At 38.7% G+C, this 288,358-nt stretch overlaps 1 protein-coding gene across 3 annotated transcripts; it reads left to right on the forward strand.

The window, feature by feature from the left end:
• Positions 1-25,051: 25,051 nt before the first annotated feature.
• Fam110b (family with sequence similarity 110 member B) lies at positions 25,052-176,485 on the forward strand. Of its 3 annotated transcripts, none has more exons than XM_090338846.1 (3): positions 25,052-25,294; positions 116,026-116,113; positions 174,553-176,485. In XM_090338846.1, exon 3 carries the CDS (start codon positions 174,895-174,897, stop codon positions 176,002-176,004), a length of 1,110 nt encoding a protein of 369 aa, XP_090194972.1. In that variant the 5' UTR covers positions 25,052-25,294; positions 116,026-116,113; positions 174,553-174,894; the 3' UTR covers positions 176,005-176,485. The 3 variants fall into 3 exon arrangements, with proteins under 3 accessions (XP_090194972.1, XP_090194971.1, XP_090194973.1); XM_090338845.1 differs by lacking the exon at positions 25,052-25,294 and adding an exon at positions 110,486-110,629; XM_090338847.1 differs by lacking the exons at positions 25,052-25,294; positions 116,026-116,113 and adding an exon at positions 174,209-174,254.
• Positions 176,486-288,358: the final 111,873 nt, after the last annotated feature.

Raw genomic sequence — 288,358 nt, forward strand, 5'->3', positions numbered from 1 at the left:
TTTATTGTTATATAACATTGATGGTGTAAACTTAATGTATTCAATATATACACTGATCTACACCATATGTGTATTCCCTTGAAATCACTACTATAATCAAGATAATAAACACCTGCATGGACTATAAAAATTTCCTTGTCACTTATTCTTCATTGTGCCCCTTATTCAGTCATGTACCTAATTACTATCACTGCAGATTCCTTTATATGTTCTAGAACTTAGTATGAACAGACTCTTTTCCTCTCAGCTTTTCTTACTCAAGATAAGGAGTTTAGAAAGCATCTCTTACACCTGCATTCATAGTTTGTTTCCCTTTATTGCTGGATTATTCCATTATCAAGATTTACCATAATTTGCTTACCTAATCAACTGTTGTTTTCAGCTTAGCATTATTAAAAATTTGCTGTGAGTAAATTTATGTGCATGACTTTGTGTGAGCATATGTTTTTATTTTTCCTGGGTAACTACCTGAATGTGGAATGGATGAACTTTTTATGGGTCCATGTTTAATTTTTTAAGACACTTCTAAATACTTTCCTTTACATTCTTGCCAAATTCATTTTTCATTCCCACCAACAATGCATGAAATTCTAATTGTTACTCATCATTACCGGTGCTAGGTATGATCAGTCTTTACATTTGAGTCATTCAGTAGGCTAGGTAAATTATATACCCCATCATTGTTTCAACTTGCATTTAACTTAAAATCAATGGTGTGTGTGGGGGGGTGAGTGTGGGTGTGTCTCCTAGGGCTTGAGCTCAGGGCTTGGGTGCTGCCCCTGAGCTTTTTTGCTCAAGGCTGGGTTTTTTTTTTTTTTATCACTTGGGTAATTGCTCCACTTTTGTGGCAGTGGTTAATTTGGGATAAAAGTCTCATAAACTTTTTGGCCCAGGCTAGCTTTGAATTAAGATCCTTAGAAATCAGCTTCCTGAGTACCTAGGATTACAAGAGTGAGCCACTGATGCCCTGCTATAACTTTTAATGTATATTTTGTTGTGTTTTGTCTGTACATTCTAGTCTTTTTCAAAGTTGTTTCTCTTGATATAGATTATATCAAATATTATAGCTTTAGCTATAAATTCCTGTCTAATATATATTTTATGAATACTATCTTTTAGTCTATAAATAATTGGATAATAATGTCTTTCAAATATAAAACTTTTCATCTTTGATAAGTTCCAATTTAATTTTCCTATCATAGTTTTTGTGTTTTTAAGTATTTATGAAATTTCACATATTGATTTTCCCTGTATTGTATTACAGAGGTTTTTATAGTTTTAGATTTTATATTTTACTCTCTGACCTTTCGTGAGTTAACTTTTTGCTTTTGATGTGAAGTGTTAGATTTTATTTCCTGTCTTGATACAAATATTCAGCTGTACTTCTGTCATTTATTAAATGATTATCTTTTTGCTGTTGAACTTCCTTGACATCTTTGCCTCAAGTTCTTGAAAAATGTATGTTCAGTTACAGAAGTACTATGGATTTTTTACATCCCACACACATTTTGTACCGTGTTACTGATCTATATGCTAATATTCTCATTCATACTAAAATGATCCAATCTCAGTAACTATGGAGTAAAACAAAAATCAAACAGCATACATATTCGCCACGTCTTTCAATTTTGCTTAATATGTTAAAGACTCATTAAGTTTTAACATATAGTTTAAACTTGGCTTTATTCCCAGTGTCTATGGCTCACACATACTCTAGAGCCTGATATCTGAGAATCATGGCTCAAAACCAACCCATGCAGGAAAGGCCATTAGATTCTTTTTTTTTTTTTTTTGCCAGTCCTGGGCTTGAGCACAGGGCCTGAGCACTGTCCTTGGACTTTCTCAAGGCTAGAGCTCTACCACTTGAGCCTCAGCACCACTTCCGGCTTTTTTCTATGTATGTGGTACCGAGGAATCGAACCCGGGTCTTCATGCATGCTAGGCAAGCACTTTAACCACTAGGCCAAACTCCCGGCCCGGCCATTAGATTCTTATCTTCAATTAACCACCAGAAAAAAAGAGATGGCTCTGTAGCTCAAAGTAGAATGCTAGCCTTGAATACAAAAGCTCAAGGACAGCACCCAGACCCTGAGTTCAAGCCCTATGACTGACGAAAAACAAAACAAAAAAAATAATAAAAAATACCTTCAGCTTTTAAAATCTCTACTAAATATAGCAAACTACAATTGTAATTCAAATAACTCCACTGAATTTATATTAATCATTTGATTGCTTACAACCCAGATACTAAAATCTTGAGATATAAACTATCATAGATAGAAAGATTCTGGAAAAGCAAACACAAATATTGGTTAATCTATAACACAAATAGTCTTGTAAAACTAAAAAAAAAACCTAGTAATCACTAATATTGTTCTCAGTTCTCTATCTGTTCATATACTCATAGCTATGAGCATAATTACTTTTGCCTATTCTCCATTTAAATTTTTTTCCTTCATGGGCCATCTCAGCTGTTAAGAGTTTCTTACTGCTCTAGTGTCCCAAATTATAGCTCTGGGTATTGGTAGTCTCATCTGAATTAGGTCATTGTAGCTTATACTTTTTCTTCAGGACATAAAATTTCTAAGAAATACCTCAGGGATCTCCTACATTCCAGAATTACTGCTTTCTGCTCCATAGTTGAGTAGTAACTGTGTGTTGATGGTCTTGAATCATCATCAGTCAGCCAATAGAGTTAGCTATCTTCCTTTGCCTGTTGATTGCTTCACTGACTAAAGAATCCTAAAGTAATCTGGTGACAGTGTCGATGTCCGGTTCAATGGAACCATTGTTGTGGCTCCTGGTGGAAGAGATACTCTCTTTGAAATTAAGACTTCTAGAGAAACAGATTCTAAAGTTGCGGAATGGGAGGTATAGAATCATCTTTTCTTTGTTAATTACTAGGACTCATAGGAAGATATTTCCAATCCCTGATTCTTCATGTATGAGTCCTTGGTAGAAAAAGGACATTTGATGGCAAATTCAAGTTTAAAAAGGAAGTCGAATTTGTGGAAAATTAGTGCATTGTGAGTAATGAGAAATAAATGTTAAAAAAGGATAAGCCTACATTAGTTATCTGTTCTTCAACCAGGCTAAGTTCATTCTCACATTGCCGCCCTTGCATACTTTTTTTCTCCAGCTAAGAATGTTCTACTTGGTGGACTGGCTTTATTGTGTGAGGAGATCTCTGTCTCTTGCAGTGGCTTCCTTGACCCTCCCACCTTAAACAGTACCATCTTCTTACCTTTATCGGTCTGTATGATTTTCATTTGATGAAGTTCCATTAGAATATGGCAGGACTTGCTCTTCATATGACACTCATTTCCCTTACCAGCCTCTCTGATAGGGTTCGTCAACACAGGCTGTTCTCATCCTCACACATCCCTCCCTCAAAACTATGCATATTCCATTTTCTTCCTTCTTTTCTGTAGGCAGTTGCAGATTCTAAGCTTTCCTCCAAACTAGAATCACATCTGTGGGTGAAAGTCAAGAGAACAGATAGGAGGGCTTTTTTTCTGATTTCTGAATGGCCCACACTTCCGTTGGCATGGGAATGTGGCAGGAAGTGAGAAGGAAATTGTTAAATTCGCATCATTATTTTTGCCTTTAACTTTGCTCCATTTCATCTGACCAAATAGATTCAAGCTAATGACTATAACTAATTCAAGTCTCTTGATTTTTAAATAGTTTATGGAAAAATTAGCTCATGTTCAAGATTAGTTGACTAACAGTCTAGTTCTGTCCCATTTTCAGCAGATTTATAGCCATTTCAGAAAAATGTTAATGAAGTCACTTGAGGCCTCTGTCTAGATAACTTTTAACCATTTTGGCCTCCCCATTCATTACCCCTGGAATTCTTTGTTGGCTACTGAAAGATTGTATGTAGTTCCTTTAAACACCTGAAAATGATTTCATACTTTTACTTATTGAACTTCATCTTGCAGCTTTCATTTATTGTCCTAACCTGTTGAGATCCATTTTAGAATCTGTCATTTCCTTGTATAATTATATAAAATGTATATTCCCTAAGATATAAATGGTATGTTCATGGTTAGAAATTTTGAAATGATTTAATACCCTTCCTGACATTTTAAATCAAATTTTAACTGAAAGATAACTTACATGCACACATACACACATATGAAATGTAACATGCATGCAGAGTTGTATACTTATATTTAATCAAAGTATATCTTAGCATACATATTTGACATATAAGCCTACTAAATCATCATGACATAATTTTCCTGGTAATCATTACCCATTAAATCATCAAATTAGTAACTCATCATAATCCCCCTTTGGTTATACCACCATATTTCCCCACATGTTTCGTTTCCTAAACTATAGATAAATTTTCTTGCTACTGAACATTAAGTGCAGTAATATGGTACATACTATTTTTGTAATGTTTGTGACTTTACTCTGTGTGTGTGTGTGTGTGTGTGTGTGTGTGTGTGTGTGTGTGTGTGTGTGTGCTACTACTGGGGCTTGAACTAGAGGGGTTCCCCTATCACTTGGCTTTTTCACTCAGGAATAGAGCTCTATCACTTGAGCCATGCCTTCACTTCCAGCTTTTCTGTTAATTGTAGAGCAGTAACCTTGTGTGTAAAAGATAATATAGAGCATAAAACACTGAGTTCAAGTCCCAGAACCAGCACTAAATAAAGAACTGTTTAATGAGTGATGAAAAGTAGACAAAATGAAAAAGAGAAATATTCTTTCACCAACTTTGAAAGTCCATTTGTCCCAGACAGCTCCTTTCATACTACTTTTTGTTAAAATGAAAGTTCTCAAAATGATTTTTCTTCTAAAGTCTATTTCATAGTTGCCTCATAATTAGCTTTATGAAGTTGACCTTTAATAATGAAGCAGATTCTGTGAAGTGTTTGTTGTCTGATCTTCTTCCCGTGATGGTATAGGTATGACGTTCCAATAAACTTTCTTGATGATTTAAAGTTAGAATTATTTGACCTCCGAAAGTGTTCTGGCTAGTACTTCTGCATTCAGATTGAATATTCTATTTATCAGACTATTTATCACTATGATTTATCATTTACTTTAGCCTACATCCACTCACTTCTAAGCACCATTTTCTAGTTTTGTTGACTTTGGTACAAAAGTACACTCTAGAAGCCAGTGGCTCACACCTGTAATCCTAGCTATTCAGGAGGCTGAGATCTGAGGATCCCGCTTCAAAGCCAGCACCTGCGCATGCGCTGGCACAAAAGACTGTGAGACTCTTCTATCCAGTTAATCCCTAGAAAACTGGAATTGAGGCTGTGGCTCAGGGGCAGGGCAGTAGCCTTGAGCTGAAGAGCTCAGAGACACCTCCCAGACCCAGAGTTTAAGTCTCATGACCTACCAAAAAAAAACAAAACAAAAACAAAACCTACACTCTAAACTCATCAAACATCCATCATCTTCACTACTACATCGTCTCCATGCTAGGTGCCTCCATCTGCTTCCCTGAACCACTGCCAAGCTTCCAAAATGGCCTCTCTATTCTTGCGCCAACACCACCCATTGATGATACTGGAACTATAATGATCTTTCAGAAACATAAAGAAACTTAGACAACTTGCAGCATGTAGAATAAAATGTGAATGTCTTATAATGGCCATTTCACTTCTTCAGGGTCACCTGCTATTGCTCTTTGCAAATTTCAGCTATTCAGATCATTCCTTTTCTTCACACGGCTAGCTCACTCCTGCCCCAAGGTTTTTACCAGCACTATTTTTTTCTCTGCCTGGAATGTGCCTATTTCTAATAACAAGGTCATTTCCTTTTGTCTTCCTTGGGTCTCAGCTCAAATGCATTTCCTCCAGTGAAGCCTTCCTGAGCATCTAACTTAATTGCATTCTCTACCCCATAGTCAAAACAAAGTTATTATCATTTGAAATCATCTTGATATGGATTATTAGATTACTTTTTATTGTAATATATAGAGGGGTTACAGTTATATTCTCCAGATGGTAGGTACATTACTTCTCACACATTGATACTGTGTTTTTGTGTTTTTGTCCCCACTTTCCTCCTCCCACCCCCTCCCAATCATCTTTGTTTTCACCCTTCCCTTTCCTATTCCAAATAAGCAAATGTATATACAATATGCCAGGGAACAAAGTCAGATACTCTAACAATATGAGATTAACCGAAGGGCAACAAAAGAGAAGAGAAAGAGTATAGTACATTAAGAACAACAATCACACAAGATAAAGCTCTTGTTTCCATGTCCTGGAGATCCTTTCATTTACCCTCATCCTATATGACCTACGTATCTAGGTTTTCTGCTATTGTAATCCTCTGCTAGGAGAGTCCTAGATATGGACTAAATATTATAAATGAGGGAAACCATTGAGCCTATATTCCTTTGGGTCTGGCTTACTTCACTTAATATGATTTTTTTCCAACTCTTTCCAATTCCTTACAAATGGGGTGATGTAGAGCAAAACTTAGATACATAAGGCCATATAGTATGACACTAAATGCAAGGACGTCCAGGATATAGAAACAAAAGCCATATAATGAGTGATTGTTGTCCTTAATGTATTGTTATCTCTCATCTCATTCGCTGTCCCTTGGTTATCTCATATGGTTACAGTATTTTACCTTGTTATCTGATATATTGTATATATATTTATTTGGTTATTTGAAATAGGATAGGGAAAGGGGGATAACAAGATGAGGGGTGGGGTGGTGGCAGGGAAATGGGGACCAAGACATGAGAAATGGTATCAATGTTTGTGAAGTAATACACCTTCTATTTGGTGAATACAATGCAACCCTTCTAATAATTACAATAAAAATATATGAAAAGAAAGAAAAATATATGAAAAAAATGGGGTGATGGCATTCTTTCTAATGGAAGCATAGAATTCCATTTTGTATCAATACCATATCTTCTTGATCCAGTCATCTACTAGGGGCCATCTGGGTTGGTTTCATATCTTTACTATGGTAAATAATGCTGCAATGAACATAATGGCTAGTGGCTTTAGTCCTTGTTTCTGGACCATTGGGTAAATGCCAAGGAGTGGGATTTCTGGGTCCAAGGGGAGATCTATGTTTAGTCTTTCTAGGAACCACCACACTGCTTTCCATAGTGGTTGAACAAGTTTGCACTCCCACCAACAGTGTAGTAGTGATCCCTCCTGGCCACATCCCCTCCCGTATCTGTTCTTCTTAGATTTCTTGATCATGGCCATTCTAATTGGAGTGAGATTTTACTATCTCACAATGTAAATATGTATTTTGTGAGCTTTAGAACTTGGTTTGCTTATTTGCTATGAGATTCCAGGGGTTTTAAGAAGATCTTACTTGGGTAAGGGAAAGAAAATCACAGAAACAGTGGCACAAACAGTGAACCAATGTAACAGTGATACTCACTGGATACTATGTTGGAAATGAACTTTATAACTTTGGGGGAAAGAGTGTCACTGGGGAGGGGAGAGTAGGAGAAAATGAGGGAAGAAATGACACTTACCTTACTTATGTAACTGTAGCCCCTCTCTACATGACCTTTACAATCACAATTTAAATTAAAAAGGAAGAACTTAGACAGAAAAGCTTTGCTTTATTAAATGTTATCTGGATGAACAAATGAAATAAGGATTATATGCATAAACTATCTTAGCGAGATACCCATTTCTTCTGTAATTTTTCTTTTTTCTAACTCTGTCTTGCTATTGTAAAAATATCACATATAATTTATATTTACAATTTATCACGTATATAACTGCTAAAGATTCATGCAAAAATTGCTTTGGTATATGATTCTTTAATCATTACATTAGTTCATCTTTAACCAGTCATAGTGATATAAGTAACTGGTTGGCTTTTCTTACCATTTGCTGTAACATGAAAGGTATTTCCTATTACTGTTGTTGTCTAAATATGTTTATAAATTTACTTGAATTTCTCTTATTTAAAAATATTCTTTGAAACTCTTTTACAAGTCTTGATATATTTAATCTCATTGCAAATTAAGAAATCCAAGTCAATTGAAAGGAACATAAGCTAGAAACATACAAGCATATTCATGGCTGGAGTTATTTCACTGTTTGTATATTTAGATGAGGTATCCCTAAATGTGTGGAAAAAAAATAAGGACTGTGCAATTGTGCATAATGTATTTATATTATCATATACAATTGGGTATTTATTATTTGCTTCTTTTTCTTCTTCTTCTCCTCCTCCTCCTTCTTCCTTCTATTCTTTTCCGTTTTCTTTTTCATTTTCATTGTTTTTTTCATTTAATTATTTTGGGGATTGGGCCTTAAACTCAGGGCCTGGGCACTCTTCCTTAGCTTTTTTAAGGCCAAGGCTGGTGTTTTCTAATTTGAGCCATAGCTCTCGTCCAGCTTTTTGCTGATTAATTGAAGATAAAAGTATCATGAAATTTTCTATTCAAGTTGGCTTCAAACTGTGGTCCTGAAACCTTAGCTTTCTGATTAGCTAGAATTATTAAGTGCAAGCTGTAACAGCCTGGCTAGATGTTTATTTTTTCTTGCAAATATTTTCTGATAAACACGTAATATGTTGAAACCTTTTCTGAGTTGTTAATTCCCATCTGTCCATAGAAATATGCATGTACATATATATCTTGTGAAATATATATATTTACAAAGAATGTTCTGCCTTCTGTTCATGTCTCCATTTTAAAACTTTATTGTAAAGGTGATGAACAGCAGGGATACAGTTATATAAGTAAGGTAAATGAGTACATTTCTTTTTAATACTGTTACCACTATCCCTCTTTTTCTCCCACTTACCCCTCCCTGCTGCCCTTCTCCCCCAACAAGTTGAATAGTTCATTTCCAACATAGTGTCTATTGAGCATCATTGTTACATTAGTACATACTTTGCCCTGCTGTTTCTGTGATTTCCTTTCCCTTCCATGAATCAGATAAACAAATACAAAACAAAGGGTAGAGAAAATTAAAAAGGAGATGGGGGGGGGATAACTGCATCATACAGGACATAATGAGAACTCCTTGTTTCCAATTCTTGGCATTCATGTTGGTTTATGCACTTAGTAATTGCTCTATTGAGATCCCCTGTTAAGAATACCACAAATATATTCTAATTATTACAAATGAAGGAAACCATGTAACCCATTTTTCTTTGGGTCTGGCTTACTTCACTAAATACAATTTTTTTGTCAGATCTTTCCATTTCCTTACAAATGGGGTCATGTTTTTCTGATAGAAACATAAAACTCCATTGGATATATAGATATATATGTGTGTATATACATATTTATGTATATAATATATATTTATATTAATATATTATATATGTATATACATATATTATGTGTGTAAATATTATATGCATATGCATATATAATACACATACACATATTATATGTGTGTATGCATGTGCATATAATATATACATATATGTATGTATACATTTATATGTATATATGTGTATGCATGTATATATGTATGTATAATATATAGGCATGTAATGTGTGTATTTATAATATGTATGTATGTATGTATGTATGCTGGCATGTATACCATATCTTCCTGATTCATTCATCTACTGAGGGACATCTTGGTTGGTTCCTTATCTTAGCTGTGGTAAATAATACTGCAATGAACATATTTGCACTGGTAGCAACAGTACGCTTTTTTTGTGTGGTCATTTGGGTAAATACCCAGGAGTCAGATTTCTGAATCATAGGGGAATTCTGTGCTTAGTCTTTTGAGAAACATTTTTTTAACTGCTTTCCAGAATGGCAGGACTAGTTTATATTCCCATCAACAGTTTAGTAACATTCCCTTTTGTCCACAACCTCACCAGCATCTGTTGTTATTAGATTTCTTGATAATAGCCATTCAAATTGGGGTAGGTGAGATCTCAAAGTTGTTTCAATTTGCATTTCTTTTATGGACAGGATGTTGAGTATTTCATCATGTATGTATTGACCATTCTTCCTTCATCTTCAGAAAAGTTTCTCTTAAAGTTGTCAGCCCACTTATTAATAGGGTGACTGTTTCTTTGGGGATTTGGGGGTATTTCATTTTTTGAGCTGTAGGTATACTTTATATTTGAGGTTCTTGTTTGTTGTATAGCTAGGGAAAATTTGAGTCTTTGGGCAATATATCTTGCTGTCTATGTCATTTGCCATTCATAAGCTCTGTAGTTAATTGCAATCTCATTGATACAACCTTTCTTTGATTTGTTTTGTTTCTGAGTCTTTATTAAGGAAGTTTCAACCTTTGCCAAGGAGCCCTAATGTTTCTCCTATTCCTTTCTGAAATATTTTTATGGTATCTGATCAAACCTCGAGATTTTTGATCCATTTGGTGTTGATTCTGGTGTAAGGTGATATTTAAGGATCTAACTTTCATTTTCTACATGCACCATTTGTTGAAGAGGCTGATGTCTCTCCATCCTAATTTTTTTGCTCCTTTATCATAGATCCTACACAGATTACAATATGATGATAGGATGTCTTGTTCTGGTTTATTCTGTTGGGGTGCTAAATACTTCTTGTTTCTGGATGGGCCTATCCTTTTGGAAGTTCTCTGCTAGGATTCTGTTAAATATATTGCCTATTCCATTAGCTTCCTTCTCTGTGTCCCCCTCAATTCCTATTTGCCTTAAATTAGACTTTCTGATTGTATTTCAGTCTCTTGTAGGGGTATATCTTGTTTCCTAGTTTATTTTGAATTATTGTCTGTTCTTTCTCTGTAAAGACTAGGCTATCTTTAATTCCAGAGATTGTTTCTACTTTACCTTTCTACCTTGTTTTTTATCTGCCTTCCTTGTAAGTTGATCATTTTGATGACTTCTATCTCTTTACTGAAGCTTTGGTTTTGATCTTGTATGGACTTCTTCACTCCCTCATTTTGGTTTTTGGTGTTGTCTCTCAAATCCATTAATGGAGTAGCCATATTTTCATTGGACTCTCTTTCCTTCTGTTGGAATTCATTGGCCTTTCTATTTGTGGATTCCATTAATTTCTCTATTAATTTTTCATTAGACTCATCACATTCATGCAGACCCCTGTGCAGAATTTTAATCTTATCATTTAGAATATCTTCCAGCAGTGTGTTCAAAGCATTTTGAGAACTCTCCTCTAGGTCTTTCAATGACTGCTCTATTTCCTGTTTATTTTGAGTCAGAGTTTACGCTCCTTGACTAGCCACATCACATTTTTTGTGTTCTAGGGTTTGTTCTGCCCATTAGGATACAAAAGGCACTCCGATATGACAAGAGAACATGCTTTTAGGATAGGAATCAATGTAGCACGCTGTAGTTGTATAGAAGTTAGAGGGTTTGAAATCATAGATATTGCCATGTTTACCTGTCCTTTTCTTGGTTTGGGGAGGGATGTTGTGGTTCAGGAGTAGGGATTATGTATAGTTGTAACCAGTGTACAGATCTGTTGTTAGAGATAAAATAGTCTGAACCTAAATGATAGAACAAGATGAGCCACTAAGGCTCAGTCAAAATGAAACCAAATGCAGACTAACTCAGATAGAAATGATTAAGGATCAACAGAATAAAAAAATGAAGGAGTCGGAAAGGACTAAGAATGAAGAGAAGTGGGTTAGAGTGACATTAGAAGAAAAATTGAGGAGTATAATGAAAAATAAAGGGAAATACAGATAAGAATAGAAGAGTATATGGAAGAAAAGGAACAGAAGGAAGGGAACTAAGATCTAATTTTGGAGGAAAAAGGAAAGAAAAACAAAAACAGGAAAAAAAAGATAAAAAATTTGAGAAAGAAATTATGTATGGATAAAGTAATGCTAAAATTAAAAACACTAAGAATAATAGAGAAATAAGAAAATTTAGTAATAAAAATAAAGCCTGTATTATGTATGCATGTAAATAGAAAAAAACCTAGTAATCACTTTACTGTATGTCTACAACTAAACAAAATAATACTAAAGAAGACAGAGGAAAAAATTAAAAATAACTAAGTAACACATTTAAAATTTTAAAATAGTATAGAAAAAATAATCATAGAAATAGCTTTCCAGTTTGTTTCGGAGTGCTTGAAACTCCTCAAGGTCCTCTACTCTGTCTCTTGATGAGCCTTGATTGCAGTGGTTGTTGGATTCAGATACCCTCTTGACATGGAAGTGCAGCTGCCATCTTGAATCCTACTCTCAGACCTGATTGTGGGAGATATGGGGGAAGTTGGGATTTGTAGTTTGCTAGCAAACTGTGTCTCAGGAGTCTTGCTCCATAGTTGCAGAAGGTTTAGGGAAAGAGTTTAAGTCTTTGCTCTCTTCAGACATGACCCCTTTCTTTCAGGCAGGAATCTTTGGGTGACCACAGAGAGCTGATTCCTCCAGGGAAGAGTCCTTTGGTGTGAAAAAAATAGGATCCAAGGATAAAATACAAATGTATGACCAACCTCTAAATCTTAAGTACTCTTTATTGGCTAAACTATAAATATAAGTGCTAAAAATTATATTGTTCATATGAGATTGTATCTTAAACAATTTGTAGTGATATTTTAGTCTTAAACTAAGATCATCATTTTGAAAATTTTTAATTGTTTTTCACTAAACGAATGGTAAATTATGAACTTTTTTTTTTTTTTTGGCCAGTCCTGGGCTTGAGCTCAGGGCCTGAGCATTGTCCTTGGACTTTCTCAAGGCTAGAGCTCTACCACTTGAGCCTCAGCACTATTTCCAGCTTTTTTCTATGTATGTGGTACCAAGGAATCAAACCTGGGCCATCGTGCATGCTAGGCAAGCACTCTACCTGTAGGCCAGACTCCTGGCCCCTGAACTTTTCTTTTTTTTTTTTGGTCGGTTTTGGAGCTTGAATTATGGACGTAGGTGCTGTCCCTGAGCTCTTCAGCTCAAGGCTATTGTTTTACCACTTGAGTCACAGCACCATTTCCTGTTTTCTGGTGGTTGATTGGAGATAATAGTCTTATGGACTTTCGTGCCCAGACTGGCTTTGAACCGTGATCTTCAGTTCTCAGCCTTATTTTTAGCTAGGATTACAGATATGAGCCACCAGCACCAGGCAGAACTTTTATATTTTGGTAAGTGTATGTCTAGTTTATTTCTCAGCTGTACAGCAGTATCTTTCAAATATCTAAGCACATGAAACATATTAAATATCTACATTTATTGTCCTATTATCAGAAAAATACATGTTCTAAACAAAGTCTTTTCAGATATTGAGATATGGGAAAATGCTTTATTTCATTATACCTTAGTAAGCACAAGGTAAGGATTAGGTACTCTGTGTTTTATAACTTTTCTGATACATAAATCTACATGAAAAATACAACAGGCTAGATTAAAAACTCAGGGAGAGCACCAGGTGGTGGTAGCTCCTACCTATAACCATACCTACTCAAGAGGATTCTACTTTGAAGCTAGCTCTGCATAGACAAATCCAAAAGACTTTTATCTCCAATTACCAAACAAAAAAGATTCTTCAGGTTGACAGTAAAACAGATGCTCTGGACTTGGTTGCATAGGAAATGCTGTAGTGTGGAAAACCTATCCTGTTCCCAAGGAATTAGAGGATATCACATACATATATGGTGATACAATAATTATATAAAGTATGTGTTATCTCAAAAAACATCCTAGGAATCTGTGTAGCTCTGATTTTGCTCAATATTGAGGGAAATTCCTGTAGAGGGTTTAACTGCCTTCCCCTGTTCTCATGTAGCTTATAGTCTGAAGAGGTTAATAAGGAGCCATCATTGACCATATTTATAGTTAAAGCACTTAATGGGTTCACTTGTTACTGCATATGTAGTGTGAGCTATGATGAATAAGCCATGAAATGCAATGAGACCTAGGAAGATCATCTAAGAATAGTGTGATTAATATGCTTACGTATAATTTAGGAATCCAGCCAATGCAAAATTTGTAAGCTAATTATGTTTCATGATTATACAAAATTTTATTGCTATTTAAAATTTCTACTTATAAACATAAAATTCATAACAATATAGGAAATAAAGACCTTCAGAGCTAGATGTGTCAGAAATACATTGGTACTTTGGCAACATCTACTGACTTTGTACATATCCATCTTCCTACCAAAGATGTCAACATACTATAATTAGCATGTTCTCCAGCAGAATTGAGATAAAGCTTTCTGGACGGGGGTAAAACCGATAAGCTGTGGATTGAATGAAGATTCTTCCTTTCCTTCACCCTATTGTCATTTCCTGACTCTCTTCTTTTCCTTTCTTCATCTTACTCCTAATTCATGACAACCAAGCTGAGATTTGCAAAGGTTGATGTTCTAAAATACTATCTACAAATTGGGAAACAATGCTCATGTTTGCCGTCCAAGCTACTCAGGAGCCTGAGATCTGAGAGTCTCATTTCAAAGCTAGCCAAGCCTATGAGACTCTTATAACCCAGCAAAAAGATGGAAGTGAAGTTTTAGCTCAAATAGTAGAGTGACAGACTTAAGTGAAAAAAAAAGGACAGAGAGCCCAAGTATGAACACTCTCTTTCTCTGTCTGTCTGTCTGTCTGTCTCTCTCTCTCTTTCTTTCTCTCTCTCTGTCTCTCTCTCTCTTCCTCTCTCTCTCTCTCTCTCTCTTTCTCTCTCTCTCTCTCTCTCTCACACACACACACACACACACACACAAAATGCATACAAACATACAAGCATACATGCATACAGTCATATCTACTTAGAAGTCTTGGAATTGAAACTAGTAGAGAATTAAGGATGTAGGTTACTTATGAGTCAGAACTGATGGTCAAGAGATTGGTATTAACTGATTTGAGGAACTGAAGAATAATGATAGCGTAGGTAACACAGAATATATTGCTATTGTGTGATTACCTTTAACTGGGAAGCTCCTATAGAGTTCAGGTAAGACATGAGTGATGAGTTTTATGAGTGGAAACTGAGATTGGAAGATTTGTTGAAAGAGTAAGTGAGGGAGGAATGAGTGGGTGAATGAGCTGAAATTCAAATCTGTTCCAAAAACACCATGGCATTTAATTGTTAAAAATTTCCTATAATTACCAGATGATTGTCTCAAATGCTAGAAATTCCATTGCTCATTTTTTAGATTAATACCAGAGGATGGAAATATAGAACACTTACAAGAAATTCTGAATATATCTTTATTAAACATTTCGAAATCCTAACATTCACATTTAAGAGTTCCCAAAGAGTACATGAAGAGCTCCATGATTTATAAGTTTGTGCACTTCCTTTAAATGCATTTGGAACAGAGGAAAATGGCTACCCGCTGTTGGTATTAAGGGTGATTCAGAGATGTAATATACCCTCTCCCCCTGCCTTGTTTTTCACTGATTCTATCTAGCTCATTAGCAGTTCTACTGTGCAGTAGTAGAAAGGTGGAATGAAATTTAAATTCATTCATTTTTTTCTAGTTACTAATTAACAATTTCTTTAGTGTTTGATTAGAAAGTGGTTTGAATGAAATTTCTGTCACAGAGAGCTTGCCTAGTAAGTGCAATGTCCTGAATCCAAACTCTGGTATCTCTGATATTAGGAATGTCATAAATTAATTCCATTCTTGATTTTTAAATCCAAGGCAAATGAGAAGAAGTAAACTCTACATTCTTTTATCTCTTTTCTTTCTTAAAAAATACTCTCTCTAAGTAGTTGTACAAAGAGACTTCAGTTCAATATGTCATTTTATCTTGCAGACTTTTTGGTCCAAACTGTCTGTCATCAAATTATGATCTTCCAGATCTTGATCTTCTGAGAAGTACGGATGTGGACAACCAGTGTCCCCCTTCTCTTATTTCTATCAAATAAGCAATCTAATATTTCAAGTTCATCTCACTGTGAATAGTTTATAAAACACTGCATATGTTTGGTACAGTGTTTTCTATTCTCTGAGGATTTGAAAAACATATATGTTAAGCTCATGTTCAGCAAATGATAGTAGCAAATTCTGACAGAATAATCCTTTCAAAATTGTTTCAAATCTGGAAGTTAGTAGAAGTCTTTAACCAGAGAAGATCTCATATAGTGCATAGACCATTGTGGTTCTCAAGAAGGGATATGTTGATAGCTATGTAATTACATTATTATGCAAAGGTCTTTCCTAGTGACAAATTCCCCAACCAGAATTTAACCAACCATATATCAAAAACATTTGCAATAAAATTATCTATACCGAACATATACAGACTATTTTTCTTCCCCTTATTCCTTAAAAAATACAGTTTAAGGTGGGTGCTAAAAGCTCATGCCTATAATCTTAGCTACTCAGAATGCTGAGATACGAACATCACAGTTTGAAGCCAGCCCGGGCAGAAAGTTTGAAAAAAAGAAAAACAGGACATGGATTTGTGGTTTAAGAGATAGAGTGCTGGCCTTGAGCAAAAAAGCTCGGGGGTGGGACTGGGAGTTTGGCTAAGTGGTAAAGTGCTTGCCTAGCATGCACGAAGACCCAGGTTTAATTCCTCGGTACCACATACATAGAAAAAAGCCGGAAGTGGTGCTGTGGCTCAAGTGGTAGAGGCCTAGCCTTGAGAAAGTCCAAGGACAGTGCTCAGACCCTGAGTTCAAGTCACAGAACTATCCAAAACAAAAAAAAAACCCTTAGGTGCAGTATCCAACCTCTGCTTTCAAGCCCCAAGATCTCTCTCTCTCTCTCTCTCTCTCTCTCTCTCTCTCTCTCTCTCTCTCTCTCTCTCTCTCTCTCTCTCTCTCACACACACACACACACACACACACACACACACACACAGAGTACATAGATATTTATATAACATGCACATTATGTTAAGTAATTGCTAATATTTTGTATTAGTTATTACAGATGCTTTAGTTGGATGCTGGTGGCTCACACTTTATAATTCTAGCCTCAGACAACGATGTTCATTGCAGCACTATTTACCATAGCAAAGATATGGAACCAGCCTAGATAGCCCCTCTGTTGATGAGTGGATCAACAAGATGAGGTATTTATACACAATGGAATTCTATGCTGCTGTCAGAAAGAATGACATTGCCCAATTTGTAAGGAAATGGAAAGACAGAAAAAATCATATTAAGTGAAGTAAGCCAGACTCAAAGGAACATAGGCTCAATGGTTTCCCTCATCTGTCCTAATCAGTAGAAACCCTGGGCTCTCATAGTAGAGATTTACAATAGAACAAAACCTAGATACATAAGGCCATATAGTATGATGCTAAATGAAAGGACCTCCAGGATATAGAAACAAAAGCCATATAATGAGTAATTGTTGTCCTTAATGTACTGTGTTATCTCTCATGTCTTTTGCTGTCCCTTGATTATCTCATATTGCTACAGTATTTCACCTGGTTATCTGATGTATTGTATATATGCATATTTGGTTATTTGAAGGGAAGGGAGGTAAACAAGATGAGGGGCTGGGGTGGGTGGAGGGAAATGGGGACCAAGACATGAGAAAGGGTGTCAATGTACGTGAAGTAATGCACCTTCTATGTCGTGAATATAATGTAATCCTTCTATTAATTACAATAAAATATATGAAAAATAATTCTAGCCTCAGGAGTCTGAAATTCAAGGACTACAGTTCAAAGTCAGCCTAAGCAGAAAAGTGTAAGAGACACTTATCTCAAGTTAAATAAGAAATATCCAGAAGTAGAAACGGGGCTAAATAATAGAGGGTTAGCTTTGGATGGGGAAAAAAAGCCAAGAAAGAACATGAGTTCCTGAGTACAAACCCCAATACTGGGAGACAAAAAATACAAATAAAATATAAAAAATATAAGTTAAAATATATGAGCAGATGTCTGTATGATATCCAAAGATTATTTCACTTTATATAAAAGCACTTAGGGGTCTATGGTCTTTGGTATCTGTAGGGGTTCTAGAGGAATTCAGCTCTCTCAATGTTTTTTGATTGTTTTGTTTTGTTTTGTTTTTGTCGGTTGTGGGACTTGAACTCAGCCTGGGAGTTGTCCCTGAGTTCTTCAGCTCAAGGCTATTGCCATACCCCTTGAGCCACTAAGCCACTTCTGGTTTTCTGGTGGTTAATTGGAAATAAGAGTCTCATAGACTTTAGTGCCCATTCTTTAGTACCCAGGCTGCCTTTGAACCATGATCCTCAGATCTCAGCCTTTTGAGTAGCTAGGATTACAGGTGTGACCCACCACTCCCTACTCTCCCAATGTTAGATAATACTATTTGTTCTGTTTGGTGTCAATAACAGAACAGGAAAAATTAATTAATTCATTTCAATTCAGTTATACAGTCAGTCTCTGGGTGTCCTGCAGGGTCTCAGCTTCTGGGCGACAATCTACTTTCTCATTATTCATCAGCTCCAAATCCTGGGTTTCAATAACATCCACTTCTTTATATTTGTTCTTAGAGTAAGAGCTTCCTATCGCTCCTAAAATCTAAAAAGACTCATCTTTCATTGACTTTCAATTTCTCTGACATTTTACATGTAATTCCCTGCATTGAATTCTTTGTTTTGGACCAGACCTTCCCTGATGCATTAGAAGATGACTTTCGTTATGCACATGTAGTAGTGATAAGTATTTGAGACCTGGGAGATACCATGGTAGATGTGGTACAATATTTGGGGCTTATGGCTTTCTGTTTTTAATTTCTAATTCATAGTGCCCTATCATTTATACACATACAACACTATGTCCTAGAAGTGTCAAATTGCTATGAAAGGTTCTAACACGGGCTTTTGCTTTCTTAGCTCATGTTGTGTAGAGCAAGCACAAATATTTCACAGATCACCGAGTGTTCACAAACAGCTGTTTGTGTAGCAGTAGTCTGGTAGAGAATGAGGGAGATAAAAATTGCTCTAAAGACCACACAAATTCATCTTTACATGGAGGTAAGAATTCTGAACTTATTGGTGAACCAGTGGTTGTCAGATTTCTAGATCTATAGATTATTACCCTGAGTTATTTATCCTGCATTTCAACTAACACTGGATTCAAAATACTGAAGCTGGATATGGCTGGTGCCTGTAGTCAGGAGGCTGATATTTGAGGATTTGGTCTAAATCCAGCCTAGGCAGAAAAGTCTTTATCTCCAACTAACCACCAAAACACCCAAGTGGAGTTGTGGCTCAAGTGGTCGAGTTCTGGCCAAGGACCTGAATGCAAGTTGCACAATCAGAAAACCAAAACTTCAGAAAGTAATTGCATCTGGATGGAAAATGAAGGCATTGCCCCCTTGTCATCATTCCTTAAACAATACAGTATAACAACTATTTACATAGTGTTTGTATCCAAGTATATAGAGGTGGCTTAAAGTTTACAGGAGGATATGTATAGGTTTTCTATAAATACATGTCACTTCATAAAAGGAACTCAAGCATCTATACATATTATTATCTCAGGACGTTCTTGAACCAATACCTGCTCATTAAAACAGATGACTTATTTAGAAAAAATCACGGACAGGTTCAAGCAGGTTGAAAGCAGAATGCTCACAAGCACTACAATTTGTAGAAAGCAGTTCTTTTATGAGAAGCAAAGAAAAGAACATAGAAAGCTGAATGCAGTGTTGCATTCTTTAGTTCTGGCTACTTGGGCTAGAGAAAAGAACACAATTAAGAGTTTAGGGCTAGTTAAGACAAAGGTAGTAGGATATGGGTCTCAAAAAACAAAAACAAAATATAGTCAGCTTTTGATGTCTCACATCTATAATCTTAGTTATTCAAGGGGTTAAGCCCTGAGAATTGAGGTTTAAAGCCAGCCTAGGCAGAAATCTCTGTGAGACTCATCTCTGTGTTAAAGGCAACAAGCCAGAAGTAGGTGTAGATCAAGTGATAAAGTATCAACCTCAAAAAATAAGCCAATTATATTTGGAGACCCTGAGTTCAAGTCCATATATATAAGTACATGTAAGGATACATAGCTCGAGAAATAGCAAGCTTGCCTAGCATGTTGAGATCCTAGGTTCAATATGTAGATACTGAAAAATGAAAAATAAAAGCAAACAGGTCAGGGACCAATGGCTCATGCTTGTTATCCTACAACTGGGGAAACAGAATAGAAGATTTAAGTTCAAGCCCAACCGTAGACAGCAAGGTATGTACCCATCCCTGGTACATAGTACATGCTTATTGTTCTAAACTATCTGGGAAGCTGGGATCCCAGTTCCAGACCAGCTTACACAGAAACATTGGTGAGACTTTCTATTCTGGGCATGGGCCAGGAGTGTGACCTAGTGGTAGCGTCTTCACCTAGCTTGCATGAAGAATTGGGTTTGATTCCTTGGTACTACATGCATGAAAAAAAAAGCCTGAAGTGTTGAGGCTCAAGTGGCAGAGTGCTAGTCTTGAATGAAAAGTGTCCAAGACAATGCTTAGGCACTGAGTTCAGGCCCCAGGACTGGCAAAACAGGAAAAGAGAGAAAGGAAGAAAGCTGGGCATGGTGGCACAGGACTGTTATCTTAGCTATGACATGGAGCCTAAAATAGGTTGACCGTGGGATGCTTAAAAATAACTGGTAAATGAAAGGTCTGGAGGTATGTTTTAGTATTTCATGGCCTGACTAGCAAGCGCAAGATCCGGAGTTCAAACCTCAGTACCACATATATTCATACATACATGGAGGAAAGAAGGGAAGGGAAGGGAAAATGGGAGGAAGGAGGAAAAGGAAGACGGAAGGCAGAGTTACCAGAGTGATAGAACAGACTTTCAGGTTCACCTGCTTGCCATGGAAATTGGCTCCTCACCCTCCATCCCCTTCAGTGTCAGCCAGTTCAGTAGCCCTGCTGATCAGAACCAGATCAGAAAGAGATAATATCTTCTAAAAGAATTTCACACCAACAGTTGACATAAATAGGTTGGAATCATTTTACTTTGAAAGTTCAGTTGCAGAGAACACTAAACTGATACACAACAGAATGTTCTACTATGATAGAAATGTGTTTTTGTCTGTCTGTCTGTTTGTTTGTTTGTTTTTGACCTCAGCCCTCTGGCTGGAGAACTAGGGTCAGCCACAGGTGACTGTTGAGCACTTTGAAAATGTTCCCAGTGACTGAGAAAACTTTAATTCATGGACATTTAAAATTCAAAAAGCTTCAATGAATTTAAATTGATGAAGTTAAATATCCTAAAACTTTATTTAAATTCAAATAGCCTCCTGTGGCTAGTAGCTATCTGCAACAAGTTTAGAGTAAAAGATAGATGGGCTGTGGGGTCACTGGAAACAGCCCTTAAATCTTCTAATTGCTAACTCTGTAACCTTGGATATGTCACTTGTCTTCCCAGGGACTGCCTGATCTTCAGGCACATAATATTTATGTTTGGGGCCCTTGTGTCAAGCAAACACACAGCATGTAAATTGCTTAGCATAGATTAAGTATTTAACAAATGGGAGCTGTTAGTATTAAGTGATGCAGAGCATCAGCATCACAAATGCACTGCATTTGTGAACATAATTCATTTGTTTTGATTCCTTTGATCATCAGTCTGAGCATGCAATGAGTGTGAGCTCAGTAACACAAGGTAACTTCAGGGCTGTTTCTGAGCTGGACTGGCATCCAGAACAGGACCAACAGCCAAAATGCCTTGTCTAGTTAGGGATTCTCTTATCTGGGCCCTGCTGCCTTGTTGCAAGCTGTCCAGTCTTCTTTCCTTAAGGTGTGATTGCTTCCAGCAAATCCTCCCACTGTTAAAATGCATTCTTCTCATTGCTTTTGCTGCAGCCTGGAAGAACCAGATGCTGTTAAGGAGAAAAGACAAATGGAGCTTGTTCAGTCAATAGCTTTAATTTGTTATACAATTCTAAGTTCATAGAGTCTGCTCTGAGGGGGCTGAGGGTTTCTCAAGCCTTTTTCCAGTCCTCCCCATAGAATGAATAGCACGAATTTGCAGATCTTATTTACATTAAGTGACAATCACTGAAATCTCTTGAGAGAACTTATAAAAAAATTCACATGCCTATCTCACCCCCGTCACTGCCTTCCCTGCTCCTCCTCCCTCCACCAGCATGAAGAGCTGGAGAGTTGGTGTTTGTGAGACTGCTGATGACTCCCTCATGGGGGTTTGTAATGACTCCAAGCTGCAGCTATAGCTAGATGGGGATGCCTCTTAACTAAGAGATCACTGTACATCGTTGGGCAAGGAAACAGCACAGACATCACAGGGATGTCACCCATGGATAGTGGGTGAACTGAATATTTAGCTGAATTTTAGAATCAGAACCAACCATTTGGACATATTCTGGATTCCAGAACTCAATTTTCCTTTCTTTTCTTACTAAGCTGGCCTGTCATATTTCTAGGGATGAAACTCTTCTTGTACTCTCCTTTTGTGAGGTTCATATCTGTGTTTGATACATTAGTCTTAAGTGCATAGGTTTTATACAATTGAATTTTGATAATGGCTGAAAAAATAGTTCTTAGCCATTTGTAGAAAGACTAGCGAATACACTAGTCTGTTTATTCAATATCACATTTTCCCCATAAGAAACAGCTTCAATCAGAGGCTTGTGGTACACCAGATTTTCATGTGCAGAGTGATCTGTGAGCTAACACACTGATTAGTGTATAGATGCTTGCTGGGGTACTTATCATTGTTACATACGATTGAACAACAACAAAAAAAATCTCTTTGAAACAAAAGCATTCAAATGACTCAATTCTCCTGGATAATACTCAGCACAAAAAAATACCAGCAGCAATTTGATTTTAATAGTCTTTGAAAGTCACATAAAAAAGTCCTATACCTGCAGATTTTGGGGATTATAAAAGTATATTTTATTGGAGTAACTGATAAGAATTTTATCAGAATGTTTGGTTTACATATCTTTTTAAAAAAGATTTTATTAACATTGATTTTTGCAACATATTTCAAATGTCATGTCATGTTTAACAAACAAGTATTCAAGAGGGGAATCTCTCTGGTTCTCTCATGGTGTTTGGTTTTGGTGAAGACAATGTGGATAGAAAGTCTGACATGGCAGTAATAACAGCCAAATGAGAAACACAATCCTATTAAAAGTTAGGGTTCCTCACTAAATGACTTCAATGAAATATACTGAATTATCAGTTTAGGCAATAAATAATCAAGATTACATTTAGCATCATGGATTATTTCTGATTTTCAACACATAGATCTTATGCTTATAATATTTATGACTTCATAAGTGAACATTTTAGAAGGAAACTTGAATGGAAACAATATGAGCAAGAAAGACAATTTATAAGCGTATTATCTCAGAAGTTAAAAGTGTGACAGTTTCCGAGATAACCACCTGGAAGAAGTTGCTGATGCTATCTGGATCTGTTTCTTGCTCTGAAAGGTGCTCTTCTGGTTTGACCTTATTCTCTGGTAGGGTACCTCCAGCTACAGACGTCTTCTATGGCCTGACCTCAGGTGTCTCATTATCCAGGAAAAGGATTGCATTTTTCCTGATGAGGTCATATCCTTCCAACCTCCTATCTCTAAGCTCACTGGATGAGACATACTTCATTTGGCTGAAGGAGGGGGTGAGAGGAGGAGCTCACATACCACTGCAGTAGTGGGAAGGTATGTATTCTAGTCACACTCAATGGCAGGCAGCCATGGACTTGGGGGAAACAGTTATAAAACAAAGTAAAAGCTCTCTGGAGGGAGTGAAGCTGGCTACAATTGGTATGGCAATTATGCAAAATTGTTATCATTATAAGAAATAACTTCATTCCACTGTCCAGTGTTACAGACTTATGGAATAAATGGAGGCTACATCATTTGCAATCACAGAAAGGCATTCTTATGCCAAAGGTCCACTTAAACTCAGTACAATGTCACTTATTAAAGGGATATGCATGTAAACAGCCATGGTTATGATAGGAATCTGAGTTTTATTTACTTGCTAATTTCAGAAGTAGATTAGCTCAAAGATCCCAAAATTTGAATCCATATAGATAACCTTTCGGAGAAAATGAGATGAACACATATGTGGTTTTTCAAATGGACTACAGGTTAAAAGAAACCTTTGGTTAAATTTTTTGACAAAAATTAATAATTTGTGAATCCTCATTTTATCTAAATTCAATAACTTTTTTATTCCTTTTTGATCGGTTGTGGGGCTTGAACTCTGGGCCTAGACTCTGTTCCTGAGCTCTTTTGTTCAAGGCTAGGGCTCCACTACGTTGAGCTACAGCACTACTTTCTGGTTTTCTTGTCTTTGATTGGCAATAAGAGTTTCACTTTTCCAGCTTAGACTGTCTTTGAACCATGATCCTCAGATCTCAGCCTCCTGCATAGCTAGGATTACAGGTCTGAGCCACCAGCACCTAACCACCCTTCCTCCACAAGGAGCACCAAGAGATTAAGCGAATAGGAAAAAAAAAAAAGCAAAAACAAAAACATCTAAGCCAGGCACCAGTGGCTCATGCCTCTAATCTTAGTTACTCAGGAAGCTGAGATCTGACGATCATAGTTCAAAGCCAGTCTAAGCAGGAAAAGTGAGACTCTTATCGCCAAACACAAGAAAATCGGAAGTGTTGCAATAGTCTTGAGCAGAAGAGCTCAGGGACAGCACCCAGGCCAGAGCTTAAGCCCCCATGACTGACAGAGAGAGGGAGAGGCGAGAGGCGAGAGAGAGAGGGAGAGGGAGAGGGAGAGGGAGAGGGAGAGGGAGAGGGAGAGGGAGAGGGAGAGGGAGAGGGAGAGAGAGAGAGAGAGAGAGAGAGAGAGAGAGAGAGAGAGAGAGAGAGAGAGAGAGAGAGAGAGAGAGAGAGAGAGAGAAACATCTGCATGTATTTTCTCCAGTTTGAAACTTGAGGCAGGCCACGGAGGCTGTGATTTTTCTAAATTCTTGACAAAGTTCTCCAAACATTTAATACTCACAGCAACGGAGGATTTGGGAAAGCTAGGGAACCAGACAGGGAGGCATCAAGATGGTCTGGCTCTGCCCAAGACCTGGCTGATTCTATACACCTCTTGAATCTGCCTGGTCAGAACACGGGGATGGGGAAAGGAGGAGGAGGAGTTGGGGGGGGGGGCGAAGGAAGTCCCTGACTGACGGACAGGTGGGGGGGCGAGGGAGGGGCGGGGCTGGCGCGGGGCGGGGCGCCGGGGAGGGGGCGTGTCCATTCTCCAGCAGACACGCGCCCTTGGGCCGAGGCAACTCGCTCCAAGTTCCCTCCCACTCGGTGCCGCGGACCACGATCGCGCCCAGCCCTCGGCGGCCGCGCGTCCTGGGCCGGCTCAGCCAGCCCGGGTCGGCTCGGTGCTGGCGACTGCGAGCCCTCGGGGGAACCCTGCCCGCGGAGCGCGCTCGGGCCGCCGAACCTCGCGGGGCCCGGACTCTGCTTCCTCGCTGTCTGGGGGAGCCTGGCGCCGCCAGGCTCGGCCCTCACCGCTGGGACCCGGGGAGGGGGCGCGACTGAGGTAAGGAGGTGCGGAGGTGGGAAAGTGAGGTTCGCCGACTGGGATCGGGGCTTGGTCGCGCTCCGCCCGTGGACAATGCCGACACAGGCGAGCGGCCGGACGACGCGGAGCCGAGCCGGGGCCGCGTCCGCTGCCTCCGCGCCCAGCCCGGCTCCCTCCAGCTCGGCCCGGGGGACCTTCCTGGGCCAGGTGGACCGTGGCTGGCGTTCTGGGCCTCCATCGGTGGGGGGCGCGGCGCCCGGGGGTTCCCCGGAGCGCCGGGAGCGCCGGGCCGTGCCGCCCGGACTCCGCGGGGAGGCCGGGCACGGAACCCAGCCGGGCCGTGGCCGGGAAAGAAGCCGGCTGCACGACCGAGCCGGACTGGGATGGGGACCCGGGGGATGGGGACGGCAGGGGACGCCACTTGGCCCCTGCTTCGTTCACGGTCCGTCTGAATAATTTGGAATCCGCTGGATGTCTCGCTCCCTGGCTGCGAGGTATTGAAGGGACATAAATAAATACATACATAAATAAAGGCTGATCCCCCCCCCCACACACCCCGCACCCCCGGGTCTCAAAGTTTGTTTTCGTCCTCATCCCGCCAGCTCCTCCCCTGGCCTCAGTTGTCTCCACTTTCTTTGAAAGCACACAGCTTGGAGATAAAAATTACATTCTCCCTGGCTCGCTGGTGCCCCCGTCACCGCTGCCGAGCTGAGAACTTGGCCACAAAAGCGCGTGTGTGCAGGCAGGCTTAGGAAACGCGGTGCCCGCGCTGCCCAGCCCGGCGCCCTCCTTTTACACGGGAGCCACGGGGTGTAAACAGAGGTGACAGGTTAACCCCCCTCCTCGCCACCCCCCCCCCCCAAGCTGGCCCATGGAGAAGGATGCAGAGATAACTTTGCTGGGTGCTTCCGTTCCTCTGCATTGCTCTTTCTCTGAAAGAAAACACCTGGTGGCAGGCTTTTTTTTTTTTTTTTTTAAACCCTTTTCAAGTTGTTCTTCAGGTTTATGGAGCCACCCCCCCCCAATAAGAATAAACAAACGATCTGATCTGGCTTTCTTTCCTGCCTTAACATACAGGGAAATACTGGTGGGTGTTTTTTTGTTTTTTGTTTTTTTTTTTTCCTTCACAGCCCAAGTGTCCTCTAAAATCTGGCCTACATCTGTGACAACATTGCATGGCTGGCAGTTGTGAAGATTGCTAACTAGTCTATTTTTGCAAAGAGGAGTATGATAGTGGGATCAGCATTTTTGTAGGATGAATAGTATGACTTCCATTTTCTTCATTTCCTCTGCTGGCGTGGAAAATATTTATTTAGCATCCTCCACTGGGTTCTCTCCCAGCTCTCCATCTCCAGTTTACTCCGACAGTCATTTCTAGAGACATACCTGTGTTCATTCTGGGACTTGGAAATTTCTGACTATTCAGATGAGCTACGTAGGAAGCTCACTATATTTTAGCTTAAGGCCAAGTTAATGGCAAGCTGTCATTCTTGGATGGCAGCTTCCCATTGATTTCCCCTGTTGTGTTCAACCTATTGCCTTGTGAACTTGATAAACTGTAGGGTTTAGCACAGTACTGGCCTGTAGGGCTAGCTAGGTAAGTATTAGATACTATTCTTTTTATTTTTATTTTCAAGCCATGCGGGTTTTCTATTTAGTTTGAAAAAATGGTGGTTTTATTTGTTGTAAACCCATATATTTTAAATCATAGTCTATTTTAAGTCTGTGGTTTAATTTTAGATCAGAATTGAGGTTGCTTTGTTGTTTTGCTAAAGACTGATAAGCTGCCCTGTGTATTTCAGATGCCTAGAAAAGGTTGGTTGGTAGATTTTATGTAAGGGCCAAGACCACAGCCTTGAGCCACCCGTGGCCAGGAGCATTTCATAGTAAGCATTATTCATTTTTATAGGCCTCATTGTTCAAGGAGAAGCTTAAGCATTAGGAAAAATGTGGAAGTTGAACTCTGAAACAACCTCGCTTCCTTTCTAGCTTTAGAATATTTTCAGTGCTTAGTTTAGAAACTATAGTGGCCTAGAAGTTAACAGCTACCCCAGGCTAGAAGTTAACAAAAGGTAAATACATCTTCTGTTCATTCATATGCTGAAGCATATAATGCTTATTCATGTTTTTGAAATTTTTTTTTCTACTGAGGTTGGAACTCTTACTTGGCATTTTCAGCTCAAGGTTAGTACTCTAAAACTTGAGCCACACCTCGCATGTCTGGCTTTTTGATGGGTGGTTAACTGGAGATAAAAGTCTTCTGGTCTTTTCAACCTAGCTTGGCTTCAAACCATGATCTCAGATTTTAGCTTCCTGAGTAGCTAGGATTATAGGCATAAGCCACCAGCACAGGGCCATGTATTAAAATATCGAGTAAGATTTACAGTCTAACTAGCTAAGTAATATTAAAACTGCTTACTTGCCATGTGTTTGCAGTTTACATATTTTAAGATCATCACTTGATTCAAGCCCACCCCCTCATTGCCTTTGAAGTGACATCTTTTCATTATTAAATAACTTCCCTAGCTTAATGGAAGGCTTTGCATTCATTCACACTTGGAGTCTATGCCTGCAGAACCAGCCCCACTGTAGGTACAAAAGGTGGATTAGCAATAGGTGGTGCTGTGGCTAATGCCAGCAACCTAGGCACAGGTTTGAGAAAATCTCATGTGTTGAGCAATTCATTCCTTGACCTTTCTTGAAATATACCACCACCCAGACACAGTTCTTGTAGGAATAAAAGTTTATCTTTTTCTTTTTTTTTTAGTCTGCTTGTGATATTTTCAACTTTTTAGGACCTTCATTTGGGCAAATTTTTCACTCAGAAAACCAGAGGTGCTAGACAAAATTGTAAAAACATTAGTCAGTGGTACTCTTTATTTTTATTTTCCCGTATCTGTGACAAATGGATGCACCTTAGCCTAGATCTCCAGCTAATTTTGACTTAAGAAAAGACACATACTTTGAAAGAAAGATGATCAGAAATTTATTTATATGTTGTTTATTTAAAGAAGCAACTCCCAAAGATCAATTTTCTTTTACTCTGATTATTATCATTTTCTGGCTCCTGCTGTGATGTGATGAGAACTGATATTCAGGATGAAAACTGAAGCTCTGCAAAGTCATGACTCATTGATGAAAAATATATCCATTCTATGCAGTGATGGCATGTAGGCCAGAATATGGATAAATATACTTAGGAAAAGGGATTTCTGGGTTCATAATAAGTTGCTGTTGGGAATTGCGTATGAATAACACATCTGTGGGCAACTGGATTATCCCTTGGCAGTTCACATTATTTTCCTGATCATTTCTGTTATTTTCTTTCTGTATCTAAGGCATGTAACTAATAAGTACCCAAGTATGTCTTCTTAGCCTATGGATCTTTCTGTCATACTTTGAGGAACAGGCTTGTGCCTCAACTTGGCTTCTGGATGTATCTGCTAACTTTCTTTTGGGGGTTTTTAGTACCAACAAATGTAGATGATTTCCTGATGGCCTTTGGATTTTACAGGTAGCGTTTGGTCATCCAAGAGGCCGATGCAGTAGAAATGAAACTGACTGTTATTTTCAGAGGGCAAAACCTTTAACATTCTCACAGTAGTTTTGTAAAGATAGCTTGTTTTAGGAGAATTGAGAGGGATGGCAGGTTTAACTCTTTTCAGCTCTGCAAAAGTAAAACAATATGGCTTAGATGTTGAAGCGGTAAAAATTGTTGGGTCTGTTTATGGCTTCATTCTTCAGGTGATTTAGGGACAATCCTAGCTCTGCTTTTACTGCTTTTTCCCCTTGGGTTAAAAATAGGTTTATTCATTAGGAACATTTAATTATACCAGAAGGATGATTGATGAACCTCTGAATCACATCCTTCTTTGTAGTCATTATTTTTTATTTTGAAATTTAGGTAGATCTTAATTTTCTAAAGAACAGTTGTTCCTTTTTAGAAGTGAAACCTTTAAAAAGCACAAAAGCAGTAATTTAAGAAGTGTTCCGCAGAGCGAACAAATCATATCCAGAGTGCTCAGTGTAGTACTGAGTCTGGGGTTGGGGGGGGTGTAAAAATTACGGAGTAATGTTTGTGGAAGATTGTTGGAGGTGGTTGTAAGAGATTTGGTTTATCATCCGTGGTCAATGTCATTATTCTGATACAGACCAAGATTTATACTGCTTCTTAGTCTGTGTACAGTTAATCCCAGGGTACTTTTCTGAATGATCCTTTTGTGATATAAAATTAATGAACTTGATTCATGTAGACACCTGTTCTAGTATCTTATGTCTGGTGCTTTAGGTCTCCTCCATTTATGACAAGCTAGTGGTATTTTACCATTTTACTTACTTGTGTTTGTGTTTATGTTGGTACTGGGGCTTGAATTCAGGGCTTGCATGCTGTATCTTGGATTTTATTTTTTTCCTGGTACTCTGCCACTTGATCCACAGCTTCACTTCTGTTTTATTGGTGTTTAATTGATGATAAGAGTCTAATGGATTTCCTGCCCAGACTAGCTTTTAGATGGGATCCTCAGATCTCATCCTTCTGATTACATACAGGCCTGAGTCCCTATGCTCCTGGCTGGATTTTTACCTTCTTAACATTGTGCCTTTTGAATCATAATGAGATTCATGTTGAATCTAGAATCTTAGTTTTTGTTGTTTTAATTGTTGTTTTGTTTTCTTGGCTTTGATTTGGGGTGGCGAGGAGGGGGAAAACTTAGTAGGTAATGCAAATTACTTCCTTTTGCCAGTGTGGCTGGTGATTATCTAACAGTGGACCTGAGGTGGATGGAAAAATTTTAAAGTAGCACTGAAGCTGGGATTGTTCAATTGTAAATGCTTTAGAGGAATGATTTCAAAGCTAAATATCTATGTTGAAGGAAACTACTTTCATTTGCCAGGTAGGATTCTGGAAGAATTGTAAGAATCCTGTGGTATGCTTTATTCACTAGGCTAAAATCAATGAGTTTTTAAATTGTCTACTTTTAGACAAGGCCTTTAAAAACACAGTGTACAGGCATACAAAAGTTTTAAGTGTCTATGTTGAAACATGAGGTTTTTCTTCACAGAGCCATTTAAAGGTTGTTTTTTTTTAATATTTTTTTATTGTTGGGATAATGTATGGAGGGGTTACAGTTACATTTACCAGATAATAGGTGCATTACTTCTTACACATTGATACCACTTCTCATGTTTTTGTTCCCATTTCCCTCCTCCCACTCCCCTCCCAATCATCTTGTTTTCCCCGCTTCCCTTTTATATTTCAAATAAACAAATAAACGTAGGTTGTTTCTTTTTTTACCTAATTTTTATTTTTATGGATTTTAGCAGTACAGAGGTTTAGACTCAGGCCTTCTTGCTTGCTAGGCAGGCATTCTACAGCTGAACTGTGCCTCCAGCTCTGGTCTATGCTGGTTACTTTTGAGATATCGTCTTGCTTCCTACCAAGGTGTAACTGAACTCTGATAGGTCTATTTTAGAATTCTCATTATTGTAGGGATGATATGTGCATACCACAATACCTTGCTTCTTCTACTATTATGACTCTTACACACTAGGCTGGCCTGGAATTTAAGACTCGCCTGTTCTCGGCCTTCTAAGTACTTAGGATTATAAGCATAAGCCTTTAGCACCTGATTTGTTTCATCTTTTTAATTGTCTTTTTCAAGGAGCATCATTGTCTTTAAAATGATTATTCTTTTTTTTTTGATTTGTGTTACTCTTTATTCTGATACTGCTCATTCTGCCTAAAATGATTATTCTTGCCAGAATTTTTTTTGTTCCATTGAAAGCAGCAATAATGCCAATGAATGTATTTCAATAATTTCTTCTATTATTATAGTAAAATGATATTTATAGAGGACATATTGCTGTATTTTTAAATTTTGTGTTGGTACTGGGGCTTGAACTCAGGGCCTTGCACTCTTATTACTATGCTTTCCATGATCACAACTGGTGCTCTACCACTTGAACCACAACTCTGTTTCTGGCTTTTTGTTAGTTAATTGGAGATAAGCATTTTGGACTTTAGCTTCAAACCTTGATGCTCAGATTGCATTCTTCTCAGTTACTAGGCTTTTAGGCAGGAGTCTCCAGCACCTGGCACAATACAATTACTCCTTGCCTCTTTGTGTCCTTATAGTGTCATGTGTGAAAACAGATAATACCTGAAAGACATACATGATTAAGACAATAACAAGCCCAGTGAAGAAGAGGGATGACTTTCCCACCTGAGCTGGGTGATCTGGGAGAGCCCACTTCACAGTGTTGAGACTAGGGAGGAAAAGATAGGGATATTTGGAAGGTGTGAACATAGTAGATGACTTGAGAAAGGCCCTGTGGTAGGCAGAACCTCCCTTTTTGAGGCACACAGGACAGCAGGAAAGAATTCCATACAGCAAAGCCTTGCAGACCATGGAGGAAATTTTCCTTTTTTTTTTTCTATCCCTGGTGGGACCTGTTCAACGCTATGTTCCCAGGAAGACCAGACTATAATTTGTAAAGTTGGAAACTGTGTGTGTGTGTGTGTGTGTGTGTGTGTGTGTGTGTGTGTGTGTAGAGTGGCTATCAATCATTGGAGAAAGTGGAATCAGGAAGCTGGTTACAGAGTTGCTGAACTGGAAAAAAAGCAGAGCAGATAGAAAGCTTTCAGTGCATACAAGAATCCTCATCTATTGCACCACGCCCCTAATTTTCTATACCACTGGGAAGCAACCAGCCATTGCCAGTTCAATTATGCTCAGACACCTTTGTGATGTGGGTCCTGATTTCAGGTATACAGTGGGAAACAAGGCCCATCCTGGAAATGAAGCTGACAGGAAGTGCCCACTTGTATTTATTTCTGTTTGTGTCTGAGTGGTACAGCTTATTCCTTTGTTTGGCAGGACAGTGAGGAGCAAGTTTATGGGTTGGATATCACTCACTTTATGCTGGAGCTGTTTTAGGACCTTGCTAAGTGGAAGGATTTCATTTCATATTTGAATCTGTGTACACTGCAGACTGAGCCTTGCAGAGACCTGGGTACTCTGACAATCTGTTGCAGGTTCAGCACCTAGTAGCAGTGGCTACATCTGTATTTGAAGGGAGGTGACTTCTCTATGCATCTTAGGGGCTAGGCAGACTCAATGATGGGCGATGAATTTGGGCAGACCTGGGAGAGCCAAGGGTATTGTCATGGCACTGGGTCCTTCCAGGCTAAAGGTAGATGGAGTTGGAGGCCAGTGAAGGAGTAGCTAGATGGAATCCTGAAAGGATGGAATAGCAGTAGATTGTGTCTAGAGAACCGGATCCTCTCTGGCTAAACCCCAAGCAAAGCACTGGGCACCTTGGTGTATTGTTTGTGTAATGCAGATGGCTGCACCACCACCATTCCAGGCTCATTGTGGAAATACAGTACACTGATGCCTGTACAATGCTAGTTAGTGTCCTACTCATCTGCCTCAGAGACTTCACACCCAATGCCACTTCTCTCTTAGATTCTCATTGAACTGGTCACAGGCTGATGGTCACTATTTCAGATTGGCTTTGACCCCTAAAGCTAGAGCAGCCCCTTTGCTAGCCATAGGTCCCAGCTGTCCTATTTGATTTTGTTTACAGCCCTGCTCCCTTCCTCTCTGCATTTGTTTTCATGTTGAGGGCAACATCTGCAAGGTTCAAGGCACTCTGACACACTGCTGCAGCCTCAGTACCCAGCACTGTGGCCCTGAATGAATAGGGGTTCAATGAAATGAGTGGAAGGATGCTGCTTACCAGGATGTCCTTGTATTCTGGGTCCCTGAAACACAGCTGCAAGACCTGATGAAAAGTAAGTGTTCCTGTTATCTGCCTGAGATCTGGTGGTCATTGTCTGAGCCATTTTTGGTGGATGATTATGGTAGAAAGGACTTGGAGGGGCTGGGAGTTTGGCCTAGTGGTTAAAGTGCTTGTCTAGCATGCATGAAGACCCGGGTTCGATTCCTTGGTACCACATACATAGAAAAAAGCCGGAAGTGGTGCTGAGGCTCAAGTGGTAGAGCTCTAGCCTTGAGAAAGTCCAAGGACAGTGCTCAGACCCTGAGCTCAAGCCCAGGACTGGCAAAAAAAGAAAAAAAAAGAAAGGACTTGGAGGAGGGGAAGAGTTTATATGTGGAAGACTGTGTTTCTTCTTGTAGTATGATATTTGCATTGTAGAAAGTATCACATATTAGTCATTTTTCCATATATTTTTTATTGTAATTAATAGAAGGGTTACATTATATTCACCAGATAGAAGGTGCATTACTTCACAAACATTGATACCTTTCTCATGTCTCGGTCCCCATTTCCCTCCTCCCACCCCGCCCCTATCTTGTTTTCCCTCCTTCCCTATCCTATTTCAAATAACCAAATAAGCATATATACAATATATCAGATAACCAGGTGAAATACTATAACAATATGAGATAACCAAGGGACAGCAAAAGAGACAAGAAATAACATAGTACATTAAGGACAATAATCACACATTATATGGCTTTTGTTTCTATATCCTGGAGGTCCTTTCATTTAGTGTCATTCTATATGGCCTTATGTATCTAGGTTTTGTTCTATTGTAAATCTCTGCTAGGAGAGCCCAAGGTTTCTACTGATTATGACACATATTAGTCTTTAAGTTGGGTGCCACTAACTTTCTTACTGCCTGAGATGCTGTGCTCATTATACAGAAACCACAGGTAAACATGATGGGGAAAAACATGTATTGTGAAAGCAACCAATGCTTGCTAAATTGCTCTGGCCACCCAAGAAGCTACAAGTACTGCATTCTTCCAGCTTTAAAATTGAGGTATACCTGGAAGCCTGATCTTTCGGCTGACACTTGTAGATTATTCCCTGTGTGGGCTAAGGTATGTCATCAGTATTGATGTCCCATCTCATTATAATGACTCATTGGTTCTTTGATTTTGTTGCTATCAGTATTTTTCAGATGGATTTCACATTTATTTTAGAAATATATATTTGTCTCTTTACTTGCTTATTGACTTCAGTCTTGGGTGAAGTTTAGTAAATAAAAAGCACACTTATCTTTAATCTCTTGTATAGATACTGCACAGTGGTGTGTGTTCATTTTTAATTACTGTACTTGTGTAAACATATTGGCCAGTTTTCTTTCCCCAGCTGCCAAGAGTCATTGCTTCCATTCTAGGTGAAACAAAAACAAAACAAACAAACACACAGAAAAAACTATATTGGGAAATTGTGCACTTGGCAATGTGGGGAAACCTCAGAGATTCCTGATAACACTTCTGTGTTTTGACTACATCATTAGAAAAAGTGAACTGGGCATCATACACTTGATTGTGAGTTTGGGATTGGAAAAAAAAATTCTCAATCTGTCCCTGGCCTGTGTTCTTTCCAATGATTGCTCACTGGAATGATGTGTTTCTTGTGAATCAGATGTTTTTCTTCCTTATAAATTCTATTCTTGTTTAGTGCCTGTGAAAGTAGGAGAGAGATGATTGTTGTTGTTGTTGTTGTTTTTCTTTTGTTTTGTTTTGTTGTTTGGTCAGTCCTGGAGCTTGAACTCAGGGTCTGGGTACTGTCCTTCAGCTTCTTTTTCTCAAGACTAACAGTCTACATCTTGAGCTGCAGTACCACTTTTGGCTTTTTCTGTTTATGTGTTACTGAGGAATGGAACCCAGGGCTTCATGCATGGTAGGCAATCACTCTACCACTAGGCCACATTCCAAGCCTTGTGTTGATTTTTTAATGTGATTACTCCTGAGTATGCCTCATAACTTCTGTTGGCTTTAGCACAAGCCAGGTGTGCAAGCATGAAGCATTATCTGATTTTGTAGCCAAAGTCTTTGCCATGTCTGAGGGCAGAGGCTGCTTAGTAACTTGGTCCTTTAGTCTGATTGGCATTTTATTTTATTCTAGTTTTTAGTTAAGAATTTATATTTATAGATTTTTTAAGTGGGGAGAGCATCACCATCATGCAAATAAATATTTTGTGGGTATTTGAAATATTCTTGTAGATGATGATGCCAAAGAAAATTTATGATCTTCCTTTAAAAAATTATCTTTAAGTAGTTATACCAGGGGTTTCCATTCAATTTATGAGTACAATTGCTTTTTAATGAAACTTTGCTTAGAAGGGATGAAGGTCCACATGGAACTTGTGTTTGTAGTGTGTGTGTGTGTGTGTGTGTGTGTGTGTGTGTGTTTGTGTGTATGTGTTTGTGTGTGTGTGTGTGTTTGTGTGTGTGTGTTTCTGAACGTTCAGTGTAAACATCACAGTGGCCACATCTTTCCAGTTAGAAGCCTTCTATTCTTACCTCAGTGTGATATTTGTAGACTCCTCCCTAGCCCTATATCTCAAATTCACTAGCACAGGACTGAACTCTATTGAGTGGTAATGCTGTGGTCATTTCCACAAGACTCTTCCAGATTAATTTCAGCCTGATACATTGTGCTGTTCAGATGCTATGAGTTTGTGATAAAGAAATCACATCACTAGGCCTTTTACTTTACCATACTAACAAAGTATCAAATATCTCTATACTTTTTGTGTCTAAACTAATGAATGTCTTTATCTTATGTTGAATTTTATCTGTTACCTGATAAAAGTTATGTATGTACTTTTCACACACACACACACACACACACACACACACACACACACACACACACTTATGTCTTGTTTCAGGGTTCTACAGATAAACAGAATAGTAGCAGAGATTAGTTATAAGAAATTCACTCACGGGGCCGGGAGTTTGGCCTAGTGGTTAAACTGCTTGCCTAGCATGCATGAAGACCCGGGTTCGATTCCTCGGTACCACATACATAGATAAAAGCCGGAAGTGGTGCTGAGGCTCAAGTGGTAGAGCTCTAGCCTTGAGAAAGTCCAAGGACAGTGCTCAGGCCCTGAGCTCAAGCCCAGGACTGGCAAAAAAAGAAAAAAAAAAAAAAGAAATTCACTCAGGTGAGTAGGGAGGCTGAGAAGTTTAAGGTGAGGGAAACATAAACAATCAGCCAGGTAGGGAAAAATCCTACCCTCCCCCCCTACATTTGACTGACTAATATTTACATTGAGGAGGGCCATCTGCTTTACTTAGCCGAACAATTCAATGCTAATCTCATCCCAAAACACAGATACAATGATAAATAAACTTTAATCAAAATCTGGGCAACCCATAGCTCATTCCAGTTAACACCTAATGTTAAATACTACATACCTGTAATATAATCCAAGTGTTTCAGTAGTTGAGTACACTGTCTTTGAATCATTTTGTGAAGAATAGTGTAATAGTGTTCCCATATGTTGAGCTATCTTTAAGACCAGGCATCCCTTCTCAGTCCTCCTCTCCACGAAGCATGTGCTAGCTACATCATACTCATCTCTTCCTTCACTGACTCAATTTTGATGCTGCACCTGGAGGAGGTATCTTGGGGAATCCTTTGTGTGAAACAGTAATGTTGTGAAGGGTAGAGAATTTTTCTTTAGCTTTCTTTTACTGGTGTTGTCTAGGAAAGGAAAATCATGTTATTAATATCTCCTCTTTCCCACTGTACATGGTGTTTGCAGAATGCACCTAGAAATGATGTTCAGGTACACGTCCAACTCTTTAGCTTTATAGATACTAGGTGTTCCCTTTTGTGGTCTGTCCCTGGTGTGGATTATGTTTAAGGTCATGGCAGCTACATTTACAGTTAACATTCTGACTCAGTTTTCGGATTAACCACATAGAGAAATGTTTGGCAGCTTAAAAATATTGTCTGGTTTTAACATAGGACAGCTTTTTGACTTGATGATAGATGTCATCTGTATCTAACCTGGTAAATATTAGGAGGGGACTGAGTGTTTTTTTTTTCTAGAAATTGTCAGTTACTTATGACTAGCATTTTCTCCAGTAGTCCATGTTATAATGGTTTATGGCTTCCCTAAAGACACTGGTCCTTTAACGTTTCCTAGTCAGATAATATTTGAGCGCCTGCAGTGTGTGAGAAGCTGTGTGTTGGGTGTACTCCTTGGTTGGGCTGAGTTGGGTCTTGCCTGTTCTTCAAATGCTGACCTGAGCCCTTTGGGCTACTTCTCTCAGAGAACTTTCTATCATTGCAGTTACCTTTTAGGTTGAGCCTATGCCTGTTGCTCTGAAGCCAAGTGCAAGAGTGGGAACATGTTTCCACAGGTACTTCTTACCCAGGGTATCTTCTGACATGGCATGTTGCCTTGTAAACAAATGGCCAACCATTTTGAGTCCTATCACCACTGTTGAAGTGCCTAACAGGTGAGGCCACACACATCTCATTAGCGTTGTCTATTAGACATAAAAGGATGCAATCAGAATGGAGGGAATTCATGCATTGGTTATTAATAAAAACAAGGCTGTATTGCTTTCCTATTTACAGTCATATTTCATCTCTCTTTTCCCTCTGTTATGATCTGAATGCGTGGGTCTTCCCCCAGATTCCTGTGTTGAAGCCTCATCCTCAAGGTGAAGATGTTGGCAAATGAATAAGTCATGAGATGGAGCCCCCACGAAGGGACTAAAGCCCTGTCCTTGTACAAGAGGTCATTGTGACCTCTCATTCTTCCCCTGTGTGAGGACACAGTGCTAAGTCACCATGGGTAGCTAGAACACAGCCTTTACCTGGTGACAAGTTTGCAGTTTGACACCTTGTGTTTCCAGCCTCTAGAACTGTGAGAAATAATATCTGCTGTTTATAAGCTACCTCCTTTATGACATTTTAAGATAGCATCCTGGATGGATTAAGGTACTTTGTTTGATCAAAAAGTAATTGAAACAGATGTTGCATCAGAAGAGCATGTTTTCCCCTGAATTGTGAAACAGAAAGTAACAATACTCTTGCATGGAACTTTTCTTTCTCAAATCTAATAGAAAATACAGCAACAAATGAGGCCTCTTTTGTCCGTACTTAGACACTTTTCATACATTATCTGAAATTCCGTGGTCTCATGAAGGGACAACACCGGGCCCGGAACTTCTTCCCCCTATCTGAGCCAAACCTCAGAGCAGATATGTGACCAATAAATAAGTCAACAGCCTCTACACCCAAGGCAGAGGCCAGGCCAGGCTAGGACTCCTAACACTGGGTTCCTGCCAGCCCCTGCTTAGCCCCAGGAGCCAAAGACATTCCTTATTCTGGTTTAACTTCTCCCTGAGAAAGGGACATCTCCCTTTCTGTGGCATCAGCCACCTTTGTTCAGGCCCTGGTTTGCTAATCCTTTGTCTTATTCCTTTGCCTTTCCTATATCTGTCTCCAGAGCTAGCTGAGATACCAGCCGATCACGTTGCCTGGCCATTGTTAAGTGGAACCAAGTCTTACATCCTTTTCTGGGTTCTCCTTATCTGAGGTTGAGTACTCCAGGCCTCTTTCTGTATGTCTCACAGCTGCCCCTCCCTTGTCCTAAAATCCCATCTACTTCTCTGCTTTTTGTCTTCGCTGTTATCCTAACAGTCTTTTATCATGCCTATTTTTTAAAATTATTTTCCTTGTACTTTTGTTGTCTGGATAAAAAGAATGGAAAGAACAGTCACACCTTTATATGCTCAAGCAGTCTGAATGAAGAGGCATAAAGTACATCTCTAGCCTAAGAGATTGGTTAAAGAGGGCATAAATCACATTAGATCTTATAGAGACTGGTGACTTGTTTCAAATTCAGCTTCTCTTCTGCTTTTGAGTATGAAGTTCGGTTGAAACTGAGGTGAATAATCTCAGGTCTGAGGACTTTGCAGGTGGGACTGAGAAAACTTTGTTGATAATTTATTACTTGAGGGATGGTGGAGCCCAAGAATAATGAAGGTGAATTGTGAAGAATAATGAAATGAGGGTAAATGGATACCTTGACTTCTCCGGAAACACCAAGATGTTCTGTACTTGGACTCTACAGTATGGTGACCAATGAGCAGTAGAACTGAGGATGGCTTCAACTAACATGTCCTGTAATTAAAAAAAAAAACAACATAATAAATAATAAAAAGCACTCTGTTTTGAAGAATTTGTTTGAGAACAGGCAATGTAAAGTAACTAACATTTTTATATTAAGTGTTGGACTGATCATAGTTTTTATTTTTTGAGTTAAAGTAAAAATATTATCCACCTGATTTCTATCTGTTTCTTTTAATGTTTTAATCTGGCTCCAAAAATAAAGAAAACTTAAGGAGACAACATATGTGGCTCACAATTGTGGCTTGCATTGTATTTCCATGAGAAAGTTCTATCTAGACTCTGTTTCTTGATTTTACTCCATAGCCTCGGCAGCATTCTGAAACATACTGTTAAGCAGATGGTTGAGTACTGATAGAAATGAAAGTAGTAGCCACCAGAAGTAAGAATCATTTCACTAAGAACAATCATTGAAAGCTTTTTTTTTTCTCTCATGTAAGGTTACTAGGCTAGAAGATCAGAGCATTTCTGTGGATTGGGATTTGAATTACTGTAATATCTTTGAAACGTTTCCCCTCATAAGGTCAGGAAAAGCCAAGAGAAGTTAGAAAACAGAGAGGGATGCTAATGGTGTGATTTAGTCAATAGCTGGAGAATCTCCGTTCTCAGAACACTGAGTGTCGGTTTTTTGTCAGGAACAACGCAGATGATGACCCTGGGCCTTCCAGGCAGCATATTTCATTTCAGGGTTAGAAATGAAGAGCGTGAGAAGCACAGTTTGGTCAGCCTTTTTAGGAGACTGAAAGAGCCACACTTTGATGCCCAGTCTGGAGTGTAGTCATTGAACATATTTATTTTCAGTTGGAGGAACTGAAAATAAAAGATGAATAAGACACTGTTCCTAACCCCCAATGTTTATCTAGTGAACAAGAAAGCTCTTTAAAAAGTAACAGTCCTGTGGTCCATGTCACTGGAAGGTGTGTGTGTGTGTGTGTGTGTGTGTGCGCACGCGCGCGTGTGTGTGTTGGGGGCTGTTGGCCACTCTCATTCACTCTAGCTCTGATTTTTTATTTCTAACTCTTCAAAGGAAGGCTTCATACTAATTTTTGTAAAAATAAAGTCATTGTCTTTAATTGTTCATGTTTGACACTTTAGTAGATGGCAGCTTCTGTAAGATTTTTCTCCATTTGTGGTAGAAAGCTTGGTGAAAGTTTTTCCAGGACAAAAATCAACTTGACCATCTACCTTTGGGGTTTGCCAAGGCTCATGTACATACTAGAGTGGCCTTCAAACCATTCTTTCTCAACAAACATAATGGCAATGCACAGGTTACTTCCTTAGCTCAAGTCCTACAGAAGTGAACAATTCTGTATTCTACTGAGGTGTTTTTATATTAACTAAAAGTTAAGATGAGTGAGCTCTTAATCTAAGGAGCTTTGTTTGTTCTGGAAAATTCTTTTCAAGGTTTGTGTAACCCACCCAATTCTATGCTTTCATCAGTGTTCATCCTCCAAGGACCCAGTAGGTGGCTCTAGGCATGATTCTAGACTTCTCAGAATCCCTTCAGGACAGATTCCCCCTTACTTCCCTTACAGTGTTCTATACATGACATCTCTCACTGTGTTTGACAGAGGTGCTATGAGGACTTCCTTGCATCATTGCCAAGTGTAGACTGCAATTCACAGATCTGTAAGTACCTGTAAAAAGGTATAGAAGACAATGCCAGATATGGTAGTTTGTGTTTGCCATTTTAGCCATAAAGGAAATGTAAATAGGAGTACTGGAGATTAGACTAGTTCAGTTTATTTAAAAAAAAAATGGAAGACCCTATTTGAAAAGTAGTAAAAGCATATAAGGCTGTAGCATAACTCAAGTAGTAAAGTGCCTGCCTGGCAAGTAAAAGTAGAAGTAAAGTCCAGATCTGAATATTGACTGTTATTTTTGTTTTCTAAAGTACAAGGCAAATGGTTTGATTCTAAATGTAAACAGCAGATTTTAGGCCTCTGCACACTGTGGCAGTTTAGGAAATTATGGCTAATTTCTTTTCAGTTCTCACTTCTAGTTTCTGCTTAAATTCTCTAGTTCTGAAATTTTTACTTTTTTTTTTTTACTTTTTGTTTCTTTTTGTTTCCTTTTTGTTTTGTGTTCTTTTGTTTTTATTTTTCTTGAAAAGAAATATATTTTTCTCTTTTCAAAGAATTTGAAGTTTAAAGTAAAGGTTTCCATAATGTCTTACTTGATTCCTGCATTGATTTTAATTAAACTCATTACATTAGGACGGTAGAAGTTATATCTTTGACCTTTCTTTTCAAATGTTTATTAGCCCGACGATGGTTAACCTTTTAATTTTTTTAATATGGAGAGTAGTTAAGAAAAATAGTTGTGGATTTCCCCCCATTGTTCAGAATTAAAAGTTTTATTTGGATGTAAGAGATAAAATAAGTTCTCACCAATGAGTTATCTCAAATGGGGCATCAGTGCTGATCCTAAGCTACCCAAGTGGCTCACTCTGAGGTCCTGAGGGTGACTATAGTGTTTGGTGACAACACATCTTCATCTTTGGCAGTGGTGATTCATGCCTATAATCTAGTTTCTAAGGAGGCTGAAATGTAAGGATCATGGATCTAGCAGGAAAGTTCATGAGACTCATATCTCCAGTTAACTTCCAAAAAGCCAAGAAGTAGAGCTGTGGCTTAAGTGGTATAGTGTTAACCTTGAACACAAAAGCTAAGTCAGAGTGCCCACGCCCTGAGTTCAAGTCTTAGTACTTGCATGGTAAATGATATATAATGACAACATGAGAGCAAAATGGGGAAGGAAGGGTGTGCTGGGTATCCTTATGTTCTTAGGCCCATACCAGATTCTCTTCATGATGCCAGGTAAGGTGTTTTACTCTATCTATGGAAGCATTCCCAGTCCTGAATATTTAGGGACTGAATCAAGAATAGTTTAGTATATATACTAGAACGACCTGGAAGGATTGGTTAAGTTTATTTTCTCCATGTTACAGAACCCAAACCTGTTAGTTTGGAAATATATCTAGGTGATAAGTACCAACCTTGCCACCTTGAGTTTGGAGGAAGCCTAGGCCAGAATGGTCTGCTATGGAAAGAAGACTGTGAATGGGGAAATGAGGTTGAGGGTCTGGTGGGATGGGGTGGATATTCTCCTGTCCTGCTTGTTCAGGCCAGTCTATCAGCTGTACTCTACAGTTGCTCTGCAGTTTTGAGCATCATCTTTTTTTCCCATTTAATTTTTATTGTAATTAATAGAAGGGTTACATTACATTCGCCAGATGGAAGGTGCATTACTTCACATACATTGATACCCTTTCTCATCTTTTTTCCTTCTTCTTTTGGTCTTGTCCATCACATCTTCAAGGCTCTGAGGCTGCTCCCTGGTGGACTCACTGGAGTGTATTCAGGGCTCTCTCTGGGGCACAGGGTTGGGAAATAAGGTCACTTCTGCCTTTAACACAGCCATAAAGTGATAAATGCTTGTAATAAGCAGAGTGCTTAGGGAGGAGTGCCACTGCTGCCTGCAGTTCTGGAAGCTGTTTCTGTGAAGGTGGCAGAGAACAGGGGCCTCCTGTGAATAGGACTGATTGTACATTAAGGCCTCAAAAGGCTTGAAAACAGCCCTTACCAGGACCAAATTGGCATGTCACTTATCAGTTCTCTGTGAAAAGGCCATTCAAGGTGACCTTTGATCATGTCACTAGCTCAGCAGAGCAGCCAGAAGGACCATTCATTCAGGCCTACAGAGTGTCAGTGACCAGAATTTCAGATGCAACAGGTCTGGGAGGGCCTAGGCATCCGCATCTTTCATACATTTCCTGGTGATGTTGAAGGGTATGAGTGAAGGCCTTCCTTGGATCATAGATATCAGACCAGCTCTCTATATGATCCTGTGCAAAGGGAGGGTCCTGAAGGTAGGTGGAGAGGATTGTAATTCAGTTGCCAGAACACATGCCCCGTGATGAATGAGTGTTATCATTCACCTCAAGAACATCAGTACAACTCCTGCCATGACAAACGAATGGGATGGCCACCACACTGTTGGTGGGAATGTAAACTTGTTCAACCACTCTGGAAAGCAGTATGGAGGTTTCTCGAAAGACTAAACATAGAGCTTTCCTATGACCCTGCAGTCTTACTCCTGGACATTTTATCCAATAGAACACAAACAAAACCACACTAAAGCTACCAGCACAACCATTTTCATTAAAGCATTGTTTTCATACAGACACACACACACACACACACACACACATACACACTTCAGTGCAGTTCTTAGTTTTCCCTTCTTTTGTTTTTATATTTTGTCAGTGCTGGAGCTTGAACCTAGGTCCTCACATTCTTTCTTGGCTTTCTTGCTAATGGCTAGTCTCAACTATTTGGAATAGCTTGCAGTCCAGCATCTTACTGGTTAATTGGAATCAGAGCCTCACAGACCTTTGTATCAGGACTGGCTTTGGACCATAATCTTTTACATCCCAGCCTCCTGGGTGGCTTGGATTATAGATGTCAGCTTCCAATGCCTGGCTATCCCTGATTTTTAATTTTTAACACTGCCATCCAGTCAGCCAGAAGTACCTTTCTTTCTCCTTCCTTCCTTCCTCCCTCCCTCCCTCCCTCCCTCCCTCTGTCCCTCTCTCTCTCTCTCTCTCTCTCTCTCTCTCTCTCTCTCTCTCTCTCTCTCTCTCTCTCTCTCTCTCTCTCTCTCTCTCTCTCTCTCTCTCTCTCGCTTGCTTGCCAGTCCTGGGGCCTGAACTCAAGGCTTGAACACTCCTTGGGCTTTCTAAAGGCTAGAGCTCTACTACTTGAGCCACAGTACCATTTCTGTTTTTTTCTAGGTATGTGCTCCTGAGGAATCGAACCTGGGTCTTCCTGCACGCTAGGCAAGCACTCTTCCACTAGGCCAAACTCCTGGCCCCAGGGTGTACCTTTCATAGTATAGAGTCTCATATTTAAAATATTGGGTCAATTATTATTTGATTTTGAGTATATCATTTATTGAACAGCTTAGACCTTTGGATGTAAAATCATGGTGTCAATTTTAAAAGAAAATGTGGTCTTATGGCATATTCTAATAAAATATTTTAAAGTGCAGAATTGTGGTTTCTACCTATAATTCTAGTACTTAGGATGTAGAAGCAGGAAAATCAGAGTTTGAGATCAGCCTTGTTTATAGAGCAAAAAAAGAAAAAAACTAATAAATAAAAATGAAATATTTTAAAATGTAATGGCTTTTCTGTTATTTGGTTTTGGTTTGTTTTTGGTTTGGCAACACTAGGGTTTGATTTCTGGGTTTCGTGCTTGTTAGGCAGACTCTCTTCTGCTACATGAGTCATATGTCTAGCTCTTTTTACTCTTGTTTTGAGATAGAGTCTCACTCTTTTCAGGTTGGTGTGGATCATGATTCTTTTATTTATGCTTCTTGTAGAGCTAGGTTTACAAGGCTGTACCGACTGTTGTATTTAGTTGAGATGAGATCCAACTTGGGTTTTTTGCTTGGGCTGGACCTGTACTGCAATTCTCTTCATCTTCGCCTCCCAAGTAACAACAGGTATCAGTTGTATGAGCCACTGTGCCCCACTGATTATAAGAAATTTTTATTAACATCAAGACATTAAGCCATGAAAATTCTGGACTTTTATTTCCTTCCATTAAAAAAAATGTTTACCAAAGAAAGTACTTTGTGAAGGATTTTTATTTTTCAGCCAATCACTTGGTCCTCTTTATTTCCAGAGAGCTCAGATGGCTTTTGTTTTAAGATAGATACTTTTATAGTTATTTTTTTATTCTGACTGTAATTGGTGCAGCTCCTGTCAAATTAGTTAATTGTGAAGGAATATAGTGAAGCTAATTTCTAAATTTAGTCCTAGGTCCTTAAGTAAAAATACCCTTCGTGAACTATATCATGTTTCAGGAAAACTAGGATTTCAAGTGAAATGCATATTGTGTAATTAAAGTAAGTTCTATTTGAGAATCAACTTAGCTTCTATGGTGTTGAACTATTTATTATTACATTCTTAGAGTTATTCTATTTTTATGGTTTAATTATGTAGTTGACCCAGTTAAGATGAATATCTCACAGAAAGATACCAACTAGGGAATCTTAACCGATTTCAGTGTTTGAGAAAGCTCAAGTTCCAGGGGAACATGTGTGGCGGTCAGGGGGTCCTTCTGTTCTTTAAGGCCATTTTGGTGACATTTTTTAACTCTGAAATCGGTACTTTTAAGGTAAACAAATTTATTAAGCAGAAAACTAGCTGAGGGTGGAAGTGTGGGTATTAACTGTTGTTGCACAACAAATGACCCTGAGACTTCCCAGCTTGAACCACACTGATAGTTTTCCTTTCTAAGTATCTCTGCTGGAAGGTTCTCTCTGTAGGTATCAGGAGGTTGCAGTCAAGCTGTGTCTGGTAACTATAATTCTGGGAGGTCTGGGCAGAGCTTAAAGGAACCATTTGAACTGTCTGGATTATAGGTCAAATTCTTTGGCTAGAGAAGAGCCTAATGGAGCTACCTGACTAGTAAGTCTTTCTTAAAGGGGCTGTCTTGGGTCAGGAAGTACTCCGGGGAGCCACATGCAATGCCTTATATTCTCTAGGATTTCAGATTTCAAGGATCGCAGCCCCAGGTCCCCAACAAGACAGTGAGCAAACTGATTAGAGGGAATTTATCCAGAAAAGCTTTCTGAATGTCATATCTTGAATTCTCATATCTTGAGTTGAATCAGCTCCCCCTACCTTTTAAGGCACATTAAATGGTAGTTCAGTGAGTAGGTAGGCTGGGAGAAGGGAGTGGAGTGGAGTGGAAAACTCAGGAGGGAAATTCTAGGCAGGTAAGACAGATCAAGATACAGCAAGGCATGCGTGGGCAAAGGGAGCAGTTCAGTTTTGACAGGTCAAAGGCAGTCCTGGAGTTATTAGACCTAGTGTGGCAGATAGGGGGAGGTATAGCTTCATCATAGAACTTTCTGCCTCTTAACTATAGTCATTTGTTCATCCAGGTCACTTTCTCATGGGATTTGAGGTCTGCTGGATTTAAGGATTATGCTGCTTCTGTGTCATTAAATCCTACAGTATAGACAAGTCTACATTGTATAGATGTTGAGGAAGATTAATTGACGTAGGCCTTATCATGTAGCAATGAGTATAGGACTGTTTACCTGCATCTGTGAAAACCTGAAGGTAGGGTTAAGATACAAATTGCATTTTTATAGGGATCTCTGGAGACATGGTTAAAGAGTTTTGGGTTCTTCCTTAGACTGACTCTTCTTTCTTTTTCTGTCTGTCACTCTGTTTTTGTCTGTGCTGGGAATCAAACCCATGGCCTCCTGCATGCTACCAATATTCTACCATTGGGCTATACACCACCAGCATTTCTTAAAGAAATTGGTAATAATATCACAGTATTCCTTAAGAATAAAGGAAAACAAAAGAGTAGAATTACTGAGAATTATTCAGAAAGAGGACTTCGTTGTTGATGTTTGCTTGTAATTTATAACGCATTTTTCTAAGTTCTTTATATATACTCACTTTTTAAAATCTTCAAAATGCAAAACTCTGAGGTTTCTGTTTCCATTTTAAGAGTTATAAAATGTGAAGAAAATATATTTATGCTTGTTGCTTTTATATCTCAAATGAATTAAAAATTTTAAATCTTCTTGTCTATGTGTCCTACCAGTTATTAAACTAAGAGTCTCCAATTCTGTGAAGTTGTCTTTTCATTTTTGCAGTTTTCCACATTTTTGCTCTATATTTTAGTTTAAGGTTGCGTAATAGGTCCTTATATTAGAGATCACTCATGTCTTTATGCTAATTTGACTCTTGTTCATATGGAATATCTATTCTTTATCCCTGAGAGCAAGTCTTGTGTAAAGTACTTTATACGATATTTATGTAGTGATACAAGTTTTCTTATGATAAATAATGTATATATATATTGTATATTGTATATATTTTGACCAGTTTTAGTTTACTTTATCTGTTCTTTAAGAATTTTTTTTTTTTTTTTGCCAGTGCTGGGATTTGAATGAAGGTCTGGCCACTGTCCCTCTACCAGCACTCTACCACTTGAGCCACAGCACCAGCACCACTTTCTGCTTTTTCTGTTAATGTGGCACTGAGGAAAGGAACCCAGGGCTTCATGCATGCTACTCTACCTGTTGCTTTTCATTTTTCTTTCATTTTAATAGTATTTAAATATCATTTTTTAAATCTTCAAATGATTATACAAGTGTTAATTTTTTTTTTTGGCCAGTCCTTGCTTGAACTCAGGGCCTGAACACTGTCCTTGGGCTTTCTCAGGGCCAGTGTTCTACCACTTGAGCCACAGCACTACTTTTAGCTTTTTCTATGCATGTGGTACAATGGAATCGAATCGGGGTCTTCGTGCATTTTAGATAAGCACTCTACCACTAGGCTAAACTCTCAGCCCCAAGAGGGTTACATTTTAGTGTATCCATTTGTGTCCTGTGCATCTTAATCAGAGTCACCCACATTCTCACTCTCCCAGCTACCTCTTTTCCCACTAGTCACATCAAGCTTCACATTTCCTTTTTCATGTACATAAAATGAATCTTATGACTCTATCTATCCACCATTCCCTTTTCTGTTCTCTGCCACACTATCTTTTTCACCCCCCTACCCAAATCAAGATATGTGTTTCAGCCTCCTCATACTCATTTTGCTAAACTGTTGTTTAAGCGGATTGTACCATAGAAATTCCACCCTTGTCTATACCATAATTTAGCCAATTAGGTTGTGTTTATATGGCTATGATGTTTGAAAGTTGTATTTTTGGTCTAAACATCCTTATGTGAGGGGACTGCTACAAGCTCATCTTTTCTTTATTTTTTAAAAAAAATTATTGTTATTATAACAGTGATGTACACTTTTCCATAAATTAGATAAAGTGCACACTGTTTATTTGTTTGTTTGCCAGTCCTAGGTCTTGAACTCAGGGCCCAAGTACTGTCCTCAAGGCTAGCACTCTACCACTTGAACCACAGCACCAAGAACAGTGCATTTCCTTTTGGACAATATGGGCCCTGTTCCCTTGCATTCTCAATTCATCTTTTAAATCCAGTGATTTAGTGAATTTATGTTTAACATAATTTGAATTAAATAATTCTATTTAATAAATAAATTAATTATTATGTTGATGTCAATTTTTGCATTGATGTGATTGATATGGTCAGTTTTAAGTCTATAGTCTTATTGTTTCTAGTTTGATCTGTTCTTTTCTGCCTGCCTCCTTTTGGACTAGTTAAATATTTTATCTTCCTAACTGTTTAGGCAAAGTCCAGATTGATTTTTTACTGATTGATCTAGAGTTTACAATTAATTGGCAGATGGATATAGGTATAGACATATAATTATCCTCTTCATTGAATCAATACTTTATTTTCACATTTAGTTTAATTTCCACTTACTCTTTTCTTTGACTTGGTAATGTTTTGTGTGTTTTATTTATGTGTATTATAATCCTTGTGTTGTTTTTGAGGTTTTCCGCTGGATAGTGTTACCCTTGAGCTTGAAGAACTTCCTCTGTTGTTTATGAAATGCTCATTCTCCTAGACAAGAATTTTCTTAGCTTAAGCTTAGCTGAAAAATGCTTTACTTTGCCTTCATATTTGAAGATTAACAGCTGTCTTTTTTCTTTTTCCTTTTTTGTTTTTTATTGTAATTAGTAAAAGGGTTACATGATATTTGCCAGATAGAAGGTGCATTAATTCACATACATTGATACCCTTTCACATGTCTTGGTACCCATTTCCCCCACACACACCCCCCTCCCGTCTTGGTTTTCCCCCCTTCCCTATCAAATTTCAAATATCCAAATAACTTCAATATATCAGATAACAAAGTGAGATACTAAACCAATATGAGATAACCAAGGGATAGCAAAGGAGGTGAGAGACAACATAGTACATTAAGGACAACAATTATTCATTATATGGCTTTTGTTTCAATATCCTGGAGGTCCTTTCAATTAGCTTCACATTATATGGCCTTATGTATCAAGATTTTGCTCTATTGCAGATCTCTGCTAGTAGAGCCCAAGGTTTCTACTGATTATGACGAATGAGGGAAACCATTGAGCCTAAGTTCCTTTGAGTCTGGCTTACTTCACTTAATATGACTTTTTCTAAGTCTTTCCATTTCCTAACAAATGGGGTGATGTCATTCTTTCTGACAGCAGCATAGAATTCCATTGTGTACAAATACCACAACTTGTTGATCCACTCATCAACTGAGGGACATCTGGGTTGGTTCCATATCTTTGCTATGGTGAATAGTGCTGCAATGAACATGGTTGTGCTAGTGGATTTAGTATGTCCTTGTTTCTGGATGGTTGGGTAAATGCCAAGTAGTGGAATTGCTGGGTCATAGGGGAGTTCTATGTTTAGCCTTTTGAGGCACTGCCACACTGCTTTCCATAGTGGTTGAACGAGTTTGCACTCCCACCAACAGTGTAGTAGTGATCCCTCCTGGCCACATCCCCTCCAGCATCTATTGTCATTCGTTTTCCTGATCCTGGCCATTCTAACTGGAGTGAGGTGGAATCTTAGAGTTGTTTTGATTTGCATTTCTTTTATGACCAGAGATGTTGAGCATTTCTTCATGTGTCTATAGGCCATTTTTGTTTCTTCTTCAGAGAAGACTCTCTTTAAGTCTTTGGCCCATCTTTTAATGGGATGGTTGTTACTTTGGAGGTTAGTTTTGGAGTGATTCAATTTTTTGAGTTGTTGATATATTTTAGATATGAGGCCTTTGTCCGTTGTTTGGTTGGTGAAGATCTTCTCCCACTCTGTAGGCTTCCTGATTAGTTTACTAGCTATGTCCTTTGCCATACAAAAGCTCTGCAGTTGAATGCAGTCCCACTTATCCAGCCTTTCTCTGATTTGTTGTGATTCTTGGTCCTTATTAAGAAAGTTTTGACCTGTGCCAAGGAGGCCTAGTGTATCTCCTATTCCTTCCTGTAAAGTTTTCAGTGTGTCAGCTTTTACCTCCAAGTCTTTGATCCATTTGGAGTTAATTCTAGTGCAAGGTGACAAAGAAGGATCCAGCTTTAGTTTTCTGCAGGTGCTTAACCAGTTCTGCCAGCACAACTTGTTGAAGAGGCTGTCTTTCTTCCATTCTATTTTTTTGGCTCCCTTGTCAAAGATTAGGTGGCCATAGGTCTGTGGTTTAATATCTGGGCCCTCAGTTCTATTCCATTGGTCTTCAGGCCTGTTCCTGTGCCAGTGCCACGCTGTTTTGAGAATTATAGCTCTGTAATAGAGTCTAAAGTTTGGAATTGAAATTCCTCCAGCACTGTTCTTTCTGCTAAGAAGTGTTTTTGCTATACGGGGTCTTTTATTTTTCCATATGAAATTTTGGATTGCCTCTTCTATTTCTTTAAAGAATGACATTGGGATATTGATGGGTATTGCATTGAATTTGTAGATAGCTCTTGGCAAGATTGTCATTTTCACAATGTTGATTCTTCCAATCCAGGAGCATGGCATGTTTTTCCATTTCCTTAGTTCTGCTTTAATTTCCTTTTTTAGGGTTTTAAAGTTTTCCTCAAAAAGGTCCTTTGCATTCTTAGTTAAGCTAATTCCTAGGTACTTTATTTTCTTTGAGGCTATTGTGAAAGGAGTTTCTTTCCTGATTATTGCCTCGTTCCTCTCACTGTTGGCGTAAAGGAAGGCAGTTGATTTTTGAGGGTTGATTTTATAGCCTGCTACCCTTCCAAAGTTTTGAATCAGCTCAAGGAGCTTGGGAGTAAAGTCTATAGGATTCTTTACCTACAGAATCATGTCATCTGCAAAGGGGGATAGTTTTATTTCCTCTTTCCCTACTTGGATCCCCTTTATGCTTGCTTCTTGCCTTATTGCACTGGCTAGGAATTCTAGTACTATGTTAAAGAGGAGTGGAGAGAGTGGGCATCCTTGTCTCATTCCTGATTTTAGAGGGAATGGCTTTAGATTTTCACCATTAAGTGTAATACTAGCAGTAGGTTTCTCATACACAGCCTTTATTACATTGAGGAATGTTCCATGGATTCCTAGTTTCTCCACAGCTTTTAACATAAAGGGGTGTTGGATCTTGTCAAATGCCTTTTCCGCGTCTATTGAGACAATCATGTGATTTTTGTCCTTGCTCCTGTTGATGTGTTGAATTATATTAATTGATTTGCGTATGTTGAACCACAGCTGTCTTTTTTCGTTCAGTTAATTTATATTGTTTCATTATAGCCTTCATTTTTTCTAGTGAGAATCTTGCTTAAAGCATATCATGTATTCTGTATGTGCATTCATATATTTTCTTTGATTATATGCACATACATGTTTATATATATAGGTATATTCATGATATATCCAACTAGTTTTAAAAATATTTTTCTGCTTAGGATTCATTGAGCTCTCTTGTTTGTGAGTTAATTTTTCTTTCTCTCCCAAATATGGTACATTTCTTCAAATATTTTAAATTTAAATGCAACTAATTTTAAATGTAAATGCAACTCATTTTAATAATATTATTTTCCTATGATTCTTGAGTTTTATTGTTTATTATTTTGTAAATAACTGATAAATGCTTTTGCTTATTCTTTTTTTCTTTTTAAACTGGAAGTTATATTTATGGCTTTTCCCCCCTACAATGCCCATTATGAAGCACGTTCAATTATTGGTGTTTTTATTCAACATTTACTTATATTTATGTTAGTTTCTTTTTCTGTCCTAAAATATCCAATCTTTTCTTAGATTTTTATTTTCCTACAGATTTCTTGACATACTTCCTTAAGGACTAATAATATCATTAACTATCATCTGAAATTCTATGCTTATTACTGTATTTACTCTTAAGTATGAATTGTATAATCTTGTTCTTTGTATCCTTTCTGATTTTTATTATATTACTGGTGTTGTAATAACAAGATTGCTAAATATGTGTTCTATATGGTCATATTTGTGTGCCTGTCTTTAGAGAAGATTATCTGAAAGACGTTTTAATTTGAGTTTAGTTAAGTTTTAAGTTGTACTTTTAATTATATTGAGTTCATCTAATAGGCCTTTGAAAAAATCTTTGTCCGTATTTCATCTGTGAGAGGCTTGAACTGGAATTTTAGACCACTGATTGAAGTGCATGTGTTGAGAATGTCTCTTGACTCTCTAACCTCTTGCTGTTGCTCTCTTGTTTGATTTGGGGGAGGTAAAAACTATCAGAAATGTCTTAGGAAAAGCAATTTACTTTTTCATTTGCAGTTCAGGATTCTGGCTATTTTACCTGTCTTTACTGTCTCTTGCTTTTTCTTCAGTCTTGAAGAGAAATTCTTTAGGCCTGATCTTCCTACTCTACTTTTGGCACAGTCTTTTAGGCATAGAAGCTGGCATGGCATTCAGCCCATTAAGGAGGGACTTGTTTCTTGATAATATATAATTATCAAGGCTTCTTTGTATTTCTTACTCTATTAGTTAAACCCATAGTATGATTTTATTTGCCTGAGTGAAATTTCATGTAATCATCAGATCAGATGCTTTCCCCCCATGTTTGTTAGCCTCATTGGACACAGGCATGTTAACAGTAATTGCTCCATAAGGATGAAGTACCTGTGAAACTGTTCACTCACGTGAGAGCAAAGCAGACAACATGAAAAGTTAGATGTGCGGTAGAATCCATACCTAGCACTATTACTACTAACATTAAAATGTAATTGTTTTATTTATGCATTTAGGTACCATGTCCATGGTAGGAAGAGTCTTCTTACTCCATATTCATAAAATCTCAGAGTAGAATTAGGATTTCAGTTACAGATTATCAGATAGCAAAATGTGTACTTTTGATCAATTTCACTGTAAATGTTACTTTTTCAATTAGTTATTAATTTCAATACTTAATTTATTTTGTTATTATTTGAGAATAGAATATGATAGACATGAATGAATTCAGAGGCTGCATTTGTGAAATGTGATTTAATTGGGAGAGTAAGGCTTACACAGAACAGCTATGGAATATTACAAAAGAACATGACATTATAAGCTGTATTTTAGGTAGCAAGTTGTATTCTTTATGTATTTTGGCAAAAGCTAAGCATCAGTAATCTTAATTTCTAAATAATCTGAAATCCAGGATGCCAACATGCCTGATGGTGTACTGTACTCAAACTGTGTTTCATGCAAAAATGATAAAAATTGCCTGTGATTCTCAAATGTATTCTATAAAACATAATGAATTTTACATGAGTTGGATTGCATCATTGTTACAACTTCTTATCTATATACCAGGAAAGGCCAAATTGCCATTAAATGTGGTGTAACTATTATAAGAGACAACTTAAAGATGTTTTTCTAGGTCCTGTGAATTAGCAAAGAGTTCTCAAACTTTGAATGTGTTCTTTTTGATCTAAGCTATTCTCTCCAGTTATCCTGGGCACCAAGAAAGACAAGATCCATTGCTGAAGCATTTTGTGCAGAAGGCAAAGTGCCCCTCAAGCAAGCAGTGTCTTCTTATTCTTTTAACACACACAGCTCAAAACCCAGGAGACCATCTTGTTCCTGTAATAAAGTGATAACTCCTCCAAGGATAAAGACTGGACTAATGGTCAACCATTAGCCATTAGTTAGCCATTAGTCAGTCACACTTGTGAACTAGAACTATTTTAACTATTCATATTGTAATGACCTCCTGCCTTCAGTTCTGTTTAAACTGAAGCCAATATCTGTAATTCTGAAGATAATGACAGTGTACTGTGTACTGTGTACTGTGGCAGCCATGAAAAGAAAAATCTTCTTTCTCTACTCTTCACCATGCTTCTTTATTTGGAATATGGGAAAAGGCAGCTGGATCTATCCTGGAACTCCTGGACCTTGGGCCTAGGGTCTAAAAACCTGGTTTCATAAACATTCGATGAATCCAAGTTAGAAAAAGAAGGACTTAATCCCTAATATCCAGGCCAGTGCACCAAATACGTTACCTGAAAGTTTAGGACAGCTAAACAACCTCATCCTTTGTGTGTGGTAAGAGAGCAATTTAGGCAAGCAAGAACAGCAAAGGTAATATAAAATTTTATGAGAAATGAAATGTGGCAGAGAAAGAGCAGGTGGGATAGACATGCCATAGAGAAGAGGGCAGTGTAGTCTTTTGTCATCCATATAGGCCATGTTCTTCCACCTCTTCTGTTACAGACTTTGGCTTTGGGTTAAATAATGAGAATAGGATGACTTTCTGAGTTGGTGGGCCTACTGTATGTTTTATATAAGGTTGTGATATATGCCAAATCCTGTTGTTTATTTACTCATTCTTTTGTTTTTCTTCCTTCTTTTGTGGCTCCCCTGCCTCCATTTCATTGTCAGGCAGGTTTTGGCTTATCAGATGGCCTATTCTGGCCTCTGCAAGGATGAAATTTCCTGCTAGCTTCTCTTCTAATGCAGCATCAGTGGAGCAAGCATTTGTTTGAAATTGACTCATAGTCTAAACCTTTCCTGATCAGTCATTCATACTGAAATTAATTTTCTTGAAGCCCTGAAGAGAGTGTACACATAGTAAATAGGAAAGGCCAACCTTGGGCAAAACCTTACCCTGTCTTCATTTACAGACATGCCATAGCACACAGACTATTCTCACTGACCCAGCCTTTTCTTTGGGGGGAGGGGCGGGGGTTGGAGAAGTCCTGGGATGTGCTGGTGAGTGGATTCTGAGGTACTTTCTTTTTGGCTCATGCTAGAGCATTCATGCTCTCGGTATCATTCATGTGATTTAGGAGGATTTTGCTGATGAGAACCACTTGTCTCTGTGATTCTCTTCTGAAGACTGAGTATCCCCTGATATGAGTAGTACAAATACTGTATTATTCCACTCACACCCAGTACTAGAGTAGAGAGGACAGAGTAGAATAGTGCTGACCAGAGCCGGGGGAGGGTAGACTAAAGAACTGGTTAATGGAGGTACTGAATGGTGTGCATAAAAATGATCAGAATGGTAATTTTTTGTTATGTATATTTTAACCCTTTTTAGATTTAAATTTTATTGTAAAGGTGATGTGCAGAGAGATTACAAGTCAGGTGGTGAGTACATTTCTTTCTGAACAGTGTTACCGCCTCCTTCATTTTCTCCCACTTTATCACAAAAAATTTTAAAATTTTATTTTATTATCAGAGTTGTGTATAGAGAGGTTATAGTTACATTTGTAAAGTAGTGAATACATTACTTCTTGAACATTGTTACCCCTTCCCATTTCCAACATATTGTCTTGGGAATATCGCTGTTACACTGCTTCATCCTTGAGTGGTGAAGTGGTAGAGTGCTTGCCATGCATGCACAAAGCCCTGGGTTCGATTCCTCCATACTACCTACACAGAAAAAGCTGGAAGTGGTGCTGTGGCTCAAGTGGTAGAGTGCTGGCGTTGAGAAAGCCCAAGGACAGTCTCAAGCCCTGAGTTCAAACTCCAGGACTGGTAAAAAGAAAAAAAAAATCAACAGCAGGGCCCAGGCACTGATTTCAAGCCCCATGACCAAAAAAAAAATAACCCAGAAATAAAAAAAATTATGACAATATTTATGTGGACATACATAAAGCATGATGATGTCTCAGTAAAACTCATACTTAATCCTTAGAAGAAAACAAATGTCCTGTAGATGGCTTTATAGTTTACTAACATTATGCTCTAATTTTTATAGGATAGCAGAAAATATGGATATTGATATTGGCATTGATCCACACTTGGTTATTAACGAGATGAATTAGCTTTTCTCAGACAGAGTCACTTGGAATTCTGGCTTGAAGTCATTGCCACCTGCTCTGAACAGCACTGGAGGAGGGCTCCACAGATACTTCTTACATCCACAAAAAGCCAGCTCAGGGTTGTTATGATTATTTTCTCAAGGAGTAGAAAAGACAAATGGGAAATGGGAAAGCCCTCTTCTCAGGAGAGAGAGATTGTTGAATATATTGAGTGTGTGTGTGTGTGTGTGTGTGTGTGTGTGTGTGTGTGTGTGTTCAGAGGATGGAACCCAGGGCTTTACACTTGCTGGGTAAAATTAGGCAATCATACTGTCATTCTTCTCTTGCACCTTAACTTTTTAAGGGGAAAAAATGAAACAGAAACTTCATTTTTATTAAATTTCTCTTTCCTTTGGTATTTGGAGATAATGAGAAGGATGGAAAGCTATCAGTTTATACAATCATAGTAAATGGGAATTTGTTGACACAATTTCTTAGAATCATATTCTAGGGTGACAAATAATTTTATATAATTTTTATTCTTCAAGCAACTAATTTACTAACTAGTCATTTAAAAGTAATTTAAAGATCAACCTTGAGATAAGATCAATATGCAGCCAAATGTGGTGATTTCCCCCTGAAATCTCAGTTATGGATGAGCCAGAGGCAGGAAAATGGGAGGTCAAGGCCCGCTTTTGTAAAGTTATGGAGAACTTGGCTCAAAATGAAAATGAAAGGCTAGGGTGTGGCCCAAGTGGTAGATCATTTATCTGACTTAAAGGGAATATGTAATTTACTTAATGTAAGATAGTAAGAGATTTTGCATGTAAGAATTTTCATAGTACAAATAACATTTTTTTTTTTTTTGTGGGTCATGGGACTTGAACTCAGTCTGGGTGCTGTCCTTGAGCTCTTTAGCTCAAGGCTTCCTCCCTACCCCTGTGCCTGGGCGGTGTCCCTGTGCTCTTCAGCAGAAGGCTACCACCCTACCCGGGAGCTAAGCCCCACTTCCCGTTTTCTAGAGGTTAATTGGAGACAAGAGTCTCAGGTCCTTTAGTGCCCAGGCTGGCTTTGAACCTTGTTTCTCAGATCTCATCCTCTTGAGTAGCTAGGATTACAGTCGTGAGCAACTGTGCGTGCCAAATCACATTTTTCTGCTGTTCTAAGAAGTAAAATAACTAAATTACTGGGCTGATTAAAGCAAATATCCCCCAGAAGTGCTCTGGATTTAGGAAATCACTGAGGTTATTCAAGTTACAAATGTTTAAGGAAGCTGGTTCTCCTGTTTCTGCCTCCCAGGATAGCATAGTAAGCTTAAAGACAATCTCAAAGTCACTGTTGTTTATATTCCTATATCTAGATAAAAGCAGCAGGCTCACCAGCTGCTCTTGGAAGTTAGGCTGGGAACATGATATGACTCCATAATTTCTGTAGTCTTTTCTTAATGAATTATTATTTGCAGCTCCTGATTCACAGTCTTGAACCCCTGGGGAAACGATAAAATTATTAATTGATTCATATCCAGTTAATAATATGCTGCTTTAAAATCATGTGTGTCAGAATACTATTTTTAGGAGTGTCAGCCTCTGAGATCTGTAGCACTTAAAATATGTCTTTTTTCTTTTTCTTTTTTTTTTTTTGCAGCAAGATATCTATCTTTAATTTGCAACCAGGTACATTTATCCTGAAAATATCATGACACTAAACCAGGTACTAATGGCTTATACCTGTAATTCTATTTCCTCAAGAGGCTGAGATATACTAAGGATTGAGGTTCAGAGTCAGTTAAGCATCACAAATCCGGAAGCTGATGTTTGGCTCAAGTGGTGGAGTTCAGCCTCTAATGAAAGAGACAAGCAAGAGAGTTCAAGCTCCTGAATTCAAGCCCTAGTTCTGACACACACACACACACACACACACACACACACACACACGACATTGATATTGTCAATAATAATATATTACAGTTTTCCAGTGATGGTTCATGCCTGTAATCCTAGCTACTAAGGAGGATGAGATCTGAGGATCGTGGTTCAAAGGTATCCCAGGCACAGAATTCTGTGAGACTCTTATCTCCAATTAACCAACGGAAAATTGGAAGTAGAGCTGTGTCTCAAGTGGTAGAGCACTAGCCTTCAGCTAAGGAGCTCAGGGACAGAGCCCAGGATCAGAATTCAAGCTCCCAAGACCGACAAACAAACAAACAAAACCCCAAAAATCAAAATATGAAAGAATTACAGTTTCCATCAAACTGTTCTCAGACATTTCTAACTGGAATATAATACTTTGTTGACCATATGTAGATTTGCTATGTGCTGTTTTTAGAGAATGCATGAACAATAGTGCTAGGCTATGTTGAATGATATTAATATAAGTTTTCAATGAGCTTTATTTTTTTTTCCTGTAAAATCAGAGAATTGTAAGGAATCCGTTTCAACTCAGCCCAAATACATTAATTACTGATGGTCCCAGAAAGCTTCTTTTTTAAGGTGTCTGTAGCATGTGAGGTACATTGCAGGGAGGTGCTTATGGCCTTCTCAGTTTGACTCTCAGGATGCTCTCAATTGTATAATCCTTTCTTTTTTTAGAAAAAAAAAGGAAGTTTTTCCAGATAGTTCAGGAATCAGTGATCCACGCCAAACAGAGTAGAAGAAAACTTGAAGTGCATAGCACTTTTATATATATTATTTTGTTAAAATACCTTCCCTCCAAAGTAGGAATTATTGCCATTTTCTGATAAAAAGCCAGTTGCCCTTTGAGACTCATTAGCACCGGTACTGGTCGAGGCTGGACCTCAGCTCTGTTGTGAGCTGTGCTACTGCTGAATAGACAGCCAGCAGTTTTGAGGTGGTGTCCTGTTCTCATCCTTTGCTAAGCCCTTTCTAATGTGAGGGCATTCCGTCCCAATAGGATTGTTGAAAGTAAGGGATTTGATTGTCTTTCTGTTACAGACCAGGAAACCTGGGTACATGGAGGCAGGATTTCAGCTTCACTGATGTCAGAATACCCAAGTGTGCTTATTCCGTAGTCATTTGGGCTCTTGTGCTGACCACAGGAGCCTTGATTTCTTCTTTTGAGCTTTCTCTGTATCCTAGTTGATAAATGAAAACATGGCGTACTGTGCTATGGTATAACCCTTGATTCATTCACAGATTTTACAGTGCTCCCCAGAGAGGATGAAATTCTAGAAATGCAGATAGCCAAGCAGAGTATATGGCTTGGGAAGAGAAGGGGAGAGATGTGCCATTTAACCAAGTCTCAGATCTGGACTGAATGTTTCCATGAAGTTGGATAGAATGCTTCAGGGTACAAAGAGGAAGAAGTGGGTAAAGCTTGTAGAGGTGTAGGGAGCTGAGGATGGATGGGCAGAAATCTCTAGACACATCAGGACAAACATCAAGTATTTCAGACAGTAAAAGCCTGATGAGAGGTGAGAGGTTTTTGCCATGGTTCAGAATAACTAGGACACAGCATGTGAAGGACAGTAGCTGATGAAGCTAAACCCACAGTGGTGCTTGTCTGCCACTGTAGCACTGTTTGGCCTTAATTCACTAGGTGATGGGACTCTTACAGTGTAAGAAGATATAGTACTGTGAGGAAAGATTGCATATTTACAGCAGAAGTTGGGAAAGGTCAGTATTTGATGCAACATGGAAGCTGAAAGCCTCGGTGTTAGGAAATAGATTGAGAAGGGGATGGGAGTATGTGAAGATTTCATGCCAGAATAAGAGGATTACTGATCCGTAGCTGTTTCTAAGTCTCCTTGCTTTTATGAGAAGGTCCATTTAAATGTGAGATTGTTGTTACTGCCCTGCTCTTATTCTTACCCATATTGCTTCTCTGTAATGTCTGCTGCTTGTTGTTCAAAATGGCGACTCTTCCTGGGCAAAATAGTCTTTGTACTCTGAGGCACTTTCATAGTTATTAGCTGCCCTTACAGTCTGCCCATGCCTTAGTCTGTCAGGATCTGGTCATTCTCAGCACCCTTCCCAGCTTTGATTGCACAGTGGGTTCAGAATCACTTCAGACTGTCCGATTCCCTTTGCAATTTTGTAGTGGAGGTTAGCATAGTAGAAAAGGTTTATGTGCCTTGAATTGGGTTCTAGAAGGGAAATGTTCCAAGATCACAATAGAACAGTGTCATTATTTCTACATGGAATGGTAATTTGGAGCGCATTAGTATTTATGTTTATTTGTACTGAACTCCGTACTTTCGGTCATCTAGCTGATGGTTTCATAGTCAAAAACATGTTTGTTACTTTCGTGTTCTCTCATGCCCCTTGCAGTCAGTCTTCCCCCCACACTCTGTTCTTGGCACTCCTTGCTCTGCTCTCTGTAGTTCTTGCCTTCTCCATAAATCTATATAAACAGGACCCTGCATGTGCATGTGTGCGTGCGTGTGTGTGTGCGTGCGTGTGTGTGTGTGTGTGTGTGTGTGTGTGTGTGTGTGTGTGTGTGTGTGTGTGTGTGTACTGGGGCTTGAACTCAGTGGTAAGGCACTGTCCTTCAACATTTTTTGCTCCAGGTTAGCGTTTTACCAGTTGAGCCACAGCCCCATTTGCTGCTTTCTCCTGGTTAATTGGAGATAAGAGTATCTTCATCTTCTCTAAATGGACTGGTGTTGAAACTAGGTCCTCAGATCTCAGCCTCCCCAGTCACGAGGATTCTAAGGAGAAGCTTTTGAATTTGTTTTCTTTCCCATATGCCCATTCGCAGTGTTTTTGTTTTTCAGAGCTGAGGACCAAACTCAGGGCCTTGCACTTGTCAGGCAAGGGCTCTTCCACTGAGATAAGCCCCATATGTAGTACCCTTGAGATTTATTTATTTTATTTATTTTTTAATTTTATTTATTTTTTTTTTTGCCAGTCCTGGGCTTGAGCTCAGGGCCTGAGCACTGTCCTTGGACTTTCTGAAGGCTAGAGCTCTACCACTTGAGCCTCAGCACCACTTCCAGCTTTTTTCTATGTATGTGGTACCAAGGAATTGAACCCCGGTCTTCGTGCATGCTACACAAGCACTCTACCACTAGGCCAAACTCCTGGCCCCATATTCATTTGTTTTTGTATCAGTAACTCCTTTGTATTATTGGTAGTGGTTTCCATTGGATTATACCACGTTTCTTGATTGCCTTGTCCATTCAGCATTTGATGAGCTTTCTAATTTGGAGCCATTATGAATTCGACAACTGTGGAAGCTTTTTATTTATTTCTACTTGGCGCGAGGCAGCATTAGGTTTGAACTTAGCCTCTCATTTACTGGAATGGTGCTTTGCTACTGAGCCATGCCCTCAACAACTCTTTGCCCCTTTTTACAGGCCCTATACTGAACTGCTAGATTTTGTTTTCTAAATTTATTATTCTGTAGTTGTACAAAGCAATCATAGTTCCATAAGTCAGTGCATCTTGAATCACGTTATTTTTGGAACTGGCTCTCACTTCCTGCCTGGGAGGCACCTAGACTCTGATCATCCTATTTTCTGCTTCTTGCCACAGGTGATGTGACAGATGGAGGCCGCCACACCCAGCTTGTGTTGTGATGGAGCCTCACAGGTTTTTCTGCTCAGACTTGCCTGAAACTTCAATTCTCTCAATCTCAGTTTACCATGTAGCGGAGGCGACAGGCACAGGCCACACTGTGCCCACCTCTTGATTGAAAAGGAAGGGACCTTTGAACTGTGATTCTCCGGATCTTAGCCTCCCAATAGCTATGATTACACTGACACTCAGCTTGTGTGGACACTTTTGTACAAGCCTTTGAGTGAAAGCTGTGTTTAAATCCCTCTTTCGGAACAAGTTGCTATATTATGTGGTATGTACTTTAGAAGAAACTCAAATTATTTTATCTAAGTACCTATAACTTTTGGAAATTTTCACTATAATTCCCTGTTCAGATTTTAAATTTAACCTTATGTAATGATTACCTTATTAAAGATTGGTTTCACATTTTTCTAAATATGTTATGGGTCTTCTCTGGATTTGCCTGATACTTTCTTTATGGAGACTCCCTTAGTGTGATTATTCAACAGTGTTAATACCATTAGTGGGAGTGAGTTTATATGAAGAAACAGAAAGAAGCTGTAGCTGACTCTTGGTAACCAGGAGATATTGGATCTATGGGCACTCAAGCCCCTTACATAAAATAGAACAGTGTTTGCATAGAGCCCACACATAGCTTTCGATATACTTTAAGTCATCTGTAGATGATTTACAATTTCTATGACGATGCAGTGGCTCTGTGGATAGTTGTTACTACCGTCTTTAGGGAATAATGATGCTAAATAAAAAGGCTATCCATGTTCAGTATAGTTTTGTACTGCAGTTGTTAGAATCCACAGGTGTGGAATCACAAATAGAGTGGATGGCTGTATTTGATCGGTTTCATAGTTTCAGAGAAGAAATTCACTGTAATGAATGCGATGTTCAGACAGCTTGTTTTGCTCTACGGGGTATGTATAGAGGTATCTTCTTCCATTTGCTGGCTTTTGCCTAGTCTTTCTTTGCTTGCTTGCATTGTGTTTACTTCCACTGGCTCCACTTGCATTCTCTGGGGAGCCACCTGTGGGGGTTACAAATTCTGTAGCCCTCTGAGGCAGCCATATACACACACTCATCCATACAACCCTGTACTCCAGGCCCATCAAGCTCTGCTTGAGTTCCTTGCTAGTCTGCCTGCAGTCAGCTGGAATTGTCTCCTGTGTGCCTAACACTGCAGTATAAATAGAGTTAATGGATGACTATTGATAACCGCAATAAACTACTAATCTGCAAAAATTAAGTGCCAGCCCTTCATTGAGTGTAGTGTTTCAGACAGTGCAAATTCTGTCTGATATGATGGATCTAATACGAAATCATTCTGAAATTCTTAATTTGAAAACTTCTTATATAAACTTCGACCGTAGAATAACTGTATTTTTCTTGAGAGCTGTCTATAAAATCTACTTGAAAATGTAGCAAACCTATTATTATGATTTGACAATAAGAAAAGGAAATTGTATTTTTAGCATGGCTGTATCTAGGTTAGGCAGTTAAGAGAATTCCAAATTTCATTTTAGATTTCTCATGGGCTATGATAGTGTAATCTGGCTTAATCATTAGAACTGAGGGTAAAGTAAGCTTTTGATAATTCTGACCATTGTCTTATATTGATATAAACTTGAGTGGACTTTGAAAGTTGTACTTATACTGTATAGAATAATATTTTATCATCTCTTAAGTAGTACAAAGGAGTTGCATGTGACAAAGCAGTTTACAAGTACACTGCATCTTGACTAATGTTAGAATAATGTTTTTGATTTACACTATCTGAAATTATAAGCTTTAGGAGATTGTGAGAATGAAAGGCTGATTGTCATCTAATATAGCATCCTGGGAATTTGACATCCAAGGTGTACCTTAGTTTAGCTGTGTGACTTTAGAACAGTCATTTGACTACATTGGTCAGTCATTTCCTCATCTGTGAAATGAATCAATTGGAACAGATAACCATAAGATTCCTAAGTCTTAGGCTTATATTAGAGGAATTATTTAATTGGATAGTTCTTGTTTCACATAATAACTCTAAAGATGAATCCAATATTGTTTTTTATTTGTACCATTGATCTCGATTCTAAAAATAACCACATTACGTTTCTGTCTCTGAATCTTTATAATCAGGGCTTACTCACCCTTGTGTTCTCTCTGTGAAGCTATGAAAAGGGAAAGGCAAAAATAAATGAAAAGGAATTTGTGATCATTGTTTGACCAAAATGTAAGTACTGATTGCCAAATATTATAGAACAGAATCATTTGCTTTCCTGTTATATGTCATGCCAGTTTGAACGGAGTGCAGACATAATTTTAGATTAAAAATTTTGTTTAAAAATGAAATAATTGGAAGTGGCTAGTGGCTCAAGGGGTAGGGTAGTAGATTTGAGCTGAAGATCTCAAGGATAGTGCCCAGGCCTAGAGTTCAAGCTCACAGGAAAAAAATATGAGATAATTTTTTCTTAATTTCAACTTCTGGCATCCCATGTAATGTGTTCTATCAAGCAAATAAAACTAAGTCTCATTCAACTACATGAAATAAAGCAACCAAACAAAGTCATCAGTCTTGGAGTCTCCATTTCTATTCTAATCTGGTGATGAATTTACTTTATAGAAGTTCTTATCAAATATTGTTAGGTGATAGAACAGGAATTGGTAAATTGTTTTGTAAGTTTCACAGGTGAGAGCAGAAAGGATCAGTCTTAATTGTTACTGAAATAGACATTTTCAGGCTTTCTCTTTCTTTCTTAAAAGCTATAAAAATCTGGGTCAAGATTTGTTTACTTACTAATAAACTTTATGCGTATGGTTCATTATACATTGACCCAGGAAGGGTTGTAGTAATGGATGAGAATCTGGTATAAATCTAAATGGTGTTTCAGAACCCCAGCACTTCCTTCAGATAGTTTGCCATTCATTACTCCTCTAATTCTGTAGAATATACAGTAAGTCTATATGAAGAACATAACCTATTGTAGCTACAGCACTGTTTTTCCTGTCTGCTAGCTTCTGCTTTCAAGTAAACAAGATACAGTCATTTGCCTTATTGGCACTGGACATAAGCAGATGCTGGAGAAAAACACAGTTAAAATTTCCAACCACGGTGTTTTCGTTTGAATTGCCAGATGTCCGGAAAGCAGTCACTTTTTATGATTTGTCCAAGTATCTCCAAAATCAGCAAAAGCTCTTCTGCATCTGATAGTCCTGGGGAAATGACTTGGCTTTTGGTGCCTTGGAGTCTCACCCCTTTTTATATAGACCCATGATTAGACACCACAGTCACATGCCCAATCAGTGTGAAGTGTTTCCTTTCATTGTAATCTCGTACACTCAAAATTTGGGATAATGTAGTCTCAGTTTCAGTCCTCAGTCTAGGAAAGTTTCTCAGTATCAGCAAGAATATGTTCTTGTCTATCAGTTCATGTCGAAACTCTATTTGAAATACAGATAAGCTATAGGACTTTAATTCTTGAGCAACAAGAACTGAAGTCCTCAGGTACAAATCCCCAGTCTGGCTATGGGTTGTGAAGAGGTTAGCCCAATGTTTCTTGTCTGAAAAGGTGAACTGGAAAAATGGAGAAATCTTGTTGGCAATGTTGAGTTTGGAATAATGTACAACCGGGTAATTCTGTCTCTCCTTTGGTTTATTTTCCATTGGATGCACAAGCAAAAAAAAAAAAATATCCCATAGTTGCTTTTTGTTTTCTTCTGGAACCAATTTAAAGCTTGTGAGAGTAGCTAAATTAGAAAAAGAGCTTAGAATTTGACTCTTTCTGAGGTGTATTAGGAAATATACTGAATGCATTCTTCAGGAAGAAATAAGTTTCTTCTTAATGTGGATTTTAAATCACTTTTATTCTTCAGCATGTTTTAATCTGTATTCATTTCTTTTTAGAAAGTACCAAATTGTCATTGAGAGCACAATTCCTGTTCTGTCTTGTTCCCCATATCCATTGTCTTGAGTTTGAAGTTACCAAAAGTTTGTAAGCCTGAAAGAGAAATAATAGGTAGCCCCGTTTAGCCCCCTTTTGTGTAGGGGTGTGTGTGTGTGTGTGTGTGTGTGTGTGTGTGTGTGTGTGTTGAACTCAAAGCCTTGTGCTTTTGCTTGGCTTTTTTCACTCAGGCTCTACCATTTGGGCCATAACTCCAGTTCTCCCATTTTTAAAATAGGCATTATATTCTTGTATAATAAATAATAATAATGAATAATCTAGTCCAATAATAAATAAATATAGTCCTTTATGTGTTGAGTTTAATCCCTTCCCTGTTTCCTTTTTCCTACTATTTCCACCTTGATTTATTTTTCCTTGTCCCTCTTCTTCCATGCCTTCCTTTTTCCCTTTTCTTCCTTCCATGCATTTGAGATACCCCTCCAGGGCTAATCATTGGTTTGATTATACACATACTTTATCTTGTCTCTTGTCCCTCCATGGTCTGGAAGGGACTGACAGAACCCCCACTCATGAAAAAAAAGTGGCCAACTTTCTACATCTTCCTTGGGGAATACAAACTCTTCCAGCTATGAGGCCAGAGGCTCAAGTACTGTCTCATCTCCATCTCCCCTGCCCCCACTGGTGTTGAAATGCATGTCTTCTCAGCCCTGGGTATTCACTTATAGTAGATTCTTTTTTTTCTTCTTCCGGGGATTTCTGAAGCCTCCTGTTTATATTTAGCTTCTGCTATTTGGACTATTGATTCTCAAAATTCCTCAAGGGATAAGTAAAGCAGCAATAGTTTACAGTTCTCCAACTTGTGAATATGTGAATATTCCCATTGGACATGAGACTTAGTCTGTTTTTTTCTCCCCAATTGTTAAGTATAGTACATATATTGCAAGAAAAAAACTCAATATGACAGATAATATAACAGACTTCCACTATCTACAGAAAGATACTGGTTAGATTTACTCATTTCTTTGTTATTGTCCTTTTCAAACAGATGCTAGAGTGTAATGCCACTCAGCCTGTAATTAAATGCATTTGGGGGGTAAAGGTGGCATCATACAATGTTTACTAAATATTGTGCTTTCGCAGCTGGTACCAGTAGCTCACACCTATAATCCTAACTTCTTAGGAGGCTGAGGTCTGAGGATCACAATTTGAAGCCAGCCTAGGCAGAAAAGTTTGTAAGACTCTTGTCTCCAACAGACTACTCATGAAAAATTTGGAAATGGTGCTGTGGATCAAATGGTATTCTGCTAGCCTTGAGTACAAATTGGCTCAGGGAAAGCACTCTGGCCCTGAGTTGACGCCCCATGACTGACCAAAAAAAAAAAATGGGGGGGGGCTTTGCTTTTAGCCCACAGTAATTTAAACAGTAAACTTTTAATTTTATTTCCCTTTGTGGGTTTGGGGGTTACTAGCTGTTTTTTTTTTGTTTTTGTTTCAAGTCTCCCTTTATCTGTGGTTTCAATTTCTGCAGAGTATTATTAAATGGAAAATTCTAGAACTGAACAATTTGTAAGTTATAAATTGTGTACTGTTCGGAGAGTTACATGCACTGTGACACAGAGACAGTTGATCTGCTACATGAGATGGCCAAACAGTGACTAAGAGTAGATCTGTAAACAAAGGGGCGATTCACCTTGTGGGTGTGATACAGTGGCTCAGTGCAAAATTGCAGCATCTCCTCAGAATGGCTTCCCTGGGGCTTAGTGGAGAATCTGGTCAGGGTGAGCTAAGGCTGTATCGAAAGGCCTTCTAGGGGTTGTGTCATCTCACATCATCCGGAAGGATGGGAAGTGCCCCATTGAAGGGTTGACTGGATATGTGTAACTTAGGACACATTGTTGCAAGTTTCATTTTTTATTACTGATTGTTAATATTATTCTTTTACTGTGTTTAGTTTAGAAATTAATCTTTATCATAAATATGTATTAAAGGAAAACATATAATGGTACTTAGAGCCCATTCCACTGGCCTTAATTCTTCCAACCTGTGGGAACATAGACCTCCCAAAGGTAAGAGGACTACTACGTTGTAAGGGGCACTTATCTCCCAGCCATACACTTATATTGTGTCCAACATTCCATGGAGAACCTGGACCATGACAAACCCAGACACAGTGAACACTGCAATTTGGGAGTTGGACAGGAATGGTGCCCTTCTCTATGTTACTTATCAGATGTTAGCTTCCTTCTTCTAATAGCTCCTATTGGTCCTCAAGTTGACAATGTACATTAGCTAGAGATTGTGTCTCCCATAATTTTCTGCCTTCATTTTGGCATGAGGAGCTTCTCCTGTCTTCCCAGACTCCCCTTGGTACCTTCTACCAAAGCTACCTTGTCATTTCAGCCTTTTTTTAATGCCTTCATACTACCTTGGAATTAATCTCCTTGATTTTACACACTATTGAGAAACAGTGTTGCCACAGTGGAACAGTCTGTATTCTGCCCTCATCCCTTGACCCACAGGCTTTTGTGGGGGGTCTTGTTCTCTTTGCCCTTGAGGCAGCCTCTGTCTGGATAGCCTCCCTAACTCAAGACCTACCGTGGTCTAGACACATAGTGGGCCTTACTATCCAAGTTACAGATGACTTCTGACTGGGCATAGTACATTTATCCAGACCAGAGCTTTTTATTCTGGGTTGCTTGATAGTCTGTTCAGGAAGAAATACTATCCTTTGGGTCATGTTCCAGGGACCATTGAGCAGTGCCAGTTTTGAGGAAGAGCTTTTATTTGTTGTCATGAATTATTTCAGGGAAACTTGGGAGCTGGGATCCAAGTTAGATTTGCCTTGTGGCTTATAGGCTGGGAGACCAACTTTAACCCAGTTCCTACCTAACACTTTTCTCTCAAACAGGCCTAAGGAGCCCACACCCTCATGTTGGTGGTAAGAGTTGGGGGTTTTGGTGTTAGATCACATTTGTGCTTTGTTATTACAACGTGTGTGGTCCCAGGTAGGTAGTAGGTAGCTAAATCTATCCCAGATTCCTCTCCTCCCCGCCCCCCTTCAGTAAGGATAAGCTCACTTCACAGGGTTCTTGTGAGGATGAAGTGAGTTAGTTGCTCCATGGAGTGACACATGGCAAATTTCAACACAGTTTGAACATCTAAATCCAAAAATCTAAAATAACAACTATAAAAAATACCCAAAGTTTCTGAATATTAACACAAAATTGCCAATTGGAAAACTTCCGGACTTGACTTCATGTCACAGCCCGAATGCAAACACACTAACATAGAGTATAAATTTACCTTCGGGCCGTGTTTATAGGTATGTATGAAACATAAATGAATTTCATATTGTACTTGGGTCTTATGCCCAAAGTGTTTTATTATTTTATGTAAATATTCCAGAATTCAGAGAAAGCACAAATATGGAATAATTCTGACTCGGGGCATTTTTTAAATTTAGGAATATTCAAAGTAGTGATGTTCATAGTTTTTGTGGCTGTGATGTTCTGTAAAGTGCAGATACTAATATCATATCATAGGAGCTATAGGGATTGACTCTTATACCTGGCACAGAGTAAAAGTGGAAGCCCTCAGTAACAATGTAAGCAATGGTATTATTAGCCTGTGATTTCAGGAGAGGACAGGTCTTAATTCTCTGAATGCTAGATAACACAAGTTTGGTGTTATCACTAGCTTGTTAAATCATCTACAGCTAGTCATCAAGGTTCATTCATAAAAGCTTTAATTATAATTTGCCTTTAGAGTGAATAGTTAAGTTATATACTACTAAAATTACTTTATTCTCCTTAGTGACCACTTTTTTAAATGTAAAAGTTAGTATACGCTTGGATTTTTATGAAATTAAAAACCTGACTAAAATATAGTGATCTTGAATAATATTAGATTATACTAGCCTATACATATCTTTGCTCGCAATGTATATGTGTAATTATGTTAATCTGTCTCATCACAAATGTTGTATGTATGTGTTTGCGTGCACACGTGCGCAAAAGCACATTTGGACTCTAGGTGTAACAGAAAATTTTATTTTCACTTGATCTGTACACTTGCCTTTTATATACTTGAAACAAATGATGTTACTTTACTTAAAAAAAATATTTAAGGTTGAGGATATGCCTCTATGTATGGTAGGGTATATGTTTAGTGGCACCACCAGAAAAAGGTCCTAAAGAAATGAGTATCTGATTATATAAGGCACTTTAGCAAGTGAATGCATCATCTTGGGGACTTGGCTTGTGCTTTGTCTGGGTGCCTGGTACCCTGGGTCGGGCATACGCAGTTCAGAGAGGAAGTTAACAGGGAACTGAGCAGGTAAAAATGTATTTGCAGTGTGGAGAACATAATGAGTGCTCAGATTTGCCACTAATATTCCTGTGACATACTTAAGCTGTAAAGAAGCACAGTTTTAAAAATATTTTTATTGTTGTTACAATGATGATGTACAAAGGCATTATAGTTACATAAGTCAGGTCAAGAGTATATTTCTCTTTGGAAAACTTCACCTCTTTCTTCAATCACTCACAGTTCCCTCTACCCCCAAGTTGTGTAGTTCATTTTCAACATAGTGTCTAGTGAGTGCTATTGCTGCATTTGTTCACTCTTTGTGAAGGACATATTTATAGGAGGATTTGTGTATTGCATGTTGCTGAGGTTCCAGTTCTTTGTTCTGGCCTAAATTCATAATGTGGATGCCTGGTATCTAGCTCTGCTTTTCTTCTCCATCTTACTTTGCTCTACTTTCTCTCCTTGTCTATCTTCTTTCCTATTTCCGTCACCTCCTGGTACCTTCTTTCTCATAGGAGAGACCTTACACAGGAAACTGTTCTTACAGTGTTCCTGTGTATGGCCCAGACCTCTTTAGTGTAGGTGCTATTGAGAATTCTGCACAGCAGCAGCAACTAACATTGAATGAGAGCAACTTCCTACCATTCCTGCTATTGAGACATTACATGCTAGCAGACCTCCAGCACAGGATCTCCGCCCTGGGAAGGGTGTGTTCAGGATTCCTGGGGGAACGAACAGTGACATCTCTCAGTAGAGTTAATCCATGGACTTTGCTATGTCATGCTTCTTGAATGAATATTTTTATTATCTTAAAGTAGTTGTACAAAGGAGTTGCCATCAACAAAGTAGTTTATGAATACTGTGTGTCTTGATGTCACTGAGAACATTATCATGGTTGAATTTCTGCAAGTCGGCTTATCACTAGAGAGGACCAATTTTATATTTTGTTTAAAACAGGACTATTGTCTTAATTGGTAGTAATCATTCCTCATGGTAGAACACTCTAGTACATTGGTTAAGTGTTAGTCCCAGGAGACAAAGTTTTAAAGAAAATTTGCAAGTTTTAAAGAAAATTTGTCTACCTTTATTTTTTTTTACTTTATTACATGGGTAGAGTTGTGGTGGTTTTGAGATTAGGCAAGTATAAAAAAGTACAAATAACTCTTAAAATGTATAGAAGTGCCAGGTTAAAAAGGTTCTGAAAACTAGGGAGAAGTTGGGGTTCTCAGTTGGGCAAAAACCTCTGCCCAGTGAACATGAGCATGAGTTCATGTTGAATGGGCTCTGATGAAGGCTGTGGTTGGTGGTGTGTGTTTCTGAATGATACATCTTGTATCTGCCTGCCTGCCTGCCTCCCTGCCTGCCTGTCTGTCTCTGAGTATTTTCTGGCCATGTAAGATGAGCGGTTGCTTCTGTTAGATTCTTCTATCATGCTCTTGTTTTTGCCTTGTCCTAGGCCTGCAAGTGTTCATTGGAGCCAGATAACCACAGACAGACCTCTGAAATCATCAACCAACATAAATCTTTCCCCATTTAAGTTGTTTTTAATTAGATAGTTTGACACAGCAACAAAAGGCCACCCACTAACATAGCAGAGGTAACCTCTGATTTCCACTCTGATAAAATGTGCCTGTATGTCTGCTTCTGGTATTGCTCTCGTGTGAGACCAAAGCCTATTTAAGCACGCGTGTATTTTAATATGTAGTATGTATGTGTAGTTCTTTAAACCCTTCATATACTAGCAGCTTGAACTTTCTCCTTTAAGTACTACATATACTACTTTTTAAAATTTCTGTAATACAAGCTCAGATCTTTCTAAACTGTTTTTCTGGTTAATAGTCATACTTTTATTAGTATAGACCTTCCGTATTCACAGCAGATACAATGAGAAACAGGAGATATATTGAAATGGTAGATAGTGTGAAATTTTGCTTGCTAAATCTTTTTTCCTTCAATATACAAACTTATTATAAAGTTTCATCATAAATTAAGCACAGTAAGAGATGAGCAACAAGAGTGATATAGTCTTTATAATAATCAACTGCAATTAAAGCTTGCACTTTGGGGCCATCTTAAGTAAAGTAATGGTTACTTGAACAAGACCCTTTGATATCCAAACAGCCAATCTGATAACTGTGAGAGCTCCCCAGGAGGTGAGCAGGTGAGTAGCAAACACAGTGTATTACAGTGCATGCAGACTACAAAGTGTTCTAGCAAGGGACCAAAAGGTGACATAGAAAGATGGACCAAGGGATGATTCATGTCCCAGGTGGAATGGAGCAGGATGGCAGGAAGTTTCACCATGTTTCTCAGAATGACATGCAATTTGAAACTTAGAATTTGTGAATTTCTAGAGTTTCTAAGCTGATCTGTTTTGGGACTATGGTTAACCACCGGTAACTAATATTGAAGAAAAATGGAGCTATAAATAAGTGAAATTACTGTATTTTTAGTACCTATCTTGTTTCCCTGTTTGAAGTAGAAAAAAAATCTGCATATCAAGGATTTCCAATTTCTTGAGACTACTACTATATTGATAAACTTTTTTTTCCAACACAGTCTATATTCTAGGCAGATTAGCCTGGAAAGCCTGCTCTCTACAATAAGTGCATTCTTATAGTTACATAGGATTCTTCTTTAAGAAGGAATGGGTTTACTTTTTTTCCAGCTATTAGGACACAAAAGTATAGTCTTCCTTGCCTTCTCTAAAAAGGAATTTTTGCATTGATTTAAAATGTTTCCAATTTAAGTTGTGCAGATCAGTCATAAGTGATGAGATTCTCTTTTGAGGAGGCGTATCATTTGCAATCTATCCCCAAATAAATTTTTTAAGTGGCATCCCTTTTCAGTGACTGCTGTCCTTGGCAGTGTTTCTTGACTTGTTTCCTAGGTTGATTAGAATTGGAAAGCAGCCGTTTATTGTCATTGTTGTCAAGGCCACCAAACTTCAGTATCTTGATTTTCCTCTGTCCCTCAACCCACTGCAGTATGCATTTCATCTCAGCCTGCTCTTCTTTGTTTCCATTCTGTCAGCTGACCTGATAGATAGGGATCGCCACAGCACAGCCCATGCAGGGACTGTCTGGGGTAGAAATGCATGGTGCATTGGACCATTTCAATTCTAGATTGTTCTGCTTAGTTGATCACCCAAGTTTTGTTTTCTAACCTTCAGAAGGTACTACTGGGAGAATAATTGCACCTATTGAGAAGACATATTAGTCACCTCTCCCTAGAGATTACTAATGACACATAAATGCATCATTGTCTCTTTTCAGTATTAAACCTCAGGTGTTACTCACTCTGGCTCAAGTGACACTGCTGCCATCAGCTCTGCTCATCAGCCCTGGGAGCATTGTAGGTCACTGGTCTCTGCTCAGAATTGTGTCATATATTGCATATGACCTCATGAAGTGTTTTAGGAAGACTCGTTGCAGATTTAACATAAACTCTTTGATTTGATGGCAGAGAAAATTGAAATCATTTATAGCTGCCTTCATGTGACCCATTTCTTACAATACAGGAAGACTATCTTTTTCTTGGTTCATTATTAATGTTGGTGTTCTTAAGGTAATTCAAAACAACTATGAAAAGTCACAGGGACATTGAGTCCTGTTAGAAAGGACCAGCCAGCCTTTCCTACCCTTATAGGTCAGAGATGGATATGTTTCTTCTTGTATACACAGAGAATCTTGAATTTCAGGACACTCCTAAACAGCCACATGTTTTTCTTGGTTTATCTATTGGGCCCTTGCTAAGATATGTTCTATCACAGAGGCCCTGCTGGTCGACAAGCTCACCAGTCAATGTCTTTGTATTCAAGTAGTCTCACTTTGTGGTTATAGTTGATGATGAGAGAAATGTCTCCAAGGAGTTAGGGAAGGCATATTAGTTCTGCCACAAGCTCCACTCTGACATCCCACTTAGCCCTTTTGAAGTCATTCCAATCTGTCAATTTTGCTGCCTGGGATCATGATGAAGCAGACCTAGCCTACCTGTGATTGTGTCCTGCTAACAATGCAAAGTTTATTCTCAGATGCCCCTGGCTATGATGTCAGCAGAAAGCCAGGTCCCCTGAGAGTGAGTGTAATATACCCGGATTTAGTTTGACCCTGCTGGCAGGCAGAGGCAGGCATAGACACAGATTGCGGTCCTCGGTTCAAGGATATGAACACTGGTCACCAACTCCATTTTTGGTTCCTTTCTTTTGATCTTCTTACCATCTATGCAGAAAGTCTTTTCTGGATTCTACTGAGTTTTCTTGATCTTAAATGTAATTCCCTACCTCTCTTCTCACAATACCAACAATAGAAAAAATAGTCATTTCAGAATTTATTTTTGTTCACAGACTCTGTGTGTGTTAGAAGTCAAACCTGTCTTTCCGGAAATGGGAAAGGCTACAGGAATTCAGAGCTACATTTCTTGTCTGACCTCTGGTGGTGGGTCAGGGCCCGAAGGGGAGAGGAACTTCCTCTTTGAAGGTCACCTCTTAGAGATCATATCATTATCATACTGCACCTACTCTATGGTTTCCCTTAGGTGAACTCCTTCCTTTTTTTATACTTACAAAATATTTACCTTCTTCTTCTTCTCAATGTAGATATAAGTGATTTTAGCCCAAGAGCAAATTCATCTGCATTCCCTGACTATTTATTGATCACATAGAAAACAAAAACAGTTTGCTTTCCTCTGAACATTTCTCATTTTTTTTTTCATATCTAAAGAAAGGCTCACAAAAGAGAGTCAGTATCAGAGGCCTGTGTAGGCAGCAGCAGTTCTCTCAGAGGTTGGTTTGTATTTCTTGCCTTATCATCCTATCACAATCCCTGGTACACATAAAAACCAGGGTCTCCCAGCTGGTCCTCTCTATGCTGTGACCTGGAGGAAGAAAAAAAAAACAAAACAATACAATAAACTTCTTTAGCACTGACCATTAAGCCAAGTAGAATGATGTTCAAGGATGCATTCATTTTAGAAAACAATGCCTATTTCTATATACATTTTGCTTTTTTTGCTTATTTAAAATTGTTTTTAACATTTGAAAATCTGGTGATTTTTATTATAAATGGGTAATGGATTATAAAAAGGCAGGACTGTATTGCTTATGATAATGGAGTTCTTATCCAGATTGGAAATGTCCATTCAGGGTGTTTTTTTCTTTCTTGCTTTTTAAATTTAACTTTTTTCTGGGTGATCCACAAAGGGTGTGTAGATTTGCTTAGCATGCATGAAACCTTGGATTCAATTTCTCAGTACCACATAAATGGAAAAAAGCCCATAGTGACAAGGTGGCCTGCTGTTTGGAGAATGCTAGCCTTGAGTAAAAGATGCTCAGGGACAGTTCTCAACCCCCGGACTGTTTTTTTGTTTTTTGTTTTTTTTTTCCTTTTTCTACTCTCCTTAGTTCAGCATCTTGGCAGCATTTGTTTGTCAAAACAAGTTGTCATGATAAAGGCACCCATGCTTGCATATATATATATATATATATATATATATATATATATAATTTTTTTTCTGTACAGCAGACATTTATAGATAGTAGCACCTTAATTGTTCAGGCACACTATTATAATCCCAAGAGTCATTTTAAATTGAAGTATTTATTCTGTCAAGAAATAAGGCCACTCTTATAATCCAGAATGTGATGCTGTATCCCACTCTCCCCTCATACTGCCCATTTACCCAAATTTGAATCATCCGATCATGATTATGTGTTATCAGTGGGTGGTCCCATTAATTAATTGTCACTGATATTTCAGTCAGTGTGTTAGCAAATGTCCTGTGTTTTCCCTGCCCACAGTGCCATCGTTATTCTGTAGCTTCTCCCTGATTTGGGTAAGCCACAGTGAGAATTACAACAGATGGTGACTCGTGTTGCCAGGTAGGGCAACCATGAGAGCATTGTGCTCTACACTGACATTCACTCACTGTGATGGTCAGCACCTGTCACCAACCTGTGACATGGTTTTGTGTTGAACAGATTGGCAGAGACAGATTTTTGAGGAAGGACATTTCTCGATCTCATCTCATAACCATCTCCTAAGTAAGGACTTTTCCTAAACGAGTATGTCTGAAGGATGCTGTAATCCTCCAGTGACCCTGTCACCAAATGATTAACAGACAGCAAACTTCTGTGGTTAGCCAGGAAGCAGTGCTAAGAATGAAAATGATTTCCTTTCATGTATGCAACAAACATACTCCTGTTCTCAGTGGGATGTGGCATAGCATGCATATATGATATAAACTTTCCAATCTTGATTCTTTCTATTCACAGTGAGATTGGATCTACTCAGTTTCTTTTTGATAAGATGTATCATTTCTCTGTTCACTGTGACATTCAGGCAGTAAGTTAGAACAAGCAATGCTATTTGGATGGGAAGTAATTCTTAAGCATTACTCATGATCAAGTGAATTGCACTAATTGAACTTACCATTATTATTTTGTTTTTATTATTATCCATAAATAGTTGTACAAATTGTTTTCAGTTCAACATGGTAGATCAATGCATCTTGATCAATAGCACCACTTTCAGAAATCTCCCCCTCTCCCAACTTTCCCTATCCCCTCAGCATCAATTGCATTCCTGATGAAGAAGTCCTGAAATCAGCTCGTAATTAATTTAAAAATAGAATGTGTTTTTATTAAGCTTTTAAGATGCAGGGTATAGGCATGTCTTCCTGATATTCTGCTTCAAGGATAGTGGTGAGGGATATGGATTTGTGTCACCTTTGTTCAGGGATGAGATTTGAGGACTGAGGCTGTTTTTGGTGTTGTGGTGTGGAATCTGTTTTATGCAGCTTGTCCAGTTCTAGGTTAACCAATGCTGTAGTTTATCTGGATTATTTTGCTATCCTCATTTTTAATTTTCCAATTATGATCTTTCATACTTTACTTAGCTAAGGGGGCCTGGCTAGGTGATAGGTTATAATGTCCCAGTAACTCTGGGTCATTTCAGAGAACATGTCACCACACATGAACCAGTGTTTTCAAGCTAGGGTTGCTTTTGTTTAATGTGCTAAGGTGAAGCTTAATTTATTGCATACTCCTATTTAACTTTTTGGAAAATGTGTTTCTTATGGATTTTTTTTTCTGTTTTCCACTATCTTAAAACTATAACTGCACCAAAATCAGTTAGCAAACCTCTAGAGGTCATTGGGATAAGAAGTAAGAAATTGATTAAAGGAAAGCCTCTTCTAGATCACAAGCCAGGGTTATTTCTAATTTCTGTCTTCTTCATGTTGTGTAGATATATTTGATTCCCTCCAACCTGAGAATCACATTCTTCTCTTAGGGTACTAGATACTTGATAGTGAATGAGGCTGTTTCCAAGGTCAGATTGCAGAACATCAGGGATTGGCTGGTTTGTGAATTGTCCAAATGAAAGCTGTGGTTTTCTCACTTAGGACAGCAGCTTCCTCTGGGATTGAAGTCCTATTAGTGGTTGATGATGTACATGAGAGTTGAGTGTTCATTCAGTATAGTAAATATTAGCACAAGGACTAATGGAAATTGCACAGTCACCCAGGTGTATTGTCAGTCATCAGAAGCCTTGGTGTTTGCATTCTAGCTATTATGTGAAGTTATGAGTTTAGCCACTGACAGAAGATAGTTGTCTCGTGAAAATTTTCCTGGATAATCTAAAGAGCTTTCATTTTCTTTAAGGAATAAAATTCAGGTGAATGATTCTGATTGTTTAACCCAGGATCAGTTAATCATTTTCTGCTTCTTATTCAGTGATGCTAACACAGATGCATATGCTTGTAATGTGTTTTACATTACCCACCAATGGTATAAATACGTTATATTCTTACCATGTTGAATCTCAAGCAGAACTGAGTGTCTCTTATTGAGATTTTTAGGTGAAGAAACTGAGGCACAGAGAGGTGAAATTACTACTCCTTAGCTCCAGAATTGTGTTTCTTTAACTGCTGTGGTGTGTTGTTTCTCTGAAAAATTAATCGAGTACTCCAGAGTCCTTTTGCGTTGCTTCACTGAAGAAACATATGTGTCCCCTGCTAAAGGAGCTATGTGCCATTTTTCTGGTACTTAGAGAGATTTTTAGGGGCTAGCATAAAAATCCTTTTCTGGGCTATGTGGAAATTACCAGCTAAAGCAGCACTAAGCCCTATCTTAACATCTGTACCACTCAGAGCTGCCATAAATATTATACAAGTGAATCCCATGCAGGCCTGAGTGTACGATACAGACTTCTGTAGTACTGACAGCATTGAGATTGTACAGGATGCAACCAGGGCAGCTGTTACATATAGCCTTTCATAAACAGACAGACTGCCTTATTTAAATAACCTTATGATTAGGTAGGAAAATTACTATATGTAGAATAGTTTTTGCTTATAAAGCAAACATGACAACGTGTAAAACACAGGTACATCAGTGGTAAAATTGAATATATTATCTCAAACATGTTTATTGGTATTATAATGGTGATGTACAGAGGGGCTGCACTTACATAAGTCATTACATTTCTTCTTGGACCGTGTCATATAACGAATTTCTCTAAATTAAAATGTACAAAAGTGACTGTAACCATGTAAATACAGAAGCTGTTCAGTTGACAGCAGGATAATCACAAATATGTGCTGGTTTCTAAATTGACATTAGTTGGCCAGACTGTGGACATTATAATTTCTTATTTTTTTCATATATTTTTATTATAATTAACAGAAGGGTTACATTATATTCACCAGATACAAGGTGCATTACTTCCCAAACATTGATACCCTTTCTCATGTTTGGTCCCCATTTCCCTCCCCCCAGCGCCGCCCCTCATCTTGTTTTCCTCCCTTCCTTATCCAATTTCAAATAACCAAATACGCATATATACAATATATCAGATAACAAGGTGAAATACTGTAAAAATATGAGATAACCAGGGGACAGCAAAAGAGATGAGAGATAACATACTACATTAAGGAGAACAATCACTCATTGTATGGCTTTGTTTCTATATCCTGGAGGTCCTTCCATTTACCATCATCCTATATGGCCTTATGTATCTAGGTTTTGTTCTATGGTAAATCTCTGCTGGGAGAACCCAAGGTTTCTACTGATTATAACAAATGTGGGAAACCGTTGAGCCTATGTTCCTTTGAGTCTGGCTTACTTCACTTAATATTTTTTTCTGACTCTTTCCATTTCCTTACAAATGGGGTGATGTCATTCTTTCTGACTACCACATATAATTCCATTGTGTATAAATACCACATCTTGTTGATCTACTCATCAACTGAGGGACATCTGGATTGGTTCCATATCTTTGCTATGGTAAATAGTGCTGCAATGAACATCGTTGTGCTAGTGGATTTAGTATGCCCTTGGTTCTGGATGGTTGGGTAAATGCCAAGTAGTGGAATTGCTGGATCACAGGGGAGCTCTATGTTTAGTCTTTTGAGGAACTGCCATACTGCTTTCCATAGTGGTTGAATGAGTTTGCACTGCCACCAACAGTGTAGTAGTGATCCCTCCTGGCCACCTCCCTGCCAGCATCTGTTGTTATTAGATTTGTTGATCCTGGCCATTCTAACTGGAGTGAGGTGGAATTTTAGAGTTGTTTTGATTTGCATTTCTTTTATGACCAGAGATGTTGAGCATTTCTTCAAGTGTCTATAGGCCATTTTTATTTCTTCTTCAGAATAGACTCTCTTTAAGTCTTTGGCCCATCTTTTAATGGGATGATTGGAGATTAGTTTTGGAGTGATTCAATTTTTTGAGTTGTTGATATATTTTAGATATGAGGCCTTTTCCGTTCTAGGTTAATGAAGGTCTCCCAGTGTGTAGGCTTACTAGTTAGTTTACTAGCTATGTCCTTTGCCATACAGAAGCTCTACAGTTTAATGCAGTCCCACTTACCCAGCCTTTCTCTGATTTGTTGTGTTTTGGGGTCCTTATTGAGAAAGTTTCGACCTGTGCCAAAGAGACCTAGAGTATCTCCTATTCCTTCTTGTAAATTTTTCAGTGTATCTGCTTTTACCTCCAGGTCTTTGATCCATTTGGAATTAATCCTGGAGCAGGGTGACAAAGAAGGATCCAACTTTAGTTTTCTGCAGGTGCTTAACCAATTCTTCCAGCACCACTTATTGAAGAGGCTGCAGTTCTTGCATTCTGTTTTTTGGCTCCCTTATCAAAGTTTAGGTGGCCATAGGTCTGTGGGTTAATTTCTGGGTTTTCAGTTCTATTCCATTGATCCTCAGGCCGATTCTTATGCCAGTACCAAGCTGTTTTGGTCAATATAGCTCTGTAATAAAGTCTGAAGTTTGGTATTGAAATTCCTCCTGCGCTGTTCTTTCTCCTGAGAATTGTTTTTGCTATATGGGGTTTTTTATTATTCCATATGACATTTTGAATTGCCTCTTCTATTTAAAGAATGATTGGGATGGACATTATAATTAAAAAAAAATAATCAGCTCTGGGGATCAGGAGTGTAACATACTGGTAAAATACCTGCTTAGCATATGTGTAGCTCTGCATTTGATTCCTTTGTACCACATACACAGAAAAAGTGGTAGTGGTGCTGTGTCTCAAGGGGTGGAGTGCTACCCTTGAGAAAGTCCAAAGGTAGCTCCCAGGCCTGAGTTCAAACCCCAGGCCTGGCAAAACCAAAATAATAATCAGCTTTTTAATTTTCTGAATTATTGTCTCAACGTGTAATCATAAGAAAAAAAACTCTACTTGAACTGATTTTCTTTTAGACCTTACTCATACATCAGATTATAAGAATTTATGTATGTGCTGGTTCATCTGTCCTTCCTCCCTCTCCCTCCCTCCCTCCCTCCCTCCCTCCCTCCCTCCCTCCCTCCCTCCCTCCCTCCCTCCCGCCTCTCTTTCCCTCCCTCCCTCCCTCTTTCTTTCATTAGTCCTGGGGCTTGAAATCAGAACCTGGACACTGTCTCTGAGTTTCTTTTGCTCAAGGCTAGCACTCTACCACTTGAGCACTTGAGCCATATTGCCACTTCTGGCTTTTTTTTTTTTAATGTCTACTGAGGAATTGAACCCATCGTAGACAAACACCCTACTGTTAAGCTACATTCCCAGCTCCTTGCGTATGCTTTTCTAAAACAGCTATTGTGGTTAAAAATGAAGAGTGTATGTTTAGAAATTCCCCGAAACAAGGGTAGAATGCCATGTGGGTGAATGGAAACATACCTCTCAAACAATTTTATCAGTTAAACCCAAGCTATATAGAATTTATACTATATGTTTTAGGAAATAATGAGTTAAGTGGCTAAAATAAAAAATCTTAAGTAATTTTTCTGCATTAAAACAAAAGCCATATAATGAGTGATTGTTGTTAATGCACTATGTTATCTCTCATCTCTTTTGCTGTCCCTTGGTTATCTCATATTGTTACAGTATTTTACCTTTTTATCTGATATACTGTATATATTTTTATCTGGTTATTTGAAATAGAATAGGAAAGGGGAGAAAACAAGATGAGGGGTGGGTGTAGGGGGAGGGAAATGGGGACCAAGACATGAGATAGCATATGAATGTTTGCGAAGTAATGTACCTTCTATCTGGTGAATAAAATGTAACCCTTCTATTAATTACAATAAAAATTATATGAAAAAATTGAAAACTGATAGGTGTGTGTGTGTGTGTGTGTGTGTGAAGAATAAGGTTAGTTGTAAACTAAAAGAGGTTTTGGTTGGTATAACTTCTTGAAACTCAGTTGCTAAAGAAGGGAAGATTTCGCTCGTGACAGACATGTGTGAACTAATCAGATTCCCTTCTCTCATCCCTAAAGCAGGCTGAAGGTGCTCGTGGGCATTGGCACACATGGGAGAGAGGGCATCCTGTTTCACCAACAGTGTTGTCACAGTCTTCTCACTACTGTGTCTCTCTTCTCTTCAGTTGTGACCTTAGATGGTAGAAGGACAGTTTAAGATTGAGGGCAAGGCATTTTTGCCTACCTACTAACTTCTCTATCACTAGACCACTAGGGAACAACCACCTGATATAGGTTTTGGCAAACAGCTCTATTGTATGGACTCGTTTTGATGAGTCGGATCTACTCTACGCTGTGCCTTCAGACCACCTAGCTCTGAATTCCCTCTAATGACCAATGTCTATTCATTGATTCCAGGAATTCAGGCCTTTTCTACGTCAGTGTCTTAAAAAATATACTCCTTGTATTTAATGGGGGGAATAAGCAGATAATATATTAAGATTGTAATACCAAGTCAGGTGCCAGAGGGCTTATTTCTGTAACTCTTAACTATCCAGTAGGTTGAAATCTGAGGCTCGGTGTTCAAAGCCAGCCCAGGAAGATAACCCCAAGAGACTTATTTCCAGTTTACCACCTAAAAGGTATAAATTAGGTTAATAGAGTGTGAACTTTGAGTGAAAAAGCCAAGTAAGAAAACAAGGTCCCAAATTCAATAGATATATGAACATATACAAAAGATTGTAATACCAGTAGAAAATAATGTCACAGTGTAACTGGACCTCTATTACAAATACTTTAGACTGAAAGAAACTCATTGTTTATAGTTCTAGCAGTGGGACCATCTGAGATGAAAGCAGCAGATTCAGTGTCTGATGAGGACTCATTCTTTGTAGAGAGAGCCTTCCCTTCCCTGTGTTCTTGTATAACAGGATGGGAAGGTAGCCTTGCCTCTCTCATGAGCTACAAATCTCTTATGATTAGGGATCTGTGCACTTCCCAAAGACCTTACAGTCTAATACCAGCCCTTTGGCATTAGGTTTTAAGGGAACACAAACAGTCAGACAATATCAGAGGCATTTTTCTTTCTTAAGCTAAGAACATTTTATTAACATAAATGGGAAATAGGATATTCATTGGCCAAGTTAACCTTATCAGATTAGTTATAATTGAATTTTTACATTTTATGCAATTAAACTATTTAAACAATCCAAGATTGGTAATGCATGCCAGTAAGCCTGCACTTACTTAAAGAGGTTGAAGCGGGGAGTTAGAAAGCTCAGGGCCAGCTTGGACAACAAAGCAAGATTGTGGCATGGGGAATGAAAGTCCTTAAATAGATAAAATCCTAATAATCATACCTCAAAATCTTCTTAGATTGGTGGATATTCATTGTCCACTAAGAAGTTTGCATAGACAAGGATACTGAGGCTACAAATAGGTTGTGAGGAGTCCAGGAATTTATCTGCAGATATAAACTTTCAGGTTCCAAGTAGTACTTTTTTTCCCTACTATACAGAATGTGTCCAGAGTCTCATTAAGTGCAACAAAATCACCCATGAACATACCAGTAAATCATAGTATCATATGTGTAGACTAATTACTTCATGACCATTCAACTTTGGGAACTCAGGGCAGTATTTAGAGAAAGTCTGTGCAAGTCTTACTGTAGGAACAACAGCATATTGAGTGATACCCAGAGTGGCCAAGCACCTTACTATTGAGGCACCCCCTAGCCTAGCAGGACAGAATCTTTTTTTTTTTTTAGCAGCAATGGAATTTAAACTCAGGGCTTCATAGTTGCTAGGCAGGAGCTCTACCACTTGAGCCACTCCCTTAGCCCAGCAACATCCTTCCCCCCTGTTTATTTTTTATTTATAGTTAAGTACTCGTAAAAATGAGTTACCATTGAACAAAGCAGTTTAATGAATATAACGAATCCTGATCAGTGCTAACAACATTCCTGACCTTCAGTTTGTATAACCAGCTTACACTCCCTGTTTAAAGAGGAGTGATTAATGTCAAGTCAGAGAAACATCAGTGTTAAATACTTTTCTCCAGTACAGGCAATCATGATCTTTTGATGAACAGTAGTGATGGCGCTCATAAACCAATTGTTCAGTGTTTGGAAGTTTTGCAAATATTGGCAAGAATTTTCATGAACATATGTTTTTAAGGAGGCATATGTAGACAGATTTCTAGATGTCAAAGAATGTTGACCTCTGTTATGTTTGTGTATTTTCAAAGCAAAGAGAGTTGGATGGAAGAGTTATATGGAGAAGATACTGGTGCCGGTAGGGGGCATTTCCAAACAATACTGAAATCATAATTCTCAGAATTAAGCAGAAGATGGAACCTCACTATGTTTCTTTCCTGTGTAGAACAATGAAGTTTATAGAAAGAGGAGATACTATGCAATTCTGGGAAGGAGTGACACAGAATTCTGCAGAATTTCAGATTCTTTCCCATTTCTTATTGCCTGTTTGATGAGACCTAGGCTGTCTGTAGAGAAATGGCTGTTAAGCTTCCGAAGCTTAGGATTTGTTCTCCTACTCTGAGTTTAGGGGGGATGCAGTAGTAGGATTGGAGACTATGGGAAGTTTTCATACACTGTAGATATGTGTGAGCTGTGCCCGGAATCTGCCATTTTTGTTTACACTAGGTGAGTGTCTGTGGATCTGTTTTTGGAGATACACACACACACACATATGTCCTTCAACAGCAGACACACTCGAGACTTTTCTGGTTTGATTAATTGTTCTCTCTCTCTCTCTCTCTCTCTCTCTCTCTCTCTCTCTCTCTCTCTCTCTCTCTCTCTCTCCTCTCTCATTCTCTTTCCCTCCCTCTCTCTCTTTCCCTCCTCCTTCTTTCTCCTTCCTTCCCTCCTTTCCCCTTTATCTCTATCTCTTTATATAAATCAAGTCATTATTTCAGTATTATTTATTGCTTATTAACAAATAGGAATCGATTAATGAAGGAATTCTGTCTGTGTATTTTATACACTTTGCTTTGGAAATGACTAATGTATTATGAAATAAGGGATTTCTCTTGGCCTGAAAGTGTGCATAATGAATATGGAGATTTTTAGAATTTACAAAAATAATTTCTTTATGTAGGAAATGTGCTGGGGACCAGTTGGAGAATTTTGGGAACAAATTTAATGTCCACTTAAACATTTACTTTTTAATTTCAATTCTCTTCTAACTTCATCATAACAATTCCTAGCATGAAAATATGATTCATGTTTCCTGTGTTAGGTTAGTGCCAATGTCAGCGTTGACTCTTAGTACTCATTCTTGGTACTAGTACATAGTATTCTTAGGAATCCATCCCTAGATCCTTATGGGCTGAAGGCAGAGTTGAGTAGCAGAAGATCTAGTTAACAGTGCTTTGCAGTGTTTTTTCAGAAGCATCTGCAAACATTTGTAGAAAAAGAATCATCTGTTCATATTATAACGATAAAAATAGAGGCATCTGGCCCTTCCTATTGAGCAGGTTTGGTGAGGCTCCTTGGCTGGTGCTGAACTTTAAAAAAATTCTTTATTTTAAAGGAATATTTACAGTGGTATCATTGTTGTAATATTGGAATTCCTTACTCTGCCCATCTTGAATGCCCTCAACCCTAAGGCTCAGTGTCCCATTACTGAGATGGGGCAATAGAACCCATCCCTCTGGCTCCTCCTGCCTCGTCTCACAAAGGATGGGAAGAGAATAACAGAATTCATCATCTTTGACTTTTCTAAGGATAGTTCTCAATGTCTTATACTAGTTTCACTTTATCCTCTAAAATAGCTGGGACTATAGTATAGTAGCACACTACAAGCCATGGTATGTGGATTGTATTATTTTTAATATTTCAGGTGTGTGTTAGTTATAGCTCTGTGGCTGTCATAGAAACGGTATGAAGTCTTGGGTCATGCATTATCCTCCTTGCTGTGTTCAATCAATGCATTCATTATGTGACTGAAAAATACCAAGTGTCACCCTGTGAATCCTTGACTTTGTCTAGTATACAGGAGTTACTGCTCTGAAAGCCAAATCTGAGCACTGAATAATCTTCAGTGGAGGCTTTTGAAAAAACTTTATGTGAAAAGTCACATTTCAGCATTCTAAAAATAAATGCCAAATAAAAAAATGCAGATTATCATGAGAAAATTTCTCAGTGAAAAAAATCTTTTCTTTTTCTTTTTTTTTTGCCAGTCCTGGAGCTTGAACTCAGAGCCTGGGCACTCTCCTTGGGCTTTCTCAAGGCTAGCACTCTACCACTTGAGCCATAGCACCACATCCAGCTTTTTCTGTATATATGGTGCTGAGGAATCAAACCCAGGGCTTCATGCATGCTAGGCAAACTCCCAGTCCCCCAAAAAAAAATCACATGAAAAAAAAAGGATTAGAATTATTTTTATTTCCTCCCTACAGAATATAACATGAAAGCATTATTATGGTATAAAAACTGTATGTGTGAGCGCATGCATGTGTGTGTGCATGTGCATGCGTGAATCCAAAGAGCTTCTAAACTATGACTTGGAACAATTGCTGTTTTAATTGCTCAGTCATCTCAAGAATATAGGTATCATTTTATTTCACTGGTTCAGGTGTGAGAGATGTACTTCATTTGATTTGAGCCCAGAATGATTATATGCTGTATGCTGTTCTTGAGGAGTTAGTTTGGTTTATTTTAATTTTCTATTTGGAGAATTTTAGAACACAGCAAATAAAATTGTATGGTATTAAGAATGTTGTAAGAAAGTCCATTATAGCAGAATTGAAAATTGTCAATTGCCTTTCATATTTAAGTAATGACATATTTTCTGGAAAGCTAATTAAAAATAATTGTGGCACACATGAGCATGAGAACTACTCTTAACTAGGTCTGAGTTATCTCTTCACTACAATTCTTGGATGGATGGATGGATGGATGGATGGATGGATGGATGGATGGATGGATGGATGTGCAAGTAGATGGAAATGAATGCTTTCTTAATTGACTTCATCATCATCGTCATCATCATCACAGGGAACAGCATGTAATTCCTTGGGTTCACTGAATCTTATTAAATGTTACTATGCCTGTAATACTATAAAAATTGAAATTGCTTGCTCCAATTCCTACCAGGCTTGTTGTTCCTCTGTATTAATATGCTGTGGAAATAGAGAACAGAGCTGACTTTTCTGTTTAGCCAATACCATGAAGTAAGTACAAAGCAAGTGTGTATAAATTGAGTTAATAGTAAGCTCACTTATGAAAGCAAAATGAGTTGCAGAATATTTGCATTTTAGTAGTTAATGTTTATTGTAAGAAAACTTGTAGGAAAAAATCCTCTAAATTTAACATTTTCTTATAATTACCTGTGAATGGCACCCTTGTAATTATTCTATAAATAACAAAAGATCTTCTATCTACACTACAGAGTAGATGAACAAAAAAGATGATCATTTTTCTGAATATAATCATAGAAGTCCAAATAAATTATATTATTTATGTTCCTGTCATTAATAGTAGCATAAATTATCACAGAAGTGCTGACTGCTATTTAACATGGCTGAAACAAAAGCTTGTATGTTATAATTTATAAGATAATCACTATTAAAATAAAAGCCATGCCTTTTGATGTGATCTCGTGACATAGTAAACTGGAGATGGATGAGGCTGCTTCCAGACTGCACATTGTATCTTGTTTTATAGTATGCTAGAAAATATGTATGTTGTAGAAGGGGTGCATTCTAGAAGATAGACAGACAGACAGACAGACAGACAGACAGACAGACAGTGCCTGATACCCAGAAGGCTGAGGCAAGAGGATTGCAAGTTTGAGACCAGCCTAACCAACTTAGTAAAATCCCAGACTCAAAATACAGAGCTGTCAGTGTAGCCCACAGCACTGCTAAAACATGTGCAAGGCCCAGGGTTTAATTGTCAATACCACAAAAAAAGTATAGCAGAGTCAATATATAAATAAAGCCACATAACATCCAGAACAATATACTCCACATGCTTATGCGTTATACTTGCACATAGTGTAGTATATTGGTTTGCACCAGCTTCACTACATATATGCAAGCATGGTGTTATAGTGACTATGAGGTTATGAGGTGCTGTGGTTTTCTTTCCTATTGTAATCTTATGTACTATCATTGAGCATCGTCATCAAGAGCTGAACTGTCATTACATGGCAAGTGTCTATAGTTACTTTTACTTTGAGATGCTGTTGACCTTTCTTCCTTCCTTTGATATTTTGAGAAAGGGTTTCACATCGGTAGTCCAGGTTGATCTTGAACTTTCGATCCTCCCACCTCAGCTTCCGGAGTAGATGAGATTATAGGTCTGACTGTCATGCTCAGCACATTCCTTGTGTGTAGCCTTGGTATGCTTCCATGGGAAAGAAGAGAAGTTTTAGCTTTCATATATGGAGATGTGATTAATTTTAGTGAAAAAGGAAAAAGTTCTTGAACTTGTGACTTTTATTCATTGACCTAAATTTTTTCAACCAAATATCCCTAGGTTAGCCAAATGAAGAATTCAGCAAACAGTGTATCTTTCATTCAACATAAAAATCTACACTGACTCAGATTAAGGACTTAACCTAGGTTAAGAACTTGACAAGCAAGGTCACAGGAAAAGCAATGAACGTGACAGTTGGGCCCTTGAGAGCCACTCTGAGTTGATGATTAGAGGAGAGTGACTTGCCAAAATCATTGTTTTGGGAATATTAACTTGGAAACTGTTTGAATGCTCAGTGAAAAGAGGCCAGAAGCAGAAGCCAGCCAGGAATTCAGAAGTGAATATTCTTTACCAATAGCAAGTGGGGTTTGGAAATGCATTGTGTTATGAATAGCATTCGCAGTAACCAAGCTAGTAAAATTCAAAAATGAGAAAGTATACAAAAGTAAAAGAAAGCCCAGATGCTTTTAGGACCTGTGACTACCTGGGTGATAGGGGAAAACTCACAAGAATTTTCATGGTACATGGTCAGGTAATCTTTTCAATTTGTTAGGAAACTTCCCACTAGAGATGTGTTTGTGGGTAATTGTTTTAAGTACATGGAGATTTGAAACTTGTTAAATTCACCTCAGAAAAGTTAACCGGAGACACGTGGTTTTAAGTGTACACCAAATGTGTATTTTACAAGGAGTTGTATTTCATGTTTATGGTGTTGGGCCTGGCATTCTCCTCAACCTCTTACAAAAATGGACTTGCTTTAAATGAGATGGATAATGGCTCTGTAGCATTTATTGCTGAGTATAGGACATGCATTGCTTTGAGATCCATGCTTTCTTCTTTGAATTACAGACCTACTCACTTACCTGTGGTTTTCTTGGAGTCAGTATTCAGAGGAGATTTGGCTTTTACTGCCTATTCTTTCTGCTGTTGGAGAACTTTTTTTATAAAATTAAAGAAAATACAACAAAAATTATCTGTCAGCCTGGGAACTGAAAAGTGAACACATCTGTTTTCACATAAGTATAAAATACTGGTTTTAGAAATGTTCCGTGTGGAGTTCTTAACCACAGAATTGGCTAAAAATTTCCATGTTTGCAATGGAACTTGATGTGGAAATAAAACTATATTGCTTTGTTACCATGGGAAGGGTAACATTTGATTTCATCTTTTTCTGACTCAATGAAGTTCTGGTGTATTGCAGTGACAGGAGGAAAGAAGCCATAGAACTCTGTGGTAGACTTGAAGATGTTGAGCTCATGGCATTTACTCACATAGTAAACAATATCGTAACTGTGTCTTTATTGATAACCCATTCTGAGCCAAGCATAGCTCTACAGTCCTTATGAGGCTTATAGTCAGTACGATAAGGCTGACAATCCAGAATGAAATAAAAGGTATGGTATTTCAAGTGGTAATAAACATAATATACAGACAAATGAAAAATGGGAATAGATGGTGCATTGCAGAGTTGGATGTGGTGGTGGTTTTAGAGAGATCAAGACCAGAGATCTAGCTGGCTTTGGTTTGGGGTGAGTAGACTGTCCCAGTGTGTTGGGCTACCACTGTTGTGACTGGATGGCCTTTTGTAAGACCCCTAGGGGCAAGTAAAAGTTCTCCTGTTGGTCTTCAAAACATGAGCTGCCGTAATTTGGTATGGCCTGTGAGAAGGCTATGCAACAGAGATTGGTGAGTAGCTGCTGGGACTAGAGATTGGCTCTAATACACAGCCAGCTGGAAATTTGAGTGGCATTCTCCTAAGCCGCAATTGACTGAATTCTGCCAAACACTTGCTACTCCTTCTCCTCCCTGGCCCTTTTTTTTAATTGAAGAATTTATTAACATTGGTTTTTTACATCATATTTCAAATGACATGTTTAACATATAAGTATTCAAAAACGGAATCTCTATATACAATCACTGACACTTAATTTTAGAACATAATTAAAATTAGGCTGAGGGTTTGTATGTCATAGATACATATTAATCTATGTAATAAAACATTATGTCTATAGAGTCATAAATTTTTATGTCTTTGTAGTTGTGTTTATATTTCCAATACCATGTCCATAGCAGTGGGTATGTAAATATTGAGTCCTTACTCTTGTACTGTTTGGATCTAATAACCACATATTAAGGATACCATGCGCCTTTTGTTCCTTTGGACTTGACTTGTCTCACTCAACATGATTCGCTCTAGATTTATCCACTTCCCTGAGAATGCCATTATTTTATCTTATCTGTTGGCTATGTAAAATTCCATTGTTTCCATCTCCTGGCTATTATGAATAGTGCAGAGATAAACATAGCTGAGCAGGTGTCATTATCATATCCTGGATTATGATGTTCAGGATAGATGCCCAGGAGTGGTATGGTGGGATTGTAGGGAAAGTCTATTTTCAGTTCTTTAAGAAACTTCCGCACTGTTTTCCAGAATGGCTGAACTTGCTTACAATCCCACCAGCAGTGCAGAAGGGTTCCTTTTTCCCCTCAACCACGCCAGCATCTGTCATTGTCTTGAGTTCAAAATCTTGTCCATTCTAATTGGGGTAAGGTGGTATCTTAGGATTATTTGTATTTGCATTTCTTTTGTGACCATGGATGATGAGCCTTTTCTCATATGCATTTCTGCCATTTTAACCTCTTCTTTTGATAAGTCTCTCTTTACTTCCCTTGCCCATTTACTGATTGGTTTGTTGGGTTTGGGGTGGGGATTAGTTTCTTGAGTTCCCCGTAGACACTGGATATTAAGCATTTGTCAGTTGTATTTTTGTAAATATCTTTTCCCAGTTGGTTGGCTGTCTTTCTACTTTAGTGGCTGTGCTTTTATCTGTGCAGAAACTTTTTATTTTTAGGTAGTCCCATTTATCGAGTCTCTCTCCAATCTGTTGTGACCCTGGGATTCTGTTCAGGAATCTTTTGCCTGTGCCTATGAGTTCCAGTGTCTCTCCTACTCTATCATGTAGCAGTTTCACGGTTTCCAGTATGACATTGAGGTCTTTGATCCACTTTGTGTTAATCCTTGTGCATGATGAAAGAGTAGAGTCAATTTTTTAGTTTTCTGCATGTGGCTGCCCAGTTTTGCCAGCACCAATAATTGAATAGGCTGTGTTTGTTTCACTGTATATACAAGTTGACTATAGGTATGTGGTTCTATTTCTGGATCTTCTATTCTGTTCTATTGATCTTCTGGTCTATTTTTGTGCCAATACCATGCTGTTTTTGTTATTATGGCTGAATAGTAGAGTTTGAAGTCTCGTTTTGTAATACCACCTGCATTGCTCTTTTTGCCTAGAATTATACTGGCTAGTCTAGGTCTTTTCTTGTTCCATATGAATCTTTGGATTATGTCTTCTATTTCAATAAAGAATGTCTTTGGGATTTTGATGGGGATTGCATTGAATTTGTATATCAATTTTGGCAGTATGTCCATTTTCACTATATTAATTCTCCTTAGCCATGAGCATGGGATGTCTTTCCATTCCCTAATGTCCTCTTTAATTTCTTTCATTAGGCTTTTATAGTTTTCATTAAATAATTCCTTTACATCTTTGGTTAAGTTAATTTCTAAGTATTTTATTCTTTGGGGGGCTATTGCGAATGGGATCATTTTCTTGATTTCTCCTTCTGTTTATGTATTGTTGGTATACAAGAAGGCTACTGACTTTTGCAGGTTAATTTTGTATCCTGCCACTTTGCTAAAGTGGTTTATTAATTTTAGGAGTTTGGGAGTGGACCTTATTGTGTCATTCAGGTAGAGGATCATGTCATCTGCGAATAGGAATAGTTTAATTTCTTCTTTCCCTATGTGGATCCCTTTGATGTCCTTCTCTTGCCTTATGGCTCTGGAAAAGGGTTCCAGCACTATACTGAAGAGAAGTGGAGAGAGTGGGTATCCCTGTCTAGTTCCTGATTTTAAGGTAATGGTTTCAGGCTTTCTCCATTTATTGTAATACTGGTTGTAGGTTTGTTATTTATGGTTTTAATTATTTTAAGGAATGTACCTCTTATTCCTATTTTTTCTAGTGCTTTCAACATGAATAGATGTTGTATTTTGTCAGATGCCTTTTCCACATCCAGAGAAATTACCATATGATTCTTATCCTTAGCTCTATTGATGTGATGTATTACATGGATTGATTTGCGAATGTTAAACAAGCCTTGCATCTGTGGGATGAAGCCTACTTGATCATAGTGTATTTTTTTTAAATTTGTTCCTGGATTCTGTTGGCTAGTATTTTATTGAGGAGTTTTGCGTCTGTGTTCATTAGAGAGATAGGTCTGTAGTTTTCTTTTGTTGTTGGGTCTTTCCCTGGTTTGGGGATGCGTGTAATATTAGCTTCATAAAATGATTTTGGTATTGTTGCTCCTTCTCCTTCTATTTCTTGGAAGAGTTTCAAGAGTATAGGTGTTACTTCATCTTTAAAAGTCTTGTAGAATTCCGCAGTGAAACCATCTGGACCTGTGCTCTTTTTGGTGGGCATTTCCCTGATTGCTTCCGCTATTTCATTGTATGAAATTGGTTTGTTCAATTTGCTTACCTCTTCTTGGTTCAGTGTGGGTAGCCTATATTTATTTAAGAAATCATCCATTTCTTAATTTTTTCCTCGTTCTTGGACTATAGGCTCTGGTAGTACTTAGTACTTATTCATAATGGACTGAATTTCTTGGATATCGGTCATGATTGTTCCCGTAGGGTTACTAATCTTATTTATTTGAGTCTTCCCTCTCCTTTTTTTTTTGATTAATCTTGCCAGGGGTCTGTCAATTTTGTTGACTTTTCAAAGAACCAACTTTTTGATTTATTAATTTTATGTATGGTGGGTCTTATTTCAATCTCTGATATTTCCGATTTTATTTTTGTTGTTTCTGTCCTACTTGTTTTAGAATTAACTTTTTCTTGCACCTCTAGATGCTTCAATTTCTTCTTTAGGTTATTTACATGCTCTTCTTCTGTCTTTTTAATATGGGCTCCTAGGGGGATAAATTTCCCCCTTAGAACTGCCTTTGCTGTGTCCCTAAGTTCCTTTGGATGTATCTGGATTGTCATTACATTCAAGAAAGTTTTAATTTCTTCTTTGATTTGATCTGGAACCCAGGAGTTATTCAGAAGTGTGTTGTTCAGCTTCCAAGTGTTTGAATTTTTTTTTTTTTACCTTTTACTGTGTTGTTCAGAACTAGTGTGATTCCACTGTGGTCAGATAGAATGCATGGGATTATATCAGTCCTCTTGTATCGGCTTAGTTTTCTTTATGAACCACTATATGATCTATTTTTGAGTATGTTCCATGTGCTGCTGAGAAAAAATGTATAAAGTTTCGCCGTTGGATGGAAGACTCTGTGTGTAACTGTTAAGCCCAGCTGGGCTATGGTGTCATTTAAGTCGGTGGTGTCTTTGCTTATCTTTTGTCAAGTTGAACTGTCATTTTTGAGAGTGGCATATTGAAGTCTCCCACTATAACTGTGTTTGAGTCTATCTTGTTCTGTAATTGTAAGAGCATTTGCTTGATGAATTTAGGTGCTCCCATGTTGGTGGAGTAAATGTTTATAACTGTAATATTTGGGGTATGGATTGTACTCTTTACTAATATGTAGGTCCATTTTATCTTAGTGTATTGATTTTACTGAGAAGTTAATTTTGTCGGAGATTAAGATTGCTACTCCTGCTTTTTTGCACGATGCATTGGAGTGAAAAATTCGTTTCCATCCTTTCAAATTTGTTTCTGTCTTTGGCAGTGAGGTGGGTCTCTTGGAGGAAACATATTGATGGGTCTTATTTCTTAATCCAGTCTGCTGTTCTTTGTCTTTTGATTGGGTTGTTCTGCCCGTTCACATTTAGGGAAATTATGGAAAAGTGGTTAGTGTCTTTTGTCATTATTTATTTTTACTTCTGAGTTTCTTTCTCTTTTTTACCGTCTTTGTGTTTAGTGATTTATAGGTGATAGCTTGTTGATGGGAGTTCTTGCTGTTCTGAAATTCGTTCTTGATTATTTAATATTTTTTGTAATGCTGGGGTGGGGGAGGGTTCCTCACGTTTCAGATTCTTTGAGAGTGTTGGCTGTAAGCTTTATCTGTGTTTCTTTTCCTGTTTTTATATTTCTCTGTTGCTTCTTGTATTTGTAGTTGTTGATTTCTTAAAATAGTTGGCTCTCATGGGATTCCCGATTCTCTCTTTTTGTGGGAGAGAGCTAGGCTGAGTCCCTATTGTTTTGACGCCATCTTGCTTTCCCCTCTCTGGGCCTTTTGAAAAGAAGGTGGCCCAGATGGTACCTTGAGCAGAAGATGGAGCTGTACATTGACCTATAGAAATCGAGATAATAAATGAGTGTTGCTCTAGGCTGCAGTTTGTCAGGGCAGGAGTGATACTTGCTCCCTCAAGAAGAGGGAGAAGCCTCTGATGCAGAGGGTGCCTATCAGTTGCAGCTGGAGCAGTCAGTGGACAGTACTTTTGGGCTGAGGAATGGAGGAGACATTGTTGTACCAGTAGGAGCTTATTCAGGGAACCAGAATGGAAAGGACCATTGGAACTTCATAAGTTTGGTCTTTTGCTTGAAGATGCATGATCTGACTGTATTTTTTTTTTTTGCCAGTCCTGGGCTTGAGCTCAGGGCCTGAGCACTGTCCTTGGACTTTCTCAAGGCTAGAGCTCTACCACTTGAGCCTCAGCACCACTTCTGGCTTTTTTCTATGTATGTGGTACCGAGGAATCGAACCCAGGTCTTCATGCATGCTAGGCAAGCACTTTAACCACTAGGCCAAACTCATGGCCCCGATCTGACTGTATTTTTAAGAAAAGCTCTTGATGCTGGTTTGCTGAAAGTTCTATAGGGTGTGTGTGTGTGTTCAGAAACAAAAGGGTGGAGTCATTGAAGCACTGATTGTTCAGGCCAAGATCTAGCTGAAAATATGGTGGGTAGAGTCAACAAAGAATATGAATAGATATAGCTTTTAAACATGAAATTTAAAGAGGTCATGTTGCTAGTTACATAGTTTCCTACATTTCTTCATTTACATACTAGTAAACCAGTAAATACACAAAAATGGAAGAGGAGACTCTAGATGTAGCAGAGACTGAGCCTGCCATAGAAGAATCTGATGGGAAGTGCCAGTGAGCTTTGGACACCTTTGCTTTCAACATTGAATGAGAGCCCTTAAACCGTGGGTTTATAGCTTGAGACTTGATAGTAGGATCACTGTGTCCCTTCAGAAGAAAAAGACTTGCCGTGTGGACATTTATTCCTATAATTAAATCGGTTCACAAGTTTCTTTTACATACTAGCTGTTAACTCATGTATTAAAAATTACTTCATAGCATTGTTTTCTCAGTCCTCCCCTCCCCACCCTTCCCCTATGTTTCCACCCTGTATTATCAAATGGGCAACTTAATCTAATAGTGTATTCCTACACATGATAAGGAAGTCCTTTAGTAGTATTTTTTTTTCCTTGCCAGTCCTAGGGCTTGAACTCTGGGGCCATGAGTGGCCAACTCTACTCTATTGGTAGAGTACTTGCCTAGTATGCACAAAGCCCTGGGTTCAGTTCCTCCTTGCCACATACACAGAAAAACCTAACAGTGGTGCTGTAACCCCAGGAATAACAACAACAAAAAACAATGCTTTTTTTCTTAGTTATGGTGTTTGAACTCAGGGCCTGGGCACTATTTCTAGGGTGCTATGTGCTCAAGGCTACCACTTGAGCCACAATGGCATTTCTGTTTTGGAATGGCCAATTGGAGCTAATAGTCTTATAGCAACTTTCCTGCCGTGGCCAGCTTCGAACTACCATTTTCAGATCTCAGTCTTCTGAGTAGCTAAGATTACAGGTATGCGCACCACTATAATATTTTATAGAAACCTGAGACTTCAATTATTGAACCCAATGACATTTAAAACTAAAATCTTCATGAAGGACTAATTCCTTCTTATAATGAGTCTTCCTTTATAAAGTGCCCATGGTTTATGGATTTGCTTTTATCAAAATTAAATGAGAGCTTAGTTTGTTCAAGGTCCTGTGCTCATAAGTGTGTGTGTGTGTGTGTGTGTGTGTGTGTGTGTGTGTGTGTATGCATGTGCTTGTTACATATGAGCCTCTGTGGATATTGCAACTTTTTTTTTCTAATAGGTTGTTTCATGAATAGTTTATAAGAACTGATGTTCAGAGGTTTTTGTAGGCTGTTAGTAATTAATTCATATACCAGTGTGGTAATGATTAATGCTCTTTCTCCCAGCCATCTTTCCATCCTCATCCTCATCCCTGCTTTCATTGCTGGGTAATGTCACACAGCCTGCAACCCTGAGCTTCTTGAATTATAAGCTCAATGAGAAGAAGCTGGAGAAGAATGGCTTGCCTTTGCTGAGCTCTGGTAGCTCACGCCTGTAATCCTAACTACTCAGAAAGCTAATATCTGAAGATTGAGGTTCAAAGCCATCCCTAGCATGAAAATCTGTGAGATTCTTATCTCCATTTAGCTACTGGAAAACCGGAAGTGGCACTGTGGCTCCAGGGGTAGGGCTGTAGCCTTGTGCTGAAGAGCTCAGGGACAAGACCCAGGCCCAGAGTTCAATCCACACAACCAACAAACAAAGAAGAAAAAGAAAAAAAGAATGGCCTGCCTTTTTTGTCTAAGGCTGGCAGATGAGGTTGACAGCATCCAATGCTACAAAACGTAATAATTGCCACTTATTTATATGTCCATGGCCAAGGCTAAGTTCACTGCTGTGAAAACACAGCCAGCTGGTATGTCTGCTGCTCAGCCTGGGTGTGGGCAGCCTACAAGACGTGGCTGCTCTCCTGTTTGGGCCTTGGTTTTGGATCTGCCCTCCATAGACAGAGCCCTGGCTACAAGTTCCTGGGCCCTCTGGGGCAGCTCCTTCTACAGGGCATCCTGCTGAGGACTGCTAGGTCGCATGCTGCTGGAAGGACTAGAAAATGTGCCTGGTATATATGACTCTGCATGTACCAGGCACATTTAGTCCACTGAGTGCCAAGTTTTCAGCCAGGCCACTCTTTATTTCCTAGGAAATGAGATTGTAAGGTGTACAACTTTTAATATTAATCTTAATAAATGTGGATATTGAATATTAAGAAAAGTTTTAATATCAATTAAGGTTGAATATTAATTAAGATTTATAACTTAATTTTTTTCATTTTTCATTTCTTGTTTAATATTATTTTTTTCATTTTTCTTCTCATTTTTTCTTTCTTAACTTCAGGATCCAAATTCTCTTTCTAAAACACTTTTAAAATGATCCTTCTTCTTTTAATCGTATCTTTGTCTTCTTCCTAATCATCTTCGTGTGACACTTTTTATTTAAGAAGAAAATGTGTCTTAATGAAATTAATTTAACCTAAATTTATAGAGTACAACTAGCAAGTGACAGAACAGACATTCAAATTTAAGATTTTTTTTTGCCAGTCCTGGGCTTAAGCTCAGGGCCTGAGCACTGTCCCTGGATTTTTCTCAAGGCCAGAGTTGTACCATTTGAGCTTCAGCACCACTTCCGGCTTTTACTAAATATGTGGTACCAAGGAATCCAACCCGGGTCTTCGTGCATGCTAGGCAAGCACTCTACCACTAGGCCAAACTCCCAGCCCTCAAATTTAAGATTTTTAAAGCCTTCTTTGACCTCAAGATACTTAACTAGAAGTTTGAGTGATAGAACAAAAATGCATACATACATGTAGAAATAGACACATATGTATGTTTATATTAATGTGCATATTACATATCATGTATCTGTGTATAATATATGATTATACATTGTATTACCACATTTTATTATATAGTACGTTATATGTAATATGCAGTTTGCTATATTACATACCATTTCATATGCACTACAATATTATATAATGTTCTTATGAAATGTATATTAATTTCCTGTAAAAGCTACTTTATTGAAGCAGATATGAGACAAATGAAAGAAAAATTGACGAAGTAAGACCTACACCATTAAAATATTAGTTGTAAACATAAGAAAGTGTTTCAAGGATGTTCACAGTGATAAACTTTAAAATAAGGCCTTGTATAAAGAGGAACTTTTACTTTGCTATTCCTACAATCTCAGGATAAAGTCACAGACATTCTCATGCATGAATTATAACTCATAAAGGTACAAGTGATTGAGCCATCCTGTGTTTTTATGAATACAAAAGCATAATAAAATTATGGAATGGTCAAATCAAGAACAAAACTTTTTGAAAAGCTTCATGTTAATACTATGTTGGCAACTTTTCAGTTACCATAGTTTTTATTTTGAGGTAAAATTAGGCAATTATAATATGGGGTTTGATAATATCCAACAAATACACAGACTCAAATAATCACCCAGATAGCAGTGTAAGGACCACTGCATCATTCCATTACAGTCTCTCCTCTAGCCAATTAATACCACATTTTTTTTGTCTCTGGAAAAAAAAATCATTCTAATTTCTGTCATCATAAATGAGTTGAATATGATCACATATATGGGCTCATACCTCCTGAGGTTGTTTTTTGTTGGTTCTGGAGATCATTGCCTTGGTTTAGTAGTAGTATTCTGTAGTGTGCATAGAGTATGATTTGTCTTCTTGCCTTGTTGGTAACTATTTTAGTTATTCCTATGCGTTTTGAAGAAAGTTTCTGTGAGTTGTTGAGTTAGTCCTTCTGTGGACATATGTTTTTGTATATCTTGTCATGTCTACAAGTAGAATTACTGCTTAGGAAGGGTCTCGGGTGGATACTTTAGTATGAGGAAGGGTTCCAAATTTATTGCTTCTTACCAATGGATAGCCAGTTGTTCCTTCATTATTTGTTGAAGATGCTTGTTATTTTCTACTGAATTGTTTTTGAGTGGTTCTCAAAATAATTACGTAGATGTCTCTAGTCCCTTCTGGGTCTTGTTCTCCCCAACACCACAATGTTGGATAGAGATGTTGTGTGGAAGAACTTGGCTGTCATCCCAGGGAGGAGGGTACTTATGTATCAGTGTGTGCACCTTGGTTCCTCACCTTTCTACAAAACTCACATCACTAATATACAGTTTCCACCCTGACTTTTGCAAGTGGAATGTGTTATGTAGTTGGATAACGTCAGTTTGTTCAGATAGAAAAAGTTTAGTGCATTACATTCTATTTCATTAGGATCTAGGTCAGAGAATTACACTGGAAAGAAATATGTATGAAGGCATGAGTGAGCACAGATTACAAACCCGGCCCAACATATAGTAAAGCAAAAGAAGAAGATACATGAACTGAAATCCCAATAATTTCACAGCACGGAGACCAAGCAATATTTTAGATAACAATGCTTTAGTGTTCCTTGTCCTTGATTACCAGTTGAATCTGTTTTGTTTCTATTTCCTGTAAAATACATTCTCTGAAAAGGTACACAGTGTATAGGATATTCTAGGAGATTAGAAATTATTATGTAGAAGCATGTAAGAAATTGTGTATGAGCCTGTTGCTGAAAATAAGAATATTTTAAGAAAATGGCAATTACAAATTAAAACAGAATCTTTCTCTGTCTCTCCTCCTTGAGCCTGTGCCAAGCTGAGTTGTAAGACAAGCCTGCTGTCCATCATTGCAAACCCCTAGCTCTGCCACCTAGGGCGGAATTTAGAGCACTTCTTCTTATCAGCTAGGTCACTATCACATGTTGAAAGAGGAAGCCCTTCCTTACCCAAAATATCTAGCATCTAATGTTCTCTGTGAGGATAAGCTGTACCCACTGTATATGAGTCAAAATATATTCTGTATTTGGAGCTCTGATGTCCCCTAAAGACTCATATTTCAAATGCTTAGTGCTCTTCATGATGCTAGTAGAAGGTAATAGAGCCTTGAAGTGATTGAGTTCAGCCAAGCACTGGTGGCTGACACCTGTCATCCTATCTACCTGTAAAAAGCTGAGATCTGAGGATGGAAATGTAAAGTCAAACTACACAGACAAACCCAGGAGACATATCTCTCAATAAGCAGCCGAAAGCCACAGTGGAGATGTCGTTCAAGTGATAGAATACCAGCCTTGAGTAAGACAAAGCCAAGAAGTAGTGCAGTAGTACAAGACTGAGTTCAAACGCACACGCACACACTTACACACACACGAGATTGGATCCAATAGAATGTGTTAGATCAATGGATACACTCTCAAAGGAGATAATGGGACTCCAGCTCCTTCATCTTCCTCTTTGTGTAAGAAGTTTTCCTACTGCCAATAGTGCCATGAGGTGGGCAGGTCTTACAGTTACCCAGGTCCAAAGCCAAGAGGCTAATGGGTAAGGAACTTAAACTTCCAAAATTGTGAGCCAAAAAACTACCTTTCCTCTTATTACATTAATTTGTCTCCAATATTTGTTTCAGTAACATCAGGCTAAGGATTTTTATTCCTCTAGACTTTATGGCCTCAATATGAGTGTCTTAAGTACCAGCTCTTTGAAGCCTGCCACTGACTAAGGTCACATAGTAAGATCATTTGTATTCTTTAAGGACAGTGGGAATAAGCCTGAAGCTTGTGCATATGCCCGGGTAGGGGAAAAGGCTACAGACTATAAAAGCATGTTTAGTTTGCAAAATGTGAAGAATACTATCAAGATAAGGGTCACCCTTATCTTGTATAGGTTTCCCACTAATTCTTAGGCAGCCTGGGTCCGGTCTTTACTCATTGTAGGACCTGTCTGTGACATTCATTAAAAGACCCCTTTTATGTAATTTTGTTCAGAAATCACTTTCATAGGCCTGCCTTGAGCTTTATAACGAAGAACATTCATCTTACGTTCTTCCATGATACAGGATTTAAGTTCTCCTCTTCATGAGAACTGTCTACAACAGAATTAAAGTAGCTAAGATCATGAGTAGTCAGTCAAGAGGAAAATAAGTGTACATTGGAAGTTCAAATTAGCTTATTATAATCTAACTTTGAAAACAAAAGAAGCACAAGAAAGTTCCCTTAAATAAAAGTGAAGAGGTGGCCAGGAGTTTGGCCTAGTGGTAGAGTGCTTGCCTAGCATGCACCAAAACCCAGGTTCGATTCCTCGGTACCACATACATAGAAAAAAGCTGGAAGTCTTGCTGAAGCTCAAGTGGTAGATCTCTAGCCTTAAGACAGTCCAAGGACAGTGTTCAGTCCCTGAGCACAAGGACTGGCAAAAAAAAAAAAAAAGGTCAAGAAACGTCCTTGAAGTCACTTCCAGTTTCAAAGCTACTATCATACACATGATGAATGTAATATAGCAGCAGAACTTATCTTTTCCAGGGTTGGTTTTAACTGATACATTGATAACTTAGAAAAGGTATCCTACATAGAGAGTACTCAAATCTACAAAATGACTTTCAAGTACTGTGAGGGACTTACATATAGTTCCAGTAATGTTTGGAGGAATCACTTTTTTATTATGCCCACAAAAAGCAGATATTGTTAACACAAGAATGATCCATAAATAAGTGACACAGATTTTTTTTCTTTATTTAGAGACTATTCTTAGGTTATTTTCAAAGGATTCTTTCTCTTCAACTAACTTTCTCATTCTTGAAGGACCCAATATTTTTCTCTTTAAGTCAAGTGATAAAAGCTCCAGGATAATAGCATTTTGAAATGAAAAGATTCTATAATTACTGTCACTACTTTTAACAGGATTATATAATAAATGTTGTTCCTTGAAAATTTTTTGAAAGATAAAGTTGGAATACAACCCCTTATCTATATTATTGTAAGTAAACAGAAACAAAAAATGCAATTCTGATACAGAATGACAGTCACAATTTTTGTTAAAACTTAACAGTTTAGGGTAAAACTAAGGGAGTATGTTTTGTAGGAAGAAAGTTCTTGGATCTGCATGTAATTACACACTTAATGGTTCTGATGGAATGCAGCTCAGTTTACTTGAAGGCAAATTTCTGTTAAATAAATTCCATTGCTCATTAATGGAACTTAAACAATTGGTCCCTAGATATACCAAATTAGCCATACGACATACACATAGAAATGGAAATATCTTCCTGCTATTGAAACTTATTGAGCCATTATCTATTATTGATACTGAGTTGTGATTCCCAAGATTCTCAAAACCATGGAAGTAAAAAGGTAGTCAAAATAAAATGACATACTGAAATATGATTGCTGTGCTTTCCCTGATTTTAAACCCAATTCCCAATATAGTATTAATAATCCATGAAGCTTAGAAATGTGCCAAGGTTAAAGTCCATCTTGAATCATGCTAATGCTTCAGCTTTCTATCCAAGGAAATTATTTTTTCTTCTCTCCATCACTTTCAGGCACTTAAATTTGGCCATGTAGTCCAAGTGTATAAGAATATCTTTAGGTAAAATGAGAGGAGTGTCCAGATAACTGAGGAATGAAATGTCTGAGACTTCTTCAGCAAAAAGAACTTACACCAGTGCCAGCAGAAGCTTGTCCTATGTCTAATAATAATGAGCAATTTGGCTGACAATTCTGAGCTGAGCTTTGGGTTTCAAAGCTGGTGGTTTGATTGATGGCTGGGAATAACCACTGGCACAGGCATCCATTCATAGCTGTTTAAAAAAGCTGCACTGGGGTCAGGAGTTTGGCCTAATGGTTGAGTGCTTGCCTAGCATGCATGAAGACCCAGGTTCGATTCCTCAGTACCATATATGTAGAAAAAGCCAGAAGTGGTGCTGCGGCTCAGGTAGTAGAGTTCTAGCCTTGAGAAAGCCCAAGGACAGTGCTCAGGTTCTGAATTCAAGCCCCAGGACTGGCAAAAAAAAACAAAAACAAAAAACTGAACTGTACTGGGTACATCTGATGGACCACTTCAGATGACAAGAGAATGAGGCAACAGAAATCTCCAAGACTGAGACTTTAAGGCTGCTTATTAAAAACTTGCCACCTAGTGATTTAGGGTATACCTCCAATGTAAGTCAGTGTCTAGCAGGCAGGAAATTCTGGACTCAATCCCCAGCAAAACTTGTCACCAGGCTTGAACTTGGCCTGGACACTGTCCCTGAGCTCTTCAGCTCAGTGGTAGGGCGGTAGACTACCATTGTAGCTAGGAGTATAGGCATGGGCCACTGTGCCCAGCTCACCTTTTTTTTTTTTTTAAATCAGGGGTTTGTTTCAGTTTTTTCATATATTTTTATTGTAATTAATAGAAGGTTTGCATGATATTTGTCAGATAGAAGGTACATTCATTCATATACATTGATTCCCTTCCACCTGTTTTGGTCCCCATTTCCCTCCCCCCCACCCCCACCCCTCATCTTGTTGCCCCCTTCAGCTCACCTATTTTTTAGATAAAGTTTTATGAAGAATTTATGTTCAATGTTAGTAATAAAGCAAAACAATTTAGACAAATCAGTTATCTCAACCAACTTTTCCAGAGTTAAAACTGTTCATTGACATTTTATATTTGCCTTAGAATTTTATGTTTACGCATGTATATATGCAGAATTTAACAAAAATAGGGGGGCATTAGTAGCTCACCTCTGTAATCCTGGCTACTTAGGAGGCTACGATCTGAGGATTATCATTCAAAGCCAATCAGGGCAGGAAAGACTGTGACACTCTTACCTCCAGTTAATTACTAGAAATCAAAAGTGGTGGTGTGGCTCAAGTGGTAGAGTGCTTGCTAGTCTTGAGAACAAAAGCTCAGGAGTAGCACATGCTTTAAAGTTCAAGCCCCAGGACTGGGGGAAAAAATGAATTTAACAAAAGTAGAGTCCTACAATAAGTGATATGTAAGTGGTTACAAATGAATTAACTGAAGTATAATACATCTATGGGGAATATAGATCTAATGAGAACATACAAGGGAGGAGGGGAAGGCCATGGGTAAATGAATTGATGAATGAAGCTGAGAGAGGGGATATAATACAATCAAGAATTCATTTTATGTACCACAAAATTAAGGAAAGGGAAGAGGTTTGTCAAAGGGTTGAATACTGATCAAGATGTAGTATATTCAAAAATACCACTTTATTAAATGGAACCACCTTTGTACAACTACATAAAGATAGAAAATTTTAAATCCAAGCTGGATATGGTGGCCCATGCCTGTAATCCTAGCTACTCAGGAGGCTGAGATCTGAAGATCAAGGTTCAAAGACTTATCTCCAATTAATCACTAGAAAATGAGAAGTGGGGCTGTGGCTCAATGGTAGCCTTGAACTGAAGAGCTCAGGGACAATGTCCAGGCCCAGAGTTCAAGCCCCATGACCAACAAAAAAAGAGAAAAATTTAAATTCCAGTTATTACATTGATTGATGACTCTCATGGTATTCAACATTTGCATATAATAAATGCATGACTATAGCTTCACAGTTGAACCACTGTATAATATTCCTTTAATTTCAATCTTTTTTATTTTTATTTTTTGCCAGTCCTGGTGCTTGAACCCAGGGCCTGAGCACTGTCCTTGGCCTTTTTCCAGGCTAAAGTTCTCCACTTGAGCCACAGCACCATTTTTTTTTCTGGCCTTTTCTATGTCTTCTTGCATGCTAGGCAAGCACTCTACCACTAGGCCAAACTCCTGGCCCATCTTAATCTTATTTATACAATATATTAACCAGTTTGATATTGAATGATTTTTCTTTTATTTGCTTTTCTTGTATAAAAATGTTACCCTGCTTATAAATGCCTCCCTCCTTTCCCTCCTTTTCTTAAGTGGAGGCATATACCCTCATATCCTCAATTATTTATTTAAAGTGATTTCCCAAAAGTGGAATAGCCAAGGGAAAAATATACACATTTGTAAAATTTTCAAGAACACTTCTATATTGACCAAGGACAAAAAGTATTCCACTTATTTCAATTCTTGACAGCATGTAAGTTTAACTGATGGTTACATACCTATATTTTACAGTTTTTTTTCTGACTAGTGATTTCTTTTTTCTAACAATATTATATAACTTAGCCTGGGTATTTGTTTCACCTTTAAATGCTTTATATACCTCTTGACTCATTTGTTTCACACAGTAGCATCACTCTCATGTTACAAATGGGAAGTAAGAATAAGAAGGGTAGATGAAGGCAATCATTACATATATATATATATATATATATATATATGAAAATAGATCCATGGAACTTGACAGTATGAGGTAAGGCTGGGAAAGATGTGGGAGAATGCTGTAAGGGATGACATTGATTTTGATGCATTGTATTTATAAAGTGAGTTGAATTACTCCTACTTAAATGAAGCTAGTAATAATTTTTAAAGGTATGCCACTTATCCAAAGTGACAATCTAGAAAGTAGCTAGTAGAAAAACATGTAATGAAATAGAAGAGGAATACAATATTCTGGCAATAGAATTTCTCCCTGGGAGTATCATTTGGCCTACAACCCTACACATTTTGATATGACCCCTTTCAAGATTGCTGTCTTTTGGTCTCTACCAACTTTAAGATTTTCAGGAAGAATGTTTTTATAAAAGTCTGATTTTTCAAACTCAGTATTGTTATAATATTAAGTTTGCAAACTCGTGCTGTTTATACTTGAAGATTCACATGACGCTTTTTCTTAGAATAGCATCAGCATGCAGGATTTAATTGTGCCTGATTATGGAGGAAAAGTGAGACAGATGCATTCAAGAATTGATGCAATGCTGTACATTGTCTAAAAACAGAGGAACCTCTGAAGCATTTTACTGTAAAAGATAAAGCTAAACTTCAGGGCATTTGACATGTTTTGTATTTAAAGTTTTATAGGTTTATCTCTTGGTCAATATAGAGTCCAGCATTAGATCTTTCAAGAACTTACAGAGATGAGGTTAGTATTTTCATATTCTAGAATATGCTGGTTAATATCTCCAAACAAAATCAACTGAGTATGGAAGGAAAGGTGAAAGCTCAGAATGACCCAAGCCACCTACTTTATACCTTTTATTAGATAATATCTATTTATTATAATCCCTAAACTAGACTATTGTATCTAATTATAACCCCATATATTAGATTCGATTTTAATATTATGTTTACGGAACAATTCCTTTTACATAGGAGTAGGCATGTTAGTTAGAGAGGAGAGAAATAAGAACAATTTGAATCTAGAGTTTCTGAGCAAGGCCTAGAACTGCCCTAGGTCTGTTTTCTCATCTATTGAATAAGGAGAGTAACAAGAAAAATACCAACCAGGTACTGGTGCCTGTATTCCTAGCTACTTCAGAAGCTGCGGTCTGGAGATTGCAGTTTAACACCAGCCCAGGCAGAAAATGTCCAAGACTTTCTCTCCTAAAACAACTGACAAAAAGCTGGTGTGGAGATGTGGTGCACCCCCTCCAGTAGTAGAGTACCAACTGAGAGAGCTAATTGTTAGGCTCTGAGTTCAAACTTCAGTACCACACACACACACACACAAAGAAGACGAGAAAGAGGTCTGATAGTTTTTCTGACACTTCTGACAGTTTTGAATTCCCAAAGCCAGTGCTGAACACCATATCCTTTATTCATTTATAGAGATTTCCTTAGGCTGTAGGAGATGAGCATTGTGCCATAGTCATCTGATCTACTGTGAAGAGAAGGGATCTATCCAGGGCCAAACATGTTCAGTGTTCTCAATCATGTTTCAAGGGAGCAGAGTACTACATGCTGGGCTCCAAAAATGAAGAAAAGCCACAGATGGAAAGAGCAGAGAAGGGAGGGGTGGACACCAGCTGGCAGATGTTTGCCCACTAGTTCTCCAGTTTTTGGTAGCCCTAGAGCCTTTCTCATCTTAGCAGTCCTTTCTATGTTATGATGTGGTTATATGGGCAACACAAGCCCATTGTTGGCCATTCTGCACAGATCTACCTATAGCCACTTTTTTACATTATGGCTTGACCTTTCCAGGTAGAAATAAATGCTGGTAACAAGCTCCCTACCCCATGCCCTATGTCTCATCCTGGACTTCAGCCCTTTCTGCCCCTAACAAAGCCTCAAGATGGAGGTGGGGAGACTGGGGTTCAGAGGCCTCTGGAGAAGAAGCTCCAGCCAGTTGTCCAGCTTGTGATCCATCCTTTCACTCACATCCAGGTGCTCATCCTTGAGGCAGAATTTGTTCTTCTACATGCTCTTTTATATCCCTTCTAGGCAAAGTGGGCTTTGACAAATAACTGAAGTCATTTTGGGGCCCGAATATTGTGATCCTTCTAAAATTAACTCAGAGGCCTTTCAGCCATACCTTATTAAGGATCTAAGCTGTAACATTTTCCTTTGGGAGAAAGCCACAACAGAATTCTACATGGGAATTCTTGAAATACAGCAGGGTGTGGGTGAATCTTGGTGGTGATGCAGTGGTGTCTGTATTAGTTGCTCCTTCTCTGTGTGGCAAGAGCAACATACACATTTTCATCCTATGCTAGGTGGGACTCTTAACTCTCAACTTGGAAGGTCTTAGGACCAGTTACTAATAGTTTCTTCCAAGGGACAAATCTAATCAGTTCCCAGATTTTCAAAGGGCTTGTTCCACATTTATGTGTGCTCCTGGGTCTTCACATCCTCTCCCATGCAGCCTCTCCCTGACCTTCCTAGTTGAAGGTCATCAATCAGAAGCCAGCCAGGAAAACAGGATAGCCTGCCTTTAAGGCCATCCAGACTCTACTCTTCTGGTATGTTTTCACAGCTCCTTGCACTATGCAGCCGTTTACCCTGTCATTACTGTTCATTTGTTAATCACTTAGTCTCCATCTTTAGAATGGAAAGTCCCATTAGGAGTAGGAGTCAGAATACACCTTTCTTCAGCCCTACAGCATTCCCTATATGCAGCACAAGACCTTGTACCTACTAGGTATCCTAAACTATTCAGTGAATGAAGAAACACTTTCAAAATCAGGGGTGAAAGCTGGGTGCTGGAAGCGGCTACTGCCTGTAATCCTAGCTACTCAGGAGGCTGAATTCTGAAGATCATGGTTCAAAACCAGCAGGAAAGTCTGAGACTCCTCTCCACTTAACCACCAGAAAATTTGAGGTAGAACTGTGTGTCAAAGTGGTAGAGCACTAAGCCTTGAGCAAAAAAAGCTCAAGCACAGTGCCCAGGCTCTTGCCCAGGTTCTTAGTTCAAGCCCCCTACAGTAGACCAAACCAAGCAAACAAACAAACAAAAAAATCAAGAATTGAATTAGTTAGCTAGAGTTCAGAGACAATAATGTCTGTTCCCAAAGTCTTAAAACATATATAGGTTCCATTGGCAGACTAACTATGAAAATGATTATCAACCTTTCCTCCATTTCAGAACAAAAAAGTAAGGTGGAGGATAAGATCTAAGAAAGGACAGTTACTTCCTTTAGAAAGGGTCTGTTTAGTGTCTTACACAAAAAACAAGCAACAAGCACAAAACAAATTAATCAAGCATCTTTTTAGTGCCTATTTTGAGCTAGCAGTCTGTTAAATGAAGAGGAAAGCAGAAGCTGTTAGATGTTTCCTAGATAAATGCCTAGAAGTGTTACTAGTCTGTATCCTGGCAGCCTCCAAGGAGCTGAGCCTAAGGCCAAATTTCATAACCTAAATTGTTCCTGAAGTTTTACCTCTGCTGGTGGAGCTTGGGTTCAGAGACTTCATGTGTGGTTGATGTGGCACACAAAATGTTCACTTTCTTTTTTTTTTTTTTTAACTTTAGAATGCAATACTTTTTTTTTTTTTTTTTTGCCAGTCCTGAGCTTGGGCTCAGGGCCTGAGCACTGTCCTTGGGTTTTCTCAAGGCCAGCAGTCTACCACTTAAGCCATAGCACCACTACTGGCTTTTTTCTATGTATGTGGTACCGAGGAATCAAACCCGGTCTTCATGCATGCTAGGCAAGCACTCTACCACTAGGCCAAACTCCAGGCCCTAGAATACAGTGCTTTTAAATGCTCAGTTACCTCCCTTTGTTTTCCCAGAGTTGGTGGATAGATATTGGCATTTTCTAACAATTCCCTACTCTTCAAATATATGGATCATGACTTGCAATGCTTTCCCTTGAAACTGGTGAGCTGTTCCTTTCTCTGGTAGTTCCCTGAGCATATGTGATAACCAGAAGAAAAGGATAAAATATCCATAGTATTTGCTTTCCCTGGCTCCTAGGTGATGACTAAAAAAGAAAGACTTGACAGAATCACAGTATTTGTGGAACATATGAACTCTATACAAGTTTTCAACAAAAAGTTGAAAAAAAAGCCTAAACATACAAAAGATTTCCATTTCATCATTGGATTAGAATGTAATTGGCAAAACATTCTGATGTCTACGAATTAGGAAAATTAAATTAACACTTTTGCTTAGAATTGTTAATATATTGATAAGAAAGCAATGAATGGCCTTAAAGGAAAACACAAGGTCCGATAAGCATAAGCTGCAGGGTCTGAAGTTGCATTTAATTAGATTTTTCCATACTCTTCTCCCTTTCTCATATAAAGTTGTCATTTCTAATTTAATCCAGTTTCTCATTACAAACTTTCCCCAATTTAAGTCCATAGAAAACATTTTTGAAATGTGTATCCCTTCATCTATACTATAGAAATCATTAATGAAATGGAATTATTGAGAATGACTTTTAAGATCCATTTATATATGATATATAACTGTCATTACCCAAGCAGGGGATTGCTATAGTGAATATTAGTGAAGGTTCTTTGTGGTAATACAAGTCTGCCTTTGTTGTAGCTCCATTGCTTGCTTATAAAGGGTGATACAGAATGGTCAATACAGAAGTGTCTGGGTGTTTCTTGGAAGTGCTATGAAACTGGAGAGGATGGAAGATAATATGGAGCTATAGAAGATCATTGTTATTAGTAACTATAAATTTAAAACTCATTAGAAATTACCTTGTTCCCACTGACAGGAACTTTTCAGATCGGCTTTTCTTACTGTGTGAGAGACACAAGACAGACACTCACCAGGTGATCTATTAGGAGCCACCATTTCTCTTCTTGGTGGGGGCGCGGAGGGTTGAATTCAGGGCTTTGTGCTCTTCATTACTGTTTTTGCTCAAGATAGCTCAAGATATCAGCTGTTAATTGGAGGTAAAAGTCGTATTGTCTGCCTAGGCTGGCTTTGAACCAGGATCTTCAGATCTTGGCCTCTTGAGTAGCTAGGATTACAGATGTGAGTCAACAGTGTCTGGCTAGTATGCCCATTTCTCACCCACACATCAAACTGCCCTTCTCAGGACTTGGTTTCTAAAACTAGTTCTGCTATTAAATTTTGCAGTGAACAAATTCCTTCCTTTATTTTTTTTTAATTTCACAATGACTTCTATCATCTCTTTCTAAATTATTATTAATCACTGGAATTAAGACTATGATTTTTTGATACCTTGATTAGCACTTTGCTACTGGGGTGGAAATTTGCATGGTATTTAAAAACTGAATTGAAGACAGATTAATTAACACTTTCTGACAATTATGTGGCAAATTGTTAATCGGGTTAAATAAAGTGAGATTTGGATTTTAGAGCACTTGCTCATATTCTTGTAACATGGACTTGATTATTCCTGAGCGTTGGCGTCTCTTAAGTATAACTGAGCGGATAGCACTATACATTGATTTAGCCACTCTTTGTTTCTCTCGATAAAGGGGAAAATAAGAGAGCACTTTTAAAAAGCACACTTTAGGAGATAACGCATTAATCCTCTGAATGACACGAAATCAAGATGATTTCTTCTGTAGCTTTAATTTATTAACATTTAATTTGCTCCTGTGCTATGTCCCACTAGCTCTGTGCTAGCAAACTTGCTATAATTAGATTAGCAGCCTGCTAAGCGCTGGTGACAGCCTGAGCCTTAGAGAGCATGTGCTGGATCCTGCATGTGCCTTATCCTCATTGGTGGCTGGCTTTGCTGCTCACCCGTTTGATAGGTTTCCACAGTAATCTTTATGCTGCATTGGAGACACAGATACAGAGGTTCTGTACTGTGCTCTTGCCACAGTGAGGTGCATGGCTGCGAATGTGAAAGGAGGACTAAGGCACCGAAGAGCAAGTGATGGTCTTTGTTGTAAATCATTCGAGGTTAAAGCCCTCCAGCCGCTGGAGCAGGTCAGTGAAGCAATCTGGGTGCATGGTAATTACTAAAGTCTTTATCTCCTACTAGAAAAACGGCTGTGCATGCGGTGGAGCTTGTTCATTTTGTCACTGGATTAATTTGATCTTGCTTTGTTGACGCTGTGTGTACTCCAGCATTCCAGGCTGAAATCCTGAAATCCATGCATTCTGGAAAACAGTTTCCTTTTGCCAGAAGGAACCGTTGCTTTTACCTGGATTCAAGGGTGCTTGAGGCTTGGGAGTGATTCTTATTGGTTCCCTTCTGTTTTGGAAACCCTGATGCTGCATCCATTTAGGTGTCTTTGTAGGTGTGATTCGGAACCCAGTTGACTTTGTTTGCACAGAGTCCAGGCTCTCCTGAATAATGAGTGATCCGGGAGAGTGGAGCAAAATACATTCTTAATTAGGACAAGGCAGCCATTCTCCTGATTCAGTGCTGAGTCTTAGTAGAAGTAATATTCTATTGTTTCTTCAAAGATATACATGCAGCCTTCATGTTGGATGGTTTTCTTTGTCTCACGTTTTTGTGTTTCCATGAAGGCTGTTTAAAATAGAAAATGCTAGCATACCCTATTCTACCCTAAACACGTGTAGGTGTGTATTCATAGGTGTCCCTCACATTTCTGACTCCTGGTTTTTTTTAGCAGGGTTGCTGCTTTGGACTTGAAGGAAGGTGGGGTTCCTGCCACCTGCTTTGATCAGGGTCTGACCACTTTTCATATTTCTATTCATCATTACCTGATTTATTTTCTTAGTCCAACAATAAAGAATCTTAAGGTGCATAATAAAGATGGTACAATCTCAAGGAAAAATAGTTCACTGGAGTGAAGCAGAGGTACAAAATAGCCAAGCCAATGTACAACTGCAGATTTCTGCTTTTCAGTATAACCCCTCTCTAAAGCCCTATTCCACCCATAAAGCTCCTATTTCCATTTAGTCCTCAAACTTAAAAAACTGATGTCCTCCCTGTGTCAGACTGGAGTAGTTCACAGAAACTTGTGTACTGAGTCACCAGTCACACGGCTGGCTGCCTGCCACCATGCGTCTGCTATCAGCCAGATTCCTACTGCTATCGGAAAGGAATGATTGTCCTGCTCCTGAAAAGGCCAGCGTAACAATTTATTTTGCCAAAAACAGAAAACAAAATCAACTCTGATCTGATCCAGTACTATTCTGGTTAAAAGGGTTCAGTTGTTTGGCAGTGGAAAAGTTCATTACGAGCTGTGTCTCTCCCTCCTCCCACTCTACCGCCCCCACCCCCGCCCTTATCCAAGCTTAGGAGGTAATAAATCATCTAGTGTCAGAGTTTGTGCAAGTCAAATAGCAGTTTTGAGAAGAAAACTCAAGGGATTGCATGAAAGTTTGCCATGTGTTGTGCTGCAGCCTGGTCTAAGATAAGAAAGTTTGGTAGCTCTTGGTGACATTAGAGTCTCTTGGTCACTTGAGGCAGTGCGCTGGACATGTTTTCTACTGCTATACCCCTTGGGTGGTGAAATGAGCACAGGATTGTTATGCTGCTTTATGTTCCACTGGATGCAATCATTGTCTCTCTCCTGGCAGCCAGTGCTCACCCCACAGCTGAGCCAAGTGCGCAGTTGCAGCTGGAATGGTTTTGCATTTCTTCAGAAGTCCAGACATCTCTGTTTCACTCCATCTTCCTGACATTCTCACTAAGGATAGAGCTTCCTGCCTCTTAAAACTTAGCCTTTGTCAGTTATTTAGGGAAGGATAAATGGATGCCGTTCCATAATATAGTCTTTGTCCATTCATTTTCTGAAACACTTCCTGATGTCTAAGAAATAGACTGCCTTAAGATTATTGTTGTCATTTCCTTTTATGCATTGCCAAAGTACTGGATAGACCTAAATATTGCATAGCCTTGATGTGTGTGAGCAGAGCCCTCAGAAGAAGTGGTACAAAACAGTTCTCAGTCCATTTTCCACTTTTGGTTCTGAAAGAATTTGTGTCCAAAGGAACTTCTTCAAAAATGCAACTATAAATACCCAGACCTGTGGTGCCTCGTGCCTGCATTCCTAGCTACTCAGGAGGCTGAGATCTGAGGATCACAGTTTAGGTTTAAAGCCAGACTAGACAGAAAAATCCATAAGATTCCAGCCACCTTGAGTACACAAGTTAGAGGATAGTACCCAGTCCCTGAGTCGAGTTCAAGTACTGACTTCACACACAAAAATTAAAATATAGGTAACGTAGTGACATGGCATTGAACAGTCCAGGCAGCTCCTTCATATATGCAGAAGAGGTGTTACTGATGTATCCGTAAAGTAACCAAAGCATGCGCCTTTTTCTTCAGGTACATCACATCAGAACTCTTTCTTTTCTTCTTCTGCTTCTGCTTCTGCTTTTATGGGTTATGGGACTTGAACTCTGGGCCTGAGTGCTGTCCCTGAGCTCTTCATCTCAAGGCTACCCCCTGGGCCTAGGCATTGTGCCTGAGCTTTTCAGCCACAGTCCCTTGAGCCACAGTCCCACTTCCCATTTTTTAGTGATTAATTAGAGATGAGTCTTACATTCTTTAGTGCCCAGGCTGGCTTTGAACTCAGATCTCAGCCTCCTGAGTACCTAGGACTACAGGTGTGAGGCACCACATCCAGCTAAAACTATTTCTTAATATGTTAAGGAGTATCTGTATGTTCTTGAGACAAGAAAAACAACAATAAATTCCTTGAACACCTTAGAATTTTCTTTCTCCTTCCTGTGAATCCAGGCTCATCATTGATGAGGGAAATATGATTTTTGGTCATTCAAAACTTGGCATGAGTCAGGCTGTGTTAAGAATGAAGACGTTTCCCGTATAGGATTCTTCCTTTTGCTTCTGTGAGCATTTATAATCACCTGTTGCAGAAATAGTAAGCAGTTCAACATCTGAAGTGACTACGTGTAGAAGAGCCACAAATCTATCTTGTAGTTTGCTTCATGGGTGGGCACTGAGAGCACCTATGATCTTGGGACATCTGTTACTGATTTTGAAACTGATACTTCAGAGCTGACTTGCTTAAAGTTGCCTAAATTTTAAAAAATTGTTTGTGTGTGTGTGTGTGTGTGTGTGTGTGTGTGTGTGTGTGTGTGTGTGTGTGTTTACTGGCACTTGAACCTAGGGCCTCACACTCTTGCTTGGCCCTCATGCTCACAGCTAGTACTCTACTACTTGATCCACAGCTTCAGCCTGGCATTTAGATTATTTTGAAGATGGAAATCTTACAGATTTTTTCTGCCCAGGCTGGCTTCACAGCATGATTCTCCAGGTCTCAGCTTCCTCAGTGTCTAGAATTCCAGGCATGAACCCCTGGTGACCAGCAAGATTCAAAGCATATTTACATTTTAAATATTTACTTCAAATAAAAGACAGGTCCCTTATTTTATTGTTTTGTTTTGCAATTTGGGGTACCTGCCACGAGCTAGCTGTTGTGCTCAGCTTTATTGAGAGAAGAATGGAGGAAAAGTCCCTTCCTGCTGGGAGTGTTCACTGTAGACAACAGACAGCTAAATAAATAAGACTATGAGGTTCAAGGAACAGAAATGCTGTTGGATTGATGATGTGGCAGTGAGACAACCAGTTTATTAGAAAGAACAAGGGTAAGAGTGCCAAGGAAGGCTTCAGGAGAAGAGATGGGGCTGGTCCAGAACTTAACACACCTTTCCATCTTGTGGTTACATCCACTGCTGGTAAAGCCAGTCTGAGCCTTGTGCCTTCACAGATGTGCTGCATATTATTAAGTGTTCCCAGGTTATCATACTTCAAGTATGCAATAAATGTTAGGTATCATTCATTTTCTTTTCCCTACTAACTTTTCAGCATTCAGACTAGACTGTTGCCTGGAAATATTTTTAGTTTTTAATAGATTTAGGTCACACTTCTTAAGAATGTGTCCAGTAATTTTGAAATGCATCCTGTAAGAATCAAGAAACACTTTGATTACTGTTATGCTCTAAGCAATTTTGTGATTACTTTTGGACCTGTTTGCACTGCTGGGAATTCTTCTTTCACTCAGAGATGCTTATGGACTCTTAAATGTCTTTCTTTTCTTTTCTTTCTTCCTTTTTCTTTTTTTGTCAGTTGTGGGGCTTGAACTCTGTGCCTAGGCACTGTCTCTAAGTTCTTCAGCTCAAGGCAAGTGTTCTACCACTTGAGCCACAGAACCACTTCTGGTTTTCTGTTGGTTAATTGGAGATAAGAGTCTCATGGTCTTTCATACCCAGGCTGGCTTTGAATTGCAGTTGTCAAATCTCAGACTCCTGAGTAGCTAGTATTACAACCGTGAGCCACTGGTGCCTGGTAAATGTCATTATTTTCTATGTGTTCATTTTAGACCAGCTTGTAAAATCTGGGCTTGGATTACAATCCTTGCATTTCACCTTGCCATGACTGAGCACCTGCTTTTCTTATATACTTAATCATTCTAAAAATATAGACCATTTCTTATACTTTGAATGTAGTTGACTTTTAATCATGCCAACTTTAGTCACATATTTTTCAGTAGCTTTTTACCCCCCCCCCAGCAAAGTATCTACATAAAAATAGGTATTTGCTAGGTTCCAATGTCTCGTGTTTTGGGGTTTGTTTGTTTGTTTTCAGTCTTTTGAGAATTCCAGCAGGCCAGAGACTTGATCTCTGGGCCTGGCCCCATCCCTGAGCTCTTCAGCTCAAGGCTACCACTCTACCACTTGAGCCACAGTGCCACTTCCAGTTTTCTAGTGATTAATTGGAGATAAGAGTCTCTTGTTCTTTAGTGCCTGGGCTGGCTTTGTACCGAGATCCTCAGCTTCCTGAGTAACTAGGATTACAGGTGTGAGCCACTGCACCCAGCTAGGCCCTAGACTTTTTGTGACTTAAGTCCCAGAGTCTTGAACAATACTTTGTCTGCACAAAACGATCGATCAGTATCTGTGGAATGAACAGATGAATGAACTTTGGCTTGGGAAGACTGTGGTGTTTCTGTAGCAATTGAGATCTTTCCCCCTCCCCCTCATGCTCATGCAGCTCCTTCCTTTGTGTGGGCCTGGGGTTCCTAGCCTATAGGTGGACAGAGAGTACCAGACTGGTTTTCTTCGACACACCTCCTCATGATCAGAACCCCCAAAATGAGGTTCTATTGTATGAAATCATTTAAATGAAATTTGATGTTATAGAGTTCTGGAGAATTGCTGCCTATGCCTAAAACAAAGCAGCAGCTGAAGTGAGCACAGTAAATGTCTGAAAATATGAACTATATAAAAGGGAATGCTTTAGAGTTTGTTGTCATGTTTCTTTAAAATTGGAAAGAAAAACATTGGCCATTCTTAAGTCATTTTCTGTGGTTAAGTCTATTCAATATTCTGCCTATTTTTGTCAAATAAAAATAATCACAATCTTCTTTTCCTGTGTTTTTTAGCTGTTTCCTGCTGCTTGGAGAACTTTAAGAAAATAAGGCTTCTCGTGACCTCTGTGTGCTGTCCATAAAGCATTCATTCCCCTCTTAAGTAAGTATATATTGCTTGGCTTTGAACTGCTCTGTGAAGAAGTTATTGATTCTCTCTGAAAATCTGTCATTATTAGATTAAAAGAAGGAGCCTGAAGATTCAGATACCTTGCTATCTAACAAAAATGAACCAAAAGTCTACAATTTTTAGATCCCTACCAGGGCCAAAATACCACAATGGACTTACTTTTCCAGGGATTTAATGAGAGCCATCTGCATAGATGCTGGTAGTTACTGTTGGTTAAATGCTCTATGGTGATATTCATCTACCAGGTATTTGGAAGATTTGTTTTCTTTGTATGGATTTGAGGACAACTTAAAAAGTAAGGGAAGGAGGTGAAAGAGGAGATGGGATGGGGAGGGAGGGAATGAGGGAGAAAGGGAGGGAGGGAGGAAAGAAGGAAGGAAGGGAGGGAGGGAGGGAGGGAGGGAGGGAGGGAGGGAGGGATACCAGAATGAAAACGACCCTCTCAGTGGTTGGGGATGAGGTGGTTGAATGGTGGTGAGTAGCATGGAGCTGATTTGAGGAGAGGTCTTTGCTGATGGACTACTAAGTAAGATGAGTGGAAAGGACAGGACCTGAATACCAGTCAAGGGCTAAGACAATAAAGATATCACTCAGTCCACTTTCCCACAGAAGACTCAATGAAATAGGTAACCATAAACAAATTGGGCAAATGGTTTCCTCCTTTTCTGGAGTGATTGGCAGCTTACCACTGTAGAATGAAGAGGTTAGGAAAATGGCAGCTATCTCTCCAGCTCACACAAGCTTGTCTTGAGTGAAAGAGTGGTAAAGAGATTGGCCTTCATTAAGACGCATTCCAAGTGACCAGGTACTTTGGTTTGAGGGACGGACTTTCTCCAGTCTCCCATCATTAGTTACATAGTGCACCCTTTGCTGCACAATTATTGTTGTATTATGCTGAGAACCTCAGAAGCTCACTTAGGCTACCAATTAAGAGCCAACTTAGACCTTTCCTCTATTAACATAGCAACCCTAATGGCCTGAAAAGACAAAGAAGCTAAATGGATCTGGGTATATTCTTAGCTTTATTGCTCACTTAACTGTGCATATGGAAAGGGTATGGTCACTTTAGCTCAGTGGAGTTTCTTCCAACAGCACACCAGTAGGGGAGGCTGGGAAGATATCAAGATCTCCCACTGGGAGATGCTTTCATATACAGAACTGCCTGTTCATGATAACAGTCAGTTCTCTTCACAAGCATCAGTAAGTGCTTTGATTGTTTTAGTCAGTATTTAGCTAGACCTAGGGTCAGGAAAGTTAGAAAGGATTTACTTGTGGTTCTCATCAACACTGATTTCTTTTAATTCAGTATGTCAGATATATGTGTGCAAATTACTTCTGTTTTATATCAGTTATCTCTTGAATAATATGGTTATGGTTACACTTTTTTTTTTTTTTTTGTCAGCCCTGGGCTTGAGCTCAGGGCCTGAGCACTGTCCTTGGACTTTCTCAAGGCTAGAGCTCTACCACTTGAGCCTGAGCACCACTTCCAGCTTTTTTTTATGTATGTGGTACCAAGGAATTGAACCCGGGTCTTGGTGCATGCTAGGCAAGCAGTCTACCACTAGGCCAGACTCCCGGCCAATGGTTATACTTTTTTTTATTAAAGAATTTATTAACATTGATTTTTATATCATATATCAAATGAAATATTTAACAAACAAGTGTTCAAGAAGGGAATCTCTATATACAATCACTGACACTTAGTTTTTAGAACATAATCAAAATTAGGCTAAGGGTTTGTATATCATACATACATATTAATTTATGAAATAAAACATTATGTCTATAGAATCATAGGTTTTTATGTGTATGTAGTTATGTTTATATTTTCCAATACCATGTCCATAGCATTGGGTATGCAAGTATTGAGTCCTTGCTCTTGTACTGTTTGGATCTAATAGCCACATATTAAGGATACCATGCGCCTTTTTTTCCTTTTGTCTTGACTTGTCTCACTCAACATGATTCGCTCTAGATTCATCCACTTCCTTGCAAATGCCATTACTTTATCTTGTCTGTTGGCTATGTAGAATTCCATCATATATATATATATACCACATTTTCTGTATCCATTCATCTGTAGTAGGGTATCTGGATTGTTTCCATCGCCATGTTTATCTCTGCACTATTCACAATAGCCAGGCGATGGTTACACTTTTTAAGAAATATTTGAAAGAATGTGAATGTCATTGTTTTCCCCCTATCAATATCTAAATATTTTTAACCTTACAATCTGTTGTCACATTTAAAGTTTATTAAAACCTCCTCATTTTCTAAGTTGCTCTATTATAAAGAAGCTGCCTTAATGATACATAGATATTAGTGTGATTAACATGTTTTGCTAATTTCAATAGATCATTTAACACATTGTTTTTTTATTTGATTCTTTTTTATATAATTTTTTTATTTCAGTGTATTACAGTTATATTCGCCAGATAGAGGGTGCATTACTTCTCAAACATTGATATCCCTTCTTATGTTTTTGTCCCTATTTCCCTCCCCACAAGCTGGGTCTTTTTTTCTACTGGTCTAGGGCCTTGACCTCAGGACCTTACATTTAATTTGCTTGCTCAGAGTTGATGCTTCACCAACTGAGGTCAGATTTTTGCTTGTTAATTGGAAGTAGGAATCTCGTGGACTTTCCTACCCATACTGGCTTTAACATCTTCCTCCAGATCTTACCTGAGTATCTAGGATTTGGAGTATAAGAGCCATCAGAACTCAGTTCTGTGTCTGTTCTTTCCTTCCTCCCTCCCCCCTCCTTTCTTCCTTATTTTTTCTTTCCTTTCTTCCTTCCTTTCTTCCTTCCTTCTTTCTTTACTTCTTTCCTTCCTTCTTTCCTTCCTTCTTTCTTTCTTTCTTTTTTCTTTTCTTTCCTTCTTTTCTTTTTTTTTAATTTCAGGTGACCCCTTGCTTAAAGCAATTAAAAAGGGAAATGCGACCATGAAATGATTTATTCTTTTTAGTTAAACTTTCTTGAGTTTAAATATCTACACTTTCTTGAGTTTAAATATCTATGTGATGAAATTGCATGATAGAAATATATGTAAGTCATTTTTAAAGGTTTTACATGGACCAGTTTCTGTGCTTTATCCATATGGTTGCAATTCCAGGAAGTCAGCTAGAAAACTTTCTTTGTTTTCAGTTTCTTGTTATCTTCATCAGACCTTAAATAAATGGATCAAGTCAACTGTTCCCAGAGTTCTTTGTTCGCTTGTTTGTTTGTTTTGTGTGCACTAGCTGCTGGATAAATTGCTAAGAGCAAGGAAAGCCCTCACACATTTTTGAGGTATTAAATGGTCTTGAAAAAAATACATGCTACTTTTCCCCAAAACAGTGTTTTCCCCCTTCATCTCTGAGTTTGCACTATAAGGATCCATTTGTGCCTTGCCCATGACTCATCTTCCCTTCACAGCACCTCTGGCTTCTGCCTCTTTCCAGATCAAAGCTGCCAAGAGAATGACTCAGAGCTCAGGTTCCCCGGCCTGGTCAGGTGGAGTTCCTCCTGGGCCTTTCCACTGACCTTGAATAAGTTCTCCTTGGGAGCCAGGGAAAGTCGGTCACAGTAATGAGACCTGCCCAGCAGTCTGACCAGCCAGACCTGTGTGCTGAATTTTTAACTAGAACAGATAAAGGAAAGTGTGTCTATTCTCTAGGAAAAACAGCCAGGATTATAGATGTTTTATTCTCCATAACCAGGGCTTACACTGGTTCCTGTTAGGATAGAGAGATAGGCTCCACTCTATAAGAAATACTCTTTTACTCAGGCAGAAAGTAGACTTCAAATTTTGAGAATGGAGCATATGTAAAGAAGTTGAAAAGTTCAGGGATTTAACACAGCTTAAGAACTACTGATTATAGTTGTTAGATTACCAGTTAAGTGATGTTGGCACATTTGCAAAATTTTAATCAAGTGACAGACAAATTGTCTGTTACTATCCGTTCATTGTTGTTACTGTTCATTATTAGGGCAGTTAGGATATGAAATGAATCATGATCGATGTCATGGTCAGGGTCACTGGTTCACTTTCAAAGATTGATGGAATGGACCAAACAGATGCAGTTGAGTCCATGGCTTGTGGAAGACCAGCTCTAAGCCCTGCTGAGCCCTGCACCTGCCATATCCAGAAAGAAGTAGACTTTTCCTGCATTACTTTTAATTTCTGATGGAAGTATTTCCTGGGAAAAAGCATACTGCATGGCAGGGGAAAATGCTCACCTATCACTAAGAAGCAAAACTGTATTTCCACAATCCTCTTTAAGAGCACATCACTCCATCACCTGACTTTCTCCCACAAGGCTCTACTTTCTAAAGTGCATACATAAGGACAAAGCCTTTGGCAGTTTGGCCTTTGGAGGACACTTAATATTCAGATTATCAAAAAAGCCAATTAAAGAAGGGTAAAAACACATAAGTTAAAGAGATTGTAGCTGTTCAAGGAAAAACCCACCTGCTTTTCTTCCCCATGAAGAAAGTGTTTGCGACCATCTCTGTGTGTGGCCTGAGTAACCCTTCTTGTGTTCTGAGAAGTTTAGAGTGGCGTGGTGCTCTTGGGACTGTATGATTAGCAGATTATAGAATATTATTTCCATGCTTCTCTCTCTCTTCCATGCCACAGGATCGAAGTATGTTGCATATTCTGTTCTGTTATCTTTAAAACCAAGTTCACATATAAAACTGCAGCAGAATGCTGTAAATACTCCTAATGCTCATTTCTTTCCCTTTGGAAATTCTTTCTCCTCTGTAGGGGAGTAGGCATTACCATATCTGTGCCCGGTATTGGGATCATTTTATGTGCTTACTCTTGAAACCATTGTTGGTCTGAGATTCTTATCTCACCTTTCCCTGTAGTCGAACTTTGGGAAACATTTCAAGCCAAACTCCACATCATCTTTGTTCCGAGACACATGACATAGCTTTACTGTGACAATTCATGGAGGATCCTCCTCACTGCGTGTCTGTTTGTCATCTTACGGCTGCCAGTTCCTCTGAACTGTCTTGCACTGGCACAACCACCCATTTCTCTCCAGGTAACTCTGTTATTGGCTTAATTCTACCCCAGTTGTCCACATCTAGCTGCTGCTCTTTTTAGTAAGCAGAACACTGGTAGTGTGACACATCTCTGCTTTGGAATCTTATTTTACAATTATCTATTGACAATTCGAATGGCCAAACCTCCTCCCAACTGAGCATCTAGAGTTATTCAAAGTCAATATCCATTTCTTTACTGTTGCTCTGTATTTACCTGACTCACCACACCAAATATACTGCTTCTCCCCCAGAGTATCTCATCAATTACTTTCTCCTATACTGTAAGGTACATTACAAAAATTACTCTTTCCACTTACAAAAAATTTGTCCTCAAGATTTATTTTTTTTACCATTTTGAAATTCATACATGTTTTATCACAATTTACATGTGCTGTGTGTATTTGTCAGCTTTCTACCACTAGACCAACCATCTAGACAAGCTACTTGTCTAGGAGCAAGAGAAGGATGTTTAGCTTGTGGTTAGGAAGAACCAACAGCCTTGTACCCAAAGCACTTCAGCTCTGGTAAGGGAAGACCGCAATGTGGGGCGAGGGAAACAGACACATCTTAAGCCAGAACACAAAGAAAAGGACAGGCACATCCCCAATGACTTAAGGACTTCTTATCACTAAAGGTCCCCAGCACCTTACAATGCAGCACCAGTCTGAGGAAAGAACATCTTCAGAGTCTGAGGGACACAGCATCTAAACCATACTCTGTGTACATTACTAACTAGTCCAGATATTATTCTTAGCTTTCTAAGTTAACTATTTATGCACTGTATGCACATTATGTGGTACATTCCGTTTCAAGATTTCCCCACAGAAGCCAGACTCTGCAAAATCAGGAACTCTTTCTTGGAACTAAAATTTTTATTCAAGAGCATTGAATAGGAAGCTAATGTTGATTCTGAAGTGGTCACAATAGAGTGATGTCTTCTTACTGGACAGATAGGAAATACAGTTGGGATGCAACAAAAACTCTACTGATGGCAAGTAGCACTGCCTATGGAAAAGTGATCGGCCTTATTTCTCGAAGCAGGCCCATTTTTCTGAGTTCCTGTCCCTAAATCTGTGATTACTTAAAACCCCCTGTGTGTCCTCAGAGGCCTGATAGCTGTGAGTATCAATATCATGCATTTCTTATTTTGTGTGTATCTGAAAGGGACTTGCCATAATCTGACTGGCATTTCAGGAAATTTCTTCTCATTCCAACAGATGATAAACCAGTAGAATGGAAGCCAATACCCAATCTTGCACAGTACAGAGGATTTGAAATGCTTGTGGAATTTAGGAGACTAGATACAGATGCAGAAAGTCACTGTAGCTTCTTACGTGTAATTTGGTCACTGTTACCTCAGGTTTGGACTGTAGCATCTTCAGGGTTACGTCACAGACTAACAGCGAGCTGAGCTGACAGGCCAGCCCTGTGATCTGGTAAGAAACCCAGCCTACTAGTGGAGGAAGAAAGGGGGAATGAATTTAGAAACAGAATGGGGGGAAATAGGCAGGTTCTTTATAGCAGGTTGTCCATGAACATTCTGGCATAGATATGAGCACTGAAACTCTTAGTGTATTCAAGCATTTAGCTAAATGAGCAGATTTTTGGCTACTCTTGCCACAGGAAGAAAAAATAGGTAACTTATGTTGCATGATGGATATGCTAATTATTTCCACTGCAGCACTCACTTTACTATGTATATACATCTTATAACATTATACCTTAAATACTCATAATAAAAAATGTATTTTAAGAAAAAACAATAAAAACATTACAGAACTTGAACTAAAACACTAAGCTAGTCAAAGTAGGGAATAATCAAGACATAATTAGCTTTATGAACTGCTAAAGGGAATAGCTCAATGGTGCAATGTTGTTCTAGAAAATTTTTTTTTAAAGAAAAAGCTCTGGGTTTAATCCCCTGCACCAAATAAAGGCTGAGTAGATGCTCATTGCGCCCACTCTCCTTAGCTGCATTTAAAGTATGGTTTCATTTATGGAATGCTGATCACATACAATTGTGGGGTTTTTATTTCCCTACAGTTGATGCGTTTGAAATGATTCTCAGCATTCAAAGAATGGATGATTTGTAACTGGCACATATGAAGAAGTTGGAGTGGGAACCACCAGCAACCCCTCCTCATCTGGTGTGTCCTCTTCCAGTCTAATTCTATTACAAGTTGTATCTCCAGTGGCTAGGCTAAATGAGTGCCTGGCAGGAAGCAGAAAGAACAGGAGGAAAAATCAGTGATTTATTTTCCTTTATTCCTAGTTTTACTTGTAGGTCAACTCGTAGTTCAATATCATTCTGGATATTGAAAATCCTTTATTCAGGGGACTCAATTTAATAAGTAAAGCTGCTACCTGTAAGACTTTGAACTCAGACCTGGGAATATCTTTACATTAGAATGTAAATCAGGCATGTTTACCTTTGAAATATTCTGAGTTTGTTTCCATGTCTTTCCTTCCAGAAGCCTTGTTTTTTTTTTGTTTTTGGGTTTGTTTGTTTTTTTTTTTTTTGCCAGTCCTGGCCTTGAGCTCAGGGCCTGAGCACTGTCCTTGGACTTTCTCAAGGCTAGAGCTCTACCACTTCAGCCTCAGCACCACTTCCGGCTTTTTTCTATATGTGGTACCAAGGAATCAAACCCGGGTCTTTGTGCATGCTAGGTAAGCACTTGAACCACTAGGCCAAACTCCCCGCCCAAGCCTTGGGGTTTTTTTGTTGTTTGTTTGTTTGTTTGTTTTATTTTGTTTTGTTTTGTGGATCATAGGGCTTGAACTCGGCCTGGGAGCTGTCCCTGAGCTCTTCAGCTCAAGGCTATCGCCCTACGCTTGAGCCAAGCTCCATTTCTCATTTTCTAGAGGTTATTTGGAGATAAGAGTCTCAGGTCCTTTTGTGCCCAGGTTGGCTTTGAACATTGATCCTCAGATCTCAGCTTCCTGAGTAGCCAGGATTACAGGGGTGAGCTACCATATCCAGCATGTCTTTTTTTTTTTTTAAATATGTGCCTGTTATGTAATGTGCTTCAGTCTGCTTTTCTGCAGTGGTTTATTGCCGTGAAATCCTTCGGCTCCGACCATGGCTCATGGATCATCACCCACTCCAGTGTTCTTCCCCTGTGTGGTCATTTTCACGAATCCTCAGTCTTTCCAAGGCAATCTGGGAGAATATTATGCCAAAGGAAACTGCCTCATGTAGAGCCTTTGGAAACATCTCTTTCTCATTTTTAGCAGCCTTTCATTACTAAGCATTTGATTAAGAGATGGCAGTAGATGAAAAAAACATTATATGAATGTTACTGTAAGTCTACAATTAAGAAACAGGAAATTTAAAAAAAATCACTTGAAGACACTTTATACCATCTTATTTTAGGATTTCTCATTGTTCCTTCCTAACTATACTTAACATTATACATGTTTACAGTATGTCTTATTAATTGTAAATACAACAGCTGTGTTTCAGAGCATTCTTTTGGTTATTAGATGCTTGTATCCAGTTGTTTTTTTGTTTTGTTTTGTTTTGTTTTGTTTTTAGTTTTTAAGGCTACTGAAACCTGGGTTGAAGAACTATCTTAAATGTTAAGTCTAAGACTAATGAATCTCCCCCTTATTGGCACTTGGCCTCCTGTGTAAGAACCACTGTGAACGTCTTGGGATAGTCCATAAAGACTGCTATGTTTGTTTTAAACATATACTATTGTAGAGAAAGGCAAACTACCCTGAAAAGAGTTGCCTTTCCTTTTCAGTCCTCTCACTTCTCAGGGAGGATGCCGACTCCCTGAAAGTCCATCTCAATGCCGGTGTGTTTTCCAGTAGTGAAGATGGGATGGATGGATGTTAATAGGCTAACAGCTTCATGAGGTAATGAAGTAAAGGCTGTTGCATAGTAGACGATTGTGGTATTTGTGTTTTGCCTCACATTCATCAGACACTTCCCAGAGGACTCACTGGATAGCATCCTTTATGTGTGTCATCTCCTTTCATTCTCACTTGAGGTAGTAGTTGGGATACAACGGGTAATCATAAGTCAAGATCAGCAATTTAAGCTTATCCTGTGTGCTGGAAGATCTGCCCCCTTAGCTACCTCATTAAGATGAGGGAGTATGATGGTTTTCAGGTACCAGATGCTTCACAAGTTTGAGGGCAGCCATTTTCTTCCAGTTTAGAAACCATATTTTATAGTCACACTACATTTACTGAAGGATGTCAGTTGTCATAAATTGGATCTTAATCTCCCAGAGGCCCACGTGCTGAATGAAGGCTTTGTCCTTAGTCTCTGGGTCTTTGGAGAGGCAGTAGACCTTTTAAGCAGTGGATTCCAGTAAAAGAAAGGTAAAGGTAATGAATTAGAGGCATATCCTTGAAGGGGACTCTAAAACCTCAGCCCATTGCTCTTTTTCTTTGCTTCCCAGCTGCCATGAGGTGAACAGAGCTCCTCTACCACACATTACCACTGTGGTGTGCTGTACCACCAAGGGTCCAAAGCAGTACAGCCAAAGGAGCACAGACTGTAATTTCTAAAGCCACGAGCTAAAATAAGCCAATGCATTTAAGTTGTTCATTATCAGTATTTTTGTTACAGGGTCAGACAGCTTACCAACATACACAAGTTCTACTTCCAGTGTGTTTATCCTATACTGGCTCTAAGGAGAAAGTGTTTTTCCTACTTTCCATCTTCTTAAGGTCCATAGATGGGACACTGAACTGTCTGGGACTTAGATCTCACTGCCAGCTACTGTTTGACTGACACAGGAGTAGCTTACAGCAAGATGCCTTTCTCACAGGCTTATGCAATTTATGAAGCACTTTTATTTCAGTCACCTTAGGGGTGTGGATAACTGTTATTTTATCTTCATAGATGGTACAATGGAAGCCTAAGAAAAAAGTAACTTTATAAATTTGCAATGTTCATAACTGGAAAAGCCAAGCTATAAGATCATCCACTTCCCTTACATCACAACTCCAAACCTAGATTTGTCTCTGACATCAACCTCTCACAAGCGCATTGGTAAAGTTCACCAATCATTTTCTGACGTGGTTGCCTAGCAGAGTATAAGTTTCAAGGCTGACAAGGATTAAAGTTTAGAGCTTTCCTTCAGCCAGAATTGTTCTGAATCTGTTTTCCATACTGATGTTCCATGTTGTCTTTGCTTGTCCAAGCTTTAAAAAAAAAGAATCTTTAAGGATTGTTGAACATCAGGTTATTATATTCTAAGCTCTAGCCTTTAGGGGCCAGTGCCGGTGTTTTAAAACAAATCCATGAAATTAATATAAGCATGAGTAGGTCACTGGAAAAATATGGTTTGGCTTCCAAAACTCAGTAACTACATTACAAAAATATAGCTGTTGGCTAAGGCCAAGAGACTTTCCCAGAAGTAAAACTTCTTAATCTCTAGCACTCAGTCCCCAAAGCTTGCTTCAAGGCCTAGCTTATAGAAGTGGCCCCTTTTGTAGTTGTTGTTTTTAAATCTAGCTTTTGATCAGAAAGTTTACAAGGTGAATCTCACGCACAATCACCTTGCTGCCTTGTAAGCTTGATCTCTTGTAAATCTGTCATTTTCACTTGTTCGTGACAGTTTTATATTCTTGTGTACATGAAAACTGCCAGTGACAGGATGTGAAACCCCAGCCATGAATATTCTGTTAGCAGTGGTAAAAAAAATTTGCAGCCAAGCTCTGAAGTTTGAGGATGACAGTGAAATGCTCCAACAAAGGACAAAGATAACTAAAATTAAAAACCTTCACAGGTGGGTGGTTTTATTTCACATCAACCAGAGTCATAGGGCTGCTTCTCACAAGTGCCTTTTTTTGCATCCTCCACATGAATCAGGGAACATTAATATATAAGGATTACTTGAAGGTCATTGATGGATAAACTATAATTTCCACAGCTCTGAGAAAATTGGAACTCTCCATCAACTTACCCTTACCATCTTTTTCTGAAGATCTATGTGTAGATCTTGAATGCTTTTTATCTGATGGCTGCTTTTCTCTATTTTCATGCTCAAAATATGGTTTACTTTTATGGCTTAATTTACTTGAATGCCTTAGTCTTCTAGCTTTACTGCCCACATACAATCTGAGCACAAAGGTATTCACCATCTCACTCCTTTTCCTGTGAGTAATCATGACTTTTACTTTGGGAATTACCAATTTGATATGAAAAATGCGTTAAAATCAAAGTAAGAATCAAAATTATTACATCAATTTGAAAAAAATCATCACTGTGGGAAAGCTATAAACCTCTTAACTTTATAATGATTTGATACAAAGATTTTGAAAAACAGGCATAATATGGTAGCATTGATGTAGTTCAGTTTTTGAGTCATTTTCTTTGTAAAATTTATAGAAATCTTATAAGATGAAAGGTCTTCTTTAGAAACAAAACCAGGAAAATACAGACAGACAGACACATTTTTTTAACTATTGGCCCCCAAAACTGTACCCATTGTACATGTATGATATGGTTTCTGCCTTATGCATACATCAGCAAGATTCAACACCAGATAAATAAATCCTAAGATGTCATTATATTCTTCAGAAAATCCCTCTGAATCCCTTGGTGATTTTATTTCCCTTATGCATAAAAATGAACTTGAGTTTTCCCCGAAAAGGACTAGTAGAAGACACTAATTTTTTAACTGTATTTTATTGTTGGGATAATGTATAGAGGGGTTACAGTTACATTCCTCAGGTAATGGGTAAGTTACTTCTATAACCTTGATACCCCTTCTCATGTTTTTGTCCCTGTTTACCTCCCCCACCCCATCATCTTGTTTTCCTCCTTCCCTTTCCTATTTCAAATAAACAAATAAATGTGTATACAATGTACTAGGTAACAAAGCCAGATACAGTTACCACTTGAGATAAACCATAAGTGGAAAAATGGGAAAAGAAATAACTGCACATAATACATTAAGAACAATCACAAAGGTAAAACTCTTGTTTCCATATCCTAGAGTTCATTCCGTTTAGTCTCATCCTGTATGAACATATGTGCATGGCTTTTGAGCTATTGTGATCCTCTGCTAGGAGAATCTTAGCATTTGTATTATTACAAATGAGGGAAACCATGGAGCCTATGCTCCTTTGGGTCTGGCTTACTTCACTTAATATGATTTTTTTCCATATCTTTCCATTTCCTTACAAATGGGGCAATGTCATTCTTTCTGATGGCAGCATAGAATTCTATTGTATATAAATACCACATCTTCTTGATCCAATCATCTACTGAGGGGTGTCTGAGTTGGTTCCATATCTTAGCTATGACTAATTTTTTTTTTTACCAGTCCTGGGCTTGAGCTCAGGGCCTGAGCACTGTCCTTGGACTTTCTCAAGGCTAGAGCTCTACCACTTGAGCCTCAGCACCACTTCCGGCTTTTTTCTATGTATGTGGTACCGAGGAATCGAACCCAGGTCTTCATGCATGCTAGGCAAGCACTTTAACCACTAGGCCAAACTCCCAGCCCCTTTGACTAATTTTTTTAATTGTATTTTGCTTTATTGCAGAGGGGGTTACAGTTACAAAAGTCTGGTAATGAGTACATTTCCTGTTGGTATTATCTCTTCCCTCTGTTGTTCGCCAACATTCACTCCCCACCCCCTCAACCAGTTCATTTCCAACCTACTGTATTGTCTCACCATTTCCTAATTCCCCCTCCCATTCCCAAATCAGATAAGTGTATGTACAAGACACAGCGTAGCAGAATTAGAAACAGTGACAACAGGGGATAAACCAAAGGGGGAAAATGAAAGAAAAAGAAATCACTTCACACAGTACATTTTTTAACTTATTTCCATATCTTGGAATTCATTTTGATTAACGTCATTTTCTATGGTCATATACACATAGCTATTGAGCTATTGAAAGACACTAATTTTTCATATTGATAGTACTTAAAACATAGGACAGCAATAAATTGGCTGTCGTTGGTTATGCACTTGGCCCTCTTTTCAGCATTTTCCTACTTAATCCTCACAGCATCGCCCCTGGGAAACTTAACAAATTAGGTCCACACCTGTTCCTATAAGGCTTCCCTTTGCCTAGGGACTTCAGGAAGGGCATGGCAAGTGTGCTATTCCTTTCCCTCCTTTAGGGGTCTTTCTGTTAATCATGCTCTTTACTTGAGCAGTCTCTGTGGTGGGTCAAATGACAATGCTGCTATGAAAGGAAACTGCCGTGAGCCAAGAGCACTGTCATGTGTTCTCTTCAGCAGGAATTCTATTTGAAGCAAAGCATAATGGAAAGATTTTCTCTAAAGAACGGTAGCTAGTAAGGATTCCCTCCTTTTGGGATTTGCACTCTGCACTTTAGGTTTCCAGCTGAGTAGACTCTTTCTAACCAAAGTCGGGATCCTCTTGTCACTGGGCATCTCTCTCAGCTCGGTCCTCCCTCAGATGCTCAGGAAGGAGGTCCATGTTGGATTATAGCTGTTTATTGCAACACATCAAGAAAGGAGCTACAAACTCCCAGCCTTTTGTTTAGTTAGTCCTTCCTCACTCAAAATTCAGCATCAGGATTTTTGAATCAGGTTGGCTGTAACTCACAGCATGACTTAAATTGAAATCCATGAATTATTTCAGCACCTTGGAAACTGCATCTCCAGGCAGACAAAAAAAGTGGGGGAAGGGTGGAGTTTTTCAGCTGAGATAACTTTTAAACATGCTGGATGTTCCATTAAGCCTTCTTAGAAAAAAAAAATGAAAACTCTCTCTGAAAACTTAACACTGCTACTGATCATGAAAACACAAAACATGGATCTCTCTTCTCTCCCTGTGTAGTTGGTCTCTGAGTTACTGGGAATGTGTAAAATAATCTGTGTGTTCTTTTTGTACTCTTAAATCCATGGCAGCCTGTTGCCATGGAAACAGCTTACTAGTTTCCAAGTCCTCCTGGCTAGTTCTAGGAAGACTGACTCTATACTAGTTTCAAATAAAGATAAGTGTTGGTGTCCAGATCTAGGTTTTTTAGTAGTGGTAATCATTTTTAAAGGCTTATATATTAAACCACAAGTAGATTCATCAGAATAGTACTTCACTTAATATAACTAGCAATAATACTTGTGAAGGTGGACATTCTGTTTGTATTGACTGAGACTGACTTTTCCATGCCATAGTTTCAGGATTAGATTTACCTGGATACATAATTTTATTTAATCACTCTTTACTGTTCTTGTATTATTTTTGTCTTTAAATCCCCACATACCTATGGAGACATCATGCTATATTTATCATTCTATTGTCCCTGAAGGGACAGGATGCATAATTGCTGGGTTTTTCTCCTCAACTGACAGTAGATTTTGTATGCAATATTTATATTTTAGCTAATTACTTAAATGAATAGTAATCTCAGGAGATTACAAAAATATTCAAGATTGCTGAGTAAGAAACTGTGCTATCCTAGACCATTTAAATGTTGCTTTTAAAATAGACGTAATATAGATTAAAAATTAAATGCTAAACTAATTGCAATTTTAAATACATTTTTGAAACTGGGGAAAATAAATTTTCTTACTTTAATCTATCAGATTCTTCCTTAGTCCAGTTCTACTCTTCCCTCCTGTCTCTTCTAGCAGATAAGGAGCTCTCTTATGCCACATAGGTTTGCAGAAGATATCTGTCTTTATTTAACGTCCATGTCCTTGAGATTGGTTTCTTGATGCTACTGAGTAATTATTGCACTGAAAAATTGTGTTGACTTGGCTATCCTCATCCATGAGCCAGCCAGTATTATAGATGGCACCACAGCAGCTTGCACTCAACACTGTTTGTGTTCTTGCTGCCTGTTTTCCTAAAGCTACAAGGTTGTGCTCAAGAGTCAGTAGTAGCTGGCTTAGTAGAAATTCCAGAGCATAACTACATTTACTCGTAGGGAGAGTCTCTAATGCAGCAATTGGAGCTAGCATATTAGCCAGCTATATTTCTGGTAATTAAAGGATTCTTGGCCCCTACATCAAAAACTTGAAAAGAAGGGAAATGGTCAACATGACCACTGTTTTCATTTGATTTCCCAAACTCCCACATCTTTCTTTTCATTCATTCACTAATTCTAACTTCTTCACCAACGCTCATTATAAACAGCTATAAGTAAAAATGGTGTATGTCTCCATCTATGTATATATAGGTACTTGCCATACTTTTCATAGCTACTTTTTGTGTATTATGTATTTTATTTCTGTCATGTAATATATGGTATTACATGTAGGTAAGCTTCATAAAGGCTCTTTGTGGGTCTTTATTATAGTAGGTTTTGTTTTCTGCTCTTAAATCTATGCAATGATTTATTTACATGTAGATCTTGTTTTTAGATGGGATACAAATTAAGCATAATTAGTATGGATTGCTTTAATAAGGGAAGTCTTGAGTATTCATTCCTTGGCACTCTACTAAGCAGTCTGATTTTCTTGTCTTTGGAGGATCCATTTTATTTCTAATCATACTATCTCAGTCTCATTCAAAAGGAAAAACATTGATTATCTCTAAATTTGTGCTAGCAATTCATATTCTCAGATGAAACCCCTAAACATCTTCAAAACCTTCTTCCCAAATGCTAATTTCATTTTATTTCCCAAATAGCCTTTTATTTTCTTTCCTTAAATATGATGAACAATAATGCATATTGACCAAAATAAACCCTAATATTTATTAATTAGAACTGTGTTAATTTCTGATTTAAACTGATTTTCTCCAGAATGTAATATTTGCTATATTTCAAGAATTAACATCTTGATAGTAATCTACCATACTGTGATTTAATTATGATGGGTCAGTATCACCAGCCAGTGAGTCAGCCATGACTCTAAATTGGAAACAACATCTTGTGGCTTACTGTTGTCTGTACCATTTGATGTTCATTTCCTTGAAGCTGCCTGTACTGGGAGGCAGTAGTAAGTAACTGTCTTCAGTGAAGAACCTACCTGAACACACCTTTATTATTCCTGGAGAGACACAAAGCTGGCCAACTCATATTTTCTGCTATTTCTCAGACTTTACATCAAACACTTGAAAATTTCACTATGAATGCCACTTTTAGTTATTTTGCAAACTACCTCATCTTTCTTCCTCGCCAATATTTTTCAGAAATGTGTTTGTACAAAAGCAGAGGGAAGATGTTAAGAATCCCAGCCTGCTAAATCAATTTGCCACTGTTCCAGTCTAATTCAGAGCCATCCAGTATCAGTTATGGGAAGAGTAGCTCTGGTGACAAAATTTGGGAAAGATGACCCACCATTCTGTTTTAGAGCAAAAACTTGCATTGTTGATCCCTGGCTTACTACAGTTCCTCACTGGTTAAAAAAAAAAAAATTTCATTTTAATGCTAGAGGACTTACCTATAGTTTATGTGATTTTTTTCCTTCAATAAAATTACGTGACCTTCCTGTCTGACTTTTGCTTTTACTATATGAAAATTTACTGATGAAGTGTATATAAGTGTACATTACATTATGTATTATGTATAATATATATCATACACTATATATGTAATATATACAATATATTAGTTGCATAACAGTGTTAGTTTCTAAGTGAGTACATTTCTTGTTGGACATTGTTGCCCCTCCCATGTTTTTCTCCCACTTTTCCTAACCTCATCTCTCCCACCAAGTTATAGAGGTCATTTCCAACATATTGTCTTGTGAGTATGGCTTACATTGGTTCATCCTTTGTCTTTTGTCTTACCATTTGGTTGTTCTACTTCCCTTCCCTAATTCAAATAAACTTATATACAATATACCAGAATCAGGCATCGTTACACCAGGCAATAAATCATAGGGGGGAAAAACAAAACAAAGAAGGAAATAGCTTCATATATTACATTAAAAGCAAGAAGTGCTTTTTCCATATCCTAGAGTTCATTTCACTTACCATCATATTATATGGTCATATGTACACAGCTACTGATTGTGGTCCTCTGCTAGGAAAATCCTGGACATACACTAATTATTACAAACGAGGGAAACCATGGACTATATTTCTTTGGTTCTGGCTTACTTCATTTAATAATGATTTTGTTCTAAGTCTGTCCATTTCCTTACAAAGGTGGCAATGTCATTCTTTCTGATGGCAGCATAGAATTGTACATTTTCTTGATCCATTTATCTAGAATATATTTTTAAAGGTAACAAACTGCTTTAGGCCCCATGATGTGATTCCTACCTACGAAAGCAATCTATTTCACTGAGTGGAACTGTCCTGTCATTTGCATCTGTCGCATTAATAACTTGATTTCCCCCTAGCTACAACAGGTGAGCTGAGATGAGATGATGATTTCCTGTCTGCTTCTCTCTTCTTTCTCCTAACATTATGTTTTCCCTTTCCTCCCAGCCTCTCTGCATGTAATTGTTTCCATTTTGTTCCTGGTTCAGTGGGATCACATCTACAATCCATCTGTGGCTGCACAGTTCCACCTGCACACAGCCTATCTTCTAACATAAGGCCCCAGATACAGTAACTGTACCATGAATCAAGGTGGAGCCTGAGCAGTCTCTCAAGCTAGAAATTGCAGAATCATGAGAGTGATTCAAGAAGCATGATAGGGTCAGTTTTGTACTTTAGAAAGGTGCCTCAATAATCTTAATCTGTGCAGCATTTTTATAGTGCAAATACTGTAAGACCTCCAAGCCAGACGCAGTGGCTCACACCTTTAATTCTAGCTACTCAGGAGGCTGAGATCTGAAGATCAAGGTTCAAAGCCAGCCTACGCACTGAAAACCATGACTCTTATCTACAATTAACCACTAGAAAACTGGAAGTGAAGCTGTGGCTCTAGGAGTAGAACAGTAGCCTTGAGCTGAAGAACTCAGGGACAATGCCCAGGTCAAGGGGTATGGCAGTAGCCTCGAGCTGGAGAGCTCAGGACAGCCCCAAGGCCCAGAGTTCAAGCCCCACAACTGACAAGAAAAAAGACCTCCAAAAGTAAACAACTACCAAAATCCCCAGTTAAAATGACAAACTGTTTGCATATCATCACATGTAACATATAGTGTATAGTATATTTATACTATGCTTTGTAGATAGATGTTGTCATGTGTTATTTGGAAGTAGTCACAAGGAAAAAAGAACCTGTTCCTTACAGATGGAATTTTTAACAACAGTTTTAATCCACAGTTGGTTAGGTTGGTAGATGCAGAAAGTAAAGGTGCAGAGAGACAGTTGTAGTCAACAGTGCCTATGGCTTTTAGAGATACTTTGACCTTCCAATACTAATTATTTTTCATTTTCTAGAGCTCCCAAAATTAAGCATTCAAACTGATATTTGTTTTAGTTCTAGTCTCTTGGGGGGTGAGAAATGTAGTTGTATTTGTTAGTGTAATTCAAAAAGCTGTGGGGGTTCGTGTTGTATTTGGAAATATGGATGCTGAATGTTTTGATTTTTAAGTCTAAAATAATTAAAACTATCATTCAACCTTATAATGCATATCTATAATGTAAACTCTCAGTATTGGTTTTGAAAGATGTTAGTGTAATGAATAATGCAAAGTGACTCTGGATATTTTTAGTACTTCAGGTCCTGTGCTATGATTTGTGCAAGAGAAAGGACCTTGATTATAGATTAGGAGCCGGTTCCCAGGGTCCCCCAGCATCCCCGCAATGGATACCACATCATTACACTGTGCTCCAAGGGGCCTCTAACCAACAGTATGCTTGGTTATGTACAATAATGAAAAGCCCGGTTTGGGTAATGTTTTGCTATGAAAGAATGGTGGAGTCATATGCAAGGAATGCAACTGACTTAAACACAGCACAGAGAAAAATCCGACAGTGGGAACTTAAACATGATGCATTGCTTTTCCACTTCTTACTAAAGTAGCTTCTAAAACCAACATAGATGGAGGGAATGAGTTCATTAGATTTGTTAGGGATTGGCCATCTTTTCTTTCTTTCTTTTTCTTTTTCTTTTTTGACTGAACTCAGGGCTTAAGCACTGCCCTTGAACTTCCCTCAAGGCTAGAGCACTACCACTTGAGCCACAGCATCTCTTCTGGCTTTTTCTATGTATGTGGTATCAAGGAACTGAATCCAGGTCTTCACACAAGCACCCTACCCCTAAGCCAAACTCCCACCTGTTGGCCATCTTTTCATACTCACTTTTTAAAATGCAATATATTTTGTCATATCATTAGTTTTGCTTCCCTTCCCTAAAGAAACCTTCAGAGTTCTTATTCTAAAATATTTTGGTCAGAGTCTTGGATGGAAAATACTGAAAACAGAACAACTAAAAGCATGCCAGAGAAAGGAGACAGGAAGTCCAGCTTGCAAGATCCTTTACTAAGTCTCCAATTTGACATGTTTACTTCCATCTATATTCAGGTGCAGTATCAGAAATAAGCAAAGGTGGAAGTAGCAGCCAACCCAGCACCTTCATATGAAACCTTCAGAGTGGTTTACTTCCCAACTGGTTTAATCCCAAACTTGACTTAAACACAGGAAGCCTTGTCTTGGGCTTGAATCCCATATTAGGGCTTTCTGGTGTTTTGAGGACAGTGGATGTCTTATCATTTTCCTTTCTAACACAAAGTCCTACATGAGCTTCCTGGCCTGTTGTCTTTTGTTCTGTGGTGCTGGATGTCTGGCTTAGTCACTCCCCAGACAGCATGAAGCTCCAGTAATTACAGTAATGGAGCTTGTTCCACTGCAGCCCACCCAGGTTTCAGCTTCTTCTCCTTATGTGGCCTTAGTCTGACTTTCCCTGGCTCTTGATTGTGCTCAGGAGATTCCAGTTATCTGGAATGTCTGTCCTCATTCCTTCTTTATTATGGGACAAGCCACCATTAAAATGTGAAGAATCCTTTGCCCCATCTATTCCAGGAATGTTCTTCCTTCTTTATGTGGATTCTGGAAGCAAGCTATTGTTAATAACCATGTAGTAGATTGCTCACTGCATAAGATATTTCACAAGCAATAACCCTGTCCAAAGCTGTTATAACCCCTTTTAGGGAAGAGACCACTGAGTGAATCTGATCAGGATGTAGCTCACAGTATAAACTAGAATTTGAATGGTTCTTGGTTCCATGTTTACTCTTTTTTGTTTGTTTGTTTTTGTTGGTCAGGCTGTTCCTGAGCTCTTTAGCTCAAGGCTAGCACTCTATAGCTTGAGCCACAGTGCCTCTTTTGGTTTTCTGATGGTTGCTTGGAGATAAGAGTCTCATAGACTTTAGTGCCCAGGCTGGCTTTGAATCATGATTCTCAGATCTCAGCCTCCTGAGTAGCCTCCGGTACCCAGCTTACTCTTTTTAATGTATCACAGAGTACACTGTAACAGACTTCCTGCTTCATTTTTCCTTCCCTAGCAGACCTTGAACTTCTTGTTTTATCTGCTTATCAGTTCCAGCCCGTCCAAACATGCAGCCCCAGATGTGCGCCATAACCCCTGTTCCTTAAGTAGGTGTTTCTCAGAGAACCAAATGAATGAGTGAATGAATGTTTGGATCAATTGCCAGATACTTCTAGAGAAGGAATTCAGGCAGCAAAAATGAAAAAGAAAACCTACCATCCAATTTGACAACTAGAACGTAATGTTTGCAATCATAAGCTATGTAAATGGATCTCTTAATGGCCCCAGGACTTGGTTTACTTATGGTTCTTAAAGAAAGGCAAAGTAGCTATTCCTAATGATGGCATTGAAAATGACAGTGTTCTTTTCTACTGAGTTAATCCTGTCCAGGCAGCCTGCTGCTTGCTGGCCAGGCAGAGTAAAGGAAGTTGGAAAGGAGAGCCTGTTGGTGTCTAGGGCAGTTCACAGTCCTCCCAGCAGTCCACTGCCACAGTTATAAGAGAACAGCCTGGAAAGGAGGTCAGGAATCCTGCACAGTGGCAAAGTGCCCGGGACTCCAGTAGGGAGCCTAAAGGCTAGCATGCACTCTCAGGTCCATGAGAAGCACAGAAGGTTGTAGCATTGCCAGAACCAGCAATCTATGTGGCTTTGGATCCTGAGAGTAAAACACTCAACTGTCCACGTGTTATGAATTCATATTTCTGTGTAACTAGCCCATTTTGGGAATGAGTCTGGCCTGGAGCAAACATCTTGCTGTGACTTATTTAATGTACTGTTCAGAAGCCATTGTGAGTAGCACAGGGATACAGGACAAATGGAAAAATGTGGAATATATGCTTGCTCTTTTCCTTGAGATGACTATTACATTTTATAACAAAATGACACAAGGGGACAGAGTTCCTCATGACCCCCCTGCAAAGATTTAGAGTCAGACCATACCAGCCTGAAGCTTCTATCCAAAGAAGTAATTTGAGATTTAGAACTAATGGGAATTGATTATATTATCTATTTAGCACTTTTTAAGAAAATATTTGGACTGCTCAGAATTATTTACTCAAGAAACCCCCTTGATAGATGGGCTGTGATCATATTCATTTGTTTTGGCAGCAGTGGGCAGCAGGAGAATGCATTTATTATTTAACTCACCCTAAACCAGAAGGCCTGTGTAGTGCTATGATATAAAAAGGAAAATGCTGTGCATACACAAAGAATTTGCTGATGACATCACTACACACTTTAGACAGTAGAAACAAGGGAAGCAATTAATTGAAGATGCTTGAAATTTAAATTTCTACCATGAATCGAAGACTGAACTAAAATATAAAACTGACTAAAATATAAATATTAGAATCATAAAATGTTCAACACAAATTACACTGGCATATACAATAGAAATTTGAAATTAAGCATCCGTACTTGGTAGATATTTTACCTGGTAGCCTTACTTATTGTTTCTTTCTCTGATTTTTTTTTGTAAACAGTTTATAAAAATTTGTATAATTTTATACAAATTTGTATAAATTTGTGGAGTACAAAGTGATGTTGTTATTTGTGAATACAATGTGGTATGACTAAATCAAGCCAGTAATCCCAGTAATCGTGTCAAATATTTCACCTTTTTTTGCAGTGAGAACATTTGAAACCTATTGTCTTAGCAATTTTGAAGCAGGTGATGTTCTGTCATTACCTGAATTTAGCATCCTTTACAGTATAACTTAGAAAACAGTGTTTTCATCCCATCTGAGATTTAAAGTCCCTGAAGATAGTTTTTATTCTGGGATTTGAAAAATCTATCCTGAGAAAAATCCTCTAAAGTACATGCAAGAACACTCTTTGATCCTTACCTGTCCATTGGTGCTACAAAGCATTTTTTAAATATGGTTTCCTGTTCTTGAATTCTATAGGTTAGAAGCAGGAATTGTCAAAGAGACAATGAGTTAGAAATACTTGTGAAAAGAGCTGGAGCCTTGGGAAAAATCACAAGGTGATTTTCTAAATATGTTGACATCTTATACAATGTTAATATTGTAATATAGTAATTAATGTAATAGCTATGAATTATCAATAAAGAGAGATGCAATCACTATTGCTCCCTCAGATACAAAACATTATGGGAGCCAAGTCCCTTATATAACTAGCATATAACTTATGCAAATCCCTCTATATACCTTTAAATCACCCACAGATGGTTTATAATACCTTATATTGTATAATTCTTGTGTAAACCATTGCTACATTATGAAAGGAACAAGAGTTCAGTATGACACGAATCTTATTTTCAAGTATTCTCCATTGGCAGTTGGCCAAATTCACATATATAAAGAACAGATTATGTATAAGCTATTTTTACTAAAGATTTCATCAGAAGTGATAACTTAAACTGTTTCACACCTTCAGTAAACATACAATGAGTCAGTGATAGAACAGAAGCCTATTTCCTACGTCCCCCAAATATGCATGACCCACTCCCCAAGACCTAGGACAACAGGCGTAATTGAAGTATATGTGCTTTGCTTTTTAATGCATCTCTCAGCACCTGGATTGTGCCAGACATTGTGCTGGAACATTCCATGTCTTACCCAGATGACGAAATGATGTAAAGTCATTCGGGTCTATCACAGTATGAATTTAGTTAATTTGCCACCAAAAGATCACTGGTTAAAATATATAATCTTGTTTGGTACAATACAATTATTTTAGTACAATTTAAAAGTCGTAACATCAAAACTTAAAAGTAGTATCCTTACAACAGCTTATCTAGTAATCTTTGTAAGTTTTCACTCATTTTTTGATTGAAAACATTGTATCACTTTAGGACACTTAAAGTCCAACATCTCAGTCTGTACCTTAAGCATTTGTGGCATTGGTAACAACCCCACCCATCTTGCTTTGGGTACTTTAATCTTCTCACCATGTAGAGTGATGCTTGAAGGTCTCCTGTGCGAGGCCAACGGACACCCCTAATGTTTTCTAACCTCTTGGTTTGCAGCCCTAGCCTCATTTTGTCTGTTCCCTGTGAACACGAATACCCATTAATCCTGAAAGCAATTTCTGCTATGTTCCTAGCAACAATCTGCAATGTTCTGCAAAAACAAATGGCTTAGTCCATCCAGGCTTCTATAACACAATACCATAATCTGAATAGCTGCAACCATACTTAATTCTCACAGTTCTGTGAGAATTAGATCTGGTGACCAGGAAGAGATCACTTCCTTGCACATAGATATTTCTGCTGTGTTCTCACAAAACAGGAGTAAAATCTGTTCTCTCCAGTTCCCTGTAGGTCATTAGTCTCCCTTAGTTGCATCTCAGAACCCTATTTCCTAGTGTTATCGTATTGAGGACTACGTTTCAACCTGAAAATTTTAGTAAAGCGCAATGGAGACCAAAGCAAGAAAGAAACAAGGAGCTCTATGCATGATAAATTGCTGATCACACATCTTTAATGGCATTTCATAGGTGTTAGTATCTATAAGTGTTTTAGGTAAATATCTTAGCTAAATTTTCTAAAAGAGAAACAAGAAAAATGCCAAGGAGAACACAAGTGAGTTCTCAGAATCATGTCATTGCTCCTTCCGCCCCTTGGCATCTTAGTATTTCATGCTTGAATGTAGCTCACAAGTGCCCTGCCATTTAGTGCCATCTGCACACTTATTAAGAGTGCTTAGGTCTGACCTCTGGGTCTTTAATAAGCATGTCTTGTCCCTTAAGAAGAGAGAGACTCACTAATAACTCAAAGGCTAATGTTTGTACAGGGAGAGTATATTTTTATAGCCTGTTGTACTAATATGATGCAGAAGTCCTTACAGATTCCATCAGTGGGTTGTCCTCTGACCATGGGAAGTAAATACTCCTCAAATTCATAGTTGCTGTTATTTCTCAAATAGGCTTATATCTAATGACTGAATGAATAAAAGCTCTTGTGATTTTATATGGAATTTCAGAGCTTCCTTTAAAAATGTGGTTTTATATGACACTGTAGTTTTATATAATAATGGTACATTGGAGTGTGTTCTTTCTGACCTGTGCCCTCCATCCTTACATCTAGCCTCCCTTGGGTTCCAGTAGCTTTATGTCTTAATATTGGTACTCCAAGCTCATCTCTCTTGAATCCCAGGCAGAGCCCCCAAGGCTCCTCTTGCTGATTCTGAACTCAAAAAACAGTTTTCCTTATTTGTCGTCTGTACAAGTTGGGTGATTTAGACATGCAGAGAACCCCACTTAACCTGTGAGAGAAATACCTCTGAAACTCTAACAGATTCACATAATGTATTTTGTCCTATACATGCGCATGCATGATAAATCATAGTTTATATTGGACTGTAAAGCTCTAGCTGTGAATTTAAAAAAAACAAACAAGAAAACAGATCATAATGCCCTGTATCAGTATGTACCTACACACACATATACAAAGTTTAATTTATTAATTAACTAGGGTAAGAGATTAGCAACAGTAACTAATATTAAAATAGAATGATTATAACAGTATACAATAATAAAAGTTATTCAAAACCTGAGTTTTTGAATTTCTGGATTTTTCCTTGACTGTGGTTGATCATAAATAACAGGATCCCTGTATTTTCCAGAATGGAGGTGCAACACCCTGGTTACAATGTTAAATAGTAGTTAACTGTCAGTATATACCAGTTACTGTTCTCAGTGTTTATGCTAATTCATTTAGTCTTGATTTCACATTTCTAGAGATGAGTCATATTTTATCTCCTATTACATTGGGGGAAACTGAGGTATAAGCAATTTGAAAAGCTGCTGCCAGAGATTTTTTCTATGTCTCTCTGGTAAAGAACCCTGTGGGGGATTGGCTATGCTGGTAGCTGGTTCTGGAATGACCTGTTCTTTGGATGATCTTTTCTGGTCTGTTGGAAAAGTAGTTTTGGGTGTTGTTAATTCATTTGTAATTATTCCACTGTAAATTCTACACTAATCCATTGTCTCAGAACTTATACCTCATCTTGGCTACACTACATTCAGAGATAAATCCTGTGCATACACAGGTGTATGCACACACTAACAAAATGCTAATCAAGGGGCATGTTGAAGTAGGTGAGAGCTTCTAGAGACTTGTCTCCCACTGAGCCTTGTTTTTCATTCATCAGTGTTATATTGCAATGACACAGTGTTCGTGCCACATGGCAAATGGTGAGAAATATGCCATAATTTATACTAAGTACAACTTAAAGCAAGGGGGGGAAACATCTTAATTCCTGATTGAAAGGAATATTCATAGAGACAGTCATTATGACCTGGTGCTTAAAGTCAGAAAGGCTTGGATATGCAGGCACCCTAGCTTTACTACTTGGCAACACCTTCACAAGCTTATTCACTTATTGTATAGAAATTTGTAAATCTCTGTGTGGTGGCAATTATGCAAACAAAACAGACCAAAGCTAGTCAAAGGAATAAAAATACTAGTAGCAGATGAGAAAGGGAGTGAATGAATGAATGTATGAAAAGTTCCATGCATCACATTGTTGTTTCTGCCGTTGCGGCCTAAACCATTTGGATCATGGCACTGGCCTGTTCACTGGGCCCTGCTTTACTGCTCCCTTTGCACAAGTCCTTCCCTGTGTGGCCCCTAAAGGAATTCCTACTTACTGAAGGAGCTAGCTTTACCTATGCAACCTAAAAAATATACTAACTCTAAAATGCAGCCCAGGTATGTAATGTAATGCTTCAATAGTTCTACAGTCCAGTGGTGGAATAAATTGGTTTATTTTAAGAGGCACAGACATCTTCCTCTCAGACACTGAAAATTAGAATTATGATAATATACTATAGATATAAATTAATGAACCTCTACTTTTGTAGACAAAGGTAAGAAGATGACAAAATACTTCTATTTTTTCTTATCTAGATTGTGCTTTATTTCAGATTTATAATTGTCACTTCCAGAGGTAAGGATAAAGTAAGTAGTAGAGCAGTAGGAATGATTTGGTAACTCTAACCGTTTTCCATAGAGACACATACTTTGGGGTACCAGCTTCCAAGAATCTACTCCTACTGCTCCCTTAGAGAAGGCTAGAAAATGCATCTTTCAGAACATCAAGAAATGGCTGGAAGCCAAGAGTCTCTTTCTGTGGAAGCCTTATTTTCCTAGCATGTTTTAGTAAGTCTGTCCACAATCCTTTAAGTATGTGTGTGGAGGAGAACAAGAGCAGGTGAGCCAATGAGCCAATGTAAAAGAAGTAGTTTTTCTGAATCTGAAAAAGCAGAAGGCAAGCTGAGCTACCTGAAAAGGTTCAATGCAGTCCTTTCTTGGTGGCCTCTGGAAAGAGATAGGAGAACAAAGAGCGCTCATTTCAAGTGCATTTCCCAGAGGATAATCCAGTGAGTGCCTATTCCAAAAGAGGGCCAGAGAGAACAGAGAAAGGGAAAAACCTGCAAAAATCTCAACTCAGTTGTTACATTTCAGCCCAGAGCCAAGGAACAGTTGGGCAAATATGGGAGAAGCCTTATACTCTGTGTTCCATTTCTTCTTCTACCACATGTTGGACGTGAGATGTATCAGTCCTGGGGCCAGTTTGCCTGCTTGACATTCTTTCCCCTCTTTCTAGAAAAGCAGTTAATGTTTTTCTTAGGAAAATTATGAACACTCTAAAGTCTTAGAACCTCCATTTCTTCATTTGTAAAATCATGGAGTCTCCATTTTGCATTACTTGTTGGGTAATAAGCTCCCTCCTTATAACATCTTTGTGAAGGTATTTCATATTTCTGAAGTATCTTAGAGTAGTACTGATACATTGAAAAAACCCTTCTAGTGTTATTCCTGTAATTATTCTACAGTATGTACCTGATGAATATAAGATATGTATTACATGATATGTAAAATGTATAGCATTTACTTTACAAATATGTATCATTTTATGGAGGCTTCCTGCACAGTGTGCCATAGAATATAAAATATTACTATCTAATATGTATTAATAAAATCTGATTTTATAACCAGAGGACATTTTTTCCTGTTTTCTTACTTAATCTTCATTAAACTTAAATAAATTATTTGCCAACGCTTTCCAAAACTAAAAAACATTAGATATAGGTTTTTGTTTTGTATAGGGAAGATTTTTGTTTGTTGGCAATACTGGGACTTTATCCTTCTATTTATAGCTAGTAAGAGTATAAATCTCTTTATACCGGTTTATAGAGCCTATCTTTAATTTGATTCTCCTTAGTTTGTTGTCACCTATCTCATTCTCATCTTTGGTATGTGACCATTGCATGTGCTTTCAGCAAGATACTAGATAGGGAGGTGGGATGTAGTTCAGTGGCAAAGCACTTGTCTAGCAAGTGCAATGTCCTGGGTTCAATCCCCCAGTATCAAAAAAAGAAAAGACAAAGAAGTAAGCCAGACCCCCCCCCAAAAAAAACAGGCTCCATGGTTTCCCTCATTTGTAATAATTAGTACACATCTAGGATTCTCCTAGCAAAGGATTAAAATAGCTTAAAAGATATGTATATATGGCCATATTGGATGAGGCTAAGGAAAATGAGTCCAGGATATGGAAAGAAAAGATTTATCCTTGTGGTTGTTGTTCTTAATGTACTATGTGATGTTATTTCTTTTCTCTCTCTCTTTTTTTCTCCTATGGTCTTTCTCATGTTGTTACTGAATCTGACTTTGGTGGCTGGTATGTTTATTTGTGTATTTGAAATAGGGAAGGGAAGGGGGGCAAACAAGATGATTGGGAGGAGGTAGGGGAGGGAAAGTAGTAGAAAAACATGGGAAAGGGTATCAGTGTTCAAGAAGTAATATACCCACTACCTGACAAATGTAACTGTAACCCCTCTATACATCACCCTGACAATAAAATACAATAATTATAATTTTTAAAAAGAATCTGGGTAGGCCGGCTTAACTGAAACCCAAAATCCCTAACATTTTCTCTCAGTAGTTCCTAATCCATTGACCCAAACTCTGCTCATTTGCTAAATTGGCATTTAATATCCTTCCCTACTGAAGTCTCTTTACCCCTGTTTCGGTAGTTCCTGAACAGTACTTGTGTTTATAGCTTTAAGAGAAAGCAAAAAAGTCCAAAAGCTCTGCAGAGGAATTGAACATGAGAATGGAAATTGGCCACATTTCAGGACACTCAGATTTCAAATGCTCTTTCCACATGAAAACTGTCTTTTCTAGATGGGATGGGAGACCCATTGCCAAGTTTGGAAGGTTATCAGAAGATTAGTGGTAGGAGGGTTTTTTTTTTTATGCAATCTTTAGCAGAAAACTTCTTCCTAGCAGAGGTTTCTCATGTAAAGGGCTTCCATCAGCACCTTATTCTTCAGTGGCAAAGCACAAGCAGGGCTTTGGAGTAGCAGTAGTTGTAGGCATCACTCAGGTTACCTGTGGGCCAAAAGCTCCCCAGAATCCTCTTTGAAACTACAAAAGCACTGTTTGAAGACTGCCTTTAAAAACAGAAGTTATGGGCATAACTTCAGGTATTCATTGGGTACAGCCTGGAGAAAACTTTCCCATAACTATCCTAAAACAAATAACACTAATGATAAATTTAGAAAAACCACTCCATAATATTTGTGCTTCTACACCTACATTCTCACTTTTCAATTCTAATTTCAACATCATCACCTACAGACATTCTTCTGATCTATTATTTTTAACACTCAACAGTAATATTATACATGATGTTTCTGTACACTAGGACAAAGACATGCTTTACAAGCCAAAAAGTGAACACTTTCAGTACTCCTCCACCAAAACCTCTGCAGCTAGAGGAATCAGCTACGGATCTGGTCAACAGGCAGTCGCACTGCTCCCCAATAGGGAAGCATGCCTTTCTCTCCTCTCTTGTTTTCCTTTCATTTTAAATTGGTGAATGGATTAGTCAGTATCTGCTACTATAACAAGATGCTTAGATCAGGTGATTACTTATGAAAAAATAGAAATTTATTGTTCACAATTCTGGGGGCTCAGAAGTCCAAGGGACCAGTGGTGTCTGACAAGCTACTTAGTAGATGATATCTTCTGTCAATATCCTCATTGCTAAAAGGACATATCCCCCCTCTCTCCCTCTGTCTCTCTCTGTCTCTGTCTCTCTCTCTGTCTCTCTCTCTGTCTCTCCCTCTCCCTCTCCCTCTCTCCCTCCCTCCCTCCCTCCATCTTCCTTGCCTCTCTCCCTCTCCCTCTGTCTCTTAATTGTAAAGGTAATATTCAGAGGGGCAACAGTTGCATAGGTCTTTTCCCTCCCAACCTGCCTCCCCCACAAATTGTGTAGTTCATTAAGACTCTACTAGGTCACTAATCCTTTATATGAAAGTGGAGCCCTCATCACCTAATCACCCACTTAGCATTCCACCTCATGAAGTAATTATATTGGACTTTAGCTTTAGCGTACAGATTTTGGAAAGGGGATAACAAGCATCTAGATCACAGACCACATAGGGGGATTCGCAAGATATGAATTTCCTATTGGGACAGAAAATAGGCTCGAAATAACTTGTGGAAAAACTACTCTGAATACATTCTTTAGCTTTTCTTTGGTTTTGACTATCTTCTGGTTAGAATGAGGATGTATCCAGATCATGCTAACAGCTTCAGCTCTTCCCACTGCCCTGTTCACAAACATTGCTCAGGGTGGCACCACTTTCCAGGATGATCTGTGGAAGGAAATCTGGGGACAGTGTCTGTCCTTTGGCATGCCCTGTGCCTGGCATCCTGTTAAGTGCTTTATTCATGTTATCTCAAATTAAGTCCTCAGCAATCTAGTAAGGTTGTTATGAGCATTCCTCTCCTATCAAGAAAATCAAGACTTGGCTTTGGGTAAATAACCTGCTTCAGGGCCAGGCAGCAAGTAAGAGATATAGTTCAGTGTTAACCCAAGGTCAGTCTGAGTTCAGGTTGAGACATTCAATCAACAGTTGAACTGAGACTGTGCACAAGTGAGCAAAAGCCCACAACCCAGACCTGAGCCTCGGATTTAGTGACACCACTGGCACCCAATGCTAAAATGTGACTGGTTTTTAACCAGAGAGAGTGGGTGAAGAAAGGCCTGTGAATAGCATATTTAACAAAGAGAGCTACGCTGTATCTGCATATAAATATTTTACTCTTCGATTTGAAATCCTATATTCAACATGCTGCCTTGTTACTGAGAATGCTTTGGGGAATCTATATGTCCCTTTCTCATCCAGTATTTTGCCTATAGACTATGTTATGAAATAGTGAAAAAGAGTAATGGGGGGTGTAGAAATGAGAGGAAAATCTCCATTGACACCCCTTGTCTATGAGGAGAAATTCCAAGTAGGAGAAAAAAAAAACCAAATACTTGTGGTATTTCAACAGATGAACATCTTGCTCTGTAATTCCCTTTTTGTATGGGGAAAATGAGCTGGCAGATTGCTGGATCCAGTCCCAGAAATGGCTGCCCCTCCAGTGCAGATAAGGATAAGTATTGGAGAGCTACGGAATGGGACCACTGGAGCTTCTTGTTGAGGCTTTGATGTATTGCCCAAAAGCTGAGCAATCAAACAGCTTGCATTTTTAAGTATGTGCCTCTGGGATCCATAATATTCCCAGGGTGACAAAATAAGAATGACTATAAGTTGATATAAATGGGCTAGACCTAAGACCTGGAGAATGGGTAGTGATTGTTGAAAGCCCCTGGGGGAGTCAGTACGTGTTAGGGGGTCCAAGGCCCTTACTGGCTAACCAGTGTCACAGAAGGTGAGTGTTTGCTGGTTAATGAGTCTGAAAACCCTGGGAAAATGGTCAATGCAAAGCTGCCTCAGGGACCTAGCAGAGAGGAGTTTTTCCCATCTAGTTCCTCTGCTTATTCAGCCGCTTGGATATTTGGACATAATGGTGATACAGAGACAGTATGATAGCATACTTGAATTGTCAGTGTTCTGCAGAAACAAAAAGAAAGAAAGTGCTGCTGCAGTGAGCAGATACTACTAGAGTGAAGGCCTGGATGAAGAAAGCCAGAGAGGCTTATTGCTCTCCTTAGTCCACACACACAAACACAGTGGCTGTACCCTTAATGTCTCACTGATAAAACAGCTTAAGAATGCCTTTGATGTATTTTCATGTGGGGCCCAGGTCTGGAAGAGTTCATCAAAGTAAGGAAAAGTCTTTGAATGTTAGTTAATATTCATTTCCCAGATTCTAAGAATCCATTTGAGAATGCTTTTTACCTGTGTATCTAAAAGATGTAATCTGCACAGTCTGCAAAAATGATGATAGTCACATTTTAACTTACTTGGGGCATGGTTTTGAACTTCAATTACCCAATGGATATACCTGGGAATGAAAAGGATACAAAGTAGCCTTTGTCATTAGCTTACTTTTTAAGTTACCTTTATCATGATTAACACTCTTAAGTAGTATGCACTCTTAAATAGTGCACAATTCTTTCTTCAGAAGGCATCCTTTCCTACCTTTTTGAAAAAGTACTCTTGAATACTTTCTTTACCTTTTCCTTGGTTTTGACCATCTTCTGGTTAGAATTGGCCAGCCTTTTTATCTTTATTTTCTGTTACACCCACTATTAATTTTCCCCCAAGTACCCTGTCCTTTCTGCCATGATGCCTCTGTGTAATATTTCACATATACTCATATATTTGCCTTCTGGAATCTGTATTCCTTAGGTCATTTCTTGGCCAGTTCCTTCTCAGCTGCCCACCAGCTACTATGCTGAATTTTTTATGAATGGAATGTGATAACCACCTCTTGCGCCTCTTCTTGTGACCCTTTCTTCTGGATAGCAAGTTTTTATTTTTGTTTTTGTTTTTCTTTCTAGGTTTATTTTTACTTGGGCACATCTTCCTGGAGCTTTCTAAATAAAAGTGCCTGGGAAGAATGTGTGTGAATCCCTATGTGTCTATAAGTATCTTTATCCTGTCCTTGTGCTTAAAGCGTTGTCTCAGCGTAAAACTGATTAATAATCACTTTCATTCAAAAGAACCCCATCATTTCCCTTAAGACGTCAACTGGTTTTCTGTTTTGGTTTGGTTTGGTTTGGGTTTTTTTTTTTTAATTTTGTCAGTCCTGGGGCTTGAATTCGGGGCCAGAGCTCTACCACTTGAGCCACAGCACCATTTCCAGGTTTTTCCATGCATGTGGTACCAAGGAATCAAATTCAGAGCTTCGTCCATGCTTGGCAAACACTCTACCGTTAGGCCAAACTCCTGGTCCCATGCAGCACAATTTGATTCTTGTTTATGCTTTATGCAACCTCTCTAGAAGCTCTCTTTATTTATTTAAGAAGATCTCTTTATTTATCTCTGACATTCTGAAATTGTACAGTGACCTGCCTTATTATAAGTCTAGGTACCTGGGGCTTTCTAACTTTTTAGCATTCCTTCTTAAATTTCTCCCCTTCAGTTGTCTTTGTTCTCTTTATGTAGAACTTTTGTTTCTTGAGCTTGTGATTTAGTTTGGTTGAGTTTGTTGTTTTGTTGTTTATCTTTGCCAGTCAGGGTCTAGGCAATGTTACTTAGCTACACTTGAGCTACAACACTATTTCCAACTTTATTTGGAGTGGGTTTACTGGGGCTAAGTGTCATAGGCTATCTTGCCTGAGCTGACTTTGAACCATGGTCCTCAGGTAGGGATGATTGCAGGCATGAGCTACCACAGATCAGCTCGTTTGTTTTTCTGTCAGTGCTGGTTTTTGAACTCAGCCTCCCATTCTTGCTTGCCTGTCTTCTGCTCAAGCCTGGCTTGCTACCACTTGAGTCACACCTTTGCTTCTGGCATTTTGCTGATTAATTGAAGTTAAGAGTTTCTGGTATTCTTCTGTCCAGGCTAGGTTCTACCCTTGATCAGATCTCAACCTCCTGAATAGTTAGCATTACATTCCTGAGCCACTGCACTGGTAAGTGGCTGTTTCCGTTTTTAACATGCTTTCTTCCCTCTTTTCAAACTTTTGTCTGTTTACTGTACTTTCTGCATGATTTCCTTGTTTTTGCTTCAGACTCTTTTACTGAGTCTTTTTATTTCAAATATTTTTACTTCCAAGTCTTATTTTTACCTTTTTATAGTTCTTTGAGAGCATTTGAGCTTTATATATTTTAGAGCTGCAATGCTTTCACTCATTTTGCTGGACAGTTTCCTAGGTCTTTGAAGTTGTCTTCAAATGTCCCTTGAATATCTGGTTTTCCTACTGGTCCCTTATCTTCCATTTGATTATTTGGTCTTCTGGCTTTCATGTTTGAGACTATGCAGCACATTAACACTTAAAAGGGAGTTCCTGAACATTGATTGCAGCCTTACTGTGTGAAGGTGGGTGCTGTGGGCTGTATATTGCTGTATGAAACCTTATGTTAAGCCAACTTCTCTAAATTTGGGCCTCTCCCCCAACACCAATAGATGTTCCTCCCAAAGCAGTCTTTCTCAGGGCTTGCCAGCTTCCTCAGAGGGACAAATATTACTTCATACAAAATAGGAAGGAATGAACTGGGGGGCTCCTGGCCTGGGACATGAAGGAGCAGCCAATAGCCCTTCCTCTCTACCCAAAGTCCTGCCACCTGGGTGTCTACAGAGATGGTGTGGGGTCCTTACCTCACTCCTGCGATGAAATGGGGGCTCAGGATCACCTTGGCTGTTTTTAACAGCTTCACAGTGTCTTTCTAGCTCCTGCTCTGTGGCAGTGCCTCTGGGGGACGATGTTGAGCAAACATACCTACTTTTTCCTTGAGCAGACCTCCACACACTCAGCCTGTACCTCCCACGGTCCTGCTGGATTCATCACAGTTCCTTCACCTATTTTGCATCTCTCTTACTCTTTTTTGTTTTAGTGCCACATTCTCATTTTAATGGTGTTTTGAGAAGGAATAGAGGTAAACAAGAGAAATTGTGCTACCATTTTGAACTAACTACAACATTTGAGTCATTTATTTTAAAATCATCTGGTGCTAGTATCTCATGCCTACAATATTCTTATTCAGGAGACTGAGACTTAAGGAAGACTTATTTCCAGTGCACCAACAAAAATCCAGACATGGAGATGTGTTTCAAGTGATGTAGTTCCAGCCTTGTGCAAAAAACCTAAGCAAGAGTGTAAGGCCCTGAGTTAAAATTCAGTACTAGAACACAAACACCTTCCTCACACACATACAAAATTACATTTGTGTTAATGATAGCAGATTAATCTTACTCTCTTACCTGATGTTCTGTGTATGGTTGCTATAGTCTGGAACCCATTGTGTAAAGAATGTATCAAACTGTAATATACAAACATGATCTGGTAAAGGTGTTATACAGTGGCATTACTACAAATTACTTGATTTATCATGACTTTATAAATAGCACTTGGAAAGGAATTTGTCATTGGTGCCAGACTTGTTTTCATAGGTGTCTTGATTGTGGATTCTGAAATACAGTTTCTTGTAATATAGACTTTCTTTAGAAGACAAAATAAAAGCAAATTTCTAAGTTAATTAAGAGTCTATGTGACAGGGATTCTATTTATATTGAAAATGTGCTTTTCTGATCCTTTAGAAATGAAGAGGCTAAGATATGAGGGTAGAAAAAGGTCACCTTAATTTATGTCTTCTTTGACATTGCTGCTTATCTGCCTTATCTGAGTATGTGTCTCTCTCTCTTTTTTAAATCAATTTTAGAAACTTGTGAAGAGGCCTCTGCTTATTTAAAAAGTTTCAGTCTAGTGGAGGAGACAGAAGCGGGAAGGCCAGATTCCCTAGGAACATCTTATTGTTCACTATGTAGAAATAATTAGGATTGGCTTGTTATTTCCCTAATTGGAATCCATATTTATTGGCAGCCATATTTATTCCCTGCTCTTTGGAGTCCTCAGTCACCCCAAAGTAAACTTTACTAGACCTTGTGGATCTCTTAAAGCCTTGTGAGCTCTTCAGCTTCATTGGTAGCAGTCCATTAATGGGCCAGTACACAGATGACTTCAGGTGGCTCCATCATAGCTCCAGCTATGCTGTCTACTACAAATATTGCAGCCACAAAGCCAACTAGGTTTATTTAATAAGGCTAGTTATAGAGGTTGGGATTCCAGATTTCACCACATGTGGAACTGCTTCCATTTATAGTGATTAAATCGAACACATTACCTGATGGTGATAAAAGGACCAGAAAGTAGGATGAATCCTAATCTTACCTGGAACATTTCTGAGGTATATTATAGAAAAAGAAATAGCAAATCTTTTATATCATTTTTTAACAAAAGAAAAAATTTAAATAAAAATTAAGTTTGCAAAGTATGTGTTGTTTTTAAAATGGCAACAGTCTCTATACACATCTCTACTGAAATGGGCATTTGAAATGCAGAGTCAATGAAAGAGATTTGGGAAATATCCACTCTTAGTATCACTGGCACTTGTTCTTCTAAGTAGTTCACAAAAGTCTCAGATATTTTAAAATATTTGATTCTCTTGAAAGAATCGTTCAACATCAATCTATCTAACTATATATATAGATAGATACATATATATGTGTATATATATATATATATTTGTCTATCATGGGGCTTGAACTCTGGGCCTAAGTGCTGTTCCTGAGCGCTTCAGCTCAAGGCTACCACGCTACCACTTGAGCCACTTCTGGTTTTCTGGTGGTTAATTGGAGATGAGTGTCCCGGCTGGCTTTGAACCTCAGTCCTCAGATCTTAGCCTCTAGGATAACAGGCATGAGCCTCCGTCACCCAGCTCAAAAGTTAATATTTCTTTTAACTTTAGTAGATGAAGTCAGTTCTGCTCCAGATCATTTACCTTTGATGCTGATATTAGGGTCAAGCCGGGCTTGTATTCAGAGTATAGGTGCTATATCTGAGCTTTTGTGCTCAAAGCTAGTACTCTACCACATGAGCCACAGCTCTACTTTTGGCCTTTTAGTGCTTTAACTGGAGATGAAATTCTCATGAACTTTCTTTCCTTGGCTGGCTTCAAACTGAAATTCTTAGGATCTCAGCCTTCTGAGAAGTTAGAATTACAGACATGAGCCAGCAATGCCTGGAATCATGATAATGTTTTAAATTTTGTATCAAAACAGTGCTTTTAAATGAAGCACTTCATAAAAAAATCACTCAAATCTGAAATTGTTCTATTTTGGCTATATGGAATTTTTATGTGAAAATATTACCAAGAAACTATTTCAAAGGACACTGTGAATGCACTGAATTACTTTTATTTCTAATCTAATGTTCTCTTACACTTCAGCTTTTGTAAGTATACATTTGCTTTCAGTACTTGTGTATTTCAGCCTATGCCATATCCTGAACAATAATAAGTGAAAATGAGTTGGAGACTTATTCAGAGGTTTTAGAGCAATTAAGGAAACACATTTCCATCTTTGCATTTCTCGTGTTGAGAAATTTACTAATCCACTTAAGAAAAACACACACATGTTATATCAGATCTAAAAATACTTCATCTAGCCCTAGGTCCTGGCAGGGTGTGTGTAGGGGGGGAACCTCCCTTGTGTTATTTCCTAAAACTGATATTGTTTTGTAATTAAAATTCTGATGTTCTCTTAGTTCATGTTTATGTAAAGTCTGGTGTCAGGTAGATAGTCAAGGTTCGTATTTTTTAATGGATGTCCAGTTGTTTCAGCACCGGACATCCATTAAAGCTGTAAAAACATTCTTCTTCTTCCATTCAATTGCTTTTTCTTCTTTCTTAAAAATTAGTTGGCTGCCGAGCATGGTAGCTCATGCTTGTAATCCTAACTACTCAGGAGGCTGAGATCTGAGCATCCAGGTTCAAATCCAACACCGGGCACAAAAGGACCTGAGACTCTTATCTCCATTTAACCACTAGAAAATGGGAAGTGGAGCTTGGCTTGAGGGTAGGGCAGTACCCTTGAGCTGAAGAGCTCAGGGACAGCATTCAGGCGGAGTTCAATCCCCATGACCTACAAAAAAAAAAAAAACATAGTTGGCTGTTGCGTGTTTGGCACTGTTTCTGGATACTTTGTTCTGTTTCACTGATGCAAGGATAAGTGCTATCTCACTCCCGGCCACATAGTCCTGATGGCCATGGCTATGTAGCAAGCCTTGGTATCCAGTAGAATAATGCCTCTCACATAATCAGTCTTTGTTTGTAGAATTGTTTTAGGTATTTTAGTTTCTTTGTCTTTTCTTTTTTTATTGTTGGTTGTGGGGCCTGGGTGCTGTCCCCCAGCTCTTCAGCTCAAGGCTATATAGCCCTCTTTTGAGCCATAGCACCACTTCTGGTTTTCTGGTGATTCATTGGAGATAAGAGTCTCCCATTCCTTCGTGCCCAGGATGGCTTTGAACCATGATCCTCAGATCTCAGCCTCCTGAGTAACTAGGATTACAGGCGTGAGCCACCAAGCCAGCTAGTTTCTTTGTCCAGCTAGTTTCTTTGTCTTTCTATATACATTTTTTAATTATCCTATATGTGTTTGCAAATAATTGATGGGAAGTCTTGCTTAATATAACTCATACAGACTCATTTAGACAGCTAAAAATTAATTAGTTTGCTTCATCTGACATTTAGAAGATCTTAAGGGATCTACAAAATTGACTATAAATAAAAAATATTTGCAACTTAAGTGAATTCAGCAAAATCATAAGAAGGAAAGTTCAACAGACTAAAGGCATTGATTATTCTCTGTACTAGAATGAATATGTGGAGCCCATATTAGTGACACAGCGCCATTGCCAATTTCCCCCAAATGTTTATATAGTAAAACACAAGTAAGACTTACAGGACAAACACTAATAGAAAACAGGACAAACTTACAGGACAAACACTAATAGAAAAATGTCAAGGCCGGGAGTTTAGCCTGGTGATAGGGTGCTTGCCTATCATGCATGAAGACTCGGGTTCAATTCCTTGGTACCACATACATAGAACAAAAAAAGCTGGAAGTGGTGCTGAGGCTCAGGTGGTAGAGCTCTAGCCTTGAGAAAGTCTGAGGACAGTGCTCAGACCCTGAGCTCAAGCCCAGGATTGGCTAAATAAATAAATAAAAAAAATGTCAAAGATCTGAGTAATCATGTTTATAGACTGAAGACAACCTAATGAGAAAATTCTCAAACTGGCAAGTAAGTTTAATGCAGTACCTCTAAGAAATCTAGAAAAAAATCTATATACGTTCATTTTAATGTCATTTTTAAGAAACATGCTTAAATTGTATATCTCATGAATTATTGAATCTTTAAGCTGTAAATGACAGTTGGACTGAATATAGAAGTCACTGAAAAATACTTGCTCCTTCCAAATAATGTCATTTACATGGACATCTAGTATCCTAGATTATTGTACATTTTCTCCCTTTATACATGATGTATTTCTTGTTTTAATTTTGTTTTTGTCTTCACAGACGCTTGTAAGCTCCCCTTTTCAATAAAATATTCAAACATTAAAATAGCTCATTTTCAATGCATTTCAGTTTTGCAATAAAATCTATATTTTTTTCCCGTATGTTTTTTCAAATGAAAAATTGACAAAGGGAATGACTTTTACACAATATCCTCAGTTCTTTGCATTAGAACCAAATACCCTGACCACACCTTCTGCATGCATGCTGCATTCTGTGTTCCTTCCTACCCATGTCCTGTCACCTTCATGGTCACCTATGTGGGAGGTGCAGCTGTTCTCCCCATATGACAGATGGAGAAGTGGACTCACCTAGAGGATTTCCTAGTTCAGAGTCACAGAATGAGGTGATCAGGAATAGGATTCAGGTACTAGCACTCACTCTGCCCTCAGCATGCCATGCCCTCCCCAGGACTGCTAGAAGGCCTTGGTATCTTCTTGCTTCACACCAGATGCTTTCCCAGAGAAAACTACTTTTGAAAAATTATTAGAACTTGTATTCCTTGTAAGGTGTTTTTAAGAATTCCAGGTTCCAATTCTGGCTAGAGAGCTGTCCAGCCCACAAGAACCATTTGCCAAGTACTTCTCAGAAATTTTTTTCTTATCCTTTTCTATATGAGAATTTTAATTAAAAGAGCCCTTTCAATCTTGCAGAGAAAGATGACAGAAGAAGTATTTCGTTTTTGCCCTGTAAGTCAGGAAAATAGATTTTGGAGTGACATGTCACTTTTCTTCAGTGTCAAGGAAAGCAGGTTATTTTGTGCTGTTTATCATAATATTTGAAAAAGCTGACATTGCAAAATGAGAAGTCAAATATTGAATAATCCTTTGTCCAAAGTCTAGAAATAGACTACTGAAATTTTTTCTGAGAATAACTTTTTCTGTGTATGTGTGTTTTTTTAAACTTTTTTATTGTAATTAATAGAAGGGTTACAGTTATATTTGCAAGATAGAAGGTGCATTACTTCTGTGTGTTTGTTCTTGTTTTCATTGTGTCCCTAGGATATATTTCATTCTTATGGTCAATTGTGGCTCGATACAAGTTGGGCTTGGCTCTTCAGAAAAGCATTGGCTTCATTTGCTGCAATGTTTTTCTGGATATAGTTGCAAGCACAGGAAGCATCACCCTCCTTGTGTTGTAGAAATAACGTGGTATAATGGAGCATACCTTTGTAAGTAAAATGAATGAAGTCTCCATCTGTCTTTAAAGCCATTATACTACTGAGAAAAAGCCAATATATGCCCTCTAGTAGCCAATAAAGAAAGAAGAATGTTATGAATGGGTTCGATCCCTCTAAGCTAATGGAGAGAAATTAGAGAAACCAGAACATTCCCTTGAAAAGGCCGCTGCAGCACCCTGTAAGCTCTGACAGCATCTCAGAACAGAGGCAGCTCCCTGCTGCCTCAGGGTGTACCAGGGCCTGATGACTTGATGTCTAACTTGCTGCTGCTAGCTCTCTAAAATGCATTTGGAATGACAAGGCCTCCGAAAGCAAGAGGACACATGACGTTCAAACATATCACATATTTTAGCACCAATGATTATGAAGCACTCCAGCTCTCAGTGATAGGAGAAGCCACCCCTGATTTTGTTCCTAGGGTTGGTTCCCTTTGGGCAGCTTCTAAACAGGGTGGTTTCAGAATCTCTTCACTGTGGGACATACTGCACATATTCTATACATAGACACATTCTGTTTATGTGCATGAGATTCAGTACATAAAGGACATAAAAGGCCAGCTGTGACACACATCGTGACTGGGAGAACAGTGTGGAAGAGCAGGCACCTGCCTTACCAAGTCTCAGTTGTTAATGGCAGGGACATCTTGCTTTCCTATTCCCTCTTCCCCTCTCTTTTCTCATCATGCCTTCCTCCCTTTCCTGAGAAGTTTCTCTGTGTCTTCCTGGTCTGCATTTTCTTAGACTTAACCCCTTCCTAAAAGTATTCTTTTCATGTCTTCAAATGTTCTACTATAGTTATTCTTATCATAATTGCTTCTTTTAACTTAAACCCATTCTTTTGTTTTCAGTTTCCACTATCTTTTTGGCCCTTCCTTCCTGCTTTGAGAATAGTCAATTTAGTATAAATAGTGAGAAAGTTTTCAGAGAAGCCTAGAACTTCCTGGGAAGGAACTTGACATTCATCTGCCATGTCTCCCCACCCATGCATGACAGGAAGTCTTCTGTCTAAAACTTCCTGGGTCGACAGTAAGCCTGCCTCCATGACATGAACCTTTTTCTAAGATTTAAAAAAGAAAAAAAAAAACATTTTCCTACAAAGCAATTAATTCCAGTTCTGGAGAGTTTTTAGCTTCTTCTTCGATGAATCTGCAGATGGCCTCTAAAAGAGTTCCTGATGTTCATGTGACACTGTTTTCTTCAATGCATTAACAAGAATAAAGCCCAACATGGAGTGTCTAGTGCTGAGTCCTGGCATCATTTCTGATGATACCAGGTTCAGGGAGGTGATTATTAAAGGCGATACCAAGTTCAGGTAGGTGATTATTAGAAATCTCATGCTGGTAAAACCAGGACAGGACTCACAAGGTCATGTCTGTCTCCTTCTCTTGTGGGCACAGTCCACATTTTCTTTTTGACTTCTGGCAAATGTGAGTGGTAGCTTTCAGTAGTTGTGAGGCTTTGCCACTGACAATTTATAATCTGCACTTCAAAGTGACTACTGTGTCATCACACTTGTTTTCCTTTTTTGTGCTGATCCTACAGCTACAACTCAGTGCTTGGATGCAGTCCCTTAGCTTTCTCCCTTAAAGCTGGTACTCTGCTACTTAAGTCACAGCTTCCAGCTATGGGGGACTAGAATCTCTTGGATTTCCCTACCCTGGCTGGTTTTAAACCTCAACCTCCTGAGTAGCTAGGATTACAGGAATGATGAACCAGCCACCAGCCAAGATAGGTTTTCTTGTGATATTTGGCTTTGACCACATAGTCACTCCCTGTGTCCATCTTCCCAGAGGCCAGCACATTGCTGTACAGTTATTTACAGAGTTTTCCCTAGCCAATGTTGCATGCCAATTATGAGAAATCCCACCCAGCTTTCTGACATCTATAAGCCATTGTTGTCCTCTGGTAAGTTGTTGGGTGGCATTGTTTTCCTGCTCTCAGTGCCTTGGTACAAAATATTCCTTGTGTCATGTGCATTTTCCTTCCCACTGTATCAGCACACCAGCACATAGATATCGCCCTCTCTTGTTTCTGCATACCAACCTCCATCTATTTCATCCTTTCCAATCTGGAAAAATAAATCATCTCTGTTCCTCACTATTCCCAGCCCCCTTTGAGTACCACCCCTCCCCCGCCCCCAACCAACTTATCACAATGCTTTCTGAAAGTGACACAGCAGTTTCCACAGAAGTAAACTCTTGCTCTGTTATGTGTTCAACATCTGTGCCATTATGCTGCATATTATGCCTATTTTTACTGTCATGGATGTCAGCTCCATATCCTGTGTAATTTTGTTCCCTGAACGAGGTCACTAGTGTTGTTTCCTTGCCTTCTTTTGTCTTTATGGCTTGATTAAATGTGTCCCTTTGAGATTATACCTCTAGGAACAGAACTTGTAGAACTTGTCTTTGTTTCACTGAGTGGATCTCTGTGATCTTAAGGGCCTAGACCTTTCCACAAATCAGGCCTGGGGAGAGCTTGGACCATGACTGGATTGTTTTTCTTTTGCTCCAGTCTTGCTTTTCTTAGCAAAGCATTAGAATATTTTCCATCAAGGAAGGGTTTTAAGACATTTTGAGCTCCCCTTAGAGAATCTCACCAAAGAAAGAGCTTTTGTTAGTCTTGCCTCTTGTCAGATTATTTGGGTTTATTTTTACATTTAGGAATACCTCTGGTCACCAATTTCTCAGAACACCATCCTGCCCTTACTAATTTACCCTGGGCACAAGAAGGATGCACAGAGAAGGTCGAGCTGTGAACACAGTTTGGTATCTGGCATTGACTGGCTAATGAAGAAAGGTGCCAGCTATATTTCCCACCCCTCTCTTCCACTGACACCTGCTGGTCCCTCATTTCTTCTTTCCTGTGAATGTTTCCATGACCAGATCATTACACAGGCACAGCCTGAAAAGAGCCAGGCTGAGATTGGCAGCAAGACCTGAAGCTGGTGCACCATCTAGAGCTTCTCCCTGTTTCCCTACCTGTTGAGTGTTGCCAATGACAGGCAGTGGGCAAAAGTGGTAAGTACAGTCCACACACCCCGCCGGCCCTGAGGTTGGCAAGGTAAAGAGCAGTCGATAGCTAGCATAATAGCTAGCATACTTCTCTTAGATATACAGAGATAGTGACTAAGGTCAAAAGCTTGAATGAGCCAGGCACTGGTGACTCACTCCTTTAATGTTGGCTACTCAGGAGGCAGAGATCTAAGGATCATAGCAGTTCAAAGTCAGCCTGAGCATGAAAGTCCCTGCCATTGTTTATTTGCAATTATCTACCACACCCTTCAAAATAACAGAAATGAAGCTGTGCAGCTCACATGGTTGAATACCAGCTTTGAGCAAAAAAGCTAAGGAACAGAGCCCAGGCTCAGAGTTCAACATTATGGGGGGGGGGGAGAGGAAAGCTTGCAATTGAGAGATCATGAGATTTTAAACATCATTAACTATCTTTTGCTAAAAAGCAAAAATTTAATCCAGTCTTCTTTTCTTTAATATCCAGAAATAGGAAGAACTATGAAGTGAATCAGGAAGAAGCAGTACCTGATAGTACAAGATTGAAGAGAATGTGTGGGAATATGTGTAAAGCAGGTCATCCTGTTTTCACAATAGTGGAGGCAGTGTCTTCAGGCCTAGTGAAAGCTGCTTTGTCCTTCCAATGATGTCTATAATTTTCTATTTTAAATATATATTAGATTACTTTTGGAAGAGGTTTTAGACACACATTATCTTTAGGAGGTTTCTTAGTGATCCCACTTTAAATTTGGGGTTTGTTTGTTTGTCAGTCAAGGATTGGTTACTGACAGCTGTAACCCTAGCTACTCAGGAGGCTCACATGTCAGGATGAGAGTTCAAAACCAGCTGGGGCAGGAAAGTCCATGAGCCACTCATCTCTAATTACCCACCAAAAAGCTAGAAGTAGAGTTATGACTCCAATGGTAGAGTGCTACAAGGACTGTGTCCTTGTCTCTCTGGCAAGAGGTGTATTGAGGGAGCAAACTATCCTACATCGACAGTAGATATAGCTCTTAAACTAGTAAGTCACTTCCATTGAGGCAGACACATCCCATTCTTGTCAGACAAGAATGCCAACAGAAAGCCCCAAACTTTTGTATTTACCAGTGTTTACTGCTGCCCTATATTCACAAGAACCAGGCAGTACCCTCGAATGGCTCCCTGGGGAAGGATTGTAAGCTTCACCTTATGCTAGGAACAGTGAAGGAAGTGCCTGGGAAAAGGATGGGACACACAACCAGTGGTCAGGGGAGTTTTCCCATGGCACCTTCCTTCAGCCTGGAAAACAAAGAAAGTTAGAAAGGAGAATAAACCTGTGGCTGCAGCCTCCATTCAGGTCCCTAATATGACACGGTGCTCTCAGCCTCCCTAACAAGGCTATGCCTGCCTCCGCATGCAGCTAGACCACAGAGAGCCTGGCAAGCACCTGCTACCTTTTTCCAAGTTGCTTTCAGGCAGAGTCAGAAGGCACTTGGGCAAAGAGGAATGAATTTATTAGTCATTCCTAAGTTATTTGTCACTTATACCCCAAAATAATATTTCAGGTGCAAATTGTGCTAAAGCCTTTCCTGTACCATACTCTGCTGGAGAATAATTTTATGTAAGATGTGTTAGGTGCTGAAAAGATTAAAATAATGTGCTGCAAAAGGTAGGTGTCTGTCATCTTACATGTCTTGTGTTGAAGATTGTTCAAAATAGTTCAGTCTGAATCTTTAGAAGTGAAAAAAGCAACTGTTTGTCTTTTCAGACTACACTTGAGGCAGAGAACTAGTTGTTCCAACAGCCATTGTACCGAGAGCTTTTCAGGAAAAGGAGCATAATTCTAGATGTTCCTTGACAAATGAAATCAGCAGTACTTAGTATTTTTTTTCAAGTGAATCTAAGGTTTTGCTGTTCGCTTCTACCTTTCATTGATTTCTGTTTGCATCGTGCGCGCGCACATGCGCGTGTGTGTGTGTGTGTGTGTGTGTGTGTGTGTGTGTGTGTGTGTGTGTATCAGTCCTTGTGCTGAACTCAGGGCCTGGGCACATTGTTCCTGAGCTTTTTTGCTTAGGGCTAGTGCTCTTCTATTTGAGCAACAGTCCACTTGTGACTTTTAGGTGGTTATTTGAAGATAAGAGTCTCACGGATTTTCCTGCCAGGGCTTATTTTGGACCATTATCCTTCAGATCTCCGCATCCTGCATAGTCAGGATTACAGGCCTGAGCCACGTGGCTAGCTCCCTTTGCACTTTACATATATTCCCTATGATGGGAGTAGCTGTTCTCTGTGTATGTGCTAAGGCGCTGTGCCGTCCACAGTGAAGAGTTCATGTCAAGCATCAGTTCAGTATTTTTTTTAGTGGGGGGTGGGTACCACTTCTGTGATTTGAACTCAGGACCTTGCATTCTCACCTAATTTTTTATACTCAGGGCTAGATTATTATTACAGCTCTATTTCTGGCTTTGGCTTTTTGATAGTTCATTGGAAATAGGAAACATTTAGACTTCCCTGCCTGGGCTGGCTTCCAGCTCTCAGCCTTCTGAGTAACTAGAAATACAGCCATGAGTCTCTATTGCCCTGCTTATTTCAGATTTATAAACATTTCTAATTGCCCAACGCTTGATTGCTTCCTTCCTTCCTTCTTTCCTTCCTTCTGCTGTACTGAACTTTGAACTCAGTATGTTGAACTTGCTTTGGTGGTGCTCTGCTGTTTGAGCTATGTCTTCAACCTGGTTTTTTTGTTGGTTATTTTGGAGACAATTGGATTTTTCTGCCCAAGATGGGCTTCACAGTGGGATTTTCCAGGTCTCTATCTCCTGGTTAGCTAGGATTCTAGGTGATAGCCCACAATGCTCAGCTCATTAATTTCTCATCTTACATCTTCATTGAGCTTTTGCAATATTAAAAGCAAAAAAAGAGTTATACTAAATATCCTACTCCAGGTTCATTGTTCTGGTTTAACTCTAAAAGCATTTTAGCATGGGACTCATACAAGCAATGCTAAGGGCTTTAGTAGAAAATAGCAGAAGCACGAGGCTTGTGCCTGCTGCTTTCCCAGTGCTCTGCTGTGGAGTGGAATGAAATCACAGTCTTACATTGCTTTTTTTTTTTTTCCAATAGCCTTTCATTATGAAGTTCAGCCTTAGATAGTTCTGCAGTCAGTGATATAAACACTGGAAATTCAGAACAAAGAGAGTACAGTTTATAAAAATGTTACCTCCCGGGCTGGGAGTTTGGTCTAGTGGTAGAGTGCTTGCCTAGCATGCACAAAGACCCGGGTTTGATTCCTCGGTACCCCACATACATAGCAAAAAGCTGAAAGTGGTGCTGAGGCTCAAGTGGTAGAGTGCTAGCCTTGAGAAAGTCCAAGGACAGTGCTCAAGCCCTGAACTCAAGCCCATGACTGGCAAAAGAAAAAAATGTTACCTCCTTGACTTGTGCATTTAAGCTATAAACAGGTGATGTAGATATTTAATTGACAGAATTCTAAAGGATTGCACAGCCTACTTCAAGAGATAGTACAAAGAGTATTTTCTAGGAACTAAAATAGATCATCAGTGTTGGTCCGTGAACTGGAATGCAAAGCACCTAAAAGTATATGCCACCTTCATCCATTTTCTGTCTTTAGGTACTACATGGGTTTGAACTCAGGGCCTCATGCTTCCCTAGGTTGGCAGTCTACCACTTGAAACATGTCTCAAGCCCTAGTTTTTTTGCTCCTTATTTTTATAGTATGGTTTCATTTCCCATCTATATGAGTGCCTATCCCACTGTTACCTACTCTAAGGTTCCCATATTTCTGGATATATATGAACTGACATCATCAGCTTAACTCTGCGCAGATGGGCTCTTCCTAGACTTTTCTTCCTTGCCTGGTCATAAACTTCTATCCTTCCAGCCTCTGCCTCCTAACAAGCTAGACTACAGGTGTGAGCCACTAGTAACTGGCTCATACGCACACACACACACACACACACACACACACACACACACACGATCAGCAGTTCTCTAAGATTCTTTACAAATAATTTTGTCAAGTAATATGCATCAGATTTGCTCAGTTTCTCCCCCAAATATTACTTTACTTTTTCTCCCTTCAAGTTTCAGTGTTTTATGATTTCACTGGAACACTAATTTTATTTTTTAAGTCCACCATGTCTTTCTAAAAATATATTTACAATTGTTTTTGTAAAGGTGATGTACAGAGAAGTTATATAAGTCAGATAAAAGGTAAATTTCTTTTTGAAAAATATTACCTCACTCTCGCCTAGTTTTTTTCTTTCCCAATTTTTCTCTCCCATCCCCACCCACAAGTTGTATATTGTATACTGTAGTGTGTATATATAGTGTATATATACAAATACATAGTTGTATAATATCTAGCGAGTACCACTGCTTCATTTGTTCACCCACCCTTTGTACAACCATTTCTGTGTTTCCCCTTTAGATTCCCCCAGCACAGATAAACTTTCAAAAAAGACAAAAGAAAAAGACAGAAAAAGCAACCAAAAACAAAAAAAAACCAACCTGTTGTTTTCATTATATTATATGATGATATGCACACGGATTATGTTCCTCTCCTAAGAATACCTTTAATCTTACTTAGTGTGTAAAATTGATTTTATGATTTTATGTTAGAGTAGATGTTTTCCTTTGCCCCAAAGCTGTTTACTCTAAATTACAGTTTTTGTTTTTGTGGGTTTTTTTTTCTGTCTGTATGACCACAGTAATCTTTCTTACTATATCCATGCTACATTTGCCTTGGGGTACAGGTTTATATGATTAAGAGAACAACAGTAATAATATAAAATGCAGATACTTACAATCAATATTGGCAGAGAACTGGCCACAAAATTCTAGGTCTATGAGCCCTGGTGTTCAGGCTTTGTGTACACAAGATGGGCACTAGACGGCCCCTTCGTCCAAGTAGGTTGGAGGGGAGAGGACAGTGAGTGAGAACTCTCAGCTCTGGCTTTGAAAGCACGGTGTATTGCTCCTAGAGTTTCTAATCACAGATTTGGTTGTTTCTGCTGCTGTTGTGAGTGAACAGGAGTGTCACCCTTTGTCACTGCTGAAAGTAAAGCTGAAGAAACTCATTATGGGAGAGGACAGAAGTAGCAGTGGGGGATCATTTTGTGTTTGTTTGGGTAAAGCAGTCAGTCCCATGGATTTTCATTAGGAATTCTAGAAGCCCTGCTTTTTAAGTCATTTTCATAGTTGTATTTCCAGACCTTTTTTGGCACTGGCTTCAGGCAGCATCAGTTTCATAAATCCCAGTTAGAAAGTTAGATTCCAAGTGGGTGCAAATGGGTAGCCTTGTAAAGATGCATTCCTTACCTCAGACCAAGAATGTTTCACCAGAAGGTGATTCCCCCCCCCCCGGATTCTCCGTTTTATTTATAGGAGAAAAACATTTTAAGAGAAATACCATCACAAGTTTTCTAATGATTCTGGCTTACAAATGAAAATGAAACATGTGAACAAATTCTCTGACCTTCGAGAACAACAGCAATGTAAAGAATCCATCAGGGACAGAGATCTGACCTGCTGTTTTTCTCCAGCCTACCTTGGATTTCATTTCATTTTTAATAATGGCTTTATTGTTTACTCGGGCCCATTTTGCTCACATAACTGTTTGCTTTGAAATTTGAAACCACATATTTTCTTTGGAACTCAAATAAAAATGGGGGTCATTCCAGTGACCTATGAGCCAGAAACTGCGTAGTCAATCCACTCTGACAGAAATAACACAGGCTCCATCACTTGGGAGTCATGGAATCATTGGAAGACAAAAGAGTCATTCAGTGATCCTAAAGCTTGAAATCTCATGATGGTGATTATCAGAGCCAAGTTGTAGACTCAAGGGGCGGCAGTTAATCAAACCTTACCTTTTCTGAATAGACTCACTGAGCCACTGGCAACATATTGCCCAAAGAACTGAACCACCAACCATACAAACTGCAGAGATCATAAGTACCATTATATAAATGAAAAGCAAAAAAGATCCATTAAGCTTGAGAAGGTACTCTGCCATGTGTTCCAGAACTGTAAATAATCAGCAATGTGAGTCGGTTTGGTAGAACCCCACCACCTTCTCTTCTGAACTGAGCAGGGACAACTTGAGTCCCAACCACATGTGCTACATCAAAAGCCAGGATGCAAATACCCAATTAACAGTCCAGCAAGTAGAAAATGTGAGGATAAGGATGCTGTGCAGTATGACCCCATTTTGTTTTCTAGGCTGGATTCCCTTGGGAATGAACAAAGTGTATACTTTTTCTCATGCCCTAGGAGCTGTATTCCTGGATAACTCTTAGGCAGAACTCCTAGCCCTTGAGGTTCTTAAATAATTTAGTCCTCAGATCAGTTTCAGGCATGAACCTGTCCTACCAAATATCAACATCAAAACCCCAAGCTCATCTCATGCATATTAAATTAATTTCTCCCATTCACAGTTCCACCCTGAATCACCCTGGAAACCTCTGTGGAGTTGGGACCTTGGTTGTTTTTCCTTCGTCCCTCTCTCTAGCTCCTTAACCACTCATTGATAAGTGCCACTTCTGACCTAGCACACAAGCCTTGTGTGGGTATGTGATATGCAGGCACAAGGTAGAGTATAAAGGAGAAATAATATGGTGTCTTTCTCCTTAGCTCTTACTGCTGGAACCTGGTGCTCCCTAAGCTTGGCACATTGCAGAGCTACTTTGTGGTGGCATCTGAGTCTCTCCCCTAAGTGGGTGTTATCACCCCTCTCTCAAGCAGAGCTTCTGGTGGATGTTTCTCTGCTGACTCCTTTTGGTTGTGGTCCTTTGGTGCATCCCCCTTATACCCATTAACACAAAGACCTTCCCCTTGGTGCTCATGGAAACACTGCTCCTGTTAGGGAGGAAGCTCTAGAATCTTTTCAGTCTAGTGAAACTCCTGAGTTCCAAGGAATTAAGTCAGGTTGCCTAGATGGCCCACCATGGTAACGTTGTCTCCTGAGACACACTTGCTTCCCACATTTCAGGAAATGTGCTGTCTTTCTTTGCCCACCTGACATTGTACAAAAACTTTGTAGGGAGCAATCCCTATCCTGTCCACATCTCCCTGCACACTTACTTGACTCAGAATACCACCTGTGAGATATCTCAGTAACATACTATACCATGAATATCAGAAATGACTTGCCTGGAATCAAAATGTCTGAGATTTGAGGGTTTCTTTTTATTTTATTTTATTATGGGGATAATGTGTACAGGGGTTACAGTTACATCTGACAGGTAGTACGTGCATTACTTCTTGCACATTGATACCCCTTCTCATGCTTTTATCCCTGTTTCCCTCCCCCCCCCCGCCCCTTCCCAATCATCTTATCCCCCCCCCCTTCCCTTCCCTATTTCAAATAAACAAATTTCTCTTTGATTTGGGACTATTCGCATACATACATATAATGAGGTAGCTTGGACTCATTTATAAGTGGGAAATTTGTTTTGCATTTATGTTTCATATACACCTTTATACAAATAGCCTGAAGATAATTGTATATAGTATCTTCAGTGTGTTTGCTTTCTGCCTGTGAGTGACTGCATAAAGTCAGGTGTAGAAATTTCTACTTGTGATGTTATGCTAGCATTTATAAAAGTCCAGGTTTTGAAGCACTCAGTTTTCAAATTAAAGATGCTCAACTTGAATACCAGTTGTGTCCAAATAATTTCTCCATGTTCATCAGAATATCTAGGAGTTTCATCCCAGTGCACCTCAGAGGAAATGTCTTAGCTCTTCCATGGAAAGTTAAGAGCAGAGGATTTTTTAAATTATGATTAGAAGTCACCCTGTAGTCAACCAAAAGTATAAACTTATTGTCATTAAATATACACTGGGTGCTGATGGCTCATGCCTGTAATCCTAGCTACTCAGAAAGCTGAAATCTGAGGATCATGGTTCAAAACCACTTCAGGCGGGAAAGGCTTGTGAGCCTCTTATCTCCAATTAGCCACTAGAAAACTGGAAATGAAGCTGTGGCTCAAATTGTAGAGCATTAGCCTTCAGCAAAAGAACTCAGGGACAGTCCCCAGGCCTTGAGTTCAAGCCCCACTACCACCACCACCACCAACAACAACAACAACAAGTTTATTAGGAAAAGCTCATGTTTCCAAAGAATGTATAAAAATGATAGGCAGGGTTATTTATTTTACTTGCAGCATGAAAATGACTGCTGACAGCAGCACTGAGTTTACAAAAAGAAGATTTAGGTGTTAGAATTACAGATGGTGAGATTCCACATGAAGATAAGGAAAGGGATAACACTTCCTTCAGTAATTGAAAAAGTAGAGATCCTGAAAGCGTTGTAGGTTTAACTTAACATTTCCAGATGGCTGGCCCTATGATTTTTCTCTTCGCTGTTTAGTGTCTGTTGTGAAAATTTGCTCTTTGGTGGCGGGGGGAGAACAATTTATTTTCATTTTTGTTATCCTTCATTTCTGCATTTTTTGCATGTTACTCTCACAGTATAAAAAGTAATTATGTGTTCAGAAGAGAAGGTAAAGAGGTGTTTAAAAATATTTTTATGCGGGGACCAGGAGTTTGGCCTAATGGTAGATTGTTGGCCTACCATAAGGCCTGGATTTGATTCCTCAGTACCACATACATAGAGAAAAGCCAGAAGTGGTGCTGTTGCTCAAGTGGTAGAGTGCTAGACTTGAGAAAGTCCAAGGACAGTGAGGCCCTGAGCTCACGCCCAGGACTGGCAAATAAATAAATAAATAAATAAATAAATAAATAAATAAATAAATAAAATACTAGCTGTTATTAACTAAAATGAGTGTCATCCAAGTAAAATGGCATTGTTTCCTTTAACCCAGAGAAATGAAACTTGATTTTGTGAATATACTTTAAATATAATTCTTTATGATAATTCCACAAAAAATTAATTGTTACAATGTACGATTTTACATGTGTGTAAAGAGGACAAGTTTCAGAAAAGTTGTTGGTTAAAAGCACATTAGGAAGAGGAGCAGGCAGATCTGTGCACAGGCACAGTTGGTTTGGAGGCTTGCCATGGTTCTGTTTGGCTTAAGCCTGGGGTACTTAGGAGGAAGAGAGGGAGGATCACTGTGAGGAGTGTGCGCTTCCCACAAACTGCTTCTTAGTAGTCAGATGGAAGCCCAGACTACCCTCAGCAAAGCTGCCTCACCCTGATACCCTTTAGCCTCTGGGTTTTGCCCAGTACACCTCATGCACATCTCTTTAAAACGCTGATTGCAAACCAAGCACTGGTGGTTCACATCTGTAATACGAAATCAGAAGGCTGAGATCTGAGGATGTGGTTCAAAGCCAGCCCAGGCAGAAAAGTACAAGAAACTCTTATTTCCAGTAGACCAGCAAAAATCTAGGAGTGGATATATGGCTCCAATCATAGAGTGCCATCCTTGAGGAAGAAAGCCAAGTAAGAGTTCAAGGACCTGAATACCAACACACACACACACACACACACACACACACACACACTGATGTCTTCATGCCAGGACACCTGTTATACCCTAAATTAGATACAAATCTAGTCACAAAAAAAGCCAAGTTTTGAGAAGTGGAATTTGGAATCTTTATTAAAAGGCTGGAAACAGCCATGAGGGCCAGAGAAGAAATAAAGAACAAAAACAATACCAATAGACCAATTCAGCTCCAAGGGAGATTGAAGTAGGGATGCCTGGTAGACCATAGAACAGAACGCAAGCAGACAGGAGACACATGGCATGGGGTAATGGTGCCTGAGCTGGCCTCAGCTTAAACAGTGGGAGGGGCAGCAGCAGGGTCACAGGAAACTTGACTCCTAAGCACTGAACTGGCAGGCTTAGTATCCATCCTATCATCCAGATCCCTGCCACTACCTCCAGGGATGCCCCCATCACTCAGGGAAGCAGGGCTTCACTTTCCCCCACCATGCAGGCAAGATGCCAGACCCTACCTTCTACCTTGTAGCCAGACCCAACTCCCCCACATCACCTCCTCCTGTTGCTGAAGATGTAGAGGAAGTGCCTCCATGCTCTTTTCTTACCCCTCCCCCAAATCTCCAGAGATACAGCCCCTACTATTCACCAAGGATTGGCTGCAGGATACCCCTCAAATACCCACATCCAAGAGTGCTCAAATCCCTTGTGTGAAATGGCACAGTATTTGCACAGAACCTGGACATACCCTCTTCCATACTGTAAATCTCTAATTTGTGCATGACGTAAATGTTGTATTTCTTGTGTGCTGAGTTTTAGGAAACATGACAAGAAAGCATGTTGGAATATCTTGATGCAGACACAACCACCCTAGACCAAAGCACACTGAATGAGCGAGCCACTGCGTTAGGATAGCCTGCCTTCCACTTCATCCATGTGGTCTCAGCCTCACGCTCCACATGGGGAGATAGAGTTACTTGGGGGAACTTTTTTAATTTTTGACTATTTTAGAATGTTTTTCATGTGAATTCAGCTGAATCTTCAGATGTAAAATGTACAGAGAATAGCTAGCTGTATTTTATTACTCCCACTTTTCAGATAGAAAGGCTGAGGCATGAATGGGGTAATCACCTGGCTAAGGCTACTGTATCATGATGGGGTAGAGGTGGTGTACAAACCCAAATGCAGGATTTGGGGTGTCACTTGGAGCCAATCAACCATCACCCTGTTTAGGCTCAGAGTTACCTCCCTATTAGAGTTGTTATACTTGCTCCTCTTCCACCCTGTCCTCATGCTGTGGTCAGAGTATTCTTAAAAACACAAATCTCACCATGTCTGTAATACTTAATTTCCCTAGTGCTTTCCTGTTTCTCTCTCTATAAAAGCTGAAGACTTTCTGCACCCTACCCCCAATAATCTTCTTCATATTGTCCTCAGATATCCCACTGGCCAAAAGTGACTTTCTGCTTTTTGAATATGCCATGAACGTGGGCTGTAGGTGTTCTGTTAACCAATACCCTCACCTGTACCTCCAGTAGAATTTTCTCTCCACCTCAACCTTCTCTGCTCCTCTCTGATACTTTTGGCACCTTTGTTATTTAGGTTCAATTAGTATTCATCAAATTGATTTTGACTCTTTAAATTGTAACTTTTCCGTTTCTTTACATCTTATACATAATTGCTTAGTCAACAGGTACTGATTCATTGATTGAACAAGGCCCACAATTTTAAGCACATCCCACTTACCTTGTTAAAGAATTCAACAACAGCACATAGGGACATGAAACTGAATGTCATTAGAAAACTGAATGTAATTAGAAAAGCCAAGAACACAGAAATGGCAAGTGATTCTCTAGTCAAGATAGAATCTTACCAAAACAAATTTTTAGCTACAAGCTAAAAATAGGCCTGTAGCTGAGGCCTATAATCTTACTCAGGAGACTGAGATCTGAAGACTGGTTCACAGTCAAGCCAGGCAGAAAAGGTATGAGACTCTTATCTCCAATTAATCAACAAAAAGCTAGAAGTATTGCTGTCCCTCAATGATGGAGCACTAGCTTTGAACAGAAAAGCTCCATGATGGTGCCCAGGCTTTGAGTTCAAACCTCAGGACCAGCACACAGAAATGGAAAGAAAGAAAGAGGAAGAAGAGAAGAAGAATTCCTAGGAATTAAGTATTGGGCAAGGAAACCTAGCAAGGTGCACATGTACAATATAAACACTGGGACCAAAACCCAGGACTCCAGAGGACCTTATTCATGGGGAAGTTTTGTCATCTGACATTTAGGTTCCAGAAGGAGTTGGTTCTTCTAACATAATAAGATTGTAGATGAAACTTCCAAGGGGAAAACCATTTTTTTCTATTCTCTTCCAAGAATACTTGAGCCTTCTCAGCCCACCAGATTCAACAAGTTTGTGGTTATCCCGAAGACAAGACACTAAAGAAGTATTAAGTGATGTGGAGCTGAATTAGCCAGATTTGCTCTTTAAAGCGTTCTTACTCCCCACTTTTCTGCCCTAAGGGTAGGAGAATTTTCACATACTTAGAAACCTGTGGGTGGATGTCCTTCGCACAGCCTTTGCTCTGATTCCAGTGACTTTCTTTCCTACTGGAAACTTAACGGCTTATTTTCTTTTTATTTACCAGAAACACTAGGAGAAGTTAACAAAACAACAAAACAAATTTGCCCCACAGTGATTTTTTAGTACCGAATTTTTAACATCAGCATAGTCAGTGCAGAGCTCTGGATTTGCTTCTGAGCAACAGTGTGCCACATTCCTTCCCATGGCAGCCCTAGCTGGGCCCCTGTCCCCAGGCCAGGCAATCTTCTGTCATCTGTCCCCAGGCCAGGCATTCTTCCAGCAGCTGCCTCACCTCGCAGCCATCAAAGCTCTCCTTCCCCAGATTACAGATGCTTTGGCTTCAGTTTTTTGTTTTTCTCAAATGCACCATGTCTACGGAGAAACATTCTCTAGCTCTACTTTCCTCCAGGGCTGCAAATGTTTGCTGCTATTTCATGTCAGCTAAGGGTCCTAGATTTTACCTAATGTCCAAGCAGCTGGTTACTTGGAAATTAGAGGGATTCAGACCACTTTGGTTTTTTAATACTTGTCCTGTGATGGCTATTTGAATGCCTTAAAATCCTTCAACTTAAGAGGCAAAAATCTTTGCCCATCTGCTTACCAGGCCAGATGTGGGCTTCCTCTTTACATTCCTGGCTATATTATGGAGTAACATCATTTAGACTCCAGTGAGAAACACAAGTGTTACTGCATCTATCTCTGTTACCTGATATATTGTATATATGTTTATTTGAAATAGTGAAGGGAAGGAGAAAATCAAGATGATTAGGAGGGGTGGGGGGAGAGAAAGTGGAAGAAAAAAAATGAGAAGGGGTATCAGTGTTCAAGAAGTAATGTACCCACTACCTGAGGAATGTAACTGTAACCCCTCTATATGTTACCCCGACAATAAAATACAAAGAAAGAAAGAAAGAAAGAAAGAAAGAAAGAAAGAAAGAAAGAAAGAAAGAAAGGAAGGAAGGAAGGAAGGAAGGAAGAAAGGAAGGAAGGAAGGAAGAAAGAAAGAGAACAATGCAGTATTTAGTGCTTCACCCAAGTCTACTGGTTCTGAGGGCAGTATCAGGAGATCTAGAGCCACAAATTGAAATTGAGAAGCAGAAGAGCAAATAGTGAAAGATCCCACTTCTCTGTGGGATCCCACCACTCAGCCCTGTGTCTTCTATCAGCCATCTCATCTAAGTGGTGTAAGCTCTTTGCCTGCACCACACTCTAGCCCAGTAACCCAGGCCATTTACTTTTCAGCTCACGACTGCCTCTTACAGGACACTGGATGTTTTACACCTCAGATCTCCCTAATTTCTTTATCCTGGTTCTTTTATGAAATTTTCACTGTAATAGAATATAGCCAACACTATTTTGAGTGGAATTTTCTTTCTCTCCTTGGGCCAAGGAGCAGTTTATTGAAGCAGAATATTTCTTAGCATGCACAAACTTTGGGTTTGATCTCCTGAATCATGGGGAGAAAAAAAGTAAAAAGTAATACAATGACTTTTGTTAATGAAACTACTTAAGGACAAGGTCATACAAAACAACATGAAGTCCCTTCTAGCCTAGAAGTTGGCTTGACTGCTGCCATCAGTGTCAGCCACCACCACTGGGCCTGTGCAAATGTCAAGGTATCCTGTGCCTGTCTCTGACGGGCAATGCGATGACCTGGTTCAAAACGTGGAGATGTGGCTCCAGGTTACTCCCTTACCAGTGGGATCATCTCCATTTGATTTGCCTGGTGATACCTTCCTGACCCTCAAGTAAATGCCCTGCCACCAACTCTATGCTGCAAAGCTCACAAATGCTTCTCCTGTTTGGTCTTTACCAGCATTTTTCCCAATTCATTGAAAGTAAAAGAAGCTTAGGGATTAAGGAAGTATTAAGAGAAAAGACAACCTAAGCCACTTTCATTATTTTTGAAGTAGATTTAGTTTGTTGACTAAAACAGTTAGAAAATGTTGAGTCTGCCTGTTATGATCCTATACTAGTACCAAGCATGACTACAGTTGTTTCTTGTTTTTGAGTCTTCCAATAAAATATTGGTGTTTTGCCCCTATTGCTGTGTTAAAAAAAAATTACCAGGGAAAATACAGGCAAGAAGTAAGAGAGGAAAGAGATGGGAATGAAAAGGAAATGAAATGTGAAGTGTTGCAGATCATTGCTACTTTTAACGTAATCCTTTCACACTGATTTTAAGTCTAATAATTGCTTCCTAAGTCCACAAAGTATATGAAGCTCCAGGAGTCTTCCTGAAGGTGTCAGTCTCATGAATAAAGAAAGTAATGTGAAAAGATTAGGTGATGCCTGGGGGATGCCTTCTAGAAGATAGAAAGGTGTTCCTCAGTCCCTTGAGAAGAGAGAGAATAGAAAAGAGGGAAAAAGGAAGAAAGAGAAAACAAGAAAAGAAGAGGAGGAAGAAAGAAGGAAAGAAAAGGGAGAGAGGTGGAGAAAAGGGAGAGGGATACAGAGGGAGATTACTCTTTTAGTATTCCTAATTATAACCAAATAGGCTTTGACATGTTGAGGCTGGACAGTGATCTCTACTGGCTGCAACAGGAAATGAATCTTGTATAAGGGGCAAATATTGCTGGTAAAGTACTAAGACTCATTATAAATTATGTATACATTAGATAGGGAATACTGAAAAGTCTCCGCTTTGGGATTTGAAGACTTGTTTAGTTTGGGCGTTTTTGCTTTGGTTTGGTTTGATTTGGTTTTGACCTTGGTAGTTAAGTTTTTCAAAAAGTCCTTAGGTAGGTCCTATGAATGCCTATTACAAACATTTTCTATGACATAAACCAGCATATTTAGGCATGACTGACATTTTAAATTCCTAGTACTTCCAGGGAATTTGAGAATTTTTGTGCTATAAAGAAAATGGTGATTTCTTCACATGGAGCGTGAGGCATTATGGAGCATTGATAATCAAATCATACACTCATATGATTCAGCTAGAAGTAGTTCTCTTTTTCTTTTGTAGTTCTAAAAAGCAGGCGTGAGTTCATGTGGGTGAATGCACATGCATCCTTGGTTTGCAGGAGAGTTTCTAATACTTTGACTAGTGAAGCTAACAGACAAGGGCCAGCTCTTTTCTTGAATTCTTACACTTCCTGCCAATTCCCATTTCTCCCCTATCTAAAGAAGTAATTATTGCAAGTCCTACTGACAGACTGATGATAAGGAGGCACAAGTTGGGTTACATTGCAGAAGGGACATACTGTAAATCATCACTCACCACCCACGGTGTGGCCTTAAAGCCAATAAGGGATCCCTTAAGAAGCTGGTGGCATTTAGTGAGCTGGGAAGGAATGGGGTTTGGCTGAATCCTCTTTTCTCCTGGCTTTCTCTGTAAGCCATGCCAACAAACCGGGGCGTATTCGCTGGGAAGTGGGGAGTGTTCTCCCCCAGTGAGAATTCGCGCGCGTGGGAAACCTCGGGGTGGGGGGAGGGCTTGCTTGCTTGCAAATGCCTGTAACCTGGGGAGGTACCAGGACCCCTGTTGGGGAGGGGGAGAGGGAATGGCAGGCAAGGGGGGGAAAAGAAGGGGTGGGGAAGGGGAGGCGGGGACGCTGCGGGGTTCCTCTGTTGCTGCAGCCGTGATGTCACCCGCCCCTGCTAACCCGCGGTTGGTTGTTTTGTGTTTCAGCCCTGCCTGCAGTGGAGCACAAAGACCTGGAGGAGAGACTCCCACAGCCTTGGGGGAGAAAGAGAGAAGAAAGGATCGGAGGAACTCCTGGCCTGTGTGGTCTTTCTGTGCCAAGGGAGAAGGGGCAGGGGGTTGGGGGGGAGGCGTGTCTGAAAGCCACCGTGGAGGTTGATGAGCTGTGACATGAGACGCTGCTGCTGCTGCTGCTGCTGCTGCTGCTGACAGTGCTTCCAGGACCGCCCCCCTCTGCGCCCCCCCCCCCCATGTACATGTGTCTATCCAGGCCGGCTCGAGGCGCCCAGAAGAGCATCCACCACGGCTGCCGGGGAAAGACCGCCCGCCATGCCCACCGAGACGCTCCAGACAGGTAGCATGGTGAAGCCGGTGAGCCCGGCGGGCACCTTCACGTCGGCGGTGCCTCTGCGCATCCTCAACAAAGGGCCGGACTACTTCCGCAGGCAGGCCGAGCCTAACCCCAAGAGGCTGAGCGCCGTGGAGAGGCTGGAGGCCGACAAGGCCAAGTACGTCAAGAGCCAGGAGGTGATCAACGCCAAGCAGGAGCCTGTGAAGCCCTGCGTGCTGGCCAAGCCGCCCGTGTGCCCGGGCGCCAAGCGCGCGCTGGGCAGCCCCACGCTCAAGGTGTTCGGGAACCACGTCAAGACGGAGGGCGGCATGCAGCGCGAGACACTCAAGCTGGAGATCTTGAAGAACATCCTCAACAGCTCCGAGGGCTCCAGCTCGGGCTCCGGCCACAAACACGGGCCCCGCAACTGGCCGCCGCACCGAGCCGAGGCCACCCCGGACCTGCACCGCCATTCCTTCGCCGAGTCCCTCAAGGTCTACCCCACGCCGGGCCGAGGCAGCCCCCAAGAAAGCAGCTCCCACGTGGGCAGGAGGCTCCTGGAGCCCTCGGCCGAGTCCTTCCTGCACGTCTCCCACAGCTCCTCGGACATCCGCAGAGTGTCCAGCGGGAAGCCCCTCAAAGCCATCCCTTGCAGCAGCTCGGCCCCTCCCCTGCCTCCCAAGCCCAAGGTGGCCGTCAAGTCCCCCGGAGGAGCCGACCCCCCAGCCGAACCAGCCTGCGGGGTCAGCCGCCGGCCCTCCCTGCAGAGGTCCAAGTCAGACTTGAGTGACAGGTATTTCCGCGTGGACGCGGACGTGGAGAGGTTTTTCAACTACTGTGGACTGGACCCCGAAGAGCTGGAAAACCTTGGCATGGAAAACTTTGCCAGGGCCAATTCTGACATCATCTCCCTCAACTTCCGCAGCGCCAGCATGATCAGCTCAGACTGCGAACAGTCTCAGGACAGTAACAGTGACCTTAGGAACGATGACACTGCCAATGACCGCGTGCCGTATGGCATCTCTGCCATCGAAAGGAATGCTAGGATCATCAAGTGGTTGTATAGCATCAAACAAGCTAGAGAGTCACAGAAGGTGTCCCACGTGTAAGACAGACAGACAGACAGACACACACACACACGCAGTGCTGGACAAAGACGGGGAGGGGTGGGTCTGTGTGTGCATATGCAGTCGTGAAGGTTGTGAGGTCTCCTTTGAAGTGTTGTGAACTTTTCCACGCTTTGTGTTGCTCTGTTGTGCAATGTTTTCAAGTTGCATGCCTGTCAACATGGCGACTAACCTTGGCTTTCTCCCTCCACATCTCTGCACAGCCTGGCTGAACACACTCACCTGCCAAAAAGTTTCAGGCCAGAATCTAATTTAGGGCTTTGCTCTTAGACAAAACTGTTTACAAGGCAAAAAAAAGAAAGAAAAAATGGTATATGATTTCAATATGTATGCAGTTCTTACGTTTTTATATCCCTCGCTATTGTGTCTTAATTAAAAGTTGTATCAACTGGTCTTCAAGTTGAGAGCAGAAACTTTTTGAACTACAAAGCCACTTTGCCTACCTGTGAGATCTTAAAAAGGGGAGAAAAACAAATAGGATGTGCCACCAAATGAATAGTAACTAACCGAACATAGAACCAGGCTGGGTTTTCTGTGGAATAAAGTAGTGAGCCTGACAATTAGTCGTTATTCATGTTGAAATCTTCTTGCCACTTACTAGAGCCTCGTTGGGGCAGCAGTACTAAGTCCTGTGTCTAATTCAATGTGTACGTGGTGTTTCTGTGTAATACCCCAACCGAGGAAAGACAATCAGAAACAACCAAGGTTGACTTAATCTAGGAGGTTGGATATCTGTGAATTTTGTTGCTATTCAGATTGGAATAGTTCAAAAGTTTGTAACATTAATCTTTTTGACAGGAATGGCCTGCCCTAAAGAGGATTCTGGATGCCTTTTTTTTTTTAAGCTAAAAAAAAGAAAAGAAAAGAAAAAAAGAAAAGTTATATATTTAGTTTGGAGAGACTTTTGTTGTTTCTTTCTTCTGTTGCTATGTTTTTAGGCAAGAACTAATTTGTATCTTTTTTTCTCCCCCTCACTCCTTTTGTAATTGTTCTATTTGGGGGACTGGAGTGGGACTTGCATAGATCTGAGCTATCTGAAGTCATGAACAAAAATGGAAATACCAGCCATATCAGTATAGAGCCTCCCATTCAAAAGTGAATCATCTCTGAGCAGTGTAATTCTGTTGTCTTGCATATGTTGTTCTCTCAGGCTGTGGGCATTTGTTAAAGCTCTAGGAAATTGTAGAAACACTGTAGCTTCTCCACTCTGTGTCTCTAAGCTGCCTCTCACCTTTGTCCTTGCCCCGCCCCTCCCCTACCTGTCCTCCAGGTGGTTGGTTAGCTGTCAGCCAGCTGACACTAGGGCATTGCACAGGGGTCTGCTTCATTGTTCTCATGCTCAGAAGTTCCCAGCAGCAGCAGCACCTTAGGCTTCATCAGCTGATAGGAAACTTTTTACGGTGTAAATGCTTACAACTATGTATATACTTGCGTTGTTATGGAATCTTTAAGAAAAACGAAAAGGAAAAGTTATGTTAATAAATAGCTCTGGTGCAGGCTCTGATGGTGATGGTTTCTCATTGTCCTTTCTTTTTCTCCTCTATGAGAAGTTAAGCTGTGGACTATGGGCCAGAAACTTTTTGTGTGTGTGTGTGTGGGTACTGGGGCTTGAACTCAGGTCCTGGACCCTGTCCTTCAGTTTCTTTGTTGGCACTCAGCCACATGAGCGTCGGCTGTACAACTGATCTTCTGATTTTCTGGTAGTTAGAGATAAGAGTCTTGTGAACATTCCTGCATGGACTGACTTCAAACCAGGATCCTTAGATCTCAGCTTCCTGAGGAGGGAGGATTATAGGAATGAGCCACCAGCACCTTAGTTAAAAACACAATTTTGATAACTTTGAAGAAACATTTCATGAATCTGCTTTTACTCTTATCTCAACCATTTTAAACAGCAGTATCCTGAAAGCAATGCGATTTTGCTAAAACAAGTTACATCAAAGTTTCTAAAATATACTGCCACCTCTTCACTTAATTCACACTTCTTTTATTTTTGTCTTTTCTTAAACATCAGGGTTTTTCACATTCCCCACAAGATTCTTCAGTGTTCTTACTGTAGACTTACCTTTGAAACACTATTCTTTGTTTTCTCTGTACAAGCATTTGTCCACTCCTTCACTCAGCCCATTTTAAATCCATCACTTGGTGAGTATATTGGGCATGCAAGGTATATACCGCCATGGTTGACATCACAATCTCTACCACAAGGAACTTACAAAGACTCACATTTGTTTTAATAGAAGAACCACTCCTGGGTAGATATGTCCTGCCTCCTATTATTATCTAAATGTCACATATTCAATGAGTGTTTATTGCATGAAGTTATTTGAAGATGAACCTTTGCTCTAAGATTTCACATATATATAAATTAAAAAGACATTTTACTTAAAATGATTGTCAGAACCAGGTGATATACATTCCTTAGCTAGTTCTGTTGATTGACATTTTTCTTATGAAAACTATATTTTGTTCACTGGCTAGTTTTAGATTATTCCTGGATATCTCACTCATGGTCAGTGGTCAAACAAGAATTCTCTTTTCTAAAAGAGAAGAGGCTTTTTGGAATGCAGCTATAAATGGTGATAAAACAGTAAGTTCAAAATAACAAAATGTCTTTTTAAAAAGCTAACAAAAGAAAGCTTTCTTCATTCACCATTGTTGTAGGAATGTGGCTTTTAAAAGGTACTTTTAAAACACTACATAGCCATCACTTGCTGGAGCTTTGGGAATAATAAAAATTGATTTTTATCGTAAGTAAATTATTTTGTGGGGACAAAATCATTGCTTGTGATATTTTAGATTATATTTAAGTCTTCTAGTGGTTCAATACAGTGTATAATCTATACACATAGAAAGCTGTGTATCATCTCATTTATAATCAGCCTACTCCTGGCTTTACTCATACAGAAACAAATATGAGCCTCTTAGTTGCTATGGAAAGGTGAGAGCTCATTATTCACTATGACTCGTAAAGTTTCTACAAAGAACTATTTCAGGTACTTTATGTTAATTCTAACTGTGAGGCATTTCCTAATTGGGAAGTGTTCTATGAAGCACTCATTCCTTCTCACTCAAATTATTGTGTGTGCACAGTCCTGTATATATGAAATGCTAATGATGCTATAAGTATAGTATCATACTTTTTCCCCTTTTTTTGCCCTGCACAATGCAGAGTGAGGCCATATTGCCACTAAATAGACCTACAAATCAGCTGTTTGTTTCACCAAATCTTATATAAAGTCCCTTCATGTCCATTCCTCTGCTATTGCCTTAGTTTGGGTTCTCAGCATTTCTTTCAACTGGACTATTGCTTTCTAGGACCATTTAAATGAAAATTCTTCTCCCCCTGCCCAACACACATAATCTTACCCTGTTTCATGTAACATAACTTAATCAATTTTGATCATGTCACTCCTATGTACAGAAAGAAATTCTCTAGATTGAACAAATTGTTGATAGGATAAATCTTAACTTCTTCACTAAGCAGAGAATGTTGGGCATCGCTTTTAAGACTTGGCCCCTAGCCAGTCCTCCAGACCCCAACCAAAGGGAAATTTCCATTGCAAACATTTTAGCACTGCATTTGTGATCTGTAGTGTAACAGATTGCCCCCAAAGCTGGCAACAAAGAATAATATACATTGATTATCTCAGTATCAAAATCAGGAATCCTGGAATGGTTTAGCTGAGTAGAGGTCTCTCTCTCTCTCTCTCTCTCTCTCTCTCTCTCTCTCTCTCTCTCTCTCTCTCTCTCTCTCTCTCTCCTCCCTCTCCCTCTCTTTTTTCTTCTCTTTCTCCCTCTCCCTCGTCCACAAACATACAGGGATTTGAATCAAGGACCTTAAGCTTGCTCAGCTTGCTTGATTAAGCTGGTACTATACCACTCTAGCCAGGCTTCCAACCTGGCTTTTGCTCGTTATTTTGGTGATGAAGTGTTGGGCTTTTCTGTCCAAACTGGCTTTATCCACAGACTTCTGGATAGACCAGAGAGACAAACTAAGCACATTGTGCTGGGGCTGGGAGTTTGGCCTAGTGGTAGAGTGCTTGCCTAGCATGCACAAAGACCCGGGTTCGATTCCTCGGCACCACATACATAGAAAAAAAGAGCCGGAAGTGGTGCTGAAGCTCAAGTGGTAGAGCTCTAGCCTTGAGAAAGTCCAAGGACAGTGCTCAGAGCCTGAGCTCAAGCCCAAGATTGGCAAAAAAAAAAAAAAGAATAGAAGGGCTTTCAATTCACCTTGATAATTTTATTTGCCACCAGTATACAGAAACATGTCTCAAGCAGTCAAAAATCTCAACAATTCCCTATGTGTATCTAAATGGTAGTTCATACATTTTTGGTTAGAAAAAGCCTTCAGCTGCTCCATTATGAGTACTATAAAGCCTACAGCGTTCAAAAACAAGGCTGTTGGAAATGCCTTCTTCCTGTGTTGAGTATGCCATATTTCAAAGTGGCATCTTCTCTTTTTAAATCAAGGACGCTTAGAAGAATAAACAGTAGAGATCAGTGTCTGGCTGAGATTCAGCTATCAGGCAACACATGTGCATTTTTGAAAGCATCAGGGTCAATCACCTCTCCCATCCTTGAGGATGTGCTTGGCATTCTGACCAGGAAATACATCAGGAAAGGGCTAAAGAGGTTAAGGATGCTGCAGTTAAAGCATCTTCCCTAAACAGAAGACTGTCCTCTCCACCATTTTGGAGTTCTCCATTATGACTCTTCTGCTTAAGTTCCTGGTAAATGACGTGGAAGTCTGAATCACTGCAGTGTTAGCACACTGCACCATGGCCTCAGTGACAGCATTATGTACTGCTACTCAAATCACCTCAGGTGTGAGGTTCTCAGCTGCATTTGAGTTACTTCTTGTTTTAACTCAAAGCTTACAGAAGGAAATGCCAGTGGGAGTTGGCCCTTTCCTCCATTCTCTGACACTCATCTGCCCTCTGATCTTTCAATATTCTGAGAACTAATTTGGGAATATCAGCATACAGTAAGAAGAATATATAAATCCTGGATTCATGCAGATAAGGGAAGGAGGAGAGCAGATAAGGTCAAGTAGGGTTCAAACATTTCACTCGATGGCATTGTATGCCCTAGCTACTGTAGAGAGCTTTTGACTAGAGAAGGAAATGACGTCTATAAAGGAAATCTTAAATGGAGGAAAATTATCATAGAGAATAGACTCATTAACCTTTCAGGTTGACAAGCTGACAGAATGGACACAAAGCAGTTACAGCACTTTGAGGATAAATGTGATACAATCTTTCACTAGCTGAACATTCCATTCATCCTCCGTTCATGAAATTGCCACAGTCTTAGATGTGCTAAGTCCTATCTATGTGATGTCATCTCATTCTCAAGAATTCTAGAGCTCAATTATAATCCACCTTACAAAATACCTGAGGATTGAGCTACTTCTCGACGGCTTCCCATCCAAAAAGGAGGAAAAAACCAAAATACAAGCCAGGCACAGTGGGTCACACCTGTAATCCTAGCTACTCAGGAGTCTGAGTTCTGAGGATCAAGGTTCAAAGCCAGCCCAGGCACAATAGAACCTAAGACTCTTATCTCCAATTAACCCCTAGAAAACGGTAAGTAAGGCTTGGCTCAAGGGTAGAGCGGTAGCCATGAGCTGAAGAGCTCAGGGACAGTGCCCAGGCTGAGTTCAAGCCCCATGACCCCCTCCCCAAAAAAGAAAACAAAAAAAATGCAATCCCAGGTTAATAAAACATCCAAACATTCATCGGAAACATGAAAATGAGGGTTTTTTTCCATCTAGTAGGGTCTTCATCATTTTTGCCTCTTTGTTGTAAACAGCATTTAGGAATATTGGTCACATGCTTCAACTACTACTGTTTTGTGATTCATCTTTATAATTGATGACTACCAAAAACCTCATCCTGTCTGATCATATCTGGTTCCTTCAGATAGAGACTTTAGTGTCAACTGTTCTTTCTAGCACATTATACAGAAGTGAATGGATTCAACCTGGGCTGCAGAGCAGGTAGAACCACACAAAACTGAAAAACCACATCATTCTGGAATAGGAGTGATTTTTATTACATTATGGTCTTAGGTTTGCAATGGTTCAGCTTACTCTTTTTCAACCTTAATGATAGTGTGAAAGCAATAAGAATCCAGTAGAAATCATACTTCCAATTTTGAGTATGGGTTCTTCTTCAGGCTGGCAGTCCCCTGTATAGTTAATTCTCTTGAGGTGCAGACATTGGCAGTGAGCTATAGCTGCCAATAAGCTACACCATAATGAGAAGCAGCAATGTCTGCACAGAGCACAAAGCTAGACTTTGCAGGAGGTTATTGTATTTATACGCACTTTCAATTCACCATATTTTTTCACTCTATGATGGATTGATCAGAACATAACTCCATACTTAATCATGCAATATTTTCATTCCTGTGCCATTGACTCAAAGATGGTCTCAGTCACCTTTTTTTCTGTTATGAAACACTATTGATTATTTAGCCATTATGGGTATAAAATTCTTCATGAAAAAGAACGAGGAAGTATTAATGGTGGAAATCTTTACAACAATTTTAATATTATTTTTGTTAGCCCATTGATCATAATATTCCCAGTGTCCTCAAATGCCTAGGAACCACTTTCTAGTCCTGAGTACCCGCTTGAAAGACACTGTATCATCTCCTCTCTATTTTTGCCACCCCCTCTGGGTGAATAGAAACAACAAACTCTTCTCCCACTACTACCCAGGGCTGAGGGCCTCAATGGTTGTTCTTAGAGACCAACATCTCCCCTTTCCCTCCATGACTGACCCATCATCCTACCTTACCCTTCAATTGTCTCTTGCTGATCCATTCCTGTCATCCTATATAAGGCAGTTTCCTCTGCCTGTTTCTCCCTTTGAGTTATTCTTTAATCTAGTATCTGTCTTAGTCACCTTCACTCTTTACCTTGTTCAGTGGCTAACATAAGTTTAGTTGTGTTGAAATGAATAGACGAAGCCAAACCAGACTGCTCAACCAGTTCCCACTTCCTCAAGCCTACAGAACCCATTCTGCTCCTCCTTCCTGTTCTCCTGTCTCTGTCACTGATAACCATCACACCACAGATGGGGAAAACTTGGCATTCAGAAGTGTACTTCCTGTTTGTACTAGGAAAATAAAACTTGAAGATTAAGGTGACGGGAAGCTAGATTGCAGACCTCTCTGTATAGACTTTTGAAGTACGTATTTCTCACTCCTGCTTGGGATGGCATGATTTGGCTCCCTCTTGGTAAGTAAGTATGAAGCTTTTGAGGATTTCTAAGCATGCACAATTTTTTTCAAGTTGCTCCAGCTTTCTTATAATAAGGAATAGAAGAACAATGGATTTCAGTCCCCTTGCGTTTTCTTGACCCAAGACCATCAGGAGCTACTGAGCATTTTATGTTCAGTGAAGTACTCATTTAATAATATAATGCACACGTGACTATTGTAATAAAGGCTTTTCCCACTTTTCTCCCAGTGAGATGACAACTGCATACAGTTGAGGAATGTGAGGCTAATATCGTGCCCTACTTGCTTTAGACAAAGGCTGAATTCATTTTTATCTAGGTTCCATGTTTCTCCAAGCATCTGACATAAAACTGACTCACTCCCCTGAATCTCTTTAAGTTTATGGACTTGCTTCCAACTGCTGAGAATTCTTGGATGTAAAGAATCTGTGAATTAAGATTTGGATAGCATTTCAGATTCCCAAATGTTCTCAGCATTTAATTCACCACCTGATGCCTTTCAGATCCAGTTTAATTGCTGAAATGGATTTTTGTATTTTTCTGTGCTGAAATGATTGTGTGTGCATATGTATGTATGCACATGTTGAGTTTCTTAAGGAATTTATTACAGACAAATGTGCTGATAGTCGTATTACACTATAGCTAGTTCTCAAAATAAAATCCTGGGTTTCCCCCCCACCACCAGGGGGGATTTGACCAGCTGGAGTAAAGCTGATTTTTAAGCTTTTGAAAAGGAAATGTCATGTGTCTTATTTCTTGACTCTTAGTTTTCTCTTTTACTGATGACTGGATTGCTTTTCACACATTGAGTTTTAGGAGGAAAGCAAGCAGCTTGCCCAGTGAGGAGACATGGCAGCTGCTGTAGCAGCATGCTCCTGCCTTAGTCACTTCTTTCTGTCCATATGCTCATACCTGCTCAAAGTCACCTCCCAGACTGCAGGGACTGCTTTTTCCACTACTATTTTACCAGAGCTTGAATGTAAGTGTAAGGTGAATTGATGTGTGACAGAAAGAACTCAGATCACGCTAAGGTTCCTGATCTGGGGGAAAGAGACTTGAAAATCTTTGTGGAATGACTTCCCATCTGTTTTACCCTGACTGCCCAGACTCTACAAACCCTTATACTGCTGTTTTTTTTTCCCTATTCCCCTTCTCCATCTCATCTTTCTTCCATGAATTGCTATCAAATACCAGTCATGCCTCCAGTTCTGGAGATACAGCAGTGATCCCACCAGACAAACAGGGCAAACTGTTAAAGTCCTATTTTAATGTGCCTACTCTGAGCTCTGGGATCCTGAACGAAACAAAAAAGTGATAAAGTAAGCCAAATAAGTCAGAGGTCTAGAATTCTGTTGGTGACATTGGAGGAAAATAAAAGAACAAAGCAGGAGAGAGCTGAGAAGTAAACTTACTGGAGGTATTGTTGAGCAAAGACTGAAGGGACCCTTCAGAAATAACTGAGGAAAGCCATCCAGGCTGTGGACACAGGTAGACTGATAGGGCTGAAGATGAAAGGATGTTCTGTTGAGTAGATGGGGAAATATCGGGGGGGGGGTGTGAGGAGCAGGGTGAGGGAAGACAATGTTCTATAACTGAATGCCTTTGAGAAGGAAATCTGAGTTAAATGAATTTAAGCAGGTTCACGGGGGAGGGGGGTTCATTGGAAACTTTAATCTTTAAGAAGCACTTTTAATATAAACTATTTTCTATTGGAGTCACAAACTCAAATATTTGGGGATCAAAAACTTGGCTCTCAAAAGATCACAGTCATTCTGCAAGGGATCCGGAGCAGGTGTGTCAGGAAGACCCATGCCGCCAACCCCACCTGGCACTGATGGCATCGTGAATCCATGTGAATCAAGGTATCCATGGAAGAGAGCAAACGTGAGCAAATGCTATGAATTCCTGCCAGTTGTTGCTGTTAACATGCTACTGTCAACTAGTTACTGATAAATTGTCACTCTTCAGTCTGCTTTGTATTTTTGTTTAATTAATAGCATTTAGGTAACAGAAAAATTAAAAATGTTCACTGATTTATAATTTCACATTAGCAGCAATTTTCATATCTTTCTACTAGTAATAATATACTGTACTCATACTATATATAATATATATATATATACTGTATATCTGTCCATGTATACACCATACCCATATGCAGAGAGGGGGAGAGAGAGAAAGAGAGAGAAAAGAGAGGGAGGAGAAAGAAAGGAAGAGAGAGAGAGAGAGAGAGAGAGAGAGAGTGCTGTCATTTTGCTATGGCTGTGTCTTGGATAGGCTTTCTGAAAAGTTGGTCCCTTTACCTAAGTTTAACGCTCAAATTGTAGGGGCCATTTGTAGTAATTAACAAACAGGCTTTTATACAGAACAAACAACCCAAAGAGTGAGATCAGCAATCAGTCCTACTTGGAGGCTCTCAGAACTACCACACCACAAACATAGGGGAGTTCTTGAGAACTACAAACTCCATCTCTGTAGCCAGCCAGTAACAGTTGCTCATACCTTTCTGTCTGCTCCTAGGAAGGGCCAGATTCTTTCCCCACTTCTCCCAGAGCATTTCTCCCACCAGAAGGCAGCAAAGACAGTGAGAAGTGGTTTGGAGATTTGAGAATCTCATTTCTTTTGCTGCTGTGAATGTTTACTAATGCTTCTGTGAAGGCTAAATCTAATATATGTTTGTATGTTTGACTCATGTTTGTATCCTAGATACTCAGGAAGTTGAGATCTGAGAATCACAGTTCAAGGCTATTCTGGACAGGAAATTCTTGCAATTTCTATCTGCAAGTCACTGAGAAACCAGGAGTAGGGCTGTGTCTCAAGTAGTAGAGCACCAGTCTTGAGTAAAGAAGCAAGGGAACAGCCTACAAACCCTGAGTTCAAATCCCAGTAAAATGATTAGAGAAGTAAAATTGGAGATATCTGTCCGGTAAACTTAGGAAGAAAATAACCAAGGACATTTCCAGAACAAAAACTCTAGCCAGTTCAATGAGGATCCCAGCTTAGAATTTTCCTGATTATGTTTGTGTTTGGATTCACTAACATAACTCTTCGAATTAATTTCTCTCTCAAAATAAACACTTAGAATATTTGGTCAGGCAATCTTGTAGCTAGACTCAAGGAAGGGAAGACATGAGAAATAAAAAATGGTATATATATATATATATACACATATACATATATATATATAGAGAGAGAGAGAGAGAGAGAGAGAGAGAGAGAGAGAGAGTCAGGCAGAGATGCCTCTACTGTTAGGTGTGAATGCTATGGATGCGATAGTATTTAGACATATTCAATGGATCAGATGCAGCTGTCTACAATGGTACTAGCATCTGTGTTCATGCACTGTCTGCATAACCAAAACACTGACGGTGGGAGGTAAAATAAAAAAATAAGACCTTTTTCTCACTGAATGCCTATGTTCCATTTCCTATGCACAAATTATAAACCTCTGTCAACGTTTTTGTTTTCTTTTCACAATATTAAGGTTTGAACTCAGGGCTTCAGATTTGCTAGATGGGGTGCTCCAGTCACTGAGCCCTGCTCCCAGCCCAGTTATTCACTAGATATTTTTAAAATGGGATCTCTTTTCTCATCCGTGTGCAGCCATAAGTCAAGAAGAGCTAGTTCAGGCATCTTGATATCACTGGGATGACACGTGACTGACACCACCTCCAGCTTCCATGAATGGAGTTGATGCCTTGCATCATTTTCTTCCCCATCCTGGTACCTTAAGAGACTGAGTCCTCCTGGAATACTTGCCCTTACCCCACCAGCTCCCAGACAGCCTCACCACTGGCTGGTGATGGGTCTGAGAGTCCTACAGGACTAGTTACACAATGTCCCATTCTTAGGCCAGATGACAAGTCAGAGTGTTCCTTGTAAGAAATAGGAAACAGGCTCCACTTGAAGCAGTGAGAGGTGACCCTGGAACTTCTGGTAGCCACGAGAGGAAGGCCAAACAGGGACAGGGACCCATTGTCCAGTCATGGACTACTGTCCAACTTTCACTTCTACAAGAACTGCTCCCTATTTTATTAATTTCAATTGGCTTTCTGTTACTTCGAGAAACAAAGAGACCTATCTAAAGCTCTACATGTGATGTCTTTTAGAGGGCTTGTTAGATTAAAGACAGAGAATAATTGTGTAGAACTTGAATCAATGCCTCAGACTCATATTCTCCTTGGGAACCTTTTTCCAATCAAAGCTTCATTATCACTACATCAAACCCCAAGGGAACAGACCAACAGAGCTGCTAAGAGCACACAGGTCAAAGACCACCACAGAGCCAGTGCATCTCATGGGTTGGCCTCTGCTGGAGGTGAATTGCCCTCTGTAAACTACAAACTGTTAAAATCATAAACAAATTCATTTGTACTATACAACTGATACATTATAGTCACAGAAAAAAATTGATAAGATTAAAAATTATTGTAATTTTTTCATGTGTGTAAGACCTATCATTATGATTGTCTCCAAATGAGCATAATAATAAAAATAGTAAATGTAGTCTATATATACAAAGGAATTCTATGCTTCTATTAGAAAGAATGACATTGCCCCCATTCATAAGGAAATGGAAAAACTTGTAAAAAAGAAACAAGTGAAGTAAGCCAGACCAAGAGAAACATGGGTTCCATGATTTCCCTCACCTGTAATAATTAGTATATGTCTAGGATAGTCCTAGAAAACAATCACAGTAGTTCAATAGCTATGTACATATGACTGTATAAGATAATGCTGATTGAAATGAAGATGTGGAAATGAGATTTTTTTATTTTTAGGGCATAATATGAAGCTATTTCTTTTCTCTTACATGTTTTATTTTCCTTTGGTTTATCCCCTGTTGTCACTGGTTTTTATTTTGGTACCCTTTGTATTGTCTATTTATTTGAATTAAGGAAAGGAAGAGGAGCAACAAAATGGTGAGACAAAATGGTGAAATGATGCAACCTTAATACTCTCAAGACAGTACGTTGGAAATGGACTTTACAACTTGATGGGAGGGAGGTAGTTTTTGGAGAGGGAAAGTGGGAGAAAATTGAGGGATGGAGTGACAATGCTGGACAAGAAATGTACTCATTACCTTACACATGCAACTCTAACCCCTCTGTACATCCCCTTGACAATAAAATTAAATTTAAAAACAAAGTTAAGATTAGTAAATAAGTGAATTAAAGTGTGCAATACAATGTAGTACTTCCAATCCACAAGGAAATAGAAAGGATTGGAAAATGTGATATTAGGCAAAGTAAGTCAGATTCTAAAAACAGAGATTGTATGGTTTCTCTCATTTGTGGTAACTAGACTATGCCTACAAATCTACAAGTAAACACATTGGATGGTAAAAGACAAAAAACATATACTTGGGCATGATAAATCATCTATAGGATCCTAGACATTCATACAATGAGACCAAAAGAGGATATTCTTAGGAGAGGGTCACAAAAGCCCCAAAACTATGGGCATATAATAATATAAAAGAAGGCTTATCAAAAAGAACTCCAAGACAAGAACCAAAAGATTTTGGGTTATTTTGGTTTTTGGTTTTTGGTTTTCTCTCTCCTTTGTCAATGTTTTTGTTTTTATGCCTTTTGTCTTATATGTAAGTTTGGGGGAAGATAAAAGAGAGCACAGAAATGGTGAGACAAAGGTGAACAAATGTACCAGTGGTGCTCACACCATGTTGATAATGAACTGTATACCTTGGGGGAGGAAAAGTGGGGGCAAAAACTGGAAGAAAGCGAGTGACACTTCACAAAGAAATGTACTCATTACCTGACTTGTGTAACAGTAGCCCCTATGTATATTACCTTTACAATACATAAATCAAAGTGATGTAGTACTTCCAAGCCCTGATGAGAAGACCCATTTTAAGGCACTTGCAGATAAATGAATTTACTCACAACTGGAGATATAAACTCGATTCTTGGGCTCTGCTTGGCTGCCCTACTTTGGGCATACCTCATGTTAGTTTTGAGAAGCTTAGAAGAGATTCTGAATAGCAACCCAAACCTGACTTTTCACTTGGCTCATGGACTTGTCTTTTGAGCTTCATTAAATATGAAATATAATAACATTGTACTACATTTTGCTCCCCCAAAATACCCAACCCTAATTCTTCTTTCTATCCAAAAAATCAAAGATCAACTGCATAGTGACTTCCTTAGCATTTGTCCAGGAGTCAGGAAATGCCCTCTCTAGATGAACTTGACCTTGGTGAACAGGAACCTGATCCTGGTATGACTTTGAGTGAAAGACATTTTCATTCACATTCACAAATCATTTTGAAATGTAGTTTACCAGGAGGATAGTATGAATGATCAAATTTTACTTTTATTTTAGAATAAGATACAATTTTAGAATACATAATGCACTGATCATTCTCATGCAGTGCTTCAGTCTGTTATCTTGGGAGCCATTCTGAAAACAGATCTCCAGATTATTTTGAGAAATAGCACCTCTGTGGGAATGAGTGTCTCATCCCCCACATAACTACTCTAGGGTGAGCCTCATTTAGATGTATGAGCCTCAGCAAGTTTACTGAGAAACATATGTTCTTATAGTAATAACACACAACTGCAATCATTTCAGAAACACCTAGCCACTTTAGGTGGGGAATGCATACACTACTGTTTATATTGGGTTGTTTCTCTGTTGGCATTATGGGAACCACTGTCCACAAGAGCGTTGGTAGTTCACGTCTGATACACCTGGGATTTATCGTGCCCCAGATCCAAAGAGTACCAGGGAATGGAAGTGATGACAAGAAAGGTTTGCTCTTATGAAAAACTCAATAATCATCACCAGTAATTAGGAATGGCATGTTCTCCAATTTTTATACTTCCCAGCCTTGAATCTAAATTCAGACTGTGGCTCTGAAATATTTGAAATAGGAGAGGGAAGGGGGGAAATCAAGTTGTGTGGGGGCAGGGGAAGGAGGGAAATGAGGACCATGACATGAGAAAGGGTATCAATATGTGTGAAGTAATGCACTTTCTATCTGGTGAATATAATGGAACCCTTCTATTAATTACAATAAAAAATATATGAAAAAATAAAATAAAAAAAGAAGAGCAACACTTAGAAGAAAAAAATTTGGTGGTATTACAGATAGGGTTTTCAGTAGTGACAATGAATTTCCCTATTCTCATAAAATTCCCCTGTAGTTATAGAAGAGAAAGTGATTTTTAATACTCTAGTCCTGAGCGGAGTATGGTGGTACATTTTAATTGTACCAGCTGCTTGGAAAGCTGAGTTGGGAATATCAGTTGAGCCTAGGTGTTTCAAACAGTCGGGGAACACAGCCAGAGTGTAAAATGCATGCACATGCACACAACTGAGCCAGCAAGTGAGAGCTAGAGAGAGGAAGATGGGGAGAGAAAATATCATAATTCTTATTATATATGTGGGATGTCTTTTCCAGTTATTCAAAGTCAACTATAGTCTAAAAATATTAATAAAAACTCCAGAAAATTTAAAAAAAATCTCTTTCTGAAACTGAAGCAGACTTTAAATAATGATCATTTTTTTCTATATGATGTGAAAATTTACCAAGGAGTTATATTCATGACTTTGACATCAAAATACCATACATGATATGGTGCTGTAAGATATATATTAGTGGCATTCTACATTTGGCTATGCTATATTATCCTAGTCTTCAGCCATATTAGTAATGATAACCCTGAAATACTGTAAATGGGAAAAAAATTAAACTAAATTTTAAAAGTGAAAACAAAATTTGAGCCCATGTATCTACTTAGTAAGGAGCTAAGGGCTCCTCAACACAATCTCACTTAACCCAACACTGCAGTGGCCTTGGGAGCAAAATACGTTGATTCACTCTGCTGCTGGCTGAAGCCCTGGGCTGAGCTTGGGTTTATCCTCAATCCAGCATGGAAACCTCTACAAGAAGTACAATTTTTTTCTCATTGGCAGGTTCTTTTTAAAGAGATTTCTGTGTTTTCCATAATAGTTACATTAATTTACTTTTCCAACCACAATGTGAAAAGGCTCCTATCTGTCCAACACCTCACCTGTAATCATCCTATCTCTACCTTCTAAGTAGCTGAATTATAGTATGCACGACTTGCCCCAGCCATATATTATATATATATATATATATTTGTTATTGTAGAGGTGATTTGCAGAGGAGGTTACAGTTGTATCAGTAAGGAAATTAGTATAATTCTTTTCAAACATTGTTACCCCCTGTCCTGTTTCCTCCTGCTATCCCTTCCCCACCCCTTTTTCGCTCATTTGTTTGTTTAAATAAGGTCTGTCTGAGACGATTATCTGAGATCAAGCCATGTTTTTCTTCAGGAAAGCCAGAGTGACTGCTGTAATTCCCTTCATGATGACAGAATGCAGTTCCTTGTGAACACCAGGTGTGAGTAGTGACAAGGACATTAGGAGAAAGCCTTATGGGGCGGGGTACACCTAATAAGAAGGTCACAATGGTCTAATAGCTACCACTGTCATCTGCTGACTGTGGGGGTGAGTGTCTTTGCCTGCAACCCATCAGTTCTTAAGTGTTAAATAAAGTCTCAGATTCATGCTATTTTGTAGCCACTAATCAGACTTCCTTAACACCCTATCAGGTGATCCTGTATTACTTCAGCCAGATTTCATACACTTTTAATGATTTGCTCTTCAGCTCGCTTTCTCTTTTTAAGCTCTAAACTCTGTGTAGACAAGGTCCCTGGGGTCTTCTCATTGTATACCCATGGCTTAACCACAGGCTCTGAAAGCAAGCTAAGAGTCAATAATAATAAGTGTCTATTGAAGCAATAATTATATAAGTAAATGCCACAAACTTCTTAAAGTACAGTGAATGTCTCAAAAATTGTTATCATCAAAGTTTCATTTAGGCAACTTGTCACTGGCATAGTTATAATTCACACAAGCATCATCAATGTATACTAAAACTGGTGGGTACATGCTTCTGATGAATAGGGATATTTTACACAGCCCCAGATCACTAAGCAATTATAAATGGGTGAACAGCCTAACGGGAAACGGTGAGAGGTTCTATCATAATCTGTGAAACCAAGCTAACATCATGAACATTGGCACCAAGGGGATTCCATGGCTCCTGGAAAGCCATACGGAAAACAGAACATCAAACACATAGAGGCAGCATGGAAGAGGAGCTGAGTGATGGAAGTAGCAGGGAAGTAGTTGATTCTTATGGCAACCCAGTAACAATGGGTCCCTGTGACAGAGAAATGAATATGTTTTGGGAATTTGGCCCATTTCCACGTTATACATAAAGAGACCAGGTCCATGAACTTAGAGGATTTAGAAAAAAAAGTCAAAGTGTCAGAATCAAAACCAGACGCTGGTCTTTCATTCCTGTAAACAGCTACTCAGGAAGGTGAGGTTTGTGGCAGAAAACCCTGGTGAGAGCCTTGTCTCCAATTAACCACCAAAAAGCTGGAAATGGAGGTGTGACTCAAGTGGGAAAGCTTCAGCCTCTAGCAAAAATGCCACGCAAGAAACGAGGTCCTGAGTTCAATTCTCAGTACAAAAATAACTAACTAAATAAATAAATGGAAAAAAGAACAGTAAAATAAGTTAAATTAGCACCTGTAACTATTACTCCCAGCTCCACTCTCCTAGGGCCTCAAATATACAAGTACAGTGAACTGATCTATTTACCAATGAGAAGGAAGTTCATTGGTGAGCTAACAGACAGAGCCTACAGAATATGATATGGTCCTGCTCCCACAGGGGAGCATCAGCCATAAATGATGTATATCAAATCACAAATATTTCTATGGGCTCCCTGCGGTGCTTCTATGGTCCTAGAAAGTAGCTCTTTCTGTCTAGACATTTGTTTAAGCCATTAATCTGAAATATGATCTGAAAAATTCCCATGAATGTTTTAACAAGATCAATTTCTATTAGAATCCAAAACTCTGACAAAACGATCATAAGTTCTTAGATTTGAAATAATGAAGAAAAAGATGCCCTATACTCTAGGAACCCTTCTGATGGGGCAAGAAAACTCCCAGTGAAAATTTCAGCACCTTGTCACACAAAGGTTCAAAATTTGCTATTCATTCAGTCAATCATTTTATTGAACCATAATTTCCAAAAAGACATATCTCTTGAAAAGAAACTTCATTATAAACTGGGCACTGGTGGCTCATGTCTGCGATTCTAGCTATCACAGTTGGCTGCGATCTAAGATTCAGACTTTGATGCTATCCTGGGAAGGAAAATCTGAGATTCTTAGCTCCAATTAACTACCAAGAAGCCAGAAGTGGAGAGATGGCTCAAGTGGTAGAGTGATAGCTTTGAACTTGAAAGCTAAACGAAAGCATGAGGCTGAATTCAAGCCCCAGTGATGGCATGCAAACAAACAATAAAGCCGAACAGAAAAATTGACATTATATAATAATCCTCTACGTGTTTGATTCTTTTTAACTTCTCTCAGAAACTCCTTTCAGAAGCTCTGTATTCATGGCTAGTACTTTACCACTTGAGCCGGCTTTTCCTGAGTAGTTTATTGGAGATTAGAGACTCATAGACTTTGTTGCCTAGACTAGATTTGAACCATGATCCTCAGATCTCAGCCTTCTGAATAGGTAGGACTACAGTCGTGAGCTACTGGTACCCAGCTACGTGTTTGATTCTGAAGTATTTATTGAATTGAAAGCAAAACAGCACTGCCTAGGTCCTGAAAAGGCAAGATTTAAAAATATATATTTGTTCAGCTGACATTTAATAAGTACCTACTACATACTAAGCATTATGCTCTGAGATGTCCATAAAATGTATGGTAAGACATACATCAGGGATGCTAAAGGATAAGAAGTATTTGTAAATTGATTTGCAGGGTAGGGGCCCTACAAGAAAACACCAGGGATGTGAAATATGGAGTTTCTACAAAGCCCCTCACATTTAGACCTGTGGATTGTGAAGGTTTGTGAATATCTGTGGAGGATAACAGTATGGGAAAGGTAGCTAAGATTAAGAAATTGTAAATTCTGCATTGTAGTCATTTAGAATTTCTTAAGAATGATGAGTTTCATTCTAGTGAAAAGCTCCTGCTGCAGTGATTATTTCGTTGGCTTGTTTAGGGGATCCTGGCTGGATTGTTAGAGGATGTTTCCTAATACAAGCTGCAATCAAGAAAGCTGAAAAAGACCTGGAGCCCCAGTCTGTGGTATCAGAAATGCAAATTCCTAATTTGAAGAACTATTTGAAGCATAATGAATGCCAGCTGTCCACATACCTATACCTGTCCTAGGCCTAGAGCTTGTGTTAACTGAAATGCTCAGATCACATCTCACATCTAAGCTAGGAAGGAAGGAAGGGTGCTAGTCCTGCTACTCAGAAGATCCAACTTGGGTCATGAGCTACTTAGAACGAACCTATAAATACTTGGTGTTCAAGAGAGAGAACTCTTGTTAGGACAATCGACTGATCTTATGAACATCTCCAGGCCACTGAGAAGATGTTCACATCTGTGGCACAAGCATGCTCTTGTCCTGATGGGATGGTACCAGGGTGAAAAGAAGTCAGAATTTAAAGTATCCTTAGAGACCCCAGAGCAACATGTATGATATTTGCTTAGAGTTCATGAGATTTGAAAATTGCATATATCTGCCCCCATGGCGGCTTCTGCTGCACTCCTACAGGAATCCCAGAGAGAGGAGTGAACAAATGTTCTGTATTTTTGACAAGGATTTCTCATCAGATTGTGTATACGAAGTCTACAGTAGCACTACTCAGAGAGACTGGGAGCTGTATGAATATGCTAATAACTAGCTTCCAAAGAACGAAGACAGAGCAATGGGTAAATATTTTGTAAGGTATGGACATGGCTCAGATATCCACGCTTAGCAGTAGATTTGTCTCACTGAATAGAATAGAGGTATCAAATTACTGGTCTTGGGGCTGAGAGTTTAGCCTAGTGGCAGAGTGCTTGCCTGGCGTGCATGAAGACCCAGGTTCAATTCCTTGGCACCACATACATAGAAAAAGCCAGAAGTGATGTTGTGGCTCAAGTGGTAGAGCTCTAGCCTTGAGAAAACCCAAGGACAGTGCTCAGGCCTTAAGCCCAAGTTCAGAAATGGCAATAGAATAAAATTAAATTAAAAAAAAAACAACACTGGTCTACAATGGACTTCAAATGAAAACAACAACAATAAAACTCTAATCTGAAGCCAGGAGCTGGTGGTTCATCTGTAATCCTGGCTGCTCAGGAGGCTGAGATCTAAGAACTGTAGTTTAAAATCAGCCTGGACAGGAAAGTCTGTAAGACCCTTATCTCAGTCAACCACCAGAAATCCAGAAGAAGTGCTGTTGCACAAAGTGGTAAAGTGTTGTCATCCTACTCAGAAGTCCATGTGGGGGGTAAGATGGCGACAGAGCCCACGAGTAATACAGACTCCAGAGATCAGACTCTCCGTGCAGATCTAACTTGATTCTACAAAATGTGCTCGCTAAATACAGATCGAGCGGTCGCAGCCAAGCCATCAAATAGGGACAACCGTCAGCCAGTGGTGTCCTGAGACATGCCCCACTTGCTCCAAGCAGGGTGGGTCAGGAGCCCTCTGGCTCCTGGCTGCTTGTGTCACTGAGTGCCCATGTGCTGAAGGGTAGATGGCAAACAGCAGCGTTCTCCCACAGTAGAGCACTAGACTTCAGCAAAAGAGCTCAGGGATACCACCCATACTATTAGTTCTGTACTTGCCTCGCAAGCCAGTGGTACTTTCAGGAGCAGAAAGAACCTAGTTTCTGGTGGTTCCTTGTCAACATGCACTGAGTGCTGGCTGTGTGCCTACACAGGAAAGGAAGACTAAATATAACTCTTGATGAGCCCTCAGCTAAACTGCGAAGACAGATGAGTGAACCAACTCAAGTAACCCAATGGGACAGATTCTAGGAGAGAGCTTACTCTAGATTGCTCCCAACTGGCACTGAAGCAAGTCTTCCCTTGGCCATCTGAGACACCTGATAACAAGGCAGATATAGTAGCCATCTATCATGTTTACACTGCACCAGACTCTGAGTTATTCCCACTTGAACTCTATCTTAGTGCCTTCCTATCCCTTCTAACTTATTGATGTGAAAAATGAGGGCCTAGAAAGAATGCAAACCTGTTTAAGACTGGATTTAGTCACTGGAAAGACTGGATTTAGTGACTTATTCCCATCCCAGGCTGGCCTCTAAGTGCCAGTCCTCATATCTCAGATTCCCAGGTACTCAGTCTCCCATCACCATGCCCTGGGGAGAGCCCAAACTCTTAACTCCTACTTCCAGAGTCTTTAATTTAGCATGCTGTGTTTGCGTGGTTGGTGCAGGAGGGGATGATGTCATTGGCTCCACTGAAGAACATTGCCCTTCCTAGCAGCTCATAAATGGCTGGTGCTGTGACAGAGCTGGTAACAGTGTAGCTGATATTGACAATTTTCACCTCAGCCAGAAAGCCAATGTCCCTATGTCTCTGGTAGCAAGTATGGCATGTAACTTATTTGGGCAATAGAATGAGTGTAGTAGAACAGATTCAGCGGATCACATAGCAAGATCGTCACTTTCTGCTTATTCTTCTGCACTTCTGCCAATGCCATGAAATAAACTTGACTTTCTAATGACTACAGCTATTTCATAGCTGAGAACTAAGCTCAACCAAGCCTCTGTAGACCACACAACACCTCCTTAGCCAACACTCAAGTGAATAGAAAATAAATACTGCTCTAGCTGAAGGATTAAAACTTTCTGGTTTTGCAGCAATATAGGACTAATAAACATTTGATGGATGATAAATCTACTGCAATAAAAAAGGGATGCCTAGCTTAGGAAGTCCTTAAAATCTACTTTAATTAGTAGAATGCTAGCCAATAAGTGAAGTTTTCAAATATTAAGCTTGAGTCCTCATCTCGGGCCTAAAAAGAAACTGTTTTCTCTTTTTCTTTTGCTTTTGGGGGACTTTTAGGCATTAGGGATTGAGGTCAAGCCTCACTTGAGCTATACCCTTTACCCTTTTGCTATGTGTGTGTGTGTGTGTGTGTGTGTGTGTGTGTGTGTGTGTGTGTACTATATAGAGTATATTATATTTATAATAATAATTATTTTTAATTGTACAAAGGAGTTACCATTTAACAAAGCAGTTTATGAAGACAATAAATCTTAGTTTGTTTCTCAGATAGAGTCTCAGGCTTTTGCCTAGTTAAGCCTTGAAGTTCCATTCTCCTGTTTTCTCTCTCCAGCAACTGAGACTGCAGGTATGTGCTACTCCTTCTGATGGGACCTCCATCTATCTGTCTGTCTGTCTGTCTGTCTGTCTTTCTATCTATCTATTTGTCAGTCATGGGGCTTGAACTCAGAGCCTGGGCCTTGTCCCTGAGCATTTTTTTGCTCAAGGTTAGTAGTGCTCTACCAGTTTGAGCCACAGCTCCACATCCAGGTTTTGATTGGTTAACTGGAGAGTCTCACAGATGTTAGATTCGCCCAGGAAAATGGACTCCTCTATCTGTGCAAAGCTGCCTATACACCCCCCACACACACATACACACAGAGCTGAGGGCAGTAGGAGAGCCCCCAGGTATGAAAGGCATTACCCCTTCCCTTGAGGTCGCATCCTAAGCCATCCAGACCTCCCTCCTTAGAACCACGGGAGATTCCCAGGATCTGAGGTCATCAGCATCCACCCTGGCAACTTCCCCTCCTGGATCTCTCCCTCCCTCCATTAACCTCAGGCTCCACGCTTTGGTCTCTATACAGCTATGTCTCGTGCGGATGGGCAGTTCAGATATGTCTAATAAACTATTTTCTCCCTGAATTATCATGTGGCAGTCTCCTTTCACCCTGACCTTACAACGGGGAAATTTTCTGCCTAGGCTGGTTTCAAACCAGGATCCTCAGATCTCAACCTCCTGCATAGCTTACATGCATGAGCCACCAGCTCCTGGCTAAGAGCTCCTTCTTGAGCTAGTTATTCTACTAGTTTTCAAATGAATGCATGCTTCATTGTCCAGCACCTATCAAGCAATGAGTATCAGATTAACTGATATAAAAATTAATATAAAGCAAGGTATTGGAGCTGGAAAATAATTTTTAATTTGAATGACAAATGTTATTAGCACTATGATTAGCATTAAAAGCAGTAATATCACCCAAATTTGATTACAATTTACTTTCTCAAATATGAAATGACAATAACAATTTCCTGTCCTCAGAGGAACATTGAAAAAACTAATGCTAAAAATTTAGTCTTTCTTTGCATTTTGAAAATGTGGGTGTTTATTCAATAGCTATATTTCATCTTTGCTACCAGGGCTCAAAGCAGAAGTGACTAAGTGCCAAGAGATAGACAAGTTGCCCGGGACTGCCAATATGAAATCAAGCCAGAGGTACTGGCAAACTTTCAAAAAATGATGCTCTCAAAAAATTGCAGATGGATTTTTGTACATGCAAGGGGTTTAGATAAATATCCAAACTTTGTCAGGCTCAAAATTGAACCTCTGATCTTGTAACATGCAAAAAGATAATAATAATGGCTGAGAGAGCTCATGAATAAAAATAAATAAACGCATCCACTGGCTTTCTATGAAAGAGGGAAGACAGTGCTTTTAATAGATCATGAAAAACCATGTGCATTCATAAGCTACATATAAAATAAGTAGTATGTGATGTGACCTTCACAGCAAAATATGGAATCTGTATATGTTGTTGGCTACCAAAAGGTACAGATTTTTTCTTCCTAGAGAATAATTTCTATTTGATTTCCATGAATATTTGATATACACAGATTCCTGGATTTTCAATTTGTCTGCTGCATAAGCAGATGGCTAATGGTATAAAAACATGGAAGTTATTAAAGCATCCAAATCCCAAGCCATTTGTTTTACCTTGACTACAAAATTGAACATTGTAATGTTTTAAAGTGCATGATTCTCACCATCTTGATTAATGCTTAAATTACATTCCTAGATTAATAAAATCACAAATCATGAAAGATTTTGAAAATAAAGGTAGAAGTCCTTGGTGACTTAAAAGAATAATTTATTCCTCAGGATGAAAGCAATTAAAAATTTTGTATGCCAGTCTGTTTCATGTTGATTATTTATATAATGCACATTATATAAATATGCCACTCAAAATTTCTTATTTTAGCATGTTTTAAAACAAATTTTCCTGATGCTTCTTTTTAAAAAAATCACTGGGTATACATAAATTCCATTGGCTTTATCTCCTTTTATGGATTATATTCTATCACTTTCTTTTTTCTATCTTTTAATCAATTCATTTATTCTGACAGTTCCCAATTCACTTGTCAAAGCTACTGGAAATTCATTTGCTGTTACATCTAGTGGCTTTTCAGGGGATTACCATGGCTCTCAGTGGGCAATAGAAAAGGCTAAGGGAGTCTGAGCTTTTCTTGGTCCTGTTACAAGGAAGGGACCATCCTGGCTCCTCTCTAAGCAACCCCTCCCCTGCAAGGTTTTAGCTCCTGTAATCAATCCTCACCTCTTCATTTTCATGCCTAACAAGGCGTCCCTAAGTTTAAAAGTACCACCAAACAAAGCCAGATACTGTGATGTGGCTAGGTGGGCAATATAAGTAGGAAGCTCAAAGCATGTAGTCAGCCCAGGGCAGAAGCACAAGACCCTATCTTAAAAAAACAAAATAGCTAAAATAAAACGTGCTAGGCATATGGCTTAAACAGTAGAGCGTTTACTAACAAACACAAGACTCTGTTGTGAATTCAAACTCCAGTAATCAAAAGGAAAAATTACAGCCAAATAATCCTCCCTTCCTTTGATGGACTCAGGTTCCCCTTTCAGCAATCCAGTTTATTTCTGTCTGTCTAGGCAAAGTCAAACGCTGATGAATGGCGGCTGCAATCTCTGCAGATGCATTCTTTGGTCCCTTGTACTTCTCAATGTGATACAACCAAATTTCTAGCACTTCTGGATCACTGAAACTGCCCTTGCCAGTGTGACCAATGGCCTTCTTGTTGCAAGATGTAACAGGGGCAGGGCTCTGACCCAATTTGTCACATTGTTTATGTTTCCACGCATCCCTCTTCCTCCCAGCATGCCTTGTGTGATCCTATACTCCTCTCCTTTCTCTCCTGTTCTGCTGGCCTCTTGTCAGTCTTTTTTGTCTTTTTCCTGCCAAAATTCTAAGTGCAGGAGTGTTCCAGAGCTTTTTTTTGAAACTATTTTTCTCCTTTATTTTTAGAGACTCTCATTCAGTTTCTTCTTTATGCTGGTAACCATAGATTTGTATATTTTAGGCCAACATTGCACCTGACTTGAAGACTTTTATCCTCCCCTTCCTTCCCCCTACACGTTACTGAATATAAATCTTAAGATCAAAAGGGAATTAAACACACACTAGTAAGTAGTAAATCGTTGATTATCTTTCTATCAGATATCCTTTCTCTTTCTATATCCCCTAGTATTCTCTATCTCACTAATTGGCACCATTGTCCAAACTTGCTATTCCATTACTTTCTTTGACAAACACCCCCCTCTCATACACATTTTAAATCATTAAGACAATTCAGCTAGCTTTACCTTCAAAATATATGCCTTATCTGCTTGCTTCTTTCCATGCGGTTCTCACATAATCATTGGACCAGCAGCAGCCACATTATCTGAAAGATTGGTAAGAATACAAACATTAAATAGAAGCTCCTGGAAGCAGAAACGAGCTGTTTGAGCTGTAACCAGCCCTGTTGGGGCTCCAATGCCATCTACAAGAAGAGCACATCCTAGATCATACTGCCTTGGAAATAAACCTTTTAAAAGTGACAACTTAGGCTTTTTCATCCTTTTGACCTTGTGTTCTGGCTCCTTTCTACATCTCTGATCATGCCTAAGTGCTCTATTTTGATCAGCCTTCTCTGTGCCATGGCTCTGTCAACTTCAAGCCTGTTTCTGTGTCTCCCATTCCTATCAGACAAATTCTTGGTGCCAGATCCTACCATGTATGTCTATACTAACCATCACATGGCTATGCCAAATCATTTTCTGTTGTATTCTCCGTTTCTTTTGTTCATAGAATTTAGTGCTACTTAAAATTGTATTCTTTATTGGTTTACTTGGATGTTTCTGTCTTTTCAAGTAGACTTATTATAACCTTATTCTTTTCTCTCTTAATTATGCTTAGAGCATCATTTGGTGAACATCCCTGATGCTGAATAACTAACTAGGTTTTTTATTTATAACTCCAATTCTCAATTGTTGAAATATGCAAATTCCTTTTCTGCCTCATGTTTAAGCAGACATTGTAATAATTAATACCACTTATGCTAAAGGTATGGAAGGGAATACTTTTTAAAAAAGAAAAGAAGAGAATAAGGAAGAGAAGAGACAGATGAAAATTGTATTCTTGTATCATTTTCCTTTCATTCCCTTCTCTTAACAGTAAAGTCATATTAAAACTTAAAAAAATAATGAATTAATGGATTTAATCATCTTTTTACTTACAATAATCCAGTTCTAAGCGGTAAGATGACTCTGGATAAAATTAGCGAAAGAATATTCAGAGGACACGGAGTAGCTCTCAGATTCACCCAAAGAGTAGGTGAAATCATGGATGTAGCTTTTGACACTCATATGACCTGCCACCAAAAGGGAGGTTTGTATCATTGACTTCTCATTTCCTATATGACTGGCAAGTCTATATATACATTCACTACAAACAACTAACTGAATTTTTAACTAATGTAGTTCCAACCAAATTTGAGCCACAAAATAAGGAATTTCCTCAATATACTTTCTCATAGATTTTATATGGACTAAAAGATAAATTTCTACTGTAGCTCAGCACTTTAACACACACACACACACACACACACACACGTGCACACACACAGAGCAAATAAAAAAGACTATATAAAGCATTTAGCATTTATAAAACTGAAAATAAGGATCATCATATTCTCCAACAAAATCAACTTAAATTCTTATTATTTCCTGAATCATTATGGTTGAGAATGCCAAAATTGTATCCACTCCTTTTTAGCTGTACCTTACAAGCTATGTGCTCTAGCTAACAACCAGTAACAGGCATATATAAACACATACACAAACACACACATATACATACAAATGGATGATTCTTGGAAAAGAAGAAGAAAAGACCTGATTCTCATATACCTGAAAATACAAGAAGTAAAATTCAGTGTAAATTTGTTTCTTATTCCCTTGCTCACCTAAACCTTTTGCCTTTGGCCAGCATTTTATGAGGTGAGGAAACCTTTACTCTTCTGGGCTCTATTTCCTCAGGCAGCCCTTTTTTGGCTTCTTGTAGTTTTTCATGTACAAATGGCTATCTCTGCCTTACTTCTATTGTTTACCAGTGAACTGACTTTCCTTAGAATTGATCACACCCTAAAACAATATCCTGCTTGTCTCATGTGTTTTTGTAATGAAGAGTTTGAAACAGCCAAAGAACCCAAAGCAAAGTGAAAAATGTAAGGCTCTTCTAAAAATGTATAGAGAATTTCAAGATGGCATGGGCAGAGCATTAGATCAAGCATAGATCATTGAGAGGCATAGAAAATTGTACAACTTCAGAGCCACATGTCTGTTAGCTGGTCTTGGCTCTCCATTTTCAATTTGGTATAATTATTTTCTGTCTTATGTATTTTATTGAATAATTAATCTATATGCAATTCCAGATGCTCACTTTCTAAAGTGCCTGTAACTGTTTCAAAGTCAGCCAGGGCAAGAAAATGTATGAGACTCGTATCTCCAATTAAAAACAAAAAAAAAAAGAAAAGAAAGAGAAAGACTGAGGTGGAGTTGTGACTCAAGTTGTAGAGCACTAGCCTTGAATAAGAAAAGAAAGAAAAAAATTGAAAACTCTTTTCTATTTTCCTTTCCTGGAACCTGGGGAAATCACTGCACTTGCCTTAACCAACTTAATTCTGCACACTTTCTCTTCTGCTATCTTCACAAACTTCTAGAAGAACTCTAAGCTGACAGGTAGAAAGTCTAGATACCCTACAGCTACCTTACTGGAAGACCAGTCATTACAGATTTTTTTTTGCCTCTAGCTGTTCTAGTTTCTCCAGACTAGGTACCAGAGTTGTGAAAGAAGAAGCTATAAATAATACCAACCAAACTACGTACCAACCTATCTGATAGACTAGGCTCCTGCTTACACTTCTTCATGCCTTTTTTTGTACTACTACTTTGAACTTGGGCCTCACACTTACTCGGTCTTCTAGCTCACAGCTGACACTGTACCACTTGAGTCATGCCTCCAATCTGGAGTTTTGTTAGTAATGGAAGATGTGGCTGCCTTCAAAGCTCACTTCTTCAGATCTCAGCCTTCTAAGCAACTAGAACTACAAGCATGATCCACCAGTACCAAGTGACTTTACACTGCAACCTTATTCATCTTTTTTTTCTTGCCAGTATTAGGGTTTGAAGTCAGTACCTGGGTACAATCTTTAGTTTTTTCATGTGTTCTGCCATGTTAATCATACCTATACTTCTGAATTTTTGGTAGTTATTTAGAAATCAGAGTCTTGGGAGTGGTTCTGGGACTCAAGTGGTAAAGTGCTAGCCTTGAGCAAAAGAAGCTCAGGGACAACACCTAGGATCTGAATTCAAGCTCTACAACCAAAAGAAAGAAAAAAATAGTCTCAATGACTTTCCTGCCTGACCTATTTCAAATTGCCATCATCAGATTTCAGCCTCCTGAGCAGCGAGGCTTAAAGGGATGAATTACCAGTGTGGAAAACCTTACTAAAGTATTTTCTAAAACATGTGTTATTTTAGATGATTATTTTAGAATTCTTTTCTAGTTTCCAAAATTCCCATAAGAAAATCTAATTAGATAGAAGGGGCAATCCAAAATTTCATATGCAATAATAAAAGACCCTGTATAGCAAAAACAATTCTTAGCAGAAAGAACAGTGCAGGAGGAATTTCAATACCAAACTTTAGACTCTATTACAAAGCTATAATAAGCAAAACAGCTTGGTACTGGCACAAGAATCTGCCCAAAGACCAATGGAATAGAACTGAGGACCCAGATATTAACCCACAGACCTATGGCCAACTAATCTTTGACAAGGGAGCCAAAAATAGAATGGAAGAAAGACAGCCTCTTCAACAAGTGGTGCTGGCAGAACTGGTTAAGCACCTGCAGAAAATTAAAGTTGGATCCTTCTTTGTCACCCTGCACTAGGATTAACTAAAATGGATCAAAGACCTGGAGGTAAAAGCCAACACAGAAAACTTTACAAGAAGGAATAGGAGATACACTAGATCTCCTTGGCACAGGTTGAAACTTTCTTAATAAGAAACACAACAAATCAGAGAAAGGCTGGATAAGTGGGACTGCATTAAACTTCAGCGCTTCTATATGACAAAGGACATAGCTAGTAAACTAATTAGGAAGTCTACAGCATGGGAGAAGTTCTTCAATAACGATACAATGGTTAAAGGCCTAATATCTAAAATATATCAACAACTCAAAAATTGAATCACTCCAAAACTAATCTCCAAAGAAACAACCATCCCATTAAAAGATGGGCCAAAGACTTAAAAAGAGTCTTCTCTGAAGAAGAAATAAAAATGGCCTATAGACACATGAAGAAATGCTCAACATCTCTTGCCATAAAAGAAATACAAATCAAAACAACTCTAAGATTCCACCTCACTCCAGTTAGAATGGCTAGGATCAAGAAATCTAATAACAACAGATGCTGGAGGGGATATGGCCAGGAGGGATCACTACTACACTCTTGGTGGGAGTGCAGACTCGTTCAACCACTATGGAAAGCAGGATGGCAGTTCCTCAAAAGACTAAACATAGAGCTCCCCTATGACCCAGCAATTCCACTACTTGGCATTGACCCAATTGTCCAGAAATAAGGACATACTAAATCCAATAGCACAACAATGTTCATTGAAGCACTATTTACCATAGCAAAGATATGGAACCAACCCAGATGCCCCTCAGTTGATAAGTGGATCAACAAGATGTGGTATTTATACGTAATGGAATTCTATGTTGCTGTCAGAAAGAACTACATTGCCCCATTTGTAAGGAAATGGAAAGACTTAGAAAAAAATCATATTAAGTGAAGTAAGCCAGACTCAAAGGAACATAGGCTCAATGCTTTCCCTCATTTGTCATAAACAATAGAAACCTTGGGCTCTCCTAGCAGAGATTTGCAATAGAGCAAAACCTAGATACATAAGGCCATACAGTATGATGCTAAATGAAAAGACCTCTAGGATATAAAAACAAAAGCCATATAATGAGTGATTGTTGTCCTTAATGTACTATGTTATCTCTCATCTCTTTTGCTGTCCCTCGGTTATCTCATATTGTTACAGTATTTCAGTTTGTTATCTGATAAATTGGATAAATGCGTATTTGGTTATTTGAAGTTGGATAGGGAAGGGAGGAAACAAGATGAGGACAGGGTTGGGGGAAAGGAAATGGGGACCAAGACATGAGAAAGGGTATCAATGTGTGTGAAGTAATACACCTTCTATCTGATGAATATAATGTAACCCTTCTATTAATTACAATAAAAAACATATGAAAAAAGTTTAAAAAAGAAAATCTAATTAGAATTCTATTACATTTAGAAATTAGTGTGGGATTTAATGAGGATTGTGGAGAAAAAGTGTCGTCCTTATACATGTAAAATTGTGAAGGTAATTTTGGAACAATTCCCCACTGGCTTGCTTGATAACCAGTGTTTTTGTGTGCTACATAAGAGATCCTCTCACAAGCATTTAAAAATAGAATATTTTCAAATATTTTCTGGATAAAAAACAGCAACAAGGGCTGGGAGTTTGGCTTAGTGGCAGAGTGTTTGCCTAGCATGCACAAAGATCCAGATTCGATTCCTTGGTACCACATAAATAGAAAAAGAAGGGGGAGAAACAAGATGAGGGGTGGGGTTGGGGGAGGGAAATGGGGACCAAGACTTGAGAAAGAGTATCAATGTATGTGAATTAATGCACCTTCTATCTAGCAAATATAATGTAACCCTTTATTAATTAATAAAAATATATGAAAAAAAAGTTAAAGCCAGAAGTGATGCTGTGGCTTAACTGGTAGAGCTCTAGCCTTGAGAAAAGTCCAAGGACAAGGCTCAGGCCCTCAGCAAAAGCCCTGAAGTGGGGGAAAATAAAAAACATCAACAACCTTTCCTGAATATTTTTGATAGTTGGCCAATTTCATTAAGAATATGTAATAATAATTCACTGTTACATAACTCATATCAGATATTTTGATGTTTTGTATACTCCCAACTCTGGAATTATAATCGAACCTCTGGTCTTTGATTCTTGATATGAGAATGCTATAATTTCAAAAATGGTCCTTTTGGATTGGACGATCTTGCTCATACTGATGGTTTTGTATGGTCCTTGAATGATGTTCTAAATATCCAAGGAGTCATATATTTAATTTTTGTTCTTGCTGTGCTATCTGTACTGGCGTGAGCTATAATTCCTTTTCTGATAAGGAAATCCCTATATACCAACAATGTCTTTTGCTTATCAAAAGAAATAAAAGATAAGGAAAAGATTGCCTCCACTAATTTTTGATGTTGGAAACAAACTACATATGTAGGAGATGAAAACAATATTGTACAAATAACATTTGTACATCCATATTCATAGACTGACCCTCTCAAGACTCCAGCCAGACAAAGCTTTCAAGGCTGAGCATACAAGAGAAAGGAGAAGAAGCAAAAGGAACAGGGGCTTGTCCCCAAGTTAGGACACTGAAACCATGGACAGAGAAATTCCTCAATGAATATCTCAGATCTCTGAATCTATGGGAGAGATTGTTATTGCTGTCCCAAACACTGAAACTTGTTGGGAGGGTTCAATTATACAGGAGAGACTATTTCATTAAAGATGAGAAAGAATGAGACCTACTCAAAACATGGGATAACATAGATGAGACTATGCTGGCTCCTTCTATATGGGTTTTGGGAAACATTGAAAGTAGCTATATTGAATAAACACATGAAAATATTCAAATACATTTCTGCAGAACATCATGTGGTCACTTGATGCCATTCTGCTCATCAAATCTGATGAATAGGGAGTGTCTTACTAAGAATCCTAATAAAACACAAGATACCAGTAATAAACCTTACAAGTACAGAATGGCCTGCCACATCACAAGTTTAAAAAGTGTGATGGTCATGGTGAGGCAGCTTATCCCATTATGATGAAGATCGAGGTGTTGCATCTTATACTCCTACCTGCAACCTTTAGGAGGAAAGTGGACAGTCCATGCTTGGGGACAATTGCTTTAACCCACTTACTGGATAACTTGGAGGCTGCTCATCTGGAGTGCAGTCCACACAAGGGAAATCCATTCTCCTGATCTGTCCCCTATGACTCTCATTGTGCTTCCCAGCAGACTGAATAATGATCATGGATCAGGAAGCCCAGAGACAGAGCTTTGGAATGAAGCCCTTCCGTCTTCAGCACAGACTTGTGCTTCTAACCCTAAAAGAGACTGAAAGCTGTATGATAGGATAACAATGGGCAGTGTGACTCTCCTTCCCATCACAAACTAGGCTTGGCCACAAAGCTCAAGGAACAACCCCTAATGCTAGAAGAATGGTACTGGATTTTTCAGAAAAGTCCAGAGAGAATGAGAAAGCTATGTAAGCATTCTTCTCCTCTCAACTCATATCTGTGACCTGAGGATGTTGGTAGGGACATGGTGAGAAGGCCCGGGGTGGGGGCAGGGGTGCCTTCCTTGGCTGACTCAATATATATGAGCTGAAAATGATCCAGAGCACATTCTGATAAACAGAAGTCAAGTCAAGATAGGACACCCATCTTTAAGGGTGTCCTCAACAAGAGGACTCAAACAAGAGTGGAGGCTAGTATCTCAAAAACTGTATGTTTTACACAAAAATGATATCATTACATGACTGTAGTATTATCTTAAATTCCCTTTGCCTTTGTTATAGCCAAGTATTTTCATTAACTGGAATAATGAGCAAAATTTGTAATTTTGCCAGCAAACAATCACAAGAACACTTTTTAAGGAACTTTTATTATATTGAACACACATATTGGTAGATATAAATGTATATGAAAATATATGTTGGAGGCCGTAAGTTTGGCCTAGTGGTAGAGTACTTTCTTAGCATGCACGAAGACCCGGGTTCGATTCCTCAGTACCACCTATGTAGCAAAAAGCCAGAAGTGGTGATGTGGCTCAAGTGGTAGTGCCCTAGCCTTGAGAAAATCCAGGGACAGTGCTCAGGCCCTGAGCCCACGCCCACGACTGGCAAAAAAAAAAAGAAAATATATGTTGGTATCTAACCTTTGTCTCTCTCCTTGATCTCCCTGAGATCGAACTGAAGGCCTTTTGTTAACTACTACTCTATCACCATGGCCATATCTCATCTCCTATGCGCACTGATTAATTTTGAGGTAGGTTCTTGCTTTATCTTGGCCTCAGACCGTGAACCCTCCTCTCTATCTCTAAGGAATGTAAGTCTGAGCCACCACTCTAGCTTTATTCTTGATAATTCACTGTATTTCTCAGAATAAAGTTGTTTTGTTTTGTCTTGTTTTTTTGCCAGGCCTGTTGCTTGGACTCAGGGCCCGAGCCCTGTCCTTGGATTTTCTCAAGGTTAGGGCTCTACAACTTGATCCACAGCACCTCTTCTGGCTTTTTGCTACATATGTGGTACCAAGGAATCGAACCTGGGTCTTCATGCATGCTAGGCAAGCACTCTATCACTAGACCAAACTCCCGGTTCCCAGAATAAAGTTTTATTTACAAGATATTAGATACACATTTCATTATTTATTGATTTAGACCTATCGATCCACTTAACTATAAACATTTTTCTATTAATTTTAGCTCTTCCAGGGAGTAATTTTGAGGCTGCACTAGTTTTTGTCTTGAATCAGTGATGTTTTGACTTCAGGTACTCATGAGATTTGAGGACAGGTCATTTGAATTCAGTAACAGAAGGGAGTGGACTACTGATGGGAATCTTGGTGGTCCTTTTGGAAGTTCTAAATATATCTGATTTGAATTTTTCAGTTACACAGCTGGCTGCATTTGCTCTTATGTATTATAGGATGAAAAACATGAACAAAGCACATGTGTTATACTAAGCTGAAGGCTCATTTAAACATTTTTATCTCCTGAATCCTGAACTACATTTGACCTCATCAAAGTTCTAGTTTCTGCTTATGCTTCTAGAATTATTAAAATTCCTATTTTTATAAAGGATACTGCAGAAGAAAGCCATAGAGAACAAAGTTTGTCTCTCAAATTATAAGTGAACCACAATTTCCTAAGTAATTCTAAAACAAATGACTTAGGTATACAAAGCCATTCCTTATTTGCTAACTTTCCATTTGTTTAAAAATAATATGTTTGGTTCAAATTCTTTATTAAGTCCTCTGATTGCACAAAAGTCAGAAACAAAGAATTTGTTTAGCTTTTTTTGTCTTCTAGAATTAAGAGCTTAATAATTGACTATTTTATATGAGATGAATTTTTAAAATACTATATATTATGAAGCTACTAGAAAAAAAGTTGAGGAAACAGAAAAAAAGATACACAGTAAACATCATATAGAGTACTTTACATTACTTCTAAATCTAACAGCTACTGAAAAGTAGGATATTTTGAGGAACTATATTATCCCTTAGGTTACCATCTTCTTTCATTTTAGAAAGAAAAAGTGTATTTTCCTCAAAGACACAGTTGTCTTGCTGTGGAAACAATAAAAAAAAACATGCCTTCAGTAAATTGAGGAGTGAAAACTGAATCAACAACAGATTCTATAAAGGATATTGTATTGTGGAAAGGTCTCACAATAATCATTATTTGTTCATTTATCATACCCTTGTGAGTTGGAATGGAAAAGTTAAGAAGAAGGAAGATGCTCTATGATTAGGTAACGACAGGACCAAGAATATGAAGGCAGAAGGACACAAACACAGAAGAGGAGGACGGTAAAAGAGCAAGAAGCCATAGAAAGGCTATGCCCTTGAGTTCAGTGAGAACAGTGCAGAATCCAAGACAGTCAAGTACGGTAGACTCTGTGAGATGACAAGGGTTCAGAGGCTTTGTGGATATATAATTTTAAAGAGAAAACTGACTATGACAAAGTTCATCAAAGCAAGAAAGCCAGAACTCAGCAGTATTCTAGATAGAGGATGATTCTGAATGCTACTTTCCTTTTGAAGTGCCGTGAGCTATTTGATAAGTTAGACAGGAAATGCCTTCCAGACGTTACTTAATTAGTACAATTTGGTATTTGCCCTATCTGTACATAAATTGGCAACCTCTAGCCTAGATTGGCATAGTTGCATAGTGACAAGAGCATAGACTCTTGGATTTGAAAATTGACAGAGGTGAAATTTATTTGATGTGTAAGAAAAGGAAGATTATCACCTTTACATAAAAAAAAATTTAAACCTAAAAAATAGAAGTGAGATGAAGAAGACATCAATAATTTGAGATTTTGCAGGTATCATTAATACAAACAGCTATCTGGCAAGTCTATTGTTTCCAAATTAAGTTGAAATTGGGATAAAGTGAATTTGGAAACTGGTGAGAAGGTTTAAGGGTAAGAAGAAGAACTCATTGCTGTGTTAGAGAGAGGTGATTATACAATTATTATCTGGACTAGGGCCGCTTGCAGATTGGACAGACAACTTATAATGACAGTAGGACAATCAGAAATGGGAGCTATCCTCAAAACCAGATGAATGGTGAATCTCAGCTGTAATCAGCCACATAATCTTATACTTATTTGTGATAAAAAAAAATAGGATACAATAGGTAAGGGAGAGGGGAGAAGAAGGGCTTGGGAGAAATGGCTGTAGCCATCCAGTGAAATAATTCATTTAAGTATGGCTAAAAAACAGTGTGTTATGATTTGTGCTGGGACGTTTCTCCAAAGAAGGGTAAGAGGCTTTGGAAATGCAAAGGTGCATGACTCATGGAAATCTTTGGAAATCTGTTCTGTAATTATTTTACCACAAACACACAAGGAAGAGGTAATCAGGTAAGGATAATGGTTCTTCAGATTTTTGTTTTTACATCAGTTCCATAGTTGTAGGAGAGTCCAAGCACCAATTGAAGCCCACGAGACTGCTTTGTGAATGTGTATTAATGTAATCAGTCAACTGGAAAAGCTCCTAGTTAGATACGCTTCTTATATGACAGGAAATGACTGCCAGAGGAGGGGCTGTGCTCATAAATTATTATGAATGGATAGGAATATGTTTGCTCACAGAAGCCATGTATTTATTAGTCTCATTTGCCAAAGATGTTCAGAACTGTATTTAAACAGGGATCTAAAAAGGTACAGTGGCCATTCTATAATCTTAGCTAACTAGAAGGCGAGATATGAGGATCACAATTTGAAGTCAGCTTGGGCAGAAACATCAGTGAAGACTTTAACTCCAAAATAACCAATTAAACGAAAAAAAAAGTGATTTGAGTGGTAGAGCATCCAAGGAACAAAGTGCCAGACTTTGATATTCAAAGCTCAGTACTAGCAAGAGCACTGTAAAGTAGGTGCTGAGTGCATAATATGTCTACAAAGCACGGATGTAGACACAATCATAGGTGCTTATGAAAGACCCATTTAATGTTCCTTTAACAAATGAAATCATTTCTGGTTGCTGATATGTTATGTCTATAATCATAGCTACTCAGGAGGCTGAGAACTGAGGATCTTTGTTCAAAGCCAGCCTGGGCAGGAAAGTCTGTGAGACTGCCCTCTCCAATTAGCCTCCCTAAAATTGGAACTGGAACTGTAGCTCAAAGTGGTAAAGCATGAGCCTACCCAAAATGCTCAGGGACAGTGCCTAGGTCCTGCATTCCAGCCTTATGACTGACCAAAAATAGAAAGAAAAAAGAAAATGAAAAAGATAAGAAAGAAATAATAAAAGAAAAGAGGAAGGAAAAAACATAAATATTTCCCTGAGGAAAAATGCTAGTCTAGAAAGTCTCATCATGATATGCTGAATCTTATTCATTCACCACAATTAACTTTCACATTTTCAGAATTTTTGAACATGTTGATAAGTATAATATTGCTAAAATATATAATGTATTATTTTATAATAGTACATTACATTATGGTACTATAGAAAAAGATACAAATAGTAAAAAATAGTTTTTAATGGCTTTATTGCATTTGGTGTACCTTATGCTGGAAAAGTTCTTTTCTTTTTTTTGTATCCAGGAAGTAGAAATACTATTGCAGAGATGGCTACTATATACCTCTCTCCATTTCCAGTCTGCCATCGGGAGGTTGGCAGTTTGAAATCAGCTATGATAATATATACTATGGAGACAGATGAACACAAGAAGTCAGGACAACTTTTCTTCATAAGCCCTAAGAGGTAATTGTATTTAGATAGTTATCTAGAAAGATGGTATTTCTGTGTTTTTATTGTAGTTTATTGTCAGGGTGATGTGCAGAGGGGTTACAGTTACATTCATCAGGTAGTGGGTATATTACTTCTTGAACATTGATACCCCTTTCCATGTTTTGCTCCCACTTTCCCTTCCCCCACCTCACTTTATATTTTCAAATAACAGATAGTAGACAGATTGTTGAGTATTTCTACACCATTCCTTTCTAAAAATAAGCTCTAAAGAGTCAACGCAAAAGCAACTGTGTAGAAGAAACTGTAGATGACCATTTGCTTTAAGCCGAAAGCATTACTTCTCTGGAAAATTTCACCTAGTAATCAAACAATTTATAGGTAAATAACCTTAGCATGGACATTACTGTGTATTCATAAATCTGAATTTTAGTCTGTACTCCCAGACTATAAGCAATAATATTTCTTTTTTTTCTTTTCTTTTTTTTTCTTGGTCATGGGAGGACTTGAACTCTGGGCCTGGGCACTGTTTCTGGGCTCTTCAGCTCAAGGCTACCACCATACCCCTTGAGCAATAGTGCCATTTCCAGCAATAAGATTTCAATTTTGTGGAAACAAATCATCCCCAATTAATTGCTCTTCAACAAACTCACTTGGCTTTTGTTTGATTTGCATTTTGTTTTTGTTTTTAACATTCTGCATTTTATTTTTCCACGTTTATGACTTCCTTTGGTGATTCTTTTTCTGATTAAAACATATTAATAGAGAATGTTTAGTTATAAAACTCAAAGTCATTTGTTTCCAGCTACAGGATTTTTTTATGACAAACAAATGTACCAGGACTAAATGAATTTCTTACTTCAGTTTTTCTGACTAATGCATGCAGACTAGATTTCAATACTGGTGGCCTCAGTAACTTTGCCCCCAGCAGAGCAAAGCCAAGAGCTTCTGCATTCCTTTCCAGGGAAACTCAAGGGATTGCTAATCAGCTGATTTGGGTTATAACTTTACAGGGCTGATTTTGTTTGTTGGTGCCAATTTCATGGAGACTGCATTCTTGAGTTTTGAAAATCTAGCAGCATCTGAAGGGATTAATTTAATTTTCTGTCTTCTACTTGAAGATGTAAATTATATAGTATTCCATGCATTAGCAGGAAGATCTAGAAGCATTTTGATCAACAAACTTTAAAACTGGCTTTAAAAGAATTGTTTTTATTTTTAGCTACGTAGGTGTACAAGGGGGTTCCAATTCAACATGTCACTTTATGAGTATAATTCATCTTAATCAATGTCAGCCCTTCATTGTTCTCCCCCTCATCTATCCCCACTCTACCCAGGTATCAGTGTTCAGAAGATCAAAAAGATCAGTGATTCATAAGTAATAAGGAAGTTTTATCTACAACTACTTAAAAATGTAATTTAATGTGACAGCCATCATTTTGTATCTATTCTATGCTAGATATATGGAACCTGGTGAAAGGTATGATTATAATGACTCTTACAACTCATTTTGTGAACCACCAAGGCAATTTTGTTACTTTGTTCTGTTTTTATTTCCTGCGGTGTTAGGGATTGAAAGTCAACACTTCAGCATACTTCAGCATGCACTCCACCAAATGAGTCACACCTCCACCACATTGTTGATGGTTGAAAGACATCCAAGTGGTTCTGGAAGCATTATTTAGTATTTTCATGTTAGAAAGCATACATTTAGCAAAAAAAATCTTAGCATGGATACTTCTGTGTATTAGTGAATCTGAATTTTATCTTTTCTTCCTGGATTATATCATTCATTTTTCTGTGCAGCTCAGGACAGTAGCAAGCTAGTGAGATGGGGCAAATGTTAGATATCACTTCTTTATCAGATTCACTGACAAGTTGCTAAATTAGAGGGCATAGAGCATGTCTTAAGCAAGAAGACAAGAGAATCAGGAGAAGAGAAGAAGGTGGACATGGAGATCGGTAGAATCACAGTATTTTCACTGTGAAGGCTAAAACAATGTTTGTCTATACTCTAAGTCACAAAATCATTATCTAATGAGTCAAAAAGTTATCTATTTAAGAAATATAAGCCCAAGATGGAGATTTTTTTGTAGTTTATTCTCCAAGATCAACTCAGTAATAAATAATCTTACAATTGTACAGTTGCTTAGTAGATTGGTAAATGGGTCGAGATAGATAGATCATAGACATATGTGATAACATAGATAGATAATAGATAATAAATAGCTGGTAACTGATAGATGAGATAGATAGATAGATAGATAGATAGATAGATACATACATACATACATACATACATACATACATAGATGATATGTAGAGACAAACTTGTATAAAGACACATAGCTGACATTATTTAGCTCTCTTCTGGCTTAGCAGCATACATTTGCCAACCACTTCTTTCTGTATCCACTGAATAAGCATCTAAGTAGAATGCAAATATCTAACTAGTGTCTTCTCTTCTCTCCTCACCACAGTTATCTGACACCATGAACAATATGGTTACCTCCATAGGATGAAGTTCGTTTTGAGCTGAAGAATCCATTTCCATACAGGAATCCAGTTCAATCTTGGACACCAAATACATTTCTTTTTCACTTCATTCTTTACTCCCCCTACAAGCCCCACCATCATGTAATCCCCTCCCTCCCAGAAAGAGTCATTGCCTAGCACCCTGTTTTGAGAGAAGTGTCCTAGAAGGAGCTTCTGGAAAGTATCACATATGGAGGCACTTAGCAACATCTCTCACTGAGAGAGGTATCACTAGTAAATCAGGCTCCTCCCATTTGTAAAATCTGTTTTAGGTTGTAAAAGAAAAATAGTGCTAGATCATTAATCATGAATCATCTACAATCTATTTTTTTCAGAAAAGCAACAGAATTAATGTCTGAGGACAATTAATCTGAGGAAAATGTTTCAATTAAATGGTTTCTTTGGAGATTAGATCTAAGGAATTCCCTTTGTATAAACATAAACGGAAGCCGCAATCAAATAATTAATGTATAAACTTTTAGCTAGAAATGAGGGATGAATATTTTGGATGAAGAGGATTAGGGAGAAATTATCAGACTATCAATCTTCAAATGAAATATGATAAATTTGTAGTCTAGTCTAGGCTTGTGCCTAGCTACTTAGGAGACTAATATATAGAAGATTGAAGTTCGAAGCCAGCCAAGTCAGAAAAGTCAGTGAAACTCTTTCTCCAAAACAAGCAGCAAAATAAACAGGGCCAGAGGCATGACTCAAGTGGCAAACCACCAGCCTAAAACCCCAGTTACTCAAGTAGTTACAGAAGATTGGGATTTAAAGCCAGGAAGAATAGAAAAGTCAGTGAGATACTGTCTCCAAAATACCAGCAAAACACAAGGCTGGAAGCCTGGCTTAAGTAATAGAGTACCAGCTAAGCAAGCAAGTTGAGAAAGCCCAAAACCCTGCATACAAACTGTGGTAGCATATCTGTGATTCCCTTCTCCATCCCCAAATCAGAAAAACATATAAACAAGACAAAGAGAGTAGAAATGAAAAGGCAGTGACAAGGGATAAACTAAAGGGGAAAAAAAGGAAAGAAAAAAGAAATGACTGAAAACAGTACTCTAAAATTGGTAAGACAAAGGATAACGGTGAACCAATGCAACAGCAATACTCATAAGAAACTATATTGGAAATGAACTTTACAATTTGGTAGGGAGAGGAGTCAGGCAGGAGGGAAAATTGGAGAAAATAAGGAGTGATAATGCTGGACAATAATTGTACTCATTGCCTTACTTGTGTAACTGTAATCCTTCTGTACATCACCTTTACAATAAAATAGCAATATATAAATAATCCCTTTGTACATTGCCTTCACAATAACACAATAATCAATAAATAAACACACACACACACACACAAAAAAAAAAAACCCTGTGGTACTACATTTTTTGCCTGACATTTTTTCCTCTTTGATTTTGACAAAGAGGAAAGGAAATTCCAAGTGCCTTTAGTAATCCCTTCACATTCCATGTAACCGATGGTAGAGGTGAAATCAGCTTCTATTTTGATTGACACGAGAACTGTGCTTGTTTATTTAACTTCAAGTTACCATTATTTTGATATTAAGTTAATAGCAAGGGGAAAAGACATACCATCATCTTGTCAAGCTAAACAGCAAAAGAGATCTGATTTACTCCTGGGAAATTATAAACACATCTTTCCTGTTGGGATAAAATTGGAACTGGAGTTCATTTCCTGTTGGAGTAAAGTGTGCTGTCTCAGTGATGCTGTAAACACAGAGTGAGATCATTTTCCCACCAGAACTAGGAGGAGGAAAAAAGATCTGTATAGGGCAAAAAAGTCAACAGGCTGTTAAGACAATAGGAATATGCAATAATCAAATGCATATGTGGTTACTTTAAGTGAACTAAAGAAAATATTTTTCTTTCCCAGTCCTGGACTTGAGCTCAAGGCCTGAGCACTGTCCTTGGATTTTCTCAAGGTTAGAGCTCTACCACTTGAGCCTCAGCACCACTTCTGGCTTTCTTCTATGTATGTGGTACAGAGGAATCAAACCCGGGTCTTTGTGCATGCTAGGCAAGCACTTTAACCACTAGGCCAAACTCCCAGCCCCAAGAAAATAATTTTTATGTGATACTAGGGTCAAACCCAAAACCTTACACATATAAGCAAGCATCTATCACTGCTCTCCATCCTCAGCCTGATAATAACTGCTTTAATTTATGTAATTAAAATTTTTTTTCTTCAAAGGTTTGTTTCTTATCAAAGCTTATAACATTTTCTTAATTACAATTCAATATATGTTTAGTGTATTTTATTATTACTGGAACAACAGAGTTTTGATTTTGTTGTTCAATTCAGGAATGTTCCTATCAAAAATGAAGATTAAAAATCTCCAATAAGAAATGTACTCACTTCCTTATGTATGTAACTGTAACCCATCTGTACATCACCCTGATAATAACATTAAATTAAAAAAAAGAATTTCTAAGCTTTGCAGGACAAAGGATGATCAGTTAAGGCCTTTTGTGGAGGGAATCAACTGAAATAATTAGAACTTGATGAGATTTAGCAGTTCTGAAGGATTCTTTATTCCCTAAAGGGACAGATGAGAGAAAGCATACTTTCTTGCAGAAGTAACATACTGCTGGCCTGTCTGTGCCCACTACATCGATTGGAATAATTAGCAAAATTCATTTCTCTGATGATAGCCCAAACACCCCCAGAGGACCACCATTTCCTATGTGGTTTATATTCAGTTAACCTCTAACCGCCCTTCTTTTTTCCTTCCTAACAAGGCATGGTAAAGTTCCCCAGGGCTGCAGCCCTTATAAAGAAACGGGTCCCTGCTGTACCGTCTATGGACAAGCCAAAAGCAAAGCAAAATGTAAAGACATAATGGATTTTTAATAGAACATAATTAAATCATTATTCAAATCTCTAATACATAAGGAGTAGAAGCATTTCTTCCCCTACTGATATTTAAGTATGCAGAAGTTCATGTTGCTATGCAATGATTACAAGACAATGAAGTTTGGTAAGCAATTTTATATCTTTTATTCAAAAAATAATTCCTCTTCTAGGCTCCAGGACACAGGGGTGACATTGATAGCTCTCGACCTAAAAAAGATCACATTCTAAGGACAATAAGAAGTAAATTAGAATGTCAGGGCTACAATGATAAGTGCTCTAAGGAGAAACAGTGCACAGGAAGTGGCGCTGTTGCTCAATGGGTAGGATGGTAGCCTTTAGCTGAAGAGCTCAGGGACAGCACCCAGGCCCAGAGTTCAAGTCCCATGACCAACAACAACCATAACAAAAGAGAAACAAACAGTAGGCCTATGGAAGTTGGCTCCTTAGAAGTGAGGTGAGTAGTCAGGGAATAGGTAAAACTTCCTTGAGGAAGTGGCATTTGAGCATACCATACTGAATGACTGTGATAAGGCAGGAATCCATGTGAGGCTAGTCTCAGCAGGGGTCTCTCAAGCTAAGGGGAGAGCATGAATAGAAAATCTTGAAGTGAAAGCAATAGTAAAACATCCTGATGGAAGCTTGGTGCTTGTAATCCTAGCTACTTAGGAGGTTGAGACTCAGAGAAAACTTGCTCAATGCCAGACTGGCCAGAAAACATGTTGAGTCTCCCTCACTAGAATGATCTTTTAAAAGCCAAACTGGAGAAATGGCTCAAGTGGTAGTGTTTCAAATGAGCAAGCAAGCAAAGCAAGTGTAAGGCCCTGATTTTAAACCGAAGTACAGGCAAATAAATAAATAGTAAATGCAGATTAAGGTAATCTGAGGCAACAGAACCTGGCTTTAATATGAAGTGAGATAGAGGAAAGTTACACTGGGGTTATAGTTCACTAATAGAGCACTTGCCTAGCATACAAAAGACTCAGATTTAATTGTCAGCACTGAAAAAAAAAAGAAAAAACAAGGAAAGACCAAAGTCAGATTTTGTACATTCTTTGTCATTTGTCATGTAGCAGACACATCATTCTCTTCTCTGCGTGAGAAGTCAGTGGGAAGTTGGCATTACAGATTTGCAAATAAGCAGATTTGTATTGAATACCAAGTCTATGCAGTTGCTATAAAAAGAACTGAGTATGGACTAGGGTGGACAGAACAGAAACCAAGATTGTAGTAAAGAAGATCAGCCCAGGTGTTGGGTTAGGAGTTTGTCCTAGTGGTAGACTGCTTGCCTAGCATGCGGGAAGACCCAGGTTTAAACAAAAATGGCCGATAGACACATAAATGCTCAACATCTCTGGCCATAAAAGAAATGCAAATCAAAATAACTCTAAGATTCCACCTCACTCCAGTTAGAATGGCCAGGATCAGGAAAACTAATAACAACAGATGCTAGAGGGGATGTGGCCAGGAGGGATCACTACTACACTGTTGGTGGGAGTGCAAACTCATTCAACCACTATGGAAAGCAGTATGGCAGTTCCTCACAAGACTAAACATAGAGTTCCCCTATGACCCAGCAATTGGCATTTACCCAATTGTCCAGACACAAGGACATACTAAATCCACTAGCACAACGATGTTCATTGCAGCACTATTTACCATAGCAAACACATGGAACCAACCCAGATGCCCCTCATGTGAAGAGTGGATCAACAAGATGAGGTATTTATACACAATGGAATTCTATACTGCTGTCAGAAAGAATGACATCTTCCCATTTGTAAGGAAATGGAAAGACTTAGAAAAAAAATCATATTAAGTGAAGCAAGCCAGAATCAAAGGAACATAGGCTCAATGGTTTCACTCATTTGTCATAATCAGTAGAAACCTTGGACTCTTCTAGCAGATATTTGCAATAGAGCAAAACCTAGATACATAAGGCCATACAGTATGATGCTAAATGAAAGGACCTCTAGGATATAGAAACAAAAGCCATATAATGAATGATTGTTGTCCTTAATGTACTATGTTATCTCTCATCTCTTTTGCTGTCCCTTGGTTATCTCACATTGTTACAGTATCTCACTGTTATCTGATATATTGGATATACGCATATTTGGTTATTTGAAATTGGATAGGAAAGGGGGAAAACAAGATGAGGGTGGGGTGGGGGGGAGGGAAATGGGGACCAAGACATGAGAAAGGGAATCAATGTATGTGAATTAATGCACCTTCTATCTGGTAAATGTAATGTAACCCTTCTATTAATTACAATAAAAATATATGAAAAGCCCTTGGCAGATTTGTCATTTTCACGATGTTGATTCTTCCAATCCAGGAGCATGGGAGGTTTTTCCATTTCCTTAGTTCTGCTTTAATTTCCTTTTTCAGGGTTTTAAAGTTTTCATCAAAAAGGTCCTTTACATTCTTAGTTAAGGTAATTCCTAGGTACTTTATTTTCTTTGAGGTTATTGTGAAAGGAGTTTCTTTCCTGATTGTTGCCTCATTCCTCTCACTGTTGGTGTAGAGGAAGGCAGTTGATTTTTGAGGGTTAATTTTATACCCTGCTACCGCTCCAAAGTTTTGAATCAGCTCAAGGAGTTTGGGAGTATTGTCTATAGGATTCTTTAAATACAGGATCATGTCATCTGCAAAGAGGGAAAGTTTTGCTTCCTCTTTCCCTATTTGGATGCCCTTTATGCTTGCTTCTTGCCTTATTGCACTGGCTAGGAATTCTAATACTATGTCAAAGAGGAGTGGAGAGAGTGGGCATCCTTGTCTGGTTCCTGATTTTAGAGGGAATGGCTTTAGCTTTTTGCTGTTAAGTATAGTACTAGCTGTGGGTTTGTCATACACAGCCTTCGGGGCTATCTACAAATTCAACGCAATAGCCATCAATATCCTAATGTCATTCTTTAAAGAAATAGAAGAGGCAATCCAAAATTTCATATGGAATAATAAAAGACCCCATATAGCAAAATCACTTCTTAGCAGAAAGAACAGCGCAGGAGGAATTTCAATACCAAACTTTAGACTCTATTACAGAGCTATAATTATCAAAACGGCTTGGTACTGGCACAAGAACAGGCCTGAAGACCAGTGGAATTAAACTGAAGACCCAGATATTAAACCACAGACCTATGGCCACCTAATCTTTGACAAGGGAGCCAAAAAAATAGAATGGAAGAAAGATAGCCTCTTCAACAAGTGGTGCTGGCAGAACTGGTTAAGCACCTGCAGAAAACTAAAGTTGAATCCTTATTTGTCACCCTGCACTAGAATTAACTCCAAATGGATCAAAGATCTGGAGGTAAAAGCTGACACACTGAAAACTCTACAGGAAGGAATAGGAGATACACTAGGCCTCCTTGGTACAGGTTGAAACTTTCTTAATAAGGACCAAGAATCACAACAAATCAGAGAAAGGCTGGATAAGTGGGACTGCATTAAACTGCAGAGCTTTTGTATGGCAAAGGACATAGCTAGTAAACTAATCAGGAAGCCTACAGAGTGGGAGAAGATCTTCACCAACCATACAATGGACCAAGGCCTCATATCTAAAATAGATCAACAGCTCAAAAAATTGAATCACTCCAAAACTAATCTCCAAAGTAAGAACCATGCCATTAAAAAAGGGGCCAAAGACTTAAAGAGAGTCTTGTCTGAAGAAGAAATAAAAATGGCCTATAGACACATGAAGAAATGCTCAACATCTCTGGACATAAAAGAAATGCAAATCAAAACAACTCTAAGATTCCACCTCAATCCAGTTAGAATGGCCAGGATCAGGAAAACTAATAACAACAGATGCTGCAGGGGATGTGGCCAGGAGGGATCACTACTACATTGTTGGTGGGAGGGCAAACTCGTTCAACCACTATGGAAAGCAGTATGGCAGTTCCTTAAAAGACTAAACATAGAGCTCCCCTATGACCCAGCAATTCCACTACTTGGCATTTACCCAATTGTCCAGAAACAAGGGCATACTAAATCACTGGCACAAAGATGGTCATTGTAGCACTATTTACCATAGCAAAGATATGGAACCAACCCAGATGTCCCTCAGTTGATGAGTGGATCAACAAGATGTGGTATTTGTACACAATGGAATTCTATGCTGCTGTCAGAAAGAATGACATCACCCCATTTGTTAGGAAATGGAAAGACTTAGAAAAAATCATATTAAGTGAAGTAAGCCAGACTCAAAGGAACTTAGGCTCAATGGTTTCCCTCATTTGTCATAATCAGTAGAAACCTTGGGCTCTCCTAGCAGAGATTTGCAATAGAGCAAACCCTTGATACAAAAGGCCATATAGTAGGATGCTAAATGAAAGGATCTCTAGGATATAGAAACATAAGCCATATAATGAATGATTGTTGTTGTTAATGTACTATGTTATCTCTCATCTCTTTTGCTGTCCCTTGGTTATCTCATATTGTTACAGTATCTCACTTTGTTACCTGATATATTGGATATATTTGTATTTGGTTATTTGAAATTGGATAGGGAAGGGGGGAAAACAAGATGAGGGGTGGGGGTGGGGGGAGGGAAATGGGTACCAAGACATGTGAAAGAGTATCAATGTATGTGAATTAATGCACCATCTATCTGGCAAATATCATGTAACCCTTCTATTAATTACAATAATAAATATATGAAAAAATACAAAAAATATATGAAAAAAGAAAAAGCTGGAAGTGACTCTGTGGCTCAGGTGGTGGAGCTCTAGACTTGAGAAAGTCCAAGGACAGTGCTCAAGCCCAGGACTGACAGAAGAAGAAGAAGAAGAAGAAGAAGAAGAAGAAGAAGAAGAAGAAGAAGAGGAGGAGGAGGAGGAGGAGGAGGAGGAGGAGGAGGAGGAGGAGGAGGAGGAGGAGGAGGAGAAGAAGAAGAAGAAGAAGAAGAAGAAGAAGAAGAAGAAGAAGAAGAAGAAGAAGAGGAGGAGGAGGAGGAGGACGGAAGAGGAGGAGGAGGGGGAGGGAGGAGGAGGAGGGAGGAGGAGAAGGAGGGAAGAGCAGGAGGGAGGAGGAGGAGGGGGAGGAGGGGGAGAGGAAGAGGGAGAGGAAGAGGGAGAGGGAGAAGGAGAAGGAGAAGGAGAAGGAGAAGGAGAAGGAGAAGAAGAAAAGAAGAAGAAGAAGAAGAAGAAGAAGAAGAAGAAGAAGAAGAAGAAGAAGAAGAAGAAAAAGGAGGAGGAGGAGGAAGAGGAGGAGGAGGGGGAGGAGGAGGAGGAGGAGGAGGAGGAGGAGGGGGAGGAGGGAGAGAGGAAGAGGGAGAGGAAGAGGGAGAGGGAGAAGGAGAAGGAGAAGGAGAAGGAGAAGGAGAAGAAGAAAAGAAGAAGAAGAAGAAGGAGGAGGAGGAGGAGAAGGAGGAGGAGGAGGAGGAGGAAGAGGAGGAGGAGGAGGAGGAGGAAGAGGAAGAGGAGGAGGAGGAAGGAGATGGTGGTCAGATCAAAATGTAAAGTTATCAGCACAATCAAGTTGATTACAACACTGTTTGCCATAAAGGTATAATCAATACAGATGCCCCTCAGTGGACAAATGGATCAGGAAACTATAGTATATATACACAATGGAATTCTACTCATCCATAAGAAAGAATGTTATCATACCATTCATAAGGAAATGGAAAGACTTGGGAAAATTATATTAAATAAGACAAACCCATGGGGCCGGGAGTTTGGCCTAGTGGTTAAAGTGCTTGCCTAGCATGCACGAAGACCCGGGTTCGATTCCTTGGTACCACATACATAGAAAAAAGCCAGAAATGGTGCTGAGGCTCAAGTGGTAGAGTGCTAGCCTTGAGAAAGTCCAAGGACAGGGCTCAGGCCCTGAGCTCAAGCCCAGGACTGGCAAAAAAAAAAAAAAGGGAGGCCGGGAGTTTGGCCTAGTGGTTAAAGTGCTTGCCTAGCATGCATGAAGGCCCGGGTTCGATTCCTCGGTACCACATACATAGAAAAAAGCCAGAAGTGGTGCTGAGGTTCAAGTGGTAGAGCTCTAGCCTTGAGAAAGTCCAAGGACAGTGCTCAGGCCCTGGGCTCAAGCCCAAGACTGGCAAAAAAAAAAAAAAGACAAACCCAAAGAAACTCAAGTTGCTGAAACAAAAGCCATATAACGAATGATTGTTGTCCTTAATGCACTGTGTTGTCTGTCATCTCCTTTGCTGTCCCTTGGTTATCTCATATTGTTATAGTATCTCACTTTGTTATCTGATATATTGAATTTATTTGTATTTGGTTATTTGAAATTTGATAGGGAAGGGGGGAAAACCAAGATGGGTGGGGGGTGTGGGGGGGGAGGGAAATGGGTACCAAGACATGTGAAAGGGTATCAATGGACGTGAATTAATGCACCTTCTATCTGGCAAATATCATGTAACCCTTTTACTAATTACAATAAAAAATGCAAAAAAAAGAAACTCAAGTTGCATGTTTTCCCTCATTTGTAGTATCTAGAATGTGCCTATAAATCTTCAAGTAAACACACTGGATAGTAAAAGATTAAAAAAAATACATTGGTACATGATAAATCATACAGGACTCTTAGACATTCACACAGTGTGACTAAAGAAAGGTATTCTTAGAAGAGGTCCACGAAGGATCAATAGTTATGCACATGTGATCATATAAATTGATATTTATCAAAATAGAATTCCAAGAAATGAGAACGAGAGAGATTTTCTTTCCTTTGTTGCTGTTTTTGTTTTCCGTACCTTTTGTCTTATTTTAAGTTTATGTGTTTTGGGTGGTGGGACAAGGGATGAAGAAATGCTCCATGATTCATTAGATGCTATGTTGAAAATGAACTCTACATCTTGGCGGAAGAGGAGGTAAAAACTGAGAGAAAGCAAGGGAAGGGATGACACTTAAAAAAAAAAAGAAATATACTCAACTGTAACCCCTCTGTACATCACCTTTATAATAAGAATTTTTAAAAGATCAAACCAGGTGGAAACCTAGATCTGGAGACAGAAGCAGATGTAGCAGGGCCTCAGCTATGGGTAGATTTGCTCATGGACTGGATGTTTCGACAGAGGGGAATAACAGGAACAGGAAATATGGAGGATTACAAACGGAAGCATAAAGTAATTATTTATGGAATGAGAGAGAACTGGGGAAGCAGTTTTGTTTTTGAAGGAGATTCATGTGCCTTCTTAGGTTCCAGCTACTTACTAAAGTGGTAGGAGCAGGATTAAGAGGAATGGTCTGGGCTGCAGCTGCAACTTTTTGTAAAAGCAGGACATAGAGACTGTGTTTAAATACATAGAACTGAACCAGGACTGTGGAGTTAGCATAAAGAAGAGGCCTTGGGACTGAGCTCTGATCATGTCTTCAATTGAATGGTTGGGCCATCCAGGAACACTGAGGTAGACTCTGGGAGGGCACACAGTGTTCTGAAAACTGAAATGTGTATTAGGAGAGAGTGACCACTCTATTACATGGTCCTTAGAGGTTGACTATATGATCCTATGTCCTTGACGTTTTCAGCCTGGGATCATGGGGAAAGCCAAAGTAGATGGGCAAAGGAGAGAACTGAGGGTGAGGATTAAGAAGTGCTTATAGACTAATGCTTTCTAAAAGGATGGTGATGTGGCTGGCTATCTCACAGAACTTGGCTATGTAGGAATTCATAATGACATCTGACATCTCTGACATCACCTGGGCACTCCATGAGACTGAGGGCTGAATCTTATTGGTCCAGTATACAGATACCCCAAAGTCTCAAAAGCTTAGCAACTACTGTTGAACTGAACCAACAACCCATGGCTTAATATTCCCATAATTGGAGTTGAGGAAAAATAACACTCGCTAGGAGCATGCCTATACCTGAACATGTATCTAATAATGGAGTAAGGTCAACTTGCTCAAACTTCTAAACCACAGTTTACTTAATTTTATAGTCTAAAGTCATATAAAGGAATAAAAATTGTGGACTTCATAACATTAACGCAATTCTAACAACTTTGACATGGATTCTTTTCAAACCACTTGTATTTAAGTTCCTTCTCTATCATACATCATATTACTATCACATAAAAGCAATTTGAGAGGCTATACTGAAGTTAAGGTCTAATTTAAAAAATATATCCAAAGAAAAGATCAAAAGAAAAACAGCAATATACCTTCATAGCCAGATGTTTAGTTTCTCTTGGTTAATAATGTTTCAGGCTTTGTGATCTGGGTATTTTTATCCCACTCATATATTTACAGGGAACCCACGTGGCTTGACTATACAAACAGAATTTATCAGGTTTTATTTTATTTTAGCATTTTCCTCACTAAACTACTTAACACAACACGATACTAGCCCTATAATACATTCTATCACATAAGATAAAGCATCCAAAATCATCCAAAATGAGTTCCACATAGTATCTGTCAGTACAACTTGAATGTACTTAAACCTTTTAACATGATGGAAAAGATAAAGCTCAGCTCTGCACAGAATTCCTACAACCAGGTAATATCTCGAAAACTGTTTTTAAAAGGCAAAATTAGTAACAGATGGAAATATTTATGCGTGAAAAAGGACCCCCAGAAGATCTTCAAGGGTAAAAAGAGAAATGTGTTGATCCACTCATCAACTGAGGGGCATCTGGGTTGGTTCCATAATCTTTGCTATGGTAAATAGTGCTGGAATGAACATTGTTGTGCTACTGGATTTAGTATGTCCTTGTTTCTGGACGATTGGGTAAATGCCAAGTAGTGGAATTCCTGGGTCATAGAGGAGCTCTATGTTTAGTCTTTTAAGGAACTGCCATACTGCTTTCCAACAAGATGTGGTATTTATACACAATGGAATTCTATGCTGCTGTCAGAAAGAACGACATCGCCCCATTTGTAAGGAAATGGAAAGACTTAGAAAAAATCATATTAAGTGAAGTAAGCCAGACTCAAAGGAACATAGGCTCAATGGTTTCCCTCATTTGTCATAATCAGTAGAAACCTTGGGCTCTCCTAGCAGAGAGTTACAATAGAACAAAACCTAAATCCATAAGGCCATATGGTATGATGCTAAATGAAAGGACCTCCAGGATATAGAAACAAAAGCCATATAATGAGTGATTGTTGTCCTTAATGTACTATTTTATTTTCATCTCTTTTGCTGTCCCTTGTTTATCTCGTATTGTTACAGTATTTCACCTTGTTATCTGATATATTGAATATATGCTTATTTGGTTATTTGAAATAGGATAGAAAAGGGGGGAAAACAAGATGAGGGGTAGGGGTGGGGGGAGGGAAATGAGGACCAAGACATGAGAAAGGGTATCAATGTTTGCGAAGTAATGCACCTTCTATCTGGTGAATAGAATGTAACCCTTCTATTAATTACAATAAAAATATATGGGAAAAAAAGAAAAGTGTGCCTGGAACATTATGAAATAGCCACATGTTCAATACTGCTCCCTGGTTTTTATGTCAAAGATGAGTGTTTGCTTCCTAGGCTAACAGGGCATGCTATTCATAGCCTGATGGCAATTAAGCTTTACCTCTGAGGCCAATGTATATACAAAGGCACAGTCTCAGGAAGGATTTATTACCCTAGGCAAAGAAGCTTCCATTATCATTATCTCTTCAGTGACCATTGAAACACTCATGTAAGAGACCACACACTCACTGCTATGAGTCTATTTGCCTCTCTGGCACATTTGTGATTTGGGTCTGGTGGCATGCTATTTTTCTATAGCTGTGGCATCATGGACGATGAACAGGTTGTCTTGACATTTTCAGGGGAAATGGACAGAGGAGGAGGCATTTCTGAATGTAGAATCTCACCACATGGTCACATTGGCTGGAAATCGGTTTATTACTGAAATTGTTTGTGTAAAAGTGAGTCATTAGGTATTTCCAAGCCCACAGAATGTACTGAATCATGCTGAAATAATCAAGTATCTCCACTGACCAAAGTGTGAATGCCAGAAACCCTAAAGGAGCTCCCATCAAGGTCACTATAAATTAGGACACAAAATAAAATACCAATGGAATTCATTTTTATCAGCCCCCTTTGTCTTCTCAGCAATGCTACAAATGTGAAAGTTTAAAAATCTTAGGTAAGGAATAGCTAAATAAGGAGTAACGGAGTCATGAAGACACACTGCAGATTCACTTTCACTGGAGCACATGAGCAGTATTAGATAGAGGTAATCATAGAAAGTAGGTGTGCTTGTCAATTCCATATGCCAGCTTGAAACATGGTTTGGATGAGACCAACATTTATATTGGTAAACTCTGAGTAAGCAGATTGATGACCAAAAATGTGGGTGGTCTTTATCTCATCAGTAAAAGGCCAAATGATAATTCAATTATACCAACTTATTTCTTCAATTTCTTGTTTGTTTTATTATCTTTAAGTAGTTGCACAAAGGTGTTGCCATTTAACAAAGCAGTTTATGAGTACAATGTGCCTTGGCCAGTTTCCCTGGTTTCAACATTCTTTTCTTATCCCTCCTTTTCTCAGCCCTCCCCTCACTCTTCTTCATTTTGTAGGAATTCAATGGATTCCTTTTTCTTTTTATTTTTTTTTAACACATTGGATTCTTGATTGCGTTCTCCTCCTCTTTTCCTTTTAATTCATCTATCCCTTTCCTCTCGACCCCATCCTTTCCCTTTCAAGTACTCTCTTCCTTGTATTTATTTTGTTGAAGTTGGGCCTTTGTAAGAAATTATATTATTTAAGTTGTCCCTTGAAATGACCATATTTTAGTTAAGACATTGGTTTTTTTTCCTTTTTTCTTTTATTGTAATTAATAGAGGGGTTACAGTTATATTTGCCAGATTGAAGGTGCATTATTTCACACACATTGATATCCCTTCTCATGACTTTTGTCCCCATTTCCTTTCCCTGACCCCCTCCCCTCATCTTGTTTTGCACCCTTCCCCTAGTTAAGACATTTGTATACACTTGCATACAACCCAATGTATTTGCTTATAAGTTTATGAACCAACTCAGGCTTCCATATGTAAGGGAAAGCATGCCTCCGCTGTATCTCTGGGCCTGACTTGCTTCACTTAATGTAATTTTATTCCAAGTCTTTCCATTTCTTTACAAATGGTACATATCATTCTTTCTAATGGATGAGTAAGATTCTATTATGTATATATACGACAGTTTCTTGATCCATTCATCCACTGAGGGGCATCTGGGCTGTTTCCATACCTTGGCTATATAGGTGAATAATGTTGTAAATTATTCATATAATTATTATATAATTCAGATATGATATGAATTACATGATTCATTTAATTAATATATTTGTGCAACTCTGCCTTCTATGTACTGGTCTCTGAGGTCTTTTTCAAAGAATGACTGCCCTAGCCACAACTGCCTTATCTTTGTTTAATTTACTCTAAAGTTTTTCACAACCTGGGGAAAGTACAAACCTGAAAGGCAATGATTTAATAGATAACCCTCCTGATAACAGTTTACTAGAGCAGAGATTATAAATTGACTAGGGTGGCCAGAGGGTTGTTAATCCATAAATACTGATCTGAAAGATCTGAAGTAGGACACACCAAAATAGGCAGTCTAGGCATTACTGACTGAAACAAATAACCTGCAAGAGGATTTACTTCTACCTTCTAAAGCTTAGAAGTTTAAAAGACGGCAGTAAAGCCTCTTGGAAATAATACTTATAGGAGGACAAAAAAGAAGCATGGCCTGTAGAGAATAAGGAAGAGCAGAGCACAATAATGGTAATCTAAAAAGGCAAGGGCCTTGGGCTGGCAAATGGTGAAATATTTATTTCTCTGTGTTATGGTTTAAATATGGCTTGACCCCTTTTGCACTTAGCGTGGAATTTAATACTCATTGTGAGCTATTCAGTGAAGGAAATTTAGGCACAGTGGCTTCATACATGCTATTCTAGGTATTTGAGAGACGAAGATCAAGAGTACTACAGTTCAAAGCCAGCCCTAGCGAAAAGTTTGACAGTTGTCATCCCAGGTATATGAAATGTTGAAAGTAGGAATTTGAAGGTTCCAGGCCAGTTTGGGGAAAACATCAGGAGACATCATCATAGTAGGAGGAGCAGGATGTTGTGGCATGTCCCCAAAAGCCTCAATGGGAAGCATGAAATGGAAGAATTGAAGTCTAGTCATGGGTAGTGCAGAAAGTCAAATATTATGTCCAAGCAGGGCTACAGGTAGTGGAGTGCCTGCATACTGAGCCCAGGGCCCTGAGTTTAAAACCAAGTGCAAGAGAGAGTGAGAGACAGACAGACAGAAAGAAATTTAATGTAGTTGTGAAGTTTAGAGGTAGGGATCCTGCTTGGTAATTAGGATAAAATAAATTCCACAGGAAGGAGTTCACTGACTGAATTCAACAGCACACATGCACACCCCTTGTGACACTTTGTACCATTTTGGGACACTGCTGACATGAAAGTCATCAACAGATGTGGCCCCTCAGAGTTGAACCCACACTGTGAGACAAAATAAACTTCCTTTCTTTATTACTCAGTCTGTGATGTTGTGTTATTAATCAATTGAAATGGACTACCATGGGGAAGAAATGTGCTATCCTCCGAAGAGACTATGAATGACCTATCACCAATAACACACTGTCAGTTAATCTTGGGGGTCGAGCTAAATTGTTATATGGCCGTGGATAATCCATTCTCAGGGCTCCAGTTTCCCTGTCAAAGTCCTGATTTTCTGTATGGGATTCCAGGATCTCCACAGTTTCCTATTGGTCATATGAAATAGAAATGCTCTATTGGTGGGCTCTCCTTCAGTTATACTAAACTCTGCTTTCTTTTGGCTTTATCTGTGGCAACAATGGAGTTGTTTTCCTAAGGCTGTTAATTTTCAAACTTTCCCCCCTCCTTATATCAGGCAGCACTTTGTTAAAAATTTCTCACAAGGAAATTTAATTAGGTAAAGCAGATAATAACGCAGGAATTCTGATCCAAGGCTGAGATTTAGGGTTCACTCCCTTTGTTCCTCTCCTCTTACCATGTATTTATCTCAAGCTCTGTATACTCCAGAATGCAGACCTTTGCCCTTGAAAAACAACCAAGATAACTAAGGAAGATGGGGAGGAAAGTTTAGAAACTGGAGGAACCCAGCGGGATTTTGGAACTCACAGTCCAGAATGGGAAATGCCAGCAAGAAGCCCAGTCAAGAATCTTGAAGGGCAGAGGCTCAGAGGCAGCAGCTGCAAAATATGGGCCAGAGGTGAATGAGCAGTGGGGGAAGGGAAAGGGAGGAATGTTATCGAGAGTATAGCCTGTGGTATTCCTGTGTGGATTCTGATGGCTTAGGAGAAATTAAATGAAGGAAAGAAAACCTTCCAGCCTTCCACTTCCAGACAGGGTTAAAAAACATTTTAAGGGAGGCCTTTGAAAGGGGCCTCTAATTAAGCTAAAAAGAGTCAAGGAAGAATTGGAAGAATTTTTCTCATACATTCACTGAGAAAATTAGATTATATGTTGTTTCTATCAGAATCAGAGTCATGGACATAAACAGAAAAGGAAAATTTCTTCATAAGACACTGAGAATGCTTGCAAAAAATCATTCCAAACAATTTCTTAAAAACTCTGAAAAATAACCAAAGCTACTTGGGGGCATTCATTCAAGTAAATCTCAGCAAGAACAGTGAGCTTCATAGTTTGTGGACTTGCTGGTTCCATTCACATCTTCTTAGCTTTCAATCAACTATTAGCCAATAATCTTGGAGGAAAGGCGGAAGCCTTGTCACATGTAGCAGGAGGCAAAATATGGCTGCTAGAATTGTACAATCTCTGCTTCCACGGAGTTATCATTACTTGACAGTTATTTCCCTGTTATATTCCATTTCCAAATTTACCAGTTTTAGGCTGGACCCAGTGCTTCTCAGGTATGAACCATTTTTTCCTCGTGGACATTAATTGAAACCAATCACAGGCAATTGGATATTGTGGCTGCCCAAACTAGGAAACAGAAGTTGGAACAAACAAAAGCCTGAACAAAACAGCAAGAAAAATTGAGGTATAAGGGTTGGGGGGGGGGCGGCTTTGCTACATTTGTAATGTATCTCTGGGAATCTGAAAGACTTTCTGCCCATGCAACACTATGTATATACCCAGAATAGACCAGAGATGGCTCCAAGTTCTCACCTTGTTTTGACCTTGAGGCTCTACAGAATACAACATGAAAGCCAAGGCAGAATTGAAATACCCTTGCTGAGTTTAAAGGCTGACATTTGCACAAATACAGAGCCTTCAGCCATAAAGGGAGAACTACTGGTTCCAGGTACTCATGGAAATCTTTATTTCTTCACTAGCTGGTGAATAAGCCAACCAAGCAAATGATATAAAGACTTTACAGAATTAGTTCAGAAAATTCACTAAACAAAGCAGCAATAGTAACATTACAAAAACTAATCACCAAATGAAAGGACCTCCAGGATATGGAAACAAGAGCTATATAATATGTGATTGCTGTTCTTAATATACATGTTATTTCTCATCTCTTTTGTAGTCCCTTGGTTATTCTTATATTGTTACAGTATCTTACGTATAATATGTATACGTTTATTTTTTTGTTTGAAATAGGAAAGGGAAAGGGAGAAAACAAGACGAGGGAAGGGGGTGGGAGGAGGGAAATGGGGACAAAAGCATGAGAAGGGGTATCAATGTGTGTGAAGTAACTCACCCTCTATCTGGCGAATATACCTGTAACCCTTCTATTTGTTACAATAAAAAAGAAAATATAATAGGGTATATGAGACATCAGGCATTAGAATGGACATTAGCTATATAGGTTTTCATGCTTTTTTTAACTACTTGGAAAGCATTACTGTTGGAAAGAAACCTCAGACCATAGGCAATATTTTTTAGAAGTTTACAATAAAGACTCTTTACATCACAAAAAAGAAAACCTAATCACCAAAATCAAAAAAAGGAAAAGAATCTAAGTTCCAGATTTGCCATATTTTATTATTGACTATGCATAGTTTCAACAAGACAAATAAGGTTGTCAACAAATAGAAAAGTATGGCCACATATGAGGAAAAAATATTTATCCATAGAAATTGACCATGAGGCCGGAAATGTGGCCTAGTGGAAGAATGCCTAGCAAAGCCTTGGCTTCGATTCCTGCATACAAGTGGTACTGTGGCTCATGTGGCATACTGCTAGATTTCAGAAAGCTCAAGGACAGTGCCCATGCCCTTAGTTCAAGCCCCGGAACTAACAAAAAAAAAATGTGTCTGTGTGTGGGGGGAGAAATTGGTCATTAACTAGTAGCCCAACTCTGTAGTTTTACCAATTTGAAAGCAAAAAAAGGAAGATCATGAGCCAAAATATGTAATGAGCTTAATAACTTCCAATAACAAATGCAAAGAATATGGGCCAAAACACATTAAAATCAAATGTTAGTTTCAGCACCCATATTCAACAATATATGCAAATACCTTGCAGAATTAACATCAATTTTTCACAAACTCAGAAAGAGAAACATTTTTCATCTCTTTCTAAAAGGCTGGAATAGCAATTTTGCTATCAGCATTATTGTATCAGGATAATAATTATTATCCTGAAAGCAAAGGCAATTTTTAAATAAATATAAAAATCCTCAACAAAATATTACAAATTGAACACCAATATTGCATCTCCCACCTTCCCCCCAAGACGTGGGCCTTGAACTCTGGGTTTGGGTGCTGTCCCTGAGCTCTTTAGCTCAAGGCTACCACCCTACCCCTTGAGCCATAGCACCACTTCCAGTTTTCTGGTAGTTAACTGGAGATAAGAGTCTTATGGACTTTTGAGCCTGGGCTGGCTTTGAATCGTGATCCTCAGATCCCAGCCTCCTGAGTAGCTAGGATTATAGGCGTGAGCCACCGTGCCCAGCCCAATATTGCATTTTAAAATGAAGCCATACCATAAAACTAATTAAGATATACCTAGGAATGTAATGCTGATTTATTCAATAAGTATAAACTGTCATTGTGTCACAATAAAAGTTTAAAACCACAAAATCAATTCAGCAAAAGAAAAAGAACAAAGAAGCTCATTTGACAAAACACAAGAAAATCTTCCACCCATCTAAACTAGTAGATTCAAAGGTAGTGGTAAACTAACTGAAATGGAAATTGAAAATTTAAATCTTAAAAGGGGAAAAAGAATGAGAAACTTTGTTTTTGCTAAAACAAAAAGAATTATTTTATACAGTCATACAGCATTTAACCTTACTGTGACTTTAGTCACATTATCATAGTTATTATCCATACAAGCAGAGTTGGCATTTCCTAGGTTAGGGAATATAATGCCAATGAGCTTCATGTTCTGACAACCAGCAATTTAGTATAATTGTCCAAGGAGTGAAAAAGGTACGATAGAAACCATGAGAAGCCTGGAAGGAACTGGCAGGAAAAAAAATATGATGCTTTCTTTCAAAGCATGGGTTTCCAAGATTATACCAGTATACTTGTGGATGCAGATAGGCCAGCAAATGAAGATATATCACAGACTGTTGCTAGGTTGAGGAAGATGGTTGCGGGGAGAGAGCAGGGGGAAATCAGTAGGAGGAGAGAAGCAGAGTATTATTTGAGATCCGATGATGGAGTACAGAGAAAGGCAAGAAATTGTAAGAAGTGGGGATTGAATGACATAAAACCAACAATGGAAACACAACACAGAATGTAATCCACAAGACACTATAAGCCTAAACAGAAGATCCAACTCAAGGTAATAAATTATTAAATAAAATTTGTTCTGGCCTACTGTGTTCCTTCATTCACCTTAGAAAGCCAGATAAAACTCGCTGTGTCCCTTGGAGTTTGGTAATGAGATTTGCCCCTATTGGAGAATCCTAGAGCCTGCCAACTTATGCTTTCTCTCCTCTAACTTCATCCCATGTGTAAAGGTCTTACTGTACATGCTTCTTGATATCTCAGACTCAGTGGTCCACACCATTATGCAGGTCTTAAAAGAAGGGTAGAATGGGAAATTCCAGGGATCCAGTGAACTGATTATGATTTGGAAGGTTCTAGAAAGTGATACAGGATTTGAGCTGGCATGCCTTCTCCCTGTGGATTTCTTATCTCAGAAGAGTCAACACGAACTCCCTGTAAAGCTGAGATTCCAGTACATGGATCCATCTAATCTGGACCAAAAGATAATGTTGACCTGAGAGTTCTGCCCTGGGGATAAACACTTCTAATAGTGTTTGACTAGATAAGAAGTCAAAAGCTGGTGGTGCTTGCTAATAACCCTAGCTACTCAGGAGGCTGAGATCTGAGGATCATGGTTTGAAGCCCACTTGGACAGGTTTGTGAGACTCATATCTCCAACTGATCACCAAAAAGCCAGAAGTGGTGGTGTTATTCAAGTGATAAGAGTGCCAGCCTTGAGCAAAAAGCCCAGACCCTGACCCTGGAACTGGCAAACACACAAACACACACACACACACACACACACACACACACAAACACACACACACACAGAGTCAAGAATAATAGGTGGGATAGACTGCTGCAAGACAGATATGATTTACTGCAAAGCTTCCTGGGACTCAATAAAAGAAATTCAATGCACATTCTAAGTTAAAGAAGATAGTTGGTAGAAATGAGTGGAAGAAGTGTAAACAAAGAAGAAGAGGTCATAATAGAAATGATTTCAGAAATTTCAATTCAATACACTTGGAAATATGAGGTGAATTGTAAAGATGTAAAATAGGAGGAAGGAAAGATGGAAAATGGTATTTTGTAAAACTTGTTTGTTTTAAGTACTAAGAAATATTGAGCATTTACAAAAGATTAGAGTTGGTTAGGAGGAGACAGATTGTACAGAGGAAGGCTAACTCAGGCCATGAGGTAGAAGGGAAATCCAGGTACCTATGATCAGCTAAGGAATGCTGAAAAAGACATTCTTCTCTTCATCCTATAGTATTGGTGAATCTGGATGGGACCAGAGCACAGAGAACTAAGCCTTGCTGTAATTTATTATATTTACATACTCACTAGCATTAGTTATTACAGTAGAATTAGCAGTAAATTGATGTATTTCATTCTTTTTACCATTAATGTTCATCTAATAGGTGGATATAAGAACAACTCTGTGGAAGTGTTTTTTTCACCATTCAGAATCCTGAAAAATATAACGTGAGTCTCAGAAAAAACTGAGTAATTTAAAATGCCTAACACTCTATGATCTAATTAGACATATCATAATGGTTTATCTTAAAAGAATGAAGTTTGCTTTATATTTTCATAGAAAGATTTGTCTTAGCAACTTGGTTGACAAAATACAGTAAGTTACATTTATATTTAATTATATGTATTTAAATAGTATAATATGAATTATATATGTCTCTATTTTCAATCTTGAAATCTGTTAAATTTAAGGCAAGCATACACTTGCTTTGGCAACAGTGATTTAATTAAGTGGTGATTACAAGTGCAGAAAAGTATAGAATTGTATATAAAAGCAAAGAGTAAAAAGTGTCCTCTTTTTTTTGCAGTTAGATATTCTATTCAAGAGAAAAATTAAACTGGGATTTAGAAACCCTTTTGTATTGTTAAATCAGATGCTCTCACAGTTTTACTTTCATTATCTTCTGACTTTTATTCATTGTCTAAATTAATCAATAATATGTATGTGTTCTATTCACTATTATCACATTTCTTTTTTTTCTTTTCTTTTTTATTGTAATGTATAGAGGGGTTACAGTTATTTCTCCAGGTAGTAGGTGCATTACTTCTCATACATGATACACCTTCTCATGTTTTTGTCTCCATTTCTCTCCCCCCTACCCCCTCCAAATCATCTTGTTTTCCCCACTTCACTCTCCTATTTCAAATAAACAAATAAATGTATATACGATATGCCAGGTAACAAAGTCAGATATTGTAACAATATGAGATTAACCAAAGAGCAACAAAGGACAAAAGAAATAACAGAGTACATTAAGAACAACAATCACACATTATATAGCTCTTGTTTCCATATCCTAGAGGTCCTTTCATTTAGCCTCATCCTATAAGGCCTTATGTATATCTAGGTTTTGTGCTATTGTAATCCTTCTGCTAGGAGAGTCCTAATTATTACAAATGAGGGAAACCATTGAGCCTATGTTCCTTTGGGTCTGGCTTAGTTCAATTATTATGGTTTTTACCAGTCTTTCCATTTCCTTACAAATGGGGCAATATCATTCTTTCTGACAGCAGCATAGAATTCCATTGTGTATAGATACCACATTGAAAAATATTTACTAGTTCCTGCCATCTTTTAAATTTCCTTAGGGCCCGTGGCTTGTCAGTTCTTGTGGTAATTAGTTGGTATGGGTTTTAGACGACATTTCTTTCTCACTAACATGTTTGTGTTGATTTTCAATGTGTAGAACATCTTTAAGAATTTTCTGTAATTCTGGTTTGCACACTACATAATGTTGCAACTTTTCCTTGGAATGGAAGTTTTTTTATTGTCCTCTCAGTTATGAATGAGAGCTTATCTGAGTACAGTATTGACCCCTTTCTTAGGCAAGATTGTATTCCGACTGCTGAATTGAAAGGTGCTAAGAAAATATATCACATTTTTATCACTTTTCTGAAGCACTGATATTCATTCAATAATTCATATAGACTCATGTTTTAATAATAAAGAATCTTCAAGGGTAATTCAGGTCTATGGGTATTTTAAACTTGCAGAAATATTTGTCTCCATCTTCTACATTGCATGTCTATGAATACTAACCATGGACTGTGGTTATATTTGGTTAGCACTTTTCAGCAGAAATAAAGATGTCTGTGATGCTAAGGATGTATTAATACCAGATTTTATCAGATGGTTTGTCAATAATTCTTAGGAAATTTCCAAATGTTTGAATTTTACTGGCAAATGTTTTTCACCTAAAACTAAATGGTTTATGCACTTTTCCATCTGCAGTATACTTTCTCACCTTGCTAACTGTGCTAAAACAATCCTCACCCCAACAATCTTATCAAGTAGATGATGTCATGATCCTAATTTAAAGATGAAAAAAATGAGGCAGCAGGAGTTACATGCAGTGTAAGCAAGAAGCACAATGGAGATTTGAATGTAAGCACTCGGGACCCAGGCTTCCAAAACTATTTCCTTTTTTCATTTTATTTTTTTTATCATCAAGGTAATGTATAGAGGGGTTACAGTTACTTTTGCCAGATAGTAGATGCACTACTTCTTACACATTGATACTCCTTCTTATGTTTTTGTCCCCATTTTTCCCCCTCCACCCACTCCCAATCATCTTGTTTTCCTCCCTTTCCTTTCCTATTTCAAATAAAAGTATACACAATATACTCAGTACCAAAGACAGTTACAGTAAAAATATGAGATTAACCAAAGGTAAACAAAGGAGAAGAGAAATAACATAGTACATTAAGAACAATAATCAGTCAAGATAAAGCTCTTGCCAAAACTATTTATTACCAATTTGTCTACTTTTCAGAAGAGCTTTTTTCCATAACCAAATAGTTATTTCTCCTATGTGAAGAGAGAATATCATCTTTAAATAAAGTTGCTAAAATATATATGCATTTATAATTTCAACAATCTCAAAAAATATTTCTCTCTCTCTTTTAATTTTTATTGTCAGGGTAATGTACAGAGGTGTTGCAGTTGCATTCTTCAGGTAGTGGGTACATTACTTCTTGCACATTGGTACTCCTTTTCATGTTTTTGTCCCTCTTTCCTTCCCCCCACCTCCTTTCAATCATGTTTTTCCCCCTTCCCTTCCCTATTTCAAATAAACATATACAATATACCAGGTAGCAAAGTGCTATACAGTAACCATAAGGGGAAAAAAGAGAAAAGAAATAACATAATACATTAAAGACAGCAATCATAAAGATAAACCTCTTGTTTCCATATCCTAGAGTTCATTTAAGATATATACACTTTGAAGTGAGAGACTGTAATTTAGCTGTTCAAACATATTTCTGGCATTATATTATATTGCTACAAAAATTATAGTGAATTTTATATTATACTGCCAGGAGTATATATCTGGCAAAAACTTCTTTGTCTAGTTCTCTTCTCATCTCACATCCTTCTGGTAGCAGACGAGAGGAGAAGAGATTGAAGTCAATGGAAGGAGATGCAGCAACCACTTTGGCTCTAAAACATCCTCTGATCTCATAGAGTTTAGGCTATTCTGGTCAATTTCTAAAACAGTAAGTACTGCACACTTTCAGTCAGTCTCCTGTATGGGAAGTACCAATGAAAGCAGGTTTGTGTGTGTTTGAACATCTTGGAGCTCATAGATACCTGCAAGTGAAGAAGCTTGGCAGTCTGTCTTACCAGCTTTGTCTGAATCCAGTGGTCAGTAATGGTTGAATTTCATAGATCTTGATATTTTTAAATATTACCTCTCCTCCAGCAGCCCATATCACCTCCCTACAATACAAATACCACTCATTGGTAATATTGTTGTGTTCTTCTTAACAACAATATGATAAATTCCTCCATGAAATTTAAATTGCAATGATTGATTTCATTTCAATATCTGACTTAAAAAAATAAAGAACTATGAGATAAAGGAAGAAAGCCATTTATTAAAAGCAGATTGTTTTTAGGCAGAACTTAAAGGCATCTTGCTTTTGTGAGAACTCAACAGATTAGTCTGTGTTCTGGTTTGGTGTGTAAGAAGAGGTTTGGTTGCCTTACCCACAGTACCTGCTGATAAAAGGCAAGTAATGTATTAGGAAACTTAAAGAATTGGTTATCACTGAATTCTTAGATTTAGCTTTTACAGCTGTATTTGGAATAACATTCAATCATTTGTTCAACAACAAATAATATCAGAAAAAAATCTGTATCATAGGAATAAAGAAACCCTCCAGGTGTTAGTGGCTCATATCTGTGATCCTAACTACTCAGGAGGATGAGACTTAGAGATTTCAGTTTGAAAAAAACTTCTTTAGACTCCATCTCCAAAATTAACTAACAAACCTGGACTGGAAGTGTGACTCAAGTGGTAAAGCACCAGCCTAGCAAGCGTGGAGCCCTGAGTTCAAAACCTTAGTACCTCCAAGGAAAACACAATTCATACCCTATAGAAATGAATGACAAAACGAGTGTGCCCAATCGTGTGGCCTGAGGAGCAGCGCTTCCTCAGTGTGCTTGTTTTTGAGGTGTCTCTTCCAAAAACGAGGTTCAAACTATCTGAAAACCAATATCAAACTCATCAAGAAGCAGAATGTGTTTTAGTCTTTAGTGCCTGTCTCTGCAGTGTCATCAGTCAGGGTCAAACACGACATGTTATTGGACACCCTGACATTTTGAGACAGTTGTCATGGTGTTTGAGGGTACCATTCTCCATGCTTGCGATGGTGGTATTGATTCAGTCTTGAGGTGCAATGGCTTTGTCAATTGAAAGAAAGGGAAACCAACAATTGTGGATGGACTGGAATCATCATGAGATCTGACATGAGAATCTCACTTTCAACTCTTGCACATGAGATATTCATCAGATAATTGCACTATGGGCTGTACTAAGAAAACTGCATTACTCTGAATACATAATTTTGCTCTAAAAAGGTAAGAATTACATTGTTTTGATTTGTTTTGTTGTAATTCAAGATCCTGTAGCCTGCTCAGTTGGCACTCTACCATTTGAGCCAGGATGCTAGCCTGGCTTTGTGCTAATTATTTTGGAGATGGAGTTTCATTGACTTTCCTGCTCAGATTCTTAGCCTCCTGATTTGCTAGGATTACAAGAGCCACCAAGTGCTTAGTTAAAAGTTCAGTTTTCAATACTTGGTGCAGTGTTTCAGCTATATGCTCAGTCTCGGTCTTCTTTTACTAGCATTTGGGAAGGGTTGCGAATAATTGTGGATTTTTTAAAAATCTACAGGCATACTAAGGTATTGCTTTCCTACACAACTATACTTACAGACCCATGTGTGTTATCACTGAATAAATTACAAGAGATCTTTAAGGACTCCACTTCTATGCACTTCTAGACCCAACCCCAACCAACCAATTGTGGACACTTGAAGAAACTTAAGACAACACAAGTAATTACAATTCTTAAAGTAAAAACATAAACATGTTTCATCTTGTCTTCTAAATGGCTAATTTATAAAATGTGTCGCTTTTTCTTTATTTTTTCAACCTCAGGTTTAAAAGATTGTTTTTTAAAAGAGGGAGAATAACAAATTTCTGAGATCCAAAACAATATTTATGAAAGCTGTGTTGCAGTGGAATATACATTATTAGCACAGCTCTTTCAATTGAACATACAATACACAGAAAAATCTCAGGTACGCTTTTTAAATATTCTGATAGATATGTTTTAAAAAGAGAAAAGTACAAATAATTTGAATAATATATTTTATTGAGCCAAATACAAAGTATCACCATTTCAACATTTAATCAATATGCAACATTACTGATATCTTATATATCCTTTCCTTAAATCTTCTGTGTGTTTTATACCAATGGTTAATTTCCACTTGATCTGGTCTCATTTCTCACTGCACATTCCATAGCCATATTTCACTATTGGTGTCATTAGTCACACCAGACAGCACAGGGTTAGCAGAATGTATATTCTTTTTGTAAAATGAGGCCAATCTCTGTTCTAACATTGCACTGTGTTTATTGTGGCCATAGGTAAATGACTTACCTTCTGTTCTGTATTTACTGGAGAGAATAAAGTCTAATTCATGGAGTTCTGTCAGAATTAAACACCTTGTTTGAACCTCTTTCCACAGAGCCTATCAACAAATGACTGCCAATATGTGGTGCAGAGCAAATTATTATATGGCAGGTACTAGTATTCTATTGAAACTAATTATCATTATCAAAATTATTATAATTATATTCAGTTATGGAGTAAATGCTGCATTCTAGATACACTGAAGTTGCACACAGGACTCTCCCAAGCTGTGCTCACTGGCCCTAGGGCAACATTTAGATACTAAAGCACACTTTCTTTGTCTAGGTTTTGACATGTCATACATGTCTTTTTGCACCCATTAACAAGATTTGAGTCAGTGGTGGACTGCACATAGTACATTGTCCTTAGAAGATTATAATGGAAATTATCCTCTCACCTCCTGATGCTATAGCCTGCCACAGTGTTAAGTTGTAACACAACACATTTGTGATGTTGCTGAGATAGACAAATGTATACTGTAGCCAGTCACATAAAAGCTTTTCACAGGTAAAGAGTGAGCATTACATCTGACCCTAACAATCTGTTTTTTCCCTCTATATTGCACAGTTATTTTAGCATATGCTGTTTCTACTTAAAAAGAAAGTTTAGCCAAGCACTGGTGAATCATGCCTATAATCCTCATTTCTCAAGAGGCTGAGATCTAAGGATCATGGTTCGAAGCCTGTGGAGGCAAAAAAAAAAAATCCATGAGACTATTACCTTCTGATTAAGCAGTAAAAGGCTGAAAACTGAAAGTAGAACTCAAATGATGAGTGTCAGCCATGAGCAAAAAAAAAAAAAGAAAAGAAAGAAAGAATGAGACTGTAAGGCCCTGAGCTCAGGCCCCAGTAATCAATACAAACAAAGAAACTAACAAAAAGCTTACTGTAAAACACTTTCATGTGAGGTTAGAAGCAGCCTCAACCACCTCCTGTCTGTGGCATCAAGAAACAACAGCAAGTGGTTTACCAGCCAGCATGTCTTGGTCATACAAACTTACCTTTCAACTTCTCAGACTTGGGCCCTGTTGTTCAAGGGACCTGTGCTAGGCATTATTGAGACTTGACTTCTTGACAGTACTTTTCAGAGCTTTCCCTTGGGAACTATGAGTGGGAACCTTTTGGAATTCAAGCACGCTATCCTCAGCAAGAAAGACTAAATGGTACCTCTGATATTCTGAAGGGATGGTTTCCATAGCTGGAAGTCACTGAGAATGCAGAGCCTACGTTCAGTCAAGCAAAATGAACAATTTCCTCGAGCCTTGAATATCATCTACTCAATTATACTGTCTAGCCCTGAAGGGCATTTAATGTTTGGGAAGAATTTATTGCCTTCTGTTGCCTTCCAAACAATGAATCATGGTTACTAACTCCTCAGGAAATATAATAGGTCTCAAGCACAGGCCTTAACAGCTTGATTGTGAAGTAAATGATAAAAATGTTTCTTGAATCCTCTTGTACACACACACCTTGTTAATCTCTCACCCCACCATTTCTAATATTAGGAAATTTACAATATGCGTTACAGAATGGGATAAGTTGAGTTTTCTTGTTTGCTTACATTTTATTTATTTTTAAAATAATTTTTATTGTGATTAATAGAAGGGTTACATTATATTCACCAGATAGAAGGTGCATTACTTCACAAACATTAATACCCTTTCTCATGACATGGTCCCCGTTTCCCTCCCACCCTCCCCCCGCTTATCTTGATTTTCCCCCCTTCCCTATCCAATTTCAAATAACCAATTAAGCACATAAAATATATCAGATAACAAGGTGAAATATTGTAACAATATGAGATAAAATTGTATTATCCAGGTCTTTGTATTCTGGCTAATCATCACTGTTCATTTTATTTTATTTTAATTTTTTTGTCAGTTCTGGGGCTTGAACTCTTGGTCTGAGTGCTGTCTCTGAGCTTCATTTTTTGTTCAAGGCTAGCACTCTACCACTTGATCCACAGCTCTAGTTCAGTTCAGGCCTCTGTGTGTGTGTTAATTGAGTTTCACTGCCCTGGCTGGCTTCAAAATGCAATCCTCAAATCTTAGCCTCTTGAGTAGCTAGGATTTTATGCATAAACCACTTCCACCCAACTAGTCATCACTCTTTGACCAAAAAGACAGCTAAGTTAAGTCACCAAAGTTCATCTTCCCAGCATTGAGTGGCTGAATGTCCTGGCCAATGATGTAGAGAAAGGTTTGTAGATGCTATCCCCTGATCTCACAATAAAACCATCTATGAGAGTCTTGTCAAACTTCCCCTATAGGCCCCTAGATGGTAAAAGCCATTTTTTCTCTTTTGCTTTTCCCAGCTCTACAACATTGAAAGAACATCACACACACACACACACACACACACACACACACACACACACACACACACACACACCGGTAATCTGAACACACTTGCAGAGACTAAAGGATTTTTTTTTTGCTTTTACTACTCAGTAGCGAAAACAACACATTCTGAGCATGCAAAGTAGTTCAACTGAGTTGATGCATTTTTATTAAACAACAATAAGAGCTGAAACTAGAATCCGTATCTCGACCCCTGTCAATTCAGGTGAACATCTTAAGGCTCATTTAAACACTATGGATGCCCCATTTGATAGGGGTGAGCAGACATTGACATTTGAGACTGGAAATAAATGCTGTTTGCATCCTCAGAACCAGGGAATATTGACTATGAAACCTCCAAAGCTGAGGCCTGGCCAGATATAAAATAGACTGCCAACCAGCAAAGAACAGGAGGAAATCACGTCTGTCTGAGATAAATAGAAAAAATCTATTTCACTGTCCTGCACATTGCATTTTGAAGCAATATGCTGAGTACAGACAAGATATTCCACAAATCCCCAGGCTTGTCTGGAGTAAGAGCATTTCATCACTTTTCAAATTGCCTGGCTAGGTGTTTTCTGATTCTAACAGACACAGTGCCTCATAAATCACAGTGGCAAGGCAGTCCCACACATCTCCTTATTTTTCAGAAGAACTGTTCAAATTCTCCACTGCTTGCAGTAGACTTCAAACAGCCAGAAACACCACAGAGTTCTTTATGGATGCTTACGTCCTAGGTTCTTGAGAAAGACAATCATTAAACATAAATTTATAATACTAATTTTTTCCTTACTACTATCCCCATTATGGATCTGGTAGGGAAATTTAATTTGGAAAAATGAAAAGACATGCATAGAGTAGCTTCATGACCAATTGGGTGGAAAATAAGACATGCTGAAGGATCCCTACATACGGAGCAAATATCAAGGAAAAAAAACCTCAGGGGCATACCTGTTTCTATTTCTGATTCTATATGCCAATTTGCTCAAGTACAAAAAGATTACAAAATCATTCAGAGGAATTGCTAGGCTGGGATGATTGCATGCCAGAAATAGTGGTGCAAGCCTGTAATCTCTGCACTGGGCAAGGCTGAAGCAGGAAGGTTGAGTTCAAGACCAGCCTGAGCCACATTGTGATTTGGAGACCAGTCTGAGGTGCACAGAAATAAGTAAATAAACAAAAGTAAATAAAAACATAATAATTATAAGATTGCAAATATGATTTTATGATGGAGAAATTAGCCATGGAATGCTCTAGACATGGTAAGATAACAAAGACGCACTCTCAAAACTAGAGGCAATTTCTCGGATTGCTTTACGTTTCCTGCAATTTCTTTTCTCTGTTTTTAAATGTGTAGGCACCACTTGACATAAAGATTTGAGAGTAAGATTAATGAACGGGGAATTTAAATAATGTGTACACCAAATATGAATTGCTGGTACAGCATATAAACACTAATGGGGGTACCCCCCAAAACTCTGCTTTATCCAGTACTGGTCCCTTATAAGAAGCAGTAGCCAAATTCCCATGACCTAGCAGATGTCATTGTCAATACTTTGCAGGGGAGCTTCTTTCAACAGTGTGGTAAGCAAGCATGATTTTTCAGAATGCATCAGGCTGCCAGAAAGCCCTAGACTTACTTCAGAAGGGGCCTTGGAAAGAAGAAATGTGGGACCCTTAATGGATGATGCTGCAGACACTGTTGGCTCTCAAGCTCTTGGTGCTAGAACATTCTCAAAAGACCTTTAACCACTTCAAATCCTTTGACATCCCCAGGGATTTGATGGGAGCACCTGAGAAGAAAATAAATATGTTCCTGAGGTCAGGGAGAAAAATATTCTAGGGTGAACTAGAACTCACCATTTGAGTAACCTGGATTTTTTTTAATTTTAGCTAAATTCAGAGGCAGGTCAGTGATAAGGACAGTGGCCAGTCTAAACTACCATTCAAAATTCATTTGTGGCATATGCAATTCTTCAGTAATAATTAATGACCCACAGACAGTTTGCAAAGGCAAAGGTTATACTTAACACAATCTGGGGGAAATCCAATCACAATCTAGCAAACTTTCCCTCCATATTTCTCTAGAGCTAAATGTGGGTGTGTTATATTTCTCCCTTCTCTTTCCTTATTCTTTAGGATAATCTTAAAGCCCTTAGGAATTCACATTTTATTTCAAAATTTTTCTACAAAGGTCATATAGCAAACCTATTCAGAGAAAAAGAACTAAGGAAATAATTAAAATCAAAGGTCATCTTAAGATTATAACCAATTCCTGCTTTCCATTTATGTATTGGATCCTGTCCGATTTTCTTCGAAAGAAAAGTTATTTTCTAACTTCATAGTGCTGTTCTATATTATCCTAAGGATAAGTTTACATTAGGGACTTTTTTTCCCCTTCGAAGTCTTTTTAAACAGGAAAGCCACCACCTAAATCTTTTATAAAGATTTGTGTCAGCTTTGAAGGCTCGGGAAATGGTTTTTCCTATTTTCAACTTGATTTCAAATTACTTTCGCTGTACCAGATTGCTCCACCTGAATAGTGGGACGTGAAGTCCAGTGAATATGAATGTTCCGGTTTTGTGTCAGGATGTTTGCAGAATGGTAGGCACAGTCTCCAGTAGCCCACTGACTCTTGGCTGCAGGTTTGCTCAGTGGTGTGGATGCAGACTTCCTGTAGCCTAGTCCTGTTCTCAGTGCTCAGTACTAAGAGTCTGGGTGTCAAAGGCACTGCATTTTAGTGTAACGATACTTTGTATGGTAGCTAAAATGATTTTTTTCTCTACAAATTTTTCCACAGCAAACAAGAGCATTTTACTCATCATTTGAGAGAAAGAAGGAATAAAAAGCAAGCTACTTATTTCACTCAGCAAAATAGATAATATCCTGGGAAAACTATATGAAAATCAAACTAAGCAAAAAGAAGTATGGTTCAATGGATAGAATGCTAACAAGCACAAGGTCATAAGAGCAAACTGGAATACCACCAAAAGAAATAGAAAATCTGGATGCTGGTGGTTCACACCTGTAATCCTAGCTACTCAGGAAGCTGAGAATACAGGTTCAAAGCCAACCTCATCAGGAAAGTCCATGAATCTCTTATCTCCAATTAACTACCAAAAAAAGCCAAAAGTGGATCTGTGGTTCAAGTGATAGAGCACTAGCCTCCAGCATAAGGGATAGTTCTGGGCCCCTGAGAGTATTCACACATGTAGTCACACACATACATATACACAAAAGAAAAGAAAAAATATATATGGAGAGATGATAAGTGATAAGGATAATGAAAGAGAAAGAAGAAATTTTCTATTTTTCAAATAGAAAATAGCATCCAGTATATAATTTATGCTTAGATTGTGGGAAATTATATATAGAAAGAGTCAAACTCGGGGCTGAGAGTTTGGCCTAGAGGTAGAGTGCTTGCCTAGCAGGCACGAAGACCCAGGTTCAATTCCTTGGCACCACATACATGGGAAAAAGCCAGAAATGGTGCTGTGACTCAAGTGGCAGAGTGCTAGCCTTGAGGAAAAAGCCCAAGGACAGTTCTCAGGCCCTAGGACTGGCACCAAAAAAAAAAAAAAAAGAAAAGAAAAGAAAGAGTCAAACTCAGGGCTGGGAGCAAGGCCTAGTGGTAGAGTGCTTGGTTAGCATGCATGAAGCCCTGATTTGATTCCTTAGTACCACGTACACAGAGAAACCTGGAAATGGTGTTGTGGCTCAAGTGGTAGAGCTCTAGCCTTGAAAAAGACCAAGGACAATGCCCAGGGCCTGAGTTCAAACCTCAGGATGGGCAAAGTAAAGAGAGGAGGGAAGAAGGAAGGAAGGAAGGAAGGGAGGAAGGAAGGAAGGAAGGAAGGAAGGAAGGAAGGAAGGAAGGAAGGAAGGAAAACTATTGAAATCTCTATTTATACAAGGATATGAGGATCCTGAGATAAACTTAAGCTTTATTAGTAATAGGATATTATTTATAGTTGTCTATTACCTGCTCAAGAGCATTTATTAAATCTACAAAGGGGCCTGGGACAGCATTCTCCACAGTGGCCACTCTGTTATTTTCTCTAAGCTCTGTATCAGGATAGGCAATGAGTGTCCAGTAAGACAAGGCCTAATACGTTCAGTGTTGCTTAAAAGTAGAATCTACACTAGAGATTAAAGAACCATGTTTCAGATGCAAATGCTACTGATGTGGCTAATTGTTGTGTTTGTTACAGGCTTAATTATCCACGAGCAGATTTGAGATGGAGCGTGGCATGCTGGCTTTGTACACCTGTGCATAGGAAAGAAAGCAAACAGAATTGGACAGGAAAAGAAGCCACTTTGATGCAGATATAAGCTTATTTTGTTTATCCAGGGGATAACTTTGTTGATAGTTATACCAAAGGGGTAAATAAAGTCATAATAATGATTTTCTCCTCCAACAACAATCACTGTTTAAAAGGACAATCAAGAAATTTGAAACTCTCATGGCCAGGTGATGAATAAATAAATGTAGTAAGATAGTAACTCAGTTTTGAGACCTTATTATAGTTGAGATGTTTCTTAGGTTTGGGGAGAGAATTAGGAGAGTACAAGGGCTTGAGCTCACTCTCTTGGTCCTCGTGCTACCAGCTGGTGCTACCGTTTGATCATGCCTCCAGTCATACATTTTTCTAGTTAAAGTCTCACAGAGTTAGCTCCTTCAGCTGGCTTCAAACCTCAATCGTTGAGGTTTGAAGATACTCCTTTCTGAGTATCTAGGATTACAGGTGTGAGCCATCCGTGCCTGGCTTTTAAATAGGTCTTAAATGATGATATGATAGTGATCATTGAAAATAGATGCTATGACGAAGATATGGAGCCAACCCAGATGTCCCTCAGTGGATGAGTGGATCAACAAGATGTGGTATTTGTACACAATGAAATTCTATGCTGCTGTCAGAAAGAATGACATCACCCCATTTTTAGGAAATGGAAAGACTTAGAAAAAATCATATTAAGTGAAGTAAGCCAGACTCAAGGAACATAGGCTCAATGGTTTCCCTTATTTGTCATAATCAGTAGAAACCTTGGGTTCTCCTAGCACAGATTTGCAATAGAGCAAAACCTAGATACATAAGGCCATACAGTATGATGCTAAATGAAAGGACCTCTAAGAAATAAAAACAAAAGCCATAAAAAAAAGAAAATAGATGCTATGAAACAGCTTTATGACCAGTTCCCTTTTCGGCAAGGATGAGACTGAATGCAAGGAATATACCAACTAGGAAACATAACTGGATAAGGACCATAGGCAGTTCTTATTGTATTGACCAGAGTGTCATGTTCTATTGACTTTATTTGGTCTTTGAAACTTACATTTTTCACTAACTCTAATTGGTCTCTCAAACTTATATTTTCCACTAAAAACATGGCAGTTACCAAAACATGTGATACCCTGTCTGTGGTTGATGATTATAATGATGTTATAATGGTGATTAAACCCCTGAAACTCTAGCAAATGAACTTCTCACATAACAGGACAACTATATGTATGTTCCTGTAAGTAACATCCATGTTTCAGGTAAACTCATTAAAAAGGTCATAGTCAGACAATGAAGTGTCTACAACATAACTTACCCAGTATTTCTCTACAAGAGGGAAAATGAATGTTCTTCCTGTATATGAATAATTAAGTTAGCCAAAGCATTTTTCCCCACCAGTTCTGAGCTTCTCTTGCTCAAGGCTAGCAGTCTATCCCTTGAGCCACAGCACCACTTCTGGCTTTTTCTCTTTATGTTGTTCTGAGGAATCCAACCCAAGGTTTCATGCATGCTGGGAAAATACTCCACAGCTAAGCCTTATCCCTAGCCACCCAAAGACATATTTATAAACATCAAAAATTACCTATGAGTTTACTTGTGAGATATGGTTAAAGAATGAGCAATCGTCTTCTTTAGACCATTGCCTAGAAATGTTTCTAAAATATTCTAAAATTCATTTAAATATTGTTTCCACAATATTTTCATCACCAATATTTACTACAAGCTTGCAAATAAATAGCTACAATCATCCCTGTGTCACAGGTTTTAAAAAAAACATAGACAATAATCCCTCCCCTGTTGTAGGAGTTATGTTCCAGAGCTCCCTTAAAAGCTGAAAGTCTGCAAAGCAGCAATAAGTGAACTGTAATATATTGAGGGATTTAATTGACGATCTAGCACTACTATTTTGCAGATATACACCTCTCAAGGGGGTATTATTGCCATGATATGTGAGGGATGACTGTATCTCACTGTATCATTGGTTATGCATCCTGTAGCATACTTCTAAAAAAAGAGCATTTATATTTCATTGTTCTTGAAAAATATTCAACCACTCTTTCATCATTTTTATAGAACCATTTTAAGGGCAGCTTAGAGTACTGTGGAAGCAAACACCAGAGGTTCAGTTTTCTTTAGAATCCTTATCCATTTGGGGATTTTATACCAGGTCAAACTAAATACATCAGTACTGAGAAGGGGGAAAGAAAAACTATTTTGTTAGAAAGAAGAAAATCAAGAAGATGAGCCTATATTTATTGAAGATTCTCAATGAGCACTGAGAATATTTCCTCTTTATGTCCACCTGCACAGAATGCACAAAAGGATTCTTTGTCTTCACATACAATCATTTACGTTCCACTCAAGGTTCCATCAGGAGTCTCTTTTAACTCTGTAATCTTTCCTAACCACAGCCCACAGTTGTGCATATAAACGTTCCTCACTATCCACATTCTCATCATTTCCCAGGCACAGTTTTGTCTTGGATTTTAGTTAGGTGTCATGGCCAACCTTCTAGGACTGGCCCCAAACCATCTTACAGCTTACAATTCTTGTTTGGTTATTTCAGGAGGAAGAAATGTAATTCATGGCTACAATTTAGAGATTTGGGATTGTATAGTAATTAGCCCACCTCATTAATATTAACATTCCAAATGTTCTCACTTGTTCCTTTTCCCCAAGATCAAGATGAGGTAGTCTTTCTAGAGCCAAAACATCTTTTTTGTACTCTCTGAAATACAGAAGTGTAATGGACAAAGGCTAAAATGAACAGACAACATTTCAAGTAACCCTGAGGCAGAGTAGTCTCTTTGAAGCAACATTATTTTTGCTTATATTCTGTGGACAATTATCTTCTCAAGATAGTGGGGTGAGCTGAGCATCAGTGGCTCACACCTATTGTCCTAGACCTTGCAGAAAAGTCCTGGAGACTCTGGCTCTAACCAGAAAAATACTAGAGGTCATGGATCAATACCATTTCCTGGTTTTCTCTTTCTAAGAGTATTATGTGGAAGAGAATTGAAGGGGTGAACTTATTCAAAGTACACTGTACTCATCTTTGGAGTTGTCACAATGAAACTCTCTTTTACCATTAATATGTTATAACTAATAAGGATGTTCTTAGTGCTGGCAGTGTTGCTTTGTGGTTAGAGTGCTTGCCTAGCATGCATGAAACTCTGGGTTTCATTTCTTATACCATATACACAGAAAAAGCCAGAAGTGGTGGATCAAGGAGCAAAGCACTAGCCTTGAGCAAAAGTGCTCAAGGACAGTGCCCAGGCCCTAAGTTCAAGCCCCAGGACTGGCAAAAAAAATAGTATATTCAATGGTGACTCAGTAGTGATGGATGCAAGGAGCTATAGGTTGGGTTGCAGTTGTTCATGATCTCAATATCAGCTTGCAGGAATCCAAAATATTTGAGTTCATTATATCATTAACTTTAAGCACTATATGTCTCCTTTTGTCTCTGCTCATGTGACCCTGATGGCCTCAAGCATGAGAGCACACACACACACACACACACACACACACACACACACACACACACTGACACACATGTGCACATGTACAGACTGGGTTAGGTCTCTGCATTTGTTGATCTTATTCTGCATGCTTTTTTCTCCTTCATCTACTTCTCATCACCTTAGATTTCTGGCAGCTCTGACCAGGTTCATAAATCATCCCTGGAGAAAAGATGACTGTGAAGTCCTTTTACTAGAACAAAATGTATCCTGGATCTCAGAGAAGTGCACATTTTGATTCTCTGCCACGCTAAAACATTTCACTGCTGAGGAATGACCCCCTGGTCCAAGCTTGTGTTTCCTTCCCTGCCCTTTCAGGGAGACACAGTGGTTTCAGGATGGTCCCTTCCTGGTGGTAAATGGCATAGTCAGTTCTCTGGAACTGAAGTCTTCCTCACTCACAAATACAGTGGAATTTTATCAGGTCAAAATATGCCAGAGTCTGAATATATTTCTTGCCCTTCAGGAGCTTAGAATCTAACCCTTACTAACCTATTTTCTTTGAAAATGCCATAATTGCCTCATTTACATTTAGTCCAAACAGATTCATTCTAATGCATAATGACCAAAGGTACATTGAAAAATACTTTATACATTGAAGGATAAGTTAAATCTTGCATATAAGCCTTTGAAATGTGAACAGATCTAAAGAAAATAAGTACACAAGGAAGCCAACATTTTTTGGACACATAGCATGATATAAACTCATTAGTCCCCCAAATTTTGAGTACCAACAAACACAAAAGAAAATTTTTGCAAGCTGGCTTCTTGTTGCATGCTAGAAATCACAATTCTAGGAAAATAAGAAGGATTCTGATGAAATATGTTTGCTATAGAACACTTTGTATTTCCATTTAGTCTCTCTGTGATCAATTAAATGTTTCACAAGGAAGAAGCACAGGAGAGTAAAGCTTACAGTATTTTTATTAATTTAATTTTATTGTCAGGATGATGTACAGAGGGATTACAGTTACATAAATAAGGTAGTGAGTTTATTTTTGTCTGACATTGTTACCCCCTGTCATGTTTATGAGATTGAAACAATACTGTGTTTCTCTAATATTATTCTTTTAGATATCACTGGCTTAATTGCTTCACTCTAACTTCAGCCCTTGGTTCATGGAGACCAAAGCTAGTGTCCACCAACAAAGAAAATTTACCCTGTGATATCCAGTGACAAGGTCATCATCATATAGGCAAGGTACATTATCATTTCGCAGAAGCTTCCAGTTGAATAAACCATCCTTCACATTGAGACTGGAATCATTGTTCCTACTCAAAATGTGAAGAATCAGCTGGTTCCCCAGTGAGGAGAGTTTGCAGTTCACTATGAGTTCACTATTCCTGGCTGGCTGCAAGGAAAAGGAAGAATCAAAGCCACATTCTAAGTGATCCTAGTACCTGATCTCTCTCTCTCTCTCTCTCTCTCTCTCTCTCTCTCTCTCTCTCTCTCTCTCTCTCTCTCTCTCTCTCTCTCTCTCTCTCTCTCTCTCTCTCTCTCCCTCTCTCTCTCTCTCTCCCTCTCTCTCTCTCTCTCTCTCTCTCTCTCTCTCTCTCTCTCTCTCTCTCTCTCTCTCTCTCTCTCCCCCTCTCTGCCTCTCTGTCTCTGTCTCTCTGTCTCTCTGTCTCTCTCTCCCCCTCCCTCCCTCCATCCCTTCCTTCCTTCTTTCCTCCCTCCCTCCCTCCCTCCCCTCCTTCCCTCCTTCCTTCCTTCCTTCTTTCTTTCCTTGCTTCCTTTCTTCCATGCTTCCCCGACTTCTTGTTTTCCTTGCTTTCTTGCCTCTGTGTGTGTGTGTGTGTGTGTGTGTGTGTGTGTGTGTGTGTGTGTGTGTGTGTGTGTGTGTGTGTGTGAGCGCGCGCTCGCCAATCGGGGCCTAAGTACTGTCGTTAGCTTTTTAGCTCAAGGCTAGCACAACTTGAGCCACAGTTTCATCCCAGGCTTTGTGGTGGTTAGAGATGAGAGTCTCACAAATCTTCCTGCCTGGGCTGGTTTTGAACCATGATTTTTGAAACTCAGATCTCAGCCTCCTGACCATTTTAGGTATGAGCTACCAACACCTGAATGGTTCACTATTCTTATTCTAATTACCTGTCCAAAGCCTAGTGCTATCAATACTGTAACTGCATTAGGATAAGAAAGTAGCACTGAGCTTCATTGACAAGTCATTACATACTAATTTTGTTGAATGAAAATTGTGATCAAGTTACCTTCTCGAATCCTCTCTTTATCTGTAGATAAAGATAATGAAGGTTCTGTCCACAGCATCATTGGGAGAATAAAACTGGACAGTCCATTTGGGAGAGATGTTTATAGTTCCAAGTAGATAGTAAGAGATTATTACATTTATTATTATTTTCCATGTCAATCCATGGCCAGAATTTAACAGACTTCCAAAGAAGAAAATATGTTTAATACATTTTAAGCATAAAAGTGATGTTGAATTTTAACTGTCATATAATAACTATATTACCATCGGAATATTTCCCCAATAACAAGGTCAGATGACATAACTATACACTGGGTGACATGGAATGTCCTGAGTTTTGTCTGGTCTTGAATTCTATTTCTGTACTTAAAGTTCTGCAACACTGGAAAATTACAGGACCTAGATAACCTCCATGTGGCCCAGATCTATTAGGCTCCCTTACCTATAAATTGAGGATAGTTATAATTTTCCGCTCCACAGAGTATGATTAAGATAAGGTGGGATAGTGAATGGCCAGCAACTCCTGTGCCCTACCAACTCCACAATGTACAGTGACCAGAAGCAACAGAATTGTCCAATGAATGGTTGCTAAACTCTTAGAAACATGAGTAGAAAAAAATATGATCAATATTAATACATATGGCTTTTTTGAACTGGGTTTTTAAATTAATTCTGTGTGTGTTTAGAATTAAGGACTAGTCCAAAAGCATTTGTGATTTCAAGACCAATAAAATTTTAAAATATTTAGAACCAGAAGAAAATACTTTACTAAGCAAGGAAAAAAACCAATTTCCTAGAACCAAAAAAATGCAGAAGAGACATAATCATAACTCAGAGGTCACTCTTTCAAATGGAGTGAATTTGGCTTACTCCAAACTCATTTACTTTTTCAAGGACTTCTAGAAACTTTGTCTTACAGCTGTGCTGCCTGCAAACCAGTGATTAGAAAATTTGGGACCATAACAAATTTAATTGTGAGAGCCACAATCCAAGTTGATGGGTGAATCTGTGGAGAGAAAAATTTCACTTCTACTATTGGAAGCAGAGGAAAGAACTGTTCCTATTTTGCACAAAAAAATACTGGGAAGATGTGTGTGATGACACTGGAAATCACTGGGAAAAAGGACCTATGCAAACCATGATTATAATTACAATTATAATTGCTCATAATTTTGCAATAATTATAATTGCCATAGTTACCTTCTGTGTACTTTTGGTGTATAAAGATGATGTACTCATCTTTGAAATTTTCCTGATGAATAATTTAAACTTATTGTCACTTTTTTTCCTTTTTCCTTCTTTGTGACTGTGGTGGGGTTTGAATTTAGACTCTGATCATTTCACATGCCCTTTTCATTCAAGGATACAGTTCTCTCACTTTAGCCATGCTTCCACTTTCCAATTTTTGCTGGTAAATTAGAGATATGAATCTCTTAGATGTGTCTTCTCAGGCTAGCTTTGAACTGTAATCCTCACATCTCAACCTCCTCAACAGCTAGGAAGACAAGCATAAGCAATGGGTGCCAGTCTATTTTTTTTTTCTTAATTTGAGTCTGTCTCTCTGTCTGTCTCTGTCTCTGTCTCTGTCTCTGTCTCTCTCTCTCTCTCTCTCTCTCTCTCTCTCTTTCTCTCCCCCCCTTCTCCCTCCCTCTCTCTCATAAACCATCTTTTAACTTATTTAAGTCTTTGGACAATTAGTTTTCTTGTATTCTAACATCTCTAACATTTGAAAGCATGAAAAAAATGAAGAGTTAACATTTGAAAATATGAAGTTGACATTATCTCCCATTTTCCAATGTTTTGTCTGCTTTTGAAAGTTAATGGGAATTAAATTCTATTTAGTTCTGTTTAAAGGTAAAGTCCTTTTCTATTTGAAGGTAAAGAAATGTGTTCTCTAAAGAATTTCTAATGAGAAATCCTTTGAATAAGTTTCCATAGCACTATGGATACAAAATTAATTACCTTTCTCTCAGACCTTTGGACTTCACAGTTTTGGTCAGAAACAAAGAAAAGACTCTCACAAAAGTATCTGAGATTTTGGAAATTTTTCAACCTGTAGATATTTGCACATATTCATAATAACACTGATCAGGGTTGGTGTGTATAAGTCTAAGCTGAAGATTCACTTACCTGTCACACATATCTGTTCCACAAAGCACAATGTCTTTTCTGCTTTCAGGTCATCTTCCCCCCCACCGCCGACCCCCCCACCCAACTCCAGGATAACATAGATAAACTAACACAAAGCACTGCAAAGAACTGACACTATCTGAAAAGAAAAGCTTAGACAATGGAGACAAAAAGAAAAAGAAAAACAAACATATGCACTTATAAATGTGGTAAATATTAGATACAGCAAAAATCCTAGGTAGATTCACATAACCATTCACACAAAAGCCCTTTTTACTAGTTTCCATTTCCTACTATATCTTGTCAAGCTATCAAGCACAAATTACAAGACATGATAAAATGTTAGTGAAAGTAATCTGATAATATCACTCCCAGACTCAGATATAACGTAAATTTTGGAACTATCAAGAAATGGATTTAATAAAACTGTATTTACTCTGATAAAGAAGTAGATAACGTGAAATAAGATGATGTAACATGACATAAAATGATAATTTATCATAGTAAATGAGATGAATAATCTTTTTTTTTTGCAAGTCCTGGGGCCTTACTCAGGGCCTAAATACTGTCCTTGGGCTTTCTCAAAGCTAGTGTTCTACCATTTGAGCCACAGCACACTTCTGGCCTTTTCTGTGCAGTGGTACTGAGGAGAGCCCTCTACCACTAGGCCACACTCCCTGCCCCCAGAGATGAATAATCTCAATGGTCAACTACATTGGATCGAGAGGTGTCTGACTAGCAAAGCATGCTTCTGGGTGTGTCTGTAAGGGCATTATTAGAAATTATTAACTAAAGGGAAAACTGACTGCATCACCATCCCAAAGGCCTCAGCTCAGACATTAGAGAAAAGGAAAGAAGAGGAAGCCTGCTAGTGAAAGCATTTTGTTTTCACTTTCTGGACACCATGACATGTGCTGTCTTGCTCCACCATGTTATCCCCACCATGACAAACTGAAACCACTATCAAAAGTAATCATTTCTCCTTTGTGTTATTTTCCTCAGGTATTTTGTCACAGCAATAAGAAACATAACTAGCATAATTATATAAACAGAAAAAATGGAAATCCAGAAATGAAGATAAATTACTATAGATCAGAAAGCATGGACTAGACATAGCCAAAAAAGAACCAATCAGCATGAAAACAGATAACTAGAAATGTCCTAACCCAAGAAAAAATTAGAAAAACAAAGAAATAAAAGACATCTAAGTACTCTGAGATAATAATCAAGGTTTAACATACTCAGTAGAAATACTAGAATTAATATAAAGAGAAAATGAAGCTGCAGAATTGGGGATGATAAGGGAATTTTTTCTAAGTCCAGTTACAAAGAACAAATCACAAATATGTCAAATTCAGAAAATATTCAGCAGGATAAATACTGAAATACGTATACCTAGACCTACATACATACTGCAGAAAACAAGAACAACACCAAAAACTAAAGTGAAAGAAGCTAATAAAAAGTAATAAGCATCTTACCTATAGCAGTTGTCTTATATAGCAATTGTCTTGTAGACTCAAGAATCATTTTAAATATGAATGGATCAAATATAATAATTAAAACACAGAAATTCTCAGAGTGGATTATGAACAAGACCTTATTATAAGTTTTCTACAGAAAATTCACTTTAACTTTTAAAGTAAAAGACTGGAGGAAAAAATTACACCCTAATTTTTATTGTCTTCAGTTGTTTGAAAGAATTTTTGAATGGCAATTTTTGAATGACAATAAATCCTCTCTTTTATCCTTGTACCTGGATGTTAGCATGACTTTCTGGCAAACTTCTCATATTTTATAACACTTTTTTCTCTCTGAGCCTGATTTAGTTCACTTAACATAGTTTTCTCCAAGTCTTTCCATTTGTTTACTAATGGCACACTATCATTCTTTCCAATGGATGAGTAAAATCCCATTGTATATATACTACACATTCTTGATCTGTTAATCTCTTGAGGGGCTTCTAATTTGATGTTATTGTATTAATTTCAGATGAAGTAGATATATGAATGGCAAAACTTAACAGCAAAACAAGCACTATGTAACTAGAGTTCAGTTATCCAAAGAGATACAAGAATCCTAAACTTAAGCCTAAACGTATTTATGCATCTGTACTAGTAAGGGTTTTCTAGAGGAACAGAACCAATCATGTATATAGATCTAAGAAAGCCAGTGTTGTAAATAAAATATCTAAGATTCTGAGGGATAGTGGAGTAGATTCTTCTGAGTATATGTTTAGTTCAGTATGGTTTCATACAGAATCAATTACAGGGATTTATGTATAATAGTTTAGTATATGTGATTATATTGCCTTTCTCTGTCAGTTAAGTCTACAAGAAATGAAACTTCAGCATCCATGCTTTTACCAACTACCCAGGTTTTGGTCCCTAATATCATTTTCCAGTGAAAGGAAACTGGAATGCTAGAAAAAGAAATGTTGACTGTAAGTTTGTGACAGAAAAACCACAGGAGGAGTACAGAGGATGTTATATTAATAGTACCACAACAAGCAAAAATACTCTAAAGAATCCTGTATGTCAAAAGACATTAGAAACTAACCAGCTCCAATGGCCAAAGCTAGTATATATTAGATTGTAAACATTGGATTATCATCGCAATCATGACTCTATAGTGATAAAAAGATTAAGTAAACAAATAAGTAAAAGAAAAGAGGCAGCCTTCTTGGGCAGAATTCTAAATGAATCATGAAAATGCTCGTTTCCCTCAAGTGCAGAGCATAGCTCTCTTTGTTTGTAGGCTGAACAAAGTGACTGGCTTTCAGAACGTAGGAAAGAGAAGGTTTGAGAAAGAAGGAAGAGAAGAATAACTTCATAGACTGAATACTGATGAATACTACCCGAGCAAGAGATCATGTCAAGGTCAACAGTGCCTAGACTATTGAAAAACATGCTTACACTGTGTGATTCCCCAGAACGTATCATCTCAGTCAGATTATGATAAACACACAAGAAAAAAAAATTCAATTGCACAGGCATTTTGCAAAAATACTCCTAAAACAATCAAGGTAATAATCAAAATCAAGAAAAGTCTTAAGAAATTGCCACAACCATTAGGAGCTCAAGAAGAAAAGATAATTAAATATAACACGGGATCCTAAGACATAATATGTTAGGAAAATATGTACGAATGATGAATGGAATATAGACATAATAACAGCAAGGTATCAATATTGATTATTTGGTTGTGTTATTTAGTTATATTCAATAATGTACTGATGTAGGGAGGCTGAGTCTAAGTACCTTCACACAGCCATCCTGATGTCTCTTGCTGGGGTGGAGCGAATTCTCCACCCAGTGCTGAAAAGCCTAGAGCTGAGAAAGGTCTGGTTTAAGGTGAGCTAGGAGGGCTCTGCTTCAGAAAAATGCAGGTATCATAGGCTTCGGGCACATATAGCGAATGCTCTTATTCTGCATTGACTAACTTCCTAGATGGCTTGAATCACCAGCCTCTGAGTAGCGTCTAAGTATACCCCAGAAGGAAGGTTGAGGCTTATCTTCCCTAGATGGAAAAGTTCTGCTGGTACCTGAGTATTTCCATTTAAAGTCTGGCATCTTGTCTTTATGGTGGGGTAAGGAAAAAAACCCCTCCCTTCAGGTGATGGGAGTACTTGCTAGGTTACCTGTCTAGTAACTGAGACTAGGAGTTTCCTGTGGCCCTGCTCCCTGACCTGACCTGACCCTATTTAGGCCTAGACCAGCTAAGGGGCCATGTCGCCATGCCACATGTATCCATGTTTGTGTCCTGTGTCCTGTCTCCTGGCTCTTCTCTGGTCACCAGTGCTAGAAAAAAATGGAGGAAAACAGAAAAGGAACAGGCCGGACTCGATCATCAACAGGTGAGTGCTGTTAATTGAGGATCAGTGAGGGGCACAGACCTTCCCTCAGGATTGGGGTTTGTGTAGAGCTGGGACAGGAGCTGGGTTTTCTGAGGTCTGAACAAGGGGGCAAAAGTTAATCCAAAAAGCAATTAGGTCAAGGGAGGTGGGAAGCTTTCTGATTGGGCCCATAGTGAAATGTTTACAGCCAGGCTTAGGTCAATTGCCCCGCTGGAGTCAGGCAGTCTGCGTTTAACTTTGGTGGCTTCCCTGATATCTCTATGTACCTGGGAAAACAGGGTGGGAATTAATCCTTCATATTCCATCTTTGTATACATAAGAGGACTAGGCTGAGATGGTCCTTCAACCAAGGCATCCCAATTCAGCTCTCTTTTGGATCTGAATTAGTATGTTGGTATTGCTTTTGGTCTTTCCTCTCTGGCCTTCATGGCACATTTACCTAACTGTGTTGGGTATAATTGCTGGATTCTTGCCTTCAAGACAGAAGTTGGCCTTGGAATCTCTGGCCTTTTAATAAAGACTCCACGATTTAATCTCTCATAATGGGCTTCTCTGTCTTCTCACCATAAAACAGTATCATGTTAATTAATAACAATAATGACAACATTGGGTACATGGGGATGGTATCATCTTAACACCTTTCCTATAAATCTAAAACTGTTTTTTTTTCTAAAAAAAAAATAAGCTAAAGTAGTAAAGCTTTCATTTTTTTTCTAGCCAGCTCTGTACACAGAGTTAAAGAACATACTGTGAGCTGACAGGAAGACACGTTTGTGAGCTTAATTGTAAGAATAGAACCCTAGAGGATAATCAACAATCTGTGAGAGGTACTATTAGTTGAAGGAACTTATTGTCCTGGCAGACCAATGAGGAAACAGGCATTATTTGGGGCCGGGAGTTTGGCCTAGTGGTTAAAGTGCTTGCCTAGCATGCACAAAGACCCAGGTTCGATTCCTTGGTACCACATATATAGAAAAAAGCTGGAAGTGGTGCTGAGGCTCAAGTGGTAGAGCTCTAGCCTTGAGAAAGTCCAAGGACAGTGCTCAGGCCCTGAGCTCAAGCCCAGGACTGGCAAAAAAAAAAAAAAATTGGTGACAATGGAGGGAGTTTAGGACCATGTAGCCAACAAGTCCAACTCAGGATGTATAACCTGGTTAGGGACAAATATATCTTAATAGAGATAAACATGTTAATATTAGAAAAATACAACCATTAAAGCCATGTCTTCAAGTTATCATGGGTCCAAAGGATCGCCTTGCCTTTTGTGAGAACCATGAGGATATTATTTAGAAATATCTGATACTTTAATCCAGAAATCAAAGCTTCTAGAGAAAAACTAGGTTATGCTCAGGTAGGATTTATATAACTAATGGTCTTTTAAGAAAGATCTTTTAAGTAATTTTTATTTCTGTTATTTTAAATGGTCCAGAAATCCTATTTCTGGCACATCTCCTTTTAAGTACTATCTGACATCCTTTTTGGATCATTTTAGGACTAAGTATAAATCTGACTTTAGTCTTTTTTCTCCCTCTCTGAACTTCAAAAGGTTCTACAAAGGGGTTACAATTTGACATGAATTCAGTTTTTTTGCATTTATTAACTATTATCTTTTGAAGGAGAAATTAGATTGATAAATCCCTCTTTGCATAACTGTGACACTAGTTAGACAAGAGGGATGGGGACCTGTCATTGGAACCTAAATGGAGGCCCCTTGAGTCAAAGCACTCATGCTGAGAGCCCTATTTTCACATTCCCCTGGCATGCTTCCTTGCACAGTGTAAACTAAACATCTCCAAATCCTATGCTTCTGGCTCCACGTGTTTATAAGAAGTGACCTGATAAGCAGAAGGAGGAGACCTGGTAGGAAATGAAAACCTTAAGGCAAATCCTGTTCAAGATGAACTATATTCTGAATAGTACTCATGTCCTCCTGCACATGACCTATCAGGTCAAGGTGGAATGCTTAAACCAAGACTTCCTGATACTCTTCTCTGTGTGCCCCTCTCATTACCATTACCTGCCTTGGTATTTCTACATCTCATATTGCATACCCTGTGAGTTGTTCATAGGTGGTCATGGGTAAATCCCATGTCCAGAGCAGTTCCTGGGGCAACATAATTCTTTCATAGTATCAGTCACTCCCTCTAGGCTTGATACTTCAAGCTCCTAAAACTTTGGTAAAAGCCCCTCTCCCTGTAGGGTAGATGTAGTGGTAATCCTCACTATTCTTCTGAGACTCTCCAATTTCTCTATAAGTGTTCTATTCTAATAAAGTATAGGCACCTTACTTTGCCCTAAATCTCTCACAGATCAAAAGATAGGATTGAACTGTTAAGCCTCTTCTTATAACCACAAATCTCAAGAATTTTATGAACTCAAAACAATGGGGATGTGAATATTTTACTGAATTGGATAAGCATAAATAAAATTGCATGCATTTATCTAATTTATCACTTGAAATGTTTATTTTGCTTAGAATGATTTTTAAATCATTTTTGTGTTGTATTGTTTTGATTTTAGTGTTAGTGCTATTATTATCATTAGTTTGCCTGCTTCTCTCTGATCAAGATGATTTAAAGTTTAGTCATTCCCATGACCATGTATTTCAAAATTAGTTAAATGCAGAAGGTAAAAAATGTTAAAAAGCCCTCAGGCTCTGGGACTTATGACCCTAAAACAAAAATCTGCCTCTCAAACTGGCCCTCAGTGGTTGGGAAATGTCAGCACAGTGGGAGCCATTTTCTGACTCTACCATACTTCTCTTTTCCTACTGCTGTCTACTAACCTGAGAGATTCTGGCAGTGATCAAAGGGTGCAGTCAACTCTGTGTTCTTTAAGAAGTACCCCAAGGGCCTCCAAACACAGTGCACAGAACAGTTGCTTGTGTTCCATCCCCTCCTTAAGAATCTCTTTCATTTCCTCTCATTCCAAATAGTTGTAAGCTACTCGGTCTCCATTTTCTCCTTTAAGTAAAAAGTCTATTGCTTCTATGTGTCAATGAAAGAATTAAATACTCTGGGTCCTTGACCTGGGTCCTTAGAAACTGCCTCTGTTTAAGTTGTTTACATGTTATCATTTAAAAGATAATTCTACATAAAAAGAAATCCTTAGGGGAGAGTGAAAAAGGAAAATAGGAAGGCAAAAGGAGAACAAAAAAGAAAGAAAGAAGAAAAAGAGGGAAGATAGTAAGAGAGAGGGGGAAGTTAAGAAATAAGGAAAGAAAAGCATGGAAAGCTGTTGGGGAGAAGCACTTTTTCTTTCATGGGTTTGCAAAGAATTCCAAGAATCTGATTAACCATGTCAAATTACTGTTGAAAAATAAATCCCAGTCTATTTAATTTGCATAAAAAACCAGTCACTCATTCTTTGCAGCTTCACAAGAGGAAGTTATCCCTCTCCCCTTTTTATTGTAGTTACTATTCAAGGCTCTCTGTTTCTCTCCCTAGTGTTTTCCGTGTCCTCAGTCTGTGCTGCTATCTTTAGGGGGTAAGCATGAAGCTACAGAGACATACTAGTCACATTGATCACAGAGTAAGATGGTTTCCCTAGCAACAATACTCCAATGAAAGCCTCAGAACTGCTTCATTTCACACGTGAATTTTTTTTTCTAATGAATTTAGGCCTCACAGATGGCTGAAGCAGAAGTATGAAAGTACCTGTTCCAACTGCATTGCTACAAAAATAAAGCTGATTCAGCGAGAGATGTTCTGTTCTGTGGTTAGCTAATTGTAGAATCATTTTTTAATAATTTTGAAATGAATCCATCCATCCATACAGTACAGTGTGTGGATGGATTAGTTTTCTATTGCTGCTAAAATAGACCACATACTCAGTGGCCTACAAAAACCCAGTAAATTATCTCCTAAGTCAGTAAAGCAGAAGTCAGATACAGATGTCACCATCGTAAAACCATAAGTCAGTAGGGCAGTGTTCCTTTGTAAGAAAAAAGTCTTTCTTTGTCTTTTTTAGCTTCTAGAAATTTCCAGCATTCCTGGACTTATGGCATCTTTGTTCTCCATTTAAATTGGCCAACATCACATCTCTCTGACTCTTCCCTCACTGTCACATCTTACTTTCAAAGACTCATCTTCCTTGAGCCCACCTGGGTAATCTAGACCAGTCTCTATTTCTCGGTGTTGGAACTGTCAAAGTCTCTTTGGCCTGGTAAGATGGTATAGTCATAAGTTCCCAAGATTAGGCCCTGGTTGCCTGAGAGGCCCATAATTACACTTCATTTGTATTCCAGTGAAGATGAATAACTTGATGCGAATTGTGAAGAAGTAGCCTAGCTAAAGTAAGGTACAGTCCATAAAGTAAATAGTCTCCGTCAAATATGTCTATAAAGACAAAACAAAAACAAAAAGCTAAGGAGCTTTTTGGGGGTTCAAATAGGCAATAACAGCTTGACAACAAATTGTATTTTGCAATATAGGTTTAGACTCTGTATAAGAAAACCAGGATACTTGGAAAATTCTAGACTGAGATAACTGACAGATTTGACTCTGACTCGGTGAATAATAGGAATTAATAATAAATTCTTAGTTTTGCAATTGTATTGTAGTTATGTGAAATGATGTCTTCATGAAGTGTAAAAGAATACTAAGGGTTCATTACTCAAAGAGTTCAAAAACTATATGTGTGGGGCCAGAAATGTGGCAGAGTGGTAGAGTGTTTGCCTAGCATGCACTAAGACCCAGGTTCAATTCCTTGGTACCACATACATAGAAAAAACTGGTACTGTGGCTCAACAGGTAGAGCATTAGCCTTAAGAAAGCCCAAGGATAGTGCCCAAGCCCTGAATTGAAGGCCCAGGACTGGCACACAGGAAAAACCCCACTATATGTGAAAACATTTGATAAAAGAATGATAAAGCAAATGTGATAAAACAAACAAGTGGTAAACTAATATATAGGAATAAGGGAGTTTGGACCTCTTGCAACATGTTTTAAGGTTTTAAATACTTGCATAGTGAAAGCTTACAAAACAACATACAAGATATGATAAAGAAGCTATGCTGCCAGGGTCATGATTCATGGTATATGGGTATTAAAAAGTAGAAAGAAGCTGGGTACTTTTGGCTTGTGCTTATAATCTTAGGTCATCAAGAGGCTGAGATCTAAGGATCCCACTTCAAAGCCAGCCTGATGAAGCAAGTCTATGAGACTCTCATGGATCACTAAAAGTAAACAAAATGGAAATGTGGCTCAAGTGGTAGAATGTTAGCCTTTAGTTAAAAGGCTAAACAACAGGCCCTGAGTTCAAGCCCCACACACATACACACAAACACACAGCGAGTAGAAACACTTAAGGTGTGATGTCTGAAGAAGAATAAATAATATGAAAGATCAACACCAAAACAAAACTGGCTTTTACATGTTGCTTCTTTTCTATAGGACATTTGCTAGGAATGGAGGCCAAAATTTTGATTCCTGACTATAAGTCTTTGTGACTTGGCTTTAATTTTTTTTAACTTTCTTGTTTTGTTTCTTTGTCTGGAATTCTCCAAACCACTGCTCCTAGCTAAGCCACTTTCTATAAATTGTCCCAGAATTAAATAATTATCTTTTTGTAAATTCCAACAGAAAGCAATCAAGAATTTTAACTAAAGAACAAAATATTCAGCCTGCAAAAAAATGCCTTGTTCAATGGAGTCCCTTGTTTCCTTCTGTGGCTTTAGATGCTGTGCTTCAAATAATTTCAGAACAAATTCTCATCTTAAATTAGAAAGTAGATGGTTCAAGATTTTCTATTTGTAAAAAAAAAATACACTATAATTGGACTTTGAGAAAAGAAAAAGACATGATTATGCTGCTATGTTGAAATGGGAGAGGAAGGGAATGGTCTTAAATTTATAATGTGGGTTGAACTTTTCTCATTTATAAAGACTTCTATTGTGGAAATAGATAAATAGTATGAGCATTTTGCTTACTTCTACCGTCAGCCCTGGGTTTTCTGATCCCAAATAATTTTTTTCCAAAGCTGCAATTACTGAAAATACAAATAATGTGAAACTTTGCAGCTGTTCCAGGCCTTGGCATAGTTCCAGCACATAATCACCTGTCGTGTGCACTAATTCCTGCCATGATTAAGCCCCTTTATGCACAGTAGGGTCTGACAGCTCTATTGTTTAAAATGTCACCCATTAATGGGACAGGCATGGGCTTGTCTGTACTCTGACTAGTTTCCTTGTATATTTTGGATGAAAGCTTCAGTTAAGCTGCTGTATTAGATTTTTGATGAGTGATCACTTTTCCTGGAGCTTGGTGTTGTCAATAAGACTAATAATATGTGAGATCATAGCACAGTTATATACAAACGAAGAGTCAAACAAAGCCTTCTAGAAAACATTAGAAAGAGAATTCAACAGATTCCAGGCTAAAAGTGCAGAGCATGAATCGTTTTGATATCTTTTAAGGTAACAAGTCAGTATTTAAACATGACAATAAACATTTTTCCTTGTTTGGGAAAATAAAGCTATGGTTGAATCTGTGTCATTTAAAATATATATGTGATATATAATTCAATATACTGCTGATAATGTAGAGATCTTCTTTTTCTATAACTCAACTCAGGGTATTTGTCAAATAGTCAAGATTCAGTGCTCACTACAACTGAAAGAAAGAGCCCAAATATCTTCCATGGATGACCTTGAAAAATGGTAAACAATCAATGTTTATTCCGTTGTTGGAGCTGAAAATTTTGTGTGATCCTAAAAAGCTCCATTGAGAAAAGTTGGCATGGTCCTAAAGTGACCCAAATGGAGATGCCAGAAAGAATAAGGAAGGCTTTGTGCTAGGGCTCAAGTTTCATCTCCCAACGATATCACATTCAAATTCAGGCAGGCTTTGCTAATATCCTTCACCTGCTACTGTTTGTGTTTTGTTCCTCCGCCTTTAGTTCTTAATCAAGTAGTCTCCCTGTTTCTGGACCCCACAGAGATCATATGGTCATTTCTGTATTCATTTCCACTCTTTAAAGTTTAGTCAAAGACCACAGCATGTCACCATGATTGCTCAGTCACCCCCAAAATAACCTTTTCCAGATCAATTTGTGAATGAATAAATAGAGGGTAGGTAGATTAGAGATTGGTTATAGATAAGTAGTTATGTAGATAGATAAGTAGGTATGTAGATCATTTATAAATAGATATATACATAGGCAGATGCATAGATAGATACATAGATATGATAGACAGACAGATACATAGATACATAGATCAATTGATCTAGCTCTCATCTTCAGATCTTATAGTTTATACTCAGAAGCAATATGATTTTGTAGTTTATCATCAAATCCTAATTCTTTCTTTACAAATAGTGCAAAATTTATCTTTCTTGAAGCAAAAATCATTCAAGTTGCCAATCTGACCATTTAGAGAGAAAAGAGGCACATTAATGTACTCTCGTTGAGATGGGCACCAATGGTTCATGTCTGTAAATCCTAGCTACTCCAGAGCCTGAGATCTGAAGGTCATGGTTCAAAGCCAGCTGGGGCAGAAACAGTGGTAAGGCTCATCCCTAATTAACTACCAAGAGCTGGAAATGGAGCCCTAGCCTTGAACAAAAGAAATTCAGGAACAGTGCCCAGACCCTGAGTTCAGGTCCTAGGATTGGCACACAAAAGAGAAGGAAATACTGTCTTGGGATCCTTGAACCTCTGAAAGTCCTAACCAATACACTCTGAAAGGTTCTGATATTTGAGGGGAGGGATTTGAAAAGTAAGAGACTCTACATGGGTACTGTGATCAGAATGCTATGGAGCTGTTTAATGTGTTCCTGTTTACATTCTAAGAAGCACATAGATGAGTGTGTGTAGAGATAGGCAATCTTGCACCAACGCATCCAGAGGCACCTCTGTCCTGGGCAAGTGTCCCCTGTCCCCCCCTCCCCCGTTGAAGTCCCCACAAGCAGCCAGTGGACAATGCCAGTGAAGAAGGATGAATTTCATCATTTGTAAGAATTAGGCAAATATGTAGCTAGAAGAACAAATTGGTACTTACACTCTGCCATGTTTCTAAAAATAACAATAGTAACAATTACCCCCCTGAAACTGCTTGTTACTCTGTCCAAAGCTCTTTCAAAAATAATAGTTAGAAATGCCATTGAATCATCAATTTTAAGCCACCTGTTTTTGCCAGAGAGCCTCCCCTGCTGACATAGTTTGCTGTAGAGCTATTGTTTGTTACAGATGTAACTCCTTGCACATAATTTTTAGGAAAAATGAAAACAAATCTAATTTTTAAACTGTGTGACATTTTAATATGCTCAGAGAAAAAAGGAAATAGCACATATCAAGTCCATTGAAGGCTTCAAATAAGAATTACCTCATTTGTCATAATCAGTAGAAACCTTGGGCTCTACTAGCAGAGATCTGCAATAGAGCAAAACCTTGATACATAAGGCCATATAGTATGAAGCTAATTGAAAGGATCTACAGGATATTGAAACAAAAGCCATATAATGAATGATTGTTGTCCTTAATGCACTATGTTATCTCTCATCTCTTTTGTTGTCCCTTGGTTATCTCATATTGTTACAGTATCTCACTTTGTTATCTGATATATTGGATATATTTGTATTTGGTTATTTGAAATTGGATAGGGAAGGGGGGGAAGACAAGATGAGGGGTGGGGGTGGGGGGAGGGAAATGGGGACCAAGACATGAGAAAGGGTGTCAATGTATGTGAATTAATGTACCTTCTATCTGGTAAATATCATGTAACCCTTTTATTAATTACCATAAAAATATAAAAAAGAATTACCTACTTCATTTCAATAGTTTTTAAGATCTTACATTTGAGACATTCTTCTTTTGTTTTTCTTTGCTTTCTTTGTGTGCTAATCCTAGGACTTAAACTCAGGGCCTGGGTACTGTCTTTGAACTTTGATGCTCAAAGATAATGCTTTACCACTTGAGCAACTGCTCCAATTCCAGTTTTTGGCAGTTAATTGGAAATAAGAATCTCAAGGACTTTTCTGCCCAGACTGGCCTAGAACTTGAATCCTCATATTTTAGCCTCCTAAGCAACTAGGATTACAAGTGGGAGTTGCCACCTGAGTTTCCTCCAGCATCCGTCTTCTTTCAAACTTCTTAGTCCATATTTTGTCGCACACAGCAACTGAATACACTACAAACACAAACTGTAGAAGTCTGATATATCTTGAAACAGTATAAATACTTTTAAGAGCATGTACTCATACTCGGAAGTTAGGAAGAGCTTTAAGTTATTCCCAATTCTTTGGGACAATTGCCAACATTTTATAAAAGTTAGTTTCCTCAATTGCAAAATCAGAGAGGATGGCAATAATAACTCTAGCCTCCAAGATTTAGGATATAGAAAACTCTTTTGCATAGGAAGAATAGATCAAAGCCATCATCACTTCTTATTAAAATAATGCTATGAATTATTTTCTTACTCATTTTTTTTATTCTGTTGTTGTTTTCCCTCATGGTTATCCCCTGTTGTTGTTATATCTGACTTTGGTATCTGGTGTACATTATACACATCAATTCATCCATTTGAATCAGTGAAGGGAAGGGGAAAAACAGGATGATATGACCAGGACAAAGGGAGAACCAGGGTAACAGCGATATTCACAAGGACAGTATGCTGAAAACGAACTTTACAACTTGGGAAGGGTTGGGAGGAGAGAAAGCGGGAGAAAAACATGGAAGTATTCAAGAAGTAATGTACTCCCTACCTCATGAATGTAACTGTAACCCCTCCATGTATCAGCCTGACAACAACAAAAAAAAAGACAAGAAAAAATTCTCCACACACACAAAAAAATAGTGCTATGTGGCAATTTCACACTGTCAGAGACTTACAGAAACCAAGGCATACTTGTTGCTTAGGAACTATGTTAGGAGCACTTTGGTCAGCTCTAAAACCCCAAAGCTTTTCTAGAAGCAGGTAGATGGTGTATCTGCCTGCTGCTTCTAGTAGCTAGGATGCAGCACTGTGTCTTCCTTAAGGTGCTGTTCTCAGGAGAAAGAACAGAAAAAGCAAGAGTGGAAACATGAATCACTTCTTGAAGATCGTTTCTCCCACAGTTATCCTGTCAGCTCTCAGTGTGTTCTGCAGCCAAACTCAAAGTCAGTAGGGCTGGAAAGTATATAACATCTCTACTAAGGGAAATTACATTGCAAAGTATGTGAGTAAATGCTTTATTTCAAAGGACTAAGGATATAATTCTCAAAACATCTTGGTACTGGCACAGGAACAGGCCTGAAGACCAATGGAATAGAACTGAGGACCCAGATATTAAACCACAGACCTATGGCCACCTAATCTTTGACAAGGGAGCCAAAAAAATAGAATGGAAGAAAGACAGCCTCTTCAACAAGTTGTGCTGGCAGAACTGGTTAAGCACCTGCAGAAAACTAAAGTTGGATCCTTCTTTGTCACCTTGCACTAGAATTAACTCCAAATGGATCAAAGACCTGGAGGTAAAAGCTGACACACTGAAAACTCTACAGGAAGGAATAGGAGATACACTAGGCCTCCTTGGCACAGGTCGAAACTTTCTTAATAAGGACCAAGAATCACAACAAATCAGAGAAAGGCTGGATAAGTGGGACTGCATTAAACTGCAGAGCTTTTGTATGGCAAAGGACATAGCTAGTAAACTAATCAGGAAGCCTACAGAGTGGGAGAAGATCTTCACCAACCAAACAACGGACAAAGGCCTCATATCTAAAATATATCAACAACTCAAAAAATTGAATCACTCCAAAACTAACCTCCAAAGTAACAACCATCCCATTAAAAAATGGGCCAAAGACTTAAAGAGAGTCTTCTCTGAAGAAGAAACAAAAATGGCCTATAGACACATGAAGAAATGCTCAACATCTCTGGTCATAAAAGAAATGCAAATCAAAACAACTCTAAGATTCCACCTCACTCCAGTTAGAATGGCCAGGATCAGGAAAACAAATGACAATAGATGCTGGAGGGGATGTGGCCAGGAGGGATCACTACTACACTGTTGGTGGGAGTGCAAACTCGTTCAACCACTATGGAAAGCAGTGTGGCAGTGCCTCAAAAGGCTAAACATAGAGCTCCCCTATGACCCAGCAATTCCACTACTTGGCATTTACCCAACCATCCAGAAACAAGGACATACTAAATCCACGAGCACAACAATGTTCATTGCAGCACTATTCACCATAGCAAAAATATGGAACTAACCTAGATGTCCCTTAGTTGATGAGTGGATCAACAAGTTGTGGTATTTGTACACAATGGAATTCTATGCTGCTGTCAGAAAGAATGACATTGTCCCATTTGTTAGGAAATGGAAAGACTTAGAAAAAATCATATTAAGTGAAGTAAGCCAGACTCAAAGGAACTTAGGCTGAATGGTTTCCCTCATTTGTCATAATCAGTAGAAACCTTGGGCTCTACTAGCAGAGATTTGCAATAGAGCAAAATCTTGATACATAAGGCCATATAATGTGAAGCTAATTGAAAGGACCTCCAGGATATTGAAACAAAAGCCATATAATGAATGATTGTTGTCCTTAATGTACTATGTTGTCTCTCATCTCCTTTGCTGTCCCTTGGTTATCTCATATTGGTATAGTATCTCACTTTGTTATCTGATATATTGAATTTATTTGTATTTGGATATTTGAAATTTGATAGAGAAGGGGGGAAAACCAAGATGGGTGGGGAGGGTGGGGGGAGGGTAATAGGTACCAAGACATGTGAAAGGGTATCAATGTATGTGATTTAATGCACCTTCTATCTGGAAAATATCATGTAACCCTTTTACTAATTACAATAAAAAAATAAAAAAAACAAAGGACTAAGGAACAGTTGTAGCAATTATATAATTTAATATAAATATTAGGTAACAAAAACAGCTTGCTGGGCTCCAGAGACTCACATCTATAATCCTAGCTGTGCAGGAGGCTCAGATTTGAAGACAATCATTTGAAGCCAACCTGGGCAGACAAATATGAGAGACTCTTATCTTCAATTAAGCAGCAAAAAGCCAGAAGTAGAGCTTTGCCTCAATTGGTGAGAGCACCATTCATGTGTGGAAAAACCCAAGTGAGAACCCAAAGCCCTGAGTTCAAGCACCAGTACTGACACCAAACAAAATAAATACAAATAAAAAATAGACAACCTTAATGTGGCTGGAAAAAGGAGATAAAATTTCTAAAATATATCATATTAGGACTTCCCATATAAACAAAGAAAGAAGAGAGAGTATATAATCAAACTCAAGGAAAAACAAGATGTGTATATGGGCTTCAAGAACAGTAGGACATAGGTCTAGGTCTATACTTCTCTCATAGATATGAATATTTGCTTTATTTTGCTGTTGGTTGGGATCACTCTATTCTTTCCCCTAGAAAACACTGGCATCCATCATGTAGCAGAAAGCATGTCTGTCTCTGGTTCCCATCACTCATATCTGCAGTTTTCCCCAATAGAGGATCTATTCAGGCCACAAACTATGGATTTTACTGCTTGGATCAGATGTCTGTGCTGACTCTACCTGAATCAGACATCTCATCCATGATAACCTCAGCCTGGATAACCTTCATAAAACATGTGACAGAGAAAACAGTGGGGACCAGACAAGAGGTCACTACATCAGGACATGGTTCATGTGCATGGTCAAGGGTTAGAAATGACTTCTACAACTCAAAATATTTTTCTTTATATTTTTGAGGTGTCTTTTAGAATGTAGTACAACAATCTCATACAGCGGATTTCAATGACACAAGTTACAGCATCTATGTGTTACACAATTCCCATTGCAGGTGGAGTCTTGGCTACCCAGCAGGAAAGCAGCTGCACTTTATGGAAAAGATACCCCATGTACAATGAGGAAGGAGAACGTTAAGAGATGGGGCTTGCTCTACATTAACTTACTAAGTTGCTTGGAGTAAGTTGTTTGGACTTGCTGGTCTCTTACTTTCTCCAATATTCACTAGTTTTTGTTTTGTTTTGTTTTGTTTGTTTGTTTTGGGTCATGGGGCTTAAACTCTGGGTCTGGGCGCTGCCCTAATCAGGTTTTTAATTTTTTTATAACTATTGCTTTATAATAAAGTTTGAAGTTTCGTATTGATATTCCTCCAGTACTTTCCTTCCTGCTAAGGATTGTTTTTACTATATTGGGTCTTTTATTATTCCATATGAATTTTTGGAGTGCTTCTTCTATTTCAATAAAGAATGTTGTTGGGATTTTGATGGGTATTGCATTGAATTTGTGGATAGCCTTTGGCAGTGTTGCCATTTTCACGTTAGTCCTCCATATTCCAGGAGCTTAGGAGGTTTTTCCACTTCCTTAAGTCTGCTTTAATTTCCTTTTTCAGGTTTTTAAAGTTTTCATTATAGATGGCATTCACATTTTTGGTTAAGTTAATTCCTAGGTGTTTTTTGGAAGCTGTTGTAATGGGAGCTGCTTTCTTGATTTCAGCCTTACTTTTCTCATTGTTGGCATACATATTGATTTTTTGTGGATTAATTTTGTACCCTGCTACTTTGCCAAGTTTCAGATCAGCTCAAGTAACTTTTGAGGGAAGTTAATGGAGTTTTTAAATACCAGATCACGCCATCTGCAAAGCAGAAGAGTTTTACTTCTTTTCCTGTTTGGATCCCCTTTATGTTTGTTTCTTGTCTTACTGCTCTAGCTAGGAATTTCAATACTATATTGAAAAGGAGTGGAGAGAGAAGGCATCCTTGACTCATTCCTGATTTTATAGGAAATGATTTTAACCTTTTACCATTAGGTATAATGCTGGCTGTAAATTTGTCGCATACGATCTTTATTACATTGAGGAATATTCCATGGATACCTAGATTCTCCAGAACTTTCATCATAAAGGGCGTTGGATTTTGTCAAATGCTTTTTCTGAAACTAGTAAGATGGTCACATGGTTCTTTTCTTTGTTCTTATTTATGTGTTGAATTACATTAATCGACTTGTGTATACGGAGCCAGATTTGCATCCCTGGAATGAATCCCATTTGACCACTTTTTGTTATTAATTGTTGAAGTTGGTTTCCAGAATTTTAATGAGAAGTTTTACAGTGATGCTTATCAAAGAAATGTGACTATAGTTCTCTTTCATTGATGAGTCTGTCTCTGGTTTGGGGATGAGGGTTATGCTGGCTTCATGGAGTGAGTTTGGTAGTTTGATAATGATCTTTCACTTTCAATTTCATTGAAAGTTTGAAAAGTATTAGAGTTCTCCTTGGAAGGCCTTACAGATTTCTGCTGTGAATCCATCTGGTCCTGAGCTTTTCTTGGATGGTCGGTCTTTTATTGTCATTTCTATTTTGTTACTTGTAATGAGTCTATTTATTTGGTTTAATTCTTCTTGGGTTAGTTTGGGTAAATCAATATTTGCTAGAGATTTTTTTTCCCAGATTCTCAAATTTGCTAACATAAAGGTTTGAAAAGTATTCCCTCATGATGTTCGGAATCTTGCTTGTTTCTGACATGATGTTTCCATTCTCATCACTGATTTTATTTATTTACTTGTATTCTCCTCTTGTTTTGGTTAAGATTTTCTAAGGATCTGTCAATTTTGTTAGTATTTTCAAAGAACCAGCTCTTTGTTTTGTTGATTTGTTGATTCTTTCTGTGTTTTTAGACTCTAATTCATTTAATTCTGATTTAATTTTAAATTATTTGTTTCTGTCTGCTGGGTTGGGATTTGGCTTGCTGTTTTTCAAGGAGCTTAATGTGCATCATTAAATTGTTCATTGAAATGTCTCCAATTGGTTGATGTAGACATTCAGAGCTATAAATTTTCCTCTCAGCACAGCCTTTTCTGTGTCCCAGAGCAGCTGATATTTTGTGTGTTCATTTTTGATAAGTACCATAAACATTTGAATTTCCATTCTGATCTCTGCAGTGACCCACTGGTCATTCAACAATGTGTTATTCAATCTCCATGAGTTACAGAATTTTATGGTGACTTTTTGTATTGAGCTCTAATTTTATTTCATGGTGGCCTGAAAAAAGTGCAGGGAATAATTTCAACATGTCTGAATTTGCACATATTTTCTTTGTGACCTAAAATGGGACCTATTTTGGAGAATGTTTCATGAGCTGCTGAGAAGAGCATATATTCTAGATGTGGTTAGATAAAATGCTCTGTACATGTCTGTTAAGTCTAGTTTGTCTATGCAGTTTTTTAGTTCTGAGGTTTTTCTCTTGAGTTTTTGCCTGGTTGATCTTTGCAGAGGCGACAGTACTGTGCTAAAGTCACTAACAAACAATGTTTTTGGATCTATGTGTGTTTGGGGAGTAAATAGTATTGATTTGATGAAGTTAGGTGCTCCAGACTTTGGTATAGATATTTAGAATTGTTATAGCCTCACTTTTTCTTGGTGATTCCGGCCATCTGTGATGTGACGAGTTATCTCTGCATCCATCTGGGGCCTGCTGGGGTGTGGAATCCTTTTCCTTGTCTATAAGTTTGCTCTGAAGGTGTGTGGAAAGCCTTGTGCACACTGTCTCTTCTGCTTTTGTTCAGGCTCCCTCTAACCACCGCCACCACCAGTGCCATCACCCCTGGGTGATGTCTTCTTAAACAAACTGCTTTTAATTTTCTTCTTTAGTATAAAGTATAGCTTACTTGATGTGACTCTAGACACAAATAATTTAGTGGGACCCTAAAACTCTGCTTATTCAGATAGAGCACTGTGGGTCCCTGCTAAATTTCTGCCATTTTCCTGGCACTCTGAGAGAATCATATATATACAACATTTGCCTTAAACATTTTCATCGTTCTTTTTTGTAAGCACATCTTTCTTCCCCTACTCATCCACACAGTCCTTTTGTCTTCTTTCCTGGCATCTAATATCATTACTTAGTCTATATGACATCTCACACTTAGCAGAATTATGTTGAGATTTATTTCTGTTTATTGCCATATTTTGTTTTATCATACTGAAGACATGCCAAGTTTTTCTTATCTATTCATTAGCTTTTGGATATTTATGCTGTTTCTATATTTTTAGTATAAATCATTCTTTTATGAGTATTTGTAACTATGCTTTTGTATAAACATGTTTTTGTTTGTCTTAAGTGATGCCCAGATGAAGGATCATTGGATTTGACAACAAATTCATGTTTAAGTTTATAAGATAGTGTTATACTATTTTCCAAAGTAGTTGGAACCTTGAAACATTTCTGAACTCTCCTTAGCAGTTTGTGAATCCTAGTTGCTCTTCATCCTCAACAATGCTTGGTTAGTCACCCTTTTTGAACTCCTACAACTCTAATGAATAAATGGTGACATTGTCTTAGTTTTAAGCAAAATTGAGTTACATTTCTCTGATGGATAATGAAATTGAGCATACTTTCATGAGTCTATTGAGCTTGATATGCTACCATTTAAAAGTATCTATAAAATTTTTGTCTATGTTCTAGATTTATCTGTTTTGTTAGGGTTGTATGTCATTTGCCCTAAAAAAATCCCCATTTACAGAATGCCTATAGGAATTTAAAAATCCTGAAGTGTGTTCCTGGGTATTTTCTCATTATCCTTGAAATAGTGAATAGCACTATAATAGTTACCCAAAGAGCTCTGTGAGACTCTCAGTATTGTTACAATTTGAATCTGAAATAATCTTTAAAGGTCCCTATGTTAAAGCCTTGGTCCTCAAGCATGTATTGTTGAGTTATTAAAAAGTTTAAGAAGTGGTACTTTATAGGAAGTTTTGGGGTCGTTGGAGGCCTTCCCTCCAATGGGAGTTGTCAAGGGACTTCAATTTCTCTATCTTTTCTTTGTAAGTCTTGTATGAGTAGCTTTGATCCATATATTTCCCATGCTATGCTAATTTTCCACAGACTCAAAAGTGAAGTTTTCAACTGATTTTAGGTTCAAACATCTAAACACCTTTTCTCTTCATGTTTATTATGTTGTCAGAAAAAGCTGACTGACATGGATGCTATTATTCTGATGCTTCCATTCTCAAAGGGTATTGCCACTAGATATAGGATTCTAAGATAAAAAAATATTTTTCTTTTTCGAATGTTCAAAAGTTTATTTTTCTTTTATCCCTTATGGTTTCTGAACATAAACTTGTTAATCCTTGATATTTCCATCATGAAATCTCCATTCTGCTCTGTCCTCTTTTATATCCACTACATAATCTATTTTTTCAGTGTTTTTGTAAGTCACAATTATAAATTTCAATTCGATAACTTCCATTTCCTTACTTTATTGCATTTGTTCCTCTTGCTGAGATTTCCAGTTCTGTACTGAGGTTTTCATCCACAGGAAACCTTCTGTTTTATTTTATTTTCTTCTTGTAATTGCAGCTTCAATATTCAGTGTTTGCTTCAACTCCAGTTTGCACATCATTTCATTTTCTTTTTTCTTGTGAATGTGTTCCTTCATATTTTTTTGGATCTTGGTATCTTGGAAAATTTGGTATTACATCTCAGTCATTATAGATACTCACAGATCCATAACATTGTTGTTTTTCCCTGACAGAGTTTTCTTTTGTGTTAGCAGGTAATTTTCCTAGCTTATACAGAACCTTAAATTGTGTCCTGAATAGCAGTTCAGATGCAGTTTACTGTTTAGCTGAGCTTCACTGAATATTTTCAATGCATACATATCTCTGGGGCAGTCAGAAATGAACAGAAATTGGTCAGCCTCTCTCTACCTTTTCCCAGGGTTGCCCTGATTTTTCTCTAGGAAGTTACAGCGTCCTGGCTTCACTTTAGTTTCTCACATCAGGAAATTAATTTTCCCATGTGGATCCTTGTTACAGCTCTCCGAGTTGTATAGATCATACCCAGCCCCACACAGAAATCCATGTATTAGGGCTAAGAAAGTGGCTTAGTGCTTTCCTAGCATACATGAATCCCTGGTTCAAGATTCCTGAGCACCACATAAGCAGAAAATGCCAGAATTGATGTTGTGACTCAAGTGGGAGAGTGCTGCCTTCAAGCAAAAAGGAGCTCAGGGACAGCGCTCAGACCTATGTTCAAGCCCTAGAACTGGCCAAAAAAAAAAGAAGAAGAAGAAGAAGAAAGGAAGAAAGAAAGCTCATCACCCACTTCCATGTCTCCTTTCAGCATACGTGCACTTAACATTCATCTCTCTATTTTTATCATATAGCCATCATTATTATGGCTGGATGTTTTCTGATGAAGAAGGAAATTAGTTAGAGTCTACCATATCAGTAAGTAGGAGTATCTGCAAAGTCTTTTCTTAAAATGATTTTGTGTCCAAATGGGAAGCCTCTATTAGAAGTATTTTAAAAATAAGTTTTCTGAAAACGACATTGCCCCATTTATTAGGAAATGGAAAGACTTAGAAAAAATCATATTAAGTGAAGTAAGCCAGACTCAAAGGAACTTAGGCTCAATGGTTTCCCTCATTTGTCATAATCAGTAGAAACCTTGGGCTCTACTAGCAGAGATCTGCAATAGAGCAAAATCTTGATACATAAGGCCATATAGTATGAAGCTAATTGAAAGGACCTCCAGGATACTGAAACAAAAGCCATGTAACGAATGATTGTTGTCCTTAATGTACTATGTTATCTCTCATCTCCTTTGCTGTCTCTTGTGTATCTCATATTGTTACAGTATCTCACTTTGTTATCTGATATATTGAAATTATTTGTATTTGGTTATTTGAAATTTGATAGGGAAGGGGGAAAACCAAGACGGGTGGGGAGGGTGGGGGGAGGGTAATAGGTACCAAGACATGTGAAAGGATATCAATGTATGTGAATTAATGCACCTTCTATCTGGCAAATATCATGTAACCCTTTTATTAATTACAATAAAAAAGAAATTAATAAAATAAAAATAAAATAAATAAGTTTTCTAATGTAAATGCAAGTTACCTTATTTATTTACTGAATGAAATCAGTTAAAATGTAAATCAAGCAATAAGTGTCTCAATGATGAAGCTTCTCTAATTTCTACTTGCAAATTAAATGGAAGCACAGGAGAATAATAATATCTATGATATAAATATAGAAAACACTTATAAAGAACTTACATTTGATGGAATAATAGTTTAGGTACATTTTTATCTCTTTTACAGGTAACAAAGTGAAGCAGCTTGACATTTGAGTAGAATCCAAGATCATCAAGACTTGACTTTTACTCTTGTGCTTAATTTTGAAAGTCCCTGAGTTCAACCACTTCTGCCCCACTCCCACCCTTACCCCATCCTCTACCCTTTTCCCTCCTAAAATGTTCTTAACATACAAACTTATGCTTGACCTCACTTGTAATAAGAACAAGGTAGTTAGAATTATCATAACCCTTGGGTTTTCACTTCTCAATCAGTTACAAGCTCAGCATGGCACCTCTCCGGAGGGGAAAGTTGGGTGGGAGCAGGGAATCATGAGATAATGTTCTCTGTAGCCATGATTTTCAACTCTTAGCATCAATTGAGGACTTTAAATTTTTCCCATGCCAGGTGATAATGTGAGCCTTTAGAGTGACATCTAGGCATCTGTATTTTTAAGTCATCTGAGTTATTTCAATATGCCAGAAAGTTGGGAAATGCTGCTTAAAGGAGTTTATCCTTCAGGACTAGGAGTTTGGCCTAGTGGTAGAGTGCTTGCCTAGCATGTGTGAAGACGGGGGTTTAATTCCTTGCTACCACATACATAGAAAAAGCCGGAAGTGGTGCTGGGTGGATCAGGTGACAGAGCTCTAGCCTTGAGAAAGCCCAGACAGTGCTCAGGCCCTAAGTTCAAGCCCTAGGACTGGCCAAAAAAAAAAAAGGAATTTCTCCTTGTGATAGTCTACTCATGAACCAGTTGTGTACACATGAGCATTGTGTGCACACACATTTGTGTAAGAAGGTCTTTGGAAGAGCTTCCTACCACAGATCGTAATTGGTCAACAAAGGCCCATATGCTGGCTTGAACTCTCATTATTCTCTGCTACTGGGCACTAGTGTGGAAGTGACTCTGATTGGTCATGCATGATAGTGCATGGGCTTGTAAGTAGGTTAGACTGGATATGCCCAGTTATTCACAAAGTATTCCCTAACTACTGTTGTAGGATTCTGAGCAAGAATCTGTAACATTATAGGGAAAGGAAGCACCATTCTGAGCATGAGCCCAAGATACCACGGAAACAAGAAGCAGCGTGGTGTGCCCTTATGTCTGCTACGTGATATGACCCACAACTTTCTAACCCTGTTTACCTAATATGTCTCCTTTCTTGTTCTCAAAAGGAACTTTACTATGTTCATTTTTTGATCTTCTAGTATAGTAATCATCATAAAATGGAAGCAAACCTTTCCACATCGCTGGCAAACGTTTCTAGACAGGCAGCACTGCTACTGCAGTGAAATCATTTTTTGTTTTACCCCCTGGAGTGATAGAAGATCTACTTATTCTTCCTTGTAATATCACGGGACTCACAAGCACAAAAAAAAGTTACCTCAAAAGAGAAAACTAGTGTTTACAAATCAAGCTTTCTGAAAAACACAGACTTCTTTCTCAGAAACACTTTATTTACTGATACTTGTCCAGTGAAACTAATTTGTAATCTCATCAGGATGTGCTTATGACCTAATACATTCATTTTTCTCTCTCACATACACACAAAAAAATGTCTATCATCTAGCATGCAATCTAAATCACATGGAAATTGGCAGAGAAACTAATTACAACTCACAAAGGAAAAAAATCTGCTGTTTTGATGAATATGTGTTTTCCCAGCATTTCTGTTATTTCCGTTGGTAATTACAGAAAATAGTTTGTAGTGGGGACAATTGTGGTTCTCTGTGCATTTCTATTCTAAATCATGGGAAGGCAGTGTTCCTGGCAAATATTTTGGGATCCATCTGGAACGAAGAGATGACAAGTCCTTTGTTGTTTCGGTGTCTCTCCTTAATCTGTTAAATAAAAGATACATGTGATGAGTGTTAGGAGATGCCAAAAATTACACTTGTACTTAGAATTTTGAAAATCCACTTCATTCTTAAATACTCATTTGGAGGAAAGAAATGCAAAAAAAAAACCTAAGGAATTGTATATGTAGGCTTGTTGTAAACAAGGAAAGATCAATTCAAAAAGTCTAGCATAGAGGCAGCTGTTTCCTTCCAGAGCATAGTAGATGTATTTTTTAGCAAACAGCATTTTTGAATTTAGAAAAATAAATCTTTTGGGGAGTATCATATGGTCTCAGAATCTATTGTTGCCTCAGCTGTCAGGGTGAGGATTTTGATGAGACTCAAGGAATGTAAAATGGAAGAATGAACAGATGATAGACAGATGTTTTAAACTAGTCTGAGAATAACCATATTTTATTGATTTAAACCATGAATTTCCGAATAAGTTTCACAATTTACTCTCGGATGAGTTAAAAATCCTGTGAGCTACTGGCATGCATTTCAAACTTAAACACGGTTTCCTATGCTTTAACTGTATGAAGGATGCTGTGCTTTAGGAGGTTTATACCACTGACCAACCATGGAGTTGCCAAAATTTTCACCAAAAGAAAATTTAATTTGTTTTGAAATAAATTAACATTTATCTTAACGGATAGGTCTTAAAACAGAAAGAAATTGGAGTAGTAAAACAGTACTAAGAAAATATGAACTTTTTAATTAATTGTAGGTATTGTGGTTTTTTCTAATTTTATAGAGATTGTCTATTCTTGAATATAGATACATCTTTTTTGATATTTATGTCTATTAGATAGGTAAGTGTGTGAGAGATTTTTGCTTACAAAACTAGGCAGAGTTGGAAAAGAGAAGGAAGAATTAAGTGTCTGCATGTGTATAAAAGGGAGGAAATCTTCAGCAAAGTAATTTGATTGGATGAGAGATCTAAAATGAGAAGGAAGAATGAGTAGGTCACTAAGGTGAAAAGATTGGAGATGTCAATACCAATAAAGCTTTTGCTGAGGACTGCCTACCTGGTTTGGGCTTCCGGACTCTGCATTTGTTGGTCCTTCATGAAACTGAGATCTAGCTGATATTTTTCAACTGTACAACCAGGCCAACCTAAACCCTATCTGTAGCAGGTGATCATAAAGATATGTGGAACAAGAGAGTGAACAAATTAATAGGAAACAGATCCTGACTCCTGGGCCCGTTCCCTGCCCAGGGTTTGTATCAGAGCCCTAGTTCTGGAAACAAATAATACAGCTCTGCCTCATGACCCAACCAGGCTGACTGACTGGGTCTTTGAGCTTCTCTGTGAACTCTAGGTGTTCCTTCTGCAAAAAATGGGGTGATGACAACATCCAGGCTGACTGATTGGGTCTTTGAACTTCTCTGTCAAGTCTAGGTGTTCCTTCTGCAAAAAAATGGGGTGATGACAGCATCTACAATGTAAGCCTTTGGGGAAGGTCACATGAGCTATTCAGGTGAAATGATTTCAGCATTTCTGCACAATCATCCTTAGGGTGCTGACTCGGCTCTGATCACAGGGCTACAATCATGAGCTATATTCATTCAGTCAGGAGAAAATTCTTTCCTCACAGAGTTCACATTTATGGCAGATATATGTAGTGTGCCACAGTTCTAATTGTGAGAAATATCAAATCTTTTATTCTTTGAAGAGAAAGAACTCCAGTCCAGAACTCCATTTGTTGTGGCACCCAGATATTAAGTCCCAGTTTCATATGCATACCCTTCTTTAGAATGCTAAGACCTCAGCTCACAAATCATTCTCCTTCCCTCCCCATGCCCACCAAACATGCAGAGATGACATCTGAGCTGAGGAAGACTGAAAAGCTCAGTAGACATCTAGACAATAGTACTGGAGTGAGGACTTGGATAAAAGGTTCTGCTCGCTGAAAAAAATATTGGAGAAGCAAGGATACTTGAGGCTAGACTAGTCATAGTTAATGAGACTTGCTCTCAAAACAACAAAAAAAGACAAAAGAAAACAAAAGAAAAGCAAACAGATTGTGGGACATAGCTCAAGTGGTAGAACCCTTAAAAGGCAGAGGTTCAATCACAAGTACCTTTAGAAAAGAAATTGGGTGCTGGTAGCTAGCACCTGTGTAATCCTATCTACTCAGGAGGCTGAAATCTGAGGCTCATGGTTCAAAGCCAGCCCAGATAAGGAAGTCCAGGAGACTCTTGTCTCCAGTTAACAAAAAGAAAACCGGAAGCAGAGCAGTGGTTCAGAGTGGTAGAGTGTTAGCCTTGAGAAAAAGAAAAAAAAAAGCCCACAGACAGTACTACAGAACCCAGGCCCTGAATTAAAGCCTCACAAAAAAAAGAAACAAAGAATAAAAGTGGGCTCCCAGGGAGTACAGAGTTACTAATCAACGCACTATGACTTTTTGTGTTAACAGAAAAGATAATCACTTCAGTAGTTCTAACTCAGAAATCCTGAAATGAGGAATACTAGTAAGATTTGTGAGCTGGGGACAGCTGCAGTGTAGTGTTGCAGAAGTAATCCAGTTGACTCTAGACAGTAGAATCTTACAGTATGAGAAATCTGGAAATGACACCCAAGCTATGCATTGAGAATAAGATAGGTAAAGCTTCCTATTCAGAGCAGAAGGATATTCAGAAGGACCGGGCCACTCTGCTCAACAGAGGGGGCAGCAGGTGTTGGTTTGATTTCAGAGAATGGTCTAAAGTATAGTAGTCCATTAGTTATGGGCCATCTTGGAAGAGATGTTTTCCCTTTTTGTACACAGTCGTGTGCTTACTGGGCTCATGGGCAATGAACTTTGCTCAGGAATTAGTGAGTCATAGCTGCAGTCATCTCATTCTATGTAGGCCCTGGCCTCAGGATAGGCTTTAGGGACTTTCAGTATCTGAGTCAAAACCACCAAGTGCCTTCTGCTATTGATGTCATCATTCTGCACAAACATATTGGTCTCACAGTTTGGTCTGGATCTTATGGGTAAGCTGCTTAAGATGGCAAGAATGCACAGACAGCGTGGAAGAAACAAACATCTGCTCCAAAATCAATAGGTCATTTTACAGCCTTGGAGAAAAACTCATCTCTAACATTCACCATATCTACATGCAGAGCTGAGTGGAATCTCACTCAAAGACTGAGGCAGCAAAGAGGAAAGGCAGCTATGCTGGAGGCTCACATAAAGAATTTGTTCTTGAGTTGGGAGTTTGGCCTAGTGGTAGAGTGCTTGCCTAGCATGCATAAAGACCCAGGTTTGATTCCTTGGTACCACATACATAGAGAAAAGCCGGAAGTGGTGCTGATGCTTAAGTGGTAGAGCTCTAGCCTTGAGAAAGCCCGAAGACAGAGATCAGGCCCTGAGTTCAAGGCCCAGGACTGGCAAAAAATGAAACAACCAGAAGAGTTTGTTTTCACAAAAATGGCCTTTGGATGTCTGAAGAGTAAGCTAAACAATTCTGATCGTCATCACTCATACATTGGACGTGTTATCAAAGTTAGTGGGCAGCTGATAATGTATTTTTCAGCTGTGTGACCTCCAAAATTAGATTGTTTTCAGAAATGTAGACCAAGGGAGGTTAGCAGGCTTAAGTCAGTTTTTCTTTGGTGACAATCCCCCTTTCTCTTTGTCATTTGGGTAGCCATGTAGGGCTTCACCAGTTTTAGTCTAGTTAATCCTAAACTGCTTCTCATTTACAAAAATCTTCTGGCCTCCTTGCTTAATTTGGCATATTATGGCAAAGCTGTAAAAAGTATACTTTAAATGGATAACAGGTGAAGGTTCAGAGTTTATTTGCCTGTTATCTTGAGTTGTTATCTTACCCTGCCTTATAAGAACAAAGGCTTAAGGTGGTCAGTAGAAATTGCTGGGGAGAGATCCCTGAAATTTCCAAGCAGGGCAAAAATGTAACTCCTCAATCTCTCTGTCTACACTGGGGCTCTTCTCAATTCCTTTCTGATAAATGGCAGAGATGGATGATACCTGTCAAGGCAGCGGAGGAAGCTCCTCACGCCATGGTACCTTGGCTCTTTTCGACTGATCCTCAGGCTTTGGGTTATATACATGGGGTTTTCTTCCTATTCCTTCTCTTTTCTACCAGGCTATAAACATATTTTCCAGAGCTTCGTCTTGCACTTGATAATGAGGTAGAGAGGCATGGAAGGAAACATCTTTCTCAAGAGAAGCTTTCAAACACTAATCTCTTTTTTGAGTCTGTAAAAGTTACTGAGTTAATTGTAGTTAGTATTGTAAAATACTTTTCTATCATGGAACTTTAATATTTTAACTTAGTATTGTTAATAGACAGTTAGTCTTTTTGTTTGGACTAATTGGTTGTTTTTGTTTGTTTTTGAGTTTGTATTTTCTGTGTACAACCCAGGCTGGTGCTGAACTCACAATCTTCCTGCCTCAACCTCCCATTTGCTAGGATTAACAAGTATATACCTATTAGCTAAACCTAATAAGCTTAGCTATTATTTTCATTGGCAAGAAAGATTTCATTAATAACATTTTCCCCAAATACAACTATGACCATTAATAATACTATGATCACTATTTGACTTACTATAGTCATTATGTGACTGAACCAAGGAATCATGCCATGGTGTATGCCAACTGTTGATAATTAGTGTGGTAGCATCTACCTAAGTATATTTTCTTTCATTACAAGTAGAAAATCAAGCAGAATGAGGATCTTAGCTTCTATAATCCTTTTCTTTCATAGCCTGACCTTGTTAAACTCTCCCTGTAAATATGACCTTACCTTATATCATAGCTATGTACCCCAGGGTAGAGTCTTCTGTGTGCTTTGGATAAGTCCATTCACTATATGCTCTGCCAAGGACTCAAAACCTGCCTCTTCTCTAACCTTCTGGTTTCCTCTCTTATTCATTACTGCCCACTGGACAATTGACTTATAATTAATTTTCCATCATTTTCCAAGATGGATTGAATACCTACTATATAGAGACATGTGTTATTTGTTAGGATTTAGCAACAAGCAAACCAGAGTTCTGTCTTTAGATTCCACTGACCGGAGACAGTAATGACAAATAAGACAACTGTCAAAAAAAAAAAAATGAAGACCCTGCCAGGTACCGTGGCTCATGCCTGTAATCCTAGCTACTCAGGTGACTGAGATCTGAGGATCGCAGTTCAAAGCCAGCCCAGGAACAAAAGTTCGAGAGACTCTTATCTCTAACCACCAGAAAACCAGAATTGGTGCTGTGGCTCTAGGAGTAGAGCACTAGCCTTGAGCAGGCCCAGAGTTCAAACCCCATGACTAACAAAAAAAAAAAATGAAGACTTGCTCTAGAACAGTGGGCAAGGCATAATCTAAGCCCTTGATAAACTTTTGAATGACACTCAGCTTTGCACAGCACACTAGAATTCCCGCATGTGCAGCTGCATCCAGTTTCTATTCCCCTTCATGTTCTCATATCCCCTCTAGCACCTCCTCTCCCAATCCAGGTAGATATCAGTCACATGCCGCTCTCACAATACAGGATCTGCTCCAAATATACTTTCTGTGTATAGTATGCTACCCATCTACATTCAATTTTTCCCCTTTAATTCACAGCTTTTTCCCCCCTGTCAGTTCTAGGGTTTGAACTCAGGGCCACAGGCGCTATCCTTGAGCCTTGTGCTCAAAGCTAATGCTCTACCACTTGAACCACCTCTGGTTTTTTAGTGTAACATTGGAGATAGGTCTCAAGGAGACTTTTCTGCCTTGGCTGGCTTCAAACCTCCATTCTCAGATCTCAGTCTCCTTAGTAGTTAGGAATATAGGCATGAGACACCAGCACACAGCAGGACCACATATCTTTTATAATAATAGACTAGAGATGGGATACGTGTGTGTATGTATCATCCTAACAGCAAACTAGCGTACAAGATTTAACAAAATAAAGGAAATCATAATAGAATATATTCAGGAGTATGCCATTGGTTGACTTTGTTAATTTGATTTTTTTAATGTGGTTGGATCATTTGAACTATGTTTCAGCGTGAGTCCATTTGTGGGATTTTGAGAGAAATTTAAGAATCCCTTGAGCTCTCTGAGAGTGAGGCTGATGAAGAGTTTGAATTTTCAGCTCTCTTAGTATCTTAGAAACATCTGTATATCTCTGCTAGTCATGTAAGACACAGGAGTGTCCCTGAAGATACCAGAGGCTGTGCCAGGAAGAGAGACTCACCATGGGGCAGAGAGGGTGGGTGGATGTGGGGGGAGCAGACAACTCAAGGAGAATTCCTGTGATCATATGAAACTATAGTTTTTGGCTTCCAGCCAAAGACAAAACAGAGTCTGATTATACTGAATATTTTAGTATTCTCTTTCTAGTCCATTGCAAATGAGAAGACAAAGGCTTTTCTTTGTTACAGAAATCGATTTCTTTGCTGGCATTTCTGCTTAGCACAATCTTTGCCACCTATCTCCTTTAAATATCATTTGTTAGTGTGGTTACCAAATGAATTTGAATCCATGTTTAATTCTTTTAAAAATCATCTTTTGCTTTAAAAGGGTTTATTATTTTAAAAGGCATATGGATGAGCAGGTTAATCACAGCTACTATTTCCAGAGCTTAAGTGAAAAGAAGTATTTATGTTAATAGTATGTGTGGCTGAGCATACAAGCGTAGAAATATTAGTGAATGCCACATTCAGCTCTTCTGCTACAATAAGAATATAAAGGAAAGAATAAACTAGTCGAACAACACACGTCATTCAGGTTACCTTCCTGAGGTTAAATTGTCATTCTTTTAATCAAGAATAAATATAGGTATATATATATATATATGTATACATGTGTGTGTGTGTGTGTGTGTGTGGCCAATCACAAGGATTAAGGTCTGATTGAATCAGTCACAATGTCTAGCTGTATTCTCTGGCTCTACCTCTGAATTGATCTGGAAGTGCATTAGGGGGACTGAATCTAAGTACCTTCTTGCAACCATCTTTGTGTCTCTTGCTGGATGGTAGGGAATTGTCCACCCAGTGTTGAGAAGCCTAGAGGTAAGAAAGGCCTAAGTCAAAGTGAGCTAGATGGGCTCTGCTTCAGAAAAATGCAGCGGTCATAGTGTTTGGAAAGCTTTGCATATAGAGAATCATTTGATTCTGCATTGCTAAACTCCCTAAATAGCTGGAATCTCACAAGCCTCTGAGTAGCTTCTAAGTATACCCTATATGGGAAGTTGAGGCCTATCTTCTTAGAGGAAATGTTCTACAGGTACCTGAGTATGTACATTCGTATAAGGTCTGGGCATCTTGTCTTCATGGTGGGGAAAGGTGAAGCCCCACTCTCTCTGTGCTGAACATCCCTGATAGGTTGCTAAACCTGTTAATCAAATGCCTGGGACTGAGAGCTTCCTGTGACCCTGCCCCTTGACCTGACCCTCTTTAGGCCCAGACCAGCTCAGACACCAGGATGCCATACCACTTGTCTCCTTGTTCACGTCCTCTCTCCTGTCTCCTGACTGTTCCTGGGTCACCATGGAGTCCCACTCAGCTCTCCATGGGAGCTAAATTGGCTTGTTGG

The sequence above is a fragment of the Megascapheus bottae genome, chromosome 9 (genome assembly GCF_031878675.1).
Source record: "Megascapheus bottae isolate mThoBot1 chromosome 9, mThoBot2.hap1, whole genome shotgun sequence".
NCBI lineage: Eukaryota > Metazoa > Chordata > Mammalia > Rodentia > Geomyidae > Megascapheus > Megascapheus bottae.

Coding starts and splice junctions, on each gene's coding strand:
- Fam110b (XM_090338846.1), top strand. CDS start 174,895: ATGCCCACCGAGACGCTCCAGACAGGTAGCATGGTGAAGCCGGTGAGC.